This window comes from Neolamprologus brichardi, chromosome 13 (assembly GCF_056152115.1).
Source record: "Neolamprologus brichardi isolate AB-2024 chromosome 13, ASM5615211v1, whole genome shotgun sequence".
In the NCBI taxonomy this organism is placed as follows: Eukaryota; Metazoa; Chordata; class Actinopteri; order Cichliformes; family Cichlidae; genus Neolamprologus; species Neolamprologus brichardi.
The window spans coordinates 19645517-19932507 of NC_142116.1; the positions used below are offsets into that span (position 1 = coordinate 19645517).

A 286991-nucleotide genomic window follows, 5' to 3' on the forward strand; every position below is an offset into this window, starting at 1 on the left:
GTGACAAATGAAATAGGGAGCGCAGCGACTGAGGGATTTCCTCTTACCCTGCCATGCAAGGTTTCCTCCTGAGAACTGAAAAAGTACAAGGAATTTGTCATTTAAAAAAATATTTCAAGTATTTTATTCAGTTTTTTAAACCCTTTCTTTAAAGTTTATACAGAATGCATGTGTGTATGTATTTGTCAGTTACCATGCGACAATCTGTTCTGTTTGTTTTTGCTATTTGCTTTGTTGTTTTTTGGTCATTATTTTATGCCATTGCAGTGTGTTCACTCTTTTGAACTTTAAAAGAATACAGCACCACACAGAGGTCCCTTTAATGGGTAAATGTGGTTTGATGCATGCCACAGGTTCCAGCAAGTAATTTGACTGGAGAGAGGTAAAAATGTGTGCATGATAATAGTGCTGAAAGCAGAGTGGGTATATTGATTTAGATCTAGCTTGACAAATCCAATTTTCCCATGCACACCCCACTGAGACTTGAGACAAACCCTTCAGAAACCTCATTTATCACAGGGGCTTTAGAGAGATTTAATGTGATCACATGCTCCTTCAGTAGCACGTACAGTTACATTTTTGTCCATGGTCACTTTCTTTCACAGGAATAATCCAAAATAAGAGCAAACCCATTAAAAAAGCTGAGAAGATGAAAATCTAATTATTAGCCTGTACATATAGTGCTGCTCTCATGCATGTATGAGTCCAATCTGCATGCAAAATGTAGGATACATGTGGGCTTGATCATTCACATCATGAATCAGGGCTTGTTTTTTGACTACTATTGTCGTCTCTGACGAGTCAACCAGTTGGTTCCACAGCTTTAATCCACTTCTTTTTGTGCTTGTGTGTGTTTTTTGTGTCTGTACACGTTTGCGTGCATTCATTTTACATGAAAACCATTTCCCCACTTATCCCACTCAGGAGAATTCGCCATCAAGAATCCAATTAGATTCGCAGTCTAGCAACAATAGTTCTCCAGGAAAATCCTGAAAAGGTAAATTATTTGGAGGGAAGGTACGGCAGATTTGTGGTGGCTCACTGGGTTGCGGATCCTGAATTTCATTTTCATAAGGAAACTCACCCGCTTGGCTTCTGGGGTTCTGAACGGCTGATTGCAGTGCATCCTGTCCGACAATGCATAATTTTCCACCCTGCAGGTTTCCTGCTGCCCACACACCTCTTTTTCTTTTTAAATGTAAAGCTGTTTTGGTGTTGATACCGCTGAGAATGACTCTACAGAATTAAGGCAACAAAGAAAGTTCTGTTTGTACAAAGTATGTACTTTGATGGAAAACAGTGAAGATTATAACTGATAGCCTCACGTTTCGCCACATCCATAATCTGGCATGTTTATCCATTTGTGTCCTTCTTCACTTTAGTGCTTTTATGCAACATATTCATTGTAATCACTTGGCAGAACATGACAGCCTCTTTGCATGTCCTCTTAAATACCTCCAAGAGGAGCTTTTCTAGCGTATTTCTCTTGGTGAGACACTCGTGACAACAGTCCAGTCAGAACCTGGAGGCGGTCTGTTGTAAGTGCTCTGGGCTGTTGTACTTTGCCGCAGTTCTGCATTGTTATACCTCTTAAATCCACTCACCTTCAGAACAGCGCAGAGAGCTCAAGGGCAGCCAAAGGAGTGAAATTACAAAAAAACATATTGTAACTTTTCAACAAGATAAATGGTACAGGAGGAAGAAAGTAGACTTTGGGGATTTTTAGCCAAACACATTGCTTTTATTTTTTTTCCCAGAAAGTACTTACTAATAGAGAAAGAGACTATGTATCTCTCAGATGACGGACCAGGCTTATCTCTTTAAAACATCTTCTTGTTTGCAGCCAGTCAGCTGCAGTCTCCACTTTTTATATTCAACATATGCGTGTTTAATTTTCCATTATTTGTTTATAAATCAAGCAAAATTAATTATATCCTTTGAATGCCTGAAGGAGAACCACGAGCCATTACAGAGTTTTTCTTCTCAAATTGACTTTATTCCTTAAAGACCACAAACAAATCAACAGCAGGAAGAGATGCTGCAGTGGTTTGTTAATTGCTGGGAAAAAGCTGATTTGACAGCTTCACATCCCGCGAGCTGCATCCCCATTAGCTGCAAATCCCTTGAAGCAGCAAATGTCACGGGCAAGTAGTTTTTCCCGTAAACCCAGGGCTCTGGGGTAAAATCCAGTATCTCAGAAAAATAGCCACAATCCAGATTTTTACTGTAGTCTCAATATTTTCAATAAAAACGAGGAAGTCGGAAAGTAGGAATACACAATGCTGCGTTTATGATGAAGGATAAGCTACAGAAAAAAAATCTTCGGATGATATCAATTCCTGGTAAGGGTACACTTTTTCTCTAGACTTGACTCATTTAAGGGCCATTGAGAGTTTGAACAGGACAGTGAAAGAAATCTCTCCCCTCAACTCATTAATCACACAGACAGCTTCCTATAGGCTCTGAGTCTCACCGTATGCTCTCTTTTCTGTCCAATTACTCCATTTGAAGTAACGCTCTTCCTTTTGGTCTTAATCTGTTGAGGGTTTTTGTGTTTGTTTGTTTTTTATTGAGTAGTTTGTGAAATGTCTCATGGGGAATGGCCTCACAGCTCAAATGTATTCTCATCACAAACTGAATGCAACTACCAGTTAGGCACAGAAAGAGGAGCCAAAAACACAACTCGGGAGACCAGCTAACAATTTACAAACTTGTTCTTCACTGAAGAGTAGAGAGGCTTGGTACGCAGGTGATCGGTCCATTCAGGCCAACAAAACCAGAAGGAACAGGCAGAAGATAAACAACCCACTAAGCAAGGCCAAACACACGGGAAGCCTGAAACGAAGGAAACGCTGCTGGAATGCTTGAGAGACAACTAGATTACCTGGATTAAGGTGTAGGGGAGGGAAGTGTTTATATAGAAGGGAAAGAAAATTAGATACAGGTGCAGAACACTAGGATAGAGGAAGGTAAGAGCAAATAATGCAAAAGGAAAAAACAGAGCTTATGGATACGGACGAGCTTTTACACCACATCAGCAGAAGTGCTGAGGGAACTTTATGTCCTGGCGGGTCGGAGGACTGCGAGGAAGAAAAGTGCTGCTGCAGTAGTCCATTCTGAACCCGATTTGATAAGGTGTATCAGCAGATTATTAAAAGTCAGTGCACCCTTGTGGTGCCGTTTATAGAAAGAGCTGCAAAACCTTCTGACAGTTTTTTTTATTAAGCTGCGCGTCATGATCCTATAGGTCGTCACCCAGCGATGTGTGACTTCTCACGCCCACATGCATCAAAATAAATGTTACTCCCACAGGTATATCCCTTTGAGACAGGAAATAAATACCTGCATTATGTTGCCACAATACACTTCATAACAGCATGAACCATCATTGTCAAACACACAAATAATTATGCTTTAGTTCTCACGCAGTACTGAGGTAAAATGTGCTGTAAAACAAAAACGCCTGAAGAGTCATCAGAAAGTAAACAGAAATAATGGCAATATGAAAACTTTACTGTTATTTTCATCCCATTGTTCTCTCTGGTGATGTTAAAGTTCACATGGTAGTTGATATATACTACAAAGTAGTCAGATCTTATGGGAAAATGCAAAAAAAAAAGACAAAAAAATGATCAGATCCTTCAAAAGTGCACGTACTGTAAAACGTCTAAACCACAAGAGCTACAGAAACCTAAATCGACACACCTGAAATCTATTTAAAGCCTTTAGCACCCCGCTGTTGTAATATTTTTTTTTATCTAATTTGACTGAATTTACTGGTTTATTAAAAATTGATCTGTAAATAGTGTGCAGTTCTTCTACACTAAGTCAGATGTGCACTGGGGCATTGCAGCAAAACTGGCAACAATTTTAAACAGACTACACACACTCTAAATTATTATCAATAACTGTAGGATCATCTTGGATCTCCTCATGCCCACATTTTAAAGGCCTGCAGTCAGAGAGCTAAACCATGTGTTCTTCTGCAGTCAGGTGAGTATCTTGTGTCTGCATCATGAAGATGACTAAAAACCGCATAGATGTCATCTGGTGAACACAGAAAGAATGGGAAATTTATGTTCGCTCCGAGGCAGAAGCTTTAGATTATGGCACAGTTGACTGATGCAACATTTGCCCCTATTGGACATGATCAGATTACTTTTTCTCTCTTCGGATCCCCTCCTCCGAAGAGGGAGGGGGCGGCGGGTGGGGTGAAACCATCGGAGTTAGCAGCAGGGTTGCCTTTATGCTCCGCCACAAAGCAACATTTTATTACCACTGGCATCAGCAATGATACAGATAACTAATCTTTCATACAGGGAACAATTTTTTCCTGCTGCTGCTGCAAAGTGAGACAAAACTGCAACTTGGCTTTTGTCAAACCACGGTCAAGGTTTTGTGTCGACAGTGAGAACACGCTGGAGACAGTTTAATGGGCAAAACTGATGTCTAATCCCAGAGTCAGCCAATCAGCCATTGTCTGTGCTGACAGATGCCTTGTTGTACTCAAAAAACATAAAAGTGTATCTGACTTGACACACATGCAAATCAGTGGAAACACTAATTAGATCTGAGCTGATGGGATACATGGGCATAAGTGACAATTCTCAGCTCAGCTTTATGATACCGCCATGACATTATGCTGCGACACTTCCTCCAGTCTGATCTCCATACACAGCAGTTTTCCATTATGTCTGCATAATAAAGTTGTAAAACATTTCAGGCTGGAGTCTGATTTTAAAAACAATGAGGTTGTGTGTCTAGAAGCTTTTATTATCCCACAATCACCATCACCACCACCAGATAATCTTTAATATATTTTGATTGTTTCATTTTTTTAAATAAATTGACACATGAACGCCATTTTATGTAATTTATGATTACTGAAGGTGCAGTCTTTGAGACCTCAGTTCTCAAAAAACTTTGAAAGTAAGAAACTTTGGTAAACACTTGTTGAGCAGCTGCTTTAAAAAAATGTCTGAAATGTGAAATGTTAATGTTTTCAGATAAATAAAATTAATTCAATATTGTTTTAGTAAAGAAACTAGACTTTATCACTGTTGCTCCTCCTTCTCATTCAGCTTCACCTTTGCAAGAATTCCAATTATCCAATATCCACATGGATGGACTGGTTCTTATACAGCAGCTTTCCACTCTAATACAGCAACCCTTAGTCATCCATTCACAAACATTCATGCAAGCATATGTAAGGGTACCTTTCAGTTCTTGTAGCATTTTTACTAAAAGAACTAAAAGTATTTGCAGTATCATCCCCAAGAATACTTTGGTATGCAGACTGTAGCAGCCAAAACAAACCGTCCAATTAGAAGATGACCTGCTCCTCCTCCTGAGCTACAGCCACATAAATGTTTGCAACATTTAGTTTATTGTAACACCTTTAATACAGAGTTATTAGGAACAAGTAGATGGAGCAGATGTATTAGATTATGTTAGATTGAACTTCACTTAATAAAGTGGACACTACATAGGTGTACATATAATAGCAACTGCTGAAGTATAAAAACGGATTCTGAGTGATGAAAACATTCAGAATATAAACTAAGAGATAGAAATTCTCATAATGAGAAAATATCCAGTCTATTAATTTCTTTGATCTAACATTATTCAGTATATTTTTTTGTTTCACACCAAAAACAAAGAAACCAAGTGCTGAAAAGCCACAAAGTGATCCACTTCATTTTAGATACTAAGTGTAGAGTCCACACCGGTTTTCAGCACCTCCAAGTTGCTAAAAAACTAAGCATGTGGTCTGAGTTAAATTAGAGCAGGATATAAAAATAGAGCATGCGTGCTACAGGACATGATGTAGGCTGTACATTTCAGGATTTTTACACCTTCATGAACAAATACCTGGAAGTAAATACTAATGAACTTTACAGATGAGAGAAGGACACGATAAATATACTGCTTTATCCACAGGTGTATTCATATCGTCTGGAATAGCCAGTAGTTCTGATCAGACGTATGAAATATAACCACTTGAGAGATTAAAGTACTGGGACCAGTGTTTCCATCTGGAAATATTGCCCTTGTTCCATAAACATGTTCATCCAGGTGGACTCTTCTCTCCTCAGGATTTCTGTAATAAATGTAACTAAACAACGAACCCCTGAGGTTGAAATAATTACCAGAACACGTTTAAACAGCCCCAGACATCCATCTGCCCCCCATTTTCACTGCAACCCACTGTTTAATGACGTCCAATGTTTGCTTTTCTTCTTTATTATTTCTGTGTTTCATCGAGGGAGTCAATGCACCCAAAGAGCAAGTTTCATTTTCCCGTTCTTCCCACAGAAATTACAGACAAAGCAGTGATGTACTAACTGATGAAACAAAAAATAATTATGTCCTCCGGGGAATGTGTAGCTTTGTGTGACTCCCTGACTGTGGGGAACATCTTCTAATGGCTTGTGTTTTGCAGGGAGACTGCAATTTAGCCTAACATTCGATATTTGGGACTGGTGTTCATCACAATGACACAAAAACAAAAATTTACTGGAATGGGGTCAAAAAAGCAAAAAACTTACCAACACAGTGAAACTTGCAGCAGATTCTGATTGTCACATGTTACATTAAATAAACTGAACTGGTTAGTTGAAAGTAGTAATTATAACTGAAAAAAGTTATTATTATATTTTCTTGTCATTCTTATATTTAAACAACCAGTTATTTGACAGAGAGTTGTTTATTGTAAAGACTGTATGTAAAAGATGGACATGGCCACCATGACATCACACTCGGCTGGATTTAGATTGGCTGATGTTCACACCATAAACAAATGCCACTGCGGCTCATTAGAAATCAGACCGAGACCACCTCTTCCAAATCTCCTCCAACCACCTTGGTACAGTTGTTTTGCTCTGCACCAGAGTACGATTATCGTGTTCACACTTGCACAAGTGAACGGCACTGAGCGAGAAAATGAGTTAGATTTAAAACGGCCTAAACATCGCATGTGTGAAAACACCCCAACAGTTCAAGAACCAAAGGTCTTGCACCCTCCTGTCCATTTGAAAGAATATAACCTTGAGTACTTAATTTTTCACACTTGGGAGTTCATTCACACCTGATTATGTGGTAGTTGCAAATGCCAATTTATACAATTTACAGATAAACTCTGGATTAAATGTAAAAGGTGTTAAAAAAAACAACAACAACAGGGTAATCCTGCTCATGATATTGCAGCCAGTGTAGGGTGTTACTGAATGTGGCATCACCTCATTATTTGGTAGCACTATGGCGCACTTGGACAGCTTTTCTAGGAGTTATTTGTCTTTTTTAAATCTGTTGGGATTGCATATGACAACACTCACCAGATCAAAAGATTTGTGACACTTCGTCCTGAGTGGACAGACATGCACATGGACATCTGCCAACAACACAGAGGAGTCATTATTCTTATATTATTCTACAGGTTAAAGTGAGTCCACCTGGAGGACAAGACTAGTGCCCATTAGTAAAGGCAATGTAACATCTGCTTGGACAGATCCACACAGCCTCAACAAACTGGAGGGATTAAGAATTTCCACAGCCTTGTGCTTACCCTGAGTTGAACCTAAGTAGATGCTAGCATACTCACAAATAGCTGCACTCAATCTACAGCAGGCGGTGCTGGACCAAGGCCAGGAAGATCGTGAAGGACCTCAGCCATCCCAACAATGGACTGTTCTCTCTGTTGAGGTCAGGAAAGCGATTCCGCTCCCTGAAGACCAACACAGAGAGACTGAAGAGGAGCTTCTTCCCGCAGGCGATACGGTCTCTCAATCACACCACCACACAGTACTGACCCACACATATGATCTTACACACACACTGGACTTTCTGGACATTGTTTTCACTTCATCACTTAAATGACTTTAAGCATATTTGCACTGCACAAGACACTTACAAATGTGGATTGCACAACACTGCACATTATATTCTTCATTTCCAGTTAATACTTGTACAGCTGCTGTTATTGTGTGTATATATATTTATATTTCTTCATACATTCTTATATATTTCTATACTGTGTATTGTGTATTTTGTTGTACAGTTATTTCATTTTTAACTTTAATTTTTATATTTTATTTTATTTTATTCCTTCCTAGTTAAATTTACCCCTTTTTAATTTTCATATTTATTTCCTATCTTATTCGTAACCTTTTCTTTTTTTTCTTTAGGTCACGAGCAGTTGTCTAAGCATTTCACTGCATATCGTACTGTGTATGGCTGTGTATGTGACAAATAAAATTTGAATTTGAATTTGAAATAGGTATTTGTAAAACTTGGATACGACTTACAAATGAAGGATGATACATTTGTAGTCAGTTAGAAGTTGGAAGTTGACTTCCAAGAGAAATTATACAAGCAATTGATAAAATGCAGCTTTGAAAGATACATACATCACTGGAAGTGTTTCAATGACGCATTCCCAAGCATTTTGTAGTATGTGGACACGATACTGTAATGGTCTGCAGACAAGTTTGTGTATATAAAAAAACCATATATATTAGGGATGCAACGATACCAATTTTTTCAAACCGATACGATACCGATACTTGGATCTGAGTACTTGCCGATACCGAGTACAAAAACCGATCCTTCTACCACACACACACACACACACACACACACACACACACAAATGCAATGAATTGGAAGACAGGTTTTATTTTATTCTCTGCCGATAAAAAATAATATCTTAATAAAAATGACCACAAAAAAATTTCAAGTGAAAAATAAGCACTTCTGTTAAATTATTGCAGAGTCTCCACATTGTAATTTAACAAAATATCACTGAACTATTGGCACTGTCTCGAGCTTTCAGAATAATAAATAAACACTTCTGTTTGGAATAAAATAAATACAAATTAGGTTTGAGAATAAAATAAACTTTTAAATTGTTGCAGAGTGTCCATATTATAAACAAACAAACAAAATAACGAAAGTATTTGGCATTGACAAACGAACTCCCCATCTGCCCGTGGATCATCAGTCCACTGTGCCGTTAAACCGAGGACTGACATCGGGCACACACTGCTTGTCTTTACCTCTTCAGAAAGTTTTGGCACCATTATCTCCCTGATGTATGGGCGGTTGGGAATTTCATATCGCGGTCCGAGTATGCTGAGAAGAATCCTGTTTTCCACGACTGGCATTGGCTGGTCATCCAGAGCAATAAAATGAGTCAGAGCCTCTGTTATTTTAACTGCCCGTGGATTTTCTCTTGACATTTTTCATCGCTTTTCTAAAACCTGAGTTAAAGTTGGCTGTTCCGGTCCACACTGCTGACATTTTGTTTAGCCTAGCAACAGCAGCCTCCAGTTTCTCTTTTTTATCTGGAGCCGCCAGTCTCACTCGCCTAACCCTGTGCCTGTTTAGCGCGGGATGTCCCCCTAGTGGCCAATCTAAAAAAAACTACAACAGAAATGACAAGCCACCCTCTGATTAATGAAATAAGTTAGTATCGGTTCGTGGTATCGGTTAACTTTTACGAGTTAACCGATACCACATTTTACAGTGTCGGTCCCGATACCCGAATCCAGTATCGGTATCGGTGCATCCCTAATATATATCATATTACATCATTTGTATGTATCATGATTTAAGCAGGTGGAACAAAGCATTGCTTTTAATTGAATTTACCAGATCACAAGTGAGGCTGGGTTTTAGCAAAATGCTAAAAAAGCACATTTTCAAAAACTACAGATTTTAACTTGGAAAGTTCTCTCAGACATGATTTTTGGACCTAGTGTACCAAATATACAAAAATCCATAGCAATATACTGTAAACCTAACCCTACCCATAACCATAAATGGGTTAGGTGATCTGGTAAGTGTTAGCAGTTGATTCCTTTCCTTTTAAAAACTCCAGGTTTCATAAAAATGTAATTATTGCATGAATCACTGAATGCCCTGTGAATGCTCAAATATTACAAAATCATTTTTAACACACAAATGGCCCAACAGGCTGTTTGGTGGTCTCTGAGGGTCAACAAACTACCTTACATTTCTTGCAACCCCCTCTACATTAACAAACTATTAGCACATTATAATCATTTACCAATTTCACATTTAATCCCATTATATGTAATTTAGGACATTATTATTTTGTAAAAGCTTCTACCAAATTTGACAGTATTTAAGGATTTAGAATACAGCCACTCAAAACTGGAAAGAGAACCTCTGTGATACAGAGTATGTGTGTGACATCTCAAAAGGTATTAAAATACATGTCTGTTTGGGTTCTTAGCTAAAACATATATTTATAGGTAATTCAGAAAGTAATTGGCCTATAAAAAAGCTCAGGAATAAAAATATCACATCTCTGATAGATTAAAAAAGAATAATAATTTGAATTCCTCACAAAATAACCTAATTTTTAAATGCTGAATCCAACATTTATGTAGTGAAATGTTAACCTTTCACATAAACGATTTCCGTTAGTTGATGGGTTTGACAGTGAAAAGCAAAAATTGAATGAAAATGTCCTGAGGAAACTTTTTCTCGGTTTTGTCGCTCAAACCTGAAAACTGAAACAGTTTCTCACAAAAATAATCTGAGTGCAAGTTATTGTAAATCCTGAGTCTGGCACATAAAAACGCATTCCTTTTCATATTTATGTTGACTGTACTGTAATAAAAACAGTTAATCAAAATATAATTGGTACTTTAAAATAAATTCAGAAAAACTGCAGAGTTCTAACTCTTAATGACCTCCCTTCAAACTGACTGCGAGTGGATGTTGTGGGTGTCAGACAGAACTGGATAATTGTCATAAAGTTGTTTTTGTGACAGCTCTCTTCTTTGGAAAAATGAATCCAGATTGTCCACCCCGGCCAAAAAGTTTGCTCAGTGGATTGTATCACAGCTTTAGTGTTTGCACAGTAGATCATGACCACAGCTCATGTGTCATAAAACCTAATCTTAACCTTTTTGGATCATTCATTTTCCCCAAATCTCCAAGCATCCACAGAAACCCAAGGAAAATCAAGGATACAGTTCTCTCTGTGCTGTACTGAGTTTCTCCAAAGACACCCGTGTTAGCTTAAATGTTAAATCTTACTTACATGTCTTTGTGGTTAGAGTGCTATAAATGTGGTAGAGTGCTTTGAGTGGTCAGTAAGTGCTATAATACTTGATGTATAATGCATTGGTGGTATCACATCCAGTAACAGCCATCTCTTCACATTGATTGAGAAGGTAATTTTTGTAATCTAACATTTAAAAATCATAACTTGTGGTTTATTCGATTTATTCAGGTTTAGATGTAGCCTGCTCAGATTCTGTGCCACAGCCAGTTAATGACACAACAGCTCAAATCCCCTGTGCTGTAAATCTCATATCCTTCAGTGATTAACTTAAAAATACACCATGACAGGTACTGATATTTTATTTATAGCTATGTTGTCGGTGTTTTGACAATGGTGGGACTCCCTGATCTTTCGGTGTACCCTTGAAACTCTTGTGGACGTTTTGATCTCATATCATATCGCCGTGTTTGGTACTTTCTGATGTTTGGTGGCATTTTAAGATTTTTAAGATGACTGTTTGACTGTTTGAACTGATGTATTATAAATAAAACTGGGCTGAATTTAATTCCACTGATAACTTTACCCCAAGTTTCACCATGGGGGTACCGCAGGCTCCAGCTCCCCATCGACTAATAATCAAACTGCTCAGTAATCGTTGGTGATCAAAGCCGTGGCTCTGAACTCAACTGTGAGCCTCCACACAGTTCAGATGTGTTTAAATCAGAAAATGATGTTTGATATCTGTGCAAGTGCTGAAATCACACAGGGCCAGTGGGAAGAACAGGACTTTTGTGAAGCAGTCAAAAATAGCAGCCACAACAGTTCTGATATGTTGAAGATGATGTGGATGGGGAGATCAGCAAAACTGAAAGCATATTAAAAAAGGAAAGTTTCTTTTTTTATTTTTATGGGCAAGCCAAAGGTCTCCAGATGTTTGAATTCATGATAAGCATGCTCAAACTGAGACGGTCATCTGGGATTTTTAGAGGTGTAATAAACAAAATGGGCAGTCAGAAGCAAATTCATCCATATCTATTTTACTGGATCAATAGAAACTCATATACTAATAAATCACTGAGAATTGTTTTCCCAGCACACTCTTTTAGTATGCAGACTTGACTCTCTTGAATGTTACATTTGATGGAAAATGGTTATTTGTTTGTATTTGTAGGTGATTTCTGAAACTGGAGCCCTAAATTTTTACGCCAACCACTTACTTTCCTGTCTTCCTTCTCTCACCCCAACCGGTCGCAGCAGATGGCCGCCCCTCCCTGAGCCTGGTTCTGCCGGAGGTTTCTTCCTGTTAAAAGGGAGTTTTTCCTTCCCACTGTCGCCAAAGTGCTTGCTCATAGGGGGTCATATGATTGTTGGGTTTTTCTCTGTATCTATGAAGCGCCTTGAGGCGACTTTTGTTGTGATTTGGCGCTATATAAATAAAATTGAATTGAATTGAATTACAAATATTGTGAATACCCTGGGGTTTAAAAGCTTGAGACTAGAAGCTAAACTTCTATCCCTGACCGCCTTTATATATAGCTGAACAGACCTACTGTTCTCATCTGAAGGGGGTTTCCAATGCTAGACACATTGCAGCCATTGTCTTGCCTATGCTGTGTTATGCAAGCTTTGATTAAAGGAAGGAAAACTGAGGATGATGGCATGTATTGTAGCTTTTGAATCAATGTTTTCACACTTAAATTTAATCAAAGATTCAACTGATTTCCGGTCTAGTTGAAAATACACATACTCATGTAAAAGACACAGAAGACCAAAACCAACAGCACAGAGAAGGCAGAGAGACCAAAATTCAAAACCCTTTTATCCAGGCAGATCTCATGCATGAGGGAGCTGTCAATGAGAGCAAATAGTCAAAAAGGCAAAGTTCAAACTACAGCAAAAGGTCATACATGAGGAACAAACAACTGGAGAAAAGGGAAAAGAAATCAAATGAAAGATTCGAAGCTGATGAAGAACAAGTCTGCAGCCACACATACTTGCCTATTTCTTAAAATGGGGGTTTACCACTTTTCTCTTCACGGGCGTTCTGTTTTGAAAAATATTTGCCACCACATGAATATACAAACTAAATATCTATGGTCCCGTAAAGGGCATGCCAAGACAACAGGTGTTGTTATAGCCTTAACTGAATGGAAATGTGAGCCAACCAAGCCTGAGAATAACAATAACATACAATGACATTGAAAAAAAGAGAAAGATGCACACCTTTGCTACAGACAACCTTTGTTTTATTTGTTTACACATAAACACAAAAATGGAGTTTTTGAACCTCTTCAGCCTCAAAGTTTTTCAAAAGCTCAATTTTTTAGTGCCTCAAAATATCTTTCATGTGGGGATAAAAGGCCAAAGCACTGATTTTTCTGTGTTTTCTATTACCTTTCTAAGAAAACCCCACCAAAACAAACACACACATGTGTAGCACAATATATTTGACATTAATTATTAGCCATAAAGCATTTCTGTGGTCTTTGGGGGGATTACCTTAATTATTAACCACCTTGCAAAAAACCGAAAGCATTCATTTTGAAAACAATCTGAATTATTGAACACGTACAACCCATCAAACTGTTGAGAAGTATTGGCCTTTTTTAGCAGCAATTTTGAAGTGAAGAGTGTGTCAGCAGTATTGGTCAGACTGCGTGTGTCCTATATAAAAGAGTCAAGTCACATTGATTTTGATGGCACAACAAACGCTGACTGAAGTGCTTCACAACAATCAATAAAACAATTAGGAAAAATGAAATTACAAAACAGTGAGATAACAAAATGGGAAAAACATTAAGCATAATTAAAAGCAAAATGAAAACATAGTTATAAAAACAACCAATGCTGTTCAAAGAATAACACTAAACTGAAAAGGCTAAAGAGGAAATATGTTTTAAGACAGCTTTGAGATTTGATAACTGTTATTAAAGCAGAAAACCTGATCTGCTATTCGATGTTATTCAAAGGGTTCAGAGCTGTGACTGCAAAGGACCAACTGGCAGTAGAGGACAGTCTGGTGCTTGGCACTATTAACAGCTGCTGATAAGCTGACCCAGCTATTCGACATGAAGTATGATGCTATAACATCTCTAACCGATACTTAGGGGCAAGCCCACGTAAATCTAAAACCGTACAGACGGGCAAACTTGTTCCACATGAAACAGTAAAGACAGTTTCCTGCTGTTTAGCCACAGCAAGGCTCCAGTTTTAATGACACATATAACAAATTATTCAGTTCAATTTTATTTTATTTGTATAGTGTCATTTTATTCATACAGTCGCCTCAAGGTGCTTTATTGTAAGGAAATAACACAAAAATACAGAGAAAATCCTACTCAGATGGGCCTCTCTATAAGCAAGCAGTTGGCGACAGTGGGAAGGAAAAACTCCCTTTTTACAAGAAGAAACCTACAAAACACACACTGTGGGAGAAAACCAGAGAAAGGTGCGTGAATTACAGTTATTCCAGCGCAGTAGAGGAAAACACATCTATCACCTGGGCTTTTTCTTTTTCACAATGTCTGCTGTGAAAACTGTTCAACTTATAGCACTGACATCACTCGTCAGCTCAGTGGAACAGAGCTACATGGTATGATAAGTCACATTCAGCTTTTAGTGACTGCAAGGTGACATTAATTTATAAACAAATATGGACATCTGCTGTTTTAAGAGATGATGCAAATTAAAAATATCTGATTAACATAAATACCCACTCCCAATACAAATTTGCCAGCATTTACTTTACTAAAAGGGAACAGAAATGCACATCCTTAATTAGCTAATAATATGTTGTTAAGTGATCTGACTGCATTCCACTGAAATATATGAAATTTGGTTAAATAAATTGAATACCAGCCTCTTTCACTGAGCACACACTCAGACAGATGGGTGACAGCAGCTGGTAAGTCAGTAAGCATGCAAGAGTACAATAAATACTCTGTTTTAGGCTTTTTTAATTGATGTGGTATAGTGTCACTTTTCTAAAAGTGAGGCTCTGTGTCATTTTAGCGCACTCTGTTATTGTTCGCTCCCAGGACAGTTAATAAGCCGTCTTTTCAGACTCCAGTTAATAATCATGGGCTGTCCAATAAGACTGACAGAGCTGCAGTGTCTCTCACTATTCTTCCCACACAAAACCTTGTTCTGCGCTAGGAAAGGTGGGTGTGTTGCCATGCAGGGGTAGCTCCATCTTGTGGATCCAACCTTCGCTAAAGCAAAACTAATACAATGAAGAAAACTGAGGGATCCCTTCTCAGAATTCCCATTCACATACTCACAATCAAGTCTATGCATGTGTATAAGTGGGATCATTATCATAACGTGAATAAATATATGCACTATGTCCGTGTAGAATGTTTAAATGCATATAATTGTAGAACACTCACAAAATAAGAGCTTTTTAATATGTTTTAGGTTATTAGTGCTGATTTTGGTGCCTGCCTTTAACACACCTTCATTGGGTCAACATCTCATGAAAAGGTTTGCAGATTTTCATGCATTGTTGGTGAACTGAGCATGAAAACTGATGACTGTGTAATGCTTATCTTCATGCCAGTGACATGCACATGCCCAGAAACTGCTTTTGGAAAAGTCTCTCAAAGCTGGGACGCCTCCCTGCAACGTGAATCATGGACACTAAACAGTCAGGTGATGACACCACGGGAGATGGAGTTGGTTGGTTAGAGCTGCTTAGTGTAGCAACCCTCAATCATCAGTCAGTGCATAGAAAACAGTTTTAACTCAACCTTTAATGAAAGGACTGATTATTTTAAAGCTAGAATTAGAATATAAATAAACCATCTTCGCACTCAGTTACATATACACAAGTGATTCTATCATTGTTTGACTAAAACAGTCATCATTATCTACTTCTTCTTGTAAATTTGTTTGTTTCTGTAAACGGAAATTGTCAAACAACAGTTTTTACACACAAACTCTGAGAAACAAGTCATGTGGCACTGGATTTGATGTATTTTAACGCACCCGTAGCCTGATTTTTACCCCTTGCAGAGCAAAGCAGTGGTTTACTAAATTTTCTACTTGGTGGATTTGTTTTGTTGTCGTTAAAAAAGAGAAGTGATGAGGAAAATATCAGAGTGGCATCAGAATCAGAGACGACATCAGCGTGTCAAAAAAACCCTTGTACTGCTGGGATTTGGTGTGAATTGTGAAGATGTATATTTGGGTGGGAGGTAGGAGGTGTTACAAGCATCAGAGGTGAACTGTATTAATTCTTAATCAGTGTTGATCCCTCCAGAGAAATAAATATGTCTATGTGTAAGTCTGAGGAAAGTTTGGGCCCATGTACATTTACATTTGAGCACAACTTTTTTACAGTCGCCTGCATTGTGAAAGCATGCCAGCTTCTAAAACTTTTAAACTTATGCCATGACAAAATATATTCTCATGCTATAACCTTGTACCTCTACCATCTCTTGGAAGTTTACATTAGAGTTATAAAGCTCATAATGCTACTCTTACAGATTTCCAAGCACTAAGTCTGCTCAGCGTTTCTGTAAAGTCACGGTGATTCTCATTGTTCACCAGCGCTGCCTGAAGCTTACGTTTTTTATTGGATGCTGTAACTCCACAGGGGATTTTTAGTATTCCTCTTCTCATAAATCTTTTTTCTAAGGCCACCGTGTCATCTGCAGTGAATCTAAGGCGTGCCCTCTTCCCCTACAGGCCTTGCATGGCTTTAGTTCCAGCTAAAAGGTGATATTCCTATAAAATGTGTCTATAACCATTTCCATCCTATTACTTCCTCTTATTTTCAGATATAAATGTTTTTTATTGTTTTGGAAGATTTATATGATAAGAGCATGTTAAATGTCAGATCATCTCTGGAGCCCATCAAAAAGAAATTTCTCCCTTAAACATGACTTTATTTAAACAGCTTTTTAAAGTCAAAGGGGATAAAATTGTACATTAAATCAGCAGAGATCATCTTTTTCCCCTATAGCTTTCAGGTAAATGTTACACTGTTGCCCTACACTTATCAACAGTCATAGCACCGAGGAGCTGACATTTAACCAAAGGGTAAAATTTGTAGTTTTTTGTCACAGCCTTGTAGAAGAGTTTTCTTTTTGCCTTAAGCTATTCTAGAAATGCAAACATGTGGTCCAAATCAAAATTGCCAGCAGATCTGCAACAGCCAGTCTTCTTGTTTTGAGTTCATGTGCTCTCTGCCGCACGCCTCGGGGTAAAGCATTAACCACCACATGGAACAGAGGGGCTGCATCTCTGTCTTAACCACCCACCGTTCTACTCACTCGTCGTAGATCAAAAGCCCCGCCGAGTCGTAAGCATTAGAGTAAGAATGCAGAAAAAATGCAAATCACAGCCACATTTTCATTTGAAAGTCTTTTGGGTCTTAAACAACATGAATTCCATTTTTTCTCCAGCAGACAGCAAAGTCTGACGCAGAAATGCTGTTTTTTCTTCAGGTATTTGCACAAGGCCGGTTCCCAACAGACGGAAAACGCCACACATTTAAACCATGACTCACGCCTATGGTGAGACTTTTTTCTAGCAGGTTCAGTGTCTGTTGCAGTTTACATTACCCAAGACATTATGACTCAGATTAAGAGCAAACATACAGTGTCTTTTTTAGATATGCATAGTTTTAAGATTAATACCAACCCCAGAAGAAGAGTGGCCTAATCAGAGAATCATATAAAAAATAAATTTGAGCTGTTGTTCATCTGTTTGTGTTGCTCACTGTATGCCTCTCGTGTGCCTTGTTCCAACTGGGAAGACAGATACTAGCCTGCAGGCTATTAGTTGTAAATCATGATGATCTTAGAATGGGTTTATATAAAATAAATACTTTAAATTTTATAAATTTAAAACACTGGTAGCATTTTGAGGGTGTCATGTTTGTCTGTGTTGTTGAAGGCATTTAATTTTGAAAAGACTGCTACAGAAAACTCATTTCAGCTCAGGGCCGCTGCCACACCGACAAAAGAACCGCTGTGTTAGAGGTCATCCTCTGGCAATTGTACGGACCTCTGTGCTCGGTTCAGCAGCACTGCACTGGTAAAACTGGCTCTGCTTCAGCTGCTGCAGCACAAAGACATTAATTACAACACAAGAAGCTGCTAAGTTGGCAACAGTATGTAACGCTCCAGCTTTCCCCCGCTGTGACATTCACTTTTAGGTATGCTGCCAAAGATTAAAGGGAAAGTAATTAAACTTCTCCTAGCAGAGACAAAATACTACCAGCCGGAAAACCTGATAGAACATACAGGACAAAATCTTATGTAAGTCTTGTTAGTTGCGTTTTCAACTGGCCTGAAGGAAAATCACAGTAAAACATGCTTAAAGAGTGCCCTCTTGAGTCCAAACTGTGATTTTGTATTTATCTGCACCTTTTGACAGGTTACAGCTTTTTAGATAGTAATCTTAAAAATAGCCAGCGTGTCTCTGCCCTGAACCCAAACTGCTTCTGCTTTCACAGAAGAGGAGCCTGATAGCAGAAGACACTGTCTCCCATTGGAAATTTCAGGACCCACAACTAAACCTGCAAACTTGGAGTGAAGAATAGGACATGCAATGAGGTCTATGAGATCTTTAAACCAAGGACCATGCATGTGAGGAGAAGGTTTTTAAATTTAAGTCTAGATTTAACCTGGAGCTCAAGAAGAGACTTAGGAAAATAGATTTCACTTGCTACATTTTGTTAATACTTCATCCATCCGTCCTTTCTCTTGCGCTTGGTTGTGGGGTGGCTGAAGCCTATCCCTGCTGTCATAGAGTGAGAGGCAGGGTACACCCTGAACAAATCACCAGTCTATCATTAAAAAAAGAAATTCAGATAAAGATGTTTCCCATCTGTTTTCCTCATACAAAGATCTTTAAATTCATTCATGCATATTTTTCATTCAGTGTTTTAAGGAAGTGATGCAAAATACCACATCCACAAATGCAAATTTGGTGTTCCTGAATTTTATTTTCTGTTTTTAAGAATGAGTTAGTAAATATATGAGTACTATAAAATACTTATTAGACTTAAAGTTATTGTTCCTTTCTGATATTGCATTTGACATTGCAGGACTGAGTTTAGTGGATCTAGCTTGGAATGTAATTTTTAAAATATGGCCTTATTTGTTTGTTTTTATCCCTCTTTGTGAGGATTCCTTGTGTTGTGTTTTTGTTGTTGCTGTTTTGTATGTGCTTCTGTATACCACATGTGTTAAACTGTCTTCTCATTTCAACTGTCTTAATAAATAGGCTGTAAAATATCCCAAACACGCTGCTATCTAAGGGGGCGCTGTAGCTAACTGAGCCCAGACTGGCCCTTTAAGTCTGACGTTTCAGATTTCCTCCACGTTGGCCGCACATGCGCAGATAGGCCTACCACCTGCAGAAAATTAGAAGCGAACAAGGAAGTCTGCCCCTGAGTACTGAATGATAGGCTGAGTAAAAACAAAAAAACCTCTCCGCCGGAAAGTCGATACTTGGTCACCAGTTTATATCGGCGTGACAAGATGTTTAAAAAACTCAAGCAGAAGCTAAACGAGGAGCAGTCTCCGCAGAGGAATGCGCAGTCACCTCAGCAGGCCCAGGTTAGTTGTTGTGGTGCTCGGAGCTAACTAGCTAAGTTAACGTCTGTTTATACTGCAAAGACTTCACGGTTTGGAAGTGGTTGTCTAGTTATTTCTCATTAAGATAACTCAAGCTGACAGCCTAATAAGCTAACTTGAATTGTCAGTTCGTCCCTTTACTGTCTCGCAAACATTAGCACCGTGCTAAGTCCTTAAGTTAGCAGCTTAACTTAGCTGTCAGCGGTTGGAACAGCTGGAACTGGTAAATCCCGTTGTCCGAGTAGAAGAAAAGTCTCACTTCATACAGCTAATCATCAATTTGTTTGTAGCCAAAATGCCAGCCCGCATTTTTATACTCGCCAGTGACAACATGGGCGTGTCTGAGTTAATGCTTCTTGCATTGGCTGCCAGTGGATGTCAGCTGGAAGCTATATTTGACCCTTGCAAATCCTACTACTCCCAGGCGCCTCTATTAAAAACAATACAGAAGTAGCACACAATTTCAAGTTGGAAGTTTGTCATTGGAAAAGTGCTAGAAACCTCATCAGATCCCTTGCTTTCCTCTTCTGTTAAAAAATGCGAATTGTTCTTTGAAATATGAAACTGCAAGTTTCTTTAAGCTCTCCTAAATATATGTGAAGGACTGAAGGTATGTGTCATAGTTTGGAGGTCCATCATAGTTCAGTTCCAAGTTAATGTAGATATTTTCGCTGCATTTCTCTGTTTGCTTTACATGCAAAAGATCCCCAGTTCAGAACTGGGAGGAGATCCAAATCCAGCCTCGGGGGCTCACAAGCTAGGGCTTGTTCCCTTTCCAGATAAATGAGAGGGCTGCATCTGGCATACAATATGCAGATCCAGCAACCCTTTGGAAGATGGATAGATAAATTACCTTGTTCGAATTGGTTTGGTTCTTATGCAGATTGGCTGTTTTTGAGGAACAAATTTGAAGGCATACAAAAGGTGAAATCCAGTAACAAGAGAACTTACACCCAGCAAGCATCAAGTTTGATTTACTGCCAGGCAACAAAATCAATATTATTGTTATGACTATGTTTTTTCAATTAATTTATTACTATTATTATTACTTCTTTTTCCTTATTACTTATTTGTTTTACAGATCAGCAGTGGAGACCGACGTAACAGCCAAACCCCCCCATTTAGTGATGGCACACCTTCTCCCAGTGACAGAGAGGTGAGCATGGTGTCAGCCTGTGATTCATATCTTTATTTATATATGTATACTTGTGTTCAGACCACAGCCTGCAGAGGTTTCCAAGTCCCTCCCCAGCTTACATTCTAATGATTGTTTCTCTTAGGCTTTAAAAATGTGCTTTGTATGCTTTGTTTATGCATAATGTCTGCTTTATAACATACAAGTCTCTTTTTGATTGCTGTGTTAATTGAAAGTGAACACTTAGTGCTGTTGGTTTTCAGAGTCTTCTGGTTGTCACTAGCAAACTTCTTTGATCCAATTATTTAAAATAATCCAACAATCTAGACATATTGAACCCTGGACTCATGAACATATTGCAGTGCATACAATAGCCAACACCAGATGGGAACATATGAGCCAGACTTACACTGTGGTCATTAATGTTGCAAAGCAGTCAGCACTTGGATTCCATTCATATGGTATTTTAAGTGTCTGAAGTCACTTATTATTATTGTTATTATCATTATTATTATTGTTACATTTTTAAAAGACCCTGTACCACCAAACGAGCAGCTCCTTCTTTAGAGACAATGGAAAGGGCGTTTTAATGGTGTAGAGCAGACAGTGTTTCAGCATGTCTATGAATAATTGATGTATCCTCCTCAGTGTTTTTTGTGTCTCCTGTGACTAGTTGCCATATTTTGCCTCAATAGATACTGACAAGTCAATTCAATGCAGGACTATGCTCCATTAGAAAGAGGTAGATAAGCATAGGTTTAATGGCAGTGACTCTACAACTGATGATGCAACATGTTGTTATTACATCTGTTGAGATTAGATATGGATGTTTACAGTCTTTGTTGTTTTTCAGATAAAAAAAAAAATATCTTAATCACTTTTTCCTTCATTTCAACACTGCAGAACCCTCACTGGAGTAGTGGCACTGTCCCTTTTGGTCAGGTTTCTATGCACTGCTCTCCCCACTTGTGCCTTTGGAAGCACACGTGTTGCTGTTATGTGGCTCGGCAGCCTCAGCGTAGAAGCTTCGTGTAGCATCACAGCATCTTTTCTTCACCTCACGAATCATTAACACTTTGACATCTCTGAAAGCATTTGTTTCATGATTGAAGGCAGATTTAGCCCTTGGTTAAAATTGTGAAGATTACATGAGGAGATGTGAAACTGTTACTCATAACATTACTGTTGATTGAGTGCTTGACTTTTCAGTTTTTCTGATTTTTTTTTTTCTTTTTTTCCCAGCTTATGTAGTATCTCTCCCTATGTTTCACTGTCTTTCTCTTTTTTACTCATCTCAGTCTTTCTCTCTCTTTCTCCGCCAGCCTCCTCTCATCAGGCTGGTCAGCCACTCCCTTCAGGGCTTTTTCACACTCATGCTGTTGTTTTTCTCATTGCTCTCTGTGTTCCTCTCCTTTCCCCACCTTTCGTCCCGTTACTGCACTGATGGGGGTCAGGTGCTGGCCGGGATGATAGCAGAGCCCGCTTTTCTCTCTGAGTATACTATCTTTGCTCTGGACCATTCAAAACGACCCCAAACGGCCCAGGTAGCCAGTGTGGTGAGTTTGTCCTCACTTCCTGCCTCTTTCATCTTTCTTCTTCTCCTCCTCCTCTTGCCCCGTTCCTTCCTCCCGTCTTCCACGCCTTTGGGGAATCGGTAGAGGACTGTTGCCCAAGTAGGGACAGCTTGTTCCCTGCTCTCCGTCTCCTGTTTGCTTTGGATTTAGTAGCAAGAAGGCATCTCATATGTAGGTTAATTTTGCATCTACTAGGTTGTGGTTTACACTGTAGGATAGAAGCTTCTGTGCGTTCTGCCCCGTGTTTGTTTCTTGTCCCTTCTTTCAGTTTGTGAGCTGTCAAAGAAATGAACAGTGCCCATTTGTCTTTAGGTGATCTTTGCTGCTTGCCCTAGAGACCCTTGTAGACCCTTAAATCCTGTTATGTTGCCTGATCGCCTTTGTCCCGTCTCCCCTAAAGTCTGTGTATTTGGAGAGTTGATATTTTTCTTTATGGGACAAGTTTTTAACAAATTAAAATTGAAAATTTTGTCTAACTCTCTAAGTAAACAAACACATCCAAATAGCTGTTTCTTTATTTAAGATATATTTGATGTGACAAATGAAAGTTGGTGTTGCTTGTAACTGCTTATTAATTACTGTTATTAAAGTTAAGGTCTATTTTTTTTGACATTGTCAGTAGATACTAAGCACCAATTGTGAGAACATATGGGTCGTCCGTATTCAGATACATACATTTGTACACACAGCTCTTCAAAATAATTTCTAAACTGCATAAGTCTGCTTTGTAACTAGGTTTGTAGCAGGTAAATGGAGCTCAGTATGAGGGTCATGTGTCAGTAAAATTGAGAGACATTGTTTAATTGTCTCTTAACTCTGCTTGCTCATTTTAAATGCCAACATAGCCCAGTACGCACCCCAGCTGCTGTCATTAACCAGGATTTGTGCGGATATTGTGAGATAATGTAGTGATTATAAAACAAGGACTTTATTACTTCAGCACAGCTGTTTCAGAATGACTGCCAGTCAACTTGTAGTGTTATTGTGCCAGTTATCAGAGAACAAAACGAAAAATATGCAAATGAAAGCAACTGTTTGATGAATTCAACTGCAATAAAATACGAACCTCAAGAGACTGAACTGAGATGGTATCAGTCAGCAGTCTGGCTGTGTTTAAGTGGAGCCATGAATATTTAGAATTTATTAACAATGTCTTGACCGTCTCATAATGATTTATTTGGTTGATCTGTCTGGTTCACCTCTTGCCAGATGCTGCTTATGATCTGTAGTTTGGAAAGAGGGGAAGCCTTAAATTCTGCTGCCTCTTCATTATGTGTATGGTTAATGACACTGATTAAGATGCAGTTACTCTTTGACCTTTGCATCGTTCTTTTATGTAACCTTTGCTTTGACATTTGCATGATATGTAATTTAAAAGTCTAAGTCTAAAGGGATCATTAGATTCCTGGTATAGAGTCGTAGGAGTGTTGATGTGCTAAAGCCACAGATACAAATGTCCATCACAGTCACTTTCACATGTTAGCGATGTGACATAATCTTGATTTTTGGATCTCATTATATTTACATTTACCCATGAAATCATTTCATAGATTTTTTTTTTTTAATATTTGTTTGTTGTTGTTGTTGTTGTTGTTTTTACTTGTTCTGCTAGCTATGTTTGTCTGTTGACTGGAGGCTTCTGTCTTAATTTTTCTTTATATTTTTAATGGTACTTTGTGGAGTTGGTGATAGTAACTCTTCTGAGTCACAACGTTTTGTGGTCTGTGATCTGTTTTGAATTTGGTTTCTGATTTGTGTCTGTGAGAATTATGTTTGATCTTGTGGTCCTGAAATAGAGGCACTCAAGTGCCCTGGTTTGGTAGGTTTACATTTGGTGTACCGTTCTGAAGTAATTATCCGTGAGTCATTGTCCATTTTTTTTTAATATGACTGAAAATAAGCAGACATGAAGGGCATAATAGTGAAAGGCAATGCTATAAATACTCCATTTTAACCTCCAGCAAAACCAGTCGAGCAGCCATCTGGGGGTGATGGGAAATAACAGAGAAATAAGAGCACAGGAACACAGGACGAAATATAAAGGCGCTAATGGAGTTGTCTTGCAAACAAACAAGTTCCTTTTTATTGCTAATCACTCAGACACCTTGCATGTCATTGAAGTCTTGACAGTAAAACTTTAGCAAAGGTCACATTTCTTAAAAGATTGAGGCCTGCTGTGTTTGTTCACATGCTGACATTCTTTTTTTTTCTCACTACTTTTGCTGACTCTTTGCTTTATACCCAAATTTCTCTTGTTCTTCACACACATGTACAATAACTAAATAGATCCACTTAAAAAAAAAAAGTCTAGTGGTAGTGGTCACTGGGGTCTTGATCATAATCACGAAGCTCTTGACAGGCTTGGTTGAAAGCAAGCGTTCACATGACTAGCTGTGCAAACGAAGCGGAAACAAGTAATCCACAGGAAGGAGTAGCTTGGAGCTGGACAAGGGAGGAGAAGAGTTGCTCACTTTGATGCTGCTTCTAACAAATCAACTAAACCAACTAAGCTGCTAAATGTTCCCTCACATCAGTTGTGACGTTGTCCTCCTGTAATGCAGCTGCACACAGCACTGCCAAGCATCTTTAATTCAAACACAGCTCTCCTACTTGACTTTTAACTATTTGTTCTGACCTCATGGCTGTTTGTAGTTTTGTCTTAACCCCTTTTTGTTTATTCTACAGTAGAGATGCCTTCTTTTGTGTATTTAACCCCTCTGTTTTTTCCAAGTTGCATGAGGGTACCCATTGCCCCTGCATTGCTCCCAGCAATACTAATATTGCTCCCTCCAGAGTAATCAGGGAGAGCCACGCTGGGTGTGGATGACTAACTGGCCCAGGACAAGTTTGCTGATACAGCTGCCCTTTTCCTCATAATCTCATCTTTATTTTTTGGTCTTTAGAGTGCCTCTAAAGGTGCATTGAGGTCTCCCAGAGGCAGCATCAATGGGGATGGAAGTACTTCTCCTCATGTAAGAGTATTACCAAGCCACCTCTTTAATCTCTTCAATGTGATATTACAGTGTTTTTGCGCATTCATTAATGAGTTTGAGATCTTTATTTTTTGTTTTGGTTTGTAACAGAAAGAGGAGCCACAGTCATTTGCCCAGAAACTACAGCTGAAAGTGCCCTCAATGGAGTCATTGATTCGTAGCGGAGCCAGTCGGGCGGAAAATCTGTTTCGCTCTCCATCTAAAGACAACCTGGTCCGAACTTCATCACGCGAATCCCTGACTCCTTTGGGAGAAAACGAGTCCCCCAGTGCCCCGGCATATGATCCACCCTCGGACATTGAGAGCGAGGCCGAGGAGCAACCAGGAAGTGTAGAGTCTCTGTCCAAAGAGCAGTTGTTACACCGAATGCTTAGAGTAGAGAGGAGCCTGGGGAAGTACAGGGGGAAGTATTCGGAGGTAAGAAACAGACAGGATGCTTGAAGAGTAAAGTGTAAAGTCTGTACATGAATATAACTCCTACTCATCTTTACATCTTTGTCATGCAGCTGGTTACTGCGTACCGTACCGTACAGCGAGAAAAAGAAAAAACGCAGGTACATTTTACATCTTTTTTTTTTTTCCAGTATTTTTCTCATCTGATGTTTTTTGGAAAAAGAGAATAACATCTGAACTGATCCAATGTACATTTTTGTTCTCCCCAGGCCATCCTCAGTCAGAGTCAAGATAAAGCACTGCGCAGGATAGGGGAACTACGAGAGGTATGACTATATGCTATGGATGTTTTTGTGTCTTTAGATTAAAATCATTTTTTAATTAATACAAACTGCACAAATGAATGAATAATCTACTGTATAGGAGCTTCAGATGGACCAACAGGCCAAGAAACACCTGCAAGATGAGTTTGATGCTGCGCTGGAGGAGAAAGACCAGATGATCACTGTGCTACAAACACAGGTGTGTGGATGGTGGTGGGAAAATTAGCCAAAGCTTTTCTGCTGTTTAGGATTACAACTTTGGAAGTATGGCTTATTTTAAACACCGTACAAACCCAGAACAGTGTTTAAATGTAACTTTTAAAAAAATTTACTTTAAAACCTGCTTTAATAATAATTTCACATTAATCCTTTCAGTTTAAGCATGATAATCACTGCAGCGATGTTCTGGTATAAATGGTTCTTGAGTTTTGAATAAATGTGACATTATTTAAAATCAGAGACAAATGAAGTGCAGAGGTTTTGTATTTAAAAGTTTCTCAGACCAAACAGGAATGCTTCACTTGCCTTGAAAATGAGTAGGTTACCTGCAATCAAAAAGCTGAAAGAACCATGTCATGCACAAACAGTCATGTAAAAATCAAGAGTTGTTTGAGACTGCATATCTACATCTTGCAAATTTGTCCATACAATTTTAGTCGTCCTGCTAACAAACAGCCAAATGGAGAAAACCTCCATAGCAGGAGTAATGAATCTGTATAACTATAACTCTGAGTTCAATTGCAGGGAACAATAACAGATCTGTCTTAAGTTGCCAAAGGGACTGTGATTCATTTATTGATCTTTGTTCCTCTAAGGTTGCTCTGTTGAAGAAACGGCTCCAAGTGGGCCCCGATGGCTCGCTGCCCCCTGAAGGAGAAGTTCCTCAGTCTGAAGCTGCTGAAGTCTCTGCTTCTCCCACACAGAGTCCTTTGAAGGAGAACGAAGTAGAGCCTGAAGTCACTGAGGGTAAGTGTATTTATTAAAATATATGGTTATTTAGTTGCCTCTAGCAAGGAGTCACGCTGTGTGAGCACATTTTTTTTTCTAAGCAGTGAATTTTAATTTCTGGACAGGAGAGGGCAACAGTGACCCAACTAAACTCATGGAGGCTCTGCAGAAGAGAGTGAAGAGGCAAGAAAACTTGCTTCAGAAGTGCAAGGAAGTCATGCGTACACACAAGGAGCGAAGCGCCCAGCTTAGCAGTGAGAATGAAACTCTGCAGGAGCAGCTGCAGGAGCGACTGCATGAGTTGGAGAAGATGAAGGTGGTTACCCTGTGTTTTTCAGAAATGATAGTTTGGAGTGATAGTTGGAGTGTAGTTATACTTTAATATTAGGACGCTTTCAGTCAAACAAAACTATAAATTTTGGATTAAATATACACAGAATTACAGCAACAATAAGTTAAAGTGCCCAGATATTTCAAACTGATTTCCCAGAGATGAGTGCTTGCTATAAACCAAGTAGTAAACTATAATTATAAAGAGGTTTGATTAAAGTGGGGATGGACGGTAAGGACTGAGCAGTGTGTTTAGAGGAATTAATACTGTGCCGCAAACTGTCTGCCAGAGTCTTTATGGTCCGCTGAGTATGTGACTCCATTATCTCGTGACACAGCAGATCGCTGTGGTTCTCAGAGTCCGAACATCCAAATTCTCTGGCTGAGCTCCAGAGTGAGGGTTCATGTCATGTCAGCGTGACATGACTGAGCCATTGTTTTCATTGATTTCAAAACATTTTGCTGCAGTGGTATGATCGGCTCGTGTAGCTTGTCCTTAGTCGCTCTGATGTTTTGCAGCGCATGATAACAAGTGGTTGTTGTAACAAAGCCATTGAAATAATAGACAGCTTGTATGTGCCGTCACTTGATTGACTTGCTTTCATTTATTGCCATAATTTTTTTTTGGGGGGGGGGGGGGGTTTGTTGTTGTTTTTTTTTGTATGAATCCACAGCTTGTTTGGGAATGGAGGCCTGTCCTTTGTCAGGGAAAGCAGAGGTTAACAGGCATTTAGCCCTCCTAAAACAGCATGAAGGGATCCTGGAACTGCTGGGCTGTCCTTCTCTGCTTCAGAAAAATATCCCATAAAGCAGAACATCTGTCTACTTTTCCAGACCCTAACTTCAACTATTTTTGAATTCATGTTTTAACTGTGTGTTGCCATCCTTGAGTATTGTATGCTATTTGGTCTTTCTTTGTCTCTTTGTTTATTCATATGATACGTTTTGACATTATAAAAACATTCTGTTAATCACAGTGCTGCATACATACTCATGCCGTTGGCACACTTGTGTCAAACAACAGAGAAACATAGCCCAGCATTTCCTGTTTAGTAACTGCTTGTTAAAGTGCGGTGCCACAGAGACATGGCTACTACATGCCACGGTTGCAAGAGTGAGCTGTAATTTGGGTTGACTTGTTGGTTTAGTTGGCCATGTATACACACTGGTTGTTTGGCTTGTGGGTGAGGCATCCTGGGTGGTACAGAAAGCATCTGATTGGGAAGTTATCAGAGCGAACACGTATACAGGATGTAGGAAGCGGTGCATTGTGAAGTGGCATTCATGCCATTAGGACACGTGTGACTTTTTTTATTTTTAATTCTGTCGATTGTTTTGTCTTTAAAGGAACTACACACAACAGAGAAGACTAAGCTGATCACTCAACTGCGTGATGCCAAGAATCTCATTGAACAGCTGGAGCAGGACAAGGTTAGTGAGGAGCTTTGAGATCTGGATTGAAGGTTCTTCCGTTTCAGTTATGTGTGTATGTGTGTGGCCGCGTGTGTGTTTTTTATTCTGCTGTTGAGTAGCTTCAGACTCATATTGTTTAGCTTAAACTTTGACCCCAGCACTGCAGGATGTATAGCAGTTCTGCGAGGAATGCTGAAAGCTCTTAAAGCCATAACACAATTAATAGCACAGGGCTGAGTTTTACAGCCCTCGTTCATGGAGAGCAGATCAACATAAGCTTTAGTGTTGATTCCTGTGCTCAGGGTGTACAGGTAAAGGGATGATTTGTCTTTCATGGGGTACTGGTTTTTTTGCCTTTCAGGGAATGGTCATTGCTGAGACCAAACGGCAGATGCACGAGACGCTGGAAATGAAAGAAGAGGAGATTGCACAGCTGCGCTCCAGGCTCCAGCAAGCTATAGCCCAGAAAGAAGAAGTACAGGAACAGAAAGAAAAGGCTGAGAAATCGGGTACGTGCTGTCCATGTCAGGTAATGTACAGAAAAGTTCCCTTTTTTTTAGATATGTTTGTGATTTTTTTTTTTTTCCCCCTTCCAATAGCTTTTGAGGAACTTGAACGAGCACTGGGTGTAGCTCAGAGGGCAGAGGAGGCTCGAAAACAGCTGCAGGTTCAGCTGGAGGAGCAAGTGAAAGAAATCGAAAGGGCCAGTGAGGAAGAGAGGAAGAGCCTGCAGCAGGAACTCACACGAGTCAAACAGGAGGTTGTCACCATCATGAAGGTCAGGAAAGGACTTCTCCTGAATATTTGTTTATTGATCGAATAAGAATGAAGTCGAGAGGTGACTGGGCCTTTGCATCCGTGGTACCTAGACTCTGGAATAGGGATGGGTATCGTTTAGGTTTTATCCGATACCGGTGCCAAACCGGTACTTTTGAAACGGTGCCGGTGCTTAAACGGTGCTCAAACCGGTGCTTAAAGAATGGAGAACACAAAATTGGTCCAAAAACCTCTCATGTTCAGCTGTTTTTTTGTAAAAAGATAACAATGTTAGCCTTTTCTGCAGCTATATGGCATATATGGTATCACTCTTGGTAGGAAGCAGTGCTTAAACAATGGAAAAAACACAAACTTTGTCCAAAAACCTCTCATGTTTTCCACTTTTTCTTTGGTCATTTTAGCCGTTTTGGCCAGGGTGAAGGGAGTATCTGCCATCAAACAAGAAGACAGCCGCATGTAACTACGACGGTGTTTGCTAGTTCACCTTACATGCATTAATGTAATAACGTGGTTAGCCTACTCAACGTAAATTACACACAAACAATATTAAGCTACTCACGCAGAGAAGAACGGCTGCTGCTGCCATCATCATCCGTCATCATTTCTGCTACACTGGCAGGGCTAGGGGCCAGGACTCTACTCTTCGGGTTTTTGGGGGATGTTGCTAACTCCGGGTCCGATAACAGGCACCACACCTGCAGTAGATGCGCTCGGTGTGAGGTCTCGCAGCAAACTATCAAATACGGCGCATTTTTCGGCTTTAAAAAAAACCCGCTATGCGTCGCCAGGTGTTTCATCAGATTTGAGGTGTTACTTCCTTTGACAGTATCACAGTATCAGCTTAAAGCACTTGTTGCAGGCTGCTGAGTTTGCATCTTTTGCTGTGAAGTACAGCCAGACTTTTGACCGCTTCGCCTTGGGCATTTTTAATCTGTAGCTCTGCTCTAAAAGAACGTATGTACCTGGACCCGCCTACTATCCTCGGAAACGTAAAATGATTGGCTAGAATTCAAAGTGTGTGACATCTCAGGAAAAAAAAGCACCGGAATAAAGCACCGAAATGTGCGCTGCTTTTCGGTCTGGTTACTACCGTTTATGTCAGAACCGGTGCCATCACGGCACCGGATACCGGTACCCATCCCTACTCTGGATAGACTCGGCAATACGAATATGAACAGGGAGGTTATTCCAGTCTTTTAAATCACGTCTTAAAATTTATTTTTTGACTTTGGCTTTTGATTCTGTCTAGTTGGCTAGTCTAGCTTGTTGTGTTGTTACCTATTGTTTGTTGTCCTCTTTTATTGTTTGTTTTAACTGTCTCATGCTTTTACTGACTGTGAAGCACTATGGTCAACACTGTTGTTTTAATATGTGCTATATAAATTTTGATTTGATTTGAATAAGTAATTAGCTGCAGTCATATTTCTAGATTTATCCAAAGAATTGGCTTCTTTGGTAGTTTCTTTGAAAATGATATATAGTAGCCACAGAAGTACCAACATTGACTCAGTAGTGTAAGCATTTACATTAAAAAGAATTTAATGTGTATAAAATGTTACACTGCTGTCATGGAGAGCAGTAATATCACTTTGTTTCACGAGCTATGATCCTCTGTATTTATATTTACCAGTCATATTTTTTTTAACCAATATTAGAAATCATCAGAGGAAACTGTGGCCAACATGGAAAAGCTCCACAGTGAAGCTTTGGCAGCTAAAGAAGAAGAGATGAAAGAGAAAATCAACAAAGCTGGGGTTGGTGCAAAATGTTTTCCCTTATTCAGTTTAGCAACAAAACCACTGTATCAAATAAGAAAAATATAACTTTAATATTTGTATTTTTTTAAATGCTGTTTAGGAGCAGTGCAAAGAGGAGTTTGCACAGCTGGCTAAGGAACGGGAACAGCAGGCCGCTCTGGCTCTGGAGGACGCAGAGTTACAGAAGACGGCTTTAAGGACAGAAGCTGATAATAAGGTTAAGGAGATCCAGCTGGAGCTCGAAGCTGCAAGGACTGTGAGTTTGTTTGTTTATTTGGTTTTTTGGTTTATTTTTAATATTGAGAAAAGCAACAGCTGGCACACTGCAGAGCTTCGTTTTTACCTGTTTATTACATCTTTGTGGATGTAACTTGTTCTTTCATATTGAATCTGCTAATCACTGACCGATTGCTTTGAGGTTCAGAACTTATTTTTATTTAATTAATTGGCAAAATAACTTGAGTATGCTTGTGTTTATTTGGTTCTGCAGTAACACGCCACACACACAGAAGTGAGCAATTTTCAATGTGTAAATATTTTCACAGTCTACATTTAATATGTAATGCTGTCAAGCATGAAATCCTTATGTACTTGAAGCTTTTACAAAGTTGGTAGTAATTGAACTGTGTCACAGCTTTATTGTTAAAAAAAATATCTTAATAACCGTCAATGTGTTTTTATAGCTGTGTCAGTTCTGTGAATGATTAACTGTAGCAGATTAGCGGAAGAATCTAACCACCTCCATGTATGTGATTGCAGCGGATATTGGAACTGGAGAGCTCTGTGAACAAGATCTCACAAGAAGAAGCGGGTCTCTCCCATGAACTTTCCAGTCAGCTGGAGGAACTGAAGAATGAACACAAAGAGCAAATCTCTGCATTAGAGGAAAAGCACCACGAGCAGCTGGAAAAGCACAAGGGCACCCTAACCCAGCAGCATAATGCTGCCCTTGAGGAGCTCAAGGAAAGACACAGGGCCGAAATGGAAACCCTTCTGAAAGACAAGGAGCTGCAGTTCCAAGCACATGTCGAAGAGATGAATCAGAAAACTCTAGAGAAACTGGATGCAAAGCAGGCAGAGTTAGAGGCGCTGTCTGCTGAGCTTTCAGAGGTGCTGAAAAGTAAACAGCTTTTGGAGGAGAAGCTGTCAGCTGCTGAAGATGCTCATAGTTTAGCGCTACAGGAACACGAGACGAGGTTTCAAGATCAGGTGTCAAAGCACAGCGAAGAGCTTGAAAATGTCAAACGTGAGCATGATCAGTCGCTTGGCGGAATAGAGAAAACTCTGAAGGAGGAACTTAATGCATTGAAAATTGTTCTGAATGAAAAGGAGAAGGAAATTGAACAATACGTGCTTAAAGAAAAAACACTACAGGAGGAATCACATTCCACTGCACAAGACCTAGAAAGCAAGATTAAAGAATTGGAAGCGCTGCAGCAAACTTTATCAGAATCCCAGCTGGAAATTGAGAGTTTAAAGGAATCTAATGCACAGTTAAATAAGATAACAGAAGATCTTGATAAGTGCAAGAAAGAACTGACAGATGTGGAGCATCAGTTGGAAGCTGCAAAGAATGAATGCCAACAAAAAGAGAAATCCCTTCAAGAAACTGAGCATCAGTTAGAAGAGAGCAGGAAGGAGCTCTTGGAGAAAGAGAAGTCATTTACATCAGAACTGAACACTAAGCTGGAAGAACAAACACGCCTCAAGAAACAGCTGGATGACGAAAAAGCTGCCCATGAAGCAAAGCTGAAAAACACTATAACTGATATGGAAGATAAACTGAAATCACAGGAAACCAAAATGGAAAAATTCAAACAGAAAGCAAAAGAAATGCAAGAGAAATATAAGAAAAAGCTTCAGCAGAATGAAGAAAACATGAAGAAGGAGCTTGCAAAGAAGGAAGAGGAGCTTCAGCAGAAAGAACAGCAAGTTCAGGAGAAAATCGTAGAGATGGCCCAGAAAAGTTCCCAAGGCCTCAGCAATGCAGTGACAGAGCTGCAGGATAACCATAAGGGGGAAGTGGAGAAACTACATGCCACTCATAAGCATGATATTATAGACCTGGAGCGCCGTTGGCAGGAGCGGTTAGGACAGCAGGAGGAAGAATTAATGGAGAAACATTCAGTCATACTGCAGGACAAAGTCCAGGAGCTGGAAGAAGTGTCTCAGCAGCTTAGCAGAAGCAGAGCGGAGAATGAGCAAGTAATGGGTGAAATAAGGGGTTTAAAGGAAGACCTGGCGATCCGAGAAACCACTGTGCAGAAGCTGCAAGAAGAGCTTAACGAAGCAGCGCTTAAACTTGAAAGTTTGGCAAAGAGTGAAGCGTTGCTAAAAGAACAAATAGAGTCAGTGGAAAGGAACCTTAACCAGGCGCTCGGTGAGAGAAACGCCCTCCAAGACAAGCTGAACGAGACGGAGGAAGAGGGCAGAGAGAAGCTGAAGGCTTGGTCAGATAAGTTGAATGAAGCGGAAAAACAGCTTGAAGCGCTGGAAGGTGCCAGATTTAAGGAAAGTGCAGACTTGCAGAGTAAATTTGAGGAAACTTCCATCCAACTGAATGCCAAGGAAGCAGAGTTACAGCAGCAAATGATTAAGATGAGCAACCAAATAAACCATTACTGTAAGGACGTTCAGTTGAAAGTTGTGTGTGGATCTAATGAACTTCAGCAAAAAGTGGAGAGTAGGTTGAAAGAGCTGGAAGATAAACTGCTCTCTGGTCAGAAAAAGGTGGTACATCTTAAAAACATTATCCTTACTAAAGCAGATCAAATTTGCACTTTAGAGGAGAGTGTTCGCCAGCACACCGAGGAGAATAAAAATCTATGCATTTCATTAGAACAGATGACTGCTCAGGTAAATGCTCATATGGAGTACATCAAAGCCTTAACACATGAGGGAGAGACTCATTCTCAGTCCATTAGTGAACATGTACAGAAGATTGAGGAGCTCAGCGAAGCAAACAAAGTCATATCAGAAACTTTGAAAGCAAATGAGCTGCATATCAGTAGCTTGGAAAGCGTTGTCGGTGACTTAAAAAATCAGCTAGCAAGTAACATAAAAGAGAAGGAGGAAGCCATAAATCAGCTGACGCAGCAGTATGAAGAGGAGAGGCAAAAGGCCGCTGCTCAAATGGAGAGACTGGATCAGGAGAGACAGTCTGCTTTAGAGCAGGCGGATACACTCAGGACCAGTCTGTCTGAGTTAGAGATGAAATTCACACAGAGCAACAACACTACCGGATCTCTGCAGGCCCGGCTTGAAGAGCTGGAGCGAGAGATCGCCGAAAAGAATGAAGCTTTGCAGCGGCTGACAGCAACAATTGACAATCAGTCCGTCAGCAAGTCTGAGATGGACCAACTGTTGAGTGAGAAGGAGCAAAAAGTCAGTGGACTTACCGTAGAGCTTGAGAGTTCCATCAGTCGACTTGGTGAGCTTCAAGAGCAGTTAGACCTAAAGACGAAAGAGTGCGAACAGCTCACTTCTGACCTCAAACAGCAACACAGCATCATTGAGAATGAGAAGCGCGAGTTGGTTGAACAGCTGCAGATGCAGTGCACCCAGAAAGGTAATTTAGAGCAAGAGATGGCCGAAAAACTTCAGGCCCTCAAGGAAAGCAACCAGCAGTATAAACAAAAGCTTGAAAGTCAAAGGGAGGAATTTGAAAGGTTGAAAAACGAGATTATCAAGAGCAAGGACGAGAGTCTGAAGGAAACTGAGGAGAGGTTGTCTGAGAGCACTCGGAAAACGTCTGAGCTGAAAAAGAAAGCTGAGCAGAGAATCAGCCAGGTTACAAAACAGTTAACGTCACAGCTTGAGGAAAAAGAGCAGATGATTACAACCCTTCAGACTAGCCTGGGTGAACTTAAGAACAATGAAATTTCTGTGCAAAAACACACAGAAACATTAGAAGAGAAAACAAAATCACTGGAGGATGCTCTCGTCAAGCTTAAGGAAGAGCAGGCCAAACACCTTGAACAAGTTCTGCATAACGAGAGGCTTGAGAAAGAAAAGTCTTTAGAGGAGTTGAAAGTCATGTATGAAGATAAGCTGACCTCACTTCAGAGTGACGCAGTGCAACAGGGGCAGCTCAAAGACACTGAATCAGCATTACACGAAATCGAGGCAAAGCTAAAAGAAGCAGAGGAACAGAACGGAAACCTTCTCGCAGAAATAAATCGCCTGAGAGGAGAAATTAGCGAGAAGGATGCCCAATTGGAGCAATATCAGGCGACTGCTAGGGAGGTCCAGAATCCATCAGAAACTGAGGTAAAGGTGGAATGCAGCAGCATGCAGCAAACCAAGAGTGTGATGGAAAACGAGCTGGAAAACCATGCTCCTGCTCAAGAGGTGCACGATGAGGACTCTTTACAGTCTCTGAAGAACAAACTGAGCCAGGTGAAGAACGAGAAGGACAAAATCCACAAGGACTTCGTCAGGCTGCAGAAAGATATGCGGTCACTGAGGAAGGAGCATGAACACGACCTAGAATACATGAAGAAGGAGCTGTTGGAGGAGAATGAGAAAAAGCTAAAGTAAGGCTTAAAAATGATAGTGAAAAATCCCTTGTCTGTATAATATTAGATTTTTTGTTGATAGTTACTAATTACATTTACTTTGCGCTCTGTTCTAATAGGCTGGAATTAGAAGATTTGGAAATGAAGCACAACTCTGCAATGAAGCAGATAATGAGGGAGTTCAACGCACAGATGTCTTTGAAAGAGAAGGAGCTCAACACAGCAGTGAAGGAGGCCATCGGTGAGGCAAAAGAGAATAATGCTCAACCAAATTAAACCAACAAGATTTACAAGCAAAGGAAACGAGCGGTCGAAATTGTTCACTTTTGCTGTGGTCAGAATGTTTCAGTACTGCACTTTGATTATGTTTTAAACAAACGACTGGCTTAAACTAGACGATCAAAGTAAATATGACTCACGTTCTTGATCAACAGTAAGATGGGACGACTGTGTTGTGACATGGGAGCATTAAGGGATTACTGCTTGTGGAAGAAATGTTTCCTTCATGTTAAAATCCAGTCCAAAATTAGAGGCAAGTGAACATATAAGTTGTGTTTTTATGCACTTGGCTTCTTTCTTTTTTTTTTCTTGATTCAGCAAAAGCTCAGAGTGTTGAAGAAGAGCTCATCAGTAGCCATCGTGATGAAGCGAGCCAGCTGAGGAAGGTGATTTCCCAGAAAGAGGATGACTTGCACAAAACTGTTCAGAAATATGAACAGGTTATACAGGTACTATTAAAAACTCATCCTATTTGTTTTAATGGGGTTATATTATAGGGTGCACTCCTTTGTAGACACCACCCATCGACTGTTACTGTTTGGATTTATATGTAATATCTCTCTGGCTGCCTTTTAAAGCATAATTAAATTGCAAAGAGGATCTGAGGTCTGAAACAGCGCAGTGCCCTCACTGAGTGATTTGCAGCATACTTGAGTTGTGATGCTGAGATGATACATGGGAAATGACTCAGTCGTTGTTCCTTTTTATTTATTTGTTTGTTTTTTTCAGAGTCGAGAAGAGGAGATGGGAGACAGAGTGTGGCAAGTTCAGAAACAACTGGAGGAGTTGCAAGCAAGAACGCAGGACACTTCGGAGGTACAAATAATGTTGACCCACTGTTCTTCACTGGCCAAACATCTGTTATAGCTGTCACAACTGGCTGTGCTTTGGATGTTTTTGCTTGTAGAAAATCATGCCTGTAACTGTATGTAGTCCATTTTGAAATGGAGGGAGGGGTGTGGAGTAAATTTATGTAGTGATTCTGTTGGAGTCATATGTCACTTCACTCTAGCTGTATGAAATCACAGCATTTCGGCTCCCTTCTGGGAAAAGTCTGGAGTTTAAGGGAAGCAGTTCTAGCTCTGAATGAGCCTAATCCAGATGCATTTTTGTGTCTGTATAAACATTTTCAAATGGTCTAGTACAAAGTTCACATCCAGATTGACAGACTAGGCAGTTATCGTTCATCTTTTTCTTTGGGTTGCTTCATAATTGAAGATATCCGTCTAGGAGCTCAGGGACAGTTTTCCTACATAGTTTTCTCTGATCAGTCTCTCGCTCCGGTCGTGTGGCCTCTCTCCAAAGCGCGCCGGATGCTGCGAAGCTCGTTTGAATCACTCAGGAATGTTCTCCGGAGAAAATGGAGATTGTCAGGCAGCGGCCAGCGTCAGTCCCTGTTCTCAATTAATATCATGCGAGGTGATTGTAGACATTAGATTTATTCTGCAGCGATACTGTCATGCAACATGTGCATAGTGGAATGGAGCCAGATGAGACGAAAGCACTCCGGGGAGACATTTTAGCCAGGTGTTGAGGTGCCATGAGACCCCTGCAGTGATTCTTCTACCTTTTGCGCACATGTCTGCATGCACACAAAGACAAAGAATTATGCTGCTCTCTCTGCTGCATTTTTCCCAGGTGAGGTAATAACTTTATGGGTGGATTGTATGGCGTTCAGCTCAGGGAGGCCTCACAGTGGGTCAGTGTGTCCCTCCACAGAGAGAGGAGACTAAATACAAGCACACTTGAGTCTTTGTAGACTACAGTGTGTTTAAACAATGCTCTTAGTCCATCTTTTAAAACCTTCTGACTCGTGTCTGTGGTTCTTAACTCCAAGCACATTTATTTCTAGTGGAGACATCAGTCTGTGAAACTGGTCGTCCATGAGTGTATTATATATACATGTAATTTCTCAGCGCTTTAGCTTTAGAAAATGTTATTCAAACAATTCTAAATTGTTCGGGAACTATTTTCAGCAGCGGATAAATACACATTTGAGTTATGTTGATGTCAGTAAATGCAATTCTGTGCTTTTAGAAGACGGTGGAGCTTCTCAGCACAGAGGTCTGAAATAATATGGATACAGGGGTGGCACTAAATGTGTCATTACTGTAGTTTTCACATCCTTTTTTTTTAAATCAGGTTGAAATGTTGATTTAATTAAGGTTTGGTTCTAACACACAATGTCTTCTTTCTCTCTTCCTCTCGTTTTTTTGTTTGTTTTTTTGTTTTGTTTTTTCATTTTAGGAACAGATGACCCCAGAAGAACTAAAGGTATACTTGTTTATTATATGCTGGTTTCACTGTTCCTAGCGTACAATTAAATTTACTAACATGCCAAAAATATAACGTACACATTTCATATTTTCTGATTCCTGTCCCTCTTGATCTCAGGCTCAGCTCGCTGAAAAAACGACGTTGCTGAGCGAGGCTCGACTGAGAGAGCAGCAGTTTGTTGAAAGAGTGAGTATCGGACCCCCTTGGTGGCTCTTTCTGAGGACACCAAATCCATCGCAGTGTATTCCCAGGATTCTGTGGCCTCCAGCAAGAGCAGCTACTGCTCTCCTGCTGCATCAACTTAATTACACAGCACATCTGTTTACATTTGGTTTAACCCCATAAACAATCAGAACAACGCCTCCAACAGCTTTTCTCACACACACCATCGTTCTCACAAGCATCCTGCCCTCCACTGAGGATGGCCACCAAAATGCTTATGTCCTATTTAGCAATTACTCTAATGCATAGAATTAACCCACTGGGTTAAAGAGTTTTTAAATAATCTGTGCATGCTTGTTTGTTTCTCCACGCTAGATTCACTCGCTCGAGGACAAGATTAAATGTTTCCACCGAAACACTGTTGTAACCCATCTCGGGAGCACATTTAAAGGTAACACCATGAATCACTTAGTTCTGCTTCTTGATCCAATTTCCTTATAGATTTTCACAGCAGAGATGACATGCGTAACGCTTGAGCACAGCCCACTCTCATGGGAAAGCGTAACGTATGCTGTGTGGTCTCTGTAGGGGCGGAAAAAGGGCCACCTAACCTTTTTTAGTGTAATAAAGGATTTTAAAGACAGACCATGTGATTATATTTTGTGTCAACACGTGAAAGTTACAGTAAAAGTGTAGCTGCTCTTTAAGATCTCAGTTGGTGTTTTGACACTGCCTAATCTGACAGTTAACACATTGTTCCAGAGATCAGGCAGGAGGTGCAGGTCCTCAGCAGTGTGTGCCGGACTGCTTTAGCTATGCTTTTGATTATGGTTTAGCTAGCAAAGCAGGATTTTTAGGCTTGCTGGTAAAGATAAGAGCTGGGGTTATAATTAAAGCTAGACTACGGGTTGAGGGTGTATATGTATATGTCGTGGTTTAGGCTGAGGGAAACCTCTGGAGGTTGACCGTAAGTCAGTGCAGTCTCCAAGTATACCACAACCCAACTGCATTTCATCTGTGTGAGAGTATTTGGAGAGATTGAGTGAGTCCTCTCGGACCTTCTCTGGTGCTGTAATAAAGAGAATCTGCTGTCAGAAGCGGGGGGGCGGGGGCGGGGTGAATAAGCCATGCTTAGATTTAATGGATTTTGCAGATTGTGGCCTAAACGTTTCCTATGCGGGACACTGCAGCACGCAGATTTCTCAAACCTTTCTTATCCAGTACATATATATTGCTCATATTCATATTTAAAGCCGCTGATGACTCAGTTGAGCTTGCGTAAACCACCTTGAGTTGTATTAGGTAGGAAATTGATCAGAAAGCTGTTGAAATCTGCTTTCCTGTGTGGTTGATGTGAAAGTTGTCCTAGGTGGGGCAACATAGGGTCAGGGGGACAAAGGGCATGGAATTTATTGGTGACCCATTACTCCACACCAGAGATCAAAGACTTGTTTGCACTGCTCTATCACCTTTTCCTGTACTCTAATCGCACAGTCCTTCTGGGCACATTCAGGCACATTTGAGGATGTTTGAGTGATTATTTCCAATAGGCACAAAGCGACTGGATGTTGTTCCATAATAAAGCTCTTTTCTTCAGTCATGAAAGTGTTAGCAGCCCTGTCCAAGTTGTAACTCAGTCGTTTCCATTCATAGCTTTTAGTGGGATAATTGTGTTATAGCTTTGGGTGCAGACCTAAAAACTCGTGTGATATTAAAGTGCTCATGCTGAGTCTCACCATTCTTTCCTGTACTCAGCTTTAGTGCATAATTTAAACTGTGCAAAAGGTGGTTTTGAATTTGCTTGCCAACATAAACCTGATGCTGTTAGTTGGCGAGGTTTTGTGTGCATTTTCCAGGATTGTTGTACTTTAAAACTACATAAAAACGGTCTACATACACTAACATGCAGCTCTCACAGCTGTGTTTTAGTTTTTTTGTGGTAACTGTATTGAGGTTGGATTTTTCTCCTTCCCGAAAGAAATATAAGCAAAGTGGTAACCTAGAGTAGCTGATGTGTAGTCATATTTAATACATTTGAGGTCATACAGATGTTGAAGTAATGGGATTTGAAAGACATTAAGAAAGAGAAGTTTGACAGTTGTGGTCATCATTAAATATTTGATTTGTTGTTTTTGCTTGTTGTTACAGATCCTGGACTCAACATTTCCGACGCCTTCTCAGAACCCACAGAGATGGAGTACCTGAGGAAGGTGCTGTTTGAATACATGATGGGACGGGAAACAAAAGTATGTTCTGGTTTTTATTTTTTATAAAAAGATTCTACAGGAAGAAAAAAACCAATAGTTTTTATAATTAATCTTTTTCTCATTTTTATGTCTCCATCTTAGTTGGCTGAGAAAACATTAGCAGCTGCTTTGATGGTCTATTAGATGAGATGATTCAAAACCACCATATAAAAAAAAAGTTGCTGATAATTTTTATTTTTAAAGCTGGTGACCTCCATCTGCTACTCATTTAGGAAGCTATATAAAACTCATGTTGTGTCCAGTCTTGTTGGATATAATTAACAGCGATCTCCCTAATTATCAGTGCTGTTGACATGGTCCTAAAGTCAGCGGGAGTTTCCCAGCTCCTCAACAAACACTCTTTATAACAACATGGCAGACCTCCCCCGTGCGGAGGATGTCCGGCAGGCTGCCCGCGAGTTCATACATCTTGCATGACGCAGATTTGCCATTTAAAGGCATGCTGGCCTTGTTTAGTGTTAGCTGAGTAGTTGGGTTTCCTACACAGCCCAGGAGCCCTGTTTCTGATTATCCTCTGTGTTTATAGGGAAATGCATGCTCCCTGGCAGATAGGCCTGGAGTTGATTATGCAGATAATTTTCATTCTTGTAGAGCCTTTTCTTGCGCTTCAGTTGTCTCAGAACAAGCTTGATTTTGATTGGATGATGGTGTCAAAGGCAGAGGTTAGCTGGGGGAAAAACAGAGATTATGCTAACACCACAGATGACTCCTGCCTTGAAAGTAAACTGACTTAAAAAGATGACGATCGGGGTGTCAGTCAGAAAAATTCCCCTTTTTTCCACAGACAATGGCCAAAGTGATTACCTCCATGCTCAAGTTTCCTCCTGACCAAGCTCAAAAGGTTTTGGACAAAGAAGACTCGAAACCAATTGTAAGAATCTTTTTACAACTTGGGGATATTTAAATGAGGTCAAATGTGTGTCAGGATTTGAACTAATTTCATTTCCGTCTCTTCCACAGCCTTGGTTACGATGAGTGTTTGAATGATTCGGGTACTTCTGGATCTGCTGCTACTGCTGCTGAAGGGGGAAGACTGCCATTATCTGTTTGCATTTCTTGTCATTTTATTCATGTGTGTGTTTGAGAAAGAGAAAGCGTGTGTGTGCGTTATGTGTGAATGCTCAACAGGTATGAGGGAATAAGAGAATTTGACAGAAACACCTTTTTTTCCATAAACCGTGTTTTTCTTTGAAGTTAAGTTTAATTTATAAGTTTTAGATGAGAGTAAATGGGTTTCCTTTTATTTTAGAATGTGTTTATAAAGATTGGCTTGTGCAATAAATTATATTATCATCACATGGATGCCGACGGTCAGTTGATTTATAGATCTCTGTGTTGTGCTGTTGTCTGAATCACTTCCTCTGTAAAACTGTAAACGACCCTTTAACTGTGCACTCGCACCACATTAAGATACAGGCCCCTGGACCTCTTTAACACAGCTTTTCTATGCTTTATATTTTGACACAGACAGAAACAAAACTGTAAATTGTATTATGATAATAAAAACTGTACTATAAGGCGCTATATGACTTGCTATACAGTTTTCTTTTTCAGAGTAACATTAAATCCTATTTACAGAACAACTTTTGTCACTCCTTTATCCTCATCACAATACAGATTTTTGTTTTGTAGCTTATCTAATTACCTGTCTTTGCATTACTCCCAGTGTCTGACTGAGGACTGTTAACACCTGGTTAAAAAGACACACTGAATGAAGACAACAAATCTGGGTTTACAGATCTCTCACTTTACTTTGCCTGACCTTTATTTTTTTTCTCCACATTAGAAGTACAGACAACACACAAGTATATTAGACCGCTGACACTTTCATTTAATGAGAATCGGAAAGAAATTTGCTGTTGATTCTGTATATGGACACATTTAAGGATCTGCCTGTTACTTATATGTATACATTTACAGACATTAAATGTGGCATGAGCAAATGTCCTAAATCACTTTTAGAAATGTGTTTAAAGATTGCTTACTTTTAACTTCAATTTAAAAACGGCATATCACCAACTCCAAATGTATGACGCAAATGGAATTGGCTACTCATAAATGACATGCTGTATGTTTAAAGTCAGAGTTAATGATTCCCAGAAGATTATCTCCAAATACATCAGCTGATTTTCCAACTGGACATAATTTGTTGTGTAGAGTTCTCAACATGCAAAGCAGTGAATACATAAAAATAGGAGCAGAGTGCAGAAAACAAGTTTACAGACCCAGCTTGTAACAAACAGTTGGATACAGAGGTCAGTTTATCAGTATATATGCTGATTGGACATACTATTTGTTAATCAGTATATGTATCTAAAAGCCTGTTGCACAAGTAATACACTGCAAAACAGCAGTTCCCAGACTAGTATAGATAAAACTGATAAATGAAAGAAATGCAGAAAAAATGATTTTTCCAAATGATTCTTCAGACTTTGCGTTTTCTTTTTCTTTTATTTGACTTTTGAGTTCAGTTTGAGTTTGAATGATTTTAATAAAGAATCCTTAATAAGTAACAGTCAATAAGATGGAAAGGAAACCTGTAACTTTTAAAAATGATGAAGCTGTCACTGTTCATCGTGACTGGAAAACGTCAGGGGGCAGCAGTGCGCCCTCATCCCTCGGTTTTGGAGAATCCAAAGCCCCCCAGAGCCCACGGGTGAAATGTGATGCTTTCTAAACCCTTCTCGTTTCTCCGTGACCACGTTACCAGCGTCCCTGGACCACAGTAAGAAAAAAAAACTCATTCCGGCTGCTCCTTTCACGCTAAAACCTCGACTTTTCTTCTAACGTCAGAACGGTGATTAAACCAAACAGCGATGCTCTTATTTTAAGTAGAACTTCCCTTACTTCCAGGAAATCTCTCGCTAACTTGACAGCTGACTGCATTTATCTCAGCGACAGCCAGCCTGCGAGCGAGAACCTCCTCAGATTGACACAGAATGGAGAGAAGCTGACGCACCGTTATTTACCGGAACGTTAACTTTTCCGTTGCGACTCTTTCCTCATGCCATCACAGTCTACATGCTCTGCAAGACCCGGAAACTACTTGAAAGATAGCTTATAACAGTTTGCCCACTGAAGAGCTCACTACTCCTTATTGGCTTTTTCTTTCCCTCACTTTTATTGTTATTTTTATTTTTGGGGAAACTACTGCGTTATTACGCACGATGCGCAAAGGGATGGCTCCTCCGCGGAGATACAGGACGGGAGTACGAAATGTTTTTTATGTTTATCTCTCCATTTCAATGGCTTATTCTTACAACATAGACTTAGAACATCCTTTGGTGTTCCGCGGACCAAATTCTAGTTTTTTCGGCTATTCTGTGCTGGAGCATTATCACGACAACACACGCTGGTGAGTCCCATTTTGCATTTTCCGACAACGACGCAATGGATTTGTGTTTTTGTCGTCAAAGTTTAAATGTCTCTTGAGCCCAACTTGCATCCACACCCAGATACCTAAAAGTACTTGTAACAGCCCGCACTATTTGCATTCCAAATTCACTGCATGCAATAGGATTTCCCATTTTTAGGTGTCAGAAATGTATTAAAGAGATGTATGTTGAAGTGTTTTTGGGGTTTAAAAAAAGCATAACTCTGTCCTTCCTCTCATTTCTTGTCGTGGATGCAGGGTAATAGTCGGGGCACCAAAGGCAAACTCTTCCTACAGTAGCTCTGTGCAATCTCCCGGAGCTCTATATAAGTGTCGAGTTCACAGCAACCCTGATCGCCGCTGCACAGAGATGGATCTGGGAAGAGGTCAGTCACACAAACCCACAGCATCCATACAAACACCACACATTAATGCTGAAGCAGGCAATGCATTAGGTCATACACACGTACAGGTTATAACAGAATCGTTTATTTTATTTTATTTTTTTTAAACCCACTACCTGGTGCTGTCCTCCTGCTACTTCTTCATCATTTATTGCATAAACTCCCCCAAGTCTCTGTTTTGTTTAACCAGAATAACGAAATCGTATATTGCTGCTAACACTGTGCGCTGTTGTGCTTTTAGCCCATAACTTACTATATCGAGACATGAAAAAAAAAAAGACAAGTGGGTTCTGTGTGCAGAGGTGTATAAATATTTTGATAAATATGATTTATGCCTTTGCTAATATTTTCCAAGCAAGTGAGCCAAAAGCTGGGGCTTCGACCCCCACCCCCCATCCCCCCTCCTGCTCTGTTCTTGCGGTTAAGAAAGACGGGGTGCATGCATGGCTTCAGTATGAACCCCATTCTTGGTCACTGTGTAACCAAAAGATATCTACATATGACTGAAACACAGTGACACAGAGAAACTCTTCTGTGTTCCCAATTTACTGGATTCATTGTTGAAATGAAGAATGATGCTTACAACTGATATGCAACATAGATATTTATCTTTTTGTAACTTTATTCTCCTGCTGATCTTAATTTGCTTACCCTGGATCCATGATCCTTACGATGTGCTTGTTCAGGATTTCAAACCTCTAATACCAATAAAGCATTCAGATTACTGTTTTTTTATTTATTTATTTTTATCATAAACTCATTTGCTTTTATATTAAGCCGCATGTCCTCTTGATTTTTCCATTCAAAGTTTGATTTCCTATTTCTGTGCTGATGGTTCCTGAACCTGCTAACTTCTAACTGCTGACTGACCAAATTGTCAATGAATTTTATAAACATGTTATAATTAATAAATGAAAGCCAGCAGTACTAATTGTGATCAGTCTTTAACTTTAAAGTAAAACACCAGCTCTCCTCAATAAACTTGAGGTAAAAGGCTTTCTCAAGTTATTTTACCGACACTGGCTGCTTTTTAACTCATTTTCATTCAGTTCTTGCACCTGACTGTGTTTTTGTTTTTTTTACTTGTTGAACCACTTTACACTGAGCTATGAATCACTCAAGCATAAAAAGGCACCTAACTCAGGAGATGAATCAGTGCTGTGTCTGCACATCGCATGCAGCTTATCAAAGAATCCATTTTAAAGTGTATCTTTTGATAACTTGTTTCATTGTTTCAATAAATGTTGAACCTATTTCTCATTTTCCTCATAAAAATGTAAAAAAAAAAAAAAAAAAAAAGGATGACTTGAGACTTTTGCGTTTTTGAGTAGTGAGGGTCGTTCCGAACATCTTAGAGGACTCGCCAAAGCTCTTCTGTGGATTTAGGCTTTCTCGTCATGACAGCCTAAATCCATGTAATCCCAAGCTGACTTGGGATGTTGAGATCAGAGGCGTGTGGAGGCCATACCATGTGCTGGTAGATGTTGCTGGTGAAGACAGATATTTGTGACTCTGAGTGCACGCCTGCGATTGCCATGCTGTAGAATGAATTTGGGACCAATCTGACGCCTCACCAGTGATAGCCAAGGATAAGACTCTAAATAGGGCCTGAAACCTTTGCACATGACTGGTTCTTGGTTAGAAAGCTCGTTCAGAGATCTGGAGCTGCGGCAGTCAATGGATCAGATAGTCACTTCAAAGGAAATTGAACTGCAACAGTTTATAAATTAATCATTTGATTGTTCAAGCACTGAAAATTTGAGGATTTGTTTACCGTCTGTGTTTCCACATCATAATGACCTTGAGTATTGTAACATTAGCGGTCGATTAAGAAAATAATGAAAATAGTCAATGGTATTGAGTGTACCATCTGTAGAGGAATCATTGTTAAATATGCTAGACTTAGACTTTTTTTCCATCTCCAGTTTTTGAAACGGTCAGCTGTGTGATAATCACTTGCAGAATCTGCAGAAAGTGAAGAGTAAATACCGGATCTCTAAAAGCTGACACTTGACAAGTCGCCCACTCCAAAAGGTCCTCCCTCCTGTGACTCAATGTCTGCAAACTGCTCTCATTGTCTTTCAGGAAACAGGCAGAGAGAGTCGTGTGGGAAGACTTGCCAAGGAGACAGAGATGATGAGTGGATGGGGGTCAGCCTGGCCCGCCAGGACAGCGCCAATGGCAAAATCCTGGTGAGCAGAGGGACAGAACACAACAGTCGTTTCTGCAAAATGTTTAATTCAAGCCATGTTGTAAAAACAGCCCCGATTATGCCAGCATCATTGTAACAAATGTCTCAGCATTAACCACACTGTTACACCACAGCTGCTCTCACCACTGCGGCCTTTCTTGAGAGAAGACAACTCCTTCTTTCTGTGTGCTTGTTACATTCTTACTAACTTTGAGTGCCATAAATTAAAAAAAATTAAAAAACGGAAGAATTTAAATAATGAATCGGAATGATTTTCTATTCAAAAGTGGAGTAACATCAGCTGGAATCGACTGTGTGGTTACATAATTCTGTGAAACATTCACCTCGTGTGTGGAGCTGGAAGAGTCACTGGAACAGGTTTTTTTGTTCTGTTAGATAAAACAAAAGAAAGCAGAACCTGGTTTAGAGGATTCAAATGGTGCTAATCCCAGGGGTGCTTTGCTAAGTGTTTGCACAGAGATCATAGGGCAGCTGGCAAAGTTTGTTTAGGCTTCAGCCCCTCTGCAGCGGTCCCATCCAAGAGCGGCTTTTCATTAAATATTAACCCCCCGCCTCCTGCGGTGGGCAGCGCGGAAACTAGTGGCAATGCAGGAGAGTTTGAAGCTGTCAGGTGGGTGGGCAGCTCTCTCATGTTTGAATACCTGTTGCTTAAAGACATCCCGATGACTTTTCATCCATCCAAACCTCTCTGGTCCATTTCTTTAATACCTCTCTGGAATGTACTGGCACAATTTTCAAACCAATACCTTTGGCTTTACCCATCAGTGAAGACTTCTTGGAGCTGTCAGTGTTGGGAATTTGAGCTTAGCGTTGTATAACAACACACCGAGTAGCTGCACACTCTCTGGCCATTAGGTCAAGGCTTATGATAAAATAAAGGTGGTGGCTTTCCAGAGCCACGTGTTGCTGGGCCTCTTTTTTTTTCCTTTTTTCTTCTTTTTAAAAATGTCATCTGAATGAACTCATGAAGGGAAACGGCTGTTTGGCAGATGTGTACAGTGGTGATTTCATCTGCGCTTTCAGTGGAGGCCTTTTTGTTTGTGACCAGCGAGGTCTTTTAAAACTGAACAGGAACATGACAACAGCACAGATTCCATACTCCAACCATGAAATTCTCAGTTGCTGCGGAGCGTGTCAGCTGCCTTTTTGCTATGTTTATATCAGCTGATGGATCTTAAAAAAGAAAAAAAGAATCTGCTTCTACTCAAGAGGGAGAGTTTATACTGATATTGTTACTTCTGTTGGCCAAGTTTTCCTTCGAAACACAAGGGTTTTTCAACGTAGCATCTTGCTTCCAGACAGTCATCTGATGCGTTTTGTATGCCCACAATCTGCCAAGCTCTTGTTTTCACTGAGACTGGCTATGTGTGTGTGTTTTTGGAGTTAGGGAGGGTGGGTTCTTTTGGGGAGGGAAATGAAGTGGACTCTGTGTGCACAGAGGCATCCAAAGCTGTCCCCAGAGCCACAGGGGCTCCACCACCATTCCCCCCAGGGTCCTAAATTATTACCACATTTACACATTTATGTGGCCTCTTTTGTGCAAAATTTGTAAAATCTGCTCTGTATTCCTTTTGCTTACTAAACACTTGGCTGTTATATTTTTGAAAAACACAGTGGAAAGTATTGTTTGGAGAATTACCCCCTGTACCGTTCATGCACTCCACGTTTCCACTGCAGTTTAATGCAGGAGAAGTTTGCTTCTTTGTCTTTTGATCCGCTTTATTTTTTCGCTGTGTGTGCTTTTCTGAACTTTTGGCCTCTCTGTCTCTCTCACTCGCAAAAACCCGGAGGAGCCGTCCTGAAATTAAAACTTTTAAAACGCACGGTCATTGATGTGAACATTTTCTCACTTGAGCGTTCAAATGCTGCATGGGAAAGACAGATCTCGAGATATTCACACCACAGACCATGGCTGTTATGGTCAGGGTTATGGATGGGCTTTAATTCCCCCTCTCATTGACGATCATTTGACAGCCACAGAGACGCGCTGACTCCAGGCCGGCGAGAAAAAAGGGGCTTCAGTCGTCACTGCTGATCAACGCCTGCCTGGAGTTTGAGCTGTTTGTGTTTACGGAAATGCGTGTTCACTCATGCTTTTCTCTCACAGGCTTGTGCTCACCGCTGGAAAAACGTCTTCTACGAGTCAGAGCATATCCTTCCGCATGGATACTGCTCCATCATTCCCCCAACGCTCCAGCGTGGGACAAAAGCACTTATCCCCTGTTATGAAGGTACAGTACAAGCAAAATCACAGCACTCATGTTGTTGGGGCTTTTCTTTATTTTAAATTATTCTGAATTGGGGCGAGAGAGCTTGTCACTGAATTCCAGAAGCTTAATCAACTAAATCTATCTGAAATCAAAGCACTGACTTTGGTTATGACCTTAGCGTGTTCCATCATTTTTTTGTGTCTGGAAAGTACCAGAAAAACAACCCTGAAAGCCACTCAGAAAGTCCAGACCTTTGCCAATCTGCTGCCAAAACTGCATAAGTGTCTTGATATTTTTGCAACACAGTCTGGATCTGCACCAGCAATCAACCCGTTTCTCCTCAGCTTCATTCCAAGTTTCGTGAAAATCAGATTGGTAGCTTTTCATAACCCTGCTGAAAAAATGACTAACCAACCAATGGCGGAGGCACATGACCTTCTTGGTTGAGTTTATAAAATGTAGGTTTAATAATGAAATCCAAGTATGGTTTTAGACTGCTCTTTACTTTTACTCTTGGCTCTTTATGATGACAAAAAGAGGAGGGAGGAATCCTATATCAGGGGCTTGTGAGGGGCAGCCAATCAAAGGAAAGGTGGCTCACAGGGAAAGAGAAGGGAGCTTGTTTCAAAGAGAGGCTGCACCGAGGCTTACTATAAGTTAAATACGGAATATTCTGAGCTGTCAATCATGTAAAGGTACGCTTATACGCTTATAGTTAAAATGAAAATCAAGGTCTATATAAAAAACTGGTGAGGTCTGACCCATAGAGTGCCAGGGGACACTGAGACGGCAGAACTCAGTGGTGCCACAGCTAGTGAGATACTCTCTAGTTTTTATTTCAGATCCCCTTAATAATTTAACATCCCTTTAGATAATCCACACAGACTGTAGGACCCTGTAAGAGGCCCAGGCTCCCAGGTTTGGAATAACCGGTTTGTTTTGTTCGTCCTTTCCCTTTTACATATTTTCACGGCACATTATTTCTGTAGCCAGGAACGTCACTGTAAAAGCCCCACGTCTGCCTCTGATTTCTGATTGGTGTCCTGGCACCGGGGAACGGTAGTGGGCGAGCCCTAAAGTGTGATTTCTCTCCCTCAAGTTCAACTTTGGCAAGAGCCAGCTGCGGCTATGAAAGGACACCCAATTTGCGAAGCCAAATATACGAGCATTTGACCTGTGGAAGTGCAGAGTTTGTCTTCCGTTTTGCACCACTTAGCCAAAGAAAATTATTTTCACAAAGGTATAGTGCTGGCAAATTTATTGAAGCGGTCTTACGATGCAGATTTTGGCTTAACTTTGCCAAAATCAGGTGCTTTTAAGCAAAGATTTGCTCAAGTTAGAGAAATTCAATTTTGTTATGATTGCAGTAAATCAAATCCATTTGTCCTGCAGGTTGTTTCAGTTCGGGCGCCCGCTACAACACTAAAAATGAAGTTCCATTTGAAAAATAACGTGCTGTAAAGAATTTAATGGCCACTCTTGTAAATGTGTTCTTCACATGTTTTGTTATGTGACTCAGAGCTACTCATGAAAGCCTGGTTTACACCTTAATCATGCTCCCAGGTCAGGATTTCACTTCCTTTGGTGACTCATGTTGCCAGCAGTTGCGGGGAGAGAGGCCAGACACACTTTGCATGGGACCATATTTGCAGTGCATTTTGTGCCGATCCAAGCTCAATATTTTCGTAACCTGAGAGCGCATGTGAGAGGTCGTTTCATTGAATGTGGTGTTGCACCCCTTCTTTCAGTCTGCTTTCTGCCCCCAGACTCTTCTTGGATGGGACCGGGACTTTGACTAGCTCCATATGGAATGCAGGAAAAACTCCAGTAAACGCTGGCTCAGGCACACAGTGAAATAATTTGTGGTTTGTTTTCTCTTACAGACTATAAGCAGAAGTATGGGGAAGAGCATGGCTCGTGCCAAGCTGGGATAGCGGGAGTTTTTACGGAGGTCAGTAACAGTGCTTGTTCATCTTTGTGAAGTCCCCTGGTTTCTGTCAGGTTGACACAGAGATAGTGTTTCTTCTCACTGTTTGGTAAATTTCTATATTTCATCACATCGCCACATGTTTACAAGGCTCTTTGAAATAGTCTTGCTTGAAATTATGATCTTTTTCCCTTTGCTCGCCTCTTTGTCACTTTGATGCCTTGTTTTGTATTGACACGGGATGTCATCCATGATCGCGTATAACCTTCTCAGCAGTAGCATCACATCCTCCTTTATAGAAGACTTGGGTGTGGTCCAAATTCTATACTCAGATAAATATATTTGTATCAAAACCACCAGTGCTCTGCTGACAATTGTAAGCTAATGTTTTCAGAGATAGCAGATAGGAAGGGAAGGATGTGGCGGCCTCACGTGACCTCTGGTGTGGTTCCACGAGATAAAACGTTAAAGAAAATATGAGTTTCCTTTTCTCTGTGGCTTTGATGCTCTTGTCTTGCCTTGCTTTGTATTGACACGATATCATTCATGATCGTGTATTACCTTTGTGTATCTTACAAATACCTATTGTTCTCCCAAACATATCTTTTCTGTTCTAACTGAGCTCTCAAAGTGCTTAGTTTCATACATTTTTTGACCCCTTTCACCAGTCACACTCACATTCATACAAGTGCTCTTTTCTATACCTTTGTCACATTTGCACACACGCGCCAATTCAACAGAAACAACTTGGGGTTAAGTATTTTGCCCAAGGATACTTCAAGATGCAGACTGGTATAGCTGGGGAATCAATCCACCGGTCTTCCAACTGGTGGATGCTGCACTTTCACACAGCTGCCCCATTGAACTGAGTCAGTGAAGCGCCTGAGTGGAGTTGGTGAGAGGAAGTGCAACTAGATTAACTCTTACATGCATCTTAGCAGAACTGTAGTGTGACAGGGAAAAAGATGCATTTGAGGGATTCATTAAAAATTGAAAAATGTATTTTGTAACCAGTTTAGGACTCTCATTTTCAATGCATGTGCAGGATAAGTCTTTCCTGTGAGCCGTGTGTTCCTCAAAGGTTCTTTTCATGTCTCAGATTACAGTTAAGCTTAATTTGGAACATACAGTAATGTACAGTAGGCCGTAAATGACTTAAAATGTGTCCTCAGAGCACAGCTGTGGCCCTAGGCTAACAAACATTTTCACTGGCAAGAAATTCATTTCATATCATTTTTGCACTTCTCCTTTATTTTAGCTATGCTAAATATTATTTTAGCATCTGCGTAGCTTGTTACTATTATTAAACTCCAGTCGTTTTCAGGTTTACCAGTGTGAGGATTTTCCCATTTACTCCTGTTAGGAAAGGCAAAATAAATTACGTAGAGACATCACCATTGGATTATGGAAAAAATGTGATGGACATTTTCCACTATTTGCTGCCATCTAACAGGCTTAAATGAATAAATAAACATGAACTCTAAATTTGCGCACTAGCTTTTATATATACACACAAATGACTCAAACAGTCAAACCACATGCAGAACACATGGCTTTGTTTTTAAAAAAAGTTTGTTCTTTCATTTATACTGCACATTAGGGGTCCTGTAATATTTTAGATAACTATGAAAAGTTAAATGTTTATATTACTACATGATAAATATGTGAGTGTTGGCAATTTAAAACTTTAGAAAGACACAGAAGAAGGCCTAGAATGTACCTGTTATCGATTTTAAATTGAATTCATTTGCACACACACACACACACACACACACTCACACACACACAAATACACAATAACAAGCAATATCCGTATTGTCAGTTCTCAAAAGCATCGCATGCTTCAGATTCTTAGATGTGTGTTCCAGAGCCACGTTGCAGAGCCTCAGATTCACAGATAGTTTCGGGGATCTTTCCGTTGTTCAAGTAAACCCCAATGTAAAATCGCCATAGATAAACTTCAAAGACCCCTACAGGTGGCGAGCCTTCAGTGGAACTAAAGATTTTAGTCTATGTGACATGCTTTTGTCCAACTCATGGGCATGGAGAGGAGGATGCGATTAACTGCTTCTGTTTGCGCACTTTGTGTTTAAGAGTTATTGCAACAAGAGTGACTCCTTGGTTAAATCATTTGGATAAAAGGCAGCTATCTGCACCTCACGGGAGAGCTGGGTAAATATACCATGCTGAATGATACCATGTTAAATAATTTGGATAAAAAGCAGCTATCTGCTGCTCATAGGAGAGCTCTAAGTGACACCATGTTGGTTTCCACAGTGAACCTAGTGTTTCCAAACCAAAGAGACTTCATCATCAAACCCTTTTTTTTCACGAATGACCGACCTGAGTGTGGATCTGTTAAAGTGTTTGAACCCCCTACAAAGAATGTGAAGAATTTAAAGAAACGGTGTCCAACCGTTAAACCTTTATCCTTGTTTGAACCTTGGTCGGTACGCCTTGTGGTGCCCAGATGCTTGACACCACAGCACAGAGTGCATACCGCTGAGTAAGGTCCTGACTGTGTTTTTAATGTTGTTTGCACAAAAGGAGCGCGCTCGGTGCTAACTTTACATCCTCCTTTACAACCGACTCAGGCGTAGTCCAAACAGAGCATCTTTATTGCCGTTCCGTTGTTAGCTTAAATATCCGTGAACCGTTACAAGAAAAATCTTTGAGCAACTTCATTTCACAGCTTTTAGATTTCCTTCAGCTCCGAAGTCTCCATCGCAGCAAGGAAACCTGATACTGCTGCATGTGTGTTTAAGAACAGATAGTGAAAACCATTCTGTGGTTGTTGGTTAACCAGATGTTCACCCGACAGCGTTTTCCTTTTTTTTCCTCCCCCTCTCTGCAGCAGGCTATTGCAGTGCACACAGGGGGTGAATCCCTGCCACTTTTATCTGCATGAATATGCTGCTGTCTCATTTTCAGGAGCTGGTGGTAATGGGGGCACCGGGGTCATACTACTGGACTGGGACGGTCAAGGTGTACAACCTGACTTCGGACTCGTTCTATAGCCTGAACAAAGACAACATTGACTCCCACAGATACAGCTACCTTGGTGAGAGCCGGTTAATAAGAATATAATGTTGAATGACATACATCAGGACAGAGGCGGCTGCAACAAATTATTGTCTCTGTCTCCAGGCTATGCTGTGACTGCTGGACACTTCTCCTCTCCTAATGTAATAGACATCGCTGCAGGGGCTCCTCAGCACAGCGGCAGCGGAAAAGTAGTGCTTTCATCTTCATTTTCAGCCATTCGAAGTCCTTTTATGTCGGTTGCTGAAGTGATTCTGTTTTTTGTTTTTTCAGGTTTATATTTTTAAAATTGATGGTGCATCTTTGGTGAAGAGTTTTCAAGCCTCAGGGAAAATGGTATGAGCATGAATGTGTGGTCCCGGTGTGCCTGAGGAATCATTGACTCTTTCAGACACACTGCTCTAACTGTTTTGTTGCCAGAAATACACTGTTTGAAAAGAAAGGAGCACGCTTGCCACAAACTACAGCCGGGGGGGGGGGGGGGGGGGGGGGGGGGTGACTAATGTTTTTCATTCAGAGTAACTAAAAGAAATTCACGGTATCTTGAAGCTGTGTTGATATTCCTTTAATATTGGTCCATAAAAGCAGAAATAATCCAGTTTAGATGTGAGCTGTGTGTGAAATGAATGAACCGTTCGTGTTTCTGTGATCTGACCCATTGCTTTGTGGCTCACCTTGGTTCCAGATGGGCTCTTACTTTGGCTCCTCATTGTGTGCAGTTGATCTGAACCAGGACGGCCTGTCGGACCTGCTGGTGGGGGCACCAATGCACAGCCAGCTCAGGGATGAGGGCCAGGTGTCTGTGTACCTCAGCAGAGGCAACGTGAGTGGAAACTGGAGTCAGCAGGAACATGAGAGCATAGCTTGCAGACTTGTTTTATTATATTTCCATTATTATTTCCTGACTGTGGTTATCATATAACAGTGGAGTGGGGTGAGATTCAGCAGTGGCGTTATTTAACCGCTCCTGTTTGTACACTGTATGTGTAAGAGTTATTGCAACAAGAGCGAACAAAGGCTGCTATCTGCAGAGGTGGCCAAGGAATTTAATCAAATAAAAGCTGAAAATATGTAACTGCAGCTTTCTGTTTTTCCTCTGCTGGATCTGGATATAAATTATTCTCTTGCCTGATTTTCTTTTTAGGGGGTCATGGAAGAGGATGGCGTGTTGACTGGCGATAGCGCTTTCAATGCACACTTTGGAGAATGCATTGCCGCAATCGGAGACATAGATGATGACGGCTATCAAGGTCGGTACAAAGCAATGTTTTTAAAGCTTTCCGCTTTGCAAATTAAAGATTTAATTATATGAAGCTTTTAGGTGAGCTTCACCGGCATGTGAAGCTGTAAACGAAAGAGAAACTTCACATCTGGGGTTTGTTTTGTTTTGTTTTTATAAAAATCTTTCATGGTCTTTTTAATGCTTAAACAATAGCTCAGAGGCTCAACCAAAGAAGACATATCTGACCTCTCATCTGTCACTGCTGACAGATCAGAGCAAAGCTGTGGCCTTACAAAATTCTCCAGTGGACCATTAATCTGCAGTTTGAAGAATGACAAACACATAGTGGCAGCGGTGCAGTTACACTGACATTGCCCTGATGTCATGAAACAAAGTCTTTTCTTCTGTCATGTAAAGGATAATGAAGTCACACCGTTTATACTCTTCCCTTCAGCTCACAAGCGAGCGATGGTCGCCCAGTAGGTGCGACAAAACCCCTCATTTCCACACACTTTTTTTTAATTAATATGCTGTGGCAAGTAGACATTACTGCCCTCTCTCACCCTTTTGGGCACAGAGTCCCAAACCGAATCACCCACACGCACGCAGACACATGCATTTATTCTGTCTGCTCTTCCCTCGCTTGGCTCCGCTCTGAAGGGCTCCACTTGGCTTCTATCTCCAACTCCAAGCTGGAAGCTTCTGCCTGCCTGGTTTCATCTCCGTGTGAGATATGCCCGGAGGCTTGCAGCCTGGCACAGCATGTGTGAGTCTGCCGAGAAAGATGGCAGCTGGGAAGCATAACTCATCTTGTAACTCGTCACTCACTCGCCACAGACACACTCGCTGCCTGGCGGGGCGATTATTTACAACCTAACTGCTGCCATTTAATTAGCAAGAACTACTGTAGACTCACACTGACGACTTCAAGACTTGAATTCAATCTCTGTAATGCTTCCTTAAAAATTCTTTTACCATTTCTACATCGCTGTGCTGCACCACATGGCGTAGAGGTGTTTTGGTTTGTAAAACCAAGTTTATATCTGATTTTCTGCTGAAAAGGGCTAATGGGAGGGTGTTTCAGTGCTTGCCAGCACTTTATAGCCTTGTTTCCACTTTCTCAGAGGTCGCACAAGTTTTATGGCCACTAACAACACTTAATTGTCTATCATGAGTCTTACAGTTAAAGCTTGTTTCCCAGGCACTGGCTAGCAGAAAGTAAACAGATGATTAATGAAAGCTTTTGTGCACTCATTCAGTTATTTATGTCTTCATTCATTTATTTTCACAGAAACACTTCTTGTGTATTCTTTGTCTCCTCAGATGTAGCCATAGGAGCGCCCAAAGAGGATGAGTATGGAGGAGCGGTTTATATCTACCATGGGGACGCCACAGGAATAACCAAAAAATACTCAATGGTAAGGACTCGCAAATATAATTTGCTCTGATGTGAAGCAGCATCGTTGTGTGACCTGCTTTCTCCTCATCTCCAGATTAATTAGCTTCTTTACAGCCTGATCAATGCATGGTAATGAAAACACATACTGAATGTGTGCATGTGTGCAATATGTGTAGGTTACACAATACTTTTAGACCCAGAAATAAGACACAGTCATTTCCTCATGGGCTTGACGGTGGCGTGTTTACCCAACCCTCGTGAATCACAGCTATAGACTTGTTAGGAAAGGTTCATTTAAGTATAACAAAAACAAAAACAAAAACAAAAAACAGGAGAAGTGCTCATTTTTTCCTTGTTGGCTCACGTGTGTTATTTAAAGGCTGGTATCATGTGTTCCAGAAACTGTCTGGGCGCAGCGTAAACCCTGGTCTGCAGATGTTTGGCCAGTCCATCTCTGGCAATGTGGACATGGACGGTAATGGATACGCAGGTATGGTCATAACAGAGCTTCCCAGCAACACGAGAACATCAAAGCAAAATGAGAAACATAAAGTGAAAAATATTTTAAATATTTATCGTGGCTTTATCCTGTTATTGTCACGCAGTAACAGTTTCAGACTTGTGACTGAGGCATCTTGTTTACTGCATTCCACAGCTGACATGCAGACTGAGACAGCGTGACAATTAAAGAGCTCTGTGCATTGTTGTGGATTTGCAGGTGTCAAAAGTGCTGTCAGCATATGTTGCATTAATGCCATATCTTCTTTATGTATTATTGCCTTGCAGATGTTACTATCGGAGCTTTCATGGCGGATAGCGTGGTGCTCCTGAGGTGAGTAATGGGATAATTCTCTCTGACACGGCAATATTTGTGAGAAGCAGAGTGCCACTTTATCCTACTTCAGAGTCATTTTAATGGTCAGTCTATCCCACACTGTGTTCCTGTGCTGGAATCTGTGGTTGTAGGTCGCGGCCTGTGATTACAGTGGATGTCTCCATCTTCCTGCCTGTCTCTATCAACATAACTGTGCCACAGTGCCACGAGGGCCAACAGAACATGAACTGCTTCAACGTCACAGTCTGCATGCGTTTCAGAGGAAGACAGCTACCTGGACAAATAGGTAATGATGTGATGAAGCATGCGCAGCTGCCGCTCCTTTCCGTAAATGATTTAACCTGGACAGTAAGGTAAATAAGGAAAGAGATCCATCAAAGACATCCATGTGAAGGTTAATAGTCTCCTCACGTCTGTACACAAAGAATGAGAGGTGCTTAGCTTAGCCTAAAGAATGTGAGCACTACTGTAGTCAGTGTAAAAAACAAAAAAGTCTGCAAAGCCAAATGTCATAAAAATATAAAATTGTAGTTTTAAGGGAGTTATGTGCCAAAGTAATGACAGTATTTTGTTGTTGCTTAGTAACAACCGTTTCACACCCCTGCAGATATGTTCTTATCACTGCGAAAGTGAAATTCACATTCGTCAATGCAAATATGGAACGCTGATTAAAATGACGATGCTAATCACCACACAGCAAAAGATCGTTCTGTGTTTTGGTCACATCGATTTTGCCCCAACTTCACCTGTTTAGGAGGAAATTTCGAGTTATCGTCTCCAAACTTTGAGTTATTATCTCACATTTTAAAGTTTTGTATCTCAAAATTTTGATTTGCTCAGTTTAAGTCAGTAAGTCAAAACTTTTAGATACCTAACCTGAAATCTTAAGATAAATTGAAATGTTAACATAATAATTTGAAATGTTATGATTGTAACTCAAAACTTTCAGATACCTAACTAGAGATTTTGATATACGAACTCAATGTTTTGGGATAATAACCTGACATTTAGACTTTTGAAAGGCAAAGAAAAACGTTCAGCAGCAAAAACAAGCTTTCAAATTTTCCAGGAGAGCAAATCTGGAGAAAATTAACTTTGTTGGAGGCAAGTATTTACTTAGAAGCACAGACTTTGGCATGGTACAAGTATGTTTCTGAACATAACCCAGAACCTCTGCCAGCCTCATTCCCGGCTGGCTGACGTTCTGGGTTATCAATTGAATCCAATCGAATGCCGTTCGCGGCAGTAACACAGGCTTCAAGCAGAGGCTCCAGCTCTCCATTCCAGACCTAACCATAACCTTAACCCTATCACGTAATGTTTTCCAAAGCAATTCATGATCAGAGCGTAAAAGATATTTACATGTATAGATTCACTCCATCCAGCTCTCATGCCTCCGAACACGTAACATACCTACAATTTGTCACATGCTATTCATCCCACATGTTACGCGTTGGGATGAGAACGTGTTGGCCAGTAGCATCACATGACGCACAACAACATCAACTTTGTCAGTTGATCTCTGCAGAGATGGGATAACATCACACAAATTTCCAAACCACACCTACTCCTAAGACAGGAAGTGTTTACCACTTTATACCACACATTACATACCATCATGTAATGTGTTATCTGAGTTAGACCATCACATCCATTGGCCGAGGCTGAGTGTCGCTATGGCTTATGACTTACCCTTCAACATTTGCTAACTGGCTGTTGGGTGGGGTGAGTGTTGACGGCTGAGGTGCAGTCCTGTTCCAGTGTTTGGGTGTAGTCATTTACAGCCCCCCCCCCCCCCCCCCCCCCCTCAGGGGAACAGGAACCTTGTCGTTACATAATGAATATGTCCTGGCTCGCAGGAATAAAGCCTCTCTGTTTATTCGTCTGGCGAAACACCATGGAAAGTGCAGCACCGTGTGTTTGGTGACTCCTATAACGAAACTTTCATTCGCCTCCTCTGGAGTGAGGTCATGGCGTCCCCTCTGTTGGACGGTGGAAACAGTAGGCTTTGGTCCGACTTGGGTGTGCTTGCCACCCCGCCCACTCTTTTACCAGTATGACACCCTCTTCACGAAACTACTAGAGAATGAAGTTGATTCATTGAGAGGAAGGGATTTAAAAGGGCAAAGAAACAGAAACACTGGTGATGTCAGGTTACGATTTCACAACAGATTTGACGTTGTTCTGTGTCTCAAAGCCAGGTGTGGAATCAGCAGGAAAACTATCACTAGATTTTCTTTTATAATAAGATTAGTACTGTCCCACCAGCTGGAAAATTCAACATTTTTTCATTAATTCTTATGTCAGTTGACTGTCAACTCTTGAAATATCATCACAAAAGCCTGTTAACATGAGCCGACACTAATAAAAGACCTTCTGCCCGGCTCCAATTAATATCTTCCGGCTTGTGGATGAAAAATTGAACGTTCAAAATCTAAATCGTCACTGATGAGATTCCTGATTTCTTCAGTGGCAGTGCTTAGTCAGGCTCTATCACAGGAGCAAGCCATTTTTCCAAATCACATTAAATCTACTGAAACAACATTGAACAAAGTGCTGTTGTTAAGCTAAAGCACCATCATATAATTTGACCAAAAAATGTTCCCATCTTCCCTCTTACTTGTCTTAATTTCACTGCAATAAACATTTTTTTTTCTTTCTCATGTCTTAATGGCAGTTACCAGAAAACCAAACCCTGCATACTTCTGGTTTTTCTATTTATCGTCAGCTGATGCTCTGTTTACAGTGTTTTCTGCCTCATCTTAGAGTTCCTGTATAACTTGACGGCTGATGTGGAAAAGCGCCTGAAAGGCCAGCTTTCCAGGGTCTACTTTGCTCAGAGTGGATCTCAGATCAGCCAGATGAGCCACCAGCTCAGCCTGGACATCAACCGAGAGGAGTGCCAGCGCTACACCGCCTACGTTAAGGTAAATTTGGGTTGTATGTGTGGTCCTGCTGCTGGTTGTGTTTGGATTAGGCAGTCCACTTGCTCTTTGTGTCCTCGGCTGATCTCTGTTACGTTCCCATGACCCTGAGCACTCCCACCATGTAGTGTTGATTTGTGATATGAGTGATTTGCTTTTGTGGCCTATTTTTCCTCTGTCTTTATTTATTTATGTAGTTTTCGGTTAGGCCATCAATGTCCACACATTTCCAGCTAAAATGTTTGCACAGACCGAACAAAAAAAAAGAAAAAGAAATAATAAAGTGTCAAGATAAAGTAATAAAGTGAGGGTCATCACATGCCTCTTCTTAGTGAGAGAATTTACTGCTGTAGCTTAAGGCCACGGATCAACGGGCATCTGCGGGGAAGCTATTTGTGTCACCCTGCTGGGTTAGGTTAAAGGTAACAGTCAGTCGCTTGATGGTTCCTGAAACCATGCGGCTCAAGTGTGTGTCTGCAGAAACTGACAGAAACAGGAAACAAAGTCTCCTTTGTCATCGCATAGTCCCGTTATTGTGTTCCCGTGTGATTTAGTCTCACATCCACAAAGAGGGTCCTCATCCTGAGGGCACCATCCATGTTTCACCTCCGCTAATACGGAGGCCCACTGCAGGCCTGTAAATTTCACTGGCGCTCTTAATGGTGCTCTCCAGGCGTTTTCTCTGTGGGAGGCCGAGCTGCCAGCTGAGGGAGGTTGTCATTACCACGTTTTCCTCTCATTCTTGACTGTAATGAGCGTACAGCACACCGAAGAGTTGTAGCAGCAAGACTCTCGTCTTTTTTCCAAAGAAAGCTTTATCACAGTTATCAGGGTTTACTCAGTGAAGTGAGCCCAGTGTTTATCCAAGCTCTTCAGAAAGCCTGTATAGTTTAGCAAACAGGAGAATCTTAACATTTCAAACTAAAATTTCACTTGTCCTCAACCAAGGTTCATCACATATAACATTAACAGGAGTCATGAAATAGGGTTTCTGCCCAGACTGAGTCTGACATTTACCTTTTTGTGGGTGGGCGACTGCATCATCACTCAGTTCTAACCTAAGGCTGTCACTTATCTCTGCCATCTCTCTAGCTGTTACACAAACACACTTGTAGTGTAAGTGCCATCAATCAGGCCAGATGTTGCTTCAAGGACAGCGTCTATATTGCAGCTCTCAGCGAATTAAAGGCGCTGTATAAAAACTGCACTTTGATGTTGGTCTGATCACAGCATTAGCAGTCTTTCCGTTGACCAGACTAGCTGCTTCCACCTGTTTCCACCTGTTTAAATGTCTTCTGGCTCTAGCCTTGCACAAAGAGTGGTATTGTTCTGCCCTTCTAACTCCTGCCCAGAGGACAAATCATTTTCATGCTTTAATACCTTAATGTTTGGCAAATATTTAACTTTGTAGATGGAAAGTGTATTTTGGGGTAACATATGGTGCATTTGGATTGGCTTGACTGAGGTGTAAAAGGACTTCCACTCTTTGGTTTGTTTATTTATTTATAGATTTGATGAATATGGCCTCAGATTCCACCTGCCTGGTTGCAAAACACACAAGAGAAACCCCCGAAGTTATCCAAAGGTGAAAAGCCACACAGGACTATGAAGGTGTGGTGCGCAAATTGCAACCTAGCTAGACTGTTTACAGGCTAAATGACCTTAAATATGTATAAAAAGTAAAGGGGCCCAAAGATTAGAACTTAGCATGGTAACTATCTGTCATGAGTTTTTGTCATCATACATTATATGTTTGGGAGAAGAGCTAAAGAATCACCATAATCAGAGGTGATCTGGCTCCGCTCTCACAGAGGGTCTACTGTGCTTGACCAATCGCATCGTTTATCTTACTCATGTGTCTGCCCACATGAGCCAATCCTCCCATTCCCTAGAAGAGGTATGCTAATGGAAACCAGCTGGTTCCTTGACTGTATCCTCGGGGGTGGAGGGTTTGCGCGCCCCCACCCTTCTCTCAGCTTAAACGTACAGTAAAAACACAAGAGTGAGACTAGCGTCACAGCAGGGTGCTGGGCTGCTGTTGTGTCAACTGGAACTGCACGCTGGTGCTCCTGATGGAAAACCCTCAGGTTGGGGTTGGCTGCTCAAGCCCTGATGCATGAGAGCCGATGGAAGCAGGCCCAGAGTTATTCCGAGATACACTCACGTTTAGAGCTGCTGACCATGTGCTGAAGCCATTTATTGACTTTATACATCAAATTCTTTTAAATGAGCTCAGAAACTGAATAATACACTGTTAAAGTTGTCTTAGTTCCGCATAATGTGCATGAAGCACACACGTTCAGCTTTGACCATCTGAAGTCAAGTAAAGTTTAAAAAAAAGCTGGACATAGTGTGTTCAATAAATCATGACGTGCTGAGAACACAGGAGCATAACAAGAGTTCTTCAGAGGGTACAGAGTACAGAAGCAAATAGTTCAGTGTCTAACTTGTTCAAGCAAAATTCCTCTTACTTTCAATTTGATCATTTTAAACATGTTTTCATTGGCATCACTAACAACATACCAGCCCTCCAGATGGCCTTTGTTTGGTTATTTTTAGCTAAATAAACTCCATGCTGGCTTTTGCTGGAGTTGTACCTCACATTTAGGGAGGGAAATCAGCCATGATGACTGATGAGTGATTGAAAGTTCACATGAGGTGCTGTGCATGAGATGGAAATGATTCATTTAACAAGCAAACCACCAACTTTTAGTAGAAATTCTTCAGTTTGATGTTCAATTATGTTCACTTGGTAAATTACATTTGCTGCACAAAGTCTCAGCCTATTGTGACAGACAGTCCAAGTAGTAAAATAGCTTGAATGTTTGGAGTGCTATTCACAAATGGACACCTACACATTTAACCTGTAACAAGAATAAGTGCAAATGCTTGGGAAACAGGTACGTTTCTTCATTCAGATACATTAAAAAGCAAGACAAACACATCTGCTCCCTTCAAACCATGGGTTTTTCATTTTGGTGTCTTGCTTCTTTCTCAACCCAAAGGGACCAGTTTTGAATTGCTAGGGTAGCAGTGCTAGCTTGTAGCATCCACTAGCGGTACAGGAAAAACAGAACTAAACAGTGTAAAAACAGAGTTTGCACAATTCTAATGAGCTTGAAAGTCAATGTTTGGTATGACCACCTTTATTCTTTAACTCAGCCTGAACTTATGAAGACCAAAAACTAAAAAAGATTTGAAAAGTAGTCTTCAAGAAAAGTTCTTCGGGCTTCTTGAAGCCATTCAAAGCTCTTGTTTGGATGTTGGGTGTTTCTTTTGTTCTGTTCTCTCACATTGCTTCAATAATGTTGAGGTCCAGTCACTGGGGAGGTCAATCAATGGCTGACAATCCCCGACTGTGTGTTGTTCTATCGAAAGGTATACCTTTACTGCTTTTGGCATTGTGATGTGTTGCCACTGATTTCCAGTCCAGCTCTTTTGTAGTTTGGAATTGACATAGCCATTTTTCTCTGCTTCTTTTTCTGAAGAATGGCTTGTTGACAGTCAATTTTCCACTAAGACCATTTCTGATAAACCTTCAGGGAACAGTAGATCAATCAACTGAAGGATCAGATGACATCCTGTGTCAGGTCCTCTGTTAATGTTTTTAAACAACATGACTTTTGGATACTATTCATGTGCTGTAGTTAGTCTTTTGTTTTTGTTTTTTACACCATGCCAAGATATGCTAAGTTTTTGGCTAATAGCTCTTTGGGAATCACATTGTTGGTGGAATTATGCAATTTTATTCCTGTTATCTTTCATAGAATCAACTAAGGAGATGGAAGCAAGTTGTGTTTTTTCAACAGGCTGTTAGTAACAAAGTCCCTAAAGATACAATTTAAAATTGTTTGTTTGCTAAATTGTCTGTTTTGTATTCATCCCTTGATTTGGGTGCTTCTTTTATGCTTGAATGATTTACAAATCAGCGTTAAGTGGTTCAACAAACAAACAGAAAAGAAAAAATATTCTTCTCAAAATGGTCAGCTACAATGGATGACCAAAACGATTGTTGGGTTTCCAGCCACCCTGCAACCCTGATAAGGATGAAAAGAATGGATGGATGAATAGATGGAGGATTTTATCACCAACATCATTAAGATATGACATTTGTAAACCACAAATATCTGTACAAAATGTCAGGACATGCATATCTTTGTAAAACATGATGAGTTAATCAATTCCTATTATCATTTAAGAAAGTACTAAACTCTGAATGGAGGTCATCGGTGCCCATCAGTTGTGTTAAAGAGTGTTTGGCTATACACAAGTGGCTTTGATCCATTGGTAATTTTAATATATGAGTTTAATTATTCCATTGTTATATTTTGTGCAGTTCTTCACTGTTTACATCGTTGGCCGTATATCCATCATCATGCATGGTTTTACTCCAGCAGTCCCATTACTGTTGAGCACACGTGAGCCTTGAAATCATGCCAAAAGTCAGCTCCATTTGTGGTCATGAGTGGTTTTGTGTAGCACTGGAGATGCATCACAGGCTCCAAGGAGGAGTTAAAATAGGCAACTAAAGCCCTGCCTGTAACAGTTGTCTGTTTAATTTAGCTTGTAAAGTATCCTGCCTGGCCCCCTCTCCTCTGGCCTATATACAACGTGTCCTACATCTCATGTCCTGCAGTAACATTTGCTCGGCACCACTGCAATATTTAAACGTCGGCCAAACTACATTCTGGTGACTGCTTCTATTATTGGGGTATCTAAAGCACGGCCATCTCTCTGTCAAAGCTAAATGCTCCAACGCCCTTTCCGGTCGACTGAATGATAATCATTACTCTACGGTCGTGTTGTGCGCAGTGACTGTTTAAGGGCAAGTAGATGGACTGATGGTGGTCAGTGAAGTCACAGAATTGAATTAAAAGTCCATTTACCTGCTCGTTGGTGCTGTGTTATACGTCATTCATATCTCATTTGGCTAAATTCCAAACGCCTGTCATTTCAGCAAACAGCCTTTAGGACAACATCGAACGTGAACAGCAGCCAACAAGAATATCAGTGAGACTGTATGAAAAGTAGTGAAATGTATTAGAGGTTCATTAGTGATCCTGAGTGCAGACTTTGCCTTGATGTATTACTTGATGTGCATGTTTAGTTACTTGGTTTACTTTACTGTATCTGGTTCCAGACACACACTGAAGTGTGGTTTACTAGACATGTGTCTGCATCCTAGAAGACCTGGAAAGTAACAGTACTTGTATACTACACCTTTGGGTGAATGACATCTTACTTAATTCTATTTAACGATAGCAATAAAATCAATGTAAGTCAAAACAATTGTGAAGTCATCTGAAACTACTGTTTGACCCAAGTCTGCTCTTGACAGACAAACAGAGTAAGACAAACCAGGAGCTCCTGTGGCTGCATCTCAAAGAGTGTCCAGAAGGACAAAGTCAAAGTTTGGCACGTGGAAACTCAGAGCTGCAGCCACACTGCCTGCTTTGTTTGCCCCTTTAAAGTTCAACAGAAATGTGCAATTCCCTTGACACTGGTCTCCTCGTTTCATTTACCTCAGGCCAAGAGAGCTGATACAATGGAAGCATATATCAGGAAAGTAATCAAATCCAGCTGTTCTGCTACACTTGGCAGCAAGTCAAGCACCTATTTATTAAGTATATAATGGAAAAAAATCAAAAACCACTGAAGCTGTGTGCAGTAACAATAAATCAAGTAGAAATTGTCATAGGCAGCATCATATAAATGATTTCAGCTGAATGATAATAGCATTTACTGAATGCTATAGAAGAGCTGTTCAGGATAATTTTAGCTCAGGGAAATGTTTTCCTCAGGATTTCCCTACATGGCTGTGCCAGTATGAACATTACAGGTCTTCTGCAGGGCTGTTTTGTGAGAGCACAGCCGGCAGACGTTTGTTACCATAAAACAAGTCAGAGTTCTTGTTAATTTCCTTTCATATGTGTGTATGCGAGCTTCAAGCGAGGTATTATTTTTGGGATGGCTGCTTGTTACACTTACTCTGTGTTGTTGCCATAGTAAATCTATCGTTGTTACTCATATCAAGGCGACCAGAGGTTGGGCAGATTTGATGATTTGTTGATTTTGGCAGCTAAGCACGCCGGGCAAAATGCTTCTGCAGTCTTTTGGCCGGGTTACTGCCACATGATGCCACAGCAAGGCTACATAATGGGTGGCCAAGTCTGACCACAATGAAAGAGTTTCTCCTGCCATGTTTCCGACTTCACCGCAGAGGAAACATAGAGTATGTATTTCGTAAGAGCAGCCTGTGATGCTGTGCTACGTCTTAATGACGTTTTTTTTGTTGTTGTTTTTTTTAATAACCCAGCAGGTTTGCCATTATTATTTCTCCCTGCTGTTTGCTAATAGTGTCTGTTTACATCTGGTGGCGACAACATTAAATTCCCCTTCCTGTGTAAACAGACAAGATCTGCCACAAAGGAAATGGAACAAATATATACTCAAGACGGTTGTTTATATGCAGCGCAGACTGTAATGTACGTTCATCAGGTGGATTTGATAAACTTGTGTGTGTGTGCTGCGGTCTTATCGCGGCTTTGTCAGAAAACAATGGTTTCCAACAATAACAGTGAAGTAAAAATGCCCCAGATTTGAACACAGTGATGAAATCAGCTGCAGGAAACATCTGGAGATGTCCTCTATCACCAGGATGGGATAGACTCAAACGCACTCTCAAACACACTGCTGTTTTAAAAACAGCACATTTTAAGTTGCTCCACCCTGCTGGTATCTCATCCATCAGCGCAATGTTTTCTCCTGGGACTGAAACAGCCCTTTTCAATATACCCATTATTACAGTGTGGTGTCTTTTAGGCTGTCATAACATGATGCCCAAATTAGCAAAACGAATCCTCAGCCTTTTAGCAGTTGTGCTTTTTATTTAATTAAATGCGTAGGAATACAGATAACACGTTTCCTGTTTATCCGCAAAGGAGATTAATCAGGATCTCGAAGGACGTTAATCTCTCTTTACGTTACCTAAATTTTTTTTTCATGAATGACGGGACAGACATGACTGAGGGATAGGAAAGGGAGAAAGAAAGATGAAGGAAAAGAAAAGCAGAAGGGAAGAGAGACAGTGAGAAAGGGCACTTAAAAAGAGAAAGAAGAGAAAAAAATCTCCTGGATCACCTGTGGAGAGAAAAAAAAAAAGCAAAAAAAAAACAGAGCAACATACTAAACACAACACCATCACGTTAATCTAGCTAGGTGTAAACAGCAGTAAATACTAAATATTAAATGTTGTTGTGTAGCAAGCAGGACCGTCAGCGCACAATGTGCTTGGAAATAGCAGCCAATAAAGGTGTAGTTTATGTCTATGAACAGTGAACACCCATGTGAACACCTGTGTGGATCAGCGCGCTTGTATTCAAAAGGTTTCCCCATGTAACGATCTGCTAGAGGGTGTGGGGAGCCATAGCCCTGTCCCCCAGGGCATGAAGCAGGCATGGAGGAGATCCAGGCTCCAGACATCCAGAGGCCCCAGAGTGCGAGAGCCCAAGGAGGACCACCGGAGGGGCATCCGTGCCACCGTCCTGGGAAGAGCTGAGGAGAGCCCCAGATGAGGGGTCACCCAGTAGCCACGGAGCAGAAGCCAGAGGGGGCTGCAGTGGCGTGCCCGTCGGCTCTGCCGGCAGCCAGCTGTGCCAGAGTGAACCGAGCCGCAGGCCCAGAGGCCGGAGGCCCGAGGGCCCCCCGCGCCCCGGAAGAGGCCTGACCGAGCAACAGGCGCCAGGCCCCACCAAGTAGCCACCGGGAGTGAGCTGGTACATACCTGAGCGCCCAGCCCTGGACACCAAGAACCACCAACGCACCGACCCCTGAGGGCATCAGTTACCGGCAGGGACAGGACCCAGGGCAGCCCACCCGACCCCACCAGAGAGAACTGTACCCACCCTAACATTCAATCATCTCCCAGACTGCACAAGACAGTAGACATTACTAACCTCGCGGAGATCAGTCATGGCAGTCTTTATGTTTGCAACCCTGATTGATCGCATATACATCTGTGTGAGTGTTGTGCCAAAGTCTGGATATCATCCAGCTCTAAACACGTCCATAAAGTAGAAACACTTTGTGCACTCTTTTAGGGGGAGGGGGCTAACATCTAACAGCAACAATCGAAATATAAACAATAGTTTTTCAAGAATTGTGTAAGAGCCAGCAAATTTTGTAGTTCTCATTGTGACTATCACCTGTATCTGATAGGTTTGTCAGTTTGTCAGCAGCCCCTATTTTTGGATGAAATAGCAGTTTGAACAATAAAGCATCCAAACTTTTACTTGAACAGTAATACTTGGACTTTTTGCCCATGCTTCTCTCTGTTGTACGTTTAGTGTCATCCCAGAAAGTTGATTCTGTTCATGTGGATGTTGCGCTTTCAGTGCGAGAAATGTTTTGTCAGTCATCCAAGTGAGTTCTTCAGTCTCAATTTTAAAGAGACTGGAGAAGTCACATGGGATTTCCTTACTTTGGTGATGTTGCACGCAAACTGAGTTGCTTTTTGAGTTCAGTATCAAACTCCAAAGCATCGAAATGACTGGCTTGGTTGTGCAACACAACCTTCTATACAGTTCTGGCATATATTGTACAGCTTTCACATTATTTAATCAATTGTAGCAAAAAAAACCCCAAACATGTTAATGTTAATTACAGCTATTTAACACCGTACCAGCATCACCAGCTCACAAAATCCTCTCATGCCTCTCAATATCTCTCCTCATGACTCCCACTCTATTATCGCTCTGTTATCTGCCTCCAGATAATATATACAATACAAGTAGCCACATTTTAAAACAGTATTTCTTTGTATTATCTCATTTGGATAGAGATAAACTCATATTTATCTTGCTCTCTTTTTCCATATTGTGACTAGCATCACTAATATTCTCCAGTACAGACTTAAAAGCTGCCTAAGGACACACCGTTTGTGTTTCCTTAAAAGGATCTCCTTGGGATTTTTCTTTCCTTTTTTCAGCTAGGTTTGTTTTGCTTCTCAGGACGTGTCCTTGTGGTAACGCTGCACATGTCACTCAGGTTACAATAGACATCAGCCAAGGGATTAAAGATAATCGGACATGATGGTGACAGGAGCTCTGTGCAGAGAAATGAAGAAGTTATACACCAGTACACGTTATTCCATTTTTATTTACTCAGTCAGCTGCTGACTTTCCACTGCATCGCCTTCCAGCTTCCAACATTTCAAGAATGTTGCGAAGTGCTTAAATGAGATGTAGTAGTGATGCTGAAAATAGACCAGAAACAAAAAAAAAAATGTGTTAAGAGTGTCACAGTGTGGGAGCCGAGTAAGGACGAACCGAGATATGAGGGAAAACATCTGTGTATTTATAGGTGGCTGGCTAGATTTCAAATCCAGATATTACTCTAATGCAGCTATAGTTAGCGCTGGCATTAAATCAAGTTGCTGTTGATGGAATGTAGTAAAAATAACACGCTGATGAATTTGGTATGTTTGAGCAGTAAACCAATTCCATCTGCGAATTTCCACAGGGGAAGCGAGGCACCTTTCTCTCCTCCTTTATAAATCCCAGCTGTGGCTTTAACTGTCTGAGGGTCAAATGCTGAATGCCTTCTTTATGATGCATACGAGAGCATAAAAGTTTTCTGTAATTTGTATTTAGGTGAACGTTGCTTTAAAAAGCAATAAATTCTCGAATTCTTTATTTAGGAGGGAGTTGAATTACTGGAAGTCTGAAGCAAAGAGGTGAGTGTGTCAGGGCAAGTTTTTTTTTACTTAGTGAGAGAAGGAGTCTGATCAGCATTTTCAAAGCAAATGAATGTTTCCTGTCTCCACGCTGTCATGAAAGCATCACAAGTATGTCTTGATGCTGTTTGTGATGTGGTTTCACGCATGATAGGACAGATGGTATACGTTTCCTGCCAGTTATGCTATTTATCTGTTTTAGCCTGGAGGAAATACGTGTTTGCTCATGGGAGACGTTACAATGCACCACAGCGTCGCTCAGCCTTGGCTAAAGGATAGGATTTGGATCATTTATGTTTTCACAGAAACAGCAGTGGACCAAATTTGCGCTCAGGATTCAGTGTTCTGTTTGTTAAAACTGTGAGGGTGAAAGCAGGGTTGAAATGAAAGATGATCTAATCTCAGGGCAAATTTGTCAGGCGTTTGAAATGAGTTTGACAAACTCGACAATGAACATAACATGGAAACATGAAATGAAACAAGTGGAGAGTGAAAGTGAACACTTCATGAGTCTAGGACCTTAACAGTACCACAGATTCTGATGGGAAATTTCACTTCTGTCATAATTTTTCCATGTTGTCCAAGTGGCACAGTGACCAGTAGAAGTTTATTTGCTCAAAGGTTCACAGTAGGCCACTCCTGTTTACTGAAAGCACAATTTACTCCTAATTACCAGAACTACACAATCCACACATTAGTTTGTATCATGGACTTAAAAAGCAGAACTATCTCTGTCTCGTTACATAGTTGCTTTTTGTTCTAGAAGATAAGTACGATGAACTGCTCTTGTGTCATCAGTCTGACGCAAGTCTGGATTTTCTTTCTTTTTGGTGTCAAACAGCTTGTGGACTTGCAGTGTGCGATAAATCATGTTGGTGCCTGAAGCTGGACTCGCATCTGAGAATCGCTGCCTCTACAACTAACATCAGACAGAGTGAAATATTTTCCATTGGTTGGCGTAAACATGGCTCATTTTGAATGGGAACTGTTTTCAAAGGCCTGCTGCATACATTTTGAATGACTGGTAGTCTGGCATTTTCAGATTAGTCTGAATCATTTGGTTTTGGACAGACTGACGGTATTACAGCCCAAGAGCATTTTCTGTTTTGTAAACCAGAGAGCCCACAAAGAACATGTTTAGTTTCACAGATTCATATTGTTATTTCAGACGACACGTTTCTGCTCAAAGCTGCCATGCCGACAGTTTTTTTTTTTAAATCCGATATATCAATGAAAGAATGTAAAAAACAATGCAAAGGGTTCACCTGCAACAAAACTTTATCACCTCAACCTGCAGTTCCCCTCAGCTTTATAGAGCTGTTTCGCTTCAGTTCATTGTTTCGCAGGTAGGACAATGATTTTATTGCTTTGGTTTATTCTCACTGAGACTCATAGTGTTGCTTTTGGCCAGAGTGGGCAGCTTCTTTCTGCTTAAAAACTCGAAAACCCACCAGTACTCTACCAGTTCCAGCAGACAGAAGTGGCTCATTAAACAGCTACGTTTACAGAGATTTCCCGCAAGAATTACTGAAGAACAACACAGAACTGAGACTAAGTGAATATTGGTCTGAATTCGATCAAGTGGGCGCAAACGCAACTACACTATGTGATAAAAATGCGCTGCAACTGTTGCATGGATTAGCTTTTAGGTCTGCCATCTAAAAGGTGACATTTTATTATATTATTATATTTTGTATTGTCGGCCATATGTAGTGATGTCTTTGAAGAAAATGATGTCACTGACTCAGTATCTGGCCAAATGTCAAACACAATAATCACTGTCCTAGCGGACCACAATAGTTAATGGAAAAGGGCACATTTGATTTTCTAGACACCGTGTGATCAGAAACACAACTCAACATCACTCCTACTAGGTCAGGTCTACTAGATGAGCATTCAACCACCATGTACATCTTCACAGTATCAACTTTTCAGTTTCTTTCGCCTACTCTAAAAATCAATTCTTTCTCAAAATAATGCAGAAAACATACAAATTTCCTTTAAAGGAAAATAGAAACTGTGTGACGAGACAATGAGAGAACAATGGTGCCCTCAGGCACAGTTAAAGTAACAAAATTAGAGGAAAAGCACAATAAAAGCTTAATGGTGAGAAACCTCACAGGTCTGCTGTTACTCCCACTGTAAAGTCCTTCACAATGTCCTTGGAGGAAGTTATTTAGATTTTTAAAGAATATCCTGCCTCTGGGAATGACAATTTGAAGAGTTTGGGGGATTTTAGCAGGATGTAAATGGTGGTTTTTGTGGATGTGAGTGAGGTTCATTGCAGATAAATCAAGTAAGACTGTCAAATTTGTTATGCAGTAAGAGATGTGTGATTTTAATCTCTTCCGGTTTAAAAGTGAAGACTGCTGGTCTGCCTTTTTAAGGAATTACGATGATTCCACAGGTCCAGTCTCTAATCTTTCTGCCATGACACATGAGGATGATTTTCACAGATAGATTGAAGCTGCTCCTATTTGACTCCTCCATAGGTTTCTAGCAGAAACAACCAGACAACGCTCTTCCCTACTCCCACTCAGTTTGTCATTCCAGGCCTTTCAACATCTGCTAACCTATTCTGAGCAGAGCAGCTGCTGTACCTTGTGACCTTCTGTCACTAAAACTTTCTGTAATTGTCTTATTTCTAGACGTTTTTAAAGGACACGCTTGGATAAGCTGCGTAAGTGCATGCCTGCCATATGCTGCAGACATTACTATAAATACTTTCAATTTCACATTGTCTCCTAGTGTCTCAGCATACACCCTTACTCCTAACCTTTAACAGGTTGGATCCATTCATCACATATGGAGAAAAAAAAGGTTTTTCCATAAAAAAAAAAAGAGTTCCCTGGCATTTAGCCCTCAAATAAAACGGCCTCAACCTGTAAGTCATCCAAACATCTATTGTCCTTAAAAGGAGTGCTGTATTCACATTTCCCTCCCAAGTTAATAAAGACTTCCCATGACCAGGCTTAAGCTATATGCTTCTGAGGGAATGGTTTGGCTAAGAATGGAGCTCTTCATCTCAGCCAAGCATGAGGCGTTTAAAGTGCAGATCAGAGCCTTTTGCAGTCTGACGTCATCCTCCCCGCACCCACCATGATGGAGCTGCTCCGTGAGCATGAATGGGGCAGCTTGGTGCACTGCCATCTTGTTGATCAGATTAACATGTGAAAGTCTAGCTCTAGCACTAGAGTTTAAGGCTAAGATTAATTCACACGGTAGCCATGTTCATTAAAATCATGCAAGCTTTGTACTTTATGCTTACGTTATGGGTGTGTGGGGGAAATCCATTCAGGGAGCAGGAATGAATGTCAAGGGAAAAGAGTGGTTGGTAAAGGTGTGAGTTATGCTCTGTTGTGCCAAATAAATGGGTCCCGAGTGTGAACCGGAGCACAGAAATAGTATTTTGGCAGAAGTCTTGTTCCAGAGCGAGGGAGCGTTCAGCTTAACGCATGTTTTCTTTCAAAACATGTGGCGTAGCAAGCTGATCTGTGTCCTGTGAATTAAATACATATGAATAGTAAACCGGGAAGCACTTGTATCGAGCCTGTTGTAAAAGAAGCAAACTGCTTTAACATGCCGATTTTTCATCCTACAGCCAATAATTTACAGCTAAGGTGGGTACTGCTGGAAAACAGCTGCCTCCTGCTGAGTTTTGGCATCTCCACAGTATTGACTGGAACCTTTAATGAGTAATTTTGCCCCAGAGATGATCAAAAGTTTCAGACTTCTGTTCAGTGACGGTGCAGAATATTTAGCCTTTTTATTGGCAGTTCTCTCTCCAGAGATGGATTTTTTTCACATGGTTTAAATCTGTATGGGAAATTTTAAAAAATCACTACAGCATCCACAGACCGAGACCAGGAGATAGAAAGGGACAAAAATATTTTTAATCCAACAGAAACAGATATTGCATATAATGAGCCATATAATGAGGATTTGTGTGGTAGCCATTGATGATTACAATGCTAGACCCTGTTTCTGAGCAACTAGTGTTAGGGCTAATTCAGAGCTATATGTTTAACTCGAATTACTGGCCTCCAAATATCAGAAATTCCACTCATGTCATTGCCCTATCTGATCTGAGACCCGTGGCGCTCCCTGCGGCTTCTGTGTTTAAATGAGGCTTAACACAGTGCAAGCCTGTTGAGTGGCAGAATGGCCTCTCACAAGTCTGCCTCTGAACTTCACCAGCATGTAAGGAGCAGTTATTGCTTCGATTGCCATAATAATATAGGTAGCAGGCGGTAAACACTAGCCACTGTCTTTTTCAGCTGGACCTCAGGAGCTCCTCTGTTCCATAAATACAGGAACTAAAAGAAGGATCAGGTGGGAGTAAATGGCCCAGCGAGGGGTGCGGATCCGGGTGGGGCAATTGGCGGCATTGATCCAGGGATAATAAAAGCTTAGGCCAAGTGTTACCAAACAGAGTCTGGTTCTTCTAATGTGAGTGCGCTGTTAGTCTTGGGAGTTCACGAGTCAATTAGCAGTCTTTGGTCCGGTGCGTCAAGGATTAAGTGATCCTACATCTCTACAAAAACAGATGCTCTGTTATGATTGACAACAGCAAGCTCATTGGGATGTTTCTTAATATTTACATGCACACAGAGGTCACTTTTAGGAAGGACATTGGGCAAAAATACTCCACTTTTATTTCTAGCCATTACGTCCTCCAGTTCCCTTGTGGCTTGTGAAAATGCGAGATAAGCAGTGGGAATTTGGGACTGGAGACCCAAGCAGTTATCTCCCAGGGGGTCAGTTCACTCAGAGGCCAGCGGAAAGGGGCCATTTCATGCATTCGGCTTTAATTGCCGCTAACACTGAGGACTTTGCCAGTGCTTCATACATATCCTGCAATAACTAATTGTGTCACAAATTTGTTACCTCCCAGCTTAGGTGACCTGCCAGTAGAAAAACACTGAGAGGAATGAACTGAATGGTGGATTTAAAATGAAAATTTGAAAATCTTGTTTCTGAATGAAGATTTTAAAGACGCCATCTTGCTTTGCTACCTGAGTAACTTATTATTATTGAGAAAATGATTGTTTTTTTAATCCGGAAAATAAAATCGAAGTCAGATTTATTATTTTTTTGGGCAGGAGATCCAAGCACATGATGGCACAAATGAATTAAAAACGCTCCGATATTATCTGTCTTTATCTGTGATGAGCACCGTTTCCCAAATGAGCCTTAAATCATCTGTTTTTGTCATGTGCTGCACTAACGTTTGCTCTTTCCTGCTATAACTCTCTCATTGCTGATGATTTGGGTGGGTTTGGCACTGGTGATGCCTGATGTCAAAGCCCAGACTGGCCCTGTGCCTGCCTGAGGAAAGAGGATGGGTGGGTGGACAAAAAGAGAGAGAAAGTGCAAAAGAACGAGTGGTCACCGGAAGACACCGGGAAGCCCTTTGTGTTGACATTGTGGGCTTGGCTGCGTGTTAGCTTGACATCAGTCAAGGACTGGGACACCGGTTGCAGTTGGAGCTCGTGTGTGTGTGTGTGTTTTTCTGCTGCGGCTTTTAGATAGCGAGACCAAAGCCAGACCCGGCAAGCTGCCTTCAAAGAGCTGAGTAGACAAAGAGATGAAAAACCAACATCAGTATCAGCTTTTCCCATGTATGTCTTTCAGTGCTGTCATCTAATGAAGATGCAGGATTTGATCACATTTAGCTCTGTTTTCTTTCTGTCTGTGTTTCCAAACCTGATGCCAAATCAAACACTTCTTTTATGGTCTCAGATGGAGTCGCCAGGAATGCCAATATATCTCTCAGAGGCAGTGCCAGCAGGTTTTTTTTAAAGAAAAAAAAGTGCCTTGCTTAGAATCTGCACTGGTGGTCGTGTTTTGTCATATTTAACGATGGTCAAAGAGGAATTGATGTTGATGAGATGTGTCAGCCATCCATACAAACCAATTCACGTGATTTTATCAGTGTACTGCGTGCAGCCCTGGCAGACTGATCACTACGATATGACATTTTCAGACTGTGTGATCTTCCAGTAATCTGCAGTGTAATGTGTCTTTGCGCCAGGCGTTAATCGGAGAAAGATGTTAAATTACTGCAATCACCCAGACAGCTGCATGACAGTTATATATCTGAGGTTACATTTAGTTTTAGTGTGTCTGTGGTTGGACAGATTCCCCTGCCTTAGCCTTGTTTTTGCTCTCCACAGAAGGATGTTAAGGACGTGTTCACAGCCATCACATTCGAGGTGGCTTACAGCCTGGGGACCCACGTGCTGACAGGACCCCAGGAGCGAGACCTTCCCGCGCTCACTCCAGTGCTGCGATGGAGGAAAGGGAACAAGATTGCAGCGAGGAATGAAGTACGGAGAGCTTTTTAAGTGTGACGTGAAGGGGAATGCTTTAAAAACAAATCCTGAAGAGTAAAATTCATGTTTTTCACAGCAGTATCTGCAACATCTAATAAAGTTTGATGCTGACTCTTTATGGAGAAATATTATCAGCCGTTGGATTTAAAGTAGCCTGCCTTTGAGGATCATGAACATCCCAGCTATTTCACTGTGTGTTTTTCAAATATTTGCAGGATTAAAGCAGGCTCTTGAGGGAAAACCGATAACTGACCGAGTTACTTCTTTGAAAAAAAGAAAGCCGATCCCATCCTTAAAGTAAATTGCAGGAATCAGAGGATTTGTCATTCTTAAAATGAAATCTTGTGTAACAGTACGATAAATATGTTCAGACTAAATCCACATTCACTGTAATTTTCATTCTATTTTCACAAATTACACAAATACAGTAAAATGTTACTTATATGTTACACTTTATGTTTTTCTGTCTATTTAAGTGTGCCTTGCTCTTATTGTAAAAGGTTGACAGTTAATTCCTACCAGCTCAATTTATGATAAATTTCATTTCCTGACTAAAAGTGACCCCCGCCAAACCTGATATTAAAAGACAGAAGTGTCTTCCTGCAAACCACAGTAGGAATGAAGGAAATGGCTCCAATGTGGGGTTGTAATGATTTGGTGTTGGTTACCAGCTTATTATTGCCTGTGTTAGCTTTTCTTGAGTGGAGTCCAAAAAGACTGATTCATTTATTTTCTTTGCGAGCACCTCTAACCTGGACCACATGTGTTTCCCCCGGTGTATGCACTTCTTGAAAGAGCGAGGCAGTTGCATTTCAGCATCTACAGAATCCGTTTTATCTGAAACTCATCAACTTTGCATCAGACTTTAACGCTCGACTTAAATTTCCCTTCATGATTTAAACCAAAGCCCATCCTCTGACTAATTAAGGGAAAGATAGCTTTGTGGATGCAAAACTACAGGACAGCTCACACAGCAAAGCAACACCGCCCCCTAGTCTGAATGTGGAGTCAGTGTGTTCAGAGCATGAGATCATCTGAACTGTGTACTGTACTGTTTCCTTTTCAGACTTGGTTTGAGAAGAACTGCCTGTCAGACGACTGTGCCGCGGACCTGAGGCTTCATGGGAAACTGTTGCTTTCTGGGTAAAAACATTTTACTTCGTAGCTCAGATTCATTCTTTTCTTCCAGTACTAAGGAAGCAAGCTGACCTCATAGGCCATGAGGGTGTGGGTAGTGGAACTCTGACGCATGCTTGGAGAGGATCCATAGGTTTTCTTTTCCATAGTTAGGGAGTTCCCTTTCCATTATTATCTATCTCCTGTTCTCTACTCAACAGTTTATGTCTGTCATCCTAACAACTCATTTGTCTGCATGTATTCTTTGTTGTGCTCCAAAAACAAACAGCTATTCTCCTGCAGGTGCACTTCTCTTTGTACACTAAAAATTTCAAAGAAAAATTAAAGGCTACTTAATATAAAGCTGTACTTACTGCTCTTCCAGTGATTGTTTTTAATTGCTGAAGTACACTGTTTACTCTGTGCACCCACCAGCTTGCATAGCAAACCCCATCTGGCCCTTGGAGGAGTGAAGAACGTCTCTCTGAACCTGACCATCTCCAACGCTGGCGATGACGCCTATGACACCAACATCTACTTGAACTTCTCCAGGGAAGTTTTCTACATCAACTTCTGGCAGAAGGTCTGTGATTCTTGAAGTATCTGCTATTTATTTACTGTGGTTCACATATTTATATCTAAAATCTGACAGTTTGTTTTTTCGCTTTAGTAACGTACAAGCGAAGCTGAGGCCGTAACGATTTACAAAATCATATTTTGCACACACGTATTAGATGGATGGCCTTGGTGTCCTGCTGTGATGTACATTTTCCCGAGGACTGTTTATTTAAAAAGACTATATGATTATATGTCAGGAACACAGTCTAAACAGTGGGAAAGCCAGATCTGCGTGACGACGGGGGAGCTTAAAGCTTTGCCTGAGCTGTGTAGGTAGAAGTGAAGATGAAAGCATAAAAACCCGGAGAGCCCCAGCAGGAGGAGCAGCAGCAGCTGTCCCGTGTCAGAGGGCAGCTCCTCTGGCTGAGCTGTCAAACACTCCTCTGACTCATTTAAGACAGACACACCATGTCATCAACAAATGAGCTGTATGCATGGGAACAAGGCACAACACACATTTGTATTTCCACAAGCTTGACTTATTCTTACTCTCGCAGGGCCACATTTAATTAGATAAATGTCCACATAAAGTGAGGATTATTCCTGACCTTCATGGGGATGGGGAATAATCAGACCTGCTCCTCATATAGTTTGACTTCTAATGACTTTAGCATTCTTTCGCTGTTAAAGAAATATCTACCCACTGCCATCCCACATTAAACCTGAGAGATTTTCCTTGCCGATCGATTTCACAGTGTCCACCTCTGCCTCTGCTCACATCTTTTTCCTCACTTGTTGTCAAAAAGGCTGCTTGTAGCTGAGCGTGACGCCACGTCAGATGGTGCACTTTGACAGCATTCATCAAGAGGGAGTTTCTGTGCCCCCCCCAAAAATGGACCTTGTGCTTATCTTCAGTTGGATGGTTTGTCGGGGCAGGGGGGGTTTCATCCCTGTGATGGATGAGGCCATCGCGGTAAAAGATACAACCTGTGGCAGGATTTGAAACCCCCAACAATGGCGAAATTGAATTTAAACAGAATATACGCTGCAGGCAAATATTAGAAAAACACTGAGTGTGTTTCGGTTTCAAAGTTAATCTAATGAAAGCGACTGACTTTAAGTGTCAGATTACCAGCAGCCCCAGAGCCTCATTTTGTTCAGGAACCTGATAAGTCAAAGTTCTCTGCTGCACAAAGGGAGCAGGAAGCGAACAGTATGTGCAGATGACAACGAGGCCGGTGAGAAGATTTACCGCTGTATGCGCTTTCACACACTTCTAATTACTACTGGAGAAGTCTGAGGTGATGATGTGACCCCTTTCTGGTGAAGTAAAGGTCAGCTCCTAACCCTCCCTTTAGGCTTTTCCTCCAGTGAGCAAAACGTGAACTTGTACTCCCCTCATATTTAAGAGCGGAGTGGGTTATGGCTCTGTTGTTCTTGCAACACAAGCTGTCTGAAAACTGTGGAGCTGAATTGGTTTCAGGAGCTCTGCTGGCTTCTGTTTAGTTTTGTTTTTCTTTTTTTATTGAAATATTTTAAGGAGTCAATTTTAGCTGGACCTGTGACAAATGTCTCATGTCTTTGTATTTTTCAGAGCACTCGGCTACATTTTTAACTTACTAATTTTTTACTTACTTTACAAAAAGCCTTGCACACAAAGCAGAACTATTTGTTAGATTAAACTACTACATTGAGATTAGACTGGGTGCCAATTATGGGTTTGTGTAGAATAAGATTTGTATACAGTACATTGTAATATAACCAAAGAATGATCAAAGCTGTCCACATGTGTAAATGAAAAACTGCAGATATGATGGGTTAATTAAAATGTAATCAAAATCATTGTTTCATGTAAGCAGTAATATGGGAATACACCAAGAGTTTGCTGTATTAATATAAACCACTCTACATAATTACTGCTTTTACCTTTAACACTTCATGTTCAGTTCGTTAATTTATTTTGAATGCACACATTTGTCATTCTGAGAGTTGTGACCGCTTTCATTAAAGGAAAGGATCTGAATGCTTCTGCCATGGTGGGTTTCGGCTTATTTAACAGTTGGACCAAGTCAGCTTTGTGGTGAAAAGCCCAGAAGTTCCAGCAAAGAAATGTGTGAATTTCAGTGGACCCTCAGACCCAAGAATATATGAATCACAGATTTTCTTGGCAGTGAAGTGACACTTTACACATGCTGTGAAAGCAGGGGTACTGTAGCTCTTCATCTTCGTACCTGAGTGGAAAGCAAAAAGTAGGTGATGACACTGGTGTGGAAAAAGTAAACCAATATAAATCCAGTTGTCTAAATACCAAAGAAGCCATGAAGAGACACGCGGAACATGCAGGACACAGGCCTCCTGTGTGTTGTCATCCACATTGATGAACTGCACCAGTAGATGCTTCAGCTGACACTAAAGCAGGGTAAACAGTCCTGGTGATGTTTAATGACCCTACCATTTGCAAGAACTCCAGCATGTATGTGTTGCTGACAGAGAAAGAGAAGAGAATTGAAAATATGTCCGAATGCTCTGTTCTCTCTCAAGGGCTGCCAGGTGGGTGATGGGTAAACAGGCTGACTTTCCCAATCCTGCCCAGCCCCACGGGACAGGCAGTGTTTGCACAGCAGCACGGAGGAATACAGGAAGTAGAGGAAATTCCATCATTGGCAGTTATGCTGGGGTCCTCGTCCCCAGTTGCCCGGGGTCACCATAGTCTCAATCGCAGAGCACAGCGCTGCTTATTTAAGCTGACTTAATGAAGATGTAGGGCACGACCACACCCTGTGTGCTGCTACTAAGAACTGCTGAATAAGGGGTAATGGGATGATACCGTGGATGGATTTCTACACTTTAATATGTCAGCACAGACAACCCTCACACTTCTTTCCTTTGTCATATTTGGAAAAGTGTTATAAACACAGGCTCTAACTGGACAACAGCCCGTGCATGCAGATGCTTTGTATGACTTACCCAAAGCCTCTTTTCCAGGAGCGCTAGGCTGTCTCTTTTTTTAGATTTGTAATTGTGAAGCATCTCTGCCCTCTTTCATTCTCCCAGCACATGAGCTCAGCTGACAGCCTCTCGGTGAACTCTCGCTAAAGGAATTCTTACTCCTCGTAAGGGTCAAGGCCTGAGTGTTTATACAGCGCAGCCGGTGAAGCTCTATATTGTTTAGACAAGCTTCCAAACACGCAGCCTGGACGTTTTCCAATTACCCACCCGCTAAGATGTGTGTGCCATCACTGCTTTGTGCATTCTTTGTTTAACCTAATCTACAGCTTCAGTAAGACACTTGAGTCGGTTTGTTTATATTTTTTATTAATAATCTTTGACTACACCCCAAATGCTGGCAGGTATGTCCACCAGTCGCCATTGTTTTAACATCAAAAGCTACTACCAATTTTTTTCCACTATCAGAACCAGTTGCTCTGCGTCACAGTCTGCGTCTTGCCTAGTGTTCCTTCCTCGCTGTGTCTTTGGTCACCGTGAGTGTCACCCCCTCTGTCTCCAGTCAGTCTGTCTTTATCGCATCCACTGACTCTCTCTGTCTATCTTTCTTTTTGCAGGAAGAGAAGGGTATTTCCTGTGAGCTTGTCGAGTTGGACTTCCTTCAGTGCCGAGTGGGATTTCCTTTCATGAGAGCGCAGATTAAGGTAGCTCAAACTAAGGTAGAATTAACTGCTGCAGTACTCGTGCTTTAACCTCCTCTGTAACCAGCCTCCTGCTGGGAATAGTTCAGTGTCAGACAGACAGACATACTTTATCGCATTAAAAACCTTTTCATAGTTGAGAATATGACACCCCATATTATTCTGGGGGGTTTTTTTTGTCTTTGCAGTATCATTTTGCAGTGATTTTTGACACGACTCGGCTCTCTGGAGAAGATGACACGTTGCAGTTCTTAGTTCAAGCAAAAAGGTGAGAAGCTCAAATATAACTGCAAATATAAATATTTATCTACACAAATAATTGTAAGCGAAATATTCATTTTCACTGATCTTTGTTTCTTTTAGCGCCAATCCCGAGCACAATCTCTCCGACAACTTTTTGGATATCTCCATCCCTCTGATTCACGAGACCGACACCACTATCACTGGGTAAGAACGAGACAAATATGAATTCCACAACAGTGTAGTCACTGCTTTGCAAAATGTAAAGCTATCTCAGCGACTTGAGCTGGTTGCCCATCAGTTGGCTCACAGGAAGCGAGGGAGTGTTTGTCAGTATGGAGGATATCAACTTGAAAAGCCTTATCTGCGAATGCTTCATCACAGCTCTGCTTCACAGAGGAGGGAGAGAGAGATGTAAAACAGCCCAAATCTGCCAGAACGCTGACATCTGATAAGGCTGCTGTCTTTAATGTGAAGGGAGGCTTAGAACAAAGCTGGACAAATATGTCTGCTGATAAAGGAAAAGCTTCTGTCGAGCCGAGCGCGACTCAAACCGAAAATTTTTATGGAACTTTTTAGAACATAATTGTGTCTCTTGTCATTTAAATAATTTTGTTTCCATGTTAATAAATTATCTTTCATCACTTTCCTGAACTGCAGTGTGATTACACCAACCTCCTTTGTGTATGGAAACTCCATTGAAGACTCACGCTTTGTCCAATTAGAAGACATGGACTGCAACTTTCAACCTCTCAATCTCACTTTTCAGGTACTATAGGAAGAGAATAGATACCAAGATATGTATTAAAAATGTTTCTTTGTATATTTATCCGTCTTTTCTTTCTGTGTGATGTCTTTCCAGGCTATAAACAAGGGCCCCAGCAGGTTGCCTGGCTCCAGAGTGGACATCAGGATTCCCAACCGGCTGACTGGCAACGGAGCTGAGATGTTCCACATCATTGAAACACAGGTGGATGCCAGCAGCAGTCCATCAACATTATTCATCCAGACCAAATTGTTATTTATTAGTTTATTCACTTGCAGGAAGCCACATTTTTAACTCATTTATCCAGCAAAAGCCTATCAGTCTTGCTTGTTTTGCTCCTCGTGGCACAGCTGTTTGTATCCACTCCAAAGCATTCTTTTATGTACTGAGAGCTGCTATACCTCTGGGTTTTTGTTCATGGGCAGTTTGCTTAGTGTGGGGCACCACAGGACCAGTGAAAGTTGAAGCAAAAATGTTGACATTGCTACTGAAGCTGGCCGCCCATTTTGTTTCACAACATTTGGCATTTTGACAAAGAAACACAATACTCCTACCAGGTTGAAATATTTTCTTAACCCTTGCATTAAGCTTTTCATACAGGTAGATAATGGGGGTGCTCAAACTATTAATTGTATTGACTGTGAATGGGCAGACAGAGTTGACTGTATCCCTCCTACAGCCATCTGGAATCACTTTAGGGGGCTCAGACGGCTTGCACGAAATGGGAGTGGGACACCTGAAGGGGCTGGCTACTACACCGTACCATCCCTAGCCTGGAACCACATATCATAAAGCTGTTAACAAAGCATGCAGCCTGTGGCACATCGGACAGTAGCGCAGTTATGTTTTATAGTTAGGTATTCTCACATTTTACACACATTTCCATTTGTTCATGATATATAAAAGCTTCAGGCTTTTGCAGTTTTTCTGCACAAAATCTCCCATCCTGCCAAACTTAGTGCAGCTGCTGGTGGAGCCTATGGCTCTTCATGCCAGCAAATGCAGCAGAAACACAGGACACTGGAAAATTCTGCAATAAAAGCTCAGACATGCTGGGTGGTACTCTAGCAGAACAGACAATGTGGAGATCTCCGCCTCTAGAGCTTCAGGTCCAGCTGAGGAGAGAGGAAAGGGGAAATGCTCTCTTGGGGCTGGGCAGTAAACCAGACACCTCTAAATCACTCCATATGGGGAAAACAGTCTGGGAGGGGTTCCAACTTGTTCTTGGAGAGAACTTCCTGTGAGCCCTGGAGACTCCTAACAATAGCGTGATAGGTCCAGTTTAGGTGACAAAAGTACATGCGTCAACATTTTCGATGTCACGCCCAAACCTGTCTGCAGCATAAACTTGGCAAAAATGCTTTCTTTCTTCTGCACCCATGTCACACATGCCTGTTAAATAACTGTGCTTCAGGTGGCCAACGGTCGAGGGAACTGCACTCCTCATAGGAACCCAACACCATGCACCATCCCCCAGGACAAAGAGAGCATCTTTCACTCCATCTTTGCCTTCTTCACCAAATCAGGACGGAAAGTCTTGGTAAATATACAGCCCTCATGTTGCACTTTGACTTTTCAGAGGTCACTGAGAGTCACCCCCTATGAGGATTCTTGTTTTTATTTTCTTTTAGTCAGTGTAACATCTGTTTATCACACGTCCTTCTTTTTTCTCACTGCTTTTCAAATATCTTTTTTTAACAGGATTGTGATCGGCCTGGAAGAGCCTGTATGACGATCTCCTGCAGCCTGGGTCCACAGTTAAAAGAAGAAGCTTTGAGCATAGATATAAAAGTTTTACTCAACACTGAAATCTTAAAGACGGTGAGGCTCAAGCAGGGTAATAAATTCATTCACAGGTTGCTGTGATTCTTAAAGCAGTACATAATTTACAATCTGTCCGCCGACAGGATTCTTCCTCTGTGATCCAGTTCGTCACACGGGGCAATGTGCAAGTAAATGACAGGACAGTGGAGGTGCCGAATGGCCTGCCAGAGGACATTTCTGTGAGTATGCCATGAATTTACCATCACTGTGTGATCATGTCAGTGAAGAATATCTAAAAACCTCTATATTAATCCAAAATTTGGCAAAAATGGGACATCTTTAGCTCAGAAAGGAAAGCAGGTCATCTTCCAATCAGAAGGTTGGTGGCTACTCAAATTCGAAGTATCCTCGAGCAAGATACTGAAACCAGAGTTGTCCCAATGCAGCTATTGATGTGTGTGCACAGGAATCTTAGATAAAGACCTTAGGTATAGAAAAATGTGAATGTTTGAATAAGACTTGTTTAAAAATGTAAAAAGAAAGCCTTTTTTACAAGTTCCAGTCCATTTACCATCTATAAACTTTAGCAAATTTCAGTGAACTGTTTGTGTCTTTGTCCATGTTGTCTCACTTTGGATTAATAGCCGTCACACATTTCATCTTGCCAAAAGCAGCAGGCAGAACAGAACTGCTGCTGCTGACCTATGTGCTCAAAAGGAGTCACATAGGTCAGATGCTTATTGGAGATTCTACCCATGCAGAGGTTACAGGTGAAGGATTGTGTGCTTTCCCTGCAAAAATATATCAAAAAGCATACATATGTTCATCTTTAGAAGCTCGGTCACAATTCCCTTGAATTGCTGATGTGCTCCAGATCTGTCACAAATGACATGAGTGCAGGGAACAGCTGGTCATTGTGGATTTACTGTGTAGTGGTATTTCTATTAGCTGCTTTTGGGGGTCCCTTAGATGTGCACAAGGACAGACCCTCCCCCCATTGTTGTACACTGAGTGATCAAATGGCCTAGCAGATCGGATTTGCTGATTGCGTTTAGCAACCAGCATGCTTGCAGTGGGATCCTGGAAAAGATTACAGCACTGATTGGGTTGCAGGCCTGCTGACCCTGAGCTCCAGTTGTGCTCGGAAAATTCAGACCTGGTATGAATGTCTCCAAGCCATGCTGCTCTTTCAGCACTTTGCAAGTGTGCTCATTGCAGTGAAACGTACTCCGGTGAATTTTAGTAAACATTTTTACCTTTTCCCTCAGGATCCCAGCTAGCTAGAGAACACAGTGCAAATATAATTTGTGGTCCCAGGCTGTGCTGTTCACAGCAAGCCTTCTGGCTGTCAGCGAGACAACAAGCTTGACTTTTTTATCACCCGTGAAATAAAAACAAATCCACATAAATCCACATGTTGGGGTTTTTTTTTTACTAAGAATGCACACATAAGGCTGTTAAAGCAATAAAGTGTGCAACTTACAAATTTAGAAATTGAGGACAGAGGTAAATGAACTTCACATTAAGGGACTGCCAAAGTTAAATTGAGAAACTCAGCGTCAGAGAGCAATGACCAGTAGAGGTTTAATCTTTTTTGTACACGCAAACGCCTTGGCATGCATAACAACAGTTACATTCCAGAGCTTGGGGTAACGGGAACGTGTTAATGTGTGAAACTATTCAACAGAGAGATTGTTCTTCACATGTCCACTTAGTTTTTTGGCTGGCTCACAGTTGGTGTTTCATGCCACATTTATGTTTAAATCCCGTCTAGCTGGACATTAAAGCCACAGCGTCCCTCGGGCGGCCCACTGTGTGTGAACACACAGTATTTGTCTTTGTTTGCAACATTAGTAAGTAAATAAACCCATCGATTTTGCAATTGGGCAGTCTGCTGTTTTCCATTTAAAGCCTGAATGCTAATATTACAGCAGGCTTTGCTGTGATGCACAGTAATGGAATATTTCACTCAGTCAAAACACTGTTAATACAGTGTAAATTTAACCAGTCGAGCTCATTTTGTTGGACAAGGCTCCTGTACAGGGATATCTAATAGCTTCAAATCAACTTTTGTCCAAAGTAGAAATATGGCCTTTTAAATGTAATGGTAATTGTTACAAATTCAAATAAACATTAGCACTGCTGCTAGAAATGGAATCAAAAGAAGTGCAGTGTGTTTACTTAATTACAGTATATACAAAATTTGTCACTTACGATCACTCCAAATGTTTTGTACTTAAGCCAGAGTGCACTGGTATAAATAAGCATGAATTTGTTGTCTGTGACAGATTATCCAGCTGGTCAGCGTTCCTCCATGTCATGGGAAAGAGCTCAGATACCTCTAAATCACACCAGAACCAAGCTAAGAGTTGCCAAGGCTCCCTGAATAGCAATAACTCAGAATTAGCCAGTCTAAAAGCATGACACAAAATTCAAAAAGGGAGTAGATGATGCATTGTTTTTATCTGCTCTGATTAATAAGACAAATACTTGCTGATGTTTAACGTTACCATCATATATCAAAGTCACTATCTTAGTTTAGCTCGTTAGCATGGAAATGTTCCTTACAGGCTGATGTGAATCTTATCAGTTGTTTATGTTTGTTTGTTTGGGGTTTTTTGCTTACATTAAAAGTCTTGGGTTCATCACATCCTCAATAAATGTCATGGTTCTCCATCGTATGGCTATCAAAATAATTTAGTCTGGACCAAAGAGGGCTGACTAACTGAGATGTCCAAAAATGCTCACTTATGACTGCAGATGTGTTTGAAAGCATCAGCTGTTACAAATTAATAAACCTGCTCATAATGTTTGTTCCATGTGGACCAAAGGTCACTCCATGAACCTAGAATCTAATTTAAGTCTGACTTGTGCTTCCTGTTTGTATAACCAATATCTATGTCCTGAAAAATGCCTTCGTACCAGTTTCCTGTTATTTGAAAGCATTTTTTTTTTTTGCTTTTGGTCCTTTGAATCAAACCATGGAACCAAAGCACTCTGAAATCAGATGTGTCTCTCTTGCTGTTTTGCACTGGATTGCATCATTAGCAGCACATGACTTAATGTGCATTGCGTGTGTTGCATTTTAGTGTGACTCACTGTGATGTTGTTGTGTTTTAGCTGGTGTTTGAGGCTCTCCACAGTCAGGAGCCAAGGGGTTACGTAGTCGGCTGGATCATCGCCATCAGTTTGCTGGTGGGAATCCTCATCTTTTTGCTGTTAGCTGTGCTGCTCTGGAAGGTAAGCCAACTCATAAACACAGATCGAGACTTTTCAGCTTACAGCACTGGTCACAACACTCCACTTAAATGCCAGCGCAGTATCTGGTTGTACAGAAACAGCCAGAGATTAGGGGGAAGAAGTAAGAAAGAAAGCTTGTTTTGTCCACTCTGTGACAGTGGACAATAATTAACACCACACCACCCACATGAAAGAAAAAATCTAAAGAGGGGGGAATGGCAATTACACTGCTGTCCAGAGGCCCCTTTAGAAGAAAACTCCATTCCTTTTTCCCTACTTCATCTTTCACTGGGAATACCACAACTAAGCCTTGAAATGTTGAACCTTCCCCCCCCCCCCTCCCCCCCCCCCCCGATCCCCAGTTCCTCGGATCCTGCCAAAATAAACCCCACTTACAAGAGCGGCACATGTCCTGTATTGCTCTCTTCAGGAAATGCCTGAGGAGAGCACAGGTCTGTATCAATAAACTTCAGCAGCCAAATACAGATAAATGAATGGAGTCGTAGGGAGAGAGGCAGCAAGCCAGTGTGGCTGCTTTGATTAGATATACACCAAGAATCTACTGGTCTTACCACATTGTCATATCTCATACATACTACACTTGGTAAATGAATCTTATACTTTCATGAAATTTAAATGGGTATTCAGTATTACATTCCTAAAGAAATGTTTCAGCAAGGTAAATGCTTGAGTTTTGTCAAACCTTGGTGGTGGTTTCATGTGGTTTTACTTACATTGCTGTTGGCCATATTTCAATCCTTTATATTTGAAATAAATTGCCCACCTCATAGATCCATTATTTTCCATCTGTTTCACTGTGGGAGAAAATATTAACTTGCACATTTCTTTAACTTAGATATATAATCCATCACAGTGAACTCAAGGTCTGAGTTGTTAGCTTAACAAAAATTATGTAATTTCTGTAAAAGTGCTGAAAAGAGACGTTCTCAATAAATTGTCCAATTGGCCGCTCATCCAATGACACTCCTGAGAGTTAGCCAGTGAATTGCATTGCTATTACGTATTATGTCAAACCAAATCCAGCAGACAAGCAAGACAATGGTGTTGCGCAAATCCTGATTTTCTAGCATTAAAAAAAGGCTGCTGCAGTTTGTCTCAGTGTCATGCGTCAATACTCACAAACCTCTCCTGCAACAGCCAAAATGCTTTTTTTAGGGTGATACTGAAAAACAGCTGCAAAATAACTAGCTAGTGTTTAACAAAAAAAGATTCCTGAAATGTATTCATAACAAAGATATAACTGTTACTACCTTTTTAAAAAAAAGAGCAACACTGAGCAACACTTTGTGCTAAGCTAACAAATCAGCAGCGTGAGCTTAACGCAAAAACTAAAAACAAGAGGAAAAAGCTAACCTGACACTCGTCATGTCATCTAAAAGCAACTTTAACACACATGTTTTTATTTATTTCATGTTAAAACTGAAATGTAAAATTGTATCTTAAGCAGGTATATTTCTTTCACAGGAGAATATAATACCTAGCTTAACGGCCTTAGCAGGTCAAAGTAGCAGGAAACGTATTTACAGTACAAAAATTAGTGTTATCTTCACACCTCTCTGCTCAGAGAGGAAGCAAGGGTATCAGATATGACAAAAATGTTATATTTGAGACATATTTGCCTGTACCAAAATATATGTACGTGATAAGCTAATATGGAGCGATAAAATCAGCTAGTGGTTTAACTCTAGGTCACAGCTATGAATTACCTATGTTATGTTTTGCTTGAAAAATGACAATCTCTGGAGAGAAAAGGTATATGCTAAAAAATTCTGGTATGTTTCTGAAAATGTTATGCAGCAATGTAAAGTGAATGTGATCTGTAATTGCTGACTGAAATGAATATTTTATTTTGCAAGTCATACACGACCACAGATGCAGCTTATTAACTTAAATTCTTACTCCTCTCACTCTTTGACAGATGGGATTCTTCCGTCGACGCTACAGAGAGATCATTGAGGCTGAAAAGAACAGAAAGGACAGTGATGAAAGCTGGGACTGGATGGATAAGGACCACTGAGACTTACAACGGGAGTCCCAGAGGAGCCAGTGAGATTAGGGATTCGGTTGCGAAAGATCCAATAGCACAGGGTCTCTCAGCCCAGCCGCCCCCTGTGGCATTGGGCCCTTCAGTCTTCCATATGTGGAAGAGAAGAATATTCTCCATATTTTTTGGAGACTTAATATTTTTGGGGGGAGGAGGGAGGGAGTCCAGGAAACAGGCTTCTGAGGTGACAAGGTGGCTTGCCAGCGGACACTTGCTGTGGAATTCAGCTAATCTCAAAGGAGGTATCACCCAGCCAGCAGAGCAGAGCTGTTGATGGAGGCTCACATCCGTACAGGGATGTGGAGACGGCATGAATACTGGTGGACAAGAAAACCCTCAGGGCTGTGTTACATAGCAAATTTATTTTTATACATATACTTTAAGCCATATTGTGTAAAAGTGAGCTTTGAAAAGAGTTGGGGTTTTGAATGCCATTATAAACATACTATATCTACGGTATGTTTTCTTAAAAGCACTGATGTTTGATAAGAATGAATGCCTTGGCCCCTTAGCTTTATTTTTTGTGCCAAAGATATGTCCAGTAGAGTATATGATTGGAATCATTTGTATATTCAGTTCATCCCAGATGCTGGGAGTGAAAGATTGTATCTTTTCTGTACTATTGCTGGCTGATGAAAATCTGTTTTACACATCTGATTGCCCATCCCCTCACATTTCTAATCAGCCAGAGCTAATTCTATGCTACAGTACCCGCACACTGTCCCCATGCAATGCACTAGTGTTTCCATTTGTGACACACTGTGAGGGCTCTCTCTGTCTTCATGATGACCGCTTTTTTCATGTTTCCATTGTTAACCATGCCTAAAATGCAAAAGATGGTTAAAAGATCATTCCTTTTGTTCTGGTCTGGCTTTCAGCTGATTCGCTGGTAGATGATAATATACAAAAGCTATTATTTCATAGATTAAACTTAAATCTTTATTCTTTAAAATGTTTCAAAATACCATGAGTTTTGAAAGTGGAATGTATAGTCAAGCAAATCTGACGTAAAGCTGCTTTTGGTAGGAGCAAAAACTGCTCAGGTATGCAAGGAGACTTTTATAATGGACGGCCAAACCTCCCAGGCTCGAGTGAACATAGTTTAGCTGAATGTCTTGTAAATTCTCACTGAAATACAGCAGAAAAGGATTTACTATTGTTCTTGAAATACCTGATCACAATTTATTTCCAAAACCTTCTCAGACTTTACCGGAGCATACCATTTTTAAGTTTACTGTTATGTTATCAGGCATTGGATTATAGTGCGAAATATGAGATATGTTGCTCTCCACAGCCAGATGAAAGACTGCAATAGGCGTCTACCTACAGTCATTTATAAGGGCTCGTGGTATGAGTAATGCCCTAAAAATAGGTGAGAATATGCTGCACTCAATCACTACACATACAGTATACAAGCTCTTTGGGGCTCCTGGGAAACGTTACTTTTAAGCCAGGGTTGAGGGATGTCAGTGCCCTGAAAAATCTGCCACCATACGAACCCACAGCTCCTCTCTGCTAAACCTTTTTCCCCCCCTACAGGATTGTCGGTTCTTTTAAATGCTAGATTTAATTGTGATTGAAATAACATATTAGCAAATTCTGTATTAAAGCTCCCCACAAATATATAAACAGTGAGAAAATTAAAATGTGGTAATATGGGAATCGCTGGTGCCTTGGTCCCCCTGCTTCTGGCACCTGTTGCTCAATACTCATAGGTCATACCCTACCCATTTTTGAACTTTGTTTTGATGTTAACTGCAAAGTTTTGTGTGTCTGTACTTTGCACATTTGCAACCCTATCTAGTTGAACAAACAGATAAATTCATGTTATCTTAAAAAAAACCCGAAAACTTTAATTATGCTCCAAAAAAGATTCAGTTTAAGAGTCAAAAGCTTTAACAATCAGCATTGGGTGATACGATTTACATTAAAATAGATATGCAGTATATAAGTATAAAGTACCTTTTGGTAATTCCTTTAGTAGACCAGTCAGATTTAAACGTGCAATGCCAAAGAACTAAAACTTTATCGTCACTTTATTGATCACTATGATTGCTTCGCTCTAAAATGTGCTGTATAGATCTTCTGACACCATTTACTTCCACTGGTAACACAGCGTATACTGTACACATCCACGCCTTCCCTCTGCATCTGTTAAACCGTTGCTATGTATTAATGCAGAGAAAACAACACTTGACTTTTTTTTTTTTTGGTAAAGTTTAACTGTGATGATTATACTTTGTTTTTATGTTTGTCACCTTTAATCGCATCGTTATTTGGGGTTTTGTTCTGAGTATACTACTGTCACTGAATATCATTTCCATTATAGTGTGCTGTACGTTTGATGTTTAAAATCATGTTCCAGCTGTATATTTATCTGTTGATGAATTTTAGAATGAAGTCTCTTGTTATCAACGTGGCTCCAGTGTTTGCTGCTTATTTGTGGTGAATGGTGCTCTCTGCTGGCAGCTTTTCTTCAGTCGCACCAAACAAAATTCAACAATGGGGAAAAACACAAAACTGCTTGTTCAGGTTTTTAGAAAATGCAATTTGGGGGGAAATACTATTAAAAAAATATTTTAATAAACTTTTCACTGATCATTTACACTAAGTACATGTGTAAGTAGATGTTCTTAGATACATTAGAGCTGAAATAACAACCAGTCCACAGAAAATGACCATTCTGATCAGCTAAAAATCCCCAAAATGGCAAATATATATTTATATTTTGATCTTGTGTCATTGTGAATTAAATATCATTGATTTTTTTTTCTTTTGGGCTACAGAACTTTATCTTTATTTTAAAGGGATAGGGTGGATTCGTTGGGTGCTGATGACTTTTTATACAAATGTATTGATACAGTATGATGGTGTAATATCATGAGTTTTAGAAAACACTACCATTTAACCTGAAAGTATAAAAAAATCCAAATTAGCCCATATCTTAAGCACTGAAAATAATGTGAATGCATTTTAAAGAAACCCTGGTCAGAAACAACATGTTATGTACAATATTCAATGTTTTAATGTCCTCTTTCTATTTTGCTAAGAGTTTTCCCATATCTTCTTGAAGATCCTAATAATTTGCTACTATACTTTCACTGACCATGTGCCAGAAAACTGTAAAACTCTCTTTAAAAGTTCAACCACACCTAACAAAGCATTATCTCAAAGAGTATGGCAACTAATCAGTCAATACATTAAAGCTTGATGAAGCTGCGTGCTGTTGATCAGGTGACACCAGTTGCTATGAAACACTGAAGTCAACAAGCTGCTGTGGTGAGCAAATCAATTATTAAAAAAGCTACCACGCTAAATACAGCAGGAATACAACAACATTTATGGTACTCGCTTTCTTTTGACCAGAGAGAATCAGTCTGTTAACTATGTCCTCATTGTTCGATCATGGGTTGATCAGGACTGTAGCAGTTGAGCAGGTGGTTGCACCAATTGCAATTCATATATGCCGCCTGGTGTTGCTGTGTGACAGCGCAGAGGAACCTGAACAATTCAGCCAGCTGGAGGGGGCAGCTCAGACTGTGGCTAAAGCTACTGAGAACATGGCAGCAGTGGCTTCCAGGTATGTACTGTTATGAAAATCATAATGTATAATACTTCAAATGAAGCAATAGCCTGCAGAGAGGAAAAAAGTATCTTTCAATTTAACCTTTTCTTGTAATTTCCTGCATCTTTGGAGCTAAAAGAGGCCACCCAAACACATAAGATATCAATGGAAAGGCCAGGATGTCCTCTATTGGGGACATCAGGACTTAGAAGGGTAGCTCAAATAAGTCACAAGATATAGACAAATGTCCATTACACAGGATCTAAATGAATAAGCTGGCTCTCGGGAGGATATAAGAAAATGAAATTTAATTATTTAATCTGTATGAAACTGAAATGTGTAATACAACCCAAATTGGGAAAGAGTTAGAATACTTATGTAAGAGAATGCAGAGATTCACAAATCTCAGGCATTATTCACAATAGAACATAGAACACAAATTAAATGTTTGAACTGAGAAAAAGGACGACTTCAGGAAAAACATTACCTCATTTTGAATTTTATGGATGCAACATGTCTCAAAAAACTGGGATGAAGGCAACAAAACAGTGGAAAAATAAGTGGTACTCAAGGGACATTTTACAGTTAAATAGATAAACTGGCAACAGGCCTGTGACATAAATAGGCATATGTTTTGTTTATTTAAAAGGGAAAATGTATTTTCATTCATTTGAGCACTTAAATTCATCTTGTAAAAATGCCAGATTTAGAGTGGCTGGGTTTCCCGACTTTGGATAAAAATAAGAGGCAGGAACATGTAGACTAATCATGTGGACAAATCAACCCCAACAAACACCGTGCTATGTGATTTAAACACTTTCATAATTAAAGAAGAAACCATTTAACAACAAAGTAATGTCTTTTGTGTTAACTAGTTTTTTAAAAACATGATTACAAAACAATTAAAATTGAAAATAAATAAGTTGGTCTGCTGGTAGTGAAACACAGGCTCCTCTGGTGGAGGGGACCTCAGAAAATAGCAGCTGTTAATGGCTTTTTGAACTGGGTGGAGGTGTTAACAATCCACATGAGGACTTCAAAGATCTGCTCCAGTCTAATCTTCATACTGGGTATTCTACAAACACAGCACTGCAACTTTAGACTTTAGACACAAGGTTGGACAACTTGAGTCATTTTTGTTTTGCTTTTGTTTTATTTATTTGTTTTTATTTTGTTATGGTTTTTTAATGAAGGCAACAGATTTTTTTTAGCATTAAAGTGTGGGGCAGTGATGCTAGTGTTAGCGTTGTTAGCATATTACCTTCAAGAGGCTAGCGGAGGATCAGGGCTTCATTTTACTGCAAGGTCCCGTCATATTCTTCTTATACCTGATTTAATCATCTAAGACATTTTAAGGAAGTGAAGATCAAGTTAAAATGTCCTTGTGTACCACCAACATTTCCTTTAAAGCTCTCCTTAGCAGTAGCAGTACTACTGGGCCAAACACAGAGAAATCCAGGTGGCTAGCCCTTCTCCTCTAGCCAATCAGATGGCTCATTTCCACTGTTCCTTTTAATTAAATTCTTTTTCCATTTCAAGTATTTATTGATGGCTTAATAATTAATTTAGAGTTATTAACTTACCTTTTGTTGTCTATTAAATCATTTAGTAAGATGTAATTATTAGTGAAGACTTAATTATTTCATAAATACTTTGATAAATGAATATTTTATTTCATTATTAATTAATAATTCATGAACAGCTCTAATTTGATGTGCATCACTCTCCTTTATGATCCTCTATCATTTTTCTCCCAAAAATAAAGAGAAACTTCTATCAAACGATGATGGGCAAACGTGTCTCAGCTTAAACATTTTATTTTTTTATGTCTTCTATTATCAATAAATGTGAGTTTGTGAGCTCTGTAAATAATTGCCTTTTGTTTTTATTTACTGTTTATACAGCATCCCAGCTTGGTTGGAATTGTGTTTGTATATATTATCTGATGAACAGCAGACTCTTTACTTCTAGGCAAATACGTGAGACGGAGGATGAAGTTTTTCACATGGAGATGTCCTCCCTGCTAGAGTCATTCGCTGTGTGTGGGCAGCATGTCCTGCTGGCAGCTCAGAAACTGAGTATCCAGCCAAGTTTAACTGAGCACAGAGAAGAGCTCGTCACTGCTACACAAAACGTTTTCCTTGGAATAGTCAAGGTAAAGTAAAAAAAGAAAAAAAAAAGCTGTCTGCAACTGTCCTAAAAATTATACCCAAATTAAAGCAGAGAGAAAACAAATAAGGTTAAAGCACTTAAAGGTTTCATTAGATTCCTCTTAGGCAGCTACATCTGCTTTTACTTTCTCAGAGGTTTCTTAAATGTTGACATTATTTAAAAACAACAGAAGACTCCCACACCGTCTGTTTTTAATTCACATGTGGAGAATCTCAGCAACTCAGCCATCATCTTAAGCCTTCTGGTGCTGTTTTGTAAAGAACATTTTTTTCCATTGTTAATTTTTAAGAACAGTAATTCTTTCCTGTTAGCTACTCACTGACTGTAATTTCATGACAATGTAGAAACTTTCTCCTCTGTTTCACTTTCAAAGTCTGAGCTGGCATAGCAACATATAATTCCGAGCATTATAACGATTTTAGCATTGACTCTGAATCACAGTTTGGAAGCTCAGAAACCAAATTTCATGGCGATCCAAACGGCAGCTGTTCATACAGTTCACTGAAGGTTTTCAGCCAAATGCAGCATAAAACCAAAGAGGCTCACCAAAGCCTATAGATGGATCTGTTTACATTTTGTCGTATTCTGTCAAAGCTGTTGAAATATTTCAATCATGGCCAAAATCTTTTAACTTATTGATTTACTGACAGTCTGACACCGTATTTTCATACTTCTTAAACATTAGGGAGTAAGCTGTAGAGCAGCAGTAACACAGTGACTTTTACCTTCTGCTCCTAGGTTCTGTTGGTGGATGATGATGCTGCTGTAAGGAAAGTTATAGCTGCTGCTGATCAGGTTTTGGAGTGTCTCTCTGAAGTTGGCTCCTCCTCAGATATCAAGTTTCTTCTTGAATCTTTCCAAATGTTTTCTGAGGCTCTTCTCCTCTTTAACAGACTGACAATGGAGAGAGCAAATTCCTTACGGGATCCCAGACAAACCAAACAACTCCTCGATTCCTTGGACACCCTGAGGAGGTGCATCTCCATGCTGCACACAGCCATGTGTACAACCATCAAACACCCTACCAATGAGCAAGCCCGAGAAGCCAAGAGGTACATTCTGGACAAAGTTCAGAATACTGTTGGTGACATTACAGCAACTCTCCAGAGTGACTGCCATGGAGGACCACTGGGGCCTTGTGGGTATTATACCTGGAAAAGTAAAAGTCTATTACAACTGCTCACTAGTCCCTCCACCTCCTCAATCCGAGACAGCAGCTTTGACTGCTTGGTCAGAGATCTTGTGTTTCACTGCATGGTCGTGGCAAACATGTCTCGCAGAGACTTTCAGCAAAGAGTGGTTTTCCACTGTCGTCACATCCTGCAGTTCTGGTCTGACATAAAAAGGCTTTTAAAGTCTTCTGAGGATTCTACACAGAGCTTTGAGAAGACCTGCACTTTCCTGCTCCAGCAAATACTAATGCTTGACAAAACTTTGATGACTACAGTTCTGTATCAAGTCATGGACACACTTCTTGTGGCTTCCTCCACAGCTGAGCAACTTTTAGGACACATCTTGGTTTTAGATTCCTCTACAAAGCTGGATCTGAACTTTATTCAGTCAGAAGTTGAGGATTTAATTTCCTGCACTGACAGACTAATCCAGGTCGCCAATTTTACCTCAGCTATGGCTCTCGATGCTAAGAGTTTAGAGAATGTGGAAAATTCCCGAGCATGCCTTTCGAGACTCAGGGCTCGAATCGCTCCCCTTTCGCTGGACCTGGCAGATAATTCAATGCAAACTGCTCAGAAGCTTCATGAAGTGTGTCAGAAATGGGAAGAGGAGACTGAGCAGCTTCAGGATGCTTTCAGTGATGTGATGGACATTAGGGAGTTCACCAGTATAGCTGTTAATGAGATGGTGAGTGATCGCCATGGATGTGACACAGCATACAGAGAACAAAGCTATGAACAGTTTAATGAACATGCAGCAAACCTGATTGGTCACATGAAGCTGGCGATTCACTCAGTGAGGAGGCATTTGGATAGAAGTGACGAACCCATCTACAGGAACGGCCTTTTGGTCCTTCTGAAGCAGGTTCAGTCATCTCAAGCCAAAGTAGCTGAGTCAGTCAGAGGCATGCTTAATGGATCCACGCTGAACGTGGAGGCATATTCTACATTTAGTGACAGCGTTTCCACCGTCATTGAGCATTTTAAGGTGCTTAGATCAGGATTGGATGGCCAACAGCATCCGCATCTCCTGAGCCCGCTGCGAGAGGGAGTTCGTCAGCTCGAAATTACACAGCCATGTCTGCCAGTCAAAGACAGCTGTGAACTGAGTGTGGACGATATGTTAAGAGGCTCGGATATTCCTTTTTTTGAAGTTTTGGAAAGAGAAACCAAACATGAGGAGAAGCACACAGATCAGGGACCCATAAAAGCCGAACCAGACCATAAAGTTGACAGCGATGATTTAACGTTCCCAGCTGTCTCAGATGAGCCTAAACTGATTCTCAAGCCTCTCAAATTTGACCTTTTACCCCTCTTGTATGAAGTTGTAACTGTGACTAAAGGGAAAGACGTGACACTGCTCAACCAGGCCTGCACCAGTGTTCTTGAGCTGTCAAACTGTTATGCCCAAGCTACAAAGGAAGCCTTGGTCATTGTCGATGCAGTTGACTGTCAGACTTTGGAAATCTTTAGGGCCGAGCTGGTGTCCCTGACTCCACTGCTCGTCCAGACAGCTCAAGAGACGGCGATGAGCTCAGCGATGAGCACGGAGAGCATCTTTAAGCACAGCACACAGTTTTCTGACCTTATTAATAACATTCGAAAGGTTTTGCTGCCAGCAGCTGGGACCTGGTATCACACTGTTTATAATGAGCTGCAAGGGAATCTACCAAATATGCCAGCCAGTTCTGCACAGCAACTCAATGAAGCAATGACTTTATGTGCTGACGTGGTCCAACTCTTGACATCGTCAGATTTAACCACACAAAGTGATGGTCAAGAAACATTGAGGGTTTTACACAGCAAGCTTACCAAAGCACAGAACAACACAAGGCAACTGATAGAGTTTTCCTCCGCATATGAAGGACAGTCAGATCAGCTAGAGGCACTTTGTATCCTCTGGAGTCTCTCCGTTCAGATTTTACTTAATTCTCTGGATAAGATTTTGGGAACATCGACTGCACTGAACCATTTGAACCCTCAGAAACAGCTCTCAGTGTTGTCTGAGAACTCGCTCCGAATCCAAGAGGCAACCAGGCTCACAAGCATAAACTGCAGAAGTGCTTATAAATCAAAGGAGTTAACCGGATACCAGGATGAACTGAAAAATCTGACTGAGGACTACCTTAAAACTGCAGAAGAATTTGATTTAATGCCAGGCGTGGTGCACCTTGCAAAATCAGAATTCTTCCAGAGAAAACTTTTGATTAAAATTCGAGTGCTTTTTGGTCATTTAAGCAAAGTGAATAAGGACTATGATACTACATTTCAAAATCTTCTCACAATTGCTCATTTCGCTGCTGAACACTTCAGAGAGAACAACACAGAAGATGCGGAGAAAAAGTTTGAACATGCGACACAAACGCTTGTTGAAAATGTAAAATCTGCTACAAGAAGAGTGGAGGACAGCTTAAATTACATCCATGACCCACGCGCTCGCTCCAATCTGAGGTCCATTAATGACCACCTGTCTTTTCAGATCTCAGATATAATCTGCAGGGCGAGGCTCATGCTAGAGACTCACTACATTTGTGACACACTCAGTCTGGATGTGCAGATACGCTGTTGGTCAGCAAAAGCTCATTACGTGGTGGAAGAGATCAGGAAGCAAGAAGGGATTCACCAAGAGGTTAAAGAGTACATAACGGCTGGACTACAGGGGAGAGCACCTGAGGATATTAGCAAAGTTTTGGCTAAAATCCCAACTAAAGTCAAAGAAGTGGAATTTACCTCTGACACAACAATAAATTCAAACCAGAAAGGCATTAAAGAAAATGTAGATGCTGCAAAAAGTAACATAAATATGGCATCTGGGGCCAAATATGGACCTAGAAATACTAAAAAAGATGTAAATATTGCATAATTGATCAGATTTTATTGTGTAATAAATCCATCATGTTGCAATAAACCATGTCCTAATTCTTCTCTGCAGGATAGTGCTGCATCTGGCTTGTGCCAAGAAGTCTCTTCCCTGACCTACACCTCCCTTTTTCTAAAGCAAGAAAGCAACAGCTGGGATCCCAAGGACAACAGAATCATCCAGGTGACCAGGAAGATGGCCGACACAATATGTTACATGACTCAGTATCTGAAGAAGAAAGGCCCAATAGCGGTAATGCCCACTAAAAGTCCCTCCACAACCGTCAACTAGATTTGCAGGCACACTAATCTACAATCTTTGTTTCTTTTTCTTTAGAATAAAGAGGCTTTTGTTTCTGCAGCCAAAGATGTGATCTCAAACTGCCAGTCAGTTACCCAGTTTATCAGAGTTATTGCCAACCACAGCCTCGACAAGCAGTGTGCAGTTGAACTCTCGCTAATTGTTGAGCAGATTCTCACCATTACAAATCAGCTCAGCATCATTTCCAGGTCAGGAAATTTTAAGCAGAAATCACACACTGAAAACTAAAAAAAAAGAAAGGTAATATGAGTATTTTCTTCTGCCTGCAAAGTGTCAATGCTGTGACTCCTGGGTGCAAATCTTCTGATGAGATCCTGGTAAAGAATGCACAAAATCTGCTCCAGACAGTCTTACGTGGGGTTCGAGCTGCAGAAACAGCATGCATTAAAGTAAATCCAACACCACAACCGCAAGCAGCAACTCTGGACTACAAATATATGATTCAGTGGCATCTTTTTATTATGCCCTATGAATTGCTTCCTTAAAACTGAACACTTGCACTCTGATTTCAGGGTCTGAAGCAGCCTGAGCCAAATTCGGATGGTGCAGAGGCTACAGCTTTGTGTTTCCAGTGGAAGAGAAACCTGGAGATCCATCGAGCCCAGCAGACCTCTAACCCAGATACAGATGAGCTGGGACTGAGGAAGACGTCAGCGCACCCTTTAGCCCCAAGTCTTGCCCCACATATTAATGTATAAGACAGCTACAACTGTATCTTGAAAAGGGAGAAAATAATTCATAAAAATAATGTTTCATGCATAAGCTGTGTGTCCTGCTCCGAGAAATCAGCTGCATGAATTGTATTAGAGCTGGTGGTTAAAAAAAATGCACAGCACGCACACTAAAATGACACATTGCAACACTGGCGTGTGGTTCTGAAATAAAACTGGTGCTGTTTCCTGTCTTTATTCCAGATATTTGTAACAAACTCACTGAAACAACTGGCATGTGTTGTAAAAATATCAGACAATATTATGACAACCATAACCACCATACCGACCCACGCTGACATAAAAAAACACCCCAAAACACACTGTACACATGATACAAAATAAGCATTTACAATGTGAATCATGAAAAGAACTTTAAAAAAAAAAAAAAAGGAAATAGCTTAGTTTCAGTCAAACAGGGATACCTCAAATTACAGACGGAGAACTATGACCTAAACAAACCAATATTACCAAACAATATTCCATCTTACTTCTACAACTTTCACTCTTTGTAGCACATGTATATTTATAGCCTCTTTTAGATTCATATTCGACAAAATTCAACAGTAAAAATAGTCATCAAGGTCACATTTGTAACATATATACATACACAACTGCAGTGTTATTAAGATAGTACTACTTTTCTGTATAATACACTGGAAAACTTTATCGATTTCTTATGCTGACTGACAGCGTGTTGTAAAACACGTAACATTTTCCCTGCTACTTACAAGCTTCTTCGAGAGATGTGAGGAGCAGCGATGTTTGTTAGAAAAGGTTAAAACATCCTCAAAAGATTCAGACCGCCTGAAACAAAAAACAATGTAATCACTAAAGACGGAAGTTGTCTATTTTAGTGCAAAGACTTCTGCAAGCTAGTTTAGGTGTAGAGTTTCAAAAGTGTGAAAAGGGAAAATTAGACTAATCGAAAACTCACATTGAAAATATTCAATTTTGATTATAACGCATCAGCAACTGAAAAAAGACAAATGTAAATGGTTTAAAAAAAATCCCTTATCATAAAGACAGGCATCAACATATACTGTAGATCTCAATATATGAAAGTGTCCGTGAATAAATATGTAAATACAAAAATCCTCCCCCCCCTGGGAAATTATTGTGTTTTTGATTACTTAGTATAATCTCTCTGCGTGGAAAGTCAAATAAACTATCAGGTCGTTCAATGGAACGAGCCCCAAGCTGACTTAACAACACCTGGGTCAGGCTTTAGTAAAACTTTCACATCTTTTTATTTCCTCTGATTGTTTAGAACGTGTGTAAAAATGACACAATAGAAACCTTACCATACACACATTCAAAACACGCCTCTGAGCTTTAATATGACATAGTTACAGGGAACTCTACTCTGTGTCTGTATCCAGCATCATCTCCTTACTGATAAATGTGTGGCGTAGTGTTTGGTTTTCTACAGCATCATATAAAGAAATAAATAGATTTATGTAAAGCTAAATAAAGATTAATGTGTCATCAACAAACATATCTGTTGCAATCAACAGTTGAGTGTTTACTGACAGAAAGGGGAAGCAGTGGGGTCAAAAGTCTTGAACACATCTTTAAGTGTCCTGTCATCTGCCTCCTCCTCTTCCTCCTCCTCTGGATCTTCTTGTTTCGGTTCTTTCTCTGGAGCCGCCTCCTCTTCCTGCTCCTTCTTGTCCTCTGCCTCTTCCTGTGCTCCTGTAGAGCCCTGTCCTCCCTGTTTAGCTTGCCTCGGGTCAGTGTACTGGGGTCGGATTAGCCCAGCCAGAGCCTGGATGGGGAGATTATGTACAGCAGGGGGTTTGACAGGCGAGGCAGGAGGCACAGTGGGAGAAGTGGAAGCTGGAGTGTGATCTGCAGCATCTGTGCTTTTAGCCTCTTCGAACGAGCCGCTTCGTTGGGTTGGTGATAGTGACGGTGCTGGAGTGCTGTCTTTCTTAGCAGCCTGTTTAAGAATCCCCGCCTTTTTAGGAGGCTCAAACTGCTCCTTCTGAACTTGCTCGGTTTGGGAACGAGGATCATACAGGCTGATGCCTCCCAGGATCGTAGTGGGACTCTCCAACCCTCCACCAGAGGACGCCAGTCGAGGAGCATAAGGTGGAAGTTTCTCTGGCTCTGGCTTGGCTCGGGCAGCGTGAGGAGAGGGACTGGCACTGGCCTTCTGTAACCTGGGGTCCAAAAGTCCTGCCCCAGAGGACTGCTCTTTCGGACCCAGCAGCTTGGAGTCCAGACTGGCTGTACGTTTGAGTCTGGGATCCAAAGACTTTTGCTGGCGTGGGTCTACAGGTCTCTCTGTAGAAGATCGTGACTCTAGAGAACCAGTGGGCAGTCGGCTCATACGTTCCTTCAAACGTGCAGCTGCAAGTCTGGGATCAGATAGCGGAGGACTGGAGACTGGGGGGTGGTCGGGCAGGCTTGTTCGGTTCATCTGAGCATCAGCAATTAGAGGTGGAAGAGGCAGGTTGATGGAGTGTTCCTGTTTGGGCACTAAGGAGGGGATGAGATCCTCAGGGGCCCACACAACTGTCTGAGCAAAGGCAGGCCGCTGGAGCAGAATGTCAACACGAATATGACTAAACTGCTTTAACTGGCATCGAGGGTCTCTCAGGACCACACCTGGGCTGGCATCTAAAGGAATGAGAACAGCCCTGTCCCTGAGTTCCCTCTCTCCTTCGTCATCCTCCTCTCCTGTAAGAGGCTTTTGATGAACAGGATGGCTCTGCTGCCGATATGAGCTCGGTTCCACTGGTCTCATTTTCCTGGGGTCTCTGGAAAGCCGCGGATCCGAAGCGCCATCTGGCTCCTTTTTCATATCTGGGGGTCGCTGTCTAGGGTCAGCCTTGACACGTGGGTCACTGGGTGGAGCCCTTTCCTTAACGAGGCGGGGGTCACCCAGTGCTGGAGCCACCGGGGCGGTCTTGGGCTGAGACTGCTGCATCTCATTCTGTCTCTTCAGAGATTTAAGAATGGAGGAAACACAGCTCCCATCCTCATCATCGCTCGAGTACCAGTTTGTAGTTTCATCTGCAAAAAAACATGAATAAACAAATAAATCAGATTTAAAGGAGAGTCTTTTTTTCTGTTTCAAATATCTTTTATTAGAAGCAAGTATCACAGTTGTTACAAGTTAATAGAACGTATGCCCCCTTTTTCTCTAAACAAAACAAAAAGAAAATAATTAAAAAAAAATAATAGATAAATAAATAAACAGACGAACAAAAAAAAAAAAAAAACCCACTCTGGGCCCTGATCCCCCAACTGCCAAAAACGTATATTTTCCCAAGATATGCAAGTAAAGGACGCCAAATTAGTTCAAAATCTTTCACATTGCTATTCATGGTATATCTTATTTTTTCAAGGTGAAGTGTATTTGTAAGCTCTGCAAGCCACATCTTTAACACAGGCCTTTCCAAAGCTGCAGGATCAGTTTCTTTGCGATGATAGGGAGTGTCCTCCAAAACTGGATGTTGTTTTTTAGCTTCTCCAGTAGAGGTAGAAAGTTTAAAGGAGAGTCTTTTTGGTGTTATCTGTGTATACGCACTTATTTAGATAATTCTGAGTTGAATAGGTCACTTTGTTCCAATCTTGCTCCCTGGGTTTCATCTAATCTTAATTAACTCAATAAAGCCGTCCATGGACACTTGCCTCTGCTTGCACTTTCATCCTGGCCATCTGCTCTCTGTGCTTCACTCCCTTGTGGATTTGACTCTTGTTGTTGCTGCTGCTGTGTCAGGTGTAAAAGGATAGCTTTCTGTACTGCTGGTGGTAAAGACTGCAACTGTGACTCTGCACTAATCTGTTGCTGGAGGTTCTGTATGAAAGCCAGACTAGGGTCTACCAAATTGAAAAAAACAAAGACACAAAGTTTTGCAAAGTCAGTAACAAGTAAACGGCAGTTAACCTATAAGAACAGCTTATTAATTATATGCTTATATGACTCACCTCCTTGTTGACCAATGGTCTGGTTTCGGAGGAAGCTGCTAAGGAAGTCTACTGGGTTCTGACCCGCAGATGGAAAGGGGAAGAGATTTGGTGCCATCTGTAGATCTGGTATAGGGGGAAATGGAGGCCTCTGTAAATTCATCTGCGGGTTGACATTAGGTCGGTTTCCATGGAAGGGTGGCGGCTGACTGGATGGGATCGGCGGCTGCATTGGAAATCCATGCGGCAGGTGCTGCCCTGGTGGGCTTTGTGGCATCGGTGGCGCAGCGGTGTGACCCACGGGAACGGGTGATCCGGGGGGAGGAACAGGAGGAGCAGAAGAGCCTGAAGGCACCATGCTGCCGCTCTGTGTGTCCTCTGAACCTCCAGTAAACTCACCTGTGCATTCTCCTTGATTCTGAGGGTAGTTGGATCCACTGAAAAACAGAGTGCACTCAGGCTTAGGAGAAAATCAAAATTATTTTTCAAGTCTGATCTGGTTTTGATTACAGATTACTCCAGTTACCTCAGACCGATTTTTTGTGCCAAGTCTACAGTTGGTTGAACCTTGATTTCAAAAAGAGAGGGGATCTTCTTCCCTGCTTGGCTATCTGTAGGACTGCTCTGACCAGGAGTGGGCAGCAGCCCAACCCCAGGAGGAGGCTTTGGGAGTGGGGAAATACCCTGTTTTCTCAGATCCTCCAGCTCCAACTCATCCTCACGGGCATTCTCCTCTTCAGTATTAATTATCTGAATAAAGACACGGGAAAGAAGAAATAAGATAACCGCTGACAGAACTAATGATGAGCTTCAACTATATTTCGTTTTACCTTATCGAGCAGCTCCTTGGTCACGTCGGTCAAAGCTTCATGGGAGAATTTGCAGTTGTCTCCTTGATAGCATTTGGCTCCCGTATGAAAGAACTTGCACGGGTATTCATGTGCAATCACAGGTTAAGGAACGTAAATAATTAAAGAGTGCAGTTTATGCAATCCAATTACACAAATATAATTAAGAACTATTAGTGAAGGATATTGTGCATGTAAATGCAGTTATCTCCTTTACTGCAGTATCCTTGAAGATAAAACTTACAAAGCTCCTTTTTCTTATCTGGTACAACAAGCTCGTGTTCAAATTTGCACTGCTCGCCCTGTATGAAGACATCACAACATGTTTTTTTCTTTAATCTTTTAAGTTAGTTAGGACAGTTATTACCTTACTAAAATCAGGTTTACGTTATAAAAACAAATTAAAGGGCGTTAACGCTGCCGTACCTTGATGCACCGACCCTCCAGGAAATACTTGCAGATGTACCTCCCGTTATGTTCAACGGTGTGCTGATTGATAAACTCCTTGCTCATTATTGGCCGCTTCTTCTGGAAACCGGACAAATTTTTTCCTTCCTGTGACACAAAATTAGCAACAGCTAATTCACAGTGCAATTTAAACCAGCGGTGGGAGAGTACAGTGAAATATTCAGCTCACATACCTGCGCCATGTCTTCCATCCCCTGTTCTCCCCCTCGACCTCGTCCGCGTCCTCCCCAGGGTTTACCCTTCAGCTTCTTGTTCTTGTTCAGCATCCCACGTCCTCTCCCCGGTCCACTCCCTCTGCCTCTTCCCCTCTGCCCGTCTGGAAATTACATTTTAACAAAAATGAGCAAACTCTCGTCACCCTTAAAGATGTTTGTGATACATCTCGGCCTATCGCATTGTTGTGTTTATAATTTAAAAAGCATTCGTACACTGTTGTTGCTTCATCCCCCTCATGTTTCCTCTGTTCATCTGGTCTTTAGCGTGCCGCCCCCTTCCCTGACTCGACGAATCTTTTGACTGCTGATACTCGGACATGTCGTCTTCATAATCATCCTCCTCGTCATCGTAGTCGTACTTGTCGTCGCTGTAGTCGCTGTATTTGTCAAAATCGCTGCTCTTGTACGGTGGGGACCTGTGTGAGTTGCCTCCCTTTGAATGCTAGTGGTCAAACCAGAGGGAGTGAATTATGTCAGACAATAATGTTTGCATGAATATAAACACTGCGAGCTGTTCTGAACTCACCTGAGAGGACTGGCCATCAGACTCGCGATTAGATCCCAGGCCCTTTCTGCCTTTGGACCTTTCCGGTCGATCGTAGTCAGAGTCGTAGCTGTCAGAGCTGGAGCTGCTTGAGGGCGAGTGATGCTGAGGTGAGGGTAAACAGAATTAAAGAAAAATGAAACATAACATTAATTTTAAATGGGTTAGTTCACATTTATGCTCTAATTGCAAAAGCAGGAGGAGATATTTTAATGCAACAACAAGCTGTACAGTAGCATCTTACTTTCGGTCTGTCACGTCTCCTTCTTTTAGACCTCCTCTTCTCTCGGGTCTTTCTGTATCTTTTCCTGGAGTGTCTGTGAGCCTTTTCCTCTTTCTCTCTAATCTTCTCTTTCTCCTTTTCCTTCTCCTTCTCTTCATTCACCTCCGCGGCCTCCTTGTTGTCCTCTTCAATTCCAATCCCTTCATCATCTATTTCTCCATCTTCCAGTTCACCATCCTCTCTGGAAAGATAAAAGCAATATAAATACTCACTATTGACACTATTTTGGACATACTTTAAATGTTTATAAATAATACACCAATTGTAGCTATAGTTAAACCAAAAAAGTAATGATTTGGAATAATCGGCTGTTTTTTCTGTTACAAATTTCCAAAAGATCTCAGGTTTGATCCCAGGAGCCACAACTCCCCTGCGGGTCTTGTTATGTAGGGCACCTGATGTAAAAATCTACCAAAACATGTGACGCTATCTGCCAAGAAAACCCCTTGTGAATGCTTTCTATACCGATAAATGAGGAGTGATTTGTCCCCCTGTAATTTTGTGACAAAGGATAACTATTACAAAGTCCAAGTAAAGTAACTGCAGGTAAAAAGCAATATGCTGAACACTGTTGGCTGAAACGCTCGAACACTCCTGCAAGAATTCTCCAAAAGAATATTTACTCTGACATGCTGATTAAAATAGCCGGGAAAAGCTTGTGTGAGTATCCAGTGCTCGGCACAGGAATGCATTAAATGTTATGTTGGAACAGATGATTATCATTACAATCAGAGGATCACTTATTAGTTTGCAGAGCATTACTCATAACTCAGCGTGACCAGGCTATACTTCATACACATGTGGCTATACTTCATCCAAATGTAAAAATTTGATGTTTATCTGCTGTAATTCACATATTTACAACTAAAATTAAACATACTAATACAGACTAAGCATTCTAATCAATTTTTAATATGAAACAAAATCCTGGCAAATGTTTCAGTGTTGGCAATCTTTTCATTGTAAATAATTCCAGGTGATTTAAAAATACAGTGCTGGTGGGAGGGTGGAACAAAAACATTATGAAACAGATCCAATCCAGCAATCTAGGTCAGTTTTTACAGATACTAGCTACCTCTTCCTTAGTCTGAATTAATCCAAAGCTAACATTGTGTATGTAAAGTTGGCTTTTGAGTTATTTGAAGCACAACAGGCCTCAGGTTTAACAAGAAACATCCATCTAACTACCCATTTTCTTAACGGTTTATCCAGCTTAGGGCCACAGGGCTGTTGGATCCTGTCTCAGCTGTCGCAGAGCAAAAGGTGGGGGACAATCTTTACAGGTCACTAGTCATCCTCAATGAAAAACATCTGCCAGGTTAAATATTTTATTTCAAACCCCTTTTTCTATTGTTGTAGCTGCCTGTACAGCACATCTAACTGAGGACCAAAAGCAAATGATGAAGAATAGTAGCATCAGTGTTAGAAGGCAGTTTATAAGGACCTAATACAACTATGTAAATGTTAAATATTTACATTAAAGTGCATTTTCCAGTGATAAACAACACTAGGTGCTTCAATCATACCCGAAGCCCACACTGGAAATTATGTTTCTGCCCATTTTAAGAATTAAAAACTTAGAGGTAACAGATGCTCAAAGTCCAGGCTAGAAGTTGAGCCATCAAGTTTTTTTCCAACCTAACACATGAGCAACTGGTTCACTTGGTTTTCTACAGTGAAAAAATCTGTGAAATTACTTGCTCAAAGATTTTTAACAGAAAACCAAATTGTTTGTCTTGTTTTTGAACATAATGCAAAGCAAATCACAAGGACATCATCTCAACTCTGCGTGAACCCTGATTCAGCAATACAGGTAGTTGCCCAGTAGGGGGAGTACAGTATGAGAATGGGCGTGGCATTTACATCATAGTCATTTGCATAGTCTCCTGCAGATGGCAACAATGAAGCCATGAATCCCTGAGCTACAACAACAGAATGATGAGGTCTCTATGTTGCATGGAAATGATCATGAATGAGTCTCATCGACACGGTGATGTGTAATCGAGGCTGTGTGAACAGCGCCATTCAACTGCACCAAAGAGGCATGCAAAAAAAATGTTAAGAGAGGGGGAAAAGAAGTGAAATGTCTCTATATCCCGCAATTCGTGGTTAAAAGAGAAAACAGTAACACAAGCATGTAGACCCACAGCACTGAAATTGAAACGCACAGATGAGCGTATTAATAATTGCACAAGAATATTACTCGACCTTTCATCCCCTGCAAGCTCAGAGTCTGTCATGTTTTTGTCAAGAACAGGGGCTGGGGGACTGGAAACAAGGCTCACAGAAGCCATTGGAGAACGGATCTGCCTCCCTTTTCCCCGGTACAAGAGTGAATTAATTCAGTCACTCAAGGAGACGTTGGTTTGTGAGAGATGCTGGAAGATTTCAGACTGGAAAAGACTCACGGTGTTACATGTCTCGACAGAGACAGTAAACAGACACTCTCCTCTTTCATATCAATGACGTTTTAACTCTGTGAGCGCAGCTTGATACCCCGCTTTGCTAATGTCCCGTCGGTTGACAGCTGCCATGGTGAAATAGAGGAGACGGAGGGAGAAACAGACAGAAATGTAACCATGTTCGTTGATTTCAGCATCTTCATAGGCTTTCTCAACAGGGACATCATCTCAAAATGGCTTCTGAGTTCTGCAGCACATTCCTCGATTATGTATTCTCGGTGTTTTTATACTTCTGTCGGGATCTATCTAACATGGACACAGCGAACTCTGCCCGGCAATTGGTCAAAGCCAGCACGGGTAAGCAGAGCTGCCGTTCTTATTGGTTGAACGCAGTGTCGGTCACTTTCAACATCTGCAACAATGAAATGCATATCGCACTTCGCTTTTGTCTTTGTTTTCACTGCTGTCGCGTGTGTTATGCACTTATAACCATCATACCTTACGCTGATTAACAAAATTAAAACATCTGAAGATAAATGTCTTTCGATTTATAAGCACAAATGCATTTCTTGTGTCGTTTAATATTTTTTTTTACGCGAACGGGCTCGCGTAGTGGGACTTCACGCGCGTGTGCAGTCCCGTCATCAACCGGCAGATGTCACTTTAACTCTACAAATCGACCCGTAAAGACTAAAGAGTTTGCTCGTAGAGATGCGAGCCAGTAAACATACTGTGCGTCCGGTTATTATCGCCAGCAAACTCACAGAAGACTGGAAAAGTCGCACGTTAAGTAAAAATATTAACCTAATAATGCAGATATTTGACAAACCCATTAGAAATATTCTGTTAATGGAATTATTATTCTGAAAAGGCTGTTCATTATTAGGTTGTAGGAAAAATAATCTTTACGAGGCTATAAATATAAAAGTCTAACTATAATTGTGCAATTTGCCAAATGCACAGATAATGTTGTATGATGGGATGAGAGAGGTAAAGAAAGAAAAGTGTTTGGCTGTGTCTCGGTGGGAGGGATTCCTGCTGCAGGAAGCCTAGGTGGCGTGCAGAGCTCAGAGGCGAAACTTTCCAAGACCCCAGATATAGAGACGCGGGCGCATCTCTGTCTCAGGCACCTGATGAGCATCTTCCACACTCTTCAAACGAGTAGACGGAACTTCTCCACTATTCTGGGGGCATCCGATCGCCTAAAAGGAAGCCTGTTAAATATCTGAGAACAGCAATAGGAAACGGTAGCCTGTTAACTTGGCTGCAGTTTCTGAGATGGCACTGTCTTTCCGATGCAGGTGTTTGCTTTTGCTGTGTTTGACAGCCATCCACAGTGGTCATGGCACCGTTCAGGTAGGAGCAATTTACTTTACGCGCGTCCAGAAGTTTGCTGAGAATTTTATGCCTGAGAAAACTGGGTCAATAATCCCATCGCAAAATCTAATTGAATGCTGTAAAAATGTTCACACATCTTTCAGAAACAAAATGATTAGAATCAAATTTAACTATCCATACAATGACACCAAAATGTTGTTGTTGTTTTCTTTTTTCCTTATTAGTTTGTGCGTGAGAAACGTGGGTTGGAAGGTTTTCGACCACCGTGTATTTTAGTGTAATATTAAATCTACTTCGTGTTTTTTAATTGGGGGAAAAAATCAATTGAATCCTCTCATGTCTTGTCAGCTGGTGCCATTTCCCCTGTTTTCTGCCTGAGGCACATAACAGAGCAGGGGCCAGTCTTAATGCTGCACAGGTCCGAGCTCTGTACACCATGCATTTCAATGTATTGAACCTTGTTGTTATTGTACGAAGCCCTGTGAATTCCAGTGCAGGAATTTAAGGTATGCTGCCCAGAGGTGTTCCAATGTAAGCATGTGATTAATAAACCCTCCTGAAAGGATTAGCGGCACTTTCTGTGGGGAACTTTGTAATGGCTTGACAAGTGTTCCCTCCAAAGTAACAGCCTGTGGCACCCATGCTATTTTGAGTCTGCCCATTCGGGATTATCCAATGAGCATGTGCCTTCCTACCGCCATGCAAAATATACAGAGGAACAGCATTTTGGACTTAGGTCCCACTGACATCTGCCACACAGCTTTAGCCCAGCTGTGTCTTTCTCTAGAGTTGTGTTATAAGAGTGAAAAGGGGTGAGGGAGAGTGCTGTGAGGTATAAGTGAATATATTCTAGTAGAAAGCAATGGTTTTGGGTGAAATAAAATATAGTTTGGCGCTTATCAATTGGTATAGTAAAAATATTTCAAATAAATGTTTTCATAGTGTTGCATAACATATTTTAGTATCAGTGAAAATGTGACTATAATAACTGTTTGTCCACCAATAACATGGGTTTAATCTAAATTACTTCATTCTCCACAGCTGCACAATAATGTTTATTCATCACTCAGGTATTACGTTTTATAACCATTAAACTGAAGTAACCTTTCATCCTGCGCTCAGTTTTTGCTGGCAAGTCATTGGATTTCGAAATGTTTTTCCAGGAGTCTTTATTCTGCTCACAGTCTTCATTCGTTATTAACAGACATGCATGGATAAGCACCAGGTGGTTGGGGTGCTTCGTCAGATGGAGAAGTTTCTGAAAGGCCAGGAGATGCGGTTTAACGAGGGGCTCAGGATCATGAAGTCAAAACTGGCAGCGCTTCAGAACTCTGTCTCCAAGTTACCTCAAGCAGACCAGTCGTCTGGTGAGTGATAAACAGGAACGGTGCTATCAGAATTAGCAGAATCATCATCATAACATTTAGACATAGAAGAAAAAAGCACCATAAATCATAACGTTAACAATGGCTCAGCCAAAGTCAAGTGATTCAGCTGGACATGGCAATGCAGGTCCCTCTTATTGGAGTAGTTAAGTGGAATTTAACCAATGAATATTCGTTATTACAAATGTGTTTTTTGTTCTATCATAGACAAAAATTAAATATAAATAAAAAATATGTATAAATACATACCTACTAATATTTTTTTTAACTGTCCCTTAGCGAATTGCACCACAACCAGATGCTTTTGACCAGCAGTAAGCTTCTGGAATTATTCCGGCTCGATATTTGACCACTCTTCTTGGCAGAAGTGGTACAGCTAATTTAAATTGGTTGGTTTCCTGGCATGGACCCGATTTTTAAACACAGTCCACAAATTTTCAATAAGGTTGAGGTCAGAACTTGAAAAGGATATTGCAGATGCTTACTGTTAGCCTGCTATCCATTTCAAACCCAGTTTTGATGTGTTTAGGATCATGGGTTTAGGAATACCTAACTCTGTCCAAGTTTCTACCGGGTAGCTGTTAATTTGAGGTGAAGTTGAAGAATTTGGAGGTATTCCTCCTTCTCCGTTAACATGTACCAGTGCCACTAGCACCAAAACAGGCCCAAAGCATGATGCTACCACCACCATGCTTGACAGTTGTTACAGTGTTCTCAGTTTTGAAAGCCTCAACTTTACTCCTTCAAACACACTTATTGTCATTGTGGCCAAATAGTTCAATCTTTCTCTCGCTGGACCATAAAGCGTTTCTCCAGAAGGCATTTGTTTTGTCCATGTGGCCAGCTACAAATTTCACTTGAGTTTGAATGTGTCAATTGTGGAGCAGGGGTTTCTTTGTTGGTCGGCACGTCTCATTCCGCAGCAGTGTAAACTGTCTTCGCTGAGGACACTGATGCTGCTGTTCCAGTTGTTTTCAGTTCATGGCAGGGCCTTGGTGGGTTGTTCCTAAACATCCTAACCAATTTCTGAGTTGTAGCGCTTGGGTTTTCTGCAGTTTCTCTCAGCATTACACAGTCTGACCTAAGGGTTTGTTGACATGTTCAATCTTGGTAAGATTGTGGAATTGTATTAACACATAGCTGAATGGTCCAAACCAGCGAACTGCCAAAACTTCTGCTTTTATAGAAGTGGTCACACATGGTGTTGATCAGTTAATCAGTACATCTGATTGGCTGATCAAATACCCTCTTAAATCCCATGGTAGCAGTAATGGTGTACATAGTTTTTCATAGGGCTTCACAGTCTTGTGAAACCTTCCTTTTTCACCTGACGGCCTCCTCTGGACATGCTGCAGGCAGTGCCATCTGTACATGGATTGCAATTGTTTATATCTCTTGTTGAGGAATTGCTTGTAAATGAAGTAGACTGAACCAAATCTGAGACATATACATTTGTGTTCAGTAAACAAATTACCAGTCTCAACACTGACTAAAATCAGGAGCCAGATATTAAAATTATGGACTTAGAAATTGATTAAAATCAGACTCAAAACAGATTTAATAAAACTTGCGTTTCTTTCTTCTTCTTCTTTTTACCAACTATTGCACATCTATTATGCTTCAAAATTAACATACCTGATAAATGACTGTTTAAACCACAGGAAAGATGTCCAAATGCCCCACCAGCCACTTAAACACAGAGTAAGGTATGTGGTTGGTTACTATAAGTAGGGCAGCATTTATCCCGTAATGCCACTAAAGTCCTTTCATTTGCATGTCATGCTGTATAAAGTTTCATATGCATGCATGATATGACTGCTGTTGTTATGGTTTTTTTTTTTTTGTTTATAATTCAGCGGCTCACTTTTATGTTAAAGTCAGGAGAAAATTCCAGAGTATCAAATTTCAAACATTTTAGAAAGTTTGTTTTCTTTAACTTGATTTTTCCTCTTGAGTGAGTGACAGTAGGGAGCCAGACATACTTTCTTGTATTATGGAATTATACTTTTCCTCTAGCACTTCAAGGCCATCTCAGTTACAGCACTGGGTACTTGACAGGGGAAGTGGATTTGTGGAATTGTGTTATTTGGCAACAGACACTGACACCAATTTGCTAGTGATGGACCAGCGCAGTTCATAGCTCTGTGAAGAATACTTGGCACGACAGAAAGAAGCTGTTTTGCATTTACAGCAGTAAAGGTTCAGCAAAATAAAAAAGGAAGGAAGGAATATCACAACACCAGCTTTAAATGCTTAGACTGAGATAAAACCAAAAAATGTCAAATTTTGGATTGAGTTAACATCATCACTGAGTTATGCCTATGTGCTATATCACACAGAAACTGATCAGATAACAGCACAATGGGGGGAAAACTAGCTGTTGTAATAATACAATCATTATCTGTACACAACTCAGTCTGACCAAGTGTGACTTAGAAACTGAAATGTTTTCAGTTTAGGAACAAAAAGAAAAGGAAACAGTTTTCCCACAATTCCTCAAGTTTTAAGAAGAACATAAATCTCATGAAAGTTAAAAATGTAATCCATTCCTACGATTATGTAATGTAATTATATACTATTAGGGTATTCTACATCATAGCATAACATCTGAGTGCTGGTACACTTCTGACTCATAAAAATGGCTGTTCCTTTGCCCGATGACTGTAAATGAGGCATTGAACAATCTTTTCCCATGAAGTTTCTGCACTGCCCAGAGACACGTGTATATCCTCAGGCAGAGAATGCCAGAGGATGTTGGAAGGCTTATTCCACATGTGACCAGCCTTCCTCTTGTTCCCTTTCTCTTCCTCCCACAGCACCCACCACCTGCCCCTCCCTGGAAGCCCCTGCTCATGGAACCAAGTTCGGGTCAAAGTATTTTGTTGACCACGAGGTCCATTTCACTTGTTCCCCGGGCTACCGCCTTGTGGGTTCTGCGACACGAGTTTGCCGGGAAAATGGCACCTGGACCGGCGCCGACGTAACCTGTAAAGGTGAGCTTCACTTTCACTATAGACTTTTAAGATTAGAAGATATTTATTACCCACAAATTCCCAGTTAGACCAGTTTCAGGTGCAGAATGCCATCGCGGTTCAGCTAAAGGATGTTTTCATCTTTCTTCCATATAAAAACACCAGTTCCCGTTTGTGTTTTATTTGCTTTATTATTCACTGTTGAGCAAAAATGTCCACAAAAATCTATTTAGGGTGACCCTGTTTTAGCATTGTTTGAATGACTGGCTGAAAAGGACATCAGCTCAGAAAGCAAACAGCACAATGGAGTTCCTCGTACACATAGATAACAGGCAAAGAAAAGAGCCATTCTTCAGAGTGTGTGGAGCTCCTCGGCATGCTGAATGAAGCGCTCGTTAAAATGGCATTAAATGTCTCTGAACACAGAAAAACACCTGTACTACATTCCACTGTGGGTCCATTTCCCCGCAGGCTTCTACCCATCATTGCCAGACAGCACTGGTGTGGCTACTGTAAGTTGACACCCCCACCCCTCGCTCATGTTTCCTCGGTTCTTCAACAGTAGGCCCACTGCACCGGGTTAAGTCCAGTCATTATACTCACACTATGGTCTGATTGCGCAGAAGTATGCCAAGCATGCTCTTGATAGCCCTTTCAGCCTGCACCGGTGGCTCTCCTCCAGAAATTCCAAGTGGCACATTTGAACATGTGCGTACGTTTATTGACAGTCATGGTTAAAATAACACAAGAGTGCCCGACTCTGCACAGTATTATCCCAGTTCGTGCTATTCAGTCCAGCGTATTTGATGGCTAAAAATACTCATACCAAAAAACTGATCTTGATAGAGTTTGAAAGTCTTTAAAGTTAAGAAGAGTTTAAAAATATCTAGCACGGTGCATTGGGCCTTTTCATGTTAGGGTCCTGTGGTTGCTCCTGGGCAAGCCAAATAAAAATTAGAGGAACTGGTTGTTATCCTGTATACTGTGGCCTCAGTGCTGAGGTTCAAAGAGCACAGTCTGCTTCAAAATGTGTACATCTGTAAAACTCTCGGAGCCAACTAGACTTCATAAGGCACAGCATGCCAATCTTCCACTTGTGTCCTAATTTTAAGAGACAGAGCAAATTGTGGTGCTGTCACAACGCCACAATCAATGCCATCCTGCTAACTCTGTCAAACATATGCACAATATCCTTTAGTATTTATTACTTTATTGACATTACACCGAGTCAGAGTAACGCATCCACTTGTTTTGACATCATACAGGTTCAAGACTACATTTAAACTGCTGGGACGTTTTTGAAGCATCCTCAGCTTTTAGCTCAGCATGCACAGTGGTGCAGGGGTTAGCACCATCTCCTACTCTGGGTTTCATCCACCAGAGTTTGGAGCTTGGATCCCTGGCTACTCCAACTTCTGTGCAGAGACAAGCATGTTAGGTTCAAAATTAGCCAATCTTAATTGATGTTTCTCTATGTAAGCCTTGTAAGAGAATGATTTCCTGTCCAGGGTGTACAGTACCTGATCTCATGTTTATTGACAACTGGGACAGGCTCCAATCACACCCCTTGATTTTCATATTATTGGCCATTTCTGACACTGATATAGTCTTACTCACAATCAGAGGCATTCGCAGCAGTACCAGTTCGGGCATGTTTCGATGGAGCCACGGAAACATTTGTAAAGGATTTTCTCCATGAAAATGATCAGAGGCTAGTGAAGATGTTGCACATTTCTCAACACGTTGACTGTAGTTAATTTAATACTCTCCTATATCCACAGATGTAAGCGAATGTGCAAGTAATCCCTGCCAGAATGGAGGTACCTGTGTGGAAGGGGTCAACCAGTACAAATGCACTTGCCCCCAAAACTGGAGTGGCTCCCACTGCCAGCACCAAACGCAGACAGGTCAGTACCACGGAAGGAATGTCTGAGTCCCTTGGTTTGTTTGTGTTAGCATGTCACTCGGGACTTTACCCTAGGTGGCATTACGATTTCATAATTTATTTTTTTCTTTCGCAGCGCCCCCCGAGTGGAGTGTCATGAACGATCCAGCGTTCAGCCGGAGACCTCGCTGTGCCCAAGTGAACCAAGCCCAGCACTGCAGCTGCGATGCGGGCTTTCACATGAGTGGCACCTCTGACAATAGTATCTGTCAGGGTGAGCTGTAATTATGTGCTACCTTAATTGATCCCTGTTGGGAAATTCTCCTTTTCTCCACCTCATAGGGAGGTAAGGTCAGCCGCAGAACCGTTCCCTTGAGCTGCTGACCTGCTCTACGATATCTCCATGGGGCATAAAGAGATGTTATATGGAATTTACTGATAAAAATACCCCAAAGTACCTGAATCCTTCACTCCTCTGGTGATTAATACAGTTGCAAATGAGAGTAATCTGTAGAGCCAGTCTGTGACAAACAAAATAATCCTCTTGAGAGATCACGAGCTGATTAGCATCTCTTTAGGTCTTAGTTACCCTCATCGAGCCATATCAAATATACTGTTACCTATGTTCCAAATAGGTCCTCCCATCTGAGTTACTTTTGCAGGCACATTTCTTTGACCTTGTTATATGATGCATGTTTTAAAGTCAGTGTGTACATGCATTTATTTTCTGTTTATTGACAGATGTAAATGAGTGTGAAGTGTACCGGCTGGACCAAGGAGGGAAACTGTGCGTCCACGAGTGTGTAAATGTCCCAGGCTCGTACCACTGTGCTTGCCCCAGCGGTTACAAGTTGCTTCTAGATGGGCGGAGCTGTGAGGGTGAGTGACAAGGGGGAACGCAGGACAAAGGCTTATTCACAGGGCCCTGGCTGCAGATCTCACTGGATAAGTAGCTCAGATAGAAATACCTGTGATTTAGAAGGATACGGAGCAGCAGAGATTTTAGTTTTTCTGTAGAATTGTTTGTCAGCGTTGCTACTTTTATTGTTACCCCTGAAGGTAACCGTGCTTTCCAAAGGAATGAATGACCTCACCCCTTCCCAGTAGAAGGGATATTTAGGACATTTCTGGTAGTCAAACTTTAAAAAAACAAAAAAACCCAATAAATAGCAGAGCACCCCCTGCTCACACCGTGGTAACCAGGAAGCAGGGTGTCGGCCTGGCAAGCTTCTCTCCCTGCTTCTCATTCTTACATGCCTTTGCTGTTTTGGCCTCCAGATGTGGATGAATGTTTAAGCCAACAGCACAACTGTAGCCGAGGGACAACTTGTATCAACATGGGAGGAGGCTTTCAGTGCGTCAATCCAGAGTGTCCCCACTCTCACGGCGACATCAGCTACGTCAAGACATCTGCCTTGTAAGTAGATGCATCCTAATGTGAACCACTAGTCTTCTTTGTTTTTTCAGTGACAAGTTAAAAAAATAAAACATCTGTCACATCTTAGCGAGAACAGCCATCTTTCAAATGACTCCTTGGGAACTAAATCAGACCCAACTGTTGAGCACTACGGCCTTTTGAACAGGAAGAATAGCAAAAGTAAACTTTTGTGTAGCTTTGTTTAGGTGTGTCAGTAGCCGTGCATGCACAGCAGGATGTCAAAATACACAAAAAAAGGTCTGTTATTGACAACTACACTTGAGAAATGTCTTACAGCCTCTGAGTTTAATACAGTCCAGGACCTGTTTGCCATTGGTAGAAATAACATTACATTTCTATGGTAACTGCTGAGGTCTGGCAACACAGACACATCACTAACAGCCAAGTTAAAAAACAGTTTGGGAACATGAATTAAAGGCTGCCCGTGAGACGGATACGAAGCCTGTTCACAGTTTACCAGCCAACCTCTTGGTCCAACTTTGACTTTCTGTACTTGCTGTAGTCCCAGTGAGCGAAACATCTGGATGCATTCACTCTGTTTTACCCATAGACTGTACAGAGAAGAAGCACATAGCCACTGTGATGTCAGTCTGTGGAATATGGGCTTTTAGAGACAGATTTACTAAACACAAACTGATTTTCTAACTTTTGTGAGGCATAATCTACTCCTAATTGGGCCGATATTTAACACAAAAAAGTGTGTCTTATTTCTTGCACTTATTTTTCAATATTGAAATGTACTGACTATGTTTAGAGAACAGGGCAACTTTTGTAGATCACCCCTAAAACTAACCACGCCTATGAGCGCTATTTGGGGATTGCGTCAGATGCTATTTTGCCCCATTTAGTAAAGCCGATCTTAAGGGCTTTAAATTCTAAGGGTGGGTCTGGCTGAGTACTGAAGGATACTGTACATGCTTCCACTCATATGGAAGGGTTGTGTCCATTACATTTTACTTATTTTACTCTAAATGAGACCAAAGTTTCCCAAATAACCAGAAGACTGGGTTAAATAAGATGTGAAAATAGTAATGGAGACCATCAGGAAAAATGGTTACTGAGTTAATAAATGAAAAGAGTATTATATTCTTTTAATTTGAAACCATGCGATCCTACTTACTTTTGCAACCAAATGAGTCATCGCCCTGGTGGCCATTAAAAAGAAGCACGTTTAATGCACTTCCACACACTGGATTTCACTTTTCAGAACTGGAAACATCCATCTTTTATGTCTTGTCTCTGGTTTCAATAATCTGGTGAAAGGATTTACTGCTGTAATAATGCACTTGTTTTCCCACGTACTACTTTTTGCGAGTGATGAATTCCCTTGTGACATAGAAAATGCACACTCAGCAGAACTGCACCATTTTTTTCCCTTTTTCTTTGGAGCCACGTAGGATGTCAATATGTTTTATTTGCCAGCCATCAGCAAGCTGCTTCATTTAAGTGCATGAAACAAAGCTCTGTTTGCTTCTACTGAACCATCAGTGTGGTGAAATAGTGCTCTGGTGCCAGCAAACCTGAAGGAGAAATGTTTGAGGAAAATACTTGTAACAAGAGAGAAAAGAAAAGATTAGAGTGAATGGGTAGCTGTGACCCAGTTCCTTTCTACGTGCTCATGTTCACCACATTTTAGGTTCCTGAAAGATTGAATTCAGTGTAAGTGCAGATGTTAGCGTGCATATTAAAAAAGTCAATATTTGGTATGAGCAGCTTTATTCTTCAACACAATCTGAACTCTCTTAGATAAGCTTTCTTGTCATTTGTTTAAGTAGTCTTCAGCCATAGTTCTCCAGACTTCTTGAACAACATTCAAATTTCCTGTCACGATGATTCCACACTGCTTCAGTAATATTAAGGTCCAGGCTCTGGGGAGGCCAATCTAAGACTCTATGCTTCACTTTTTTTCTATCCAGGTTTGCTTTTGCTTCATTGGCAGTGTGTTTGGTGTTATCCGGTCGTTTGACGTCACTAGCCGTGTCTGGGCCTAAACTCCGCTGCAGGTCCATATATCAAACGATCACTATGGCATTACTGAGAGTTGAAAAGCTGTCTAAAGTCTTTCATCTTTAATAAAATGATCAGCGTTCTGCTCTACCAGGTGTAACAATTGAGTTTAACATCCAGGCATCCATTAAAACGGAATTTATGACATTTAACGGAGTTAGAAGTTAGCAGGAAGTTAGCTCGCTAGCTTCTATCTAAATACAATATAGCATATCCTGACTGCTGGGTTTTGGAAACAAATTAAAACGTACAGCTCTGTTATCACTTCCAACATAAATGAAGACAGAAAACTAAACAGCAGTGACGTTTGTAGGGTTACTGAAGTTTGCATGCTGAAAAATTAAGCTGTTACATGATGTATAGATGGTATGGCATGGTGGATCAAAATCTGACCGTCATTTTTTTCTCCAACAAGATCTCCAACAGCACTGGCTGAAATGCTGATGATTTGGGCTAAATCATTGTCAAATTTGGATTCATCACTCCAAAAGACCTGTTTCCACAGATTTGTAACACAGTTTTTGTGTAATTAAGCATGAGCTTGCCTTTCCCCCCCTTTCCCTTCCTTAAGAATGGCTTCTTGTCAGCCATCCTTACACTGATACCAATGACTGTATATTTTCTACTGTCATTGACTAATCTCAATAAACTGAAAGTCCAGGTACATTTCTCAGATCTCGTGTCAGGTCTTTGTTGGATTTTTTCCTATTTCTTAAGGAACCAGCTTTCATATACTGTAAATCTAGGTTTTTAAGGTCTGTCCCTTCTTGTCCATTTTCCTCAGATTTTTTAAGAACTCTACGAACACCACACTGAGATATGCCAAAACTTCAGCTCTTTGGGAATCACCTAGCTGGTGCAAAAATACTATGTTATGCCTGCCAGACTGCGTTATCTTTGGCATAATTTGGAGATGCAGCTAAAGAAATGGTTTGTGACAGGCTGCTAGAGTGACAGGGCAGCTAAAGATTTAAAATGGTCTCTTTGCTAAGTTGCCTGTTATGTGTAGACACAACACTTAGTTGGGAGTTAGGAGCCTTTTCATGCTTGGTCAGGTACAAGGACTGGACTGAAATGGAGTAAACATGCAGCCAATGTCTAGAGAAAAACATTGAAATGAGTATATGTATGTGTGTGTTTCACTTCTCCACAGCACTTTGCCCAGTAATTCTTAATATTTACTGTATTTCCTTCCTGCAGTCAGTGTGAGAGAAACCCCTGCCCCATGGACAGCCGTTCCTGCCACCTGGCCCCCAAGACTGTGTCCTTTCACTACCTGTCTCTGCCCTCCAACCTGAAGACTCCCGCCACGCTTTTCCGCATGGCGACCGCTGCCGCCCCCGGCCGCGCCGGCCCGGACAGCCTGCGTTTTGGCATAGTGGGCGGAAACTCGCGCAGTATCTTTGTTATGCAGCGCTCAGACAGACAGACTGGTGAGCTGATACTGGTCCAGCAGCTGCGCGGGCCACAGGAGATCAGCGTTGACGTGGACATGTCCGAGTACAGCGACCGCACCTTTCAGGCCAAGCATGTGGCCCGGGTCCACATTCTGGTTTCACCTTACAATTTCTGAGCAAAGGAGGAAGATAAAGAGACTGAAAACTGTAGGAAGTTTCCTTCAACCTATTTCAAAAATCAGTTTGTCTGAATTAGCAGTCACAGCCCAAATTACCAAAAGAGTGAGAAGGCGACAAAGCTGATTTTTAATCTCTATTTTATAAATCCAAAGATTAATGGAGAATTATAATGTAGCTGCATCTTTAGATAGTATCAGTATGCCTATGATTGACAATACTTGGCTCAGTGCATTTACATTTATAAGATCTCGCTAAATAACAGCATAATGAATGCAGAATGAGGGATCCAAAGCTGTCATTGCTGTTGCTTTCTGTATGGCCACTATAGTTAATGTTTGTGTAGCTCAGGCCGCAGATTTAATGCACTGCCTTTGCTTAACTGATGATAAATCCCTTTTTGACATTAGTGCTCCTGTGGCTCTAATTTATTGGCGATAATTGTTGCTGTTTTTTGAGTTTTTTACAATATAGGAAACAGTATGCCACATGTTTATCTTCAATCATATACTGTATATTGGTTTTTTTTTTACTAACTTGCTTTGTTTACCTTTTGTAATACTAAGGGAGATTTTTAAGCAGTAGCTGCAGTGCTGTACCTGGTCTGTTTCCCCTGTTTCTCATAACCTGTATGTTACCCAGAGGTATTCTCATTATACTCCAAATCAATGATGATTTGTCAACCTTGCCAATGTAATACATAGTTTATCTGGAATTTTAATTGCCTCGGCATAACTGCAATAAAATCAGTCCAACTTTTCAGTATTTGTTAGGACTACCTCGCTTGATCCTGAGCAGAGTGCTTTTAAATGGCCTTGCAAATGTCCTTGTTTTCATTCAACAACCATTGTGGGGGGATTTTAATCACTGAAAGGCAAACCCATACATAGCTGAAAAATGAAGCTTGGATGGCTATAAAACGCTTTCTGAATGAAGAGATGAAAGATTCGAGAAGAAGAATGTGTGTTCAATAACATAACCCCTGCAGCAGAAGTTCACAGGCAGTACACATCATACAAGTATTTCCAACATGTCTTAGAAACAAAGGAAGTCTCATAGTGTTTTTATTTGACTTTAGTAGAAGCAACAGCAACTGTCACATCTTCAAAATGCATCTCAGTGTGTCTATTTGATAAAGGAAAAGCAAAACAAAAAAGATTAATGCTTACCACATGTGTTCTCTTAACTTCTCCTGTCCTCCTCTTATGTCTGCATCCAGGGGGTTTACATCGCAATAAAAGGGGCCAAAAAGAGCTAGGCTACATGCTTCGAGGCAGGAGTGGATAGTGAGACTCAAAACACATGCCTCAATGATACGCACTGCTCTGAAAATGACAATGCGCCTTAATAGCTGGCGTAATTTCCTTTGGTAATGTACCAGGAGCTCTTACATTGCAGCCTTTGTTTCAGTGTGGAGCTCAGGCTGTTTGATGTTTATACGTTTCATCCATTCTCCGGCAGAGGGATATTGCCACAGACAGCTGGAGAGCACTGAGCTACAAGCCATTTTCAGGAGAGTAATATCAAAAATGTACAGAAGGGGACGGTCCCTGGGGCAGACAGAATGGAGAGTTCATTCATATAGTCACAGAAAAAAAAGGTTGACTTTAGTTCTCTTTGGTTCTTCCTCCCATCACCCCTAACTTGTCACAGCAGATGGCAGACACTCCCTGAGCCTCGTTCTGCTGCAGGTGTCTTCCTGATAAAAGGACGTTTTTCCTTCTCACTGTCACCAAAGCACTTGGGTCATCTGATTGTTAGGGTTTTCTCTGCATTACTGTAGGGTCTTTAACTTACAATACAAAGTGCCTTGAAGCAACTGTTGCTGTGAATTGGCACTATATAAACAAAATTAATTCTCGCAATGACCACTTTACTAGCAGTCATCTCTGTAAATGATGGATGGCTTAATGGACATTAAACATTAAATGTTAATAGTGGATCAGTCCATAGAGGTGTTTTGCTCTACTTTTTTTTTTTTTTACAGGTTAGCTGAAATGTCACTTGTCTCACCTGCATCATCTTTCATTTGGGGAGTAAATCTATAACTTACAATCACGGTAAAAAGAAAATATACCCTCTTTCAATTCTAAGGTTTTACGTATGAGGGTATAATGAAAATAAACGGGTCCTTAGCAGGTACATTCTCAGATGAACAACCTCAGATGAACTACAGAAAAATATGACATATTACACTTTCATTATTTATTTAACAAAAAATAAACTGGAACACAGATCCGTGTATGAAAAACTAAACAAAGTCTTACTGTTCCAATATGAATTAAGAAGGTAAGAAAGAAGCAGGTGCTGGAAATCAACTAGACTCGATTAACTGATCATCAGCAAGTGTGAGCACCTCCATTAAAATGTCAGCTTTGGCAGTTTGCAGGTCTGGAGCATTCAGACGTTTGTTAACGTGATGCCAAGGATGATAGACATCACCTAGATCTTAAACAAACAACTGTAGGTGCCCATCAATCACGGAAGGGTTATAAGGCGATTTCCAAACAAAGCCTTTCATTATACAGTGAGAAACATCACTCACAAGTAGAACACATTCAGCTGTGCCAAGACAGCAGCCAAACTTCACAGGAGAGGTCATCTCAGGATATTTACCCTAAGTTCAGACTGTGCACTGATCAGAGACATTTGAGAAACTCCAAGCCCTGAGCTACATCTCAGATTCTACAGTCCTCAGTTAGCATTCTAAATCTTTAATTTCATGACAGTACAATTAGAAAAAGACTGAACAAAATATATATGTTTTGCAAGAGTTAACAGGAGAAAGTCTCTTCTTTCTAAATGGAACATGTCAACAGAGTTAAGGTTTGCAAAGTCGTATCAAAAACAGCTTATCAGGACAAACATTTCATACCAATTGTTATGCACTGTGGGGAAGGAGTGATGATTTTTAAGCCACAGGACCAGGGCACCTTGCAGTCATTTACTCGACTATGAACTCACTTGTATACCAGAGTATTCTGGAGTCAAACGTGAGCCTTTCTGTCCGACAGCTAAAACGCAGCTCTAACTAGGTTGTGCAACAGCACAATGATTCCAAGCACAGAAGCAAATCTCCACCAGGACGGCTGAAAAAGAATCAAAATGCTGCAATCGTCATGAACTGAAGTTAGCAGGCATTCATAAGCAATGTTGTAAAAAAGAATGAAACTTCCAGTTATTGCTGCTAAAGTGGTTCTACAAGCTACTGAATCATGGGCTATAGTTTTTTTTATACACACTGCTTCCACATTTTATCTTAATTTTTGCTAAATCAACAGTGACAGAGTATTTCATGTTTTGTAGTTCATCTGATGGTGTATTTAAAATGTATTTATATTTCAGAACAAAAGTGTGCACTTTCTATCATCTCTGTCTGTATGTGCAAACTGAAGATCCCTGTGCTTTTTCTAACTTGAACATAGAGAACAGTGTTAAAATAATTTAGACAGAAAACATAACAGGGTTATAGAAGTGATGTAATGCTGTCAGTGACAGTTATTTTGGCTGTTCCCTTGCACCTGGCTGTTAATATGATGAGGACATGCTCTATTTGTCCCTGGTTTTACTCGCTGGAGTTGAGGTGCATGTTGTTTGAAACCCAAACAATCTACCAAAGAAGCAGCAGCACCTACAGCAGACGTATTGCTTTCCTTTTTAAGACCTGTTAAAAGAGAAATTTATCTATTTAAAAACATACTCACTGTTCCTCTTTAATAACACACTTTCAAAACAGCCTAGAAAAAACATTTTATATGATGCAACAAATTCACAGAAATTGTAAAATTGAATCCTTTAATTGCCAAACACTGAAAGTCATAGATCAGAAAACAATATCTCAAATTTAAATCTGATTTGATCCAAGTGTACGTACTTCTTGAAAAGTAAGTGAGAAGAAAACCCCTGGTTTGAAGAGTTCAAGTTCAGTTATACTTAATACCCATTAAAAGAAAAAAAAGAAGAAAAAAGCGAGGCATATTATCCAGACATCTCCCCACCTGTGGAATTATGAAATAACAGGAATAAGCCAAAAGCCATCTGTACAAATAATCAAAGGTCCACTGCAGGTGTCTGCAGGTTTATATAACCGAAGACTCGCTTGCCCTCATAAGCACAATTATTCCAGGTTTACAGGCAATACAAAAGGGACAAAAAAGGAACGGTGACAATATAAATCCAATGAGGTGGTCAGTGTGTGCATAATTCAGCTGCTGCGTTATAATGGGGATGGCCTAGAAAGACAAAAATACAAATCCTGCTGTTACATCTACTCGACACAGCACGCACACACTAAGACGACAGTGCTCCAACTTCAAAATGACGCTGCCAAAATCAGGCCAGGCATTTTCAAAAAATATATAGTACATCAATATATTAAGACCAGAACATAAAAGAACACAAATGTTATTAAGGTGTCTGTGAAGCCAATAAGATGATTTTACCGGCAAAGAAGGCAAACGTTAAGATAGTGCAAATCCAAATAACCAAACAAAAAAAAAAAAAGGGGGGGGGGAAAAATGGAAGCACACATTGTAAACATGAAGGATTTCAGGACAAACACTTTAACAACATATAAGTCCACTTGAAACACAAATAAATAATGAAATCACTTAGTTTCATAGAAGCATACACGCAGCATACTGCTTCCCATTCAAAAGATAGAACCTGCCCACCCAAACCTGTACAGTAGAATCAAAATATGACACTAAACCCTAATTTTCCACTATTGTCATAACTCACAACTAACTCAAATTATTCAAAGGACTTGCTTGTGCGTCATCTCTCACACTCATTCATAAGGACTTCGTATGTCTGCTAGTTTCAGTTTAAGACATCAACAGTTTTCACACATACTGTTCTCAATTAATGGAAGCTACTAGGGCCTCATACAAGAACCACATGTAGGCACGGTATTGATCTTAAAAAGTGCATATGAACAAATTTATTTAATCTTTATCTTTAACTTTAAATAATCCACTTACCCAATATATTTTCTTGCTTCTGGCTTATAATAGCTCACGTATTTCCTTCTCAGTTAATTGTTGAAAAAAGCTTTGTGTCTTTTCTTTAAAATATAATTATCTGACTTCTTAAACCTCACTAATAATACACTAGATGTTCTCCGGAAGACTTAACATATATTTGCGTGTATGTTAATGTATGAGGCCCATTGTAAAACAAATGTGTTTAAACATAGCAAAAATAAATACAGCTCTGGAGGAAAAACATGAAACTGTTCTCTTTGGAAAAAGTGATTATATGAGGGAAATGGTGAGCCGGGTGTTCAGTCAAAAAACGTAGGTTTTCCTCTGGTAGAGTCCTTAAGAAGCTGACAGGAATCAGCCAAGGTCCCCCTAAAACTGTGGCTTGCACCACCTTGTGAGGTAGCGGCCATTCAGGAGGATCCCCTGAAAATGGCACTCCACCACCATCCAAACGTTGTAAAACCCTGTTACACAGTCAGGTACAGCTGCCGTTTTCCTTCCTTGTCAGCAGATGGTTGGAAACACTGTGCTTCATTCCAGCTTTGACATTTCATACTTGGTTGTCATGATTTCCTGAGAAACAATAGGCACTCGATATAAACTAGACATTTTTAGACAGTAATCCCCTGAAAAAAAAAAACATGCTTTTGTACATTATCATTTTGCTGAGCCTCACCTTTCTTACCAACCGTTCCTATGCCTGCCAAGCACCTCATTCAACTATATTTCTCCAAATTCATAACACATTTCAAACAGTGGGCCCTTTATTTCAACTACAGGGTCTATATATCTGGACTAATACATCTCTGGTTAAAAAAAAAAGTAAATCATCTTTTGTACAAATCCATGTTGTTCATACCTCATCTGAGTCGAGCAGCATCGGTAGAGCTCTGTTGTGATATAAAAGGATAAAAAGAACCTCTTAGAACACACACTGTGAGTGAAAAGACCTTTGAAAAGGTTTCATTGGATACTTACACATCAGTTAGAGAGGTAGGAATATTATCCTCGACCCATTTCAAGTCTTCATCCTGCACAAAGTTAAACAAAGTAAATGTAAAGTGAATCTGACGCTACTGACCTGCAAGAAAGTTAGCAGGCATTCATAAGCTGTTTTTGGTCAGTTTCGCCTGTTTAGCATATCAGCCAGCTCCCATCTAAACCACTTTAACTCACTAACCCGGATCCCTCCACTATCAGACCACAGGGAAATAAAGGGGTTCTTTAGACTCTCAGATTAAATGGGTGACAAGTAAAGGGAGCCCAGTAAGCTGTATAAATTAAATCCCCCATACAGAAGCAACCCAAACAGTGGAGACCAATTCATCAAGCTGAACCTCATCTCATAAATGCCATATCAATATATGACCAAAATCACTATGGTATTTTGATCAGACAGTATATGTATGGCCACTGATGATATCAATGCAATATTTTCATAAGGCAGCTGTTAAAGCTGACCTTTTAAAGCAAAAACAGAAGCCTAATAAAGCACCAAATTATCACCAAAAAGACAAAAATACCAAATGAAAAGCATTGCCAACCAAACAAGCCAGCCTTATGGCTCAAGTATAATCAAATTTTAAATAAACATGAAAGAAAATTTAGGAGGAAAAAAAATTACACCAAATGAAACTACAAGATGTTGAGCACGTCATTAACCAAAATTAGTTCTGGGACAGGTGGGACATTTAGGGCTGTGCTATTTTTATGTCTGAAATCATGAATGTAAACTGGTTTTCTACTGCTAAATTCACATATGTTTATTTCCTAAAATCCTGAACAGTTGTTTCTTTATAACATGTATACAGATATGTTTTTCTTGTATTCTTACATGCATATATCTTGGATTTTTTTCCTTTTATATTTTATACCTTTACATTTAGATTTACCAATTTACAGTGTTACAGTACGATTTTATAACCTTCACCTTCTGCAGCAATATTTTACAGCCTGTTGATTTTGGCAGATACTCACTGATAATTAACAAGCTTAAATCCAGCCTGCAAGACACCCTCCCTTCAAAACCCGGAGATAAGACCAGGATAGAGTTGCTGAAATCAACTACTCTCTAAGACACCCTAATTAGTTTCACAGAAATGCTGCTGTCCAATCACCAGTCAGAGTAAACCAAGTTATAACACATTGCAAAGAAACTTATAGGAAATATTGGAAAGAAGAAACTAAAAGCTGAAGCAGATTAGAGCACTATCTGGCCTAAAACAGAGATTATGAATTGGCAAAATATCTGTTGACTGTCAGTGATAGAAAGCAGAGACAGATCAGTGACCACAAACTGGCAACAGAAACAGGTCGACACAAAAAGTCATGGCAACCGAAAGAAAACAGAACATGTGATCCCTGACAGGTGAGGCTGAAGCTGAGATAAACTTCCTGCAAATCTTTTAATAAGGTAAGGAACACCGATTTTACCTAGTTCAGTTCTATAAATTCCAAATTTCATTAAATTAAACAATATCTTAAAAATACAACTCTCCTAGGAGACGGAGGATAAAAACATCCCACAAACAGTGGATGACCTGGACACACACATATACATAACGTACGCTAATTTATTGAGAATACTCAGTGATTTTGTGTTTTATTCTTCTTTCTATTTTTGTTTCTTTAGTTTATTAAAAATTGGATTTTAATGCTCTGGGAATATTGTTTTAAGATACCATGGCGCCAATAACAAAGCACTTTTAAATGGAGATGAATTGAAATAAAATACTGCCCTCTGCAGGCCCTCTGCAAATGTGACATTTGGCCAGCTGCATTTCCTCCGAGGTAGGTATTCTTATTAAATGTGCTTAAAGTTGAATGAAACATAGTTATTTAACCAATTACCAAAAACTTGTCTGTGTTACTTACTGGGTTTGTTTCTGCAGGCTTCACTGTACCATTTGTCTCATTTTTAGTCGCTCTCAACTTTATACCATCAGCTGCCAATAAGAAAAGAAAAAAAATACTAAGGAGAAAACATTTTTAAAAAGTAAACATAGACTGAGATTTGCAGTTTTCTGGTTACAAGTAATGCCCTCATGATCTAACTGTACCAAGGTTTGTAGATGCGATAAACTCCTCAATCTCCTCATCATCAGAGTCATCTATGAGAGGTGTGAAAGCGTACCTGTGGATATTGAAATTAAAAGTTTTAAATGCATGCCCAGTTTAGTTTATGTTGATGAATTGAAGTGTCTTAATAAATTACTTGCCTTTGGTTGTTTGCAGACGGTCTCCATAAGAACATTATGACGAGCAGAATGACAGAGAACAGGAACCTCCAGAAAGCATCTTCTACCCACAACTCAATCCAATCCTTCAGACAAAAAACAGGCTCGGTTTTCAATAAAATGTCAACATTAAACATTCATTTAAAAAAAAAAAAAAAATGCTATTATTGCTCAGTAATCCAAACCACACTCACAGACTGGCATTCTACTAATCGCAATTTTTTTGCTGTCCAACCCATGAAAATGATGGAAGCTGAGGGTGTAGAGGGCAAGGTGTGAAACTCTTTAGCATGTCGATGAAAATACAAATAACTGGAAATCATCCACGCTGGTGCAGTGAAAATGTAGCTGCAGGACTTACCAATGACAGCAAATATTAATGTGTTTGTAAAGTGCCTGTAGAGTGACAGCTTGACGGGGTTTCTCCTCAGTTTCAGAGTCTTGATGGTTTGTGCCAAGCTGACAAAAATGTTAGTGGCAGTCAAGGTAAACACATGGCAGCCATTACACAGAAACTGTACAAATACACCCCACATTAGATAATATTGATTACATGCTGCAATCACATGCAGTTCCGCCAGTGGAGTACACCTGGATGCTAATATGACGTAAGCACAGGAAAGGTTGTGATTTTGCCTCTGCTTAAAAAAAGCCTATTAATCGTCATTGTTGTAAAAGATCTTTAAGCACAAAGACGTGGAGGAGGATGTTAACAGTTTTAATGCGCCTGGATTTTAGCAGCCAATTTACAAAGAGTCAAGTTGTTTATTTATTTATGAAGGTGTCTAATGTTTTGACAGATCTGCAATTTTGGTGGGCTTTTTCTCTTTCCCCATTTACAGTTTATCAGTTGTTTCACATAAAAACAAAAATGTAACACCATACTATACCATTAATTTTCCAAAAACCTTTATAGACCCATATCAAAATAATCTCTCTAACTCATACCTCCCGTTCATTGAGAAATTTGTATTTCTTGGCTGCAATGTTTGAGCAGTGGGTATATATGTTCCACTCAATAACAATGTTCAAGGTGACAGGGTGGGACTCTAAAACTTGTTCAGCCCCAACAAAACAACACAAAAGTTTAATGCACTTTAGTTCAAAATCATTACAAATACCTGATCTATATCACCTGTTTAAATACTACAAGACTTATATGCATGCTACTGCTGACCATGTAACATATCCAATAACCACCAAAGGAGAGAAACATGCCACAGGTTATGTCATGGATGTTTTTTAGGATCTGTGAACTGCCCTGGAAAAGATCAAGTGTGCAATGTAGCACCGATGTCGTGTCTTATGATAGAGGCAATCCTAAACTAACTTCTTTCTCTGACTGCTTTGTTCTCACTAAAGCTTAAATTATGGTCCAGCAGTGGTAACATGTTGACAGTCTGCTGGTAGTCCGTGGTCAGCCTGTCTAATTGCAGCGAGTGTCTACCTTGTCAACAAAGGCAGTGCACAAAGGACATTCCATGACTGGTCTGTGGGCTACTCTTGTGTTTACAAAGAGCACTCAAGGAGTTATGACAAATGATTTTATCCTATCCCCCACACTAGTTGCACCCATGCTGGTATAATCTTTAAACAGCACAATCTGGAAAGTCTGGTGGACGGGCATGCAAAAATCAATCATTTCTACCAATGTAGACTGAGACTGTTGAAAAATGTAAATAATACAAACTGTCATTAATTATGCAAGGAAAGCAGCAGTAAAGATTTAGAAGAAGTTAAATCATCAACCAGAAAACAATGCATTGCTACAAATTTCACCACAGAATGAATGATTAAAGCAAGGCTGTTTCAACTGAGACTCAAGATGTCTTTGTGTGAAGCTGTATTTCAGCTGCTAATGATCTGGTGAAGGAACAGGACAGAGGGAGACCACAATTTCCTGATCTAATATTGGTTCATGTGTAGGAAGTGAGGAGCAGAGGAGAACCACACGAGGAAAGGCTGTAGGTGCACAAAAGGATATCCACCAGCATAAAGAAGAGTCAAGCAGAGCCAGGGGAATGTTGGCCAGCAGAGCCAAGTCAGAGTCTTTTGCCTAGAAGGGATAACAGAGCAGGAGCAGAGGACACAAGGAAGAGGAGAAAGATGTGAAGGGGGTGGAAAAAAAATCACAGATAGGAAAGCAGCACTGCAACTGAAACATAAAACCATCCACCCAAGTGCAAAGGGGAAAATAAATAATCCAACCAACAAGCCAAGAACATTCAAAATCACTCAAATACACCAACAAACGTGTCCATTTTCTTATGTTAGGACACTCCAGTTACTATTGATATTTGTGCTGGTGAGGAATACACTGGAAGGATATGAACCAGATGGCGCAGGAGTCAAACAAAGCCAGAACAATTGCTGTGATGAGAGCGCGGCCATTGTCTCGACCCTTGATATTTGGTGCGCAACAAGAAAATACAGAAATTGTGACGACAAGTTTACTTCATTAAAAAAAATACAGCATGAGAACAAATTACAATGTGAACTGTATGAGTTCAGCTCATATCTTTGGTAAAATAAACAATTTAAATGTATGACTTTAAACCTTTTAAATTTCTAATTGCTAAATGTTATTATTGACGTTTGCAAAGGCTGTTCTGACTTAAATCAAAGTAATCAAAGATCACAACTCACCCCAGTAATCCTCAGGACACCCTCAATGCTAGCAAAGGCCAAGTAGAGGATGCCAAGCCCAACTACTCTGTGCATCACTGTCCCCAATCGAGGTCTAAAAGAAAAACAACCCCCCCCAAAAATGATGGGTTTTTCCCCCATTTTGTTTAACTTAAGGAGGGGTTTCAATTATTCTACAAGTTGCTGTGTGTATAGATTTTAACATACTTCACGATGCCATAGCCAAGGCTGACGATAATGACGAGCAAACGAGCCAGAGTCCTCTTGAGGGCAGAGACCAACTCAGCAAAGATCAGCAAACCTGGAGCTAAAGCAAAGTAAATATGTTGAAAAAAAAATACAACTTACTGTCTGACATGAGAGAAGAAGAGAACCCTTGTGACCATCTATAAACACTCACAGGCGGAGCCGACAGTATTGGTGTTTTCGTATTCGGCGCAGAAGACGGCCTTCTCCACCATGCCGAGGAATATGACCCCTGCTATCCAAAACTGGATCCTTAGGAGATCTTTCCAATAGCAGGCCGCCCAGAGAAACCACAACAGGGCGTACAGGATGTACACGATGCACATCACCATGTAGAACTGCAAACAGACACTCAGGGATTAGCCTTTAAAGCCTGTCAGTTTTAGGTCACTTCAGGATTGTAAATCTTAAAAACAAATGATTTAAAATCACATTTAATGAAATGGTTGTAGGAGTTTAACAGCTAAAGCTGCATGTTTTCTTGCAGTTTACCTAAACTGTCATCTTAATATAAGACTACATCTAATAACTGAGTATATAATGAGTTAATTCAAAACACACACAAACACAAAAGAGTCTTATCATTCCACTGGAGACAGCAAATAATTAAGGGAACATATTATTAATGGGAGTAAAGTTAGCAAGTGGCCAATAAATCACATAAATTGCAATCACTTATTTCTAAAGTCATCTACTTACAATCATGAGAGGCCATTCTGTGACAGAAATGTAGCCGTGGCTGCCCTTCATTACCACATTAACTGTAAAAACAAAATCCAGACATTAGACTAATGATGCAAGACACTTTTCCCAAGCATATTAAACAGACAAAAGGCAAGTTTTCATTATGATCTAAATTCTGATTGCACAATGTAGCGGCTCAGTCTTCAGCCTGGTTGCTTTCAAGCTTCACTTTCCCTGTGCACTTATGTCTGCCAATGGGAATAAAATTTCCCAAGAAAATTACGTCAGTGCAGCCAAAACAGGACAAGCGCCTTCGTCTCACTCTGTGGCTATCGGCAGTTTTCTCCAGGTAGCACAAATGACACAAAGAAAAACAAGGAGACTGTAGAAACTCTAGCAAACAAAAGAAAGAGCCCTGCTACATGAAAAAGGAAAAAAAGACAGAGCGCGATAGAAAGTAAAACTAAAACACATATGAACCTCTCCATAGAAAAGGCTCCAGGATATGAGATCAAAATCCGGCATTCACCTGGGATTACGTCAACTGCCACTTTAAGAATTTGTTTGATTCTGAAATCTCACACTTAAGTGTCGGCTAAAAAGCTCTGCGTGTATGAGATAGGAGGGCGACTGAATTAATGCAGTTTAAAAAAGCAAAGGTAAAAAAAAAAAAGTAAATGCTTTTTACTATAAGCTGCATTCACACAGTCTCACACACATTCATACAAGCAGTATTTTCTGTACCTAAGCACTTCCTAAAATTCACACACTCACACTCCAATTGATGTATCGGGGGCAACTCGGCCTTCACTGTCTTGCCCAAAGATACTATGACAAATAGGCTGGAGCAGCCAGAGAATTGATCCACCGGCCCTCTGACAGGTAGATGACCCACTCTACCCGAGCTGCCCACAATTACAAGCTGCTCATATTTAGCAGTTTTAAAAAGTCTCACCTGTTAAACTCCAGTTGGCTTCTGGTTTACTAGACTCAATCTTAACGACTAGCAGGTAAGGGCCATCCTTCCAAGTGGTGGCTATGACGTGGTCTCTGATTTTCACACTGCTGTTCTTTGTAGCACTGCTGGTGTCATACTCCTCGGCAATCCATTTTATGTCATTTTTATCCTGCAGGATTAAAGGAATCCAGCATTTATTACTTATGAAAACATATGTAATAATTAACCTTAAAATCAAAGATCATTTGCGGGTTCTTACTTCAAACACAGAGGACACATGTGGATCTGCCTTTGCTTTCTGAAAAGAAACACAGTTGCAGGATGTTGAAGAATTAAAAACAACAACATTGTTAAGAATACGGGTGTGGTGACACCAACATAGCAAACCCACTTTGAGCATCGGAAAGGAGTGCGGCCCATTACTACATACAATGGGACCATGTTTGTGTTCGATGTGCTCCCCTGGTACCATTGGGTTTGGATCCAGATTCTTCTCAGGTATCAGGCCTGGCCTCTTATACATCTCCTACAGACAAAGACGGTCACAATTCACCAATCAGAAACAAGCAAGGCACCAGACAGACCAGTGCACCACTCAAATAATGGTGGAGATTTAATCACTTTCATGCATCCTGAAGCTGTCCCATCGTTAAACTGTTCTGGGACACTGTTCACAGTACACTGGGGGCGATTCTGTGCCACAGTATTGATTTCACAGATTTAAAATTACCCAAATGTTATAGATATTTCCTAAAAAAAAAAAAAAAGCTTATGGGGGCAAATTAGACTATAACAATGCATTGGCTTTGCAATGGCCCCCTTATTATGGGGCCATGGATGGCCCCATAATAAGTAAAGATATTGAGTGTACAGAATTGACCGACAGTTTAAGAAACTGTAATTAATTCATATAGTGCTTTACACAGAGCGCTATACAACAATTAAAATATAACAATATCAATAGAGAAACATGTTTATACAGATTAAAGACTATGAAAATGTAAAATGTAGTGCATTCTGGGAAAAATCTAAAACATACACTGCAGTGTTGACCCATTTTGTTTTCCGTTGATGTTTTGACTATGACAGCCCATACCCCCATTTTTGGGGGGTTTTGTTTAGTGTACTTTGTTTTCTGTACCACATGGAATTTTTTAAGTAAATATTTAGTGCTGCATGTCTTGAAAATTTGAAGGAGTCCCCTTTTATTCTGCATGTATACAAATACGTTTTTAAAAAAAGATAATTAAAATAAAGTTAAAAAAAGAAACTATCAACTCAACGCAGATGGTATAACAGGAAGCATTTTTTGCTTACTTCAATATTGTTGTATTCGTTGTGACAGGGGTAGTATTTCAAAAGCCAGTGAATAGTGATGTTCACCTCCTCAGGACAGTCAAATGGCCAGACTGAAACATGAAGACGTGATGACGTAACACAAAAAACAGGAAGCACTTTGCGTAACAGGTTATGAGTCATTTTTTTTAAATCATGACTTACCTTTTAGTTCAACATCAGTGTCTTTATACATTGATTTCCTTAACAGCAATGCTCTTGAGGTCTACGGAGTAATACATTTATTTATTATTATTTTTCATACTGATCAATTTAGTTAGGCAAACTAACTGATCATTGGTACTCTTTTGATCTCTCGGATCCAAACAAGCTGGACTCTGTGTCTTTGTAAAGTGGAAAAAGAACCAAAAACGTATATTATAATATAAAAAATATTATTAATATAAGAAATATTAACCATAAGTGTGTTTTTCTAGCTGTCTGACCTGTCACCTGTTCAGAATGAACCTGCAAATGCAGGTTTTACTGCTACTGGATAGAGGATAACAAAGTGGAAACTGAAACGTCTTAGCGTGTAAATTATTGATTATTGAGCTGTACACGTCTCTGTGGGCTAACTGTAGGAGCTGTGCCTTATCATTAATAAACAAAAAGAGGGAGTGAACTGTACAAGCACCTGACTGAATATCGACTTTAAGAATGTTTTTATGATATGTTACAATGTGTGACATAACCTGAACACACACAACCTAAACTCGCAGGCTTTAGTCCAGAGACAGTGGCAGACAAAAAGAAAATAAGCTTTTGGGATTTTCACTTTAGTCTGTTAAACTATAACCAGTCAGCTAGTTGACTGCTACCCTTGAAGTACCTAATTATTATTAACCGTTCTCGGCATGGCTAACGGCTAATTAAACAAAACATTTCTCTGCTCTTTCGTTTATCACGGTTTATAAACAGTGGCTAAGAAAGGCTAAAGAGATACCATTAGTGTGAGTTACAAGCTTGTCACCACATTCACAGCTGTCAGCGAGTTACCATAACAAGGATAATGTAGCTAACGCTAGCTAAGGGTCCTGCAGTTATCCAGAGTATTCAGCGTTTTTAGGAAGATACTCACATTAACAACAGTTATTGTCCAAAGCCCTGACTCTGGCGCTGCAACAGCTCCATTGATAATGTTCAGTATAATTACAGAAAACACCATCCACGGACAGTTAAGTCCTCTAGTCGGACAGCTCCACGTCCTCATCCCGACTGCAGCAGCCATATTCGTTACGTGTAGATTTTGCCACTTGCGCCGTGAACGCAACTGCTCAGAGGATGGGAGGGGCCCAAGAGGTCTGCAACGTTTGTTACCTGTACGTCGCCTGCTGTCCCAGCGTCATTACCGCTATCCTGCTGGCACCCAGAATAAATGTTTTTGATATTTAATTTTTTTAGATAATTTGAGCACTGTGCACATCATATGTGCGTTGCTTTATTTGTTTTGTACCTAGTGTATCAGGTCTTGTTTGTTCACAGAATAATGTGATGTTTTCGAATGGTATTGTCACAGGTCCGTGATACAGGAATCACCTTTCCATGGCAGACGAGACAGCCTTTTTGTATTCAGTTCTCGTTGAGTTCTCGTTGTCTAGAGGGTTTTACTCTTCTCCTTATCAAAGATATCAAGGTCATTTTTACTTTGATGGATTCTCTAATATTGAAGAATCTGTCTATTGAACTCGCTTTAACTAAGAATGAGTACATTCGGATCGTAGGTTGTCTGAGTCATGCTGTGAACACAAATATGCTAAAGGAAGATTTGGATCCAGAGTGTTTTCAGTTTTAATGATACTTTCAGAAATGAGACCCTCTCTCTGGTTTGTGTGCTCTAATTTTTTGTTTTGTTTTTGAAACCAAGTTGCCTGTTTTCTGTGTGATATAATCAGAGGACTACCTGTTTCGTGGTTGTGGGTACCACTGTCCTGTTTTCATGTGTCATACTTAATAAAGAAAAAAGAAAAAAAAATTCAACCCAGTTTCAGCATGGTTGAAACGGAATTGCTAAAGACAGTTTTAGCAATAGAATCATAATAGCTGCAAAAATATGGACATAATAATAATATGTGGAAGCTGCAATTCCCATCATTTTGAAAATAAAATACATGCACTCTGTTAATCCCACAACCACATACGATAGAAAGCCCAGGATATCATCTTCATTGTACAGCAGGACTCATACAGATTGCATAAATGGTGAAAAAGGCTATTACAGATAGCATGCCCTTTAGTTTGGATACTGGACCACTCCTGGTTTAGGGGCGGCTGCTTTGACCACAGTGATGCAGCACCAGGTTTTTGTGTCATCATCCCACCTACTTGTTCTGCAGCAAGTGTGAAATAAAGAAACACAGCATTTCATTTTCATTCTAAATTTAAACTTCCTAAACACATCTTGCAAGAAATCCCGATAAGCTTCCTTGTTTGTATGGTTATGAGAATCCATCCATACATTTTCTTCTGTTTATCTAACGTATAAAAATTCGAGTACACAAATCTTTTTCTTGCTTTTTTAAACTTCTAAGGCTCTCGTTGTTGTCCAAATCTTATTCGACGTCTTCTGGCTGCTCCCTTTAGACGATCATCTGCTTCCATCTCAACCTATTCCTTGCATCTTCTTCTGTCACACAAATACAAACCTCTGTCCTTTGCCAGTATATCCACTATCCCTCCTATGCACATGTCCAAAGTATCTAAATCTTACCACTTTTACATTGTCTCCAAACCTGAGCTGTCCCTCTGCTGTGCTCATTTCTAATCCTGTCCATTCTGTTCACTCCCAAAAAAAATCTTAACATCTGCAGCTCCTGCCTCCTGTCTTTCATTAGTGCCACCATTTCTAAACCATACATCTTAGCAGGTCTCACTACCATCTTGTAAACCTTCACTTTCACTGTTGTTGCTTTCCTTATCTCACCAATCAACCCTGATACTCATCTCTGCCCACTCCACCCTACCGGCATTTGACCCCAGGAATTTAAATGACTCCTCGCATTCCACCCGCTCCCCTTCTATTCACATGCATATTCTGTCTTGCTGTTACTGACCTGCATTCTTCTTCTTTACAGTGCATACCTCCACCTCTCTCTACTCTCACCACAGATCACAATGTGGTCTGTTATAGTTATACTCTAGGCCTGACCTCATCTGAAAGTTGAAGGCTTTTATGTCATCATTATGGTAATACAGTTCCCTTCTTACTGGAATACCAATAACAATAATGATCACAGGGATCTGTGAGGGAATTCTGGTCATTTTATGTCACACTTATACTTTAAAGAAGTCAATAAATCCTTTATTTTAAAAGAAAAAGATCATTTTATAAATGTTCTGTACAATTTTCTATTTACACTGCAACACAGAAATCAATACAGTAAATACTTTTCACAGTTCAGAGTATCATAAGCTTATCGAACATGTGCATGAGTGTGTTTGAGGTTGACACGCAAAAAAAAAAAAGTATAAGCAACAAGAAACACTGACATGTAGGCTGGCCATTTAAAGCATAAAATGCCTCTACAACAATCTATGACAGTCCATAGCAGGAAATGTGCAGGTGCTTCCAGTACAACAAGGCAAAATTATTAGTACTGTCAACCCATGCAAGGGCTGTAACTGCTCAGTACCAAATGCTATAGCATGAACGCGGGGTCATATAAGCTGTGATCCATCGCTGTTGCAGTGGTCCCATTTGCTTGACTTAAAGAATCATCTGACAAGAGAGGCGTATCCACTGTTGCAGCTCTCGGGGGCGCACTGGAGGAAATCACCACCACATAGCGATCGCTGCCATCATCCTGGTCATCCGCCACGCTCCCGTGAATGTCCGCGGTAACTACTGTATTTTCTGCTGCCATGCGGCTGCAGCAAGGTGAGGAGCTCAACACAGGAGGCTCTGCTTGAAGTGCCTCTCGATCGGGGTCCTCCTCAGGAAAGCTGGTGTTGATATAAATGATATCATCCCTGCTGGAAGACTCTGGAAGCTTTTCGGCGAGCTTTTCCAACATTTCTCGCAGCTGGGGAAAGAAGGGTCGGTCTAGCGGATCGGCTCTCCAGCAGCTGTACATGATTTCATACCTAGACCCCAAGTATTGAGAAATAATTAGACTGGAACCTTGATTTTGGTACATTTCAGTGCGCATATTTTCAGGGTTGTAAAGTTTAGCAATTTATTTTTGAGGTTTACTGTTATGTTAATATGTTCTTAAAAAAGCTAGCCTCCAATATAAGATTTAGACCAACAATATTAAATTAAACTTTTATAGCGTCAATATTGTTACTTTCAAAGCAATCAAACCCAAAGTCAACATCTGTGTGAAGAACGACAAACACTCACAGTTCATCCAAACAGTCTGGGGGCTGCTTCAGTCTGTGTCCTTCAACTAGATAATCATAAATTTCATGGTTCTGGACTCCAGGGTACGGCGTCATGCCTCTTGTAGCAATTTCCCACATGGTGACACCAAACGCCCACTGCGTGAGAACAGAATTTCAACTTGAGATTATATTTCATCACAAACTGCTATTTTCCTGCTGATAATACATAGGAATACTATGTATTATCCCAGGTTTAGCTGTACGATATTCTGCATTTTTCAAACAAAAAAGTTTATTTTTTTATCTTTATCTGACACTTAAGATAAAAGTGCAAAAGAGGGGGAAAATCGTACAAGTTGTTACACACTGATAAATATTGAGACAGAGACAGTGCCCTGTGTAAGTCTAAGACCAAACCTTTTAAAATGCCACTTGTAGCACAAGAGAAAGCAGCAAGAAAACAAAGAGTGGAGAAAAGTAGTCAGTTCTTTTAGTGACTGGATTTCATAAACAGGTGTGTTACTGGTAAAGCTATAGTTTCTACTCACCACATCACTCTTTACAGTAAAAACTCTGTCTGCCAGACTCTCTAATGCGATCCATTTTACAGGCATTTTCGCAATTCTTCCCTGCCTGTAATAATCACCACTGTAGATCTTCTTAGATAATCCAAAGTCTGCTACACACACTGTCATGTCGTCACGCAGCCTGTAAGACAAACAAGGCGTGGACTAATGGAAAAAAGCAAATTTGATAAACCTCTAAAATAATAAATCATAGTTCTTTTATTTAAGAAGGCTGCGAATGTTGCCAGGAAAAGTTCAATCAATGCCTGCTCTACTTTGAACATAAATCAGAGGAAGTAACCTACATGCAGTTGCGTGCCGCCAGGTCTCGATGCAGAAAGTTACGACCACTGAGATACTCCATACCTGAAGCAATGTCAACCATGAACTTCAGGAGTGTCTGAGTGGGCAAGAACTGTGCAAGAACACACAATACAGCAAACAGTTTAAATGTTGTTTAGTCTAATCATAATCTATTCGTTTCAGGGTCGGGATCTGGAGTGTATTCAAGCTCACATGGGGTGTATTTGTCCAGGTAACAGTCCATCACAGGTCTAACACAAAAAGACTGACATTCACACACTCTTACATAAACGCATACGGGCACCAGGAAAACATGCAAAATCCACAGAGAGAAGTCCAGCCGACCATGACATTTAACATCTATCTTTCTTACGATAAGGTGACAGTGTCAACCACTACACCACTCTGTCACACTCTAATAAATATGATATTGAATTTGAAAGTTAGTGTTTGGGTAAAATCTTACCATTGGAGTCTCTCTGTGGCGTGAACGCAGCAGGAAGCTATGCAGATCTCCGTGTTTCATAAACGGCAGAATTACCATGGGTTTAGGAAAGTGTGCTGAGCCTACTTCCAAGCATACACCTAAAGACAAGAGGATAAGTCAGCACAATCAAAAATAAATGCATGGATATACAAAAGAAAGCGACTAAAGAAAGAAGCAAAGAGAACGTGCAGTAAGATAAGAAGAGATCTCCTACCGAGCAGTTTGATGACATTAGGATGGTTGAAATCTTTCATGCAAGCGGCCTCATTCAGGAACTCTTCAATCTCCCTTTGAGAAAAACTATCCACTGTGTGGTATAATTTTTTTACATATTTGTTAGTTAAGACATATTTTTTTAAAGTTAAGTTAATCTTTACATAACACAAGCACTTACATTTCATTGTCTTCACGGCAACCTTTTCTGAAGTGCCATCTGGTTGTGTGAAATGACCTTCAACCACTGAACCAAACTCACCTGGTAAAAAATTAAGACCAGTCGTAAACCTGTGCACATATACTGCATTTTACTGTAATCGTTTGTAAACATGTCAGTGTAGATATGGATGCCTACAAATTTAGATACATGAAACTGATTACTCACCCTCTCCAAGAACCTTCCCCACTGAGAGCAGAGTTCTCATTACCATCACATCCTGGAGTTTGGCCTGGAGTTCCTCACTGATCCCAAGGTTCTCAACTGCAGACCGAAGACAAGAACATCATTTTTTTGATAACACATACATGTTATATGCGTGTTAATCTTCCTGTAGTAGCATTCAAGAACATACGAGTGACTCCTATGGCTGATCGGTTGTAAGACCTCTGTTGTGTGTACTGTATGACAGGCGGCAGCATTTCTTCATCTCTGCACCGCTGCCTGCAGGGGGAGACAGGGGAAAGAAAAAGCAGGGAATGTTGGTAATCCTCTGTCTGATGCTGTAAGAGGTCAGAAATAACATACAGGCTTAAAAATTCAACTAAAGACAAGGTCATAGAGAGGAAACCCTCTCTGTTGCCTTCCAGACTTTGAGGTTGGAATAATGTTTTTCTCTCTGACAAGCTGCCTGTGAAACATTCCTATCCATATCCTGAGTGGAAACACTGAGTCATGGACGTCATAATGAAGAATTCCAGAGAATTGACAGCCGTTTGTTGTCCATCTCTCCAGCTGCACAGTTATTACATGACCTACTGTGCAGACTCCAATGACTAAGAGGAAGATAAGGAAGTTTACAAAGTGAATCCGGAAGTTACTACTACTGAAGAAAACATATATCGCAAAGGAGCAGTTTACAGTTAGCTGATTAAAATCAAAGTAAATACAGTTGTCTCATGAACACACTGACCAGCAGCAAGTTCAAAGATCAGGTTATCATACTAGGATAATTACTTGTTAATTGTTAAGCCTACCCAAAACAGGAGTCATAAGCCTTGTTCCGATAATAGAGAACCCCAGAGAGGATGATCAGCAGGACAAAGACGGTACAAATCACGATCCCCACAACATGGTTGGTGTGTGCTACCGCTGTCTCAGGGCCGGATGAAGGGCGTACGGTGGATTCTGAGATAAGAAGAAGAAACAAAGGAGAACACTTAGAAATCTGACATCCAGCAATTTAAGTTAAGGATCAGTTATCTGAAGTAGAGTTCGTCAGCTCACGCAACACATCCAACATTTTTTATTCCGTGATGATAGTTTTCAGCAGAAGTTCTGTTTCAAATGTTTCCCCCTTTTTTGAAACTTTAATATATTCAGTCAGCGTTGCATTGAGATGAAAGCTAGCAGCTCGTTAGCATGCTTAAAATTGAAACACCAGAGTCTTGATTTTTGCCATGTTCAAAATTTAGATTTAGCACTGATCCCAAAGTACACCTGCACCTGATAGTAAAGTCAGTACTTTTGGAGGATTTTGGTCAACGTTTTCATGAGATGAAACTCTAAATTAACGGCTCCACATGAAAGACCAGGAAGCCAAAGTTATTTCAGTCTCTAGGGACCAAATGTGTGTACTGTATTTCATGGTGATTCATCCAAGAGTTTAAAAGATTTTAATCTTAGATGAAAGTAGCTGAAAAATAGGCAGTATTTCAGTCCTGTGAGCTTTCCTGCTAGTGTTTCCAAAAATACTGCAACCATAATAGGCACTGGTATCTATTCATAAGGCAATAATGGTATTTTAGTACAGTAGTACAACATCAGCTGAACAATGCTGTGCAATTTATCAAATTATCAGCTCAAGATGAGGAAATAAACAGAACGAGCTACTTACTGTCCTCTGACACAAACAATTCAACTCGTGGGCTGACCATGCCTCTTCCTGCTTGCGTGCATGCGGCCACCTCCACACTGTAGGTTTTGTTGAATTCCTCCACAGCAACACGTGTCCAAGTGGTAAGACTATGGACCTGAAATAACATACAATAAAAGACATAAAGTGAATTGCGTCTACTGTCATAGCTGACTGAACAAAAAGCAAAAACATGCTATGGTAAGGTTAATCCTTATCACCTTGGAGAGAAAAGTTCAAACAGAAGGCTATAGTTCACAAGAGTTTGAAAGTTACATTAGGTTAAGTTGAACTAAAAGAAGAAGCAGATTTTAAGGAAAATAAAAGCTTGCTGGTGCAAGAATACGCTGAGGAACGTCTTGCGCATTTGTGCAACAGCTCAAAATCCAGCTCAGCAACTTTTCATGCGTGCTCTCATTTTCTCTCCTTTTTTCCCTCATTTCCACTAAATGCAAAAATTAATTGATTAAAAAAAACCCATCCCAAAGCGCATGCATGCTGATTTCACAGAGCTGCTCCCCTTTTGGGAAATCCAAAGGGAACTGTGTAGTAGTGATTACTGTATATAATAAAAGTCCCCATTTAAAAAAAAAGGGAAGGACACAAACTTTCAGGATAGGCTCATGTGCTCAATGGGAGGGAGCATGTGACACACTTAACCCTGTATTTCACAACACCATACGGTAAACGGTACATCATAGTCTGCGCTGTTTTGTGCTGACAGGCAGTTCTAAACCCATGATTAACACCTCTCATGTCTGTGACAACAAAAAAGGGCAACGTGAGGTTAAATATTCCTTCAGAAATAAACAATCAGAAAATGTTCATCTCAGATTCAAGAGAAATAATTGGCACCATTGATTTCTAATACCAAAAAATTCACAATTACGAGCATCTATTTATTCCTCTGATTTAAAACTGATTGACATATTTTAACTATTTACCCTGACTTTGTCTATCCTGACAGCGGATTGGCTGTACTGTGTTTGTATGTATTTCCAGTCAAAGTTACAGTAATGACATAACCAACTGAATGAACCATACATAGGAATATCTGGAACTCACATTCACGTCCTATTGTTTTCATACCATAGTTACTTTGTGATGACTCACAGGCACATGCCAAATGGAGAAAACTACCAATGGCCAGTTTTTACACCCTCAGCTTCCTTTAACTACAACACAGACGGGAAGGACGGAGTCACTCTATTGTAGTAGAGCGCACTAATACAGGAAGAGAAGTGTGACTACATGAAAACAGCATTATGAGCTATTAAAGTTGATTTAAAGAAACTAGTTTCCTTCGAATCCCTTTCCCGGCCTCGATGATGCCTTGTGGCAAATGAATAAACTGTTGTTCGCAAATAACTGTGGAGCTGACCTGTGGTTCAGTAGAGAAGACAAAGGGAGGGTCAGCTATTCCCAGTATGCAGCACTCATTCTTTTCATATTTTCATACATTCATAGTCATTGTTATAAAAAAAACCCCCCACAACCTCTTAAATAGAAGCATCAGAGATAACACCTTATGTTTTCAATATGAACCTTACATAAGCAATTCTTCATAATATTTTATATTTGTATTGTATGAGGAGAAAAGGCTCAAACAGCTTCTACCCGCACATCATTAGACTCCTGAATAAAACAATAAACACTGCACAAGCATAAATACAATCTCTTCTCTTTAACTCTTTGATCTCTTTAACTCATTTCATTGTTTGCACATTTATTAGTTGGACTTTCTCTTGGATACTTATTTTGTGTTTGTGTGTCTATTTCTTTCTTACTAGAATTTTTATTCTATGTTGTTTATTATATAAAAATTCTTATGCTGGAATTGTTAAAGATATGCCCTCTCTCTGAACTCGCTGAAAGCCAGGAGTAGAAAAACATATCAGAAACTGAGCACGAACCAGAGAAGTCTACTCAAATGCACACTTTGAAACTATTTGAAACTATTTGAAACTGTCTAGTATGAATATATTCAACACTGAAACTGTAACAGTCCATAGAGTGCTTAACAAATTCTTTAGAACACCTGTCATAAAATAGTAAAATGTATAACCTATATTATTAAATTAACCGATATTGTTAATTTAGAGTAGCTGTGGCATAAACCTTACACTGGGTGGTGGTCTAATAATTTGTGAAGCACTGTAAAAGGAAAAATAAAATAAAATAAGGAAACACATGATGGATCCCTTGTAAGCTTTTCATCACTCATAGTTTTCACCTGTTTTTGATACAGTTTACAGTTAACCGTAAGCCTGAATGACATGCGTTTCAGAAGAATCCTTTGGTTGTATTTAATGTGAATGGTTGGGAAACAGAAAGTGGTAGAAAGCTTAATTTTTAGGAATGTAAGAAATACAACAGCCTTTCCTTCATTCATGTAAGCACATCTTTAATCCTTTAAAGCTAAATATATCATTTTTAACATGTGATTTTTGTGAGTTTTTGAGGCTTCTACATCATTCGTGTCATTCACCCCCCCCCCCCCCCCCCCCCCCAAAAAAAACAAAAAAAAAAAAAAACATTTTTTTTCTTTAAAAAAGGCTACAAATTCAGGGTTTAAAGGTTTAAACTTTCCTTGAGTTACCACTTTAGGTACAGGTGTTCTGAAAGAGCAAGTTTAAAGTTGGATGCGTACATTTCTTTTCTTTTTCTTAAAATAATAATAACAGTAAGAAGAAGAACAAGAGAAACGAGAATTGTCAGTTGTAAAACAACAAGAATAAAAGGCTATATTTAATTACTATATCGCAGATAAGCTCACCTTTTTCTGGCGTGTGCCATATCTAACAATGACATCATAACCACTTAGGATCCCGTTTATCTTATCGCTGGGCGGAGGTTTCCACTCGATCACCAGGCTCGAGCCTTCAAGCTGCACTGTGACATTTCCGGGATGAATTGATGGCACTAAGAACGCAACGAGAAATGGAATATGGGATTATGACATAATTCACAGTCATTGCAAACCTATAAAGTGAAAGAAAAATGAGTTGGACTACTCTTCAATAAAAATCTTTGATTACGGTTTGGTATGCGGTCACTTCTGGTCACAGCATATCAAATCATTCAACTAAAATATCCCCTCTGGTGGATTTAGGAAGGAAGTTGAAAGCAGCTCCACCCTGTAAGAACTTTGTGTTTTCTCAGTGAAACCACCCCTATTTCCTATGTTACTCTTTAGGAAAACAACAGAGGTTTTTAGTGGATAAAACATTTTTTCTGAACAGGGCTTGCTGTGGGCAGATCAGGTAGTTGTGCAAGTGCTGAAAATTCCAGTTATTATTGCACTGCAACTGTGAGCAGGCTTACATAAAAGCACATTTTGGATAGTAAAGTAGTCAGTTAATTACACAGTGCTCCTGAAAGCTAAACAAGAATGATGGAGGAGGCAGGAGCACAACACACAGGTCCTGTATTGTAAATATCATCATCATCATCGTTTGTAAGACAAACACAGACTGAGCATTTTTATATGCAGGGTTTTAAATGCTGGGATGAGTTTAATTTCATTTAGGAATACTTTGCATTGTTAAAGTTTCTGTAGCATCAACACACCTCCTTCTGTGGTGTTGCTCTCGACCCACTTGCTGTTTGTAGAGGCGCCCTGTTCGTTACTGCAGGAAACACTCAGGTTGTACTTCGTCATAGCCTGCAGTCCAGGGACTTCACTGTGAAAAGGCGGCACTGTGACGTTGATGAACCTGGTGGTCGTCACTTCCCCTTCCCTACGACTGACCTCTCTAACCTTAGATCGGAGAACCTGTGATCAGTATGATGCTGTTAAACAATGGCACAGTTTGGATTAAACATGGGGCTTACTCTGATTCGGCACGTGGTGAGTGGAGAGAAACCATCATGCCCAGGAGTCCAGCTCAACGTCAGCTTATTGGACTGCCTCTCTGTCACAGTAACATGAGTGGGAGGTCTGGGATGAACTAGAAAATACCACAAAAACCAGCATCAGCTACCATCTTGTAAAGCAGGAAAATCATCTGGAATATTATTAGACCTGGAAGCTGCCAGTTTTACCTTTAACATTGACGTGTGCTTCTCTGGATGTGGTGATGCCCTTTGTGTTGTTAGCTTCACAGCTGAACCGAGTGTATTTATCCACACCTGCAGTTGAGATATTTGAGTGAATCATGTAGCACTTGAGTGCAGCGTGAAACAAAAACAACCAGTCTTCAAGGTTATGACAGCACTGACTCAGCTCCGCTGTTATTAATCTATAACACAAAGGCAGAGCACAAACCAGCAACACACATTGTCGCCACTCTCAAACTGATTTGTTTATGTGTCAAAGATGAATCTGGGGCAAAACTGGCATGTCATTCTCAATGAAGAAGTGAGAGTGAGGCCCGGCTGAAACATCATAAGAAAAAAAGTCTCATTTAAGAATGATTCACTCCTTTATCATAATTCCAAATTTCACAAAGAAGTGCCTCTTACAATAAAAGATCAAACTGAGCCTCTCCAGTATGATGGACTGTAGTAACAATCCCTTTCGATGGGTCTGTTTTCCTCAGCACACAATTTCCGTCTTTCAACAGCAACAGATCTGCCCAGTTAGAAAAGGACGGGGACATTGAGCGATAATGAGCCTTTTGTGCTCTGCTTCCATCTCAGAAACTTTTCCACAAAGCAATTCACAGTCCAGCTTGTGAGAGATAACCGGAACTGATGTGAGAGGTTGCCTTTCTATGCTCAGGAGAACCAGGGTAAAGTGTGCTTCACTTATCACCTAAACACAAGCTACAGTAGATTTGTTTGCAAAAAGACCGAGAGCTGTACTTAGATTAAATTAAATAATCAGTTATCATTAAATAATCAAGTTACACGTGAGTGAAAATGCGCAAATCTAATTTTGACATGGCTCACTGCAAACTGCATGGCATACAGACAGTAGCAGCATAGTAGGAAGTAAGCAGGTTCAAAACAACACGTGCTTGCTGTCTATACTAACCATATGAGCAATCAGGAGACTTCCCAGAGGTTTCATGTTAACCAAACAGATATGAAAAAAAGTATTGGGTTACACAGCAAGGGTGTTTCATAAATAACAGTGCAAACTAAATGTACACAATAGGTGTGTATTTGCTGGAAAAGGGAATTGATTAAAAAGGTGGAGAATTATCGTTTCTGCTTTTATTCTACTTGGAAATAAATCAAAGTGAAAATCAGCAACACAATAGGAAAATTAAATTCAAGTGGAAATGTGAAGTTGCGAGTGGGATGGAGAAACCAAACTGCATCGTGTAAGTCCTGCAGTGTGGTTCTCCCAACCTCTATTTATCCGGTTTGGGGTTGCTCCAGGTTACTGAGCTGTATGAGATGTATGTTATTTTTCCAATTTCTTCTCAGGGAGTAAATATAGCCAAAAGCCACTCTGCCAGACTGCAGCTAATCCAAGCATTTCACTCATTATTGCTTTGTGTGCCAGATTTACTCCCTCAGTTTTTTTCAAGCTGAAGTAATAAACCTGTTGCTTCTTCCTTAACACCAGAGACTGAATCTTATGCAGCTTCTTGCTGCTGAGCCAGATTAAATATTGAAGCATAAAATGCTTTCCAATCTCAACTTAATCCCTTGTTAGCCTGTACTACTGTTTAGGAATATCCTTCCTTTAAATACAAGTAGCAATAATTTACCACAACTAAGCTACAAAAAGCACTGTGATGATACCCTGGAGTCTCAAATTTAGCAAACCAAGACTCATAGTATGCATGAGATGACTACACAGAGATCTGGGTTTACGTGGTTCTATTGTAGCAATATTTGGTCCTGCACAGGGACCTGGTAGCCTGCAGCCCTCTGTGTCTAGCCCCTCCCTACTGGGTAGTGGGCCGTCCTGTGAATGAGGTCTTTGTCCCCGGAGCCAACCCCCGAACAGGCTCCCTATGCAGCTCCCCCTCCTCCTTCCCTTTACTGCCAGGGCGATTGCACATGCTGGACCAAAGCACAGCTCTGAACCTTTAACCCCCTCAGCTTTGGCTGTATCACTACGCAATGGCTACTGCAGGGGTGTTTAGCCTGTGGCAAAGTCAGAATGAAGGATCAGGGCATAAAGAGCAAATGTTGTACTTCTAATAACAAATATTGTCTTTTAGGGAAGAAAGAGGGGGTCATAAACTTGAGGTGATAAAGTGAGAGTCTGCTTATACAATGTTATACAATTTCTGTACAACATGGGACTAAAACTCATTTTACAACAAGCCTTGATCTTCAAATACAGCACAGTCATGAGAAAGAATAAGCTGACATTGATGTTAACATTAATGTACAGCTAAATAATCAGTTAGTCAGTCAAGACTTTATTCCTAACAAATATTATAATGATTTTTAAGACAAAATGCCTGGATTCTCTGGTTATTTCTGGTTTAAAACTTAAACTAATGTCTTTCAGTTCTGTCCTGATCTAACACATAAAGTAATATGAACATGACAAGTTTAGGGAACATTTCGTACTGGGCGTTTTATACACAGCCTCCCATTTTCAGGGACTAAAAATTTACTATCAGTTGAATGATAAGAACTTTCATGGTCAGGGTAGGCCTTTCATTTCATGACAAATGAAACAAACAAAATATCTGAAGTTGATTTGATGTATTGTTGTGGGTTTTTTTTTTTTATAGCTTTTCTTGTAATTTTAAATACAAGACCAAAGAGATGTCCATACCGGTGAGGGGGGGCCATCATTAGGCTGATGAAACAAAATGAAGCTATTAAAGAGACAGCACAATTCTTAAAAAGAAGCAATAAACTGACCAGTTCAGGACCAATGAAAGCCCTGAAAGACCACAGAGGACTAAAGTGCGTGATCACAGAATTATTTCCATGGTGAAGAAAAACTGCTTCAAAACTACATCTAATCAAGTCAAGAACACTATCAAGGAGGTAGACGTAACAATATCATGATCTACGGCCAACAGACGTCTTTAAAAATGTAAATACAGATGGTTTACAATAGACAACAAACTACTGGTCACACTGAAAAACAAGAAGGCCAAATGACACTTTGCTAGAAAACATCTAAAAGAATCTGAACAGCTCTACAAAAAGTTTTGTACAGATGAAACCAAGGTTAACTTATACCAGAAAGATATAAAGTAAAAGTATGAAGAAGGAGAGAAACAGCTGATTTCCAAGCACTTTAAGGGCTTAAAATCTGGGACTCTCCACCAGTTGCTCTTAGAACTGAAGAAGCTTCTCAGATGAGAAGTGAAACATCTTCAAGGAAACTTAAAGAAGTCCAGATGCTTTTCTTTCGAATCTCCTTAGATGGTCCAAAGTATTCTATAATATCTATCCAGGACGGTGGAGATAACCAGGAACCGGTAATTGGGCTTCAGTTTTAGGGAGCTGTTGGGTCATCACTGTTTTCTACAGTCACTGAGTAGACTGATCACTAGTGTTTACTGATGAGGTGACTGCTGATAGTAGTGGGATTAACTGTGAAGTTTAAAGGATTATGGTCTCTGCTCAGATTCTTTCAATTGCTACAAAACTGATCAGAGAGCTCATCACACTACAAATGGATGAAGGCCCAAAGCACAATAAAGGCAATCCAAGAGTTTCTCAAGCAAAAGAAATGGGATATTCTTCAATGTGCAGGTCAGTCACCTGACCTCAACCCAATAGAGCATGACTGCTCTTATTAAATACAAATTTGAATAATAAAACAGACCCATAAGCCTTGAGCCTCTGTAAATGGACTGGGTATAAAACCAGTTTTATACCCCAGTTAATGCAATTTTTTTTGTAAAAACTAGTAGAATTAAAACTGGATGTCTGCAATTGTTTGATTGTTTGATAAAGACATAATGACAGTGTAGTGGTGTATAGAGGAAAAACTAAAAATTTGTTCAACAAATTAAGAAACTAACTCGAAATTGTATGATTGTTCATACAGAAACCAAAATGCAGTGTGTCTCGTGGCCTGTTGGCTAAGGTTCAAAACTGAAACAATGTCAAGCAAATCTTTGCTGCCCTTATTTTTCCGATCACTTTCAATGATCATAAGAATCTGCAAAATGTGGTGTTTTGGGAAAATTTACAGTCTTAATGCTAAAGTAGCCTAACCAGCTGCTGACTCCAGCTGTTTGCTGACAACAAGCCCATTTCTGTCATTGTTGAGCTACTGCTTAACTGAAGCTTACAGCAAATGTTGTTTTTTCACATTTAGCACTTTCTCCAGTGCATTCACAATACAGTCAGCAGAGCATTGTTACAAATGCGTACTAACCATGCATGAATGAACGCTGAAACCATTCAACAGTACAGCAGACAGCCCAAGTGACACAGGACATGGTGACAAATCTCACTGCAGTAAGCAAGGTGCAGATGCTGAGGCAGCATAGATGAGTCAGAATAGAATCTACCAACGGAGTGACGATACCCTAAATCAGACTAACTCCATACTTTGTAGCCATCTGAGCGCCAAATATCTCTTTGTCTTTGTTGGTAAATGCTTCCACCCTTAGCCTCAAAAGGCAGGGATAGCTCAGTAGGTAGAGTGGTCGCTTGTTCAAAAAGCAGTTTCAATAAATTTGCACAGATGGAGCAGACGTCAAGGGAACTCTTGTACAACAAGAGTTTACAAAAAAGGCAAAGAAGGGAACAAAGTATTGCTGTGACAACCCATAATGTGCATCTTCAGCCTCTTTCTGTCTCACTTAAGGTGTCTTGCAGATTTGATTATGCAGAGTCATATGTCTTGTGTACGTTCATTCTGCATTGAGTAAGGAGAAAAGCAAGAAACAGCACTTGTTTTAGGAAGCTTTCTTCCCCCAAGAGGAACAGGCAAAGAGAAGGAAGTGCTAATAGATAAATCCTTGTGAAACAAAGTCTTTATGTATGAGGTTGTGATACAGAGATAAAGATTATTTTGGGTGGCAACACTCACCTGGTACAGAGAAGTTGCTGGGAGAGCTGTAAACCTCAGTATAAGGTGATCCATCACGGAACCAGCGGATATGAACAGGGCCTGGTGGTCCCACCGCTTCACAGGACAAGGTGAAAGGTGTGTATATTGTTACGTTCTTGTCCTCTGGTTGCTTGACAAATGTTGGCAGACCTAAGTCAGATTAAAGAAGTGTGAAAGAACTGCGAAACGTGTGGACAGAGAAGTTTTGAATACTCTGGAGACTAAAACTCACCTTCTACCCGAATGCTGATCGGATCAGACTCTACCAACATGTTGCTGATACTCAGTCGGCATCGATAATCTCCAGCATCCACTCTCTGCACATGTTTAATGCTGTAATATGTAATGCATAAGAACACTTCAGTTTATGTACCAAATCTGTCATATCACACACATTTCACCTTCATGTGATACATACATGACAGTGGAGAGGAGAGTTGATACCCCATCTGCGATGGAGTGGAGCTCATTCATCACCACATGGATGTTTGGCGACAGCTCCTTACTATCCTTCACCCACAGGATGGCGGGCTCCAGTCTGGTATCAGGAATTTCAATGGAACAGTTCAATTTGGCTTCATGGCCCTCTGACAGCTGAATGGTGCCTACGGTGGGCTTAAAGCGGAGTTTCCTGAGCTCATCTGGACTCAGATACATCCGAGAAACAACTCGAGGTATCACAAGAGGCTCCGAGGTCCTGGAAGGTTGTGCTGTTTACAAAAGGCATGTTAGCGTATGTTAGAACGAATAAATGGTAAAATGGAAATATACTTGATAAAGATATGGTATTGATTTTACAAGAAAAGATTTCATAGAACACTGCTAAGCTTTAAAACAATGTAGAGTAGGTTTGACAGTAAGTAAAGTAAGATTTGAAGTTTGGTGGGAAGGGGTTTTCTCAAACAACTGATTATTAATTTAAAACATTCTAACAACATCAGGATGTTTCGTTTTCACTGTGAGAAACGTTTCTTCACCCATCCCAGTGACTTCTTCAGACCGAAACTAGTACCATTGCCTAACAATGACCTCACGACCCATTGTTAGTCAGTGGTACCATTTTCAGTCATTATATAGATGCACTGTTTATAAGGTTGGGGAAACCTGCAGGCAGTTGAGACTGAAGAGGTCACTTAGGTGAAAACGCACTCTCCCACTGAAACGCAACGTGTTTGAGCATGCATCGGGACAGTTAGAAACATTATAAAATTTCAGAGAAAAAGTGGAAATCATCATAACAATTAATCAGGGCAAGGGTTATTTACTGCATATTATTTAAGAGAGTGAAAAAGAACACATTGGATTTGCTTTTTAAAGAGCACGCATAGTAAAATTGGGCCACGCAAGGAGAAAAACAAGGTGATTTACGCAGTCGGCATTTTTAAAGCTTTTCTATGAATTATAACTCACGGGATTTTTAATTTAGAGCTATCCTGACGTGCTCTTACTGCCACCGTTCAGTTTATGTCACATTTTGTGACTTAATTAAAAAGCAAAATGCTACAAAAAGAAATCCAAAGAAACCTTCTCGGTTTTCCACTGATACAAAACTATTTAACCAGATATTTAAATCTGTCCCAGCTGCGGTCCGTCATACTTCTCTCTCTGCAAAGTAGTGGACAGGAGACCCGGACCGAGCTCTGAACTTTATGGGAATGATGTCAGTGCAGCAAAACACGGTATTTGAAAGAAAATTAACAACTTACCGCTGACGGGAATCCACACAAGTATTGCTATAGTCGTAGAAAACAAAACCACCCAATCGGGTTTTTCTGATTTCTTTGCCATGACCGGTCCCGAGAACTTAAACTGCTTCTTTTCGTCCCACAGCACAGGTCCGCAAGCGTTTTAAATATGACGGGATTGTGCCAAAACGCACAATTCAGCTGCGACAATATCCAACATCACCCAGCAGAGTGGCTTCAGCGTCGTTTATGTAAATAGTTGCAACACCACGTAGCTGAAGAGGGGGGGAAACGTTTACCAAGTGGGACGTCACAGATGGAATCCCACGAAGGCGGGACTGCGTGCGGAAATACTAGAGACTAGAACATATAGATGATATATCTTTATGCTGTGGGAAATACTGAAAGTCAGCCTGAAGTCAGCTGTAAAAACAGGATTATTACAATCACTCAATAAAACGAGATAATATAGTTAGTATTTATTTTTCTGTTATTTCTTTTCTATTGTTTTCTTAATTTCTATTGAAAAAAGTCGCAAATAATCTATTACCTAATAAGAAAAACATATACGAAACCAACAGAGGAACACAAGATCTCTTTAATCTTAGAGTTACAAAAACAACAACAAAACAAAAGCTACTACTAAATCAAACTACTCCACCACGTGGTCACTTTTGCTACTGATCTTCCACAAATAGAATAAGAATCCAAGGTCCATTTAGAAGCTGTTGTTGAAATTTCAGTCATATTCTAGGAACGCTGTTCAGTTACTGTTGGAGTTTAGGTGCTTGTTTTTATCACATTACTGTATTTTCTCCTGAACAGTAATGCTGAGAGTCAACATTTTTTCTTTTTTTTAATTATTATTGTGTATTTTATTTTATTTTCAGTTGTTACATACGGGACAGACATGACTAGGGGGAAGAAAAGGGAGCAAGAAAGACAGGGAGTAGAAGAAAAACAGCGGGGAAGAGGAACTGTGCGACTCTCTCGGAAAGAGCTGAGGAGAGCCTGAGATGAGGTGTCACCCAGCAGCCGAATAACAGAAGCCAGGGGGGGTTGCAATGACGTGCCTGTGAGCTCCACCAGAGACAGACATAGAGAGACACTGTACACACAATCACACTCCCCAAACTTACTCTGTACCCCAAATCTAGGTACCATTACCCCTAGAGGGGGAAACTGCACCCAGAACCAGGAGGTGTTACCCTTTTCCCTGGGGTGGAGAGAAGCAGACTGCCCCCGACTCCACAGTAGCAGGGAGGCCCCACATTCCAGACCCCAATCGGACAGCCAACTCCTCCTCCCAGCACCCCCGCCCCGACGGGCAACAGAGAACGGGGGTGTAAAGACTCCAACCCTCCCTCCGCCCACTCATATGTAGTGTTGATGCATGTGTGTTCTAAGGTGCATTTAAAACCCAGGAGGGCATGGAGCTACCTGCCAGAGAGCAGCAGGTTCAAAATGTATTCTTGAGAGAAGTCGACAAAGCAACGCTTCAACGTCCATCAAGCTTTCTTCTGTAGATTCTTGTTTGGCATTATTGATTAATGGCCACATTGCATTTCTCATTGTAAAGCTTCACCAAACATTATCAGTGTTAACGGTTACATTTTAACTTTCTCTCTCCTGACCAGTCAGCACTCTCCTCTGGAAACACCTGTGGAGTGGGTTTAAACTCAAGCAGGATTTTTGAGACAATATCATATACTAGATATTACTCAGTTCTTTGTGCAACTTCACAGAATGCAAATTCATAAGTGCTTATACTTTCTGATAACAAATCAGACCATCTCCAAAAGTGCAACAGCATCATCTTGACAGATGTTTGTATCTCCTTCCTCTTTCAGGTACGTGGTTTGACACAGTATTACATGCAGTTTAATTCCAGTGTAGGATTACTTATTCTCACATCCTGATTACCTTTTCCAAGGAATACTTACTTGTGCAGTCCAGATATGGAAAAGGAGGAAAACAAAAAAGTAAATGTTTGGTTTTGAAAGTTAGATCCATAATTTTCTGGACAGTGACACAGATGTTGTAGTTTTGTCCCTGTACACCACTACAGTGAATTTTAAATCAAACAATCAAGATAAGATTCAAGCACAGACTTTCAGTTCAATTGTTTTTCAAAACAATAAAAATCAGAGGCTCAAAAGTAATTGTACAAAGTAACATAAACCTAAACACAAGGGATGTTTTAATACTTTAATCCTTTACAATTAATGACTGTCTCCCTTGAAATACTCTCCCAGGCCTTTACTGCAGCTGCTTTCAGTTGCTTTTTGTTTGTGGGTCTCTCAGTTTTGTCTTCAGTAACTGAGAAGCTGACTTGGCCATTGAAGAATATCCCATTTCTTTGCCTTGAGAAACTCTCTTGCTTGTGCAGTGTGCTTTGGGTCATTATCCATCTGTACGGTGTAGCACTGTCTGATTGGCTGTACAGCATTTGGTTGAATTTGAGCAAAGATCACAGCCCAGTACACTTAACAGTTCATTCTGCTACTTATATCAGCAGATACATCATCAATAAACACCACTGATCCAGACTCACTGACAGCCATACATTGCTATAGCGCCATAACATTGCCTCCACCATGTTTGACTGATAACGTAACATGATTTAGATCACAAGTCTCCCTCATTTGCACATACATTAATTTTGGCCTCATTTTTAAACAGTGAAAAGCTATAGAATTAAGATTCAACCATGCATTCAACCTGTGCAATTTAGTATGAGTACTTTAATTTGTCATGAAATATCAAGGGAGTAGGCATCAGCTTGTCAGTCAACTCTCCAATTATTTTCTGAACAGAGCTTGCTGTGGGCAGATCAGGTAGTTGTGCAAGTGCTGAAAATTCCAGTTATTATTGCACTGCAACTGTGAGCAGGCTTACATTAAGCACATTTTGGATAGTAAAGTAGTCAGTTAATTACACAGTGCTCCTGAAAGCTAAACAAGAATGATGGAGGAGGCAGGAGCACAACACACAGGTCCTGTATTGTAAATATCATCATCATCATCGTTTGTAAGACAAACACAGACTGAGCATTTTTATATGCTGGGTTTTAATTGCTGGGATGAGTTTAATTTCATTTAGGAATACGTTGCATTGTTAAAGTTTTCTTGGTGTGCATTATAATTCAACCTTCAAATCGTTCCTGTAGCATCAACACACCTCCTTCTGTGGTGTTGCTCTCGACCCACTTGCTGTTTGTAGAGGCGCCCTGTTCGTTACTGCAGGAAACACTCAGGTTGTACTTCGTCATAGCCTGCAGTCCAGGGACTTCACTGTGAAACGGCGGCACTGTGACGTTGATAAACCTGGTGGTCGTCACTTCCCCTTCCCTCCGACTGACCTCTCTAACCTTAGATTGGAGAACCTGTGATCACTATGATGCTGTTAAACAAAGGCACAGTTTGGATTAAACATGGGGCTTACTCTGATTTGGCACATGGTGAGTGGAGACAAGCCATCGTGCCCAGGAGTCCAGCTCAACATCAGCTTATTGGACTGCCTCTCTGTCACAGTAACATGAGTGGGAGGTCTGGGACGAACTAGAAAACACCAAAACAAAAAACCCAAAAAAACCCAGTATCAGCTACCATCTTGTAAAGCATTGGCATGTGCTCCATAACATTGACGTGTGCTTCTCTGAATGTGGTGATGCCCTTTGTGTTGTTAGCTTCACAGCTGAACCGAGTGTATTTATCCACACCTGCAGTTGAGATATTTGAGTGAATCATGTAGCACTTGAGTGCAGCGTGAAACGAAAACAACCAGTCTTCAAGGTTATGACAGAACTGACTCAGCCCTGCTGTTATTAACCTATAACACAAAGGCAGAGCACAAACCAGCAACACACATTGTCGTCACTCTCAAACTGATTTCTTTCTGTGTCAAAGATGAATCTGGGGCAAAACTGGCATGTCAATGAAGAGGTGAGAGTATGATTGCTCTTATTAAATACAAATGTGAATAATAAAAGACATCCACAAGCCTTGAGCCTCTGTAAATCGACTGAGTATAAAACTGGTTTGAATTCTTAGTTAATGCAATTTTTTTGTAAAAGCAGTAGAATTAAAACTGGATCTGGATTGTTTGATAAAGACATAATGACAGTGTAGTGGTGTATAGAGGAAAAACTAAAAATTTGTTCAACAAATTAAGAACCTAACTCTAAACTGTTTGTTTGTTCATAGAGAAACCAAAATGCAGCGTGTCTCGTGGCCTGTTGGTTAAGGTTCAAAATTGAAATACTGTCAAGCAAATCTTTGCTGCCCTTATTTTTCCGATCACTTTCAATGGTCATAAGAATCTGCAAAATGTGGTGTTTTGGGAAAATTTACAGTCTTAATGCTAAACTAGCCTAATCCCCAGACTTGTAAAACTATATTGTTATATTCTTGTCCTCTGGTTGCTTGACAAATGTTGGCAGACCTAAGTCAGATTAAAGAAGTGTGAAAGAACTGCGAAACGTGTGGACAAAGAAGTTTTGAATACTCTGGAGACTAAAACTCACCCTCTACCCGAATGCTGATTGGATCAGACTCTACCAACATGTTGCTGATACTCAGTCGGCATCGGTAATCTCCAGCATCCACTCTCTGCACATGTTTAATGCTGTAATATGTAATGCATAAGAACACTTCAGTTTATGTACCAAATCTGTCATATCACACACATTTCACCTTCATGTGATACATACATGACAGTGGAGAGGAGAGTTGATACCCCATCTGCGATGGAGTGGAGCTCATTCATCACCACATGGATGTTTGGCGACAGCTCCTTACTATCCTTCACCCACAGGATGGCGGGCTCCAGTCTGGTATCAGGAATTTTAATGGAACAGTTCAGTTTGGCTTCATGGCCCTCTGACAGCTGAATGGTGCCTACGGTGGGCTTAAAGCGGAGTTTCCTGAGCTCATCTGGACTCAGATACATCCGAGAAACAACTCGAGGTATCACAAGAGGCTCCGAGGTCCTGGAAGGTTGTGCTGTTTACAAAAGGCATGTTAGCGTATGTTAGAACGAATAAATGGTAAAATGGAAATATACTTGATAAAGATATGGTATTGATTTTACAAGAAAAGATTTCATGGAACACTGCTAAGCTTTAAAACAATGTAGAGTAGGTTTGACAGTAAGTAAAGTAAGATTTGAAGTTTGGTGGGAAGGGGTTTTCTCAAACAACTGATTATTAATGTAAAACATTCCAGCAACATCGGGATGTTTTGTTTCCATCGTGAGAAACGTTTCTTCACCCATCCCAGTGACTTCTTCAGACCTTGATGTTAACATTGATGTTAACATTAATGTAGAGCGAAATAATCAGTTAGTCAAGACAAAATGCCTAAATTCTCTGGTTAATTCTGTTTTAAAACTTAAACTAATGTCTTTCAGTTCTGTCCTGATCTAACACATAAAGTAATATGAACATGACAAGTTTAGGGAACATTTCGTACTGAGTGTTTTATACACAGTCTCCCATTTTCAGGGACTAAAAGTTTACTATCAGTTGAATGATAAGAACTTTTATGGTCAGGGTAGGCCTTTCATTTCATGACAAATGAAGCAAACATAATATCTGGAGTTGATTTGAAGTGTTGTGGTTGTATTTTATAGCTTTTCTTGTAATTTTGAATATAAGACCAAAGAAATGTCCATACCAGTAAGAGAGGTCATCATTAGGTTGATGAAACAAAATGAAGCTATTAGAGAGACAGCACAATTCTTAAAAAGAAGTAGTAAACTGACCAGTCCAGGACCAATGAAAGCCCTGAAAGACCACAGAGAACTAAAGTGCGTGATCACAGAATTATTTCCATGGTGAAGAAAAACTGCTTCAAACCTACATCTAATCAAGTCAAGAACACTATCAAGGAGGTAGACGTAACAATATCATGATCTACGGTCAACAGACGTCTTCAAAAATTAAAATACAGATGGTTTACAGTAGACAACAAACTACTGGTCACACTGAAAAACAAGAAGACCAAATGACACTTTGCTAGAAAACATCTAAAAAAAATCTGAACAGCTCTACAAAAAGTTTTGTACAGATGAAACCAAGGTTAACTTATACCAGAAAGATATAAAATAAAAGTATGAAGAAGGAGAGAAACAGCTGATGGTCCAAAATGTCTGTGAAGGTTCTCAGTCATCCAAGTCATCGTAGTATGGAGCTTGGAAAGAAAAGCGTCTGGACTTCTTTAACTTTCTCTCACATCCTGGGCCATTTAATCTCAGTAAATCACATTATAAGGTGGGGTTAGGTTTTACAATGGGTTAACTCGAAACCTTGGCTGATTGTGACCCACACCTTGGCTTGTGTGATTGGGTTGAGCAGCGGTCCCCAACCTTTTTTGCGCCACGGACCGGTTTATGCCCGACAATATTTTCACGGACCGGCCTTTAAGGTGTCGCGGATAAATACAACAAAATAACACTAGTACCGGTACCGAAAAAAAAGAAAATTTATTCATAACACACATGAAAAGACCAAGAAAAACCGAGTAAACGATAAAAACGATAACAAAATAACACTGAAAACCGATAAAAACCCTGAAAACTATACATTTCACATCTGAGCCTCAACTCTCGCGGCCCGGTACCAAACGACTCACGGACTGGTACCGGTCCGAGGCCCGGGGGTTGTGGACCGCTGGGGTAGAGGATCAACAGGGGGTCAATAACCCTCTTGGGAATTAGCGGTTAACAACATGGTCACTTTACTTGGACGTTTTCTAACTGTCTTCATTGGAATCTGCTTTCAAGGTGAGTAACATTGGTCGTAACTATAAGGAAAGAGAGCTACAAAAGTTGGAACATGTTTTGAATTTATGGCATGAGGCGTCTTTTTCTCTTTTACCAAAATGTTTGCTTTAGCTAATGTAACTTTAGCCGACAAGGTCCAGCTTGTGTGTCATGACGAAACTTAACCTAATAAACTGACATATAGCCTTTTTTACGGGTTTAATGTAGCACGGACAAAATCAAAAGTATTGTGCCTCTAGCTTTAAGGTTTAACATTGAACCACTGTTGCGATATTAGCAAGCTAATTCAGCTAATTAATAAAGCTCATTTCATATTGTCTCTGTACTTGTAAATTTCTTTCAAGTTCACAGGCTGTTGTATTTTGGTGGAAGTTCATTTTGGCAATATTTCCAATAACTGACTGGGTTCAAAAAGAAATTTTGGCAGGACTGCTATGCTTGTCATCTGTTTACCGGTACCCCTATGTAATCACTTAAGTTGTTATGTACTGCTGCATGCTAAGCTGCAAGAGTGCACTGAGGATTGAGACAAAATATGGTCTACAAACCAGCATTATATTAGTTTTTATCAGATTGTCCTCCAGTGTGATTATTTCTTGCAGTAATGATATTGTACAATTATTACTTTCCCTGAAATACTTCATGCTTAACAACAGCTCCATATTTTTGAACTCTTGTGATCAGTATGACCAAATTGTGTGAGTTTCCATACTAATAATTAATAATTAATAATAACTAATAATTGGTATCAGAGACACTGATTTTTGGCATGGTATACTGCAGAAGTCCCTTGGGTTGTTTCTGATTGTGTGTGTGTGTGTGTGTGTGTGTGTGTGTGTGCATAATTTAGCTTTTAATTTAACTGCATTCCCTGTGTTGTAACAATTATAACATTGTTTATATACAACAATATAATTATAACATATATCTTTATCTTATTTTAGGTCTGTGAAGCCAAACTTGATGCTGGGCATTTATTTTTGTCAATAGAGTCAAATGGTAAGTTACCTTTTGTGTATTTTTTCATACGGGAAACACCACAGATTATATTGTAATTTAATAGCTCTGTAGAACAAATGATATAAAGATTGTAGTGTCAGGGTAACTTCTTAAGAAGTAATATTGTGCTATTGATGATCACATGCAGGTGGCATAAACTAAATATTCAGACACGCTACCAACAAATGATTCATTAACAAAAGCAATGGAGCAGACTTTTTAGGATCTTGTGGTTGTAATAACATCCATAACTGAAGGTTTGTCACATAAGAGTCGTTTTCACACTCATTCTACTTTAAAAGATTTCAAGACAGAGCTTGTTGTTCTCTGAACATCCTTGTTCGCTGAACAGCAGATAATGTGCATCTTTTTGTTTGTTTGCTTATGTGTGTTTTCTCTAATGGGCCTCAGATGACAGTTTGCTTAAATTTAGGTCTCAAAGCATTTTTTAAAAATTCTGCCTGTACTCCCCACCCCTCTTCTTCCATTGCTCAGGCTGAAGCAGAATATGCCCGTCTCACATCTGTTGGCCTGAAAGGGTCGCGCTTTGCTGGGCTTGACCAATATGGAGAGGTTCATGGAACTGTACAAAACCAAGAGCGGCATAGCAGGGCTATAGGCTCATAAAATCCTTCGATGATGATGTAAGTGTTCAACTGCTAAATGTTCTCCTTTGTTTAAGTTTTAGGTTATCCAGTTCAACTGATGAACCTCATTTTCTTAAGGAAGATCCCTCACACACTTTCAAGACTGTGAAGGTTAGCATCGTTTCTTTCAGTTAATTCAATAATTACACCACCAGAGTGGATTTTAAATCAAACAATCAAGATGTGATTGAAGTGCAGACTTTAGGCTTTAACTCAAAGGGTTACTACTCCCTGTAGATGCCAAAAGATAACATGTATACTCTTTCCTCATCAAATGTATTATTATGAGATCTGTGACACTGGATTTGGTCTGGGTTTCAGAGATACTAACTGGCAAACTAGCATTAATGTTAGTTTCTTGTGTTTATTCATGTCTTCACCAGGGTCTTTGACATTTCGCTGCTGTACTGTTCACTACAGCTTTGCATTTGATTTCTCACATTGTATATTGTAATGGCTGAGATATTAGGGTATTTAAGGGGTTGCAGTGGCTACTACAGCTGTCGGGGGCAATACTTTGGTGAAATGTCCTGGACCCTGGAAAAGAGATTGTGTAGACTGGGTAAGCAGTTAAAGGTCACTGGCCCAGAGTCATTGGACAGCTGGGTAAAGGTGGATGTTGATATTCAGTGCCAGTTATGCAACCTGTCCAGCCATGTCTGTATTCTCTTTTTTCATGCTGTTAATATAAAGGGAAAAAAATTATCTGTTACTGATTAAAGAAGCATTGTCTGTGGAGCCACAATCTGATCCTGTAGTGTAGCTGCAGTTTACACATTTCATGTATTCTCAGTTACATTTGACTCAGAGCACAGCCAATATTTACCACAGGTAAATTTTAATTTTAATTTTTGTTCGCATTCTGCAAATGAAGACATGCTCTGTTAATTATGAACATGGTCTTTGTTTAAAACAAGAAATGGATTTGTAACATGTGCATATCTCATTCTGAAAAAAACTTCAACAACTAATAAGTGTTACCCAAAGTCAATCACCATCATCCAAGGCATCAGTGTGGCTCTTCTTTGGAAAGACATGAATTCTAAAGCACAAGGGACATTGTGTATTTTTCTAAATCAAGTATGGTAAATATTTTTTTGTTCTTTTTGTCTTTGACCCCTTTTATAACCCACAGATATTGAAGACACGTTTACTAAGAGATGAAAGTTGGCATTGTGATGGTGAAAGAAAAAGGCATCATCGATGTGTTGGTTGTCCTTTATGCGGCAGTAATCCTGTCTAATCTGAGAGATGTCCTGAGTGCCATTTCCATGCTGATTGGTCTTCTTTTTGCCCTCAACATAGACTATCCAAAGGAACTTAAGTACACCTTTGAAGTCATTCAGAAGGTCCTCATGAACATTTGTGGAAAGCAGTGCTCCTCACTTGTGCATGGTCTAAGAAACAGACTCTTGCGGAAAGTCATGCAGACATGTCCTCTGGTTGCTTGACAAATGTTGGCTGACATAAGTCAGATTAAAGAAGTGTGAAAGAACTGCGAAACGTGTGGACAAAGAAGTTTTGAATACTCTGGATACTAAAACTCACCTTCTACCCGAATGCTGATCAGATCAGACTCTACCAACATGTTGCTGATACTCAGTCGGCAATGATAATCTCCAGCATCCACTCTCTGCACATGTTTAATGCTGTAATATGTAATGCATAAGAACACTTCAGTTTATGTACAAAATCTGTCATATCACACACATTTCACCTTCATGTGATACATACATGACAGTGGAGAGGAGAGTTGATACCCCATCTGTGATGGAGTGGAGCTCATTCTTCACCACATGGATGTTTGGCGACAGCTCCTTACTATCCTTCACCCACAGGATGGCGGGCTCCAGTCTGGTATCAGGAATTTCAATGGAACAGTTCAGTTTGGCTTCATGACCCTCTGACAGCTGAATGGTGCCTACGGTGGGCTTAAAGCGGAGTTTCCTGAGCTCATCTGGACTCAGATACATCCGAGAAACAACTCGAGGTATCACAAGAGGCTCCGAGGTCCTGGAAGGTTGTGCTGTTTACAAAAGGCATGTTAGCTTATGTTAGAACAAATAAATGGTAAAATGGAAATACAGTTTACGCAGTCGGCATTTATGAAGCTTTTCTATGAATTATAACTCACGGGATTTTTAATTTAGAGCTATCCTGACGTGCTCTTACTCCCACCGTTCCGTTTATGTCACATTTTGTGACTTAATTAAAAAGCAAAATGCTACAAAAAGAAATCCAAAGAAACCTTCTCAGTTTTCCAGCGACTGATACAAAACTATTTAACCAGATATTTAAATCTGTCCCAGCTGCGGTCTGTCATACTTCTCTCTCTGCAAAGTAGTGGACAGGAGACCCGGACCGAGCTCTGAACTTTATGGGAATGATGTCAGTGCAGCAAAACACGGTATTTGAAAGAAAATTAACAACTTAACCGCTGACGGGAATCCACACAAGTATTGCTATAGTCGTAGAAAACAAAACCACCCAATCGGGTTTTTCTGATTTCTTTGCCATGACCGGTCCCGAGAACTTAAACTGCTTCTTTTCGTCCCACAGCACAGGTCCGCAAGCGTTTTAAATATGACGGGATTGTGCCAAAACGCACAATTCAGCTTCGACAATATCCAACATCACCCAGCAGAGTGGCTTCAGCGTCGTTTATGTAAATAGTTGCAACACCACGTAGCTGAAGAGGGGGGGAAACGTTTACCAAGTGGGACGTCACAGATGGAATCCCACGAAGGCGGGACTGCGTGTGGAAATACTAGAGACTAGAACATATAGATGATATATCTTTATGCTGTCTGTGGGAAATACTGAAAGTCAGCCTGAAGTCAGCTGTAAAAACAGGATTATTACAATCACTCAATAAAACTAGATAATATAGTTAGTATTTATTTTTCTGTTATTTCTTTTCAATTTTTTCTTAATTTCTTTTGAAAAAAGTTGCAAATAATCTATTACGTAATAAGAAAAACGTATACGAAACCAACAGAGGAACACAAGATCTCTTTAATCTTAGAGTTACAAAAACAACAACAAAACAAAAGCTACTACTAAATCAAACTACTCCACCACGTGGTCACTTTTGCTACTGATCTTCCACAAATAGAATAAGAATCCAAGGTCCATTTAGAAGCTGTTGTTGAAATTTCAGTCATATTCTAGGAACGCTGTTCAGTTACTGTTGGAGTTTAGGTGCTTGTTTTCATCACATTACTGTATTTTCTCCTGAACAGTAATGCTGAGAGTCAACATTTTTTCTTTTTTTTTTATTATTATTGTGTATTTTATTTTATTTTATATTCAGTTGTTACATACGTGACAGACATGACTAGGGGAAAGGAAAGGGAGCAAGAAAGACAGGGAGTAGAAGAAAAACAAGAGGGAGGAAGAGCGGGGAAGAGGAATGTTTTATAAGGAAAACGTTCAAAAGCACTCTGAGCCTGTGAGCAAAACCAAAACCAAAAAAAAACACCTTTTCCTATTGGTCGGAAAATGTACCATGTCGACCATTCTAAAAATGACATGGCAACATGGCATTTAGTTGTTTAGGAAGGGGGGAAGTTTTAGGAGTGATGTGAGAGATTTTCGACGTTTAGCGAAAATTTTGTGTAGTTAGTGTGTAGTGTAGTCAATAGTTTTGTTGTGTGTGTCAGAACAATAAGGCGACTACTGAGTGCTACAGGTGTTACAGGAGTGCTACATCTCCTGTTGTCAGGCCTGCAGGTATCAGGCTGTTCTCCTTTATCTCATAGTGGCACAAATAATTTGTGTGGCATCAAATTTGATGCAGAACACCTGATTGTTCCATAAATATTTTGAAATGTTTATTTAAAAAAACGCCTTGGCTGCATTTTTAGTTAAATAGCACACATTTCAGTTCAGTTCAGTTCATTTTTATTTCAAACATTTCAAACGTGTCTTCACAATCATTACAAAATATCATTCCATTATTTGTTTGAAAAGGAGTAGGCAGAAGTATATACTTATTTGTCCCTACCCAAATTTGCAGATTCACAAGTTATGGAAAAACAAACAAACAAAAAAACAAAACAAAAAAGAACTACAACACCATTACCAGCAACATTACCATCCTGGGTTAACCCTGTTTTCTTCAGTCTTATACTTATTTAAAATTAGGTTTTTATATTTTAATTTAAACTGGTTTATGTTTTTACTTTCTTTTATTTCTTCTGTTAGACTGTTCCATAATTTAACTCCTGCAATTGAGATAGACATAGTTTTTGAAGTTGTTCTAGCACTTTGTATTTTTAAATTCCATTTCCCTCTTAAGTTATACCCCTCTTCTTTTTTTTTATTTCTTACTTTATACATTATTTGCGTTGTTTTAAGCTTCACCAAGTCTTGGAATTTAATAGCTTGCATTCTGACAAAGAGTGCATTTGTATGGTCCCTGTACCCCACATTATTTATTAATCTAATGGCCCTTTTCTGTATTATAGTTATTGTTTGTGTGTTACTTTTGTACAGTAGCTTGCAAAAGTATTCGGCCCCCTTGAAATTTTCCACATTTTGTCACATTACAGCCACAAACATGAATCAATTTTATTGGAATTCCACGTGAAAGACCAACACAAAGTGGTGTACACGTGAGAAGTGGAACGAAAATCATACATGATTCCAAACATTTTTTACAAATAAATAACTGAAAAGTGGGGTGTGCATAATTATTCAGCCACCTGAGTCAATGCTTTGTAGAACCACCTTTTGCTGCAATTACAGCTGCCAGTCTTTTAGGGTATGTCTCTACCAGCTTTGCACATCTAGAGACTGAAATTCTTGCCCATTCTTCTTTGCAAAACAGCTCCAGCTCAGTCAGATTAGATGGACAGTGTTTGTGAACAGCAGTTGTCAGATCTTGCCACAGATTCTCATTTGGATTTAGATCTGGACTTTGACTTCTTTTAAAATTGAATTCATTCCTCATTGTAAAGGTTCACAAAACATTATCAGTGTTAACGGTTACATTTTAACTTTCTCTCTTCTGACCAGTCAGCACTCTCCTCTGGAAACACCTGTGGAGTGGGTTTAAACTCAAGTAGGATTTGAGAGACAATATCATATACTAGATATTACTCAGTTCTTTGTGCAACTTCACAGAATGCAAATTCATAATTGCTCATACTTTCTAATTACACACCAGACCATCTCTAAAAGTGCATCAGCATCATCTTGACATGTTTGTATCTCCTTCCTCTTTCAGATACGAGGTTTGACACAGTATTACATGCAGTCTAATTCCTGTGTAGGATTACTTATTCTCACATCCTGATTGCCTTTTACAAGGAATACTTACTTGTGCAGTCAAGATATGGAAAAAGAAGAGAACAAAAACTTAAAGTAAATGTTTATTTTTTAAAGTTAGATCCATAATTTGCTGGACAGTGACACAGATGTTGTAGTTTTGTCCCTGTACACCACTACACCCCTGTGGATTTTAAATCAAACAATCAAGATGAGATTCAAGCACAGACTTCCAGTTTATTTATTTATTTTTACAAAAAAAAAATAATCAGGGGCTCCAAAGTAATTGTACAAAGTAACATAAACCTAAATACAAGGGACATTTTAATACTTTAAACCTCCCAGGCCTTTACTGCAGCTGCTTTCAGTTGCTTTTTGTTTGTGAGTCTCTCAGTTTTGTCTTCAGTAACTGAGAAGCTGACTTGGCCACTGAAGAATATCCCATTTCTTTGCCTTGAGAAACTCTCTCTGCTTGTGCAGTGTGCTTTGGGTCATTATCCATCTGTATTGTGAAGCACTGTCTGATTGGCTGTGCAGCATTTGGTTGAATCTGAGCAAAGTATAGCCAAGAACACATAACAGTTCATTCTGCTACTTACATCAGCAGATACATCATCAATAAACACCAATGATCTAGACTCACTGACAGCCATATTGTTATACAGCGATAAAATTGCCTCCACCATGTTTGACTGATAATGTAACATGATATAAATCATAAGTCTCCCTCATTTGCACATACATTAATTTGGGTCTCATTTTTAAAATGACAGTGAAAAGCTATAAAATTAAGATTCAACCATGCATTCAACCTGTGCGTTAGTATGAGTACTTTAATTTGTCATGAAATAACAAGGAAATAGGCATCGCCTTGACATTGAATCACTTGTCAGTCAACTGTTATTTTTGAGCATCTGAAAATGGAGTACTGAAATTTCTGTAATTCTTAATCAGGAAATGCAAAAAAAATAAAATAAATAAAAGCCAAAAATTTTCTGGTCAACAACTGTCTTAGTCCAGCGAATTATTTATCTAACTGTGTATGTATGGCTAGTCTCACTTACGTTCTTATGCTTATGAAAGTGGCTCCTTTTGCATACTCATGCAACAATGAATTACATATGAAGTAAACAAGATGCTGGAGCAGACTACTTTCAAGAGTAAGTCATAGTATTAGACTATATATGATCAGAGATGGGCAGTAGCGTTACTGTAATCTGATTACTTTTTTCAAGTAACGAGTAAAGTAAGGGATTACTATTGCAAAAACGGTAATTAGATTACCGTTACTTTCCCGTAGGAACGCTGCGTTATTGCGTTACTAAGACCGTGATCTTTTTGCGAGAACATCTCATGACAATGATGTAAGCGAGTGCGTACGTCTGTGACAACAGCTGTGTGCAGATCAACAATGGATAATATATCGAGTGCGGGAGAGAGTTTGAGCGTGCAGCGTTTAAAGCGTGGAAGTACTGACCTTACTTTGAGTTTGATTCCATAAAAAGTGACAAAAACATTAGTGTCCGTTGTGCGTGGGAAGAAAACTTCTTTTTACAGCGAAAAAAACCCTAAACTTCCACGCTACGACGTAATTGGACATTCACAGAGAAGCTCGCGGATTCTTCCACTGACCGCTGCGGCACACCTGCACCAGGGTAAACCTCCGCCTATCCTACTCCTACTTTACAGGTGAAAATAGAGCAACAGGACCGCTAGTCTTTGACTTTATTTATTTTCTGCTGTGTTTTACTGGCATCTATTTGAAAGACTGAGTTTAAACACAAAAAAATATTTTATGTGCTGGAATGTGCAGAAAATAGGTTTAAATGTTAAACTAATTTCTTCCAGTCAGAGAATGTTGCATATAATTAAATTTTTGCTTGATGCATAAAGTTAAAAGATTAAAACTAATAAAACAAGATTTAAAAAGACACTTTTCCATTTGATTACACTTTGTATGATGGATTATGCAGAAAAAGTAGAATTGGGCTCAAAGATCTATCGCTTTATCACCTATTCAGGTTGTAAATCGTGTTTTTAAAAAGTAACTAAGTAATTAATTACTTTTGAAAATAAGTCATCCGCAAAGTAACGGGATTACTTTTTGGGGGAAGTAATCAGTAATTAGTTACTGATTACTTTTTTTCAAGTAATTTGACCAACACTGATGCTGATATATATAATACAAACATTTACTGTTTGATGCAATTGGAAATTTGAATACATTTCTTTTCTATTTCCTTTCTGTATGAGCAGCCTTGTTTCTACAGCAGCCTATGGTACTCATGAGTTTATAAGCATCCTTTCTGAAAGCTTTAGTGAAGATAGCATAGAGGAAGGGATTGGCACACGAATTGATGGGAAAAAAGAGGACCAACAGAATTTTGGAGTTGGTAACTGTGATGAGGGGAAACTTAAAAGCAGCAGAGATGGCAAAGAAGGAGATGGGTGCCATGCACAGAAAATCTGTGAAGATGAGTACCGCCATGCGCTGTGCGATCCTGGTGTCTGCACTTCTGGGTAAGTCAGGGTTTTTTACAGCCAGGTAGATCAGCACATAGCAAACGCAAACAACGAGGAAGGCGCCCACATTGAGGAGCAGGATAATTATAACAAAAGCCTGAGCCAAAGGAGTCTCTATGTCCATGGGTAAGCACATGCTGACTTTGGTGTAGCTACTGACACCAATCAAGGGCAGTATCCCCATCCCCAGACAGATGAGCCAACCTACTGCCATTATGCCTGCAGCTTGCATAAGAACCAGGTGGCGCTCTACCTGCATAGCATTGGTGATGGTGTGCCAACGCTCCAGGGTGATGGTGGAAAGTGTGTAAACTGACAGCTCCCCACCAAAAACTGACAGGAAGCCAGCAGCACTGCAACCAGGTCCTGTCTGCCATTCAATGGCGTGCTGACTGTAGCTACCACGAGTACGCAAGTCTACAGTAGCTATCATCAGAAGGTAGACCCCAATGCAAAGGTCTGCAAGAGCCAGGTTGCACATGAGGAAGCGAGGTACTGTCAGCTTGTTCCGGCTGCTGAAGAAGACCAGCAGCACTGTCAGATTACCTGTAATAGCCAATAAATTGATGAACCAAATAGCTACTCTGAGAAAACTGAAACCTGCGATGTCTTCACAGGGGTTGAAAGCATCTGCCTCAGGTGTGCAAACCAGAGTGCGGGTGGTCTGGCAGAGGTCCAGTTCTGGATAGTGGAAATTCACATCTTCATAGCTTTCATCTTCAGCAAGCAGGTCACCTTCCGAGAAATACGGCACGCCCGTAAGTAGAGATGTGTCTGTTGACCCTCCAATTACAGGCTGAACCCTGCTTTTGAAGGAGATTTAAATGGAAAAGAAGAAGATATTTTTTAAATAAAGAGCTCAGAATGAAGATATCTTAAAATAAGTGAAGTATGGTAAGTAAAGTAAACCAGGGGGCAAATCCATTTCAAACACACTTGTAAGTTGATTTCAATAAGGTGTGAAGTTTATTAGAGTAAAAATAAAAATGAGATTTAGGACAGGTAAATATTGCTGAATCAAATGATTTACCTGCCGGCTGGATCTCTCTCAATACAGGCTGTAGAGCTGTTATTCCACACAGGATTAATTGGTAAGTCTCTGTAGAAAAGCAAGAACATAACAAAAAGTTATGTCACCATTACATGGCATATTTCAGGTGCAGATGTTTGTGAAACCCGTGATATATTGTGTAACGCAATTCAGCATTGCTTAATAAGCAAAGGATTCTGATTTTGATGGACTTAAATTTAGACTAGTGCATGGAAATTCAAAGAGTCACGGGGTAGGGTTGAGCTTTGAGCATGCACAGTGTAAGTCACCTGTGAGTGTTCCAGTTCAGCAGTGCACAGCAGTGGCTGTTGTAGGTGAGATGAGCTTCTCGCAGACTCCACAGTCCCTGCAGAGGAGGCAGACTCTTCAAGGTGTAGGCGGACTGAGCAAACAACACTAGAACTGACTCCAGTCCCTGTGATGGCAGCTTTGTGAGAGCTGTGGCAGAAACATCCCTGTGAAAAAATAACCGACATTAATACAGTGTGACAGAGTTTTTGTGTCCACTGTGCTGTTTTACATTGCCGTTGTTCATCTGACTGTTACTGTTTCTCTCTGCTGAGCTGAAGTCCACAGTGAGTTCTTTGAAGATTACATGAAAATTATGAAGGACATAAAAGCAATTCAGGAGAGTAAGACCATGTCCAGACACAGAATACAGCCTGTGTCGAGTCTTAAAGTTTAACTGGTGTGTTTAGTAAGCATCTTCCTCCTTTTGCTTCCCTATTCTTCTTCCCCTATTTCTTCTTCTTTCCTTTCAGCTGCTCGCTTTAGGGGCCAACACAGAAGATCATCTGCCTCCACCTCACCCCTTCTCTAGTACCCTCCTCTGTCACACAAACTCTGCTTAAATGTCCTTCTTCACCACATCCACAAATCTTCTACTTCTTCTCCTGCCTGGGATCTCCATCTTCAGCATCCTTTGTCCAATATATTCACTGTCCCTCCTCTGCACATGTCCAGACTACTTCAGCATTACCTCTCTAACTTTCAGAGTAGCATCTCCAAACTATACATCATGGTGCCATCACCATCTTCTGAACCTTCCCTTTCACTGTTGCTATCTTTCTGTCACATGTCCCACCCATGCCCTCTCCTGACAACCCACTCCACCATGCCTGCAAGTTCTTCTTCACCTCTCTTGTGCTCTGTCCTCATGATGAGCCCAATATTTGATGTTTCAAAGATTCTACACCGGATGCCCGTCCTGACGCAAACCTCTCCATTTGTCGGCTCTAGGCTTGTTGAACACCCTACCCCCCCACCCTGGCTGGGTTTCCTTTAGCTTTCCTCAATAAATCAAAATAAACTTAGCACAAAGTGACCTTTAGGGGTATACAAATAAAAACTTACAAGACTCCAGGGCCCGTGGCTCCTGTGAAAGCATCTTTATGGATCACTCTAAGGTTTCGATTATTTTTTAATACCCTAAACATAGCAGAACACAAGGAGCAAAACTTTAATGGTGCAAAAGAAGAATTTTAAACAGAAATTAGACATAATGCGGTAAAATGAAACAAATACAGCTTATCTATCTTTGTTCCGTTGAAGGCATGCTCGTGTATTTTTCTTATGCCATTGTTGTACAGGTTCCTGAAAATGTAAGAAACATTTGCATGTTCAAACTGTCTGGACTGCTATAATACAATTTCAAAATAAGTGAAAGTGTCCTATACATTGCAATACTCACATTGTAACATATTCCTTTGACATTCCAGTGAAAGCGTTTGTGGGTATTTCTAGAAGGAAGATGTTGTCACATATATCCCTGCAAAAATAGTAATAAGTGTAATAATAAGTTGAAACTGGACTTGCAGTAACACTGAAGATTTCCTTTGTATTAGTCTCTAAGAATATAACAAGAGATTTACTCACAAGACAAACTCAGATTCAAGTGAACTGATTGATGTGACATCAGGAAAAACTGCAATACCGGTATTTGAAATACTCCTGTAAATAAAAAGAGCAATGTGTCACTTTAATTTGACAAAGATGAAAAAAAAAAAGTTTGTTGCAAGTCAGATTGCTCTGTAGGAATTTTTAAAAACTGACAATTGAATAAATAAATTTTAGGTTGTCTCACAAGTAGCGAAGTTTGGGGAGGTTGTTAAATGCTCCTCTGTCAATGTGCATGAGACCTCTTGTGTTCTGGATTGAGCTGCAAAGCAGTACAGAGCATACAGTCCATACCGGGGTGCACTACAGTAATCGTGACTTTAATGGACTGGGAGAATCACAGAAAAGACTTACATTTCAGAGAGGCTGAGGAGGTTGTTAAATGCTAATGTCTCAATGGTTTTCAGGGTTACACTTTGAGTAATCTCTCTGTGTACAGCAGAAAATAAATAGTGAGATTCTTCTTAGCATTTACGTCACACTGTCAGACTGATGTGCAGTATAAACACACTGCAACCATTTTTATGAGATTTGCCACACACAAAAAAAGCAGAGACACTGCAATAATTAGTTTATGTGATGCAAAACCCAAATCTTCTTATATTTTGAGCATCAATTTTCATCATATTGTTCCTCACTTAAGCAGTATCACAAGTGAGTCGGAATTTGTCAGCAAAAGAAATGTGATACGTACATCCTCTGGACTCCTTTTAAACCTTCAAAGGAATGGCTTGAAATTGTTTGCAAAGACAGATGATAAAGAAACCTGCGAAAGGAGGCATAAAAAGATTGGGAGGACAGTTTAATGATGTAATAGAGACGTAGTGACATCTTAAAATCATCTGAGGCTCTGTGACGAAAAGGTAAGTGTAGCGATGGCACAGGTTTTGTCATAGCAACTATTTAGTGTTCAATTAGAATGAAATTTTCCTAGGTTTTGTTTACAGCCTGTCTGGACACACTGTTTTTTTGTTTTGTTTTGTTTTGTTTTTATCTCTAACAGAAATGCACCATTTAGGTTGTTTGAGGCATTCATAATAAACATAGAGCAAGTTCTCTTCCCACCAGTGAGCAACATTTCCACATCTGCAACATATACATTATTCCCAGCTAACAGAAATGGTTTGTCAATATCATAAACAAATAGAAGTTGTAATTTGGTAGAACAGAAAGTTCCAGGAGTGAGTGTATAGAGTTACTGGCAGCATTTGATAGACACACAAAGCTGCCAGCCTTGGTGTTCACAGACGTTAATCACAAGAGAGTCAAGGTGTTGTGTACTCTGTTACTGAAGAGGAGGTCAAGATTACCCACCTTCAAGGCTTTTGACAGTAAACTCAACAAGTGAGCTGTGATGTCCAGAAAACCATACAAAAAGAAGTGTACTCACAATGTGTGAGAGCAACTTGACATTTGCTTCATCGGTAATTAAGCTGGACACATGCAGGGGACTGTGTTTAAAAAAAAAAGAAAAGAAAAAGGGTGTGATGTACTACTTAAATGAAATAAATACAGTCCATGCTTGGAAGCAGACGTTCTTCACTCTCCAGTAGGGATCTATCCAGATTTATCTCTCAATATTATAAAGACTTAGAGTGGTCTGAATGTAAAACATAAAAAGTTCTTACAGGAAGATGCACACAGGCAATGAGAACAAGAACACAGCTGGCCTTTGTTTTATCTACCGGAGAACGCATGCACACAATACTACTGACAGAGCAGGTGTGTATGTCTGGATGGGGTTCCTTTTGTTCTTGTTGTTTTTTAATGAAGCAGACTTTATCATACCACTGATGCTTAAATTAGAAACATACAAAGTGCTTCCATAGCTAAAGTTGAGGATAAAAGAAAACAAGAAAAAGATACAATTATAAATACATTTGCCACTTGGTGAAACTAGATGCAGTGTTGGAATAATGTTTGTATGTTAGACTGATTTGGAATACATTCAGAGTGCAGAGATTGCTTCCAAAAATGTTTTTATGCCTATTAATTAATATCAGAGTACTGGTAATGGTTGTTGAATGATCAAAGGTTACACCTGAGACTCCCCCCCCCCCCCCCCCCCTTTAAGTATACAGTAAATACTGGAACCAACATCCGTTTTAAATGGGTGCTCAAAATTAAGGCCACTTACAACAGGTTAAAATGTGAAAAGGCGTGATTTGATTAACTCTACAAACAGCACAGCAGAGCTAAACAAGAAAGACGTTTCAGATCTTAGCCCCGTGCGTAAATACGCGCGGAATAACAATGGCAATTGCTTAATCACACGAATTAGCTGCCTTAAAAAAACATCCACCCTGTAAACGCATTATTCCACATGTTGCCAACTTACAATCTTCTATCCCTGTGGTCCATCACTGGAGCTGCCCCTTGTGTTATATTGTTGCACCTGATTGCATTGGAGAAACAGCGGCAGATCCTCGGGCACACGAAATTCCTGCATCCATGGAACAATGAGACGAACAGGAGCAGGGATACTGACGGCGATGTCCACATCGTTAGTGCTTTCTGGAAAACTTCGCAGAAGCTGAGATGTCGACTGAATGTCCCTTCAGCAACAAGAAGTTGCTTCCCTTTAATCGCGCTTTGAATCTCAATCACCTGACCTCCAGCTTCTTATCAAGTGGCTCTAGTGTCGCAAAGAGTTTTTTTTATAAGCATCCGAAAAGGAAAGTGACACGTGATCGCAAAGTTGAGCCCTGTAATTTTCTTTTTTTTTTTTTTTGATGATGACGATTCATTATTAGGTCTATTCTAAGTAAGATTAATGTAGACATGATTGCGTATTAGAGCACCCCAAAACAGAACGCAGAAAATTTTAACGACTGGATACATTATTACCGGATTTATACGTTTTCTATGAGCACATCTGCTTGTAAACACAATCATCTGGATCCCCAGTTAGACTTGCAGCAGTGACCTTGGTTAAAAGAACATACGTAGATCATTGTGACGGTGTATCGTTTAAGATGTAGGCTAAACTGGCGTAATGAGAAAGTATCTGAAAGTAAACCGCAAACATCCAAGAGACAATAACCTTTGATGTTCAATTACCACCAACATCTTCTTCCCCTGGCAATGGTTTTGCTGTGATTGGATGCTTTCAGAGCCACTTTTCCCTCACTGCTGAGTTTGCTAACCCTTGTGTCTGTAATTGGAGTGTATTTTAGGATAGTTAAAATGAAGATTTCGTTTGGCATGCACATAAAGATCCAAAGTCGATGACTGTGTCCCTCGGGAGAACAGTGTGACCCAAAGTCAGAAGCCTCCCATAACTGTATCTCGTTTGGCGCCCGTTGTAGGGCTGTTGCTGATAAAGGCAAGGCAACATTGTGTAGCCTTGAAACACAACATGTTTTAAGTCGTTATACTGAAAGAACATATTCAGTATATATTAAATTAGAAACATGGTAATGATCTAGATGGATGTTTGAAAACTGAGCATAACAACAAGGTATTTTACATTCCACTAGTTCAAAAAAAAAATTTGATGGAGATATATCTGCGAAAAGCGTAGGATTTAATTAAAAATCAGCAGTGTTTTTTAAACGTTTCCTTACTTAACTGCTCAATCAGTGAAACGTGTCGGATGATCTTTCTTTTGGGCATGGTTGAAATAATGCTAAAGTTATTGATGGACTTAATTCCAAGCACTCTTTCCACAAGATAAACCAGTGCGACGACCAAAGATGGTCCGTTGCTTCTCTGCTGGGAAGACAGTGCCAGGTTGTTGTTGTTTTTTTTAATTGTATTTTTTTTTTTTTGCACTGTCGTAATATCTCAACTGGGTGGCGACAAAGCAACATCATTGATAAAAACAGTAAGAGCGCATTTTCTCAGGGAACAGACCAGAAATCCTTCGCTAATACTGGATATATTTATGTGACTGTAAATCTGTGTTTCTCGTGTTGGTTTTAAAACAAAATAATTAAACAGGGTCAGAAATGCCCTTGAGGTATTACTAACCAATCCGCTACGGAGAGGCAACAGTAGCAATTCAAAGGAAGTGGCGTTAAGGAAGTCGCCTTTGAGCTGATCTGGGGTCAGTGATAGAAATGCCAGCGCCGGAAATGGCAGCAAATTGACTGCAATTAAACCGACCCCAAGTCAGTACGTACAAAGGGCAGTACACAGGAAGTCAAACTTATAACAGCTTCGATAACAGTTGTGGGTATAAACCACATAGGTTACAGTCTGAAAAAGAGAACAGCGGGCCGCTTTTTTTCTGGCCAGTTCGCCAGCTAGCTCGTAGAGATGGACAAGCTTCGTCGTGTGCTAAGCGGCCGAGACGACAACGAGGAACTGGGTCTCACTGCACAGGTAGGTACTGCTTGACAGGCTACGCTGCTAATGCTAACGAACTGTCAAGAGAACGGATAACATTCAAACACCTAATAATAAAGCATCGCTTTCGCTGCCTGTTTAAAATTCTGAGCTAATGTTAAGATACCGTTGTCTGCATGCGATTTTATATTCACTGAGTTAGCGGCTTGTAGCAGTTAATAATGAAAAAATGCTATTTTGTGTTAGCTCCGGTTAACTAGCGTCCTCTGGCCGTTTAAAGCCAGCTGTCTTGACTTTTTGTTAGCACTTAACTTTACTGAGTCATGTGTATTTATTTGTACCTCTTTTTCACGCGTTCACGATAAGGAGGAAATGAGGTAAGGTAATGCTTTCGAAGTCAGTTTATTGGTGTTTTGTATTCTACACTTTTTTTCCTGCTTTTATTTTTTATTCTTTGCAGATTCTACTTCAGTTATGTTCTGTATTTCTTAACATATGCTAGCATAATCCCTGTTTGTGGTGTAGCCGCTGTATGATTGATTAGCAGGAAGCCCGTGGGCTTTTTCTGCAGGTCACTGGGTCTGTCTTGTGACATCCTCCCATTGTTCTCACCAGGTCCTTGATGCCAGCACTCTCAGCTACAGCACCAGGGTGAAATGGTTCGTCATCTGCTTTGCTGGAGGCATCCTGTGTTCAATACTTGTGAGTGTATTTGTCAGGCAGAATTTATGTTTTTGTGTCCTTTTTGCCTTCATACTGACCAAAGGAATGTGGAGAAGGCATTTTTTTCCTCCACTGCCGCCAAAGCAATTTCCTCTGTTACTCCAGCAGATCAGTACGATCAACTCCTACGGTCACTTATACTTAAGTAACCCACATCGGGTACATAAATCTTACTTATCAGTTTGTAGCCTTGCAGAAGAGAAGGAGGAAACTTGCTGTCAACAGGTTGAAGCCACTGCCATTTTTCGCACCCATTGTAAAATGTAGGTTTTGTTTATAGGTGGTAACATTCACAGTTACCACAATCGTTGTAGAAAATCTAGCGGCATGAAAACTCGTAATATTTGAGTCTTTAAATGTCCTCTTTTCAAAATTTGTTTTTTTTTCTGGCTGCTCACACACTGTTAGCCATCACCGTGTTTGCAGCAATAACTAAAATACACATTTACAAACCTATTGCTGCTTGTCTGATTATATAAATATCACTAAATGCAGCAGTGTCTTTGCAGAATGAATATCTATCCAGATTTTTTTTTTTTTCTTTTTCCCAGAATCTTAGCTGCTTTATCTTATTAGAAGCTTCTTACAGCTGCTCCCTCATTCACATTTGATTACCTTCCTGACGCAGCCCCAAAGGGGATTTGTATCTCCTCCTGATCTTAAACGTGTTAGTCTTATGTGTGAACCACCACACTGTAGAGCCACCGACTATTTTATATTATTGAAATTATTAATCCTAACTTTAGATAAGTTGTGAGGGTTTCAGCCTTATCAAAAGAAAGATATTAGTGTTTTATAATCTCTTCCTATGGCTAAACATAAGCTCTGTTTACAATTGGACTGCAGCCAGGGGTGTTTCCAGGATGGGTTTTTTTTGTTGTTTTTTTTAAATTCGGTTTCACAGGGGAGACCGAGAATGCAGCGGTGGCGATAGGGGGGCACAGGAAATTAGAATGTTTAGTCGGAAATATTTAATGAGAATCGTGTATAGAAAAAGTATTTAGACTTTTTGCTTAAGTAAAAGATTAAAGTAATGTAATAATTCATATGATGTTCAACCAAATATATTTAAAGTACCTATAGTAAAGTACTCGGGGGTAATGACACTTTTTAGAATTATTTACATGATATTATTCGATTTATAAGGATTTATTTATTGAAGCCTTTATCTTTCTAATGAATACACTTGTTGTTTATTTTAATTACTTATTTATTAGTTGGTAGACTGGTACTATATAATAGTGTAATTAATCTGCAAAATAATAAATAACTGAAGCTTTAAAATGGATAGTCTGGCATAAGAAGAGTAATAATCACATTCAGAATTTAGTAGAGTAAAAGCAGAAAACGGCGTAGTACTAGTAAAAGTAATTAAGTAAATATTTCAGCAACACTAGTGCCACCCATGCCCCCTTTTAGATATGCCCCTGACTGCAGCACTGGTCCAGTAGTACTAAAGTCTATTATAATCCAAACCAATCTTATGGGTTTCTAACAGTAGGGGGAGACAAACGTGTTTCAGTACAACCACAGGACAGCCACTTCTGCTCTTTTTCTTTTTTTCTCTCTCTTTTTTCCGCAGAATTTTTAACAGGGTTATTAACAGTTAACCCTTTAACCTGGTTAAGTTCTAGATCTCACTTAGTAGCTATTATATCTGTTTATTTTTGCCCCCTACCCCTTGCTGAAAAATGGTGATATGAATTTGTGTAGCGGAATTATTTTTTCTTTTTCTTTTTTAATCTCTTTACCAGGGCACAGCACTGCTGTTCCTTCCAAGTGGCTTGAAGCTCTTTGCAGTCTTTTACACACTAGGGAATATTGCAGCTCTTGCCAGGTAAGTCCAGTTTAATTTTAAGTGTTACTGGTATTGTACTGTATTATCATCAGCCTTTTGTCATCAGTATGACACACTGCAAGAAAGCAACAAAAAAAAGTAATCTTAAAGGTTATATTGTCACTCATGGCTGGAGTATCTTGTCACAGTCATATTTCTTTAAGGTTTGCTTTGTGGTGACTTTCTGTAGTGTGTGTGATTTATCAACATTGTCCCTGTGTTCATTCATAACCTGCTGCTCTGTTTGCAACACTGTGCCTGAAGAACTATGAGATGTTTTCAGCTCATAATGAATGACATTGTTACATATTATTGTCAGTATGAGTTATACAGTTGGATGTAACAAAGCAAGTAATCTAATCTTGATGAAAGCATTGTCATTTATTAAAGTTGTCACTCCTGTGCAGCTCTGATAGCAATTTTTAGGTTTTCCAAATTTGAACCCAAGGATGAACTGAATAAATCTTAGTAAATCTTTTGTGCTGTTGAGTATATAAAAACGCACTTTGTACAGCTTTTAGTGTTTGAAATTCAAAGACCTCTAAAGTCTTTGAGTTTCACCATCATCAGTAATAAATACACATTTGTAGACACATTTTATTACAGCAAGCTTGCACTGTCCTTTCAGACCTCTTATCAAATTTGTACCCATTTTATTTGAATTCTATTTCTTCAGTTAATATGTACTCTCAATCCTTGAAACACTACAGAGTTTGCTGCTGAGAGTATACAAACTAAAACTATTGGGAGCAAGTCAATGGTGTGGGGCTGCCTTGTTTTTACTGATTCCTTTACTAGCATCATATTTGAAGTATAATGTAGATTCTCTGCTAATATTGTAAACGTATAAGTAGACCAGTTTAAACTTTCAATGCTTTAGTTATCAGTTTAGGAGTGAAAACCAGTACAGAAAATGTACTCAGCCATAAAATAATCGACTGGAATTAGAATGTTTATTTTACTGCTCTGTATGCTAAATCACCAGATTAATGATTTTCTACAGCATTCATCTTTCATATTTTACTGGTGTTTACATATTGTATGTTCTTTATAGATTGTTAATCACCTAAAGTCTCTAGAGTGGGTGGCATTTTCTCTTGCAGAAGATTCTTAAGATCTGTGAAACACCCCTTTTAGATTGGTCAGATTCTGCCAACATCACTCCTTTCATGTGAACATGCAGGGGAAACCTTGGGTTAACTTAGTGAGTTGGAGAACTAGCTTCTTTTGACCACTTATCCTGAACGCCAATGTTAGGGTAAATGAATCCAGATAACCTGGGTATGTTGCACTCACCCGGGAATCTGTGAGTCCTTACTGACACTGTTATAATTAGAATTAGAATTAATTAGAATTAGTTAGAAGAAAAATATTCATGGTCTCAAAATAATTCCTTATTTTGAGACCATGAATATTATTCTTCTAACTGTTAAATTAAAAAACTGCGGTGAAAAGCTGGAATGCATAAGAGTTGTCAGCAGAGGTCTGCAAAAGAGCTCCATCGAAGTGTTGTGCAGTTACGTAGGCGAGGTGTACATCAGGTTTTGACATAAGTTAATTCGTAGAGCTTCACAGGGGTTTGCAGTTTACATCCTACCTACAGGATAGGGTTCCCACAGAGACGAGCAGGGGCAGCATAGCTGTGTGTCTCTAGTAGAGAGTGTTTTTTTTTTTATAGGAGGATGTGAGTAAATGAGCTCTTTTTTTGTATAGGAGCAAACAGCTGTTTTCTTTCCTGTCACAGGGAACCATACTTCCAAAGTGTAGTTAAAACTTTAGTTTTACTTATTCGGTACCAGTTTATAAATGGATCATCTTGGGGACCTTCACATAGTTAAGTCAAGACTTTCCAGTAGAGAGAAATCTAAACTAACCCCCTTCTTAAAAATCACATACCAGCAATGTAGAGGAAAAAAAAACTCAATATAAAGCTTAAGATTAGAAATGTATCTTTATAGATGTCACCAGATCTACAACATTTAGATTTGTATTTGTAGATGAACTAAGGTCTAAATCTTACAGTAATGTCTTTGACTTCTTTTGACAGACACCGAACGCTTGATTTGGTGATTGTTATCAGACTGTACAGTCTCTGTTTTCAGGTATTAAATATCCAGAAGGTTAGATGCATCAAGAAACTAGGTCACCTTCTTCATAGCTCAGGTTAACAGTCCAGTGCAAAAGAGTATCATATTATTTTACAGAGCTTAACCTACTTTATAAAAACAGTATGCTGCTGGTTTCTTCTTGACAGCCACAGGTATGAAAACAGGAGGCACTATGTGCTGTGTTTTTAATGACAAAAGAACAAAATTATGTAACGCAACAAAAGCTCAATTTAGCTTAAACTCTGATTTCAAATGTCTATTCAGTGATCTGCCAAAATCTTAACACTTAATGTGTTAAAATTACGTGATCAGTTTTACAGTCAGTGACACACTCTTTTAGGTGCCAGATCTTTTTCCCAGCATGTGCGCCAATCATTAGTGTCTTTGACACTCTGAGGAGGAAAAAAAAAAAGCCTCCCTCTCAACAGACCAGCAGAGAGAGCCTGCGTCAGCCCACATTACTCTTGTGTCTCATCTAACAGATGTGACGCTCCACGGACTCCCTCTGCCCACTCAGCTCAGCTGAGCCCAAAGCTGCGTGCCTCGTCAGTGGGGAAAGCCTTTGTCTTGTTAAATTCACTGACGTAACACATGCATCATGTAGGAGGTCTTAAGTGTTGGGAATGAAACATTTAAACTGTAATTATCGCCACATGTAGTCCAAATTTGATTTTGTTGGTCACACTTTTCAGATGTTACTCATACTGTGCTGTATGCGGTCAGTGTATTACTCATGTTGTGGGGTACCAGTTTGTTTACAAAAGGGATCTGTCCCATTCTCGTGAATTTAGTTTGGGACTTCCCTGAGATTTTTTTTTTTTTTTTTTTAACCTTACAGTATTTATACATTTGTTTGTTTTTGTCAACTTTTCCTATCAACTTTTTAGGCTTGGACGGTTACATGTACTGCTTTTCCACTGCAGACACATCTCTGCCCATTTACTCTTTTCAGTGAGCAGCTGCCCATCAGTTAACAACTACTGTTGTTACTACCAAAGCCTCGTAACCCCCAAAATGCAATTCAAGATGGCTGTGAAAGCAACTACATATTTATTGTATTCAGCCTGTGCTGCACTGCAGATAATCACTGGGGAGGGAAAATGACTACTTAATGCTATGAAGGCAAATTATAATTATATTATAATTATAATAATGATTCATAATTCGAGAGCATCTGTGGAGCATGGCCACCTGATGGGCAGTTATCTGGTTTACGTTTTGTAGTCTGCTTGTTGGCAAAATTCCATTGGCCAATTACTTATCAGCAAGCCTCAGTGAATGCAGGTATACAGTGCTTAAGGACCACACTTTCATACTCAAAACAATCAGCTATCATGTGACATGAGCTATCAGTTTTTACTCTTCTGTAGTTGTAGTTGTTGACCAAACTGGAAGTCTTGAAGTAGAGTGGTTAAACTGGAAGTCCTGATAAACTGACGCTGTCTTTGGAGGCAAACGCAGATGAGCCAGTGTGACTGTTGCAGTGGAAGGCTTGAAACTATGAGCTCTTTTTTGTTTGTTTGTTTTCTTAGCTTAAACTTCTGTATTGTTCAAAAGTGATGCGTTGAGGGTGTGAAGTTTTTCTCTGCTTGTTTGACAACCACAGCTATAACAGACCTGTTTACTGAGCTTAATCCATCTACTTTTTTATTGTTCTCCCAAAGCACCTGCTTCCTAATGGGACCACTAAAACAGCTGAAGCGCATGTTTGAACCAACACGACTGATAGCAACCATTGTTATGCTGGTAAATACTGTGTTTTACTATTTAGACTTAGATTATGCAAGGCACTGCACTTCCACTTACAGCAGTTGGTGATTTATGAGTAACGTAACACATTTCACCTTGATAGTGTAGATGTTTTCTTGAGTAACATTTAAATGTTTTAGGGGGTTTGTTTGTTTTTTACGTTGTTTTTCTGATAGGTTGAAAATAAAAGGAGAAAAAGTAAAACTGTGAACTTTGTACAAGCAAGCAAAAAGTTTATGCAAGCTGATCTCTCCTTTCTTCTTACAGCTCTGCCTGGTCTTAACGCTTTGTTCAGTGTTTTGGGTAAGTATGTTTCAATACAAACAAATCAGTTTGCAGTTATTAATTTAAAGTAGTGTTATTAAATGCTTTTTTATTAACTTTACAGTGGGGTAAAAAGGGACTGGCCATAATCTTCTGTATTCTGCAGTTTCTGGCAATGACGTGGTAAGGATGACTTAGTAGTCTAAACCATTTCAGTACAGTTTGTTCATTATTCACACCTACAGTGATCAGTCTTAGACCACTGACACTTGCAATGAATAACTCATTAAAATCTAACAGTTTGCTTAGAAACCCTAGATCTTATTTTATGTTATACTTCGCAACATAAGTTTATTTTATAGTATTCGTAGATACATCTGTAAGTGAGCCACATATTTGGCTAAAAGTGTAAAGGCTAATACACTTAATTTTAGCCAAGCTATACTGGATTTTATTGTTCAGGGCAAAATGATAGCAAGCACGATTCAAGTATATTGATTAAATTGGTTTACCCTAGTTTGCCAGTGCAGACAGTGACATCTGTTTGAAATGCAGGTTACAGTTAAAGGTGTTGTAATAAGACTGATGGGCAAGAGGCCATGCCTGATTGTAGGTCAGCGTATGTTTGCCCTGTAAAGAAGAAGGCAGGATAGTGTAGTGCTATTTAGCTGTGGGGTTTGGGCAGACAGGCATGGATTGTTTACACACAACACGAAGTGGCTGCCAGCTGTCTGTGGAGTCATTACTATAATGAAAATTACATGTGAACGGTCCAGGGAGAATACATGGCACCTATTAGTCCTTAATTAGTTATCTGTTGTTATGCTAAGTGTGTAACACAAAGAGCTAAACAACCCATCTTTCACTTATAAGTTATAGTGTTTTAAAAACTGTGACTTTATAAGGTCTATTTACAACGTCCACAATAATTTCTTTTGTCATTTAACTGCATGTCCTTTACTCAAATGTTTTAAAGCAGTTTTTTCTCTTTAGTTCTTTTTACATTTAAAATCTTTATAAGTCATGAATCTTTTTCATCTGAGGGTAATGTTATTTTTACTAGAGCATTTTATAATATTTGGCCTTTTTAGTTTGCAGAGCTTAGAAGTTGTCCGTAATTTTGCAAAGTGATGAATTGCTTAAGTTTTTCAGCCTGTTGTTAAATTGACTTAAATGTATATCATGCAAATATCAAGCTTACAAGCTATTTGAGCTTTTATTTGACATCCACACAGTCAGTGGAATTAAGCTTAACCTTAGACGTGAATGAATGATATGGATTAGCCTGTCAGTAATTTGTACGTTCACTTATTTGAACATATTTGCACAGCATTAACAAAAGACACTGTGTGTGACTGCATGGAAAAACGAGCCACTAGGAACTATGGAGGAAGGGAATAGCCTGTGTCAGCTTACAATCACACTGCTTTTACACCTACATGTCGTACATTCATTTCCGCTCTGCCTGCGTTCTCAAAGGCATCACCATGGAAACCACAAGTCACACATCCAGAACTCATTCTTAACAGACTGGGGGCATAGTGCACTCCCACGCAGCCGCTCAGACGTCTGTGCGAAGGTGGTTCCGTAATAAGACGTCGCCACTGACCCGCACAGATGGGGTCAAAGTCCAGTCCTTGGGCTGAATTCTGTGAAATGATCATATGATCCTCAACTACAACTGACTGTCACAAGCTCAAGATAGTTACAATGGTTTTGTTATTAAACATCCTTCTTTGCTCATGTTTGTGCTCTAGTTGATTATTTAACAGTGTCAGTGCATTCCTCACATATTTAAAATACATCACTGGTTTCATCAGGAATCTATTAAGCTGAACCTTAGCCGTGATCATTTCCTGGATAGGGTTCTGTGTTTGTTTCATAAGTGTGCCTGCTACCTTTCTGTCCACAATTATTTGTGCAAAGATTACAGTATGTACAATTACATTTTGTTAATCACTGCTAAGTGAGATATAGAGAGAGAGAGAGAGTTTTTTTTTTTTTTTTTTTTAATTTTTTGCCTGTCCCATTTGGTTCTTTTGCCATCAGAATTGTTGTCTAAAGGCAAAGAAAGATGCCCAACTTATTTACTTAACCAAATGGACCATCCCAGCCTTGCCGTATTGGTCTATTTGATTCACCTTTTATTGTTTATTTTATTTTCATTTGCTGAACACGGCACAGACTTGACTGGGGGAAAAGAAAATGGAGAAAGAAGAAAAAGAGCGGGGAAGAGGGATGGTGATAAAACTGCTAAGTGATATAAACGAACCTTTGTCATAAGCATTGTCGTATCAGATTTCAGTTCCTGGAAAGATTTAAAAAGGAATTTACAGGACAACTAGTTAGTTCAACGTATTTTGTTGTAGTGGCCTTAAATAATAAAATAAATGTAAACATTGAATCAAATTTAAAATGAGCTAAGGGACACATTCATTCATTCTTCATCAGTAGGTGAATACTAATGCAAAGGACTTTAAATACAGGTAATCTGCTTAAACTGGTACATGACATGCACAGTTCATTCGTAATTAGTATCTTCTACAATCAATATCTGTCCTAAAAATATCCCACCATCACCAGTATTTTCCCTCATCCTTTTGTGTGTTTCTTCTCTTTCAGGTATAGCATCTCTTATATTCCATTTGCCAGGTAAGATGACAGGATTATACTTTGCATGCTTTGCCTTGATATATGGATATGTGCTCGTACTCTCTGGCGTGCATGACCCTTCAATGAAAACATGTTTTTTTATTTACGTATTTCTCTTGTTTGCGTCCACCATATGGCTCTAATCCCCCATTACGATCAGTGTAGGCTCTTGGTGTCAAACAAATGGCAGCCTGTTGTTTTCACACCATCCATGCTTTAGTGCTGTGACATCATTGCTAAATCCATAATATCACAATGAAGTGGCTTTTTTTTTCTAAATGAAATAATGCTCTTTGAATCTGATTTGCCAAAAATATTTTCCTTAATGTAGCTTTTACGTTGCATATAATAAGCTTGTGTTAAGCTTTACAGGGTTAAGGCACAATGCAAATTTCTGATTAGATCTGGCTAAGCTGTGCTGCATCAAAGACAAAAAGCCTGCAGTGTCATAAGTCGTTGTCACAGGTGTCTTAATGTTTTGCAGCTTTTCTTTAAAAGCAAAAAAATTCTCCACTGTACCAAAAGTGTTCACTTTGGTGCCATATGCTGTACCACCTCAGTGCTTTACCTCCAGGCCAGGCATGAGGTGTGATGTTTTGTCAGTTCAGATGTAAGTTGGGTTATAGCTCATTTGGTCCAGAGCCCCCATGCAGCCCCCACCCACTAAGTATCTTGTGTGTTTGGGCGACCCTATAATCCATCCTGACAGCTGAGGGACGTCCTTTTAACAACCTCAAGCTCCCCCTCCCCCAGCCCAAAAGCTAACAGCAAAACGAGGCCTAGACAAAGACCTTTTCCCATGTCACTCCCCAAAAAACAAATTCCTGTAGAGGAATGCAAATTTTATGGCAGGGCTTTGTTTCTTTTTTGGGCTTGATACTAAAATGCTGCCAATCAGCTGCTTCTTTGTTACTGCTGTGTTTCTTATGTTATTTGTCAACACATTTGTGTTCTGTCTCCTTAAGCCTCTTACTTTAATCCATTTTTCATTTAATTCAGACTTGATTGCTTCGGTCTCTGTTGTTTTAAGTTGTTTCTGCATATTTTGATCTCATGATTTTATGGGGTGACACAATGCTATAGTACTTCCCATCCCTGTCTGTGTTCCAACAGTCTCCGATACCTGGCTGGCCACTGCCATAACACATGGCCAGTGGACTTGATCCTTTAATGTATTTTACCTTGTTTCCTATTTATATCCCCTCACACATGCAGAGAGAGATACTAAAACCTGCTGCCTGTGCACGTCCCACAGCACTTTAAGGCTGCTGTTGGCTCAGACATCTAATCAGAAATTGGGGAAAGCCCTTGAGATTGATAATTTATTTATGCAGTGGAAATGACAATAAGCTTTAACTGATATATTTTTAAAAACACAGAAGAGGTTGGTTGGTTTGTTTTAGGTGGGTTTTTTTGCTTTGGTTTTTATCCAAAAAAAAAAAAAAAAGCATTTAAGGAAGCAACCCTTCTCTCCTGCGGCCTCCCCTCCTCCCTGTCAGACTGCTCATGATCCCCCTTGTTCTTTTAACCTTGACGGGTTTCGCACCTCCTCCTTCCAATTTCGAACGTGTCTGCAGGCGAAGTCTGCATAGCAACCACTGATGGCAAGAACAAACTGTGTGAAGCGAAATAGAGTAGGCAATGATCTGTGGTCGCCATGGTGACGGATCGCATTGCATCATCCTTCAACTTGGTGTACCTGGGGGAAAAAAAAGAAAAGGAAGCCCCCATCATTCTGAGCATGTGGTCCCATCCCCGCCAAAACACGCTCACTTATTCATGATGAGCCCCACCCAGATTATCGTAAAAATGGACTCATTGTCGCTTTTAATTTTGTACGTATGGCAGAATTTTGTCTTTGCTATATTTAGTTTTTCCTTTCATTTCTTAATTGCCTTTTTTCTGTTTCTCTTTTATTTGTTTTGACAGGGATGCTGTGATCAAGTGCTTCACGACCTGTCTGAGTTAGGACTCCAAAGTTTCCTATCAAGACTGGTCCTAATATGCAAACTGCGAACAAGAGGCTTTGTAAAATATACATGATACTGTATATACATTATATTTCCAAATTTTTATTATGGCTTTCATACTGTGAAGTCTTGCTTTTTAAGTGTAGCTAAAGGTCTATAACTATCACCAGATAATAGGTATCAGTCTTTTGCTTTTGACATGAGTAATGGGTGCCTTTAATGGTTAATATATTTAAAAATATTCCTGAATTTTCTGAGTGTATTTATGCCATTTAAGTGCAGAAACTGATGTTGAGTCTGGTATGTGGTCAAATACAACAAAAGTGCCTTCTGATTATATGCAGCAGGAAGAAACCAGTTCAAATTTAAGTCAGGTTCTATATTTGCATTTTGAGCAGTATACAAATTAATTGTCATCTGGCTTCCTACATGCAAACGTTGTCAGAGCATTATCTCTCTCTCTTGTGCGTGCGTGTGTGTGTGATGTGCAAAAATGCTCTGAGATGCTATTCCATGTTGATGTTTTCCACTTGGCAATTGTGTCACTGCTTCACTGATAATGCCTGAAATATGATTTTTTTTTTTTCTACAGCTAAACAGAATTTAAAAAGCACTCAATCTTCAGTGTATCATGTGAAATCATGTTCAAAATGCTTCTCCTTTTTAGGTTGATTTCCTGCCAGATGTAGCAGTGACCCAGTTAATTACGCTTTTCTGAGCATTGTGATTTTTACGTGACCTAATAACCCAATATAGCTGGCATCATGTTCCCCTATACCGCTTCAGCGTGATGGTGTAGCCTTTGAGGATGTGGTTGTCATGACAACCTCCTCCAGAACACTCATAACCTTTTCCTACCCCCATTTGTGGTGCAGATGTTCACATCCTACTAACAAAGGTTTTTCTGCTTTTTAGAGGTCCTTGGGCCAGCAGTCTTGATTCCTTTGCATTTTTGGAATTTAAACTAAAATGTGTTTTTCTACGTAATAAGAGCATAGCTCAAGTTTTGTTTAGTTTTTTTTTTCTTAATTGCTTTATCAGATTAAATAATTCCATTTCTTTTCTTTTTTTCCTACGCTTATGGTTTTTTTGGGGGGGGGTAGACACTTGTATTTTTGTTGGATTACGAAATCTCCCCTCAGTACTTATTGTTATCTGACTTGGCAGAGACCCAGTAAATCCCTCTCGAAGTAATCTTGGGGGGATAAAATAATTCTTTGAGATGAGAGTTTGTCGTCTTTGTTTTTTCTGATTGGTTTTCCATAGCAGCCATTTTTGGATTACACCAAAGTTTGAAGATGAAGGGGAAGAACCCTGACCCCAGCAATCTGTTAGCGTCCCAACTGTTTCCCCTTCAGTACATTTAATCTGTTGTTATGTCAGAGAGAACAGGGATCATGCCTCGGCGAGCACTGAAATTAAACAAGTCTGTGTGTCTTCTTTAGCTTAATGATCTAAGTCTTCTTGCAGAGATGAATAAATAACTTGGCCTGTGTTGTGGTGGGAGCTGCTGTCCCAGTTATTGATTCTAAGTGTCTGAAGACTGTTAATTTTCAAAAAGCATTAAACACACATGCATTTTAAATGTAGTTTTATTTCCCCATCCCCAGAGCAACTGCATCTGATGCATGACTTAAAGCCAAGATGTTTCACAAACCGTAAAATATGCAGGCAATAGAAAATCGTTTAATAACTACAGATTAGCAAAAGGGCTCATTGATTTCTGCCTGGCAGAAAGTGCAGATAGAAGCAAAGAAAGACAAAGAAAAATCAATATTGCAGATTATTTGTGTATCCTATGAGATGCTATTTCATAGTCTACATGGCTGGAGTAACAAAAGTGACTGTCAATACACATCAGATAATTGACATTTGAGATCATATTGACTGAAAGGATACAATGAAACTGCATGCTATTGTTCCTGTGATATGTTCAAGGACACACTGATCTGAGCACCAAGGACTAAACTCATGATTATGACCATAAGTTCTCTTTCTTTTCATCCAAGTATGCTTTGGCAGTGCAAATAAATCACAGAGTATTGATACTTGTTGTTGAACTTTTTGAGTTTTGTATTTCGAATAAAGACGTTATGGGCTAAAAATGTTATAAGAAGTCTTTTTTTCGGCTTTATAATTCTTTTTTACTGGGTTGAAATTTAGTTATTTAATGGCATCACTGTGGTGAAAAACATTCAATGATGACTCATAGTTTTCAGGCTCATTATGTCCTGAAAAGCCTATGATAGGTACGATAATGCACGAGAAATGGATCCAATAACTGGAAAGCAGCAGAGAGGCGCTGTGACAGGAGATGAGGGGAACTCTGGGTGGATGTGGCTCATCGTTTGAGGAAGTTGTTGAAAATTATGAAATGACATCATCAGTTTTTTTCACGGCTTTGTTTGGCGCTTCTTGCCACGCCTTCCTGCCGGCTCCTGCATAAAGCGGCCGGGCTGCCTTGTGTGAACCAGTTGAACTCCAGTCAGCGCGGACAACAGGTGCACCGCAACCCCCTCCACCTTGTCTCTGTTGGATTATGCCCGCAGAGCGCCGGTCGTCGCTTTACGCAGGGCTTCCTCTTCTGCACTCAAAATAATTTGCACGCTTTTATATCCTGACCACTTCCAGACACAACGATGCCTTTTCCACCCATCAGCCTCCACCAACGGATCTCATCGCCTGGCAGGGAACTATTCGGGAAAAAGAAAACCAACGGAGTGCCTCCTCAGACTGAGCAAACCAGCAAATCTTGCGGAGAGAGAGGGGGGTCGGATAAGGAGAAACAGCCCACATCTTGGGCATCGGCGAATTTAAGGAACTTGGGGCGAAAACCCCAGCAGGACAAAAATAAAAGCCCCACTCAGAAGCCCGGTGCCGGGCAAGAGACCCAGGGAAAGCCGTCGTGGTTGATGGTGCCCAAACCTCAGGATTCATCTGAAGGAGTCAGGCGCTCCAGCTCCATGGACTCCACGAGACAACTCAGTGGAAAAGAGGAAGGGAAGAAGGAAATTCAATTTACACTCAGTCTCACCCCCGAAGCCATTCTTGTCATCCAAAAACGGAATCTAGAAAAACAAATGATGGCAAAGCAACAAAAGTGTTGCGCCGGCACCGATTTTCGGCACCGGCGAGTTTTTCCATCCAAAAAGACGCACGGGGGGTCCAAGGGCTGCGCGCCGGCCGCCAAAGCGGAGAGCGCGGAGCAGGACATCACCGCCATCGTTAAAATATCTCTGCTGAATGACCAATACAAGTACGATGATGTGGAGTATGAAGACGAGGACGGGGATGTGGATGAGACTGTTGTAAGGAAATGCAAAGAGTGGCTAAAAGGGGTCGAAAATGCCGCTGCTTTGGGAAAAGTCGACAAACTTTCCGCACTTCCGCACCTCAAAGGCTGCTGACACCTGGCTTTGATGTCTTGTTGTTAAGCCGGGACTCTCAGTGTGATGGACTCGTGAACAATGTGCAATTGGTGTAGATCTGTTGCAAAGGCATCCTGAATTTTAATCTTTTCAAGTAAACGTTAAAGGGAGGAAATCCACGTGTCTTCAGATGAATGTCAGTTTGTTAAAGAAATATATATTAAAAATAGATGTCAATGCGTTTAAAAAAAGTCAATTAATTAAGAAAACGAATGAAATGAGGAAATTCCATTGGAATCATAAAAAGTCAAGAGGGAATCATTTACATTCCCCATCAAAAACAGGATTTTAAAAGTATCCAGCAGTGCTTAGGGCTCGCAGGGATATTTGCTTTGGGAGTTTGATGCCTGTTCATTATTTTATTTCTTTCAGTTTTAGTTAAATACCTTTAAATTCTCGTCCTTTGCACGTGGTTTCTATTTTTTCAGTGAGGCGCCTGTGGATTGGCAGAGGGGTCTGCTCCTTTGTGTGGGAGAACAATAAACTGTCAACAACAGAGCTCTTTGCCTCTGCTCCTAAAAACCAAATTGAATTGTTTATTTTTCCTCTCATAAGAGGGTTATATCCTTTGCAGGGATTTACCAGTGGTGTACAGTATGTAATGTTTACTAAATATTTGTACTGTCACATATCTTTTCAGTTCATTAATTTAAGCGAATTTTAAGTAAAAACATTTTCTTTTTTTTAATTATGCAACTGTCTCGATCCTTTTAAATCTTAAAAAGCCGTATTGTGCTGTGCCTCTTAATTAAAAAAAAAATAATAATAATAATAATTTGCAGTCATTTAGATTTCTTTTACACTTCTGGCCAGTTTTCAAACAAGCGTTTTAAAGGCTCTTTGTTGCCACTGTAGCTACCTGAGGCCATTTGGGCATTAGTGTTCTAAGCGTCTTAGATTTCCTGTTAAGCAGGGTTCACAAGAGTACTGTAGGGCCCAGGTGCATGACCCCTTTAGGAAATTACCTCCAGACTACCTTACGTATCACACTGGTATTAAAATCTGGTGAAATGCCACATCTACAGGACTTGCTGCAAAGTAGCTGTAGTTTGAAGTGAACTATCCTGAACGTATGCTGCTCAGGTAGTCGTCCAGGTCAGGGGTGCAGAATATGGCTGTTTTAAGAAGAAAAAAATAAAAATAAATAAACCACACATTGGAGTTGCAGATCATTTAAGCCATAAAAAATGGCTTATGCTTTTGTTTGTTTTTTTAGAGTCACACCTGCCCACAGTGCATTGTATTGATCGTTAAACTAACATTCAAATGCAAACCTCAGAACACAAATTCAGTTTCTATGCACGGCCAAATACATATTTGAAATTCCTTTGTATGGAGATTCTCATTTGCAGCATTGTTCTCTGTAACTTGGTAACCAGAGTTTTACTCTGTGTGTGGTACATTTTGAACTCTATCACATTTCAGACAGAGGAGTGTTGTAAGTTTAAGACACGACAGCTTGTTTGGCTCACACACCAACAACTGGTAAGGCATTTTAAAACATATACCTCCGCTCGTAACCTCAGGTAATGCTGTTGTTTGGCAGACGTTTTATTAATGGAAAACCCCCGATTTTTTTAGTGTATTGCCTCTTCTCAGTAAACAGTATCTTGGCAATAGAGCTGCCATAAAACTGGAGTGCAAATACCTGCATCAATCAAGCGCTCTTCCCTCTATTGCAGATGTATTACCTGTTGGGGACAGGTGTTTTATATGACACACAGTTGTTTTCTTCTTAAAGGTGTTTCATTCAGGAATGGATTCAAACCTGCAGCAAATAATCAAGTGTCAAATACATGTCCGGCCATAACTCTGTAAATGTCATTGTACAGTGTGTAACACCACAGACTTTCTCCACTGTGTCATCTGGATAAACAAGCAAAGCTTCTACAATAAAGCGTTTTCTCCTGAATAGATTTTCCCTTTCAGTCTCACAAGTGATTTGGTTGTTGAATGCTGAGATCATGGCTGAGCCATTACAGCGTGTACCAAGACTCGTTTGGTTCTCCATGGTTCCTGTAGTGATATTATCAACTGGCTTAGTGACCAAAAGTTGTGTAATCCTCTTCTATTGTCTCATTTCTATTGCGGTCTTGTTTGTGTGTGTCTCTCTGGTATTCATTGCTGGCTCATATGGGCCTCAAAGCCAAGCTATTCACGAGTGAGTCTGTCCTGGGGGTAAGAATTGCATCATTATCTGTGAAGTAGCTAAAATGCTTGTTGTCAATAGGAAAAGTGCAATTTGAAGGATTGGGGGCAGTTGCAAAGGGCGGCTTGGATAAAAGTGGAAACTTTATCTTTAAACCGCCCTTCAAGCCCTTTTGTTTTCATCTGGGTTGTGAAATCCAGACCAAGCTGGACTTTTTTTTCACCTTTTGCCACAAACCATTTGTTTACACATGAATCCATCCAGTCCAAGTGACACTTCTGTTTCTAGATTAGGAGTAAAAAAAAAAAAAAAGAAATAAAAAGAAAGGCTGCGGGCTTTCTGTTCACCACACTGTACTGTGATCACTGTGTGGGAGAGTGGCGCGGTACAGCAGGGCAGCTTCATTATCGTCCCCTGATTTATAGTGGCAGGGAGCACAGATGGATGCTGCCTTCACTGTGTCACTGACACTTTGCACACAGCAGAGAGAGCAGAGAACTGCAGGTCCCTTAGCTGTGCCGCGACGGCATCACTGTGGCAACGGAACTGATAAATCCCGTGTTTCCAGCAGCTTTTGTGAGGAAGGACAAACCCGACATTTCCTGAACTGAGTCGGCCAATAAACTTTAGTGTTGTGGTCATCCAGGGTGAACCCCTCAAGACTGAGGCCTTTTTGCCAGGAACAAGGCAGCCTCAAAAAGAAGGCTTTGATCTGAGAGTGCTGTCCTCCCACAAAAGCTAAAAGATGTTTTATTCTTCATTTAAGGATTACATGAGTGAGAGTAATCTCCTTTGGCATGTGTTGTATAACTAATAATGAGGACACCAGGGGAATGAAGAATATATGTGGGCATGTTTTCATGTTTTTTCCCACCTCAGGACAGAGTTACAATGACAAATACATGCAACACAAAGGGGGGGACATAAACGTTGTATAAAAAGGCACAAACCTAAGCTGTCAATACACAGCAGCATGCATGCTATCACTCCCATAAGGTTTGCGTTCCTTTTTTGCTTTTTATAACACCTACCGCATCCTGCGCTCCTTTTTTGGTTTCACATTTTCTTTTTGCACTTTTACCAGATTTAGTGCATTTGAATTAAGGTGTATTATTAGAAATCTGTCCACAAACCTTCCCTGTGCAGCATCTACTAGGAACCATTCATTATCTGGATTACGGAAAGGACACTGCTGCCTGATGATATGCTCAGAGTTATCAAGAGCCACACTGAAGATCAGGGAATAGGATGAAGGCTTAGTGGGAGTGAAGGTGGGCATATTCCTGCAGCATATGGTCTTGTTTCTTTTTATTTACTTATTGGCTGCGCATTGCAAGAACACAATGTCAGGATGTTGTGTGGGAAGATGCTCTTGGCAAACGATGGGATTACAAAAAACAAAAAAAACATTCTTTTTTAATCCTCAGGCTCCCACAGCATCTAAAGTAGGTCTTTACTGTTGATAGGCAGGGAATAAAGTCAACGCTCCGGAGGAGGAAGGCAGCTCGTGGCAGCAGCCAAGTTCCAGAGAAAAAGGCCAGGACCTCCACATCAAGCACAGCTGGAACAAGTTATAAAATGATGTAATTACGCTATAATGTTTAAGACAGTTTGTAATCATTTAGTTACTCATTCTGCATCTGCAGAAAAAACAAAACAGTGAGAGAACAAAGTTCTTTGATCACGATAATCACAGCAGTCACTTTAGCATGTCCACATTTTTGGTCGGTACTAAAACACTTGTCTCTGTTTTATGTTTTATAAACGGTTTCCATCCGCTTGGTGTCTTTTTATTTGATTATCCTACAGCGCCATCTAGAGGCCTACATGAACGCCTCTGCGATGCTCTCCATTGCCGCTGTGCTAAGCTACTGGAAGGTCCACTCACAGAGGTCATAGCTTCAGCAGAGAAATGAGACACCCGGAGCAAAGTCAGAGAATAAAATATATAAAAAAATATATATATAAATAATGTGACCGTGTGAAATTTAAATTTGAGTTTCTCCACGACTGTGAATCTGGCAGTAATTCAGGAAAATCCTCAGCTGAACTTTGCAGTTTAAAAAGAATAAGAATTAGGTCTGAGCTCAGCAGCACCGGCTTCTGTATTTGAAATGATTTGTTTTTTTTGGTTCGTAAGTGACCACCAGTCCTACAGAAGCTTAATGCACCGAGGAAAATGAAAAAATAATTAATTAAATAAATTGTATGAAACTGGATATATTACAGTGCACTTTGAGACAGTCAAGGTGTCAATTTTAGAATTGGCTGCACTCAGTAAACAGTGGCTGCGTTCATTTATGGCTAAATTCAATGAGGTATTATTGATTCCTCTTATTTGTCTAGTGAATTGGACTTTGTTTTAGCACGTTGCTCTTTTAAGAGAGCCTGTGCTGTTCTGGATTGTGGGCCTCTTTTAATGTGGCGACGACATTAAATGTGACAAAGTTCTGCTCACTGAGAGTCACACGAGTCTTGTATTTTACCATTTGTAGACTAGAAAAGTTCCAGATGTAAAGCAAAAACTCAAGGTTTCACTTTCAGCTTGTTTTAACAACGTCAACTTCACATTCTCTCTTTTTTTCCCCTAAATTTGCACTCACATAGTTAATATACTCACAGCAGCAGTGAATAAATTGATCCTATAAATGTAGTGCACAGTATGAGTCGTTCGCTAGACTAAAACTAATCCATAGCTACTGTAGTGTGAGCACGGTTTAGTCAAAGTGCAGATGATGATCAGATCTTTTTAAGTTGATTTAATGGAAAATTAAAAAGTTTGGAAAATCAATTTTTTTTTTTTAGCATTTCATAATTAGGTATACGTGTTTCTTGGTTTATAATATTGATATGAATATTCATTATTGTTTTCCTTTATTTATATTCCAGCTTATGTAGTCTTGAAATGTCTGTCTGCAGCTACTGTGTTGTACTGTGAGTGACTTTGATTTTGACTTCCACATGTGTCTTCTGACTGGGTGTAAAGAGAGCTATACTCTTCACAGGGTGCCTGGATAGAGGGGGTCTAATGGTAGAAAGATCCTGTCTTATCTTCCTATCCTGTAAAAGTCAGGCTTCTTGAAGGGGATCTAAGTGTCCTCTGTAATGACTTCCGCTTAAGTAGCAGGAGGAGACAAAAGAGAATGCAATAAATTACTTCAGAGGCCCTTTGGAGGAATCTTTTGCTTCAAATTGCTGAGCAAATAAAACTACCCTTTGTTTCCTCAGAAGATCGGGGCTCTGTTAGACATGGAGGTGAGGCAGCAAAGGCCAGAACACCTGCTGGGGCCTAATTGGTCCCGGCTACTGTTAATGGCTTCCTGTGGCTGCTTGTTTACTTCTCATTTGTTTTCTGCGCTCTGTTTCCCGGCCGCTAAAACAAGGGACGCTCACTTTAAGATTCTATATTTTCACAACTCTCTGTCCTTCTCTGGCTGTCTGCCTACGTCTCTTTTCTTTGTTCAGAAGGAATAAAGTTGGCCTTCTGAAAGTTGCAGCACATTGACTCTCACCTGAAGCCCCTCCCCACAATCACTTAATACCTGCTAACTTTGGACCCTACACATAATGTAAATGTGCAAGAGTCTTTAATCATTTCTGCACTGTGGTTCATCATGACTTATTCTGTCCATATTGAGCTTTTATGGGATCTTTGACCTCCAAAAGCAGTTCTCTGAGTACCTGAAAACCTGGAGGAATTTTACAATTGTCTCAATTACAATATTAACCCACCAGAGCTACTGAGAAGTCTGCGGGATTTCAGGAACAACTGTTAAGTTTTAACCATTATTATTATAACCTTTATTATGAAAAAATATCAGACATAAACATGTAAAACAAAAAACAAGCAAATTTCTTTTTTGAGTAACATGTCACTGGAACATGTAAAATCAAAGGTTTATTTATTAAAATAATTCATCATTAAAGAAAATATACTAAAACTGGATGCATACCAATCAGGTCGGGGTGTAAACATAAGGCCGGGTTTCCAAAGTATTCAAGTATTTCATATATTAAATGACAGAAAAGTTTCTCTTTTTTCCCCAATATATACTATAGAAATATTTCTGTTTGTTGTCTGTTAAAAAAAGACATTTTAGGACATTTAGGTGAATTAACAAAAACTTTGTGGTTTATTAAAAGACAGTCTGGGAAACGAACAACCACAACTTTAGCCTGCAATTTTGTTCTATTACACATTTATTCATTACAATTTAACCATAAAGACTCATGCTGACACATTTATGTCATTTGCTACAGCAGCATTTCTTTATCATGTGAAAAACAAACAAACTGAATCATACTGTTGAAACTGTCCTTATTTTTCTTATAGTGAGATGTCTCAGGGAGACACTGTGTAGTTAAACTTCTTTTCACTGACAGAAAAGGGTGTTTCACTGATGTGGCGCACGTAAGACCAAAGTGGGCTGTATGTGTTTGAATCCTTGAATCAAGTCAGTTTCACTTAATCAAATTCCATTAAATGTAATTTTTTGACATTGTGCTTATGTAACAAAATTACATGGAATATGTATATGCAAACAAATTATTTAAAGTTAGCATTTTGAGCATGAATATTTTTTGAATGTAGCATCAAATGTTTGTCTATTATTCCTATAGTCTTACAGTAGATTCCCAAAATCTCAGGACCAGCAGTATGACTGGAGTTTTAACTTTCCAAGATCCACTCGCTGCTGTGGTGGAGGGAGATGCTACTCAGCTGCGGAGAGCCCTCTGGGCCTTTGTTTGCACTGCAATCAAGAACAAATAGTCGGTGTCTTGTTTAGCATGGACCCGCCTGTAGGAGAGAGCTGATTACTCACACAGAAGTGAGATGACCAAACACAATCTGAACCCTCTGCAGTGGAAACTCAACTGCCCTGGCAGCACCTCGGACTCTTGCAAACATCATCCAAGAGGGAAATGTTGTAATTATGTCCACTGCAAAAAAGACGCAGCAGTTGGGCCAGCGGTGTCGCTTCATGCCAGCACTGCGAGCAGATGTCGGAGTGTTTGGAGAGTTTCTTTTGCTTTAAAGCTTTATGGGTCTTCAGGCAAATAAAACTCCATTTAACAGAAATGGCAGGGGTAATGCAAGAGGCAGCGAGACTGTGAGTTGCACGAGTTGTGGTTCCACTCATTATTAGTTATGCAAGCACACTCACTAATATGATGTAACAACATGTGCTGTAGTTTTAAGAAACTTTTCATGTTACACTTCAGGGAATACCCATTAAGTGTATACTGTTCGATTCACAGCTTGTCAGGCAAAAACACAATTTTTGTAGTTTTTCCTCTGTACACAATGACAGTGGATTTTAAATCAAACAATCAAGGTGTGACTGAAGTGTGGATTTTAGCTTTAAAAAATGTGCATGTGCCTTTTAGGAATCACAGTCCTTTGTATACACAGCCTCCCCTTTTTTCAGATGCTCAACATTAATAGGATAGACTAAGAAACATTTAGGAGGGAATGTTTTTACACCTTGTTGTAGACGCTCAGCATTTCCACTGGTTAGATGGTTTTCACTTGGTTAGATATTGTTAAGTTGTTTTTCTTAATCATGGAATAATTCTGTCATCGTTGCACTTTAGCTGTGGTGTTTGGTCTTTCAGACTTTTGGTGTTGCTGAGCTGACCATTGCATTTCATTTTTTTTTTAACAATGAACCACATCATTGATTTTCGTCCGTCATAAAGTTTTTACTGTGTCTTTGATAGGTTTATTTTGGTGTTTCATCATACTAACGGTGTCCTTCATCTGCACCGGCATATTCTTGGGCCTCATTACATTGAAAAACTGTCAAATATTAATTTAACTTTGTATAAACATTGGTATGTATAAAAAGTTAACAAACATTTTTTTCTCAAACCCATGAATTAAAGAATAAAACCTATATTTTAATCATAACAAGAACATTTAAAAAAAACTGCGCCTCTGTCCAACAAATTATGGACCTAACTGTATGCACATTCTTTAAAGACTTCCAGCTTAATTTTTTGACCTGATATCAGCCAACATTTTCCCTTCTTGCACTTATTAAAGTTTCAGTAAAGTTTACACTCTTTAAAAAACTTTTACTTTACCTAAATTTCAAATTATTTTTGCATTTCCTTGTTACTCACAGTCCACAAGGATTTTTTTTTATACCTTATTTCAGATAATAGATGAACAGATGAACAGTTATATTTCAGACACACACACAAAATTTGTAAATACCTTTTTGATAATTGTGTCATTCATGTTTTACATAAGAAAACTCTTATGGATTTGGACTTTTCTGCCATTCTCTCTCTAACTCACAATACCTGGAAATAAAAACTAAGATTTAAAGAGCCATTTATTGATTTTATTTTTAATCTTAAGCCAGATTTCAGTTCTTTTACCCACTTTTATCACCTTTGGTGCACTTGCTGTTTGCACGTTGTGAATATCTGACAGAACCGTGTCAGCTGGTTTCACTCTTGTTGTTAATTAGCTATGAACTGTGTTTAGTAGGAGCATGTATGATGTTAGTACGAGGCTGTCACCCTCAAGCAGCACACTGGCTTTGAGGACATTAGGAGCTTGGTAAGAAAGCAAATGAAGGGCATCAGTGTGAAATCTCATCGCACAACGCACAAACACAATGAGACAGCAGCTCCTCCTGCCCCTGCTGCACAGCTCTGCCATATGCACATTCCCCACATCCACGAGAAAACTCCAAATTAAAAGCAATTAGAGCTGAAGCCAATCCTTGGTTATGTTTTTACGTAATGAGCCACTTCGTCCAATCTGTCGTACTTTGTGGCTATTTATGTGTTTATTATTAGCTGCTATGATTTATTGGACAGTTCATGCAGTAATTTTCTATCTTTGTGGCCATCTGGTCATAGTCACTTCAACATGTTGAATTTCACAAGTGTGCATTACAGGTCTACAAAATTAGTTTGACCAAAAAATGCCATGTCTGTTACTACAAACTCACCTCAGTGAGTGGAAAATACACATAGGATGGAAGTGGAAAAGTTAGCTCTTAACTTGCAGCATCCTGCTGCAACACATATGTAATTTTTCAGTTTTATATTCATGCTTACAGTGTCATTGAGTAATACTATTTTTTTAATACATGTAAGGCCACAAGTCCACACTGTCCTTCTCCAGTCTTCATCATCTAAAGCTCATAGGGTTTGTATAGATCTGTTACCTGCTGCACTGTTCTGTGAGTAAACGCTGCCTTGCTCAGGAGTCCTCCCCGCACACAGTTTGCACCCAGCTTCCAAAGTGTGTTGTCACCCGAGTGTGCAGTGTTATCGGGTGTGAGCGGCACCACATTATGGCCATGCTTGAGAAGTAGCACTCCATTAGGAATATATTACACAACCAGGGGCTCCACCAAGGGGGAGGGCACTGGCCACCCCAGTGCCCCCCAGCAAGACTGTTCTATGTTGGCGCCTTCCACGCCGATATTTTTAGTGGCCCCCGTATGGCCAACCCAATGGGAAAATTGTGGAGGCGGCCCTGTACACAACACTTTGTGTGCAGGTCACAAGAAATTGTAGTTTTTCTTTTTTGACTAAAGTTCAACCCTGATTTTTTAATGCAAATAAGAATATCAATAATATTCTTATTCTAAACATGTGTTGTCTTTCTAATGATTTCTATCCCATTTGGGGTTTGAATGGTTTACAAATCACTGTGATCTTTTTTATTTGCATTAAGCAGTTTCCCAACTTGTTTGGAAATTGTGTGATTTCCCTTCGCTGGCTTATTGGCTCTCCAGCTCAAATGTAAAACTGACTCTCTTTCAATGTCTGTGTGTTAATAAGTCCAGATCAAAGAAGAGTTCAGAGAAGCTGATCTTCGACAGCAGCCAGGGGAAGGACAAAACGAAGCAAATGTTTCTCAAGGTTAGTGTGAAAACCACAGGGGCAGTAATTCCACTTAAAAAGGACAATAAGAGGTAAACACACCTGTGGCAATGATCCCTAACTGCATCGTCAGGCACACATGCATAGGCCCACACTGACAACATACACCCAGTATAACATGCTACATGCATTTGTCTTTCTTCCAATAATTATAAATAACATCGCAGGTTCATCAAGTAAAATAGTTTACAGTGCATTTTGAAAAATGTTTGCAAAAATGTTTAGCACTTTAGCACTCAACAACAAATATAACTCTACTGACAGCAATCAGCTGATTAGCATATGTGTTATACATCAGCCTGCCCCAAACTATAGCGTAAACGCTGTTTCTAGACCAGAAAAGGTCTAAATGTGCATTTTTAGTCTTATTTGGGGCTGTCTGGCAAACTGAGCATGATGGAAAAACTACAATTCATATTTTTTACACTTTTCTTTTGCACAGATGAAAGCACTTTATTATATAATTCCTCTGGAATTAAATTGAATTTTAGTCTATTTCGGACATTGTCATGCGGTTATACTTACATGCTGGAATAAGGACAAAACAGAAAAGAAGATAAGAGGCAGCTCTGTGTGCGTCTAACAGTTACTTCAAACAGACAGGCCAAAACATCTCGATAGAAGCGGAAAGATTCCCGAATCACTCTGTTGGTTATAAAAATGTTCATATGCGTATATGAACATCAATTTAAAAGTATTTGTCAGGGAGAAGTTTTTAGTCTTCATCCCATTTCCTTGCCTTTGCTTCATGTTAAATGCGGTGGCTCTGTGGTGTGGTGGTTAACACAAAAAGCAAAAGCTTTCTGGCTTTAGACTGTGACGAGACACAAACCCAGCGATTGGGGGGGACAAGCCGAGTGTCCATCTCCAACCTCCATTGGGAGGTTTACATCAGGAAGGACGTGCAGTGTATCATCTGTGCCACATCAAACAAGCAGATCTGCTGTGGTGACTCCTTGGAAAATAAGGGAGCGGCTGAAACTACCTACCAGCTTTATATTTTATGGCTTGACCTCAAGTACTTGATAAAAAAGAAAAAAGTGTTATTTCCCAAAATGCAACTATTTCCTTTAAAATTAGAAAGAAATGTGCCAAGGAAAAGCCGCATTTACCCATAGACTTGTTGAAGTTTCCTGATCCAATATTAAATTTAGAAAACTTTATAAATAGTATCCTAACAGTTATTAATAAGGATAGAGAGCATTATTTAAAATATTTACAGTAATTTAAGGGAACGGTGGCAGAGGATGGTGAAGAGACTCAAAAAAGTGAGAAAACCAGAGAAGAGGTTATGCTCAGGTGCTGAGATGAGCATATATGGACAAGCATGCAGGATTCATTTTTTCTCTCACCTCTGTGTCAAAGTGGGCCTAAGCAAACAGAGGGTGAGCCTGACTGGAGGGAAAGCAAGGGAAGGCAAACAGTGACTGGTCAAAGCCAGGAAGCATGTGGGAGCGTTAAGGTCGCCTCAGTGCTGAAATCTCAGATCCACTAGCTCTGGAGAAAACTCCCCACCCTATAGGCATCCACAGGCTGTCAGTGCTTTAACTGAAGCCCTGCACTGGAAGTACTGGTGTATAAATGTGTTTTACATATTGACTAAAACAATGAGAAAACCCCAACAATTATATGACCCCCAGTGAGTAAGTGGTTTGGCAACAGTGGGAAGGAAAAACTCTCTTTTAACAGGAAGAAAACTGACAGAACCAGGCTCAGGGAGGGGCGGCCATCTGTCACGATCAGCTGGGTGTGAGGGGAGGAAGACACGACAAGTATGACTATTTATGGCAGCATTAGACTCTTTAGTGTGTTTTTCACAGTTGGAAAGTTACATTGCTTCTGTCTATCTTAATACAGAAGTCAGCTAACCTAATCAACAAACCAAAATGAAGAATATATGTACAGCCTTGAAGTCATTTTTAAGCAGAAGAAATTTCTATAATGAAAAACATTCAAAAGTAAAAGTGCAGTTCAAACAGATATTGAGGTTGATCATCTCTCAGTTGATTTTCACGAGTTGTGCCAATGATGGCGAGAAAATGAAATCAAAAGCCAGTGAACAGCTTATTATACGATAAGCAAATAGGTTAAAATATGCGAAATGCTTCTCTTTTTTCTCAAGATTCAAAACGGAGACAATACAAGTTTAAATCTTTTTTTCTCAGGTTTGCTTGAATTGCACCTGCATTTCATCCTTTGAGGATTGAGGGGGGTGGGGGTGGTCTGGGAGGGGAGGGGATCTAAAGCTCAATGGAGATCAATGTTAATTCCCAGTCCTGCTGACCCACACCAGGAAATGGCCTGGTGTGACAGTTAGCACCAGGTGGGGTGTTGGAGGAGAAGAGACAGGCGCCAAATGGGACACTAGGACTGTGGGAAATGACACCTCTGACTTTTAAACCATTTCTACCTCGGCTAATATACAAAGCGGTTCCTCTTTTTAAATGACTAAATAACTAATAGAAAAGGAAGTTATAACTGAATGAAATGCTTTGCACTTGTAGATAAAAGAGGCCGCATTCACAGCCAGAAGCTTGACTTTATGAGGACCTTCCAGGCCGAGCTGATTGACTTGACTAGAATTTAATGCTGCGTCTTCAACTTTTCTATTAAACAGACAATCCTTGAGATCCCTGAGAAGAGCAGGAACGCAGATATTTACGTCAGTCTTCTGAGGCAAAGATACGCCCTTTCTTTAACCAACATGGTTTCCACATAAAGGTTGGTAAGTGACATGGAAAGTTTAACCTTTGTCTGTGAGATCTTTTTTGTTTTTTAGTAACATTCATATTCATTGAGGCGACACAATCTGAAGACGTCTTTCAGCTTCTCTTTAACCTGAGTGGGATTTGTTTTTCTCTGCTTGCTGTGAACTCTGGTCCAGACTGCTGGACACAGAGTCAGACTCACTGTGCTGGCAGGAGGAATGAGGCGCCCAAGATTTGGTTAGTAACACAAGCCAACCGCAACACAACACCACAGAGCTATACTGGAAGCTAACACGTGGGTGCCACAAACTATCTGCTTTTATCATTTGTTTTTATCTTATTTGTTATTTCTTGGATGCCACCATGGCAACGGCAGTATATAGTAGTTATTTGTGAGGGTGACACTGCTGTACTAAATGGATGTAAATCACTTTTTCATTTAGTGAGTTATCAGTGACTGTGTTTTTTCTTTCTTGTTCTACCGTAGGTCCTTCCAAGCACGGGCTCCAAGCAGGAGGGGAAGCCAGCCCGGCCTATCGAAACAACGGGAAAGTGTTCAGACTCACAGACCCTCGCATCCCCAACACCTGAGCAGGGTGTCAGGTGCATGAAAGCAAATATGAAAAACAAAAACTGTTTAGACCGATGTTCACGTGTGAGTGTTTTCTATGCAGCCAGCAGAGTTTTGAGACTTGGGTCTGTGACACAGGAGCCTTCAGTGATTCGCTTTTCAAAAGGTAAAGGTTCTCAAAGTGAACTGTTTTCTTCAGGATTCAAGATTCTTTACTTTTGTGTCAGTTTGTTTTAATAAAAACATTCATCTACGCTCACCGGCTTTTTTAAGTTTTAGTAAAATGATCAAGGATGTTGTTGTTGCACTTTGTGTGCGTTTGTCTAGATCTCTCATTCATTCATCACTTAAATTAAATTTGATTGGATAGAAGTGAACTGGGGCTCCAAAAGTCAAGATGTGCCTGAGGTGATTACACTATATACAGTACAGCCTGGAAAGCATTCACAGTGTTGAATACTTACATGCTACATGTTTTTTTAAATACCTTTTTAAGATTTTCAGTCAATTTTTTTTCTGTTTGTCATTATGGTCTATTATATGAAGGTTTGAATAAAGAAGTGCTGTGAATACTTTCCACATGCACTCTACATTATATAATAATAAAAAATAAATGGCATAAAAGTGAATGAGTAAGACATTGTCCCACAAGCCACAAGGCAAAAATAAAATATACACTAAAATTTTGACTATAACGAAACATCACTTCAGACCTTTTTTCTTAGAGGAAATGTGTATGACTCTCCATAAGAGATTTAGAGTTGTGAAACTTGGACTAGTTCAGTCAAAATAATTGGAGTTAGTATTATTTATTTTTAATTCATGTGGATTTGTGAACTTTTATTTGAATTTTTGTGTGTGTGGATCACTGTGTTGTCATTTTATTTGTTTATCTTTGTTCCTTCCTTTTTTGTTGATTTGTTTATGTTGGAAAAAAAAAACAACAACAACACAGAACTGAAAAGGTTTCAAGCTGTAGCTCAGAAATAATTCTCATAAAATCGGGCTGCCATCAGTTTACAATAAAAGTGAAAGAATTACTCAAACTACAGCGTGGATCTTGTGAAGGCCAGCTATGGTCAGCGATTTGCTTTCTGCAGGTGTGGCTTTGATCTAAGTGTCAATGTTTACAGGTTGATGTAATAAAGAAGGTCAAACTGCTTTATTCAAAATGCTGTCATCCTGTGGGCCTCAATGATATGGCCGCTTTCAGCCAATCTGCAACAAGTCTGCTAAGATCAAAGAGGAGATGAGCCAACCACCTCTCCTCCAAACACCCATCCTCAGCTGGAGCTTCTCTTTAGCCTTTATAGGCAGGAGCTGTGAGTGACGTTCAGCTTCCTCGGACAGAAGTTGTTTTTCTATTTGCACAAGGAGACGAAAGAGATTCTGGAGCAGCTTTAAGGTTATTCAGTAAGCTACGTGTTTCAGCCCTGGAGGTACTGGACAGAATGGCGACAGGCGCTGGCGAGTGTCCGAGCAAGGCCGTTCAGTACCGGGTAGATCACCTCCTCAGTGCGGTGGAGAGTGAGCTGCAGGCCGGGAGCGAGAAGGGTGACCCCACGGAGAGGGAGCTGAAAGTGTCCTTGGATGAGAGCGAGCTGTGGCAAAAGTTTAAAAACCTCACAAATGAAATGATAGTTACAAAGAATGGCAGGTGAGCGCATGGATGGATAGACTGATGTAAAACACAGTTCTAACTTTCTTCCGTTTTTTAAAAAATGTGTGACTTTATTTTTTAAGGCGCATGTTTCCGGTGCTGAAAGTGAGCGTGTCTGGACTGGACCCGAACGCCATGTATTCCTTTTTGCTGGATTTCGCGTCTGCAGACAACCACAGGTGGAAATACGTCAACGGAGAGTGGGTGCCTGGTGGCAAACCCGAACCTCAAACTCCCAGCTGTGTGTACATCCACCCAGACTCCCCAAACTTCGGCGCGCACTGGATGAAGGCTCCCGTCTCGTTTAGTAAAGTCAAACTCACAAATAAGCTCAACGGAGGAGGTCAGGTAAGTGCAAGGCAAGTTCGTGCCGTGTTTTTAAAATGAAATACACAATGAAAATGCGTTTCAGAGACACAACATAGCTACATCTGTGTTGTCGTTTTTCCAGATCATGTTAAATTCTTTGCACAAGTATGAGCCACGCATTCATATAGTTCGGGTTGGAGGCCCACGGAGGATGATCACCAGCCACTCTTTCCCAGAGACACAGTTTATTGCAGTAACGGCGTACCAAAATGAAGAGGTAGGCAATGCACCGATTTAGGTGTGTGTGTGTGTGTGTGTGTGTGTGTGTGTGTGTGTGTGTGTGTGTGTGTGTGTGTGTGTGTGTGTGCTTTAGAATAAAATTAGTTTAGCAAGAAATATGGTTAACAGAAATGGAATACAAATAAAGTTTAATGTGTGCGTAATTTACGCACAGCTTTTGCGCACGATTTAGTTTATTCGGGATTTTTTAATTTGGGGTTTTGATTTTGCTCGTTTGTTTGTTTAATTTTAACAAACCATATCCACGTTATTTATACTTTTTTTTTTAATATTTGGATTTTAGATAACTGCCCTGAAAATAAAGTACAACCCTTTTGCCAAGGCCTTTCTAGACGCAAAGGAGAGGTAAGGATACATGTGAAGTTTAAATTTTGCATTAAAGTGTGTGAAAGGGTTTTCTCAAACAACACAACAAGTAGAAATAAACCAGTCTTCATTCTTGCAGGACTGATAATAAAGACATACGAGAAGATGCCAGTGAAAACCAGCAATCTGGTTACTCTCAGTGTAAGTATATCTTTTTTTTTTCTTTTTTCATTGTAATAAGCAAGTGGTACTAATCTTTTCCTTTATTTTCTCCTCTCATGGAGACAGTGGGTAGCTGGTTTATTCCAGGGACAGCTCCTCTCTGCCCTTCAGCCAGTCCTCACAGCCAGTTCGGGAGTCCAATCTCCCTCTCGCCATCCCATGGTTGCGAGCGCTACTCCACTCTGAGGAACCACCGCTCTGCCCCTTACTCCAGCCCGTATACCCATCGGACCAACTCACCCAGTGAGTATCTCTCTGCACCAGTTACCTTCGTATAGAATCACACCACTTCCTTCCCCAACTATTAACAAGAAACTCAAACAAACGTTACTGAGCTGGGAATGTTTTGCATTCCTTTGGCTTTTGTGCGAGCGGAGCCTAAGAGCTGTAAACAGCGTGGCTTTGCACAAGGATGTATGAGATTCACCCCTGTCACTGTCTGGGGGACTAGTCCTGAAACATACAGACAAAACAACAGGTGATAAACTTTATAATAAAGATATATAATTTGACTTTTGACAGATATATCCAAAACCACTGAACACAGATGTCTTTGTGTTGCAGCCAGTTTCTCAGACAACTCTTCAACCTGTCTGTCGATGCTTTCAAGCCATGATAACTGGTCCAGTCTTCAGATGCCAACACACTCGAGCATGATTCCCATGGCCCATAACTCCACCTCTGGTACCAGTTCTAGGTTTGTGCTGTTTTCTTCTGCTTATTTTTCACTGACTCTAGTCAGAAATAATAGGATAATCACAAAAGACAATGAAAAATCAGTCCTTGGATGTGCAAGATCACAAATCTTCTCTCAATTATTATCTTTTTTAGTCCAAAAGTATTAGTAAAGCATTAGGAGGAACAAGAGTTTGGTTCACGTTTGGTCGAAATGATCATTTAAACATACAAATAATTATACAAGATGCAAATAGTGCATTAATAATACTGGCGAGAAAGGAAAAACACATATATAAGGCAAAGATTTCAGCTAAACTAGATTATAAATCAGTTATTTGTAGCAAAGGTCCATTTTTATGCATTTTGAAATAGATCATGTACAAAAAGAATTACGTTATTAGAAGTTAAAATACTTAAACTGGCTCTAACACTGAAGCTTTAAAGAGTGTGAGGCACTGACTTGAGATTGTTTGTTTGTTCTCACAAACAACCGTTAGATACAAAATCCATACAAAAAGTAGCATCATCAGAGACGTTGAATAGCTCTCCTTCATTTCTCTCAAATTTAGCTTTTCATTTTGTCTTTTTCACTTTGCAAAAACTTAATGATCTTAAAGTTTCAAATGATCTTGTTCAATGTGTTAAAAAACACAATGAACAAATACAACACATTAAAAAAAACTTTATTGATGCCATGTCTGAACATTTGAATGAGAAGCACTTTTAAAACATCCAAAGAAGAGACGAATGAGAAGTTTTCTGTCCATCTCTGTCCAGTCAGTACACCAGCCTGTGGTCTGTGAGCAACTCGTCACTCACTCCAGTGTCCCAGAATGGGGGGATAAACAACTGTCTGAGCTCCCAGTTTCTTCGAGGGTCCAGCAGCCACTATCCCACCCTGTCTCATTCAGCAACAGTGCCCTCCTCTGGCTCTCCCATGTACGACAACAGTACGGCCACAGAAGTGCACGATACGGCTCAGTATGACCTCTCGCCACTTGGCCGACTGCCATCCGCCTGGACCCCAGTTACGCCTCCGTCCCTGTGATGAAAAATTCTCTTCAAGCTGAGAGAAAAAGAGAGAGATCGCCATGAAACCTCATGCTTTACCTGATGTTGGTTTGAAAGGTGAAATTAGTTCTCAAAAACATGATTTGGTCCTTTAAACGTCACTGATAATATTCGGTCAGTTTCTAAGACATTTAAACTGGTGCTAATGAAAAGCAGCAAAGGCTTAAATTCAGCCTTCGGAGGACAACTGAAATAGCTGGGGGGATTTTCTTTTGGTTTACTTTTGCTTGAATTCATTCAAAGTATTTATTCAAAAAAGCAGGAATTTTAAAATGTTAATCTGCTTACATTAAGCATAACTGCATAACATTCACTGCAGTAAGCAACAAAGATGTACAGTTGAAAAATGTTAAATCGCTAATACATTGTTTATAGTGTAAATGGGAAAGGAATCCAGCAAACTGTAAATAGCTAAGTGAGGGGTTTGTTCAAGGTTTTTAAATGAAAAGTGGAATCCATTGTCAATATTCTGCAATCTGACATTAAAGATCATGTTTCTCATATCATCTCTTTTACATTCTCCCATTGTCCTTTCATTGTCCGTGTGGTTTTAATCATTTAGTCATATTGATTCAACAATAAAAATAAGGGACAAAAGGTTTACTGATTTTTTTTAAGCTGAAACATTTCATTAGGATTGTGCTATTTTATTTTAAATCATTTACACTATTCACACTGACTTCAGCATGTGCAGTATGTCTTTCTGCTTCTCCTTCCAATGAGCAAAGAAGAATAATTTTACACATAATTGTGTTTTCACAGGACTCTCTGCAGTCCTGTGAAAATGTAAGTCCACCTCATGCTTCAATAGCTTGCAGAAGCACCTTTAGCAACAACTTGAAGTAGGGTCAAGTTCTGGGTGAATTTGTCAGTCTCTCGCATCATTGTGGAGGAATTATAGCTCACTCTTCTTTATGACCAACAAGCCCAAATTATTAACCCTACACCGCCGCCGTGTCCGTCCAAGGACATTGTTGCAGAAGATTTGTGGTTTGTTCAGCTGCAACTTTGCAAAAGTTTAGATAGAGATGTTTAATCCTGTCAACCCTTCCAAGCAAGTCATACTAGTTCAGTCTTTTTCTAATTGTACTGTTGTAAAACGTAACATTTGACATGTGAACTGAGGCCCGTAGAGTCCGGGATGTAGCTCTTGCCTGGTCTGACCTTTGGGTGAATTTGCTGGGATTTGCTGGGACAAACTGCCAAAACTTCTGCTTTTATAGAGGTGGTCACGCTTGCTGATGATCAATTAAAGTACATATAATCAGCAGGGCTTTAATTCCTATGGAAGCAGTAAGGGTGTGCTTAGTTTTTCATAGACCTGTAGGATCCTTGAAAAGTTTCCTTTTCACATGGCTGTAAGTAGATTTGAGGAAGGCAAGCTAAACCACTGGAGGCTGAAGTGCTTGAGTGTGAACGTCAGGGTGACAAATCTCAGAGAACCACACAGCTTTTGTGCTCACACCCCGTTTCCTTTTATATCTCTGTGGGACGTTTTCTTGGACACACATTAATCTGTGTCTGGAAAGTTGTGTGGGTTGTCATTATGAAAAGAATAACTTACACCCTGCTCAGTTTCACTTCTTAAACCTTGACGTTTTCTATATGCTGAAAGATTTTCAAAGTAGTATTGTAGTTTGGAATCTTTTTGGTTTGGTATTTAAATAATATTCTCATTAAATGCACAAACTATAGCCTGTTCGGCTCCCCATTATTATGCAAAAAGCTCTTTAGCACCGTGATGTCAGAGTGCACGCCCAGGCGTGTTTCTTGTTAATTAAGTTAGAAAATATTAAGTCGTGTCAGTGCAGGCATGACATGTAAATAACCTCAGGACATACAACAGTGTTGTTTTTGTTTTTGTCCCGTGTTATTGACCTGAAACGCTGCGGAATTACAACTTAATAAAAATGTATTTTTTTCTGTAGTTTTTAAATGAAATAATTTCACAACAATATTTGGTTTCTTCTAAAGTTCTAATTTTTCATTTTTATTTTTTATTTCTTATTTTGCCTTTTTCCTTCAGACTGGATATCAACTCAGTCTTTGTTCACACCAGCACCGTATCCGCTGGTCATATGCCACATTAGATCTGGGTCACCACACTGTGATATCACATGGGAAGCTTTAATAATTCTGGTGTCTATAGTCGTGTGCAAGCACAACAGCTCCTCTCGCGTTTTATGTAAGTTCAACTTCTTTTTGCTCAAAGTGAAAACAGTGTGGTATCATATAAGGAAGTACCCACTCTAAATCATACCCTATTTTTTCAGCTGTTTTACACCAAATGGGTTTCCAACATTAACAACATCTGGATTAAATGAGATTCCAAACTAACCACTGACACCATAAACTCATTATAAAAAATATTCTTACACAGAGTTTAAAGTGGGATCATCTTCTAATAGAATTCAGACCAATCATACTTACCTCTACAACCAGAGGACCTGCCCCCTGCTGGCCATTAAAAACAATGTTTGTTTAAGGCACTTCCTCAGTGACTTCACTTTTCAGAGAAGTGAATGTTGTGTCTTCTTTCCATGATGTGAGGTCATTTTTTATTTCTCTTCTATTTATATTGTTCGCAGAGTCAGTTTTCCTAACACTGAAGCCATTACTGTTACATTTGCTGTATATTCTGTATATGCTTTTACTACAGGCTTGAAAAGCATACTTGAAGAAGGCCCTTCTTGGAGGCAGAGGCGACTGTGCAACAACAGGTCCCTTTATGAGGCAGATTAAGTCATTTCGGTACCAAGATAAAACCCACAGTTTGCAGCACAGAAGGCCAAACCCAGCCTCTGGGTGACAATCAAGTACCCAAAATCCCACAAATCACATTGTCGGAGGAGGTCGGTGTTTTTACTTCCACAAAACCTAAGAAACACTCAGAGGCACTACCATGATAAAGTTGAAGAGACTGCAGGAATTAATCTACTGCTCTGCAGCAAAAAGTTTTGAAGAAGCAGAAAGTAAACTATGTCAATGAAAGGAGAAAGGAGCACAGTGTTAATCTACAGGCAGACCCGGAAAAACAACTAAAAATGTCCAGAACAGAAAAAAACACCTTCTCATCTGACATGCTACCAGTAAATGTTCTGAAGCACCAGATCACGTGACCTAGATGGAGTGAACTTCAGTGGTGTAATTTGTGTTACTGCTTCAAAGTGCTGATTGCAAATAAACTTGTATGTAAATAAAATACTCATAAGGTACTCATTTTTTAATGTAGAGTGGCAGAAATAATTATTTGATCCCGTGCTGAATTTGTACGTTTGCTCGCTTACATAGAAATGAGCAGTATCTCATGTTTATGGCATTTTCATTTTAATGGAGAGAGACAGAATATCAACCAAAAATCCAGAAAAAGCACATCACATAAAAGTTATGAACGGATTTGCATGTTACTGAGTGACATGAGTATTGGATCTCCGAGCAAAATATGACTGAGAACGAAACTCTCTAAATCCTTCCGGTTTCTTGGTTGAAGGCAAAGTGGTGAAGTCGCCCGGTACACAGCCCCAAAGCATAATGTTTCCACCTCTGTGCTTGGGTTTGGGGATGATGTCCTTTGGGTCATGCTCAGTATTTCTCTTCCTCCAAACACAGCAGGACTACTTGATGCCAAAGAGCTTGATTTTGGTTTCATCTGACCACAGCACTTTCTCCCAAACCTTCTCTGAATCATTTAGATTTTTACTGGCAAACTTAAGATGGGTCTGTACATGAGCCTTCTTGAGCAGGGGGACCTTGAGGGTGTGGCGAGATTTCAGTTATTTAGTGGTGACTGTGGTATCAACTGCCTCGTCCCTGACGTCCTTTGACAGCTCTTTGGTCTTGCCCCGTGGTGGTGGAAAGGTGGGAATTGGAGGAAACTGATTCTAAGGACATCGGGAGTATCTGTAGTTGACTGATGTGTCACATGGACATACAGTCAATCTGTGAACCAGAATTCTGGCTGCTTTGTAGGGGATGAATTGTTTTACTCAATGACATGCAAATAAATTTGTAACTTTTATGTGATATGTTTTTAGAAAAAAGCAGATTAAAATTAAAAAGTGGTCATTTCTTTGTAGGTGAGCGAACTTACAGATTCAGCAAGGGATCAAATAAATATTTCTCCCACTGTACTTACAGTATAACTTGTGTCTTTTTTTCCCTTTATCCCCACAGTTGTTACTTCCTTGTTGTACACACGGGCACACATTTTAAGTCGTGAAAATCACAGGCTGTATTAAGAAGAGCTAGCAAGTTTTTATTGTTTTATAAACGTATCTGTGTATCAGTGTCTCTTTGAAAGACAAACTTTTTAGGCATTTATATCCTGAATAAATATCTTTATTAAATACAGACGCTGGTAGTGATTTTACAGTGGACTGCAAACAATCATGAGAATTAACTAATAGTGTCACTCTTGAGGTTAGGCTAGTCTTTTAAGTCTTGTTTACTTGGTTTTGAAAAAGAAATAATAAATCTGTCACTGTATATATTTAAACCCAACTGGACTTTCATTTAAGATTTAATTATGTTCCAATTGTGTAACAGAAGATTTTGACAGCACTTTCTATTACAGTTATCGTTCTGTGAGGAAGTTCATCTTGTAAGCTTGAAGAAAGGAGTATTGTTTAACCAAGAATTACATGAACACGTTTTAATCCAAGTGTAGCATCACATCAGTTACATTTCTGGGATGTTGATCTGGTCAGTTAAGTAGCAGAGGGGGTTGTTAATCAGTTTTAGCTGCTTTGGTGTTAATGAAATCAACAACAGGCCCACTAGAGCAGCAACAATAAGACAACCCCCTTAAAAAGAATGGTGGAGGTTGTTATTTCTGACTGGTTTTTTTTCAATAGTTTTGCATGTGTCATGTGTCACTATTTTCAATTCGATTCCATTTTATTTATATAGCACCAAATCACAAGAGCGGTCACCTCAAGGAGCTACTTGCAGCATGAACCAACACCTGGATCCTACAGAGGTTGCACAGGTAGTCCAGTTCCTCACCTTCAGTATAGCAAATCAATACTTACCATTGCCAGAAGGTCAGCTCCTTTATGAAAGGAGGAACAGGATGAGCACTACAAAATGACCTCTGGCAGTCACCAATGTGAATGTCTCTTGTGATGCAGCCTGGACACATAGTCAGTGATGCACACAGAGTCTTAACATCAGACACCCTCTCCCTGGTAACCCAGCCACGGGTGATTAGGCCCCGCTTCTGTCCAGGTAGCATGCTCCGCCATGTATCAGCCCTCTTCAGCAAAGCCTTCAGGAGGACTTATCTGCAGCTTCCAGGATGTTTTGGATACTATTCTGCAGTCCATACATCCCCAAGAGCCCTAGAACTTTAGAGACTGACCTGCAAAGGCCCTATACCCCACCTCCACAAGCTTGCAGCACACCTTCTCAGCACACCTGCCAAAAGTCGGCAACCAGTTCTGCATGTTTTACCTTCTTTCTTTCCTGCATTTCCTCCAACTAATCTTCCCATTGGACAGTCAACTCCAGCAGGATGACTTGCTTCAACTCTTCAGACAGCAGGCCTGTATCAGGCCTACGTGTGGTGACTGTCTGGGAACCTCAGCTGTCTCCCAAGATCACCCAGAAGCTGCCAGTCTCTTGTTATTACCAGGAGCTTTCCCTGCACCCTTTGTTGGGGCAGTGTGGGCCCAAGAAAGATGTTGAAATACTGGTGTAAACAAGTCTGGCCCTGAAGGGCAGAAAAATTTGCAGTTGCCGTTGCTTCTTGCTGTGGTTTATGACAGCACAGATGGTATCTGCTAACACCCAAAGAAGATGCTTGTGGTGCCAGTGGTAACGCCCCCACCCTCCCAAACTCCTTGGCAGCTGCTGAGAATGTGGTCCAGTGTGACCTTCTGCTGGCAGAGGTGACAAAAAGGTGAGACAGCCAGGCCTCAACTGTACAGGTTGGAGGTGCTCAGAAGAAGATTGTATACCAGCTTCCCCAGAAACTTGAAGCGGAGAGCTTCCATCTTTTAGAGCTCTGCCGAAGTGATTTTACCTGCAGCATTCTCCCACTTGTTCAGGGTCCTTGTTTGTCCAGCATCACAGGTTTCCTCCTATTTAGCACGCAGTTTCTACTGAATGAGTTGGTGGCACTCTTTCTCCTTCCAAGCCCTGCTGGGCAGTTACCACTATGCCAACCAAGCTGTTATCCCGCAGTTTGGTGTCGTGACCAATATATTACTATACTATTACTACCTGTTTTTTCCCTCATAGGCATTTATTAGGTTCCACATTATCACCCCAGGTTCTGGCCTCTGATTACCCAGTTACATAAATTCCAGTGTAATAATACTCAGCTAAAACCATTGTTGATGCAAAGTAGGTCATCACTTGTATATTACTTTGGTAATTACGTGGCAATATCTCACCAATTATATATGATTACCGTCTCATTTGCACCTTATTACCGCACTGTTACTACTTTATTACCAAGCTGCAATAGAAAGTGCCGCCAAGCTTTCATTTTCACATGACTGTATTTTTTCAACTCAAACCTGATTATCTTCCCATTTTGCAACAGGAGATTTTTATTACTACAATTTTGTGACGTTATGATCAATGTCTCGTTTTTTTCTATTCACTCTTTGTACTCACACCTCAACAAAACATTTCGATAACTGCAAAATACAGACACTTAAACAATTCTGCATTGATATAAGATAAGATAAGATAAGATAAGATAAGATAAGATAAGATAAGATAAGATAAGATAAGATAAGATAAGATAACCTTTATTAGTCCCACACATGGGAAATTTGTTTTGTCACAGCAGGAAGTGGACAGTGCAAAAGTTATGAAGCAAAAATTAGAATACAATAAGAATAAATACAGTACACAACTGTACAGAATAGAATAAAATAAAATACTATATACAGTAGAATAAAATATGCAAAACTATCATGTTTGAAGATTAAGCCATCAAGTAACAAAAAGTGCAGAAAGTCACTAAACTGCAGGGGAAAAGGACATTATGACTGAAGCGACAGAAGGGTAGCCAAGAGGCACAAAAGCCCGTTCAGTCCAGAATATCAAGGTCAGTCTATAAGGACATCAAGACATCCTCTCCTTTGTACGACCCGCAACCGCACACTGACAGGAAGGAACGGACATCTAATCTGCTAAATCAAATACACAACTGACTCATGTCTCTAAGCATCTCACTGTAAACCTATCTGAGCAGCTGAAATGGTCTCAGCCTGTGTACTACAGAGATGTTTAAACTGGATGTGATTACACATCAGTGTTAAATAAATCCTCACTGCAAAGGTGGATTGACTCTAACTGGGGGTAACACACACCAAAAAAAAAATGTGACTGCTTGATTTTTATAGAGATTCGCATCTAAAGACACATATTTGTCTTTGGCATTGGTGTGTAAACAAACAGACTTATCCGTGTAGGTTATCTCTTGTTCTGTGCTCATGGCTTTTATAGACTATTAGAAGTGCAATAAAAAAAAATCCAAAGGGAAGGCATAATCATCAGACTGTGGAATGACATACAATCAGTCCTTGTTGCAAGAGTCAATTATAGCCTGTGTCCTTTGCTTATTATAAGGAATTATATTTAAAGCAAAAGAATCATCATCATCATAATAATAATAATAGAAACATCTATCAAAAAATCTGAAAAAGCCACGAAGGCAGGGTATTTCTCTAAGCTTAATAATCCCATTATGATCCCAATGAAAAAAAGCTCTCTGTCAAAGCAGGGAGCATTGACGCAAGCATGTCTTGACGTCAGTAGCTGCAGTGAGTGAGGAATGGGAGGGGGAGAGAGAGAGAGAGGGCGAGAGAGAGAGAGCGCGCGAGCGAGAGAGATGCGTCTTTGCCTTCAGAAAATACCACGAAATGCCAGCGTCACTGGCACGAATGCAACTGTAGCAACAAACCTATGTTTGATTTCCAAACTACTCGCTTTGACATCAGAGTATGCACATTTTGTAGAAACGATATGTGCGCTGCGCTTGAAATCTAAACCAGATGTAGTAAATGGAATAAGATCCTCTGACCCGGGAGTGCTCATAAATAAATCAACTATGAGAGAATGAAGGGCGGGAGGGAGAGCATTTGCTCAACTGGTGTCAGGCACACCTCTGTGACTCTCCAAAAAAGCAAAATGAATGTGTAGCAGTCACTGATAATCTGATACTGTCTGTGCAGTTCTATCCAGATGGATATCTCCTCAAAACCTCCAAGCACGCACAGTCCTTTGTCGCTGTAGCAAAAGAAGGGCGCTGATTTCACTATTCTCTGGCATTCCTAGGCGAGTCGAGCGGAGAGGGAAAAACTACCATCAAGCAATTTGTAAAAGCCAGACCAGTGGCGTCATTGGCTGCTGCTGTATATACTGTGCGTAATACCACGATTCTTCTGCCTCATTTATTCACAGCTCATTCTCAAGTTGCTCTGTGGCTCCCGAACACTGAAGTCAAACCAAACCTATTCGTTCAAGACTGGTCTTCACAACATCATGCGTGTTTGTTCGATTTATGTTAGTCTCGCACACGGATTAGGAGGTTTTGTGCGAGACGTATCACAGACAAAAACATTGTTCTCCACTCGTCGCTGGACTGATGGTATTGTGAAAAAGAAGGTACTGTACTCCCCCTACACTACTTCTGTAGAACATTGTCTCCAATTTTACGCTGGAAAGGAATCCTCCCCTCCTTAACAGATGTTGCCGGAGAGTGTTTTCTACACGCAACATAGTGTGTAGCGCAGATGTTGCCAGAGGAACGTATGCTTCGGTGTACTTTATCGGGCAGAGCACGTCCAGCTAATCTCCGTTTACGTTGGCCTTTACTCTTGAAGATACCCAAGAGTTCCCGTTGTGTCGGCTGTGCGTCATCCATGCCTGATTAGACTTGTGGTCTGACGTCGCCGAGCACCATTCAAGCAAAATACCTCACACAATGTTGAAAGTCTAAAATGATTTTTAACGCATCCGGGATGACGAAAACCACTTTTTTCTTTCTTATATAGAGGTGGATCAACAAGTTGCCTCCAGTGCGTAATTTCCATCTGAGCAGGTCTGGAGCGTAATCCGCGACACACGTGATCGACAAATCACTCCAGCTGCAAATATTTCTCATTTGTCAAGAGAAATAAACCCCGGACGGAGGTGGAGACGCATCTTGTGTGATTACGGCGGGAATCAAGAGCTGACGGGCCTCTTGTTTCGCTGCGTCTCCAGATGCTCGACTGGCCGCCACATGGTAACTTTGCGCACACAGCACGCTGCAAAGGGCACATATAGAGAAGGAATCTGAATGAACGGGACTGAGATTTATTCGCATTTCTCTTATCGCCACCCCCAGACTGTTGTATGTGTATTATACCCTGCCGGTTGAAGGTGTCTCACGTTGTCAGCAGATATCAATTCGGCGGTGGATATATCAATCACCCGAACAGTGAGCAGCAAATGTCGAAGAAACGGAAAAGTCCTGATGACCAGGACTTTGAGGACTATCCGCCTGCAGGAACCAGCGACCAAGGTAGGAGTGATGGTCACAAATGAGAGTGTGAAAGTTGAACTGTTGTCAGAGTGCAGCTATGTGAGCTCCTCAGGGATTCGTTGGTGTATTTCTTTATATTCAGATATTCAAACGGATCATTACAAATAGTTTATTGTAGGCAAAAAGGCATCGAGACCTGCTGATACTCTGAGGATGCACAGCTGCTGTAGCTGCCGTGCTAGCGCTACAGAGGCTGTGCAGTGGGATGGCCATGATGCCATGCACTTAAATCAGTATCTTTATCCCTAAAAACAATGTGCGTGTCCACAGATTACTTTTTATAATCTCTTATCAATCCCCGGTGGGTTTTTGTGAAATGTTAGGTTTTGCAGGAGGGACTTTAATTCTTAGGGAAATATAGGAAATGCCAACTTTGGTATCAGAGTCTGTGTGAACTCTGACGGGCTGGTGGCTTGGAAATAAACACTCAAGCAAAGAAAGAGCAGTTGCTTAAGAAAATGGATTATACGCCGGTAAACTATAATGCTGAGCCAATTTATTTTCAGAGTTCAGATCATGTCTAAATCTTCTATCAGCGTGGTGTAGATGCAGAGTCCTTGTGTGCTAATGGGCCTCACCATACCCCGGGAAAACGAGAATAAGCTGCTGTTAAATATTGTGGATCCAAATAACATGACGTATTTTGCTTGATACTCAGAGGGGACATTTCCACTGATAAATCCAAAAGAATACAAAAAACAGAGAAGTTTCAGCTCTTTTTTTTTGTTATCTCCATTATTAACATCAGTATTATTTTTCCCTTTTTAGTCGTTCTGATTCGCCTTGTGGTCTGTTTTAAGTGTCTTTGAGTAATTTTGCACTTCTTTATAGTAATTTAATTTAATCAATTTTCAATATTTTGACTTAACGTAATAATAATGTTCCTGGGCATGTACCCAGAAGGCCTCTACTGTTCAACTTAAGCCATGAACTTTGGAGAATGTTGAGCTAATGGATAATCAGGGAAGGACATTGACCAGATTTTCCCTTTTCCCACATGTAGCATGAGATAGTTCACTTCAAACACATTATCACTACTGGAAATACTCCCTTTGGTTTAGGCGTGGAAGCTGCATAAAAAGGGCATGCACAAGGCAGGAAACACAGTGTGAATTCACCAGACAGTGACCTCTGCTTTATACACATTACCTCTGCTTTCCATCACACTGACATTTTTTTTAGGAAGCTGGTTGGCTGAAGGTGAATTAAGGTCTGATCTAACATTCCTATTCTTACTTATGCCTCCATCAGGTAATACCTAAAAAATTCAGGGCTGCAGTGCATGTGTGAAAACACCATCATTCTTACTTTCTTCAGGTTGCCTGACATTGATCGACCCAAACAAACAACTTTCATTTTAGCTGGTTAGCAACTGTGTCTGGTAATTCTGGTAAATGCTCCTTCTCTATAAGTGGTTACTTGTACGGCTGAGATCCACGCTGGTTATAAGCCATATACAATTAATCCATACCTAGCAGATACCTGGCCAACTTAATGGTCTATCAATAATGTTAAAAAGCCAACTACTTTTTGACCACGCCTTTGGCTCCTCCCAGCCCCAGAGTCTTAACCCACTTTGTAAACATGTGGTCCGTGACGACTGTCAAACAAAAACCAGTTCTAAGTAAAATCAGCTCCATTGTTATGGTTTGCTTTCCTTAAAGTGTCTATGATATCATGCGACTGCTATGAGTCTGACATTACTGCCTGGGAAGTAAACCCAGAGTTTGCATATTAATGATTTACATGGCCAAATAGAGTACAGCTGAATTCTATTGTGTCCCCAGTGAAACCAAAAAACGCTGGTTTCCGTTCATCGTTCAGATCAATATTCAAGCATTCCGCCCCCCACCCCCCACCCCCCCATCAAGAGGTGGCTTTTAAAGTGTCTCAATCATCAGCGTGGCTGCTATTATGCTGGCAAAAACATAAAAAGAAGTTATGAGTTCAAGGCCAAGAACACCATCACCTTCAAGCTGATAGTCGTGCCTGCTTGCATGAATAGGGCTGTAGGAATGAAAATATTTTGCACAAGGACTAGACTTGTGTGGTGTTTCCTTTGCATACTACTTGTCAAGTTAAAAATGATTAACCATATAATCATTAAGCTGTTTTTGTCACATACACAAGCATGAATTCCTCTCTGTGGTTTACCTTTTAAATCACATTTATTGTACGCCTGAAACATATTGAGTTTTGTGCCACGTAACGCCTTTGAAATACAACCCTTAAAAGTATCAGTTAAAAAAACAACACATATTTTCACTTCATATGTACGGCCATGCTTGTGTTGCATCTCAGTTTTTCAAATGCACTGAAAGAAAAATTACAACTTGAAATTTCATCAAGACACCTTGCCGCAAAACAGCGTACAGTGCACAGTTTTCATGAGTAATATTTCTCAGAAAGTAGTTACAATAAAAAAAAAATTAAAAGCAGTGAAGTCTGTGAATTATTACAAGAGCGATATTATCTCTTAAAAGTAACTAAAGACTGGGCACAACAATAAAAATGCATTTACACCCACTGCAGTAGGGTATGATGAGTAAACCAATGCTTCTTGGCATCCACATACAAATGTACTGCAGGACTTAGCATAAATGCAAGCAGATCGCATCTTCAGATTTCAGGCTTGGCTCTGAATCTCGTTGGTCTCGTGCCCAAATGAGAATTTCCCTTGGCTAATACGGAAGGAGACCCTGGCGCTTCCTTCCCCAACTGTGCCTGGCATCTGTCACTACTTAGGGGGTGGACACACAGTGAACCCCACCCACTCAAGATCTCTCCATTCTGGATGCTTTGAGGCAGGTTTGGTACACTATGATACACAAATGCAGACACACTGTTTAAGCAAATCTAGATTTTAAAACAAATGCACGCAGTACTTCAGCACAAAAAAAGTTTTGGTTTGTTCAAATTAAATGGTTGCTATTACAATAAGCAGACAACAGAACCACATAACTAGCACTGGTCAGTGTGTGCTGCTCCTGTCGGTGCTCCAGTCACTGTCGCCTCTGAGTGCTCGAGCTTGCGTTTTCTCATGGAGATCGTTTTTGTTCACTCTGCGAGCCACAGTGGGGCCAAGAGAGGAGGTGTAGAAACAGGGGTACTGAAATTCATATCAGGACCACAAAGCATTTTTTGTCTTGCCTCTTGGTGTACAGCTTAGACCTGTCAACTGCCCTCTGCAGCCCCTCCACCCAACCACCGACAACCACCGTCGCAACTGGTTAAAAGCCTTTATCTGTACAAAACAACAGCTCTTACAGTTACAGGGTGATGCCAGTAAAACCTTTGCTATAAAGTTAATGAATGTGTTGCTTTGATCCTGTGATTTCCTTTTCCTACCATGCTTTGATTAAGTCGAAATAAGAAAAAAAAAGGCAAATGAGGAAACAGAAAAAAAAAGAAAGAAAGAAAGGATATGAGATAATCTAAATCCTTTCTTTCCACGGGATATCTAATTTCATACACCATTACCGGGAGCAGTGGAATATAAAAACAACATTTTCATATTAAGATGTAAAGTGTCAAACAGTTGTCCATTTGAAAATCTAGCACACACAAAATAGTCTCTGTCTTTTTCATTCATGTATCTTACCAACAAACGGAGACTGACTCAGTATTCAATCATTTTTTAAATTTTGTTGTCCTTGAATCCTAATGGTAACGTCACACTAGGGAAAACAGTGGCTGGAGACTATGGCACAACCAAAATTAGTGCAACAGTGTGTGATGAACTTGGAATCTGGTTACTTCCCAGATAGGAACCAGGTTTGCAACCACTTGCAGTCAGTCTGCTATCAGTTTGCAATCAAATGGGGTCAAGTTGGCAATTACATGTATTCTGTTTCAATAATTCGGGGATTACGTGTGATAAATCTGTGGAAATCTGTTGCCTTACACACACACAGACATTTCCATTAACTACTTGCATTCAGAGTCCAGTGAAAACAGAAAAGCAACGAGACTTGCTCGTACTCCGTAAAATTAAACACCATAGAAATTAGATGCCAGTTACTTGCAAACCTTCTCCAATATGTTTGACAGTGAATACTATCTGTCCAAATGTGTGTGTGATTGTTTGGAGAGAGGCTGTCTCCCATAAAGTGACCTGTGCAATTACCTTGCAATCACAGGTGGTTGAGTTTGTTGCACATTTTGGCCAAAATAAATATTTTCTAATATCAGTCGATTTGTTATAAATAAGAACATTATATACACTAGTAAAGGTCCACATGTTTGGCCTGTTCGTGCTGATGGGCATTAAATTAATATGACATGATCCTTTTATAAAATGCTGTATATGCATGGGACATTTTAGCCCATTGCTGGATGGTTTCCAGGTAAAATGATGAAGTTATGATTTATTATGTATAATTAAGCTTTTGTTGATATAAATGAGATGTTATATCCATGAAATAAAAAACATAAAATTTTTTCATTAGCTGTTACAAATGTGTAAAAGCCACGAAAAAAAAAAAGAAGATTTTAGCCACATTTTAGCCCATTGCTAGGTGGTTGGCAGGTAAACCGATGGCATAAAATATCATGAATGATTATGGTTTTATGGTTTTAAACGAAATTAAATCAAATTAAAATGAAACAATGTTTTTATAAGGTATTACAAGGGTCATTTTAGCTTGTTGCCAGGTTGTTGCTAGGCAATGTGACAACGTCTGATATAGATAAGAACCTTCAGGTACATAAGATGTACCCTTGAGCCATGTTTGGATGACTGTCAAAGAAACAAACAAATACATAGATATTTGTGTGCTATAGTGAGATGATGAACACGAGATGTTTCTCCCAAGTTTAAGCAACCCACATCACGAACATCATTCCAATAATTTTAAGCAGACTTTTTTCATGGAAGTTTACATGTTAGACGAGAGGATAATATTTTAAATGTGTCATTGGCAATTAAAGAAAGTGCTTGCCATATATAATCTATGATGTAGCAATGACGTTGCTGCCACTTCAATAACAATATGTCATGAAGAACAAAATGGCCTCCAGTCACAGGAGGAAAAAGACCCTGATCTTATGAAACAAGCGCAGACGAGGCCACTTGGAATCTCAGTCATTTTCTTCCTTTCTTTTGTTAATTTAGCATGCTAAGTGAGTAGCTTGATAGATTTGTTTGTTTGAGGTTTGTGGATTAGATGTAAGGATGGTTGGGTGTCTCTACCTTGGCTTTGTGCTAGCGATGCTGTTTGTGCTGTAAGACAGGAAGTGCAGCAGAGGTTGCTATTTGTGTTCTCCTCTTAAGATAAAGTTGTGCAGCAGCTCACAGCATCACTCTGATGACTCCGCTGCAGACGGTTTGGAACAAGAACAGCTAGTGTAAGAACACCTCCTGGTGGTGTAAATGTGTATTGCAGCTCGCAACGGCAAACATTTACACAAGAAAATAATCCTAACTGTCTTAAGTGCTTTACATTGCAACTTTGCAATGAAAGTTGTTGTTTTTTTTGTTTTGTTTTTTGGGGGGGTTTTTTTGCAGTTATGTGCTTTGCTCTCTCTTTAATTTAATAATTGTTGCTTGCTTTTATCGGTGTCCTCTGATAAGCGAACACTAGGTGGGGCTAATGTATAAAGATGAAATGCATGGAGATGAATCACACAAATCCACCACGGAGAAGACAAAAATTAATTCTGGTTTTAAAAAATTCTTTCACTATTATTGTTGTTATTTTTGTTTCTGCTGCTGTTTGCAAACTTGGTAATGAATACCAAAAAAATCCTGAAAATAGCAGATTTGCACAACTTTTCTTTTGAAAGGAAGTTTCCAAATCACAGTTTATGTGGACTGGCAGAAGGGAAAAAAATTAGTCTTATTGAGTGAAATCACTGCTGTAACATTACACCCAGGTTAAAAGTCAAAGCAAATAATTTCAAACAAAGAAGAAATGAAAATAATAATTTAAACTCCTGACATCTTGCAAGTACTAGTAAAATAAAATTTAGTGAATAAGTGACAAGCTTAGTGTGTGTGTGTGTGTGTGTGTGTGTGTGTGTAAGCATGTTTAGTTCATGAATGAATGTGTTATCAGTAAACAGGCAGACTTGATGTCTGGCTGCTTGGCCGTCTTGGCCTGTTCTGATGTCTGCTGTGCAGCGAGATCTCCAGCCCCCTACGTCAGCACCCATATTTCTCACATATGATTCATAGTGACTTTGTTTGGGTTGTGATGAGGAACGCAGGCAGCCAGCTACTGCTCATTCGCCCCCACCCACATACTCAGTCACTACTGAAATTCTTCCATTTCTTTTATTTTTTTAAATGTGTCTTCTTTGCTTTTTGTTGTTGTTCTTGTTGTCTGAGACATTGAATTAATTTATATCAAATAAACAAAACCAGCCACACTTCACCGACTCTGTTTCATTAAAATCATAGTATTTTTACATCATATTTTGTAAATGCTTCTTGTTAGGTTTAACATAATTTCTCCTTGGTGTGTCTGCGTGTAATGCTTACACAAAGAGCAGACAGCGCCTCACTGTACACACACCGTATACTGTCGCAAGAACACACACTGACAGGCTGTAAGTAATGTTCTGTGTGTGTGTGTCTGTGTGTGTGTGTTTTAAAAGGGCCTCCTTTTGGTCAGGTCATTGTTACGATGTCAGGATGTTAGTGTATGTGTGTTCAAGTGGAGTGGTAGCATTGTATAACACTAAGAGTTTGCCTTTTGTAATGCCAGTAGTAACTTATCACTGTGTTTGTGTTTGTGTGTGAGTGTGAGGTACAGAGCAGAGTGGTGCTGTGATGGCGGGCTGATGAGGTCATGGCTAATGTCTCCTGCTTGCGTCATTGCCTATAGGATGTGGCTTTTTGCCAGCAGAGCTGCAGCTGCTGTTCTGGTTGCTGTAACAGTGCAAGGGGGGAAAATGGATTATGTTTTCTCCCTCATATTGAACATTTATGATTAAAAAGACAACTGTGTGCCAGTTTATTAAGCTGAAACAATAAATTGAATATTTTTAACTAACTGGGCAATAATCGCAGGTGTGTGTTTTCCATAGCTCGCATAGGATCCCATCTGTCCTCCTGTGCACATCCAAAGACCCACATTTGACCTGTTTTGTCCGCAGTATTGCAAGATTGCACAGTGAAGCATTTTGCATGGAAAATGAGCGCTGTCTGTTTTTATTTTTTTTCCCCCTTCCTCCCCCCTCCTCCTCCTCCACAGACTCCTGACCACATGCTCATCATCGTAGTTATCCTTCAGAATTATGATTGTGATAATCTAGGTCAGAAGTGGTGCAACAACAGAAACACTGCCCGCTAATCTAAATAAGCAGGATTTGCACGAGTGAGATATGCATGAATGAATGAGTGTGTGTCTGTGGCAATGTAACAGATGAGGGTGCTGATGGGGTGGAAGGAAATGTGTGTGTGCATTTTTGAAAAAAAAAAAACTGTTTAACAGTTTGTAAAACACTTCTATATGGTATTTAATGGCATCATAATAGCATATTTTGCCTCACTGCTGTCTCAGCAATTCATCCTTTTTAGTTCTGGAGGAGCTATCAGGCTGTATACTGCATATATAAATATGAGCTGAGTGCTGAACAGCCTTGAAGAGCAAAGACAAACGCATTATGAGAAAATATAAAATCTTCTTCTGTCAGCATTTCTATTTCATCTATTGCCTGAATCCAAAGGAAAATCTTTTACTGTGAGCTACACTTTGTAGTGAAAAAAAATACACCCCTGCTGGGGTGTCTACTCTGAATGTCATTGAACGGTGCAGGATATGTGTGTGTGATACACATAAATTTCATTTTATAGCACGGATGCGTGCACATGTGTGTGTCGAACACTGAAGCAGGCATAATTTGTGCCAGCTCTGTGACGTAGAGGACATGAGGCCCAGGCGAGTGCTGTGAGTGGCAGTAACAGCATCTCCTGCTTGAGCCTGCCCCGTCTCTGACTTCATTGGCTCCAGCTCTGACGCAAATACCCCCCTCAGCCCCCACCCCTCCTTCAACCCACCACCCCTGCACACTTCTTTCATCACGTTTTTTTCACCCATTTAATTTTTTTTTCTTTTTTTGATTTATGTGCCTTCTGCAGTTCTCTCCACTGCAGCGCTCGACATCACATATCTGCTCCACCTGCCCAATTCCGAGCGCCTCGAACGTGCAATCTGTTTTTCCCTGACGAACTCATGCAAGCCTTATCAATATTTATTTTTTGGGCAAATTGTCTTATATTAACCTTTTTTTTTCTTTTCTTTTTTTTAAAAAATTTAATTATGCAGTGCGAGGCCTGGATCACAGTGTGCTACTGAGAGCATAGGAGGTGTTATACGGTAACATTAAATTTGTCAGCATGAGGCATGGCAGCAGAAACAAGCTTCCACTGTTAGAGTCTGCTATAAGACTGTTGAAATGTCCAGTGGAATATGTTCATTATGTATCCACATCATTGCATTTTATCCATCAAGTACACCGTGTAAGTGAAGCTTTAAATAAACAAAAGACTGGAGAAAGATTCAACATACTTGCTGCATTTTTGCAAGTCTTTTGTTCATTTGGCAAAAAAAAAATGTCTGAATTATGGTTCCTTCTGCTAATAAACACATAAAGTTTAAAAAATAATAATTTTAGCAAATTAAATCAAGACTCAAAGGTTCTAAAATTGTAAAGGGAGAAGAGATGGTGAAAAAGTGGCACACTGCACTCATCTCTTTAATGTGTCAATTATTAAGACATCGCAAGTTTGGTCTTAAGAATTTCTTTACTGAATTAAAAAGGAATGAGCAGAGCAGTAATGCTGCGTGGCCAGTTACAGCAAATTTGTACATTTCAGAGGTCTGCCCCACATCGTCTGTGACGTTCTGAATTTAGGCAGAGGAATTCTGGCACTGCTCTGAATTTAGAAATACTTCATTTTGCAGTCTGCTGCTCGGACTGTTGCCTTACAAACCAGCATCTCTAATGTCTCAATGCTTTTTTTTAACTGTCTACACTGGTTGTATCGATGCACGAGAATACTCATCAGCTTCCAGGGGAGCCTGACCTCTGGCCTACATGTAGATAAGGAAATCATATAAACTAAAACAATGCTCTTTTTTTCTTTTCTTGGTATTTTGTTTGTGTTTTCCAGCACTGACTATTGATTTTCTTGGATGTGATAAGAATGTACTCTCTGGTTTCCACATGGCAAAATGTGGAAAAAAAACTGCACAGTTTAGCTAAAATTGTATAAAAAGAGAAAACACGGCAAATGGTTAAATATTTGCCTCAGTTGTCTCTTCTAAATATTTTTCACAGTGTTCCTATTTTTGCTTTGACCTGCTTGCTAAAAAGGATTCACAGAACTTTGTGTGTAATTGCAAACTACTGCTGACATTTTAGGTGCACTCATGTTATGTTAACCTCTGTGGTGGTTTAGATTTGACTGCATTCCCAGTCTGCATAAACCCTCGTTGATTGTCTAACTGCTTATCTTTTCTACTACATTCCCGGATCTTGGCATTTATTTCAGTGATTGCAATGTTATGCTAATAACAACATTGTAATGTTAATAACAATAACTAAAGCTACAAAGCTGCAGGGATGCCAGGAGTGACAGTCAGATCACATGGTGTGTTGATCCAATGATCTGATTTATAAACAAAAATCTTTTAGGCTGGGTATGCGGGCTTGTGATCAGTTGCTTTGGTCTATAAATTTGATTTAGTAAAACTGGGTTCAAGAAAAAAGAAAGAAAAAATGATTTTATTACTGATGTATTGCAACTGTTTTGTTTGCAAGAGCTGGAGTGATTGGGTATTGACCAGATAACTGTTCAATTTGAGAAGTCACAATATGCAAATGAGTGTCTGCATACAAAAAATTGATTTAATCCCTTGAGTGAGTTGAAGAAAAAGCAGATGACTAAGAAAATCGGACAAGAGAATTCCTCACAAAGGAGATTGGTTGCGACAGTTCAGACAGGAAAGTTCACCGTGCTGCAGGTGACACTTAGATGTCAGCGTATTTGGAAGAAAGGGTCTCACTGAAGCACTATGGCACACCCACACTGAAATGAAGTTTTCAGTTAATCAATTCAGTTGCATAGTTTTATTATTCTTTAAATTTAAAACACCTTTGGCATGTAGAGAGTAACCAAAAGAGAATGCAACTGAATGCTCTAAAGGAAAGAACGGGACTGTATTTAATCAGCACCACACAAAATGAAGACTGGAGCATCGTCCTTCTTAGCTTCCTGTGGACATATATTTAAAAACAGTGATTCCATAAAAGGCATCTTTCACCACTTCTTCCTCTTTGCTGCTGACAAGACAGTACTTTTCCTCTTTGGGAGGGTCTTACAAGGAGCTTAAGAGCCAAGTTTTATAAGTGGACACTTGTGGACACAACATGTAATTACTGCTGTCCTTTCTACACTAATACAACGACGCTGACAGAGAAATCTGCCTGCCTTTAATGGTTTCAGTGCAATTTCCTGTCAATATGATCTCCACATGGGCAGGATCCTTCCAACATACAGATGAGATATCACATGCAGGCAGCCTGTACTTGCTGTATTCACTTTCTGCTCTAATCTTTAAAGATCATTTACTTTATTTAATTCTAAATGCAAGTCAGATCCATGTGGCAGTTTTCACAGAACTCATACGTGCTTGCAGCTAGATGGGCAAATTACGACAGTGTTAGTATGGGAAACCGCTGCTTAGTCTGCTGACAACATGTGTGTTTTCCAGGATTTGAATGTATTCAGCAGATGTTTGTCCATCAGTGTTTATTATTTTTTTAAAAATCAGATAAAAAGGTTAAACTTTTGTCAGACAGTAGTTAGCGGTTGGGTCACCACCGCAGATAGCCCAGCATGCTTGATGTGGCATTTTTTTTTTTTAATTACACAAAATGCAACCACAATGGGATTTATGTCCCCTGGTGATCTGGAGATCTTGTACTTGTTACACAAATGTGTAAACCACTGCACTGTGAAGCCACTCACCTGTGACCGGCCAGTAGATCAGCAGAGTGCAAAAGTCTGTTCCTTCCCTACACATCACCACCCATGTAGATGTGGATAGATATATATACTATTTACAGTAGTTTCACACTTGATATACATGTAGTCAGGCTAAGTGAGGAATAATTAACCGACATGTAATGCTTTGAAAAGCGTTCCCACTACTATACCCATTCCTTTTTGTACTCTCTATTGTGGATCGTGGTTGCCATTTTTCTTGAGGAAAAGAAAAAGTGACAATGGGCTGATTTCTGACAAGCTACAAGCTAAACAATGTGCATCTAAACAATAACAAACACTTTTCATTTTTTATTGTTTAGTGGACGCTATTGTGGGAGATAAATGCCTTTATTGTTAATCTAAATTTATAGTGCCGTAACCATACTGGTAATTTTATATACTGAATGTGGTCTATTGCTGTTATTTTATCATAAAGTTGAACAAGAATTTGTTAAGGTTTTCAGTGTATTGTAGCGTATTTTCTTCATATGCACAGAATCCTTTTACTTTCTTTAAAGGCAAAAACATAACTAAGATCACAAGCAACACAAACTTGTATTTGCACACACGCTGACATTAACTACGCCTATGAGAGTCTCAGAAAAACTGAAGGAGAGGTTAGAATAAGAGGGAACAATGAGATTAATGGCCTCGATGTCCTAATGATGCCTTAGGAAAAGAAAAAAACAGAACCGAGTTTCAGAACATTGAGCGATAAACAAAGATGTCATCTTTTCTCTTGGGACAGTGAGGATGTCTGAGCGAGCAACAAACCTTTCCTCTGGGTACGTGTAATATACTGCTATCTGACAGCAGTTATTCATAAATGGCAATGATTAAGACGACAGAGGGCGAGTAATGATGTGCTGTGATTTGTATTTTCATTAACCTAAATTATGCACATCTCACACTTGTCCTAATGGATCACCGTGCCATGATGTCCACTGACGTCACATTTGAGATGAGCCGCATTGCAGTCGCATGCAAATTTGTGCATGCCAGGCTTTGTGTAAACGTGGAGCTTTTATTTCTGTTATTGCATTTTCCAGCAAATAAGAGCAAACAGAGGCAGTTATATGCTCTTTGGTTGTTGAACTAGTTGCAAGCCAAGCTGTGAAGATGTGCATAACTCCCTCAGCCCCCCCAGGGACCCTGTATTTTCATGGGCCTGCCTCTGACGTCAATGCTCCGGCTGTCCTGTGGATTGTCAGAACAGACTATTCAGTCGGGGGGAGGGGACTGGAAGTCTCTGTGGTGTGTGCCTGCCGCATGTGATGATGATGATGATGATGTGTGTGTGTGTGTGTGTGTGTGTGTGTGTGTGTGTGTGTGTGTGCAGTGTGTAGATCTAAGTATGTTCCTGCCTGTGTACATGTGCTCATGTTTGCATGCGTTTGCATGTGATCTGTAAATGTTTCACTTGAATCTCGTGTGTGTGTGTGTGCAGTGCGGAAAAGCTTGTACAGGGCCTTGAATTAGAAATGTGCTTTAAGTGGATGAGGTCTATAATGTGGGTGTAGGGGTGTAAGGTTGTGTGTGAACGAGAACACACACGCACACACACACGCCTGACGATGTGCTGCTCTTATGCTGGGAGACAGGCCGAAGTCATCAAGAGGATGTTTGCTAAAAACAGCCGAGAGGGGAGAACAGTTGAGCATGGCTGTGGACCACTCACTCACCCTTCAGTCAGCTGTTGATCCCACCCCCCCCCCCCCCCCCTCCAGGATGACAATAGTAACGCCAGTCTTATATTATGCGTGTGACACACAAGTCTCATATTAGGACAGATCAGATTTCAACCTCTTTCATCATCACCTTTCAGATTTCCTCTTTTTTTGTTCTTTTGTTTTTTTTTGTTTTACACACATGTTATCCATTCACACGAGCTTTTGGGATTTGGTGGTTGCAGGACAGGAGATGTTGACAGTGAGAAAATGTGCACTCACTGTTCAGAATGATAGACATCAAGAAAGAGAGAAAGCTCACTGACGTTTTGTGTGTTCTTCTGTGTTCTTCACCACAACAAAAAAACAAACAAGAAAAAAAAATCTTGATCAGTCTCTCTACCTCCTTAATTTTCTTTCTTTCTTTCTCTTTTTTTTTACATGCTCTCCAGACTAACACTATGTTGTAACTCAACTACATCGCTTCAATTTCAGGTACATTCGTTCTTGTTTCCACCAATTTCAGCTGACTTTACATGACTATCTATTGAATGGGAATAAATAGACACCAACTATTTGGCAGGTGCAAAAATAGTGACTAAATGCTGACTAATATTTCAGAAATTACAATTTTGCATAGATAATATCTTGTTAATATGACAGTATATGACTACACTGGTAGAAGAAAGAAAAGAATTTAAACATGCAATGTTATACTTATAATCACTAAATTGCAGTTTATATAAAATAAAATTCATAAACAAATTAAATGTTTTAGTTAAAGGTATAAAATCATAATGGGTACTTTATGCTTCTTTTAATATTCCTCTAATAAATAATAAGGTAAATAGTACATTTTTAATTGTAATACCTATATAGTATTACTTAAGCACTAATACAGGATTCGTAAACATGGTGTTGCTAAGAGTAAAGGATATTAATAAATGAATTCCTCCATTACACAGAAGTTATCGGGAATTATGTATTAAAATGTGTTAACACCAACGTAGAAGCTGTACAGATACACGCGATGCTACAATATTACTGTAGTTGTAGATTAATGGGTGTACTTTTCTAGTTTTTACTTAACCACAACAAATCTGAGGTGGCACAACCAACCATGTGTCCCTAATGAAATACAGATTACCTTAAATACTTAAAACAGTAAAAAGAAACATCTGAACAGCTCAAGATTTTTTCCCCCAGATCTTTCTGTGTCTTTTGGGTCTTTCTCAAACTTTGAGAATTCTAACAGTTTTTAATCATATGCAAAAAAAAATACATCTTTCTTTAAGACAACTTACCTTTGAGCTCCTGCCTTTAGCTATTTTTTAAAGGCTGTGGTTTAGGTGTATTTCATTCCGAGAGAACTAATCTTAATCCAGGTAAAATATCAGTTTGCTTCGACGGGTCAAGCTGGTCGGTTACTTCCTGTTATGCAATAGTTCATCACATGTGAAAACGGTTTCTCCGCCACTTTGGAGAGCTGCGGATCAGAAGGGTTCACTGCTGGGTCACAGACGGACCTGCTGCATCCTTTGTGATTTACTGCGAGTAAATCTGTAACCATCACACAAAAGCTCATAAACCCTCCAGTCATGAACTTCACAGTGAACATTTTCAAGTATCTGTTTAATACCTACATTTCTATGTAAGCTTCTTTAAGGCCATAGAGGATGCGCAGAGTTAGCCCTAAAGGAGCTAAAAAAGCTCTTTTAGCTTCCTCTCGTTTGATTTTGTTCATTTGTTTGTTTGCTTGTAACATCCGACACATTTTTGAACATTTCCAGAAAACTTTGATAATGAAAACTCTAAATACAAAAGATTATGCATGGAAACGTGTTCTGTGTGGTCTTCCCTGAGTGAAACAGTATTTTAAATATATTCATGTATTATTAAATAAGATGTTAGCAATGTGTTGAATGTTAATTGTTTCCCTTCATTTTTGTGAATTTTCTAAAATTCCTTAAATAATAATGTTGGATTTGATTTTTTTAAATGAAAAAAAAAATAATTTCTGCAAAAAGAATTAAAGGCACCGTCAGTTTTCTCATTTTTTCCACATTTGAGGATTTTTGTCATCAGAAGGAGTGTATCGGAACGAACTCATTATGTTATACGTGACCTCTGAATGGACCAGCTGCTTGAGAGTGTAGGAATGCTTGTGATTGATATAGCAGGTGCTGACGTAACCTGCCACAGCTTGCAAGCTCTCTTTCTCTCTCTCGCTTGATATGATCAGTATGTGACGCTGTGGCCATGAGGGAGTCTGGCACACTTTATGCTGTATCATGTTGCCGAGTCAAAGCTGTTTAGGTGCTCCGAGTGCTGATAGCACAAGCACACATATGCAAAGGTTATAGAGATAGGAGGCTCACTTCATTTGGGGAATTGCTCTGGTAACTTCACCGCAACTATTCACACAGGGAGAAAGACAGATTAGCTATTTAAGCATTGTTAATAAACATATAAGCTGTTAAGTGTTGGAATTTTCTGTGCATTTAATATGAATCAGTATATTTGTGGATAGTGTAGTTTATTGATTTAGATTACAGGACCGTTTTGCTTTAATGCAATCCTAAAATTAAGGTTTTGAAGCCATTTTTGCTACAAGGATATTGTTAGAGGACATATAAAGAAGGCAAGAAGTGCAAATTAACACGAACAATGGGTGTCCTTAAAGATATCATAGAAAATAATACAGGGAATTCTCTGACTCGATTTTAACACTTGATTTTGATTTAAATGTTCTACTGTTGTAAGTTTGCCAGCATGAACTGAGACAATTATAACCTTTAACACTGAAAGGCAAAAATATTTTTCACAGTTCTTATGATGTGTTTGTGTATTAAACTTCCATTGCTCTTTTTTTCCCTCTCTCTCTCTCTCGTCATCAGATGAGATGAAAAACGCTCATCTGGTTAAACTGAATTTGACGTTAATTGGATTACTTTTAATCCTGTTATTTGGTTTTGGTCATTATAGTTACAAGATTATATCTCTACTCAAAGGCTGTAGTGAGCAGGTCTAAATATTTCTGTGTGACTGCAGATGTGCGATCTTTGCAGATATTTGCAGTTGGACCTTTCCTAAAGGAATGTACTACATTGATTTATTTTACTGTTCCAGTTGAAGGCAATATTTACAATTATAATTTATGTAAATGTACAACAGAGATAGACTGGAGAAATAAATCAGTTGAATACAAGCCTTTATTAAATGCAAGACTGTGCGGATATTTGAAGTCAGGAACCAAAGTATGAACAGTGATCCACACAAAAACTAAAAGAACCTTGTGTAAAACCTTAAAGTGAGATAAGGCACGAATTAGACCTTGGAGCAATCAATGTTTAGACTGCACTTCTCTCTCATTCAGGCAAAAAACGATTTGATTTTTGTGCAACTTTTCAGTAAGTTGAATAAAAGTCTTGACTGATGCACCAGGAGGAAAGTCTGTCCTGAAATGATTTTTTAGTTTTTAAAATAAACACACTGTCTGCTTTTTACTCATTCAGGCTGATCTGAACTAAGGCGATTTCTGGACAAAGCCATTCATAAATTTGATTTGGTAACACCCAAAGTATTTTCCTTGTTTTCTCCTTCTACTTCCTTGTTTTTAACTCTCATGGCTAATTAGTTCAGAGTCCTAAAGACTAAGGGCTGGAAGGGATTCATTGCCTTTTTAAAGAGCACTTTGGCAAGACACTTCGGACTGCGTAAATCCGAGTGCTTTAAAAAACCATGTTGCATCTTTTCATTCACAGTATTCTAAAGTAAACCCTCTGTTGCTTTGTCCTGCCTGCTGTAATTTCGAGGTTGTCACTGTGTCCTCCTTGACCACTGAATAGTGGATCAAGAAACAGCAGCGTGTCCCTGGAGAGCGCGGGGCATATGGTTCGGCCCCTTTTACGCAGCCAAATTCAGGAAAAAGAACAGCAGTGCCTCCCAAGTGTGTCAAATGAGTACAAAAATACCGGAAACAGTTTTATTGACCCTTCAAAATACTACTTTGTAGAGATTTCCTGGATGAATAGTCTTCGGAAGTATTGATGCTCGCTTATTCTTCGTGAATATGCCGCAGACGTGTATTAAAATCTTGAACATTATACATAAAGACATTTTTTCTCCCTAGGCAAATCCTGTAGTCGTCGCTTGCTGTTTTATTTTGAAAATCGAACAGGAAAACTGTGTATGAATTGACAGCATCGCGCTACCGTCTCTCCCCTTGTGTGTGTGTGTGTGTGTGTGTGTGTGTTGTGTGTGTGTGTGTGTGTGTGTGTGTGTGTGTGTGTGTGTGTTTGCCTACTCCCATTTCTCTGTGTCTATGCGTCGACGTCTCTGCTCCCTTCAGTCTGCTGCTGCAGCACATCCACAGCGGAGCCACCACGCTGAGGAGGCGGATCGACTGTAGCTACACCTTGGCCAGCGGTGCTGGGTCATAGCGCCGGTGGAGGAGCGTGGAGGGGGTGGCACCACACTGCTCTCCTTGCCCTTCCTAAATTGCGCACAATCTCAAGCATTGAAGGCATCATCACATCAACGCGTCCTGGAATAGTTTCGGGGTTTGGGGAATTTTTTTTTTTTTTTCGCTCAGACTCACCAAGTTGCAGCTGCAGAGGCGCACTTTTCCCAGTGGCTCCTCTCTTCTTTTGGTCTCACAATCCGACATGGAAGATGGTCCGACTTCCACAAGCTGTTTCAGAAGGTTAACGGACTGTTTCCTGGGTGCAAGTAGGTATTTTTCCTAATAAAATTTCCAGTGCGTAAAGTAATTTTTACGCAAAAGTAAAACCGCTTTGACCTGACCAAACTGTGCAGTAGATCGCCAAAAAATGAAAGAAAACACGGGCTAGTTTGGCATCTATTATTTGTTCTGGTGCTGCAGGCGTAGGCTGTGTGATTTGCCCATTTGTCTTCCTAACTTTATGAATGGCAGATGAATTAGATGGGTGGGGACTCCGCTGGAGGGTCAAGCAGAACCGAACTTGGAAAATATCAATTCTGTCTCTGCAGGCACTTTAAATAAAGATTAAGCTGGTCTGTAGAGAGGACAGTCAGCAGTTGTCCGGTAAGACATGGCATCGAAAAAAGCGAAGTCTACAGCATGAGATGAAGCGAAAAAATAAAGTGCGAGTGGGGCACTAAAATGTGATTTCGGAATAAATATTTTGCAAATTAATTATAAAAATATAAAAACGATTGCTGTTTAAGTTATCGCACGCATGTAGTTAGCATTTATGTAGTCACCGATGGTTTTTATACCAGTGCTGTGGTAAATCATTTTCAGATTCTAACATTTATTATCGTTTTCTTTTCACTTGTTTTGGATTTGTTTTAAGTGCGGTGTGATGGTAAACACCAGAGTCAGGTATGCTCACAATTTCATATTACTGTCACTGAAAAAGATGGCAGGATTAGCAAAACAAGGTGTAAGATCAGTGAATTGATTCGTTTAGTTTTGTTTGCTTTTCTGTCACTACAGTTATCATCCCCTATATTTGTTTCCTTAGCATGTCCATGCGTCTCAGGGCTGAGTTTACATCCTTTGTGCATGCTGTTTTTCAGTCGCTCTCTGCTTATCTTTTAAATTCTACAGTGGGAACTTCTTGTCATTTGTTTCTCTGCTGATTGGGGTTTACACTGTTTGTGTGACCTATGGATAACTTCAGTTTATGCGCCTTCAGGGACCTTCAGTGAAGACCTGTAATAAGAAGTTCGCAGTTTGAAGCCAGGTTGATGCTTGAAGTGTAGACACAGCAGTGAGCATCTGTGGAATGTATTGAGGTACAGTATGTAGGTATCTCGCCCTCATACTCGAGAATTTCAGATTTAACAAAGCTTCTGCCCTTTTTGGATTTACAAAACAACAGCATATGAGGGTGGCTGCGGGTGCAGAGTATCTTAAAGTAATGTCTGCCATAGAGCTTGACTGCTCTAATGTGTACTGTATATTATAATTTAATAAACAAGTCATTCTCATAGAAAACAAAACATGAGAAAAAGTTATCAGCCAACCAGTTCTGTGTCCGGCTTAGACGCACATGGGGGTATATAACTCATTTCTTCAAATAGCCGTAGATTAATCTGGGTTTAATCCGGGATTAACTTGATGTTCCGTTTATGTTCTCCCTGCATGTTTTCCTTTCCACTGATGCAGACACATATAATTTCCCAGCTTGTGTTTCTACCACTGTTTACATGAAGCGCGTTCTACAAATATTAGGCATGTGATAGATCATTTTAAATGGCTCCTGCACATTGTATGTTTTTCTGCGGGTAAGAAAAAGTGTTCTTTTGTTCTCTAGAAGCCAATGGTATGTTTGTCCACCTATCATTTGTCATTACTGATATGGTACCTGTTCCTGGACCATCCAGCAAAACCAGTCCGCCCTGACTCAGTTTGTCAAGACAACACGTTGCCTTGTTCACTGCCCTTTGACTCCTATAGTTAGACCTAACAGTTTGTAAGCTGACTTGGAGGAAATCTGCTATAGTGTGTGCAGATGTGTGTTTCTTTGGCTGCAGATAGCTGTGATCAGTGCATCAAGGTCAAACTGGGCTAGCACTAATATGATCTCTCAGGCATTTTTTTAAACCCAATTGGCTGTTGACAAATTGCTTAACTTAGTGAAGAAGGATACATTGTCAGGCAGGAAGTGTTCACACCAGACTTTTCCTATTCCACCACATGCCTACTCTCTCACGGTGAGGACTTCTCCCAGCAAAGTTGCTAAATCTATAAATGCATGTAGTGCTTGGTATGACTGGAATATGAACATAGCATTTAAATTTGAATGACTAAATAATTCCAGACTTGGATCGTGCACATGCCAAATAGTTTCTCTTTGTGATTTGTCTTCACTGTTGATTTAAACTCTCTGGAAATTCAAGCCAAAGAAAATTAGCTTGTTATGGCGTTTGAACCCTTTTTTTATAACGCGATTTGTGCAGGACTGGATCGGTGCCAGGGCACAGTGCACCGCTTGAGCAGTGAAACAGATGACATTCTCCTCAAGGCGTCCATTGACCCCTTGTCATCTTGTCATAGGTTGGTATCTGAGAGGATGGGAAAAGGCCACATGCGTGTAGATTTCTTTACAGCTTGTCTTTGTGTCAAGGCTCATAAAAGAGCACAGCACTGGAGAAGACGCAAGAATCTGTGGTTCTCATTACCGGGTCCCCACTGGCCCCTCTGTAGAACGGCTGCAGAGTTCAGCATCGACCAGATGTGGAGTGGGGAACATGACCCTTGATTACTGATGTGGCTCTCTGAGGGGGAGTTTTGGGGATTCGGGGGGGCATTGCTAAATCAAACCACTACTTCAGGCAAGATGGTGGGACTAAGAAAGTTACTCCAGCTTATTATGAAACTGTGACACTGCCTCTTGTTCACATTTAGTTATTATTTAAAAAAAAAAAAAGTGAATACACCAGAAAGGTTGTAGTTTCAAACTTGAATGTGAAAGCTGCTCAGCTGCGTATCTGTAACAGTGGTTTGTGGGCTTGCCTGTTATCACTCTGCTAGGCTGTAGATCAAGGGCCCCACGCCTTATCTGCATCTTAATTTGCCATTTATCGCCCCTTTTTTGTCTAATGATCTGGACCATGGTAATGGAAAAAGTGCAAATCACATTTCCATGGAAATCTCCCTCTCTGTCTCTCAGTCGCTTGCATGCTCGTGCAGCCGTTGGGGGCGTGTCTGTGGAGGTGATGGAGCAGCAGTTAAAGTCCACCGTGAAACAGCATTTTCTTTATGTGACACCTTTTCTCTGAATGGTGTATTGATTTAACTTCACTAGTCACCTCACCTTTGGCTGCAGTGAAATTTGCGTGCATTCACCTGCATAAGTACACACACATACACACATACACAGATTCGGCAGCTCAGGCTGAATGAATAAATGAGATGAACAGTGGGAGATGAGTCAAAGTGTTTTCATTCTCAGTGTTCGGTCTTTTTACTTGCTCACTGAATGTCAGTGTTAGATGCTGTGCTCCAGCCCTCCCATAGATAAGATAAGAACCACATGCTCTTCCTACCTCCTGGCAAGGGAGTCCCAGGCGGACCTGCTGACGCACGCACCCAGCAGCCCCCACCCCCACCCCCCATCCCCTCTTTCCTGCCTCAGCCTCATGTCAGGAAAGTGAAAAGTACTACCTTGGCAGCTTGCCCTTGACTCTCTGCCAGAAGGAGTGCACTTGAAGAGAAGTGGTCTTTTCCCTTTTTCTCTCATGTGCGTTTTTCATCTATGTGTTGGGAAGGAGGAGCATCTTGCTCACTAAACATCAGCATTGCCTCCACTGCTCAACATCATCTGACCGGGAGTGCTGAAGGCACACAGTTCAGGCACTGTCACACCCAGAGCTTGCTGCTTCATCGTGGGGAAACAAAGATGAGTGATAAGACAGAGTGCAGCTGAATGTTGTTTTTAACAGCTCTGCAAATGATCCTCTGCTCTTTATATGTCAGTCTCTTTATTAAGTTTTTTTTTAAAAAGGAGCGTCTCACAAGATTTGTTTTTAAATCAATCATTCCTATATATTGCACTTTTTAAAAAATATATCTTCATATTTGCATAAAATACAAATAAACCCCAATTCAGTTTTGTTTATATAGTGCCACTTTATATTGAAGGTAAAGATCCTACAATAATAGAAATAAAACCCCAACAACCAGATGACCCCATGTGAGCAAAACACTTGGTGATAGCGAAAAGGAAAAACTCTCTTTTAACAGGAAGACCCCCTGCAAACACACACTTTTTCCTGTTAAAAGGACAGGCAACCATGGGCAATAACCAGTTGAGGGTGACGAGAGGGAGACAGGATGTAAGGCACACTGTGGAAGAGAGCCAGTAATAATAACAGTAATAACAGAGAGTGAAAAAAGGTGATAATAATAATCCAGAAGAAACGATTTCACCTGAAAGTAACCACCTTCCTTTGCATAAAATACAGATAAACCCAAATAATAATCAAGAAGAAATAAAAGTAAACATGAGTGATGTCTTAACTGAAAAGCTTTGTTAGATAGATAGATTGACTCATCCTTACCCTCACACCTCAAATTAGCTCTCCTGTTTATGGAAACTTTTTGGAAAAGAAATGAATGAAATGTGGGGGAAAAAAAATTAAGATAACCTGTTAATGGTCTTTTCATTTTATCATTATGATTTTATTTGACAGATTAAAAGTTTCGAACCCAAACGCATATTTTAACACATTTTAACCCACAGTAAAAATCATGTACATCGTAGCAAATATTTTTATAGATTCTGAAAAATTGTCATTTTGAGATCCAGTTTAATACAATTGAGCAACTCTGATCATTAATGTATTTTTTTAAAGGTCCCATATAATGATATTTTGATATTGTGCTATGAGCATTTTATAAACAACAGGGTGTACTGCTGGCATTCCTTCAGTCACCAATAACAAGCTCGCTTCTCAGCTGTACAAGCAGTAAGAATTCTTCTTAATATGAAGAAAATAATTAACAACCACACGTGCTGTCTGAGCTTCACTAACTTGGTGAAAGCCAAGAGACTTTGCCGAAAGAACAAAACATTAAAAAAATATCATTTTATAGACTTTTCAGAGAACAGTCATTGGTTAGTTTCCTGCTGCCTCTTATAGTTGGAGTTAGGGCTGGGCTATATCATACCCTTCACGGTAATACCGGTATAATTTTGGGCAACGATAGAAAAATGAAATATCGCGATAGATAATGGGTAAAACGCGCATGCGCAGTGCCTTTGTTTTCATACGCACACGTCGGAAAAAGCATGGCGGCGAAAGCAAATCGTTGAATGTAACGGATGAACTAGAATTGGTTTGTAAAAATGCTGCAACTTCAGTGGTGTGGAACTGGTTTGGCTTTCATCCATCAGACACACAACAAAGCACTATTTTTGGTAGAGCATGCTAGCGGGCCGTCATTATTACCGTGGGGTTTTTTTGTTTTGTTTTCTTTTTTGGAAAATAAGGGACACTTAAAATCAATCCTTTGATTTTTCTGAAAATCGACAGTGCCCCTTATAATCCAATGGGCCTTATGTATGAATTCTGGTTGTGTTTACTGACCTCGAAATGATTTTATGTGGTACAAGGCGCTCGAAAATCTGTCAAATGTTTTAGTACGGGGCAGCACGGTGGCAAGGTGGTTAGCACTGTTGCCGCACAGCAAGAAGGTCCCGAGTTCAATTCCACCATCAGGCCGGGGTCTTTCTGTGTGGAGTTTGCATGTTCTCCCCGTGTTTGCGTGGGTTCTCTCCGGGTACTCCGGTTTCCTCCCACCATCCAAAGACATGCAACTTGTGGGGATAGGTTGATTGGATAATCCAAATTGCCACTAGTTGTGAATGTGTGAGTGAATGTGAGTGCGAATGGTTGTCTGTCCCTGTGTGTTGGCCCAGCGACAGACTGGCGACCTGTCCAGGGTGTACCCCGCCTCTCGCCCCATGACAGCTGGGAAAGGCTCCAGCGCCCCCTGCGACCCTGAAAAGGATAAGCGGAAGCAAATGGATGGATGGATGTTTTAGTACGACTTTGCTAAGCTACGAACCCGGACTGCTTGATGGATTGTCGGAGCATTACGGCTATCGTAGTCAGGAGCCTGGCGGAGTGATACGTACTGTGCTTCAACATAATATTACTGTATTGTGTGTGTATAACCTCTTTTTAAGTTTTGTGGATATTATACATGGTTATGCTGAGGATATGTCGGCTAATTTCCACTGGAAATGCATTTTGGTGTCAGGAAGGAATTTGCATTTGCACTGTTACATTTTTATATAACTTTAATTCACATAAAACAGCTGTTTGTTTAAGTGAAAATACATTGATGGTTTTTTTTTGCACTAATAAAGTTGTGGAGTTGTAAAGTATTTTGTCTAGTGTCAATTATATCAGTGTCAGTGTCAGTTATATTGTTATCGCAAATTTTCAAATGTATATTGTGATAAATATTTTTGGTCGTATTGCCCTGCTCTAGTTGGAGTGTTTGTGTTGATTTAGGTAAATTCATTTTAATTCTTATTCTCCAACAGAAAAATTATGGTTATGGTTTCTTCCACTTAACATCAGTTAGACCACACCCACATCACCAGGTCGGTGTACCAATGTGTGTGCATGGCTCGGGGCAGCAAAAATAAATTTAAAAAAATTAAAATCTTTATAATGATAATAATTCAGCTAAAAATATTGGTGTCACTGATCGACCAACCAGGAATCTGTTGATTTCCAGCACACACCAGACCAGTTACTGGTTGGTTGGCCTTGTGTATATCTGATTATTGGGGTCATTATTCAAGAAAATTATTGCATTGTATGTATTACACGTTACTTGTTACATTTCTTAAAAGTATTGCAGTATATTTTTAAAGTACTTGCCAGAGAAAGTAATTTGTTACACTACTCGTTACTTTCTTGTTACGCCGGAAGATGACTTGAAATGCATTCTTACAATAACCAGTTAACAGTATAAACCTATAGGCTGCAGTTCCACACACCAACACAAATCCCTATCCTAATAAGGACAGACAGATGATCTTTCTTTTTACCTAAGTTTTTAGGTGTCAACACAATGCCAACAACACAATAGATGAAAACCAGCACAACGAGAATTCAATAGAATCGCTACATTCTACAGTAGAAACACGAACAGGTGAACGGAGGCTTCGGCCCTGACTGCTCATCACTGCTTTTGTTACCTATTGAAGATGGTAAATGGTAAATGGCCTGTATTTGTATAGCGCCTTACTAGTCCCTAAGGACGCCAAAGCGCTTTACACAACCAGTCTTCCACCCATTCACACACACATTCACGCACTGGTGATGGTAAGCTTACATTGTAGCCACAGCCACCCTGGGGCGCACTGACAGAGGCGACAGAGGAGAAGATCAGGATCTGGCTGCTGGGCTGGGGTGCTCGACAGCCATAACAAAATCACTTTGGGTTCTAGCTTTTTGCTAACATCCTACCTGTGCAGATGTTTGCAAAGAGGCAATGTTGGGTTAGCGGTGTAGTATAGTTGTTTCGGTCTTGGATGTAGTTTCCGCTTTACTAACGTGCTCTTCGCCTTGTGTACCTTAATTAAAAGTAACGTCCATATCGCCACTCCTCAAAAGCTGTATTGCTGTACTGCTGCAACATTTTCCTCCTTCTGCACTCAAAATGAAAATAGCTCACTGTAGCACAAATGTGCAGGAAGAGAAAACCACATTTGTTTGGTGTTTTTTTCTTTCTGTCCGCCAAGTGATAGAAAGACTCTTAGTAAAAACATAATTGTAACTGTAATAGAATTAGTGTATTTAAAATACAGTGTAGTACAGTAACATCTCACATTACTGTATTGTTGAAAATGTAATGCAGTTACAGTATCATGTTACTTCCACCCAACACTGCTGATTATGAGCTGGTGCTTTTCATGCGTGCGCAACACATGCACAGTCCATTTGAGTCGTCACACGCACACTCACAGTCGCACACTAACATGTCATTAGCTTGTGACAGCTCTAGCTTGTGAGCTATGAGATCATAGCTCTATGAGCTGTGAGTAAATACATGAAGTTCATCAAGGTAAACCACCAAAAAATTAAATGACAAAAACATTCATAACAACATCTTAAATCACCTTCACCTTTCTGACCAAAGGGGAGGCATCTAAAGCTAAAGCTATCCAGAGCTCTGCAGGCTCCGTGTGAGGAAAGGATCAAAGCAGAGAATCAAAGAATTTATAAATGTGCTGGAAAATTATGCAAGTAACTGACATTTGTTTTGTTCCATAAATCTATTGCACATGCTTTTGTTTGGTAATGTAAAACATGTTAGCTAAAGATGGGTGTACAGCAACTCATTTTTTTGTTACTTATTTGGACCTCTTGCCAGCAGCAGTCAATAATGGTTTCAGTCAGTGAACATCCTGTAATTTACTTTATTGCAGTTTGGGGAAGATTGTAAAATTTGGTCTTTTCTTTTATTAAGAATGTAAAATTTTGCTTTAAAGAATAGGGGGATTTTTTGTATACGCTGTCAGTTGTAGTTCTTAGAAAGAAAACCTGATTCAGCAAAATCAGGTCTTACTTGAAAAAGCTCCTACTTAGAAAAAAATCGGAATTGGCCTAGAAAATTGCAATCAGTGCAATTTTCTAGGCCAATTCCCTGTAAAGATTTCACTGTGCCAAATCATTACAGTGATGTTTATAGGGTTACGTTAAGTACAACGTGGATGAGTTTTCTGTAGTCAAAGACACAATGAGAAATTCAAATGTAAAATATTTAGAGTTAAAAAAGAAAAACAGGAAACTGATTTCTGTTTCTCTCTTTTTTTGAGGTTGGATAAATAAATGTGAATGTTAAAATAAACGCACCCTTTTGAATACAGAGAATTGCAGCCTTGCTTCACATGTTTTGTTTTTTCATAGTCAATAAAGCACCCTCCTCTTTAATGGTGTACCATCAGAAATACTCTGAAGTGTTTCCTCTTGTGCGCCACTGATACATTTTGGCCTGCAAATGTATCGCACATATGGTATCTCGCTCTGTGTCCAACTTATTGACATACATTCACATTGGTATACTACAGATATACTAGTAGATTTTGTTATAAGACGGAGTGACTTGCAGTTTACAAGCCATTAAATTTTCCATATAAAATCAGAGCATACTGAATTGATTTCCTTCATAAAAACGCTCATAAATGTGAACGCTAACTCACAAGAATTGACTGTTTTTAAGCTGTTTCAGGGCGTTTTTGATGTTGGAAATAGAACCACGAAACTGCTTCTGACACTGTAAAGTATATAGCCTATGCTATATGTTAATATATTTTTTGTCAAACAGGAGCATGTTCTTACAAACTTGGGTGTGAGAGTGCAAAGACCCAGACAAACTCTGACTGGTTTGGCCTTTTCCCTTCCAAATCCCGGGGTGTGGTGTCAAGATAAGTGTTATGCAACAATACCTCACTGCATGAACTCAGGCTTTGCTTTTTTTATACAGGAAGCCCAAGTCTGAGTCAGTTACAAACATTTCTGCCAACTTGGCTTCAGCCACTCACGAGCATGCTACACAACCAACTGATTCCCACCTATAGGTTTTTTGGCTGAAGGAGTGACTTCCGTTGACTTAAAGGTTTTTTTTTAAAGGTACTTGTAATTTACTTCTCTTTGTTAAAGCGGACAGGTCACAGTCTTTATTTTATTTTATTTTATTTTATTTTATTTTATTTTATTTTATTTTATTTTATTTTATTTTATTTTATTTTATTTTATTTTATTAAACAATGTATATTTATTAATATATGGTGGTGGTCAGAGGGCCCGGTGGCGCCAGTGTTCGGCAGTTTCGCCTCTGTCAGTGTGCCCCAGGGTGGCTGTGGCTACAATGTAGCTTGCCATCACCAGTGTGTGATTGTGTGTGTGTGAATGGGTGGATGGCTGAATGTGTAAAGCGCTTTGGGGTCCTTAGGGACTAGTAAAGCGCTATACAAATATAGGCCATTTACCATTACCATTAAGAGTTTTTGAAAAAGAGAAATGTATATATAAAGACACATAATTAAAAAGGTCCTGCCAGCTCATAAACATGCTGTGATAAATGAAAACAAAAAAAACCTAAAACAAAAACATTATTGCACTCATGTCTCCATATTTGCCACAAAAGAAAAGGATGGCTGCCAGGTTGCAAAGAAAAGTTCATTTGAGTCTTTGTTAAAACAACAGACCTTTTCTAGTTGTAAGTAGTAGATGACAAACTTAATTCCAGTTGAGGAGTCCTTCCGTTTTGCACAGACCTTCTGGCCAAAAGTGAGCAAAAAGGTAATGATGTCAGCTTGGGCCATACTTAAATTTACATCTTGGGGAGTTACTCCAAATATTGCCATAATAATACATCATGCAACACTCTGTCCAGATTTTTTTTTGAAACAGAGCACCAAAAGGCTGTTTAAAATGATCACATGCAGGGTTCAGATCACTGTTGATTGTACCTAATCTGACTTCAAACCAGCTGGTAGATGTTTTTCATTCGAATAACAATCTAATTAGAAATTCAGATTTGTGAGACTACTTTGCATTTCTCTTGTTTTCAGGTATTTACCTTTCACCTTTGAACTTCTGTGCTGGGAACATGAAGTAAATAAACAAGCACATTCTCCCACGGCAACATCAGTAAACAGTAAAATCCTAGTTGTGCGTTGGTGAATCAGAATTGTATATCTTAATGAAAACACAATTTTATCTGCAGTACAAGTATTTTTATTTTAATACTTATGATCCATTTTGTTAATATATAGTTTCATTTTAATAAATCTGTTGTTTTGTTAGGTTAATGTTTGCTTTTACCTAAGCAGAGCATTTATTTTTATCCGCATTCTTTGCACAACCTGCAGTATCCAAACAGTTTATTGTCATAAACACTGGAAGAATTAACCTCTCATGTACAAAGTTCATTAAAAAAAATATTTATTTATTTATTTATTAAACTAAATGTAATTCAGTTAAATGTTACAAACCCTAAAATGATGAGAATGTGTGCTTCTATGTTCTTTTATTATTATTTATTTTATTATTTATTATTTATTTTTCTTTTATGTTCAAGTTCAACTTTTTCTTAGCATTGACAAAAAAAAAAAGGGGGGGGGGGGGGGGATAAAAACCTGGTTAAACCAGTCACCAAGCTGTTACATCTGCAACAGCAGTCTCTCACTGTCCTGATTGAGTGAGCACATATAGTTCCCAGTGGGGTTAGCCATTCTGGACCGCAGCATGTGGGACAGATTGGGCTGCACCTTTGATTAGCCTCTATAGTCTCAGGACCAGGACACTGACGCATATCCCACAGCTCTGAGACTCACTGCAGTCACATTAATGTGCGCTGTGGCTCGAAAGATTTCAGAAGGAAAGCCTATAAGGTCAACGTGACGTAGCGGGAATGTTCAAAAAGGGAATTATTAATCACAATCAAGGTAAAATATAGTCACATTAGGTCAAGTCAGTCATTTCTCTGGATTCTTATAAAAGAATAGATTGATGATATTGACATTTTTACTTTATCCATAAACAATGTTTCTTCTAAACACACACATGAATGAATATAATGTGTGTATCTGTCACCAGTGAAGTTGCTACAGCACTATTAGTTGATTCCTTTAAGTACAGAATGTGGCACATGCATTGGGCTTGCGAACGCCGCAGTTTTGACCCGTCGTTGTCATTTAGGTCTTACAAATGCCTGCTTTTCACCACAGAAATTTTAATTAACACCATTTTATTAGCCATTGCAAAGCTCTTATCACTGCTGTTCTTGCCCCATGGAAATAGAACATTCGACTATTTTGTTCATGTGCACACATATGATTGCTAAACAATTTTCAGACTCCTTTCACACAAAACTTGTATTCATAAATTTATACAGCATCCTTGTTTTTCATCTTTTGTAATGTCACCAATCACAGTGCCTTCTTTGTGTTTCAAATAGGACAAAGTTGTAGGGGTTATTTGCAGCGCTCCCATTTAGCTCCTCTCCGTGTGTCTTTCTGTCCTCCGCAGCTCTCTCCGTCCCACCCCAACCCTTCTTTAACTTTTCCTGATTTATTAAGCTGTATTCTGCCGATGTGCGTCAGAGCTGGCCAGGAGTCTCGTGAGGCGTTCCGCTCCTGAGGAGCTGTGTCTCGTGTCTGGACAGCATCAGACTGTAGCGTCCTCCACCCCCCAAACCCCCCCCACCTCTGTTTGCCTTATTTGCCTGTAACCAAAAGCCTGCTCTATCTATACACACACACACTCTGGGCAGATGATCGTAACCGAACATCAAATGATTTGTTCTGCAGGGATAGATCAAAGGTCGTGGATAGCTCAGAGTCTGAATCAGGAGCACTATGATCCTAAAATTAAATTAAAAGTGAAAGATATTCTTTAACCACAACCTTTTATGGGCTCATAACAGGTTACCTGCAGCTGAAGCAGAATTTAGTCTTTCTATCTCTGCATCTGGTTTTACTTTGTCATCTGGCACAACACTCACCCCCCACCCCCTCCAACCCACACACACACACACCCGGCTTACTGTTGTGTTGTCTACAGGGATCTGTAGCGATTCACAACACTGATATTCATGCAGCTTTCTGACTGACACCCCACTTACTAATGTTTTCATGCCACGTGTGTGTGTGTTTGTGCATCTACAGAGGGAGTCTACACAGATGCTCCCGATAACCAGACATTTCGTGAGAAAGCGTTATAAAAACTTTCAGGGCTGTCAACACTCTTCTCTCTACTATTATCTGAAAACGTATAGTTATAGTTTACCATGCCATAAAATGTAAATTCACCTCTGTTTGTCTTTTGTAAGAATGCATTTCTTCTCATTATGAGATGACACTTCACGTCTAAATGTATACAGTTAGAAGTCTTTGTTTTAGACATACACTCCATTTGTTTGAGTGACCTAAACATGATGGCGTCCTAGTGCATCATGACTGCTTCACAGACGCCAGTGGGGGTATTAAAAACAACTTTCCCTCAATGATGGTCTGGCAAATGGCTTTTTTCCCTGACAACAAAGACAGTAAACAGCAGCACTTAGCAAGCTCTCAAGATCCTAATTGCCTATTAAGCACAATCGAGTCCTCCTTTATCCTGTTGCCTCTGTTGGGGGCTCCTATCCCTGGAGATACAGATTCACAGTAAACATAAGTGAGCTAGCCCGGCTATCAAAGAGCTTTAACTCGAGCCTTGGCTCGGCTGCCACCGCTCTCACCTCACCGTGAAGAGAATGAAGTGACCTTCAGCTGTTTTCATCCTTTGCATTTGTTTGGGTGACCTTCGGGATCATTGTGGGTTCAAGTGAGATGTTATTTCATTCCTCTCACGTGCTACACTTCTCCTTTCTAGCATCAATGATTCTGTTCATTATCTCACATCAGTATTGTTTTGGTGTTTTTGTTGGGGGGGTTTTCTCACAGTTTCATTAGTCTTAAATAAAGTTTTTTAAAGTGTTTTGTTTTTGTGTTTCAGGCTTGACAGATGAGAAAGTGAAGGCCTACCTCTCGCTGCACCCGCAGATTCTGGATGACTTTGTGTTGGAGAGTGTGAGTGCAGAGACGTTGGACAGATGGCTGAAGAGGAAGACCAGCAGCAGGCCTGCAGGTATACCCCCCTACCACACACATATACAGACAAAAAAAATGCACAGAGTCAGCTGCATCTCTCTGGATCACTAAGACAAAATGCTTGGATTTAAGAATTGCAGTTTTTGTAAGTCTGGGGAACAACAGTGCATTTGCAGGCTCTGTTTATTATCCTGGCCATTAGCAGTGCATATCACTCATCATCACATGTGTCTCCTTTAATCATCCATGTTTGTGATACACAAAAGAAAAGGAGAAGGAATGGACCTGTCCGGGTTTTACGGGTCATTAGATGTGTTTGAGCCGGCTGGGCTGAGTTTGTGCCGTGCACTCTACTCACAGCGAACTGTTTCTCAGACCGACTGCATCCATCAAGGGCCCACAGGGTTGGCACAGTACCCAGTTGAGCTGCTGACGTCAGAGGCGACCTCCAGAGACATGCAGCCGGCTGAAGGGGGCCCAAGGGAGGGGTGTGGATGTTGGTGGTAGCGCTGGTGGTGCTTGGGGGGGTGGCTGTGCTGGCTCAGGGTGTGGGTGTGTTGAAGGAGGAAGCTGGCAGAGGATAGATTTGTCACATTTTGGAGCTGCTTTCCACTCGAGGAATGCAGACAGCAGTGTTTGTTGCTGCCGTGCAAAGTTGTTAATTTCTCAAGTCTGAGCCAGTGTTTGAAACAATTTCCTGTATGTTGTATATATACAGTATGTGTGTGTTTAGCTTGACAAATATCAAATAGAGGCTGTCATGCTAATAACTCTTCCTGGCGCCAAGTAGGAATAACTAATTTCATCCACATAGTTCAGTTCAGGGCAGATGGAACCTGTGTAAACCAGATCGCTGATTCACAAAACTAAATAAAAGAAAGGCTTTTTAACTGAAATCTTCTTTGTTTCAATGTTCACAGTTCAGCCAGGACCACTTTAGCCATCTGCAGTAATTTATATTTGGCTTTTTGGCTTTATTGTGGGACCTTCCCACAAGGTCCCACAATAAATATGTGAAATATGTGAAATCCAGAGTCATGACATAAAAAAGAGAAGCTGGGGCGGGTTGCGAAGCGGCTTGCAGATGAGCAGCAGATGTAGGCAGACTAAAGCCACATAAACGGTCCCTTTAAGATTTAACAGTTGGATGTATAAAAGGCAGAGATGTACCGACTGCAGTTTTCTTGGCTGTTTCCCATTTACGATTATTTTCTAAGCATGGTTTGCTGATTCAGATTTTTTAAGAAGTTTAACTGACAGCAAATTCAGAAGACTTTCATAATAAAAGAAATTATTAAATGCTCCATTTTTTTCCAAACTGTGGTAAATTACAGGATCTTCTCACATTAAATCAGCTAAAAATTAATTGCTCTGTCACTGGAAAGGGGTACAAGAGCTACCTGACATACTTTACCTAATCAAACAAAAAGCAGGTGCAACAGATTTTATATATAAACAAATGTCAAGTACTTACATCATTTTTTTAGTATGCTTACAACTTCAGTCCTGTTACAGATAACAAGATTTTGATACTTTTTTTTCAATATTTTCCTCATAGCTGTTTCAATCCTTTGCTCATACCAAGGCTGCTGCCTTGTGGCTAGCTTTGAGCTCCGGATAGCTTTAGCCATTTTAACTTTTTGTTAGCTACTTATGTTTTCATCGTCATCCCTCCACCGTTTAGCTTGGGGTACTGTCTTCACACACAGTGAAATGCTTCCACGCTAAGGACATATCAGTCTCGACAGCTGTTTGTGTGTTGCACACAGGCATGAGATGGACCAATTCATAATCTGGCATATGGTACGCTAACCACCCAGGGCCAAGAACATTGGAAATTGGGTAATTCTGGTGCCAGGCAAATCGATATGTGTATCTGTTGTCAAGGGTTCAGCAGATCTTCTCGGATGGAAGCTGATATTAATTTAATGGCCTAACTAAACTAACATTATGCTTAATTGACAACTCCAGTTGTTCTAATTTAAAGAACAACACAAACAGTTTTGTTTACTACAGATTGCGTATACTTAATATGACTACTTCATCTTTGTGCACTTAAGATGTGAAGGATGTCGTACTAGTTCCCTTTTATTCAGCCACTCTCTACAGTTTATTTCAGTAGAGTAGGGAAATCGATTTGCAACTACTTGAAACTCACTTGAGCCAGGTAGGGTTATCACTGTGCGGAAACTCAGACATGATTGATTTGAAAATGCTACAATCCATTACCACATGGCCGTATCAGAGATTTGGCCATAAAAAAGCATACTTGATGTTCATTATGATGAATTACATGTTTCAAGCAAGTTTCAAATTTCAAATTTGATTATGCTGCCGTCTAGAAATGCATACTGACTGCTTTCTTTTTAAAGTGCTTTGAAAAGTAATGTTTTCAGTAATGCAAACGATGTTAGTGTGCAGCTAAAGACCCTGGTAAAGCAGCTTTTGGATGGAGGGACATAGCTGAGGACCAGGAACAATACAGTAACACAAAATTCTTGGTATAAAAGTAAATAACAGATTTAGAATATCCATCCATCCACTCTTTTCCGCTTATCCTTATCAGGGGAGACGGTGGGGGGCTGGAGCCTATCCCAGCTACCATTGGGCGAGAGGCGGGGTACACCCTGCATAAAGTCACCAATCTGATACAGGGCTAACACAGAGAGACAGACAACCAATCACACTTACATTTACACTTTCCCATTCTCACTCCTATGGCCAATTTAGAATCACCAATTAACCTAACCCAACTAACTGCATGTCTTTGTGGGAGGAAACAGGAGTACCTGGAAAGAACCCACATAAACACAGGTAGAACATTGAATATATTTATATTAATCATGTTGAAACATATTTTAAATTAATAATTTATTATTTAAATGCATAATGAAACTATTCTGCAAGTACATCTGCTCTCACTGAGTGGCCAGTGGAGTGGCCATATTATTTCCAGTCTAAATCAAGTTAACATATAGTGAGTATGTTTTTTTTCTATGAATTTTTGCATTTTTTTCAAAAAGTAGAAAGTAAAAAGAGAACAGAAAATAAGCAGAAAGGGAGCATGGGATCACCAAATTCACCATATTGGCTGCTTTTCTTTGATTTTTTTTAAGCTGTTTCTTTTTTGTTCTTAGCTAATATTGTTGTACGTTAAAGGCACACTCAGTCTTTTTTTAGTTTATTCATTGGGGGGAAAAGAATGTAGCTTTTTGATAGAGAAACATAGTTGAGAACCAGGAACAATACAGTATCAAAAAGTTATTGTAGCATTATACATAAATGTATGGTAATAAAGATACAAGTATCTGTGTAAGTACATAAGCTTACATAAACTTAGAGTTAATACATTAAAAATACATATTAGGAGGTATCAATTTGTTCTAAGTCACCATGTTTTCCTGCAATCTTGAATACAGTGACTGAGATTGGAGTTGCAGTTCTGCCTAATTATGTTTTATATAAGTAGCTAGAGACACATATGTAGCATGCCAAAGGTGGAGAAGTAGAGAAGTCGTAGGTCTTTGTGTGCCATCTCCTGATGTAACCCTCAAAAATACATAAACATGCTTATTTATCCCTTTTTGTCACAATTTGTACGGTCCGACTTTGCACATGCGCAGTAAGGATCGGGAGTCCTGATCCGTAACTATCTTTTTATTTTTCGTTTTTGTCTACATTATATTGAAATGTTTCATTATTGGAAACATTTTAAGAGATTCTTGTTATTCTTAACATATTAACCGATACTCTGACCCGTAACTATCGTAAAACGCTTCGACCGGAAGTAGACACCTTTCGCGCATGCGGGGTACCGATCGGGTTTCCGGTACGGACCGGGTAGTGACATTAATAACAACATCAGCTGGTTGTAAGCTAACATTATGCCAGCTAATGTTAGGCTTGAATGGCCCATAAATCACAGTTTCCCTCTGATAAACAGTTTCATTACATTCTCGTGTCATTTGAGAGTACAACAATGTTAGATTCGCTTCAAAGAAAGTTTCACTACCAATGACTTACAGAAGCTAACAGAGGCTAATAGCAGCTAACAGAAGCTAACAGTAGCAGTTACCAACAGAAAACTTCAGAATATCCTCAGCAACTCACCTCAGTGTCTCAGTCATTGTACAGAAGTGAGCTTCACTGGCTCACTGACCTCTCACAAAGTTTTACAACCTCCTTCAGAGTACACAGACGTGGATACAACCAAATTGGTTACAACCAAATTTCCCCTTGTGGGACAATTAAAGGATTATTCTATTCTATATATTTTTGACAGCTGAGATGAAAGAGTTACACTCCCTACAGATGAATAGGTGGCAGAGTTGTTTATCCTACACCGGCCACTGTCGCTAGGATTATGCACTCAAAGTGAGAGTGTAAAGGTGCCAGTGTACCCTCCTCATTGGTCACTTAAAGCACCGCTGCAATACAGTCACACGGTCACTTCTATGTATGCTTACTGTTAAGGAGCAGGGAGCCACTGCAGTATTCTCCCAAACGATAGGTGAAGCCACACACAGACAATGCTGCTACATCAGTGCTGACACGGCAAAAGAAGAAGTCAAAGCCAGAAGAAAATACATAACAGAGTGGATTTTTTTCTTCATGTACACAATATCTCAACTCAAGCATTTCTTTCTGTATATTGTGTAAATTCATCAGCAATAAAAACCATTTCATATTTAGGTGTGTTTATTGCAAGGTTCAAAGGAAACTCATGTAGCATTACTTTGCTACATTAGAATAATTTCGATACGCTATTTCTGATCTGTGGTAGTTAGAATACTTCATTCAGCTACTGTTTGTACAACTCTTAAACTGAGTGGGAGGAGACCAGAGTGAAAATGTCAGCAATCAGCTTTCTAATTCTGCCATGTCTCTCTTTGACTTGATCTTTACATCACAGCATGAGTAATATTACTAAGTCCACTTCCTCTGTTAGACCACTGCGAGTAGACGCTTTGGCACCACTCTGAAGCCTCTCTGTAACTTCCTCTCAGTGGCTGTATCCACTCAAATGACAAACACTGTCTAATTTCTGGTTCATCACACAGGATGAATGGGTCACTGTGTTAGATTGATGGCAAAGAGTGTGTATCTGACTTCTAGCTAGTATTTTACACATTTTTCCCCCCGTGTGTTAACGAAGTAATGAAGTACTTCCTGTGGTACTGATGAAGGTAAAATAGTTCTCTCTAATGACATATTACTTAACTCATTTTTTATTCGCACTTGTAATAGATGCAATTGATTTTATATTTTTTATGAGTGCAGCAACAGCAGGGTTTGTCATCATGTGACCGTCATTGAGATAACCACTGCTTCCTGGAAGCAGTCCCTGCAGCCAGTCTTGTTCTCACTTATCATGTGATGGACAACACTGGATTACATAAATCAGTTGGTCTGCACACGCAAGTGTGTATGTGTCTTTGTGCAGAAGTTGTGTTGCACCCTGCAACTCCGGAAAAAGGATTCACATTTGCACACTTTCTTTATTGAGTTGAATCTGCTGTGCAGTTATATTACAAATATTTCTTGTCATAATAATCAAATTATAGTCTTTCTGTAATGTGTTTTTTTAATCATTGTTTATTACTTTCTTACTTCATACTGTGTCGTTTATTTATCAAGATGAGGCTTCAACATTCAAAGCTGATGGCTCTCAACAGCGCATTACACTGCAGTGCTGCCTTAAAGCCGCCAGAACACAGAAACACTGTTTCCCAGAATCCTGCTGATGTCATTTGACCATCACACCTCCTTTGACCAGGGTCCCACTGGCAATGTTTACTTCACACGACACTCTGTCACGGGACAATTAATAAATCCCAAATTCTCTGCTGCACCCATTCAGAGGCCCCTCGTTACTCATCTTTGCCTTCTGCAATGCACACACACTCACAGACAGACACACAATGTATATGAATGTGTCTGTTTGTCAGACCATGCAAGGCTTTTTAGCTCTGAAACTTCTGCTCATCCATGTAAGGTCTTTTAAACAAGGAAAAGTTGTTCCGTTAAGTCAGTCAGAATTGGATTATGTTTGAACTAGAACAAGAACAGCTGTTTTCATTACTGATTTTTTTAAATTAATCATTTAAGTAATCAGTGCAGCATTGGCATTTTGCAAACCTAAACTATGAGGTCATTCACAGAGGAGGATGACATCTTCTCTGAATTCACAAATCTTGCAGCAAAACTGCAAACCTCAAGAACTCTGAAATAATCTGTGGGCAGGTCCTCAGCAGTATGTGTTGCAACTTAGTTTATTACCTACAGAACAGGAAGACCTCAAAATAAGACCGTTGCTCATCCAAACATCCCCAAACTCTGCACTGCACTTCCTCTTTCAACACCAAGTTTCAAGGGCGCTACATTGACAAAAGTTTTGGGCCAAACTTCTTTATCTCAACAATTGGTGTTTTCATTCCCTTTGCCACAGGTGCATTAGATCAAGCACCTAGCCGTGCAGCCTGCCTTTACAAGCATTTGTGAAAGACTGGTTCTTTTTACAGAGCTTTTTGAATTTGAGTGTGGTACTGTAATAAGATGCCACCACCGAAACTAGTCAGTTTGTGAAATTTCTTCCCTTCTAGATAATCCACCATTAACTGTAAGCGGTGTTATTGTAAAGAGGAAGCGTTTAGTAACCACAACAACTCGACCACCAAGTGTCCGGCCGTGTAAAGTTGCTGAGTGGGTGGCACCAAGTGCTGAGTCGCAGAGAGGGTAAAAGCCACAAACGCTCAGCTGATTCATTAATTGCTGATTTCCAAACCTCCTCTGGCATTAACATCAGCACCAAAACTGCATCCAATGAGCATCATGGCATGGGTGTCCATTTAGGTTTAGGAAACAATTTAGGTTTTTGTTTGTTTGTTTTTTACCTTATCCGAATAATAAGTTATCAGAGTTTTACAAGGATAAATTGACTACTTGAGCAATTGAAGTAACATGTCCCTGTCAGGCTAGGTTCCCTGCTTGATCAATAATCCTGTATAGTTTTTCTTTTACTAATATAAGTATATAGACATTTTATTTCTTATATTCTTAACTGTTTTAACTAATTTAAATTTATACTTTTATTTTATACTTTAAATGTATTTATTCGTATTATATTGGTTCGATGGAAAATACAGGGTGGGCCATTTATATGGATACACCGTAATAAAATGGGAATGGTTGGTGATATTAAAGTCCTGTTTGTGGCACATTAGTATATGTGAGGGGGCAAACTCCTCAAGATGGGTGGTGACCATGGTGGCCATTTAGAAGTCTGCCATCTTGGATACAACTTTCGTTTTTTCAATAGGAAGAGGGCCATGTGACACATCAAACTTATTGGTAATGTCACAAGAAACACAATGGTGTGCTTGGTTTCAACATAATTTTATTCTTTCATGAGTTATTTACAAGTTTCTGACCACTTATAAAATGTGTTCAATGTGCTGCCCATTGTGTTGGATTGTCAATGCAACCCTCTTCTCCCACTCTTCACACACTGATAGCAACACCGCAGGAGAAATGCCAGCACAGGCATCCAGTGTCATTAGTTTCAGGTGCTGCACATCTCGTATCTTCACACCATAGACAATTGCCTTCAGATGACCCCAAAGATAAAAGTCTAAGGGGGTCACATCGGGAGACCTTGGGGGCCATTCAACTGGCCCACGACGACCAATCCACTTTCCAGGAAACTGTTCATCTAGGAATGCTCGGATCTGGCACCCATAATGTGGTGGTGCACCATCTTGCTGGAAAAACTCAGGGAACGTGCCAGCTTCAGTGCATAAAGAGGGAAACACATCATCATGTAGCAATTTCAAATATCCAGTGGCCTTGAGGTTTCCATTGATGAAGAATGGACCCACTATCGTTGTACCCCATATACCACACCAAACCATCACTTTTGTTGTTCCAAAAGTCTTGGAGGGATCCATCCAATGTGGGTTAGTGTCAGACCAATAGCGGTGGTTTTGTTTGTTAACTTCACCATTCACATAAAAGTTTGCCTCATCACTGAACAAAATCTTCTGCGTGAATTGAGGGTCCTGTTCCAATTTTTGTTTTGCCCATTCTGCAAATTCCTCGTTGAGATGCTGCAGTAGCTGGAGTTTGTAAGGGTGCCATTTGTGAGTAGCTAATATCCGCCGAAGGGATGTTCGACTAATGCCACTCTCTAGTGACACGCGGCGAGTACTACGCTGTGGGCTCTTGCTGAATGAAGCTAGGACAGCCACTGATGTTTCTTCATTAGTGGCAGTTTTCTTGCGTCCACATTTTGGCAAATCCAACACTGAACCAGTTTCACGAAACTTAGCAAGCCGTTTGCTAACTGTAGCATGGGAGATGGGTGGTCTCGTAGGGTGTCTTGCATTGAAACCTGCTGCAATGACACGATTACTGCGTTCACCAGATATCAACACAATTTCGATCTGCTCCTCATGTGTTAACCTCTTCGACATGTCAATGGCTGTGAACAAAGAGAAACTTGTAAATAACTCATGAAAGAATAAAGTTACGTTGAAACCAAGCACACCATTGTTTTTCATGTGACATTAGCAATAAGTTTGATGTGTCACATGGCCCTCTTCCTATTGAAAAAAACAGAAGTTGTATCCAAGATGGCCGACTTCTAAATGACCACCATGGTCACCACCCATCTTGAGGAGTTTGCCCCCTCACATGTACTAATGTGCCACAAACAGGACTTTAATATCACCAATCATTCCCATTTTATTACGGTGTATCCATATAAATGGCCCACCCTGTAAATACACAGAAATTCAGTTCTACCGTGCAATAACTGGTGTATGTTCTGAATATCTACAATAAAGTAGATATCCTCTTCTATTCTACTGGAGAACCATGTGGAAAAGTGAGTCTCTATCCTTACTGGCCTGGTCTCCAGCGGCAAGAGAGTTAGGCCAAGTTAAGCAGCTGATACTGTTTCTCAGATGTGTTTAGAGGCCAGGCACAAGCAGACAAAGATGTGCTTGTGTAGCAGTACCTCATACCCCACCACTGTGATAAGAGAGCAGGCTCACCTGCAGGGCTTTCCAGGGAGGGGAGGTGGATGCCCCTCACCTCTCCCTACGCAGCGCTCATGAGGCACTTTGAGTTTCAAATGGTAAAAAACATTTGGGAAACATAACTAGACGTTTTAATTAACATGCTGGCTCTTTTAAAGTCTTTTGCCAGAAATGTAGAGCAGGTTAATGAAAAGTAAAAGAAAGAAGGAGGACTCGCTTGTTGCTTGTTGGTAAATAGAGAGCATGGCACTGAAAAAGAAGAAGAAGACTTCTTTTTTTGGCAGCTCCAAATCCTCCATGCAGCAGGTCGATGCAGGACAACCACTAGGTCGACACATATTGACCGCTGAGTCACTGCTAGCTGACCGTCCTGTGGGAGACTGTGTATCTGTAGTGGTGGATCAATAAAGAGCCCATAAAGTATCGTACGCATTAGACCTGTCTGACTGACACATTTTTCTTGTGCAAGACCTTCGCCCAGGGCTACTGATATCTTCTAGATGCTTCTTCAAATCATCTATCTATCTATCTATCTATCTATCTATCTATCTATCTATCTATCTATCTATCTATCTATCTATCTATCTATCTATCTATCTATCTATCTATCTATCTATCTATCTATCTATCTATCACATAGTTGTTCTATCAGAGTCACTCCCACTGTTTTGTTTTGTTTTGTTTACAGTGCTTTCAGCAGTGTTTGCAAGAGTACGACTGTGGACAATAAATTGTATCGGGACATAGAGCGACACAGTGTAATGAAATAGTCAAATAGTCAGCCTTACCCACTCAGCAGTGGTTTCCAAACAAAACTAGTGCATACTGTATTTACTGTACCCGATGAACCAAAGCTACTGTGCAGCAGGTTTTGGGGAGGGGGGAGGGGGGGGGGGGAGTTTAAATGGTGTGATGAAGTTTCTAAAAGAAGTGAGTTCAGCCTCTGCAGCGTTCAGGAGTTGCTCGACAGTTGTGTTTAGTGTTCACTGTCGAGTGTGCTGGCAGTATATTTTCTAAGAACATGTCAGCACTCTCCTGGTGTGTTTACTGAAATCACAGCAGGTTCCTGAAAATAAGGGAAGGTATTAACAGACGGCTGGTTTTTGTCCCAGCGCTGATGGCTGGCCCGGTGATAAAAATCACAGTTACACACGCGCAAACACGACTAAAGCGAATGTCTACCCCAGGGATAGCTCTGTTATAATCCCATGACACATGTGTGATGAAACAAAGATCTTATATCTGTAACATTTCAGTTTAGTCTTTTGTTTTTGGTGCTGGTGGTCATGCAGAACAAAGCAGCATATGTCTTCTCACACACACACAAAAAAAGCCAAAGAGCTAAGCTAGGAGGTAAGACAAGATATTTTCTGGTTTCTAGGAAAGACAGTTATGTGAGAGCCATGCTGGACCTGCACCTGCACCTGCTGAATGTGTGCATGACCCTGCATGCAAACTTTAAAAGAAGCTGCTGGAACTGTTCCAGCTGGGCAAAACTGGTTCAGCACAACAGATTTAAAGGGCTTTTGTAACTCTATAGTTTCCAGGCATAGAACTGTTCTACTTTTCACCTCAACAGTGTTTATCCCACAACTACAACCTATTCCTGTTCATTTTTAGCTCCTTAGACATTTTGTGGTGTGCAGACACACAGAGTTCTGCTAATAAAATGCTAACTGAGATTTTGTGTCTGTACAGTAACTAGACCTGTAATGAACATTGTCTGGTCACAGTTTGACTTTTTTAGGAGGGATATTTAGGATGTGTTCCTGTGAAGCTGACAGAATGACTTATATTTTTATGTAGAAGAACCTGGTCAATTAGTTTTGTTGGTTTAAAAAGTATTTTTGTTTGTTCGTTGTAAATACCATTATAAAATCTTCCCATCAGTGTAATATTTTCCTGATATGAATTTTTATTCTGGTCCATTCTTATGTTTTTGGCATTGCTGGATAAGTGGCGCAACTGACTTTATGGGGATCCTCCACCAAGGCCAATGCTCTATGTTTCTGTTTTGAATAAACCAATCTAAATATGCAATGAAAGCCTTTTGTTCCCATGCTCCACCCCTGGCTTTGTAGTTTTGTTTTGTTTTTTCTTTATACTCTTACTGACAGACAGACAAAGAGATAAATATCACTGAGCACACAAATCCACCGCAGTGGGAGCAGAATAAAATGATCCACGCGTCTCCTGGAGCAGCATCACCCGTCAAACAGAGCCTTTTCTAAAGTGCCGTTTCCCACGCCTCACCACCCTCTAGTGAACCTTGTTGCCGTGGGTGAGGAGAGAGAGGTGATGCAAGGGGCAGCACTGTGAGGGGGGGTCACGGAGGAAGAAAAAGCCGCTGCTCATGTGCTGAACAAACGACAAGGCGAAAAATGACATAAGTTACGAGCCAAATAGCAGTGAGAATTGCAATTTCCTGAGTTGTATTTGCATAGATGGGTTTTTTCTTTGTTTGTTTTTTGTAATTAATTTAGGTTTATTTACACAGCCCTCTTTCTCAAGCATCTTTAATTGCGTTAGAATTTTCGCATACCACACAGATCCTGTCCCACACTGAATCATATCGCATGCAATTCAAATGATTCAAATCATTTTCATTGGTTTAGAGAGCCTTGGTGCCCTTTGGATAAGATTTTAAAGAGTGACACTGTTTTTTGTGCAGTGACCCGTCTCTCTATGAGGGAAGTGGAATCAAAGTCAGAAAGAAAACTGTCATGCATCAGTGTTTGTGTTAATATGGCTGCTCTGAACTGCTGTAAAAAATCTAGACCACTTTTTAAACCAGTAATACTGTCATAGCTGCCCTTTAAAGGGATTAGTGTCTGATTATTTTAGGCCTCAACAAGTCATTTTTAAAAAAGTTTTTTTTTCAGTGGGGCTTGAAGTCTTTTTCAAGTGCAACTTTCTGTCGTCTGATTGACGTCAGCGGCCAGCGGTTCACTCTAAAATAGGTCTCATGGCTAAGTTAGGAAACTCATAGCATACTGCAGGAATGTTTAAAACAACAAACAATGTAGCCGGCTGCAATTCCTTTCTTCACATGTTCAAAGAGGCTCGTTTCAAAGGGTGGCCAGCTCGAGTCAGCACTTCAGTGGATGTTTCTAAAATTTGCCCAGCTCTTTGCGTGGTTTTGATCACATGAAAAGTTATCAAAGAGATCTCTGCGGTTTATGTTCTCGTGTGCTGTTGACCCACGTGTACCGAAGAATCACTTGAGCTGTGTGAATGGTTTTATTTTCAGCCCAAGTAGCACTCCCAGACCCACTCCCAGATTATGAGTCCAGAAACTGTTATGATTGGCTGAAGCTTTCATAATTATCACATACTTCAGTGTCTACATCCAAAGACAATAGTCATATGTCTCCCCAGCAGCCATAAATTACACCAGGAATCTGCACATGAAGCCGCAAAGTTTTGCACTCGTCAACTTAAACAACTATCTCTCCTAATTTTGTTTTTAAAGGAATGTCATATAAATAAATACCTCCCTGCATTAAGTAGATAAAATATTCATCCATTACTTATAGATAATGAGTATTGATGCTTTAAATACGCCATCATTCATATTTGTTCACCTGACGACTATTCTGAGGACAGCATATGTTTTTTCTTATTTGCTGCTCGTGATGTTGGCCTGTTGTGATCCATCAGTCCACAGCTGAGTATCCATCCATCCAGTGTTTAAACAGCCAGGGAAGATTTATGACTCTCTGACTGTCGATTTTCAAGGTTTTAATCCAAAAAAACAATGACTGCCTTTACATCTACACAGTTACTCAGACTTTGTAACAATTAAAAACATTTTGAAGTTCCTCTTACAAAAGTGGCATCATCTGACTTAATCCGTGGCTCTTCTTCACAGCGTGTCTTTGTCCTGTCTTCCTCCCCTCACAACCAGTCGCGGCAGATGGCCGCCTGGTTCTGCCAGGGGTTTCTTCCTGTTAATAGGAAGTTTTTCCTTCCCGCTATCACCAAAGCACTTGCTCATAGGGGGTCATTCGATTGTTGGGGTTTTCCCTGATTTCTCTGTATGATTGTAGGGTCTTTACAATATATAAAACACCGTGAGAAAATAATTGTTATGATTTTGCACTGTATAAATAAAACTGATTTTTTTTATTATTATTATTTTATTAGTCCTTTATTTATCCAGGTAAAAAAATCTCATTGAGATTAAAAATCTCATTTTCAAGAGAGACCTGGCATCATGGCAAAAAAAAGTCAAAATTGAAATTAAACACGGAAGTTGAACCAAAGTGCTTTAGAGACTCCAGAGCTTTTGCATTCCAGCTCTCCAAAAAACCCCATACTGAAAGGTGTGTTTTGTTTTGTTAACTGATTATTGTGCGACGTAAAAACCACTATGATTTAGTGGTCATTAAAATGTGTTCAGAATTTGCAAATTAATGATGATTCATCACTTAAGTATGACACACTGCCCTACATAAGCTAACCCAAAAGTATCAGGGATTTTACTTGATATTGGATTGATACCAAAATTTTCAGTATCACAATGTAACAACAGCAAATGTACAAGAGTCCTTTAATGTTTTAGGAGCTTTGGATTTTATGAGCAAAGCTTGAATTTCTGTAGCGATTCTTCCTTAGGCTGAGATTTGGCAGGTTTATCAGTGATCATGTTGTTGCTGGGTGAATAATCACAACACAACAGTCAAGTGTGTGGAGGCCGCTGCCTGCTGAATGCATTGCCTGGGCATTCCCTAACAGAAAAGGTGGTGATGCTGGTTAAAGTGTTGTAATTTTGTATTTTCTAATTGGTTTTTCATTTTTCATCTTATCCTGGGCATTTATGCTGACAAACTTTACCAAACTGACAAGACTAAAACTAAGGACATTAGTTTTTTGAGTTGACAAAATTAATTTCGGTTAGTTTTTTTTCTTCTTCTTTTTTTTCTTTTTCTTTTTTTTCTTTTTCTTTTTTTTTTTATTATTTTGTTTTCTTTTGTTTAACTGAAACGCTTCACCACACGCTTCATCACCAACTGCTTCCTGCTTTTGATTAATTTGTTCTTACATTGTTTTTATTGTTTTTTATTGTTTACATTGCTGTTTTATTTACTGTTATATTGTTTTATATATCAATTTCTTGTGTTTTTTTTATCTGTGAAATAGGTAATTACTTACTTACCTACTTACATCTGCGTTTAGCTGTTTTTTTTTCACATTTTTCGGTTTTGTTTTATTTAATAATTAGTAGCAAATTGTTTTAGTTAATGTGGATTTTAATAAATTAAAACCAAACTAATAAACTTAAAAATAATTTGCAAAGGTTTTCACAGAATGTGATTATTCATGTCTTAGTTAGTGGCCAGATCTTAATCTACTTTCGAGTCATCCCTAAAAGGGAGTTTTTCCTTTCCGCTGTCACCAGGTACTCGCTCATGGGGGTCCTGTGATTGTTGAGGTTTTCTGTCTATTGTAGGGTCTTTACCTTGTAATATAAAACTGCTTGAGGCAACTGTTGTTGTTGCTATGTAAATATAGAATTGAACTGAAATTCATGTCATTTATTTTAAACTTTATTTTTAACTTTCTCTCTTTACAGATGACACATCCTCTAAAGAAGTCAGCAGGGTAGGTGTTTGCTTTATTTATCATCTTATTTTATATATTACATTGTGTATATTATAACATAATATTGTCCTTCTGTAACGGTAAAAATGGCTTGATGCTATTTAAGAACTGCACACACTGAAACAGTTGTGTTTGTCCTTGTCCTTACTTTATTTAGTCTAGTGCCTTTGTATGACTTTGTCATAGGCATAACATCAATATAAAGAATAAGAAAACATATGGTTGGACCATAAACGCATCATGTGTGTCACAGTTGTTGGGAAAGTTAGAAAGGTTCAATGGCTATTGTTACACATACTGCATGTTCACACCTTTGTCATTCACACCATCAGAAGACCGGGTGTCAGCACCCACAGCGAGGCCATGACGCTGAGGAGAAGGAACTAACACATGCACACACAGGGAAAAAAAGGGGGAAAAAATTAGGTCCACTTGGCCCCTCAGTGCGTCACCCATACGTCTGTGCAAACAGGATGTGGGAGGATAGAAGGCGTCCCATGGGGAAGGGTTTCTAGTACGCCACTCTCCCTGCCGTCCTGTCCTCACACTCACGGCAGGAGCAGAACTAGACCGCTCTCTTGCCCCGTACTAGCCGGGAGGTTTGCCTCTTACATAACCGCAGTTTTAAGCCGAGGCTGACCAGCACAGCTTGCCAGAGCTCTAATCAGAACTGTGGGGATCTGGTGGCCTCCTTGCAAAACTGCAGGGGGATCCCTGAGCTAGAGTCTAAGGGTGGGGCGGGGAGTAATGTTATGATGAATGGCTTTGTCTTTGTGAATGGCATTAATCCCCTTTCACTGAGAAACAGAAAAAAAAAGTCATTTGACCTGGAGTAATCTGCAGTTACATTAGACTGAATGCAGTAGAGAATGAAGGTTGTTGTCAGGTTTTTCTGCCTCGTTGCACTTGCTGTATTTTGATATTCAATCTCAGTGTTTGTGCAAGACTGCACAGATCCAATTTCTTTGTGTCTTGTGTCCAGCAGTACCAGGACACAAATATGCAGGGTGTGGTGTACGAACTCAACAGCTACATAGAGCAGCGCCTGGACACTGGAGGAGACAATAAACTCCTGCTCTATGAGTTGTGCAACATCATCAAAACAGGTAAAAGTAAACATCAACCAAAAGTGGATTTTTGCAAAACCTCTCTCGTTGAGCGCGGCTTCAGATACTCTGGGTGTCATTTCAGCACTGTAATAGTGGAGGAGCAGGATAAGCTCAGATGCAGCAGGAAGTTTTGTCCGTTTAAAATCAAATTTGGTGCACATGTACTTTTCTAACACCCACTTTAGTAAACCCCACCCACATGCTGATCCAATAAACAAAAGTAAGGATAAGAATTACTTGCAAATTAGCAAAGCAAACCAAATCATGTTTGTCACTTACAGGCCAATGAACCAGAAAATTGAGTTATGTAAAAGGTTAAAAACAATCACTCTTTTTTATTTTATTGACTCAGTTCATAAAGTATTGATGGATTATTTGTTCCTGTTTCATATTATGACTCCATCTTAATGACTGGGAGAATTTCATAAGCAGTGATTCAAAGTTCTACTTTTATAATAAATCTGAGTATAAAGGTTCACTTTATCCAAACCTCATTTCTCATTAACTGCTTGATCACTTGCGCACTGACTGCACCACCAGGCTCTCTGACTCCACATTGTATGATAACATGACCTATATATCTGTGTGAAATAGGACTGGAAAGGAGAACTGGGAATGAGATGCACTGGATGGCAGTCAAAGCTTTCGGTCAGAGTACCCTTGTAGTTATCTAGGACATTGTTAATAGATTGGTATTAGATTATAACGGGTGGGTTTTTTTCTCTCTGTTGTCTTTATTTTTCTCGCTGATATGTGCCATTTATTTTATTTTATTTCATTTTAAAAATTTTATTTCAGGCAGTCAGTTAGGGTTCAGGCAGAACCACCAACTAATACAGTATTTAGTCAACAAAGTTGACAATGCAACAGAAAGCAGTATTTCATAATTATGAATAATTTCAGGTAGGTAAGGTAGGAGTTTTTTTAAAGCAAATATTTAAACTTAAAAAGATAAGATAAGATAAGATAAGATAAGATAGCCTTTATTAGTGGTATAGTGGGAAATTCACAGAATTACAGCGGTAGGAATAAATAATACTCCAGTAACAGAATAACAATAGATAGATTACACATTCGCAGGCATAGGCTGACAGTGAACGTCAGATTTGACCAGATTGTATTTTAGTCACTTGCTCTGCACATATGTGTCTCATTTTATTTTATTTTTTCCTGCAGCAACTAAAGCTGATGGATTTGCACTTTACTTCTTGGGAGAATGCAACAATGTGAGTGCTGACTTCTTTTTTTTTTTTACTGATGCATCTCTGTGTATATGTTCCTTTTTTCTCCAGTTGTGCTTCACTTCCTGTTCTTGTCTGTTCTTCTCAACAGAGTTTATGTTTATTCTCTCCAACGGCGGCCAAGGATGGCCCTCCATCCCTCATCCCCTCTGGCCCCATCGCATTTGGGACAACCATTGCCGCTCATGTTGCCAAGACTCGCAAAACACTGCTAGTAGAGGACGTCATGGGGGTATGTGTGGCTGTCATCCATCAACAGTGTAACATTTCAGTGCATCTAGTGTTTGACTACTTTATGTGGCTATAAACATATAATGAAATAATTCTTTCTTATTGGTCTCATTGGGTTAATGTGCTCAACACTGTCAAACTAAAGATATTAAAAATAATCATAACAGGAGTAAATATATGAAACAAAAGGTAAATTAGTCAATACTAATTAATGAATTAATATTTTGTTAAGTGATCAAATATATTAAAAATATTGTAGGCATTCTTTAAGTAATTATTATGATTTATTTGGATGTTGCTGTTGTGTGAATATACTTTTGCATAAATTTTTGTAAATGTTTCTTTTGTGTTGCCTCAGTTTATTTTCCCTCATTTGTCGTCATTTTCTTTTCTCATTTCCTTCAATATTTCTGCTTCATTAGGCAAATGATGAGTATTTATGTATTGGGCCATTTAGTTTGTTATCCAGTTATGCTTTTGCCAGTTTGAGGGATTTCACACTTTGAACGGGAACAGATTTCAAAGGAGGCATAAGAAGAAGCTTCAGAATTCAGGGAAATATCAGCACAGGCACACTGTAGTGCAAACTCTTCAAGTTTAAAAGTCAAAACAAATCAGGTTCAGCTTTAAAGAAGCCTTAAGTTTATTATAAGGTGTGTGTCTGTGTGTGTGTGTGTGTCTCTGTGAGTGTGTGTCAAAGTGAAATTCTTAAGAAAACAAGCGCATGAGACACATGTGGCGTACTTTTCATAGCAACAGATTTAGAAACAGGAGTTTCTTTGTAATCTTCATCAGTTAATACGCCCTGTGCAGTTCAGGTGATAATGTTCTTCGCTGGTCTTTGTGTTGCAGGACGAGAGATTCCCCGACGGCACAGGGCAGGACTCAGGGATCCATGTTCACTCTGTCCTGTGCCTCCCCATCGTCACTGCCATCGGGGACCTCATTGCCATCGTGGAGCTTCACCGGCACTGGGGCAAGGAGCCCTTCAACCTCAGCCACCAGGAGGTCAGTCTGACCCAGACAAAACACACCAAGAGTGGGAGGCTGAAGCAAGGCTCACAGAACTACAGTTAGCCTGGTATTACCCTTAATCTGGATCTGTTTGAGATCTCTGTTAGCTTTGTGGGCTTCATTTTTATTGTGGAAAATATATAAAGGGGTATATTTGTCTCCAGATGAAAGTCTTTCTGTGAACAACAGTGCACTGAGCTGGAAAATGGCTTTACATATAGAGAATGTTGAAGCAGGTGTAGGCATGGTGCATACACTTTAAAGAATCAAATTTAAAATGCAGAGCATTTAAAATGCTCTTTTCATTTCTCATCATCGTGTAGATATAATCGATATGTGAACAGCTTGTAAAAGTCAGCATAGTTTAAACATGCATCAGTTTGTTTTTATCTACTTTAAAGTGGATCAACAGGTAGCTATTTGCTTATTACACATTAATAACGCTCTTTTTTGGCATTTTTTAGTTTTTAATTGTTCTATTGTGTTTAGTGGTTTGCCATATTGAATTAATGTACAGTGTAAACTACTGCAAAACACTGAAGGTGCAAGTCAAAACCTCATAATAATGAGCTGAACGCTGACATGCTTTTTAAACCTGCAAAGTCCTGCTGTTATTTTAAGGAGTTGTTGTCCTCTTTTTAATCACATGTGGACAGTGAAGGTCTTTTCCGTAACTTGTCTTGCAGCTTTTATTTTTCATTTCATTGCTTAAATGCAAATATACAATAGAGATGCAGCAGGTTTGAGCCTGAGTTCCCAGAGTTGCGCGGAGTTTGTGGGGTAACTAGCTCTTCTGTGATTATGAGACTGCCTGATGTGCAGAACGGATAATTACGTTGAGATTGTGTCGTAGTGAGAAAATGTGATAAGTACAGATTAAACCTGCACGGTGTGACTTAATGTGTAAATTGCAATAGTATTTGTACTGCAGTTCTTTGGAGCTAAGCCTTGCTTTCTTTTCCAGGTTGCTACAGCTAATTTAGCATGGGCATCAGTTGCTATTCATCAAGTGCAGGTGAGCAAACCTCTGGAGAAGCAGAACTGAAAACTGAGTGTGTAACAGATACAGTATACAGTAACTCACTGAAGACTTGTCAGGGGAAAAGGCGAATCCTACCTGCTGCACTTATTACTGTGTGTTCTCGAATGATTTTGTTTGTTCTGGTTCTGCACCTGTGTTTTTAATGGTTAAATCCACTGTGTACAAGAACTGAGTTGTCACCGAGCCCAGTCCAATCAACTGAGCCGTAGTTTCAACAAATAGCTCCCCAGGGACGTCATTATGCCCCAGTCCTGTTTTTATATGAACAGATAGCATAACACCTCAGAGAAACAGCGTCCCACTGCTGCTCTGGCCACAATGGACCTCTGAGCCTGTGTGAGCAATGCAGCGCTGCACTCCTGGGTTAGCTGCTCTCTATTCTCTGGGAAATTTTTGATGCGTTTGTGTACTCACTCATGACGTCTTTTTCCTTGTTGCTAGGTGTGCAGAGGCCTCGCCAAACAGACTGAGCTCAACGACTTCCTACTAGACGTGTCAAAGTAAGAGCTGCTCCTGTTACAGTTTCCCTAACACCAAATAACTGATACACAAAGTGAATATTGTTTGGTCTAATAAGTATCTTGTCCTCACAGCACGGCTGTGATAACATAAAACTTGTAGCCCACACGATAAAAGAGATTACTACATTTTAGGCAACCTAGCTTTCATGTCTTGAATGTGAACGTCATCAGAGCTTCCCATTTGTCAAACATCTCAATGCGCCATTTCTTCTTTTCGCACAGAACATACTTTGATAACATTGTGGCAATAGATTCTCTACTTGAACATATTATGGTGAGTGTGATTTCTGCAAGTACGTGTTCATTCACATTGTCCTCAAGGCTACACATCCTGGGAGTGTGTGTTAAATCATGTCTGTTAAAAAGACTAGCAATGCCGCAGTAACACAGATTCACTCCTATTACTTTCTAAAAATAATAGCGTGCTCATAATAATTATTCTTAACTAATTAAGTGGTTACATTATTTTTACATGCATAGTAATACTAAATAAATGTATTGACTTGGCTCAGTCCAAATCAATACGGTATTTTGTACATCTAAAACAGGCAAGTGTAAAATGTGGTTTTCCTGCTTCTTTTACTAAAACCTGCTTCTTTTTTTGTATGTTTTTGGTTGCCTTGTGACTGTGGTCTAAACTCAAGTCATCTGGTTCGAGCACTAAAATAAGAGGGGATGACTTGTAGTTTTTGCTTTTTTATAATTCTCCTCATTTAACTGTTCAGTCCAGAATCACTTAAACCAGCAGTGTTTTATCTGCTTTGATAGATGTAGCTCCCAAGTTCTTGTCAGTCCCCAGTGTTGTTAATAAGATTCTGTCCCTGATGTTTTTTTGTTTTCTACAGATATATGCAAAAAACCTGGTGAATGCAGACAGGTGTGCACTCTTCCAGGTAGATCACAATAACAAAGAACTATACTCTGACCTGTTCGACATTGGGGAAGAGAAAGAAGGCAAACCTGTCTTTAGGAAAACCAAAGAAATTAGGTATGTACACCTTTTTCTTTTTTTTTTGCTTTAGTGTGCTCAGTGTGATGATTTTATTATTTTTAGACATGACTCACTTTTTGATCCTATGTTCAGAGTGCACCTTTTAAAATATTCTACTGGCCTCCTGTGACAAAATCTGCTTAAGTAATAAAAAGTATATGCAGTAGAAAAATAGAAATGGCATAGTAGAGTATTATTTTGCAGCATCTAAACTGCTAAATTGAAAAAAAATAAAAAAGAAACATTAATTACATAAATGAGTTCATATTCTGTTAAAAGCAGAATTGTTTGAATTTTCATCTTTAAGTTTTGAACTTCATATACCTACATTTATTCATATAGCTTATTTTTTCATTTGTATGTATACATGTATGTATTTGTTTGCATATTTATTTTTTTTCCAATTTATTTTTTTCATTTTTAAATAACATTTTTATACCTGTATCTTTTTACAATTCTTAATACTTGTCTTATTTAAATTTTCATTTATTTTAACATTTATTTTAATAAATAAAACAGTAAATAGGAAAGGAAATTAGTAAATAAATACACAGTGAAATCACATAAAAAAAATTCAAGCTATTTCAATTATTTTTGGCATGTTCAGTAACACATTGTTTATTACTGCCACAGATTTTTTGTTGTTCTTAAATCTGCAATCGTTTACAATTTGGACTGCAAATGTCCTAAATTAATTTCCGTATTGGTGATTTATTACTGTCTTTAAATGCAGATTATCTATCTCCTTGTCTTTGTGTGTAGGTTTTCTATAGACAAGGGAATAGCTGGCCAAGTGGCTCGGACAGGGGAAGTCTTAAATATCCCAGATGCCTATGCAGACCCACGGTTCAACAGGTAAAACAGGCTCTATAAGCCATTTTTACTTACTTTTACATTAAATAAATATCTTAAATAATGCTACTGAAGAGTTCTGCTTCATTTACTTTTGCTTATTCAGTTGTATGCATAAGACCAGCGCTAAGATACTACTACTTTTAATGGAGCCTTTCAGTATGCAAAAGCAGTTAAAACACAAACATGCTACAATGTATGAGTCACAAGATAAGCTGACAAAGTCAACATAACTGTATGTCTTTTTGAACAGAGAGGTGGACCTGAAAACTGGCTACACCACGCGGAACATTCTGTGCATGCCCATTGTGAGCAGGGGGACCGTTATAGGTGTGGTGCAGATGGTGAACAAGTTAAGCGGAAGTGCCTTCACTAAAACAGATGAGAACAACTTTAAGATGTTTGCTGTCTTTTGTGCTCTGGCCTTACACTGTGCAAATGTGAGTACACCAAATTAGTCTTACACTTCTTAAAAGACTAACGGGTGTTGTCTAACTGCAAATGCATACCCCACTGACTTGATATCTTCCTGCACACACTTTGCAATCTACATACATTATAAGAACATTGTATATATGGCGTACCTCCAGGCCACGAGTGCTCAATTTTAACCATCTTATTTTGATATAACTCCAACTTTGACGTGACGGTTTCATCGTCAACCAAAAATCACAGTCTAAAATGAATAAAGTGCAGTTTCTATTTAAAGTGTGCAGTGCTGTAAAAATGCATAATCACCAGGTGATTATCCCTTACATGTAACACAAACATTTCATGAATCATGCTAACTCTCAAAGCCTACATTGTGTGGCCTGTCTGTCAGAGCGTGTCCTCGCTGTGGGGCCTGACTCACTGTCATCGCTTGCGACAAACTTACGCATGAGCAGCGTCACAAATGTGCTTTTAAAATTGATGCGAGATGTTAATATTTTAAGATGCGAGGTCTGCATCCGTCCAGTGACAGGATTTGTGTTTAGTTGTAATTTATGCCTCGTGTCTCTGGGAAGCTAACTTTGGCTTGCTTTTGACTCAAAGTGATTTACGGGTGAAGGTGTGATGCCTGGCGCCTTTACATTATCATCTAGCTTGAGGACAGGGATGCAAACCAGATGTGGAAATGCTATTTGGAGGCGTACACTACGACTACAACTTTAACTTTCATCGGAGAGACTGATAGAATTTTACATTGATATTATAAACAACATTTCTGTGGTATGTATAGCAGTGTTCAAGTTCTCACTTGCCATTTTAAAGACTTATTCCAGATCTGTGATTTCCTTACAGATGTACCACAGGATCCGACACTCTGAATGCATTTACAGAGTGACGATGGAGAAACTGTCTTATCACAGCATCTGCACATCAGAAGAATGGAAGACCCTCACCCAGCTCAACCTCCCTACACCTATTTATAAAGAGATCGAAATGTGAGTGCCTCCTCTGGCGGCCTTCTAGGGAACTCGTGTTTTGACCTTGAGTGTAGTAGACATGAGTGTACAGCCACATGTCTGTGAAAGGCACAATGACACAGTGCAGACCTGGACTGTGTCGCCCTGCAAGAAGAGTGCAAACACAAACACAGTGCAAGAAGGACCGTGTCCTATAGATGTCAACCTGTCAGTTTAAAACTCTCAGATCTCAGAAGTCCCTTAATCTGCATGTTGTCTCCTTTTCCCAGATCTGCTGATCATGTTAATTTAAACCTTTTGCTCCCTCCTCCAGGTTCCACTTTGACATCAGTCCCTTTGAGGAGATCTGGCCTGCCATTTTCATCTACATGGTTCATAACTCCTGTGGAAAGACCAGGTAGCGTCAGCAATATTGTTTACACAAGACTACGACTCAAACAACAAGAAACTAAATGGAATAAAAAGTAAATAAACAAGCATCCACTACCAGTTTCTTTCCCTTTTTTCCCCTTAATACAGCTTTGAGCTGGAGAAGCTGTGCCGGTTCACCATGTCCGTAAAGAAGAACTACCGCCGCGTGCCCTACCACAACTGGAAGCACGCAGTGACGGTGGCACACTGTATGTACGCCATCCTACAGAAAACCTCTGGGATCTTCACAGAGCTAGAGGTTTGCTTCTTGTTGGGTCTGCTAGGAAAATAACTGGAAACAAGATCAACATCTGCTGTCGCTGTGTGCTTTCAAGAAAATGTGTTTTTATTTGCCCACCATTTTACAGAAGAAGGGTTTGCTAATAGCCTGTCTTTGCCATGATCTGGACCATCGGGGGTATAGCAATGCCTACCTCCAGAAGTTTGACCATCCACTGGCTGCTCTGTACTCAACCTCCACCATGGAGCAGCACCACTTCTCTCAGACTGTTTCTATCTTGCAGGTAGAGATCCACAATACAGAATTTAGGGTACCTTGAAAATCAACATGTTAACCCTACTTAATCTTATTTCCACAAGTGTTTAATAGGAAATAATGAACCTATTACTCAATGGCTCAGTCACACTAGAGTAAAAATATGAAAGCATCTCGCAGTGACTAGGAAAAAAGATCAGTGGTTGCCAAGTTATTGCAATGAATTTGTTTCAAATTCTGCAACCAGTTTCAAAGGTAATTACACAGCTTGAGTGTAACTACCATTACACTCTTATCCTCTGGGCAACTATGTTTGATCACAAGGTGAGTGCACATGTTGCCTGGTGGGAGGCAAACAACTGCGCTCCATTTTGGACTGACTGCAAACAATAATTGCCTCCTAATTTATTAATGTGGACAAATTGCCAACACGCTGCAATAAATCGGAGTCAGTATGCGCCAATAACTTGTCTGTGACACATCCGTGGACTTAACCGGTCCAGATGACAGCTAATAGCCAAATTATCCCAAACAGATTGTATGAGATCGCCACCGTGATTCCATTCATAAGACAGCAGACTGACTCCGTCTTATTCCCATTTTATCGACTTCTTGATGGATACGAGTCACTTTGAAGATGGCTACTGACTGCGAGATTTTGTGTCTGTCTTCGAGGCAGGTCAAAGGGAACAAGAGTTCATTGCACATGGTTACAATAATTTGGGTCGTGCTACGGTTTCCAGGCACCATTTCCCCTAGTGTGACTGTAGCCTAAATAGTATACTTCACTGGACAAAGAAATGAAAATAACTTGATCAGCAAAACAGAAAAAGGATCACAATTTAAAAAATACCCATAAAAAATGTTCCATCTGGTACTGCAACAATGTCATCAGCTTAAAACAAACAAAAAAGATTTTACTATATTAGATAACGAATCCTTATACGAACTGTCAGTTACGTATGCATTCAAAGGATCATATGACTTAGTTCTGATAAGCGTCTTACAAGGTGTCTTTTGTAACATGCAGGATCTGCTAGTTTGGGCTGTAGCCCTGTGATGAACTTATGTTTGCAAGATTTTGTAGTCTAGCTGAATGCCTCATAAGTGGAGCTTTTGCTTTTTTATTGATCTCTTTGTTTCTCATAGCTGGAAGGGCACAATATTTTCTCCAACCTGACTTCCAGCGAGTACGAGCAGGTGCTGGAGATCATTCGAAAGGCCATCATCGCCACAGACCTCGCCCTCTACTTCAACAACCACCAGCAGCTGTCGGAGATGCTGACCTCATGTGCGCTGGATTTGAACAACCATTCCCACAGGTCAGGCTACGACTCACACTGGGGCACAGGTCAGGTCAGGACCACACCAGGTCTCATCAGTATCACGCTGTGAAATGTTAGACCTGGCGCACATAAACAGCACATTGAGTCCTTCCCCCCCGCATGGATATAACAAGGCTTTGCTCCCCTCCAGGGACCGTGTGATTGGTCTGATGATGACAGCATGTGACCTGTGTTCTGTTACCAAGCAGTGGCAAATCACACGACTCACAGCCAACGACATCTATGCTGAGTTTTGGGCTGAGGTACAGTGGGATACTGTTAGACTTTAAACTGCCTCCAGTGTAACAGTCTGGCCTCTATTATTGCTCGTAAATGCTGCTTCAACTTACAATTTGTAAGGCACAACATCGTGTTGTCTAGTGGTCAGGAGACTTAACCACAGTGTGCAAAAATAAAAGCCACGTTATCTTGTTATTTTGTTACTCCACAGGGAGATGAGATGAAGAAGATTGGGATCCAGCCGATCCCTATGATGGACAGAGACAAGAAGGACGAGGTTCCCCAAGGCCAAGTAAGAGCAAGACATTTACTCGTGTGTTTTAACTGCTTTAAATATTTAATGAATGTTTAGCCTTCTGATGGGAAATATATTTTAAAAGAACAGGATAGGAACTGTTGAATCAACGCTTTTGTAGTTTTGCTTCTGTACAACACAGCAGTGGATTTTAAATCAAACAATAAATAGTTGATTGAAGTGTAGACTTTAAGCTTTAATTCAAGGGGCTTTCGAAACCTTTTGCAAAAACTATTTAGCAATTACAACCATTTTTATAAACAGTCTCCATTAAATTCACGGCCTCTGTAAACTAAACAGTTTAATGTCCACAATATCTGTAGCTGAATTTGCATTTTTTGGCTTTTCACTATAATTTGAAATATAAAGTCTAAAGAAATGTCATTGCAAGCGAGGGACGCCATCATTAGACTGAAAAAACTAAACAAGACAAAAAAATTTAGCCAAATCAAAAATCTGGTTCATTCTTAAAAAGAAAAAATAGTTTGGAGGGATCAGCAAATCCAAAAAACCCAAAAGACCACAAACGACAACTAAAGTGCATGATTGCAGAATTATTTCCATGGTTTAGAGAAACAAGTTAATAACATCTAACAAGATTAACACTCTCAAGTCTACAATCAAGAGATTCCCAAGATAAACTTGCACCAGAATGATGGGAACAGAAAATATGAGGAAGGAGAGAAATCTCATGATCCAAAGCAGACCTAATCTTCAGTTAAACATGGTATAGAATATGTCACAGCATGGGTGTGTATGGCTCTGAGTGGAACCAGGTTGCGACTGTTTATTGATGATGTGACTGCTGATAGAAAAAGCAGGATGAATTGTGAAGTGTACAAGGCTATACTTTCTAGCACTTCACTGTGCAAATGACTAATGACCTCAGGATTACTGCAAAAGCAGCCCAAAAGTTTCTCAAGGCAAAGATACTGGATATCCCTCAGTGGGTAAGTCAGTAAGCAATCTCCATCCAATGGACCGTGCTTTTCAGTTTCCTGAAGATAAGACTGAATACAGGCCTGGCCAGGCAGAGCATTTCAGTGGAGGAAACACAGCATTGGATGATGTCCATGGGTCCTAGACTTCAGGCAGTCATTGACTGCAAACTGTACTAAAAACAGTCCTTGTATTTAAAATGATGTTAGTTTCTCCAAATAACTTTGAGCCTCTAAAAATGGAGGATTACATATAAAAATGTATTTTATTCCTATACGAGTTTATGAAACAGTTTTGCAACATGTCTGCACTTCAGTCACACTTGATGTAAAATCCTCTGTGGTGGTGTACAAAGGCAAAAATGCAAAAACTGGGTCTTTGTCCAACAAATATTAGCATATGCTACATGTTTTACTATCATTAAGTCTATTTTACATTTGCTTTCTCATTTTTTTTAAAGGTGGGATTCTACAATGGTGTTGCAGTTCCATGTTACACAACACTTGCTGAGCTTTTTCCTCCATCAGGTCCTCTGCTAAAGGCCTGCAAGTAAGTTATTCAAAGCTAGAGTTGACAAAGAAATTGAGTGACTGAATAATTCTTGGTTTTTTTTGTGAAAAATGTCTAAAACGCCAAAGTCTAAATGTTGCTTTACACATTATTGTCATGCTTATTTCTCCTCTGCTGTGATCGATAAATGAGCTGACAACAGCTTGAAGGGTAACCAGTAATGCATGCGCCGTCCTTAATACAGTACTAATCCAGTAAGATCAGAGGTGATAAGGTGTGTGTGCACAGGCACACGTTTTTAAGCATTCCAGTGAAAAATACAAAAAAATGGCATGTTCTGCTATTAATGTTTGACCCCACTTTTGTTATGAGTTTTTTTAAAAAGTATTTGGATTAAATGAAAAATAAATATAGACTACAGTGTGCTAACTTTGTGCGTCACTGTGTGTGGTGTGACATTGTGCGTCGGGCATGTCTGCGTGCACAATAGATAAGAGTGTAAAGACGGTATTTACAGTTGTTATTTCTGGTTTTTGAACGGGATTGTGTTGCACATTCGTCTGCCCTTCTGCTGCTTTATAAAATGTGTCCTTGATCTGTGGGGAATGCAAACAAAGTGAGCAGTGTAATACTTAAGCCCCAGCTGTACGTCAGCACCGGGCTCCGGGTGGGCAACAGGCCTAGACCCTGTGGAGCCCTGCTGCGTGTTGTGGGATCTGCCAAAGACGTGTAAACTGCATCAGGCTGTCTAATTGAATAGAATAGCAGCAAAGGGAAGGTTTTGCTTTGTTTCGGTTTTCTGCACTCTTGTGTCAATCACAGCACATGGGGGAGAGATCACCTTCATGACAACAAGAACTGATTGTGTTGCCTGGCCACTGTTGTAGCTACTGTTTTGTTTTGCAAATCAACTTCTTCCTTTTTTTGTGTGTGTGTTTTGCAGTTTTGCAATTTTTGCATGATTTGAAAATTTTGTGTACTGGTGTGATTCTTAATTCTCTTATTTCAGACTCAAAGCCATGCCTCTGCACTTGTAAATGAAATTTTTCCCACTGTGCATCTGATCGAGGTGGTTTGTATTTGCAGAGAGAACCTGGGCCAGTGGGAGAAAATAGCAAGGGGAGAGGTGGAGGACATCGTGCCCAGCCGGCCTTGTGATTCAGGCCCTGTTAAGGTGGACAACTGACAGACAAAGGAGGGTTGCTTGCTCACCAAAGGAACACAGCCTGAATCCTGCCGTGGACCCAGACCATTGAAGGGGAATGAACCCGCAATCTGTGTTGGCAGGAGACGGATTAGATAAAAGCGACTTGACTTTCAAAACACACACACACAGTTACCTCATCGGGTGACGGAGGTGTCAACACTGACGGTTTCACCGATCCCAGAGAGTGACAGACAGTTGTTGGTGAGGGAATTCAATCCATCGCCCTACATCCACTCAGCTTGGGAATTCACTTGGTAGAACAGACTTGGTTGCTTTATTTTGGCTGTATTATGTTATTTTATTATTTTTCTTCATATGAGCTGATTCCATTATGGTCTTGTATTTGCAGAGGCCTTTTTCTGAACCTTTCACAGGCTAGGATATGTGAAATCTTGTTGTCAGTTCAGGCTTTTTTGTTTCTTTTTTTTAAAACGGTACTGTTTGCCTTCTGTGTTTGCCGTATGCGCACTACTTCAGCAAGGTATTCCCAGAGACAGAAGGAATGTGTGAAGATGTAGGGGTGTAATGCCATCTCATTGAGAAGGTGGACACTAGATTTTTTTTTATTACTTTTTCAGCAAAAATCCTTTGCAGTACTTGAATAAAGACATACAGCCTATTCTGCGAGGAGATGGCAGAAATCCCCTGCAGTGTATGCTACAAGCGTGGATGAACTGTGATGAGTTACATAATGCCGACATTTGTGAATACAGTCACAAGAGAGTCACAATGTTTCCTGAAGTGGACCCCGTAGCCTTTTAGCCCCAAGCATGTAGAAACCTGCTGCACAGTACATCAACATCCTTCGGATTAACAGGATCTGACCCCAGATCAGCAGTCACTGTTTGCAGTACGGAGATCAGGAAAAAGAAATGAGCAAGGTTCCCGTTCCAGATGTTTATATTAAGCCAAGACTGCATACTGCTTAATTTCCTCTCTCATTTTTGAAGCCACTATCACATCATCAATTACTTTGCACAACAAGTTAACTAAAGAATGACTGTAGGAAGTGGACTGCATAGTTTGGGATGTTTTATCGTTGTTGTTTTTTTATAAGCAAGTTTCATAGAGGCTGAAGTTAACGGCAAACAGTCATCTGCTTCATATTTTCCCATAATGTCAAACCTGTTAAGCTAAAGTGAAATATGTCCAACTCTGGGATTGCAAGTGAAGAATGTAGTTTGACCGTGTGACTGAAGTTTCCCTCGAAGGAAATCAATCATCCTCTTTTACACTGATTCTCCAACTTCATGCTGGGGGTGGGGGGGCGCACACACATTTGGACGCTTTCAGATGAGTTTCCGAGATCTTCCAAAAGACAAATTTATTTGTCTGAAACTGTCATTCCAGTGGACAGTGTCCCTCAGAGACTGACACTATTGCTACAGTAATTCGTTATGCGACTGATACTGCGGCCCCCGGTGTTGTGAATGTACATTTCGATGAATGTTTCGTTGGTTGTAGACGCTTGGTGGTGGCACGTGGGTAAGCCTGCCATCAGTTACCACGATGTGCTCTGTCTTACTTTTCAGAATTGCTTCCAGTAAGCTTCAACCAAGAGCAACAATTAGCATGCACCTAAACCGAACTTTATATTCAAACTTTTTGCATATAGGTGTATACTGTGTACAATCTAGGATTTAGTTTGTACAGACTGAGATGTGTGCTCTGATGGTGCTACTCTGAATGGCAGTCGCGCACTTTCTGACTGTGTGTGTGAGTGTGTGTGTGTGTGCACGCATGTGTGTGTGTATGTGAGAGACACAGAGAGAGAGCACGAGCATGAAAGAAAGCTTCGTCTTTTCCCCACTCCAACCCCACCTGACAACATGATAAAGTCACTGCACTGTCCCTTCTACTTTTCAGCACCAGTTATATCCTATTGTCTGCACTATGTTTAGCTTATCATTATTATTATTATTATTATTATTATTATTGCTATTATTACTATTGTTATTTTCTTAATTAGAGTTAAATTTAAATTAACTTATATTTTTTATACAAAGAAAAATAATGTTGGCCTTTTTTTGTTTTGTACAAAGTAAACATTAAGATAAATTAAACAGTCTAGACATGTTACTGTTACCAAGAATAACTGAGGAATGTCTTAACTGTACATGTAAGAGCAGTAGCCCAAATGACTTTTAATAAATACCTGAAAATACACCTTTGTGCCAGTTTATTCATTACCAACATACCTTTCTTTCTTGGGCCGGGTGGGGGGTCTCACTGTTAATGCATCCTGTTTCAATGATCAGTAACAATGCATCACCCCTGAATGGTCAGTAGCATCACCCTACTTTTTAATTGTTCTAAAAAAAAAAAGAAAAGAAAAGAATACTTTTTAATACTTTTGAGTTATTAGAAATTTCAGGGAATCTGTGAAATGGCCTCTTGTTTGCAGCTATAAATAAACTGAAAAGTAGAGTGTTTATCATTTATAGCATCTATAGCATTTCAGTATCAACACTTTATGGTAACTCTGTAATAATTACTATATTTAATTCATTCTGTAATATCACTTTTGCCCTTTGAGCTGGTCAAACAAACGTAGTAAAAGAATACGAAAGTCAGCAAAATCTGAATGTCATAAATTTTTCTTTTAAAAAGATGAGTTCCTGAGATCTCCTCTTGGAATTCTGGGAGTGTGTATAGTTGTGTTATTGTCCTTGCACGAGAAAGGCTTGCAGCTGCCTGAACTAGTTTTGTAATAAAGCCTCATCCGCTGCCGTTATCATTCATGTTTACAATCGAATTTCCACAAGATGGCTGCCCAAAACTAAAGATCCATCACTGTGTTAAACAGTTGGCAGCTGGTGCTAGAGAGGGAAAGTTTAAGCACATTTGGATTGATGGAGTAAAAAGATAAAAAGATGACTCACTGTACAATTTTGTCTTACTTTCATATTTTTTTTATATAATTATGTAGTATCTTTTTGGCGCCATTGCCTACTGACTATTAAAAAACATTTCTTTACAAATTCTCAGTAAACAATATGAACAATATTTAATCTGACTGCATTCATCCCATAGAGATGATCAATTTAAATTTACATTTTGACTAAGGGAACTTAAATTACTTAAATTAAGTCATTGCTCAGACTAGAGATGGACTGTGGCATTTCATATGTGAATAGTCATTAAATAAACCTCTAATGATAACATTTTACATGTTGAGGTAGTGGACAAAACAAGAATGCAAATGAGTGCAAAACGTTGTTGTATGACACAACCATATTAATGTACAATAAAATACATTACAGTTTTTTATTCATGTTCAATTTTGCCATCTGTGTATTCTGGTGACTTGAACCCTGAGTCCATGTTTCACTGTTTTTCTCCTCCTCCCTCAGGGCCCTGTGTTTAATGCACATAATAACCCACTTATTACAAAGAACCAGGTGAAGATGAAGAGAAGAGTTTGAATAAAGTTTTTACAAGTAACAACATTTCCCCAGTTCACAAAGATTTGTATTAATTTTTCGTTCTGTGCAGGAAAATATGTAGTATTTATTGAAGAGCACTGGAGTTCTTATCAAATAATGAAACGATTTTTTTTATAGATTAAAATGTTTTTAATAGTTTTCTTCTTTGAACATAAGTAAGCTGGTCCCATAATTGCGTTAATGTTTAGATATCTATGAACACAAACTTACTTAACGCATAGAGTACTCTACAATCTCACTCCAGCTGTTTTCTTCGTCAGGTACAGGTGAGGACTAGCGCCTTAAGCTCACGGGTACGATTATTATCGGGACACTGAACGCAGCACAAACATTACGCGCTTCGATCACCTTGGCAACCGAGTGAAGCACAGACTGCTGCGGCCATGAAGAAAGTTTGTTTTCTGTCCTGAGCCTGTCCAAATTACAGTTAACTAACAGGTGAGGTCATTAATGAGAGTTTATTTCATTCTGTTATCCTGCAGCACGATCTTTAGTAAATAAATTAATCACGTGAAAGCTTAAATATGAGGCACTAGTAGTTTTGCTATAAGCGTAAACTCTCTTCGAATTATTTGTGCAGTGTCTGGATTTACCATAAAATTTAAGTCGTTTGAGAGAAAATTCCTTTTTAGGGTGCATTTCTATTCACCAGAAAGAATAACGAATGTTTTTAATATTTTAAGAAATTGTACACCTCTTGAGATAATTAGACATTATTACTCGTATGTCTTTAAAATAACTATACAACAATACGTTGGCCTTCACAGCCATGTCCAGCAGTGTGAAGCCAAAGCCTGGGCGCTATGGGAGCGATATCCACAGACTGCTGCTGGCAGCTGAAGCCGGGCAGAAGGCTGATATCCTGGCCTACTCCTCAGGTCATCTGGGGCCTCGCAGCCTGAACCAGAGTCAGCCTCAAGAGGAGACAAAGTCGGTTTTTTGGAGGATGTCTCAGAGCCAAGAAGAAAGTCGAAACCCACTATCTCTCCAGCAGATACAGACAAAGGCAAAAAAGAATGAAATGAAAGAGTTCCCCCCTGAGCTCACTTCTGGCACAGCTTTAGTAGAGCCTAGAGTCTTGGGGTACACACAAGATCATACATCACATCCTGAAAGAAGAGAACATATAAGTCTATCTCAGATAGTTTACCGTCCCTCAAGGACTTTGCCTGTCCAGCAGAAAGCTTGTTCTCAGAAAAAACCTAAATCTCCATCTGATCTGGGGGTAAATCATCATTTCACATTGAGCCGTTCTGACCAGGACGGCCTGAACAACCAAGACCAGCAAGAGAAGAAAAAATGCTTTGGCTGGCAAGTCATGGCCAAACCGGACCTCTGGGCTGTAAAAAATGTTGCTGAAATGCATGCGAGGAAACTGCAAGAGGTGAGGATTGTGACACAAACCATGACATCAATAAACTGTCTGTAATTGCTTTTTTCTTTCTTTTTTTGCATTTTGCATGATATAGTAAACCTAAAGTGCTCTCTGAACACAGGGTAAAGACATGCACAGACTTCAACATGCATACACTCTAACACACTTTTAACCTGCTAATATTGTGTGTGTGGTCTTGTGCGCAGGGGTTGATTAAGTTGTCTGCGCAGAGCTGGCCCAGCAAAGACCGCCTTGCGGTGTTCAGTGACGTCTTTGATGATGTATGTGAAGACTCGCCAGCGTTTGGACGCATCCTGAGGGAAATTAAGGTTTTTCCATTTCCTCTGTACCCACCAGCTCATTTTTAGCATGTACCGACAGATGTATTAGAGCCAAGAGAGAGTGAGTCCCTGGAGTAGCAAGTACAAGTAGAGCAGCCACCGGAACCTGGTCGCGATGCATCAGAGAGGAGGTCATCAGAGGGCGATGGTTCCATTACTGCTCATTCATAACGAATGCCTCAAGTTTCTTTTGCACATGATAGTTTTGCTTAGACTGTCAGTAAAAAGACTTCCCATGCTGCAGTTTGCAAAGTGCGCAATTTCACTTTTCATGCAGCTGAAATCCTTTTTTTGTTGTTATTAAACATGGTAGTAAGCTGCAGTGCATACAATTTGTAAAATCTTTTTCTGAAGGATTTTCTACAAGGACATCTTTTTAAATCAACATAATTCTCAGTCTGTAATAAAGCTTTCTTTTCTCTTCCAGACAGAATATGATTTATACGTCAACCACCTGATGAGTTTGCAGTCCTCACCACGCAGCCTGGTAAGGAACACTGCCCAAAGACACACATACTGAAGATATAACCTGAGAAATGACTGCGATATTCAGACATTTTTGTGTCAAAGACATTCATTCATGGTGTTCCTATACAATACATTCTTACGCTCATTTTGCCTTTAAAGAATGGAAATTGTTTTACATAAAAAAGGAAAACAACAGTGCTGATATTCGTAGATTTCCTCACAGTTCAAAGAGTCAAAGATGCCGCTTGTCACAGAGTTCGTTATTTGATTTTGTGGGTATTTTCAGTCCCTTGTCTACAGTTAATGTTTCTTTAAAAAAAAAAAAAAGAAAGCCTACATGTATTTCTAAACAAGGTTTAAACAGTAAATTCTTGTGGTCTCAGTGATAAGTGTATTATAGATATTTAAACTTCCCACAGAGAAGGATAAAACCTTTAGTTCTTCAGCAGTAGCCAAGCTACTGGCAGCATTAATCTCAAGCATCTTTTGCTTTTTTGGAAAATAATTTAGGTCCTAATGTTTTGTTCTTGCTTCAGTCACCGAATACTTCACTCAAAGTAAGCGAAACCGAGTTGGACGATGCTGAAAAGGAAGTTTGCAGGCTGGAGCATGAGGCTAGAAGAGCTCTAGAGGAGAAGAAACGGTACCACAAAACAAAGTATCAACAGCAGGCTTGTACTTATGTACCTTCTCTTTAGTTGAAGTGTGTTTGTCCTTTCAAACCTCAGGGTCCAAAATGAGTTACAGAACTTTTCAGCTGCCATGCACCCGAAGGACAGTTACAAGAAAAGTAAGTCTTAAGACTACCTTAATATATTTTTTGTACCCTATTGTTAGTTAACAGTTAATTTGGTATACAGCATGCTAAGTTTTAGATATATCTGGTCTTTAAGAGTGAACAAATAATCACTTTTTGGTGCCAACAGTCATAACAAACAACGTTCTAGTGTCAGTGGTCACTTTCTAATCCCAGCAGGGATGTCTTCATATGCAGTTATGATCACTATCGTTATGAATATCATAGTAATTCAGACCTTTTAATGAATGAAGCTTTTAGACCATAATTTTAATTAGGTTGAGGTCAGCGTTTTGGGAATGCCGTTCCAGAATGTTTTAATGTTAACCTGCTTTATCCACTCCAAAACCAGTTTTTATGTGTCTTTGAGATCATTGTCCTGTTGGAACACCCAGTTGTCTCCAAATTTCAGTCATCTAGCTGTTGATTTGAGGTGAAGTTGAAGAATTTGGATTCCTTCCACTTTGTTTAATGTATCAGTACCCTGGCAGTAAATCAGCCCCAGAGCAAGATCCTACCGCCACCATGCTTGGCAGCTGATAAGTGTTTTTAGCTTTGAAAGCCTCCTTTACTCCTCTGAATATACCTCTTGTCACCATGGCCAAATAGCTCAATCTTTGCCTTCTCTGACCATAAAACTTTTCTCCAGAAGATTTTTGACTTGTTCATGTGGACCGCTGCACATTTTAGTCAAGCCTGAAGAACTTCATTTTGGTGCAAAGGCTTCTTTCTTGTTGAGCACCCTCTTAGTCCATAGTAATGATGGTATTCCAGCATTTTCCAGCGTATGACAAGCTTTAGTCTTGGCAGTTTTTTGGTTGTCTCTGAACATCCTAATTTCTTCCCATCTGAGGGTGACAGTTTGGCTCTTCTTCCACATGGTGCCACATCTGCATTACTTGTGCTTTTTCTCATTGTTCTCAGTGTTGGTCAATCCATTGACTACTGTCAAAGGATTTTTTTATGCTGGCAAAGAGAAATTACCAGTTGTAGTCAATCATCACTAGCAAGAAGTTAATGGACCTTGTCAAGTTAAAAGACATTGTAGAACTTTTAGCAACCCCATATTTAAAGGTTTGAGTGAATATTGGTATATTTTTGAGTCTGTATGTGTGCTTTTGACCCTGTGCAGATGTATGCTTTACAATCACGCCACC

The 286991-nt window shown here is 40.0% G+C and overlaps 13 protein-coding genes across 27 annotated transcripts in view; 9 read left to right on the top strand and 4 right to left on the bottom strand.

Moving 5' to 3' along the window:
• The first annotated feature begins 19386 nt into the window (after positions 1-19386).
• golga4 (golgin A4) lies at positions 19387-42285 on the top strand. 3 transcript variants are annotated; one of them, XM_006800813.3, is made up of 25 exons: positions 19387-19605; positions 20705-20779; positions 22213-22314; positions 25236-25304; positions 25416-25742; positions 25832-25879; positions 25988-26044; positions 26142-26240; positions 26857-27007; positions 27115-27305; positions 28667-28750; positions 29094-29241; positions 29332-29510; positions 31165-31263; positions 31367-31522; positions 32026-35801; positions 35903-36024; positions 36381-36511; positions 36792-36878; positions 38310-38336; positions 38457-38525; positions 38877-38952; positions 40650-40747; positions 41553-41639; positions 41729-42285. In XM_006800813.3, the coding sequence occupies exons 1-25, from the start codon at positions 19528-19530 to the stop codon at positions 41741-41743; spliced, it is 6351 nt and encodes a 2116-aa protein (XP_006800876.2). In that variant the 5' UTR covers positions 19387-19527; the 3' UTR covers positions 41744-42285. The 3 variants fall into 3 exon arrangements, with proteins under 3 accessions (XP_006800876.2, XP_006800877.2, XP_006800875.2); XM_006800814.3 differs by lacking the exon at positions 22213-22314; XM_006800812.3 differs by lacking the exons at positions 19387-19605; positions 20705-20779 and having other exon boundaries at positions 21538-22314.
• A 1322-nt stretch (positions 42286-43607) lies between these two features.
• On the top strand, positions 43608-92331 carry itga9 (integrin, alpha 9). Its single transcript, XM_006800815.3, has 28 exons — positions 43608-44123; positions 44400-44527; positions 46631-46737; positions 48865-48988; positions 50851-50918; positions 53826-53955; positions 54042-54127; positions 54210-54272; positions 54622-54759; positions 55081-55186; positions 56482-56576; positions 56957-57047; positions 57344-57389; positions 57524-57678; positions 60159-60319; positions 76226-76378; positions 77451-77527; positions 77936-78083; positions 81622-81708; positions 81894-81973; positions 82069-82152; positions 82606-82714; positions 82808-82915; positions 84126-84251; positions 84413-84532; positions 84619-84714; positions 87596-87715; positions 89655-92331. The coding sequence occupies exons 1-28, from the start codon at positions 43936-43938 to the stop codon at positions 89751-89753; spliced, it is 3093 nt and encodes a 1030-aa protein (XP_006800878.2). The 5' UTR covers positions 43608-43935; the 3' UTR covers positions 89754-92331.
• Positions 92332-95335: 3004 nt separating this feature from the next.
• On the top strand, positions 95336-100568 carry LOC118454910 (uncharacterized). Of its 2 annotated transcripts, none has more exons than XM_087849723.1 (6): positions 95336-95500; positions 96256-99495; positions 99622-99801; positions 99886-100058; positions 100142-100259; positions 100383-100568. In XM_087849723.1, the coding sequence occupies exons 1-6, from the start codon at positions 95351-95353 to the stop codon at positions 100566-100568; spliced, it is 4047 nt and encodes a 1348-aa protein (XP_087705849.1). In that variant the 5' UTR covers positions 95336-95350. The 2 variants fall into 2 exon arrangements, with proteins under 2 accessions (XP_087705849.1, XP_087705848.1); XM_087849722.1 differs by having other exon boundaries at positions 95351-95500; positions 96256-99537.
• Positions 100569-100664: 96 nt separating this feature from the next.
• On the bottom strand, positions 100665-109572 carry zc3h6 (zinc finger CCCH-type containing 6). 2 transcript variants are annotated; one of them, XM_087850281.1, is made up of 13 exons: positions 109065-109572; positions 106818-107037; positions 106556-106678; positions 106243-106471; positions 105988-106130; positions 105773-105901; positions 105532-105648; positions 105329-105436; positions 105025-105248; positions 104520-104935; positions 104223-104411; positions 102114-103601; positions 100665-101387 (listed from the first exon to the last, which is right to left on the bottom strand). In XM_087850281.1, exons 1-13 carry the CDS (start codon positions 109148-109150, stop codon positions 101359-101361), a joined length of 3501 nt encoding a protein of 1166 aa, XP_087706407.1. In that variant the 5' UTR covers positions 109151-109572; the 3' UTR covers positions 100665-101358. The 2 variants fall into 2 exon arrangements, with proteins under 2 accessions (XP_087706407.1, XP_087706408.1); XM_087850282.1 differs by having other exon boundaries at positions 100666-103601.
• fbln7 (fibulin 7) lies at positions 109182-122607 on the top strand. 2 transcript variants are annotated; one of them, XM_006800818.3, is made up of 8 exons: positions 109182-109615; positions 111801-111963; positions 114798-114974; positions 116735-116860; positions 116975-117112; positions 117580-117717; positions 118117-118255; positions 121484-122607. In XM_006800818.3, exons 1-8 carry the CDS (start codon positions 109436-109438, stop codon positions 121854-121856), a joined length of 1434 nt encoding a protein of 477 aa, XP_006800881.2. In that variant the 5' UTR covers positions 109182-109435; the 3' UTR covers positions 121857-122607. The 2 variants fall into 2 exon arrangements, with proteins under 2 accessions (XP_006800881.2, XP_006800880.1); XM_006800817.3 differs by lacking the exon at positions 109182-109615 and adding an exon at positions 110355-110614.
• Positions 122608-125628: 3021 nt separating this feature from the next.
• On the bottom strand, positions 125629-137204 carry tmem87b (transmembrane protein 87B). 2 transcript variants are annotated; one of them, XM_087850284.1, is made up of 19 exons: positions 137029-137204; positions 136113-136173; positions 135930-136021; positions 135004-135138; positions 134872-134910; positions 134610-134781; positions 133670-133731; positions 133125-133308; positions 132932-133031; positions 132725-132818; positions 132061-132134; positions 130440-130546; positions 130273-130331; positions 130061-130164; positions 129902-129975; positions 129717-129787; positions 127821-127873; positions 127702-127732; positions 125629-127415 (listed from the first exon to the last, which is right to left on the bottom strand). In XM_087850284.1, exons 1-19 carry the CDS (start codon positions 137176-137178, stop codon positions 127374-127376), a joined length of 1704 nt encoding a protein of 567 aa, XP_087706410.1. In that variant the 5' UTR covers positions 137179-137204; the 3' UTR covers positions 125629-127373. The 2 variants fall into 2 exon arrangements, with proteins under 2 accessions (XP_087706410.1, XP_087706409.1); XM_087850283.1 differs by lacking the exon at positions 132061-132134 and adding an exon at positions 132406-132479.
• A 2022-nt stretch (positions 137205-139226) lies between these two features.
• On the bottom strand, positions 139227-165617 carry mertka (c-mer proto-oncogene tyrosine kinase a). 2 transcript variants are annotated; one of them, XM_087850286.1, is made up of 23 exons: positions 165402-165617; positions 164701-164992; positions 164515-164615; positions 159249-159540; positions 159063-159163; positions 153271-153562; positions 153085-153185; positions 152832-153002; positions 147959-148045; positions 147749-147864; positions 147485-147674; positions 146691-146836; positions 143897-144032; positions 143037-143187; positions 142415-142503; positions 142228-142323; positions 142021-142101; positions 141841-141933; positions 141606-141724; positions 141142-141251; positions 140819-140978; positions 140290-140426; positions 139227-140030 (listed from the first exon to the last, which is right to left on the bottom strand). In XM_087850286.1, the coding sequence occupies exons 1-23, from the start codon at positions 165481-165483 to the stop codon at positions 139586-139588; spliced, it is 3588 nt and encodes a 1195-aa protein (XP_087706412.1). In that variant the 5' UTR covers positions 165484-165617; the 3' UTR covers positions 139227-139585. The 2 variants fall into 2 exon arrangements, with proteins under 2 accessions (XP_087706412.1, XP_087706411.1); XM_087850285.1 differs by lacking the exons at positions 159063-159163; positions 159249-159540; positions 164515-164615; positions 164701-164992; positions 165402-165617 and adding an exon at positions 154559-154808.
• Positions 165618-166860: 1243 nt separating this feature from the next.
• lhcgr (luteinizing hormone/choriogonadotropin receptor) lies at positions 166861-176325 on the bottom strand. 5 transcript variants are annotated; one of them, XM_035912089.2, is made up of 12 exons: positions 176046-176117; positions 175098-175158; positions 174402-174473; positions 174062-174136; positions 173895-173969; positions 173687-173761; positions 173502-173579; positions 173336-173404; positions 173165-173239; positions 172081-172266; positions 171791-171859; positions 166861-171566 (listed from the first exon to the last, which is right to left on the bottom strand). In XM_035912089.2, exons 2-12 carry the CDS (start codon positions 175127-175129, stop codon positions 170471-170473), a joined length of 1902 nt encoding a protein of 633 aa, XP_035767982.2. In that variant the 5' UTR covers positions 175130-175158; positions 176046-176117; the 3' UTR covers positions 166861-170470. The 5 variants fall into 5 exon arrangements, with proteins under 5 accessions (XP_035767982.2, XP_006800885.2, XP_035767981.2 ...); XM_006800822.2 differs by lacking the exon at positions 175098-175158 and having other exon boundaries at positions 166861-171563; positions 176046-176325; XM_035912088.2 differs by lacking the exon at positions 175098-175158 and having other exon boundaries at positions 176046-176325.
• Positions 176326-177765: 1440 nt separating this feature from the next.
• On the top strand, positions 177766-189382 carry sft2d1 (SFT2 domain containing 1). The gene is made up of 8 exons (XM_006800823.3): positions 177766-178033; positions 178613-178699; positions 180475-180557; positions 184330-184411; positions 184682-184717; positions 184803-184861; positions 187301-187330; positions 189260-189382. Exons 1-8 carry the CDS (start codon positions 177968-177970, stop codon positions 189297-189299), a joined length of 483 nt encoding a protein of 160 aa, XP_006800886.1. The 5' UTR covers positions 177766-177967; the 3' UTR covers positions 189300-189382.
• A 2403-nt stretch (positions 189383-191785) lies between these two features.
• On the top strand, positions 191786-194634 carry prr18 (proline rich 18). The gene has a single exon (XM_006800824.3). The coding sequence runs from the start codon at positions 191940-191942 to the stop codon at positions 192705-192707; it is 768 nt and encodes a 255-aa protein (XP_006800887.1). The 5' UTR covers positions 191786-191939; the 3' UTR covers positions 192708-194634.
• A 12788-nt stretch (positions 194635-207422) lies between these two features.
• On the top strand, positions 207423-210869 carry tbxtb (T-box transcription factor Tb). The gene is made up of 8 exons (XM_006800825.3): positions 207423-207724; positions 207811-208075; positions 208179-208313; positions 208620-208681; positions 208782-208843; positions 208931-209107; positions 209429-209561; positions 210320-210869. The coding sequence occupies exons 1-8, from the start codon at positions 207519-207521 to the stop codon at positions 210588-210590; spliced, it is 1311 nt and encodes a 436-aa protein (XP_006800888.1). The 5' UTR covers positions 207423-207518; the 3' UTR covers positions 210591-210869.
• An 8193-nt stretch (positions 210870-219062) lies between these two features.
• On the top strand, positions 219063-281565 carry pde10a (phosphodiesterase 10A). Of its 4 annotated transcripts, none has more exons than XM_006800826.3 (22): positions 219063-220136; positions 250839-250970; positions 265547-265575; positions 266558-266681; positions 267861-267910; positions 268017-268157; positions 269009-269164; positions 270135-270185; positions 270654-270712; positions 270956-271007; positions 271579-271721; positions 272487-272579; positions 272830-273016; positions 273861-274003; positions 274299-274382; positions 274505-274655; positions 274765-274920; positions 276042-276214; positions 276369-276480; positions 276669-276749; positions 278152-278240; positions 279288-281565. In XM_006800826.3, the coding sequence occupies exons 1-22, from the start codon at positions 219968-219970 to the stop codon at positions 279385-279387; spliced, it is 2475 nt and encodes an 824-aa protein (XP_006800889.1). In that variant the 5' UTR covers positions 219063-219967; the 3' UTR covers positions 279388-281565. The 4 variants fall into 4 exon arrangements, with proteins under 4 accessions (XP_006800889.1, XP_035767974.1, XP_006800890.1 ...); XM_035912081.2 differs by having other exon boundaries at positions 266561-266681; XM_006800827.3 differs by lacking the exon at positions 219063-220136 and adding an exon at positions 237118-237551.
• A 1636-nt stretch (positions 281566-283201) lies between these two features.
• The window catches only part of LOC102778163 (uncharacterized protein C6orf118-like), a 4734-nt gene continuing 944 nt past the window's right edge, over positions 283202-286991 (top strand). The window contains exons 1-6 of the mRNA XM_006800829.2: positions 283202-283292; positions 283622-284238; positions 284436-284558; positions 284998-285057; positions 285575-285681; positions 285767-285828. Of these exons, the coding sequence (XP_006800892.1) occupies positions 283624-284238; positions 284436-284558; positions 284998-285057; positions 285575-285681; positions 285767-285828 (967 nt within the window). The 5' untranslated portion in view covers positions 283202-283292; positions 283622-283623. The remainder of the gene's footprint in view (positions 283293-283621; positions 284239-284435; positions 284559-284997; positions 285058-285574; positions 285682-285766; positions 285829-286991) is intronic.

Excerpts from the sequence above, each read along its gene's own strand:
- itga9 (XM_006800815.3), top strand. The coding sequence starts at position 43,936 with ATGCGCAAAGGGATGGCTCCTCCGCGGAGATACAGGACGGGAGTACGA. Across the intron at positions 53,956-54,041 it reads CCACAGATACAGCTACCTTG|GCTATGCTGTGACTGCTGGA; the intron begins GTGAGAGCCGGT and ends CTCTGTCTCCAG. Across the intron at positions 82,715-82,807 it reads CTCTCAATCTCACTTTTCAG|GCTATAAACAAGGGCCCCAG; the intron begins GTACTATAGGAA and ends ATGTCTTTCCAG.
- tbxtb (XM_006800825.3), top strand. The coding sequence starts at position 207,519 with ATGGCGACAGGCGCTGGCGAGTGTCCGAGCAAGGCCGTTCAGTACCGG. Across the intron at positions 208,314-208,619 it reads CGGCGTACCAAAATGAAGAG|ATAACTGCCCTGAAAATAAA; the intron begins GTAGGCAATGCA and ends TTTGGATTTTAG. Across the intron at positions 208,844-208,930 it reads GCAATCTGGTTACTCTCAGT|TGGGTAGCTGGTTTATTCCA; the intron begins GTAAGTATATCT and ends TCATGGAGACAG.
- LOC118454910 (XM_087849722.1), top strand. The coding sequence starts at position 95,351 with ATGGAGATGTCCTCCCTGCTAGAGTCATTCGCTGTGTGTGGGCAGCAT. Across the intron at positions 99,802-99,885 it reads AGAAGAAAGGCCCAATAGCG|AATAAAGAGGCTTTTGTTTC; the intron begins GTAATGCCCACT and ends CTTTTTCTTTAG. Across the intron at positions 100,260-100,382 it reads CAGAAACAGCATGCATTAAA|GGTCTGAAGCAGCCTGAGCC; the intron begins GTAAATCCAACA and ends CTCTGATTTCAG.
- prr18 (XM_006800824.3), top strand. The coding sequence starts at position 191,940 with ATGCCTTTTCCACCCATCAGCCTCCACCAACGGATCTCATCGCCTGGC.
- tmem87b (XM_087850284.1), bottom strand. The coding sequence starts at position 137,178 with ATGGCTGCTGCAGTCGGGATGAGGACGTGGAGCTGTCCGACTAGAGGA. Across the intron at positions 134,782-134,871 it reads ATGTGTCCTCTGTGTTTGAA|GATAAAAATGACATAAAATG; the intron begins GTAAGAACCCGC and ends TTAATCCTGCAG. Across the intron at positions 130,165-130,272 it reads GATTAGTAGAATGCCAGTCT|GATTGGATTGAGTTGTGGGT; the intron begins GTGAGTGTGGTT and ends TTTTGTCTGAAG.
- lhcgr (XM_035912088.2), bottom strand. The coding sequence starts at position 176,209 with ATGTGGACATCGCCGTCAGTATCCCTGCTCCTGTTCGTCTCATTGTTC. Across the intron at positions 173,405-173,501 it reads TCAAAGGAATATGTTACAAT|GAACCTGTACAACAATGGCA; the intron begins GTGAGTATTGCA and ends TTACATTTTCAG. Across the intron at positions 171,567-171,790 it reads GAGAGAGATCCAGCCGGCAG|CAGGGTTCAGCCTGTAATTG; the intron begins GTAAATCATTTG and ends CTCCTTCAAAAG.
- mertka (XM_087850286.1), bottom strand. The coding sequence starts at position 165,483 with ATGGCAAAGAAATCAGAAAAACCCGATTGGGTGGTTTTGTTTTCTACG. Across the intron at positions 147,675-147,748 it reads TCACCACGTGCCGAATCAGA|GTTAGAGAGGTCAGTCGTAG; the intron begins GTAAGCCCCATG and ends CTCCGATCTAAG. Across the intron at positions 142,504-143,036 it reads GCTTATGACTCCTGTTTTGG|GCAGCGGTGCAGAGATGAAG; the intron begins GTAGGCTTAACA and ends CTCCCCCTGCAG.
- sft2d1 (XM_006800823.3), top strand. The coding sequence starts at position 177,968 with ATGGACAAGCTTCGTCGTGTGCTAAGCGGCCGAGACGACAACGAGGAA. Across the intron at positions 184,412-184,681 it reads TAGCAACCATTGTTATGCTG|CTCTGCCTGGTCTTAACGCT; the intron begins GTAAATACTGTG and ends TTCTTCTTACAG. Across the intron at positions 184,718-184,802 it reads CGCTTTGTTCAGTGTTTTGG|TGGGGTAAAAAGGGACTGGC; the intron begins GTAAGTATGTTT and ends TTAACTTTACAG.
- pde10a (XM_006800826.3), top strand. The coding sequence starts at position 219,968 with ATGTGTATTATACCCTGCCGGTTGAAGGTGTCTCACGTTGTCAGCAGA. Across the intron at positions 250,971-265,546 it reads GACCAGCAGCAGGCCTGCAG|ATGACACATCCTCTAAAGAA; the intron begins GTATACCCCCCT and ends CTCTCTTTACAG. Across the intron at positions 274,656-274,764 it reads GGATCTTCACAGAGCTAGAG|AAGAAGGGTTTGCTAATAGC; the intron begins GTTTGCTTCTTG and ends ACCATTTTACAG.
- golga4 (XM_006800812.3), top strand. The coding sequence starts at position 22,021 with ATGTTTCACTGTCTTTCTCTTTTTTACTCATCTCAGTCTTTCTCTCTC. Across the intron at positions 25,743-25,831 it reads ACAGGGGGAAGTATTCGGAG|CTGGTTACTGCGTACCGTAC; the intron begins GTAAGAAACAGA and ends TTTGTCATGCAG. Across the intron at positions 29,242-29,331 it reads AGAAAAGGCTGAGAAATCGG|CTTTTGAGGAACTTGAACGA; the intron begins GTACGTGCTGTC and ends CCCTTCCAATAG.
- zc3h6 (XM_087850281.1), bottom strand. The coding sequence starts at position 109,150 with ATGGCTTCTGTGAGCCTTGTTTCCAGTCCCCCAGCCCCTGTTCTTGAC. Across the intron at positions 105,902-105,987 it reads GGATGGAAGACATGGCGCAG|GAAGGAAAAAATTTGTCCGG; the intron begins GTATGTGAGCTG and ends TTTGTGTCACAG. Across the intron at positions 103,602-104,222 it reads GGATGAAAGTGCAAGCAGAG|ATGAAACTACAAACTGGTAC; the intron begins GCAAGTGTCCAT and ends GTTTTTTTGCAG.
- fbln7 (XM_006800818.3), top strand. The coding sequence starts at position 109,436 with ATGTTCGTTGATTTCAGCATCTTCATAGGCTTTCTCAACAGGGACATC. Across the intron at positions 109,616-111,800 it reads ATTGGTCAAAGCCAGCACGG|ACATGCATGGATAAGCACCA; the intron begins GTAAGCAGAGCT and ends CGTTATTAACAG. Across the intron at positions 118,256-121,483 it reads TACGTCAAGACATCTGCCTT|TCAGTGTGAGAGAAACCCCT; the intron begins GTAAGTAGATGC and ends TCCTTCCTGCAG.